The sequence below is a fragment of the Panthera uncia genome, chromosome B1, assembly GCF_023721935.1.
Source record: "Panthera uncia isolate 11264 chromosome B1, Puncia_PCG_1.0, whole genome shotgun sequence".
NCBI classification, from domain to species: domain Eukaryota; kingdom Metazoa; phylum Chordata; class Mammalia; order Carnivora; family Felidae; genus Panthera; species Panthera uncia.
Window position 1 is genome coordinate 103449710 of NC_064811.1, and position 244528 is coordinate 103694237.

The window sequence follows — 244528 nt, forward strand, 5'->3', positions numbered from 1 at the left end:
CTGACTGGTCTCCTTTTTAGAGGGGGCACCCCATCCCTCTGTCTTTGCGACTCCGCCTCACGGGAACATTACGGAGTTGGGACAAAGCAAAGAAGGGGTTTTTGGGAGACTATGGAATTAAGATAACCCCTGGCAAGTTAAGGACCTTATGTGAGTTAGAATTACCCACTTTTGGTGTAGGAGGGCTCTCAGAGGCAACCTTAGATGTCCCAATGGTCCACTGCATCTGGTATGTTGTCGCCAGAGACCCAGGTTACCCTGATCAGTTCCTGTGTAAGTCCCGACCTCCACAAATTCTCACCGGTGAACTGGAGGAAGAACCAATCTTTCCCCTGCTGTATGAACCTCCCAGTTCCTGATACTCTGCCACCTCCGGTCTCCCCACCACCCCCAGGCTTGGCAGATTCTCTCTCCCCTGGACCAGTGGCCAGATTGCGCCCTCCACACCAGGTGCAGGTGCTCTCCAGATGCTGGTCCACAGCCACCAGTACCAAGAGGCTCTCCTCTTGGGGTATTTGAGCAGGGGCAAAGAAGGCCATGAATATGCCCAGTCCAAGGGGAATCCCCCAGGGATTATTATGAGAGACTATGTGGGGCTTACACCCTGCTTGACCCCGAGGCAAAAGAGAGCCACAACAAAAGGATGGGGAAGGTCCAGCCCCCAAAAAGGGGGAGGCCCAAAACCTCCTAGCAAAAGAACAATGTGCCTGATGCAAAGAGAAAAGACATTAAAGCAGGAATAGATTCAGATTGAGGGGGACCAGGCTCACTTCTTCTTGGCCCCCATGAGCCCACAGTCAAAATAAAAGTAGGGGGCCAAACTATGACTTTTATGTGAATTTGGAGGCCACTGGTATGGCATGAATTCCTCTACCTACCTGAGTGTCCTATCCCTCTACTTGGCCCAAATATGCTCTCAAAGCTGGGGGCTCAAATAACCTTTGAGCCAAGGGGGTGCACCAATCTCTGATCAGATCCAAATTGAGGCTATTCTGTCCCCAGGCCCAACCAAGCAGCCTGCCCCAATTCAGGACTGCCTTCCCCACTGTATGGGCTGAGGACAACCCGCCCCTCCCCAGACTTGCCCACAACCTGTCATTGTAGAGTTAATCCCAGGGGTTCAACCACAGGCGGAAATGCCCCCTCCCACGAGAGGCAAGGGCAGGCATCCAAGAAATCAGGCATTCTTGTTGAATGCCAGTCACCCTGTAACACCCTGCTCTTGCCAGTCAAGAAGCCAGGAGGACGGTACCAACCAATTCAAGCCTGGCACTCAGTGGTCCTGAACCCGTACACCCTCCTCAGCTAGAACCTCAGCTAGGTTGATGGGGGCTTACTTCTCTTGGATTCCAAGTGATAAGGTTGATGTATCACTGTGCATCCTTGAGGGTCCCTTCCAGCAGGTTTTGGCTGGCCACAGACTGTTTCACTGTGGAATCTCTTTGTGCATGAGAAGAAACTTTCCTGCCTCTCCAACTCTCAGCTAGCACAATACCAGGAGCTCCTCTGTGAGAATCCACTGGTCACTCTTAAAGCAGTGCAAATGCTGAACCCTGCAACTTTCCTACCTTCTGAGGAAGGGAAACCAGATCATCACTGTTATAAGGTGACTGATAAAGCATTTGCAAGTTGCCCAGATCTGTGTGACCAGGCTGGACAGAACTTAGACCTCACCTTGCTCAGTGATGGTAGCAGTTTCATCACAGAGGGCATTTGAAAGGCAGGGTATGTAGTGACATGCCTTAATCCGAGCCCTCACCATTCACAAGGACAAGCAAGCCAACCGACTCCCAGTACACCTTTGCTACTGTACAAGTATATGGGGGCAATCTACAAAGAGAGGGACCTCACCACAGCAGGGAAGAAAGCTCCTCGAGGCTGTCTGGCTTACAACCCTACAGCATGAGGAAATCATCTAGCTGACAAAGCAGCCAAGATAGCAGCTAAAAGGGGGGTGCTGGGCATGATGATTAGGGCTGGAGTTGCAGTGCTGGTCACAGCCGTATTCATCCTCCTGCGAGTATGCAGACTGAGACTGAGTGCAGAAAACTCCAGGCCCAGATGGCCCCAGGCATTGAAGATCCCGTGCATCCAGAAAGAGGCACCAACACTACAACGGAAGGAGCCCCTGCCCACGGTGTTTGAAACTGACTTGATGAGGATAACCTTGGTAACTCCCACCTGCCCTCCAAGATGCTCTACATGCTCAAGAATGTCCAGGTACTGGGCCATTTCAAGAAGCTGCTCTTCCTGGAGCTCTGCCGACACATGGTCTTCCAGCAGCTCAGCCAGGTTGACTGTCTTCCGGCCAGGCCAGCCGGATGCCAGTATCTGTGTGGTGCAGGATGGGCTGCTGGAGCTCTGTCTGCCAGGATCTGAGGGGAAGAAATGTGTGGTGAAGGAAGTGGTCCTTGGGAACAGTGTCAATAGCCTCCTAAGCATCTTGGACGTCATCACCGGCCACCAGCACCCCCAGGAGCACTGTGTCTGCCTGGGTGGCCCAAGACTCCACAGTGCTGCAGCTGCCAGTGGAGGCCTTCTCGACCATGTTCACCAAGTACCCCGAGAGCTTGGTACGGGTGGTACAGATCATCATGGTGAGGCTGCAGTGGGACCATCAGCCATGAGATCCAGCCCCTGTGCTTCTTCCCTGGCCCTGGCCTCCTGGGCCATATCAGCTCCGTGTGTGGCTCCAAGTGGGTGGTCAGCGCCTCAGCTATCAAGGAGCCAAGGGAGACTCTTGGCCAGCAACCTGACCTCACTGGGGCCCCACTACCTGGACCTGCAGGGGAACCAGTGACCACTCCCTCCTGAACCACCAGGTCTTGCCCCATCATGCCAACACTGGCACCATCATCACCCGCCAAGGAGACCAGGTTGTAAGCCTGCACTTTGTGCTGTGGGGCTGCCTGCACGTCTATATCCCCTCTCACCAGGGGACTTGTTCGAGATCAAAGACCGGAAAAAGACCCTCTCAAACCACAGTGGACAGGGCCTCATACAGGTCTCATTCCATGGGTCCACCACTCCAGAGTCAAGAGGGCCAAACCTGAGGAGCCCCAGACTTGGAAGGCTGACCCAAGTCCGATCTTTAGCCCTGCTCCAGCCACACCCTGGAAGCAGGCTGGTCTACACATGGCAGAAGCTTAAGGAATTGCCAGTCTGATAAAATAAATAGACTGTCTTTACTCCTTGTCATCAGGTTGGCAGAGGCTGCCCCAGAAAGCTGGGGAAACAGCGAGAGGTTCCTGTTAACACTCACCTTCCTCTTATGGATAGGATATTTTGTTGGTATTGATTTCCTCTAATGTGGGCCCCCTTTGTAAGTGTGGGGCACTTTAAGTGGAAGACTCTGGGGGGTTTCAAAGCATAAATGTGTTGTAACCTCTTTTGGTCTGCTAGTTTGCTTGCCAGTAAGGAGGATGCCAGTGCCATTTTGGGGAAGGGTTTACACTTATATGTGTGCCTCAGGAAAAGGAGATTAAATAATTCTCATGATAAAAGTTAATGCTTAGAATAACCTTCAGCCTTAAGGCCTAGGCTAAATGAGCAGTGTTACTACCCGTTCACCTGGGGCAGGAATAGCCATGGGGAAAAGACTGGCCTAGGAGACATAGGCTCTTCTGTGGGACTAACAACTGGCTGACTCCCTGGTGTGCTTACAGAGCCAAATAAGTTCCCTGGCAGGAGTTGCCCTCTAGAACAGATGGGCACTTGAACTCTTCACGGCCCAGAAAGGGGGCACCTGCATCTTCCTTGAAAAATGCTGTTGTTACTTTGTAAACCAGTCAGGAATAGTCACAACCAAAGTCAGGGAACTAAGAAAAAGAACCAGCCCATAACAAATGAAGATAATGCCCTCTAATACAGAGTAGGTCTGTTTCAAGGAGCATCAAAGGGGGAAATGTTAGGGAAAAATCTGTTATATGATTGCCACAGGACTGATAAGGGAATTTCAGTCCCTGCCTGAAGACTTCCCTTCTGGGTTCTTGTCCCCACCCTGCTTGCCTCAGGCGCCCAATTACCACTAATGAGGAATGCAGAAGTAACAGACTATAAATTGTCCCCTCTGTTGATACTCTGGACTCAGATCTCTGGGTCCCACCAGTGTAAAATACACCTCCTTCTTTCCAAGATCTCCCAGTGCCGCTTGGTTCTTCTGCTGGGTGATCCAGACCAGTTTCCATAACACTTTGTTATTCTATTAAGTATTATACCTCACAAATGCATTTGATTTGTTCACAACTCAACTTACTCTTTTTTTTTTTTTTTTTTTTTTATTTTTTTTTTCAACGTTTTTTTTATTTATTTTTGGGACAGAGAGAGACAGAGCATGAACGGGGGAGGGGCAGAGAGAGAGGGAGACACAGAATCGGAAACAGGCTCCAGGCTCCGAGCCATCAGCCCAGAGCCTGACGCGGGGCTCGAACTCACAGACCGCGAGATCGTGACCTGGCTGAAGTCGGACGCTTAACCGACTGCGCCACCCAGGCGCCCCACAACTCAACTTACTCTTGATCCTAATCATGAAATTACTCATATAGTTTTTACTTCTATTTCCTTGTGATTTGTTTCCAACAGTTATAATCTTTGGCTCCTATCATCCTATATTGCTATTTCCTCCCTGTGTAACTGTCATCTATGTTCTCATCTTCCTTTGAAATGAGGCGACTATTTGACTCTGATCATCTGTATATATGGTCACATTTTTCAAGTTAACACTTTGGACTATCCTTGTTACATATGTTGTGTTTTAAGAAAATAGACAAGCAGAATGTACATGAACATTCCCCATGGCTTATGTACTGATGTTATTGGACAGAGAATCAGTTCTGAACTCAGGTTCGGCTTTTAGAAGCTCAAAAATGAGTACTTGAGACACAAGCAATGGTGGGAAAGGAAGGTTGCTTTATTCAGGAAACCAGCGACCCGGGAAGGTGGTGGACTAATCTTCCAAAGACCATCTTCCCCTTCCAGGTGAAGCCAGAGGGTTTTAAAGGGGAAAATAGGGGCGAGGGGGAGAAGGCTTATGTGAAGGAGAAGCTGGTGCCCAGACAGTTCGTGGAATGTCAACATAACCCTGAACAGACTTGCTGGCATCAGCAGCAGCTGTTTTCCAATGTAGTCAGGACTTATGTGAAAGTCTGGTCCTTCATTCCTCAAAGCTAGTGGTCTGCAAATCTCAAGGAAAGGAGGTGAATTCAGCTAAAGATCAAGGGGCTTAGGCCAGCAAGGAGGGAGTGAATAAGCTTGAAGAAGTTAACTCTTAAGACTGGTTGGAGTGTAATTACACTGAGGAGAATGCTCTTGTCCATCAAAGACCTTTCTTTGGTGGGTAGCACATAATTTAGAAGCATTGTTGTAGTCTCCTATCTTAGAAATTCCTTAAAATTGTTTATAAGAAAGACAGGATGATCTAAGGTATATACTGCTGTAATAACCTAGAAATCATGTCGAATGTTAGGACCTTTATCCTTCTGAGAATGATAATAAAATTCACTAAAATGTATTAGTATGTTTCGAAAGCATAGCTAATTGATACAAGTCAAGTTTGGGATAAAGTAACCACTTATTGAATTATTAGAAATTATTGTATAGTATATACACATTTACTTTTATTTTTTTTTTATTTATTTTTTTATTTTTTTTTTCCTCTTCAAATAATTCTTTTTTTTTTTTTTTTTTTATTTTTTAATATATGAAATTTACTGTCAAATTGGTTTCCATACAACACCCAGTGCTCATCCCAAAAGGTGCCCTCCTCAATACCCATCACCCACCCTGTCCTCCCTCCCACCCCCCATTAACCCTCAATTTGTTCTCAGTTTTTAACAGTCTCTTTTGCTTTGGCTCTCTCCCCCTCTACCCTCTTTTTTTTTTTTTTTTTTTTTTTTTCCTTCCCCTCCCCCATGGGTTTCTGTTATGTTTCTCAGGATCCACATAAGAGTGAAACCATATGGTATCTGTCTTTCTCTGTATGGCTTATTTCACTTAGCATCACACTCTCCAGTTCCATCCATGTTGCTACAAAAGGCCATATTTCATTTTTTCTCATTGCCACGTAGTATTCCATTGTGTATATAAACCACAATTTCTTTATCCATTCATCAGTTGATGGACATTTAGGCTCTTTCCATAATTTGGCTATTGTTGAGAGTGCCGCTATAAACATTGGGGTACAGGTGCCCCTATGCATCAGTACTCCTGTATCCCTTGGATAAATTCCTAGCAGTGCTATTGCTGGGTCATAGGGTAGGTCTATTTTTAATTTTCTGAGGAACCTCCACACTGCTTTCCAGAGCGGCTGCACCAATTTGCATTCCCACCAACAGTGCAAGAGGGTTCCTGTTTCTCCACATCCTCTCCAGCATCTATAGTCTCCTGATTTCTTCATTTTGGCCACTCTGACTGGCGTGAGGTGATATCTGAGTGTATACACATTTACTTTTAATTAAGCACATTTTATTAACTCCTCCTGTCTTCCAGATGCTACACAAAGCTCTGAAGTTCAACGGGTAAGCAGGACAGATGAGGTCTCTGTCCTCATGACACTTCAGTTGGCGAGCTTAAGCTAAAATATTGTGATTGGTCTAATTCATAAGCTAAAATGTTGTGATTAATTTGTGAACTACAGCTCACATTCCAAGTACAACCTGTTAACTGGTTTTTGGTAAATAACTAAATTATTGAAACACAGTCATGCCCATATTGTCTCTGACAGTTTATGTGCTACAGTGGCAGAGCTGACCACTTGGGATAGAAATCTTTTGACCCACGAAGCTGAAAATGGTTGCTTTCTAGTCCTTACAGAAAAAGCTTGCTGACATCCAGTCTATGTGTTCATATCAGTAATTGAATAACAGTAACTGCTTGTTTTAGTCAGCTGTTTAAAATACCATCTGCACGGGGGAGCTGGGGTGGCTCAGTCGGTTGAGGGTCCGACTTCGGCTCAGGTCATGATCTCGAGGTTCATGAGTTTGAGCCCTGCGTTGGGCTCTGTGCTGACAGCTCAGAGCCTGGAGCCTGCTTCGGATTCTGTGTCCCCCTCTCTCTCCACCCCACCCCTTCTTATGCTCTCTCTCTGTCTTTCAAAAATGAATAAACATTAAAAAAATTAAAAAAAAAAATACAATCTGCATGTGTGAAAGCAAAAGGAATTCACAGGTTTTGTTAACTGAAATTTTGTTAATTGAACCAGTTTGTTCAAGAGCCCTTATTCAATGCAATTATTGCTGCATTAAATTGCTTGTAATTCTCTCCCAAATACACCACCATGTCATCAATCCTACATAAATCTGTGATGTATCTTCACAAATTTTATAATTCTTCCATTCAGGTACAGACACAAACCATTACTGACATGATAACTCCTACTTATTATAATCATTGTACAATTTTCTCCATGATATCCATAAGTAGAGCATTCCTATGAAACCTTTTATTAGCCAAATGGCTTAAAGCAAAGAAGGAATTACCATTAATTTACGTGGAAAATTTTTTGAGTGTTCCCAGATCCCAAAAATAACCTACCAGGCTTTTCTGATACCTTAAGATACATTCTGCTAATGGTGGCACAAATCACTTGAGATAAAGCACAGACACAGGGCAAAGCAATGGCGGCTTGAAGCTGGGATACTGAGTGTAGTTCTTAGGGAAGGAACTTGGTGGCGCCACTCTTGCTGGTCCAGGTTTGTGCTGTCTCTCTATAACAGCTCACTGCAAAACAAATGCTGAGTTCTTATTTTCGCTTCTTACCATTTTTCATAAAAGTAAAAATCTTCTAGATTTCTCTTAGTTAGCAAAAACAGTACTAAATAAGTGGTGTAACTCAAACTTTTGAAAAATGGGTCATATCTCTATTAAGTGTGCTAGAGAAATATTCAATAAGGTTAGTGTATCAGTAGAACACCTTAGAAGAATTCATTTCTCTTAAAACTCACAATGGTGGGGTGCCTGGGTGGTTCAGTTAAGTGCCCAACACTGGGTTTCGACTCAGGTCATGATCTCAGGGTTTGTGAGTTTGAGCCCCGAATGGGGCTCCATGCTGACCTTGTGTAATGAATAAATACTTAACAAAAATAAATAAATAAATAAACTCCCAAAGGCTTTGAGGTGTCTTACCTATAAAGATAAAAAAAATACTTGAGGATGTATTCAAATACTTTTGGTTGAATACATTTGCTCATGTTAATTGGACCCTATAGATTCTAGTCATAAAATATGATTGTCAGGAAATAGCCCTTTTATGAACTACACTCAAAATCTCTTCACATTCCCAGGAAGTCTATCAAGTAAAGTAAATTCTTCTTCCTTCTCCTAGTAATTAGCTATTTGCATAGCACTGATAAAACCCCCCGGGTGTTCCATCAACTTCCTATTCAATTTTAAAGTAACCTTTTTTAATAAAAAGTATATAAGGAAAAATGAATCCCCCTTTTGTTTTCAAATGAATGTACATGTCTAGCATTATTTAATCTTATTTCCTATCGGTATGCAATTGATAAAAAACTTCATGGGACAAAAATAATTATACTTTCATAATCATTAAGTAACAGGTGAAAAATCCATGCCTGAAAAACAATAGATCTACAGTTGACCCTCTGTTCTTTCAAAGAAAAATAGCTGGTGATATATTTTTGAATTATGTTTACTAACAAAAAGAAATTAGCTTTTCACAAATATTTTAGAATAACTTAATATGGTTATATTTATTTCTTTCATCACTTAGAGTACTGCTATTAATTGTATTACTTAAGGGTCTATGTGCTCTCTGTGCAGAAGATAGTGTATAAGAATGAATTTAATTATACTGGGCTATAAAGGCATAGCAATTGATATAGGGGGATAGCAAAAAAACAAAAATGTAGGTCTCATGGACTGATTTCTAGGCTGACTTCTAGGTTCTTAACCAGTGTTGTTTCATGTGATGAAGACAATTTTACCTGTCAAACACCTTCGCTCTGACATTTTAAGAATGAGAGAAATTTAGAGAATTGAGATTCAGAAAGAATAACAATATTTTTGGTTAGCAAATGGCACAGCTAATGTTACAACTTGTCTAATTCTAAAAGCCATATTCTTTTTTTCCATAGCATGGTGTTACTCTAATTAAAAAATTTCAAATGGGGTGCCTGTGTGGCTCAGTCGGTTAAGCGTCCAACTTAACGACTTAATGATCATCAGGTCATGATCTCACAATTCATGAGTTCAAGCCCCGTGTAGGTCTCTGTGCTGACAGCTCAGAGCCTGGAGCCTGTTTCAGATTCTGTCTTTCTCTCTCTCTCTCTCTCTGCCCCCCACCCCTCATACTCTGTCTGTCTCTCTCTCTCAAGAATAAAGAAATATTATTATTGTTATTATTATTATTTATTATTTATTTTTCTTTTTTTAATTTCAAATGAGTGGGGCATCTCAGTGGCTCAGTCAGTTAAGTGTCTGTCTCTTGATTTTGACTCAGGTCATGATCTCACGGCTTATGGGATCGAGCCCCATGTGGGTCTCTGTGCTAACAGTGCAGAGCCTGCTTGGGATATACTCTCTCTCTCTCCCTCTTGATCTCTCTCTCTCTCTCTCTCTCTCTCTCTCTGCCTCTCCCCGCACTGTCTCTTTCTCTCTCTTTTAAAATAAATAAATTGTTACAGAAACTGGTCTGTATCACCTGGCAGAAGAACCAAGTGGCACTTGGTGACCTTGGAAAGCACTGGTGGGCTCAGAGAATATCATTCTCCAGAGGTTTGAGTTCTGAGCATAAGCAGAGGGGACAATTTATAATCTGTTACTTACGCATTTCTCATTAGTAGTTACTTGATGGAGCAGCAAGCCGGGTGGGAATAAGAGCCCAGAAGGTGAATCTTCAGACAGGGACTGGAATTACCCTATCAGTCCTGTTGGCCATTTTATAACAGATTTTTCCCTACCAAATTAAACTTCAAAAAATGTTTAAAAACATTTCAAATGAGCAAGTATCAGTCTACTTGTATTATATGAAAAATAAATTTGGGTGCATATGTTTGAGTCAGTATATAGACCATGTTCATGCAAAGGGTGGACAGCTACCTCATAAGTGTATTTGCAGGTACATCTTCCTCTCTGAATGATGGGACAAGTGAAATAGCACATTTTCAAGGCTCCCGCCAATTATGAAATTCTATAGTTTCTCAAAAAATCAAGTTTGAAAGTTGACATTCAATAATTCAAAAAGTGTAATATTGGAATTTTGATTAAAACTACAAACTCTTTCTTTGGACAAGTGTGTACTGATAAAATTTTCATAATAAAGAAAATATTCTCTTTACCAATATGTGTTATATTTGAAATTTGAAATTAGATCCTAGCATACATTCTCACTAGAAAGAATGATAAATTAGTATGGATTTAGATATTATATGTATGTTATCAATTCCAATGTTAAGTTGCCACAATCCAAAATTTATTTTTTAATTATAGTCTGACTTTCGCATTTAGAGGACACTTAGAAATCCATTTGTGATGTCAGTTTTTTTATTCTGTGATTTTCAGTAAAGAATGATGTTATAAATACTAAAGCAGAGTATAAGAAAGGGTAATGTATAAAACATCCTTTCTTTTAAAAATTATTATAATGATTTCAAGTTATTTTATATTGAAAAACACTTTTTAAAGTATTGAGAATAAAGTTGTTTTAATAAAATGTTACTCAATTTCAACAAATGGATAGTTACAAAAATTGTAGATATTTTACAAAATAAAAATTTTAGGTGTCGATATCCACATAGTCAAGAGTTGGTAAATGCAGTTTGTCTTTGATACGTGGTATTTGATATAATGTTAAAAAATATCATTCCTTTCTCATATATTAGACTTTTTAAAAGACTACCACAGCCTTAAGTAATTATATCAAATACAATTTGTGTTTTCAGGGTATGAACATGTTTTCATACAGAAATATTATCTATACAAAATAAGGATTGAGTAAGTGTTTAATGAATGAATGAGAATGTAACAGGACGGAATGGGGGGGAGAGAATAAGATGGAACTGCCCAGAGAAATTAATACAAACTACAAGAAAGGGACAAAAATGCAATTGAGGGCAATAGATTTGTCTTTGTCTTGCTAGTACAATGCTACATTACATATATCACCCATTCCTCTGTCCTTTGAAAACCATGGAGTGAGCCACACACAGAGAAAGCATAACATAAGTAAGACAAGATAAGATTAGATAAGATGAGATATGATGGTGGCCGTTTGGAGAGGAAATCAGCCATGGGTCTTTGCATGTTCTCATTGGATATTCTAAGAATTCAAAACTCTGATAGCTCTTTACCTGAGCAGTTTCTCAAGGTTGTGACTGAAGTGAGCAACCCTGAGAGGTGAGTTAGCATCTCTCTCTGGACAGGGAGCAAGCTTTTTCTTGCTATACAATCAGCAAATCCCCAAGTCAAGTGACCCTCTGCTGTAATGCGATTCACTACATGTGCAGGCATCTTTGAGATCTGGAAGGCATAGGTGAACAGGCATAAATATGAAGCTCTGGCTACTGTTTTAGTTGTGAGTAATCAAGTCCTTTGTCTCCGACCTAGGAGTTTTGTGTTTTCTGTCAGCATATATAAAACAGTAATAGGCTAATTTTCTAGTAAGTAGAGAAAAATCTCAGACAGGGCATGGCTGTAAACAATGGCATCACTATCAAAATTGTAAATGTGTGCACATGCGTGTGCATGTATATATACAGATATAATGCATAATTTTATAGATATAACTTCACATAGATTCACACACACACATACATCTATATTCCATATCTACTTTTCTGTTTGGTAGTCCTTATAACATACTGTTCATAGCATACAATCTTGGGCCATTTTTAAAAATCCTCTGTCCCCTAGTTTCCTCAACTATACTTTGAGCATACCATCGGTAGATAAGTCACAAGACTGTTATAAGAATTAACTGGTGTAATGAACATAACATTCTTAGGATAATGTTTGGCACTCAATAACTTTAACCATTCTGCTTTACCTTTGATTTCTATTAGTGTCTTTTAGAGTCAATTATTTTACAAAGATATTTCACTGAAAGTAGGTTTCTGATGCTTCTATAACCACCAAGAAACATAGAATGTGGGGCAAATACATGCCATATGAGAAGTAACATCTATATTTACATATAACATGTATACTTAAATATAAATGAAGTGACTCAATTTTTAAATGAAATTTCACATTTTGCTTTAAATGTACAGAAAATCTTTTCTTTTTAATATTTCAGGTAGGCTGACTGCACAAAAGATAATACAAGTTTTCTTCTATTTCTAAAATTGATAGCTTTTGAGATTATTCAGACATACTACTTCAAGGCTTTGAGTTATGAAATATATCAAAAAGGCAACAGTGGCCTCTAGTGACGCAGACACTAAAATAACGGGTTGGAAATCTAAGCCATTCAAAGGAAAATAAATTTAAATGATTTACTGAAATGTTTCATCTAATTGATGAAGGATTAATACAGTTCACAGAAAGTCCTCTCCCTCCAAAATGCCTCTGTACACGCTGATAAAGCAGCATACAGACTTTCTAACTGAAATAGAAACTGGCATCTTCACTTCCACTGTTTATAAGGTATTGTAGATTCATAGGCAAATCATACATAATCACAGGAATACTAATTTATTTATCAAACACATTTGAAAAGCAGTGATTTAAAACTTGCTTGTAATTATTAGTATCACACTAGGATTTGGAAACTCACCTAAACTCCAATCTGTTACACTTGTTCAAAAAAAAACCGATGTCCTATAGATCCAATCATTAACTAAATTAAATGTTTAAATAGATTTTAGAATCAAAAAAAATTATTATGATTTTATCATAGGTGTTTATACATACATGCATCATGCATGTATACAAATAAGAATCAAATGTTTACATACTGTATACTGTATAAGTATTGACATATATCATATGTATACATAACCCCACATGGGTACAACGATTTCATGATCGCTATAAATTGTCCTGTGACAGTTAGAAAAAAACTTCCGAGTTTTTGAAGAATTATCCTATAAAATAGCTGAAGTCAACATCCAGTCCTTCAGCTGGAGAGTTTCTAAATGAAAAAAAATAAATAAAACCTTATAGAAGAGAATAAATATTTGACGTATACCTACTCAATAACTACCAAAACAATAATTCGATTAAACAATAAATCAGTATTATAAATTAAATTTTTTATTATCTATTCCTAAATTGAATTGCCATTCATTGTTGTTTCAAAAACCAATTCTTCCATTTTGTTGGTTAATTCTTCACTTTCTGTCGTCATATATTTATATTTGTGGTTGTACCCAATATTAATTAAAATTCTCATGAATAAGTCATTTCATGTTTTTAACTTTTATGAATGTTTTCGTCTATAAACCTTCTATTTTCTTCCCTCATCCCTATACTGAGTTAGCAAATCAAAGTTCTTATTCTTAGCTATCAGATATGTGAATTCTGACTTTTAAACATTTAATCCAATTGTTTTGTGGCCTTAATTTATCAAAAAATTTGAAGCAAGATGGGAATCTGTTTAATCTTCAGAATTAAAAACAAAAAAGTCTAATTTACTTTTTGGAGAGGGAAATCAATTCTTACCTAAGGAGGAAATTGGACTTTTTAACTTAAAGAAATCAAAACCGCCAAATGCAGTAATGAAAAGCTAAATAACTTTCTATGAATAAGTACAAATAACCATCACAGAATGTTACCCTAAAAAGTAATATGAATTACTAGACAGGAACTCTATGAAATTCAAGGATAAAGTTGAAGGATACTGTAATCTTTGAATTGTCAGAGAAATTTTTATGGAATAGAAAGGATTTCTGGAGATATAACAATCATCATATAGCTTAAAAAAAAAAAGGCAATATAAGCAAAGTGATTAGTACTAACTGGAAGATGGACTCTGAACCCAGACTGATTTCGAGTCATTGCTCTAGCAGGTGATAGTTTTGTTATCTTACCTCTTTTGCCTCACATTTTCCATCTGTAAAACGAGGGTAGAAATAATGGGGATTAGAAGAGTTCATAAAAGAATCAGCCTACAAAAATATTAGCTATGATTATCAATAAGATTATGAGAAAAAGATCAAAGGGTACATGTATCTACAATTTCTTAGAAAATAATTAGACTAAACAATAAATTAGGCTCATTAATATTTTGCACTTTCCTTTTATGTGTTCCAAATTTTTCCACTCACTGTTTTTTCAAAAAGTAACTCTTCCATTTTTTGTCATTCTTCATCTTTTAAAACAACAAAGTGAAATTGACTGAATTTGCCCTCTAGCCAGAGGGCCTGAATACATAGCCTGAATTTCATTTTGATAATTAATATAATAGACATTTATTGGACACATTCTAAGGGCCCTTACTAGGCTAGGAGCTAAATAGGTAAATAAAAGATTAAATGGAATATGAAATCTAGTGGATTTCAATCACCTAGAATGCTTGAACATACAGACTGCTGAGCACCAACCCCAGAATTTCTGATTCAAGAAGTGAGGGAAGAGGACCCATGACCTTTTTTTATATTACTAGCAGGTTCTTGTGTAATGTTGATTTTGCTGTTCTTAGGAAGACACTTTGAGAACAACTGATTAAGTGCATTATACTGTTGGGGCTTAGGAAGGATGCTGTAAACTGGACCCTAACTCAGATTTGGAGGAGAAGTTAGGGAAGAATCCCCAAAGGACTGGTACCTGAATACTGAATCTTCAAGAATGGTGAACAAAGCCAGGTGAAAACTAGGCTAATTTTACTATTGCAGGAGCCCAGTTTTTAGCTAAACTTTAATAGCCTACTAATCCGGACCAAACCAAGCCTTCCACTGAGCTGGGAATTTTATTTACTTAAGAAGAGTAGCATTTACACTTTTCTGACAGCAGTAGTTTCAATAAGGTAAAAGAATGCCTGATAGACATAAATAGAAATCTGACCTCATAAGATTTAACTAAGCTGGGGTAATTTTGTTCTCAAAGAAAACTTAATACTTAACTTTTTCTGAGACTTATAGTCCCAAAGGGGCTAAAAGAAAGGACTAAACAAGATACTTAAATAGAAATTTGACCTTAAAAGAGGATGCTTGTATGTCTCTTAAAAATGATTTATTCTGTTTCCTTAAACAAAGACAATGGTCAACACAGTATTATTAAGTCAACCATTTTTCCATATGTTTGAGCAATACAATGAGTAGTATGTGTACAAGTCACCAAGGCAAAATAGATAGGAGCAATATAAAAGCAAATGTAAAGATACCTAACGGCCAGGAATAACAAAGAAAAGAATCAAGATTGACAAAGTTATTTAGTACATTTCTTAGAAATCTGTTCCTGGAACAGAGCTCCTAAACCATTAAATTCCTATGATGAGAACAGAAAGCTGTCTTTTGTTATGTTAATGAATGACTTTGGGCTGCCCTTAAGGAGAGGAAGCTGATTGCCCTGACAGACAACCAACCTGTGATTAGAGGGTTAGAACTTTTAGTTCCACCCCCGGGATTGGGTAGCAGGGCTGGAGTTGTATCCATGGTCAATGGCCAATGATCTAGTCAATCATACCTTTGTAATGAAGCATCCATTTGAACACAGAAGGATGAGGTTTTAAGAGCTTCCAGGTTGGTGAACATGTGAAAATTTGGTGAGAAGAGTGCACTTAGAGAGGGCATGGAAACCTTTCCCCATACCTTGCCCTATGCATTTCTTCAATCTGGCTATTTCTTAGATATATCTTTTATAATAAACCAGTGATCTAGTAAGTAAAATATTTCCCTGAGTTGTGTGAGCCACTCTAGCAGATTAATTAAACCCAAGGAGAGTTTTGTGGGAACCTCTGATTTACAGCCAGATGGCCAGAAGTACACAATAAAAAACTGGGCTTGACATTGGTATCTGAAGTGTGTGTGGTGGGGGTCAGGGGGTGGGCGTGGGGAGCAGACTTGTGGGACTGAACCCTTAACCTGTGGGATCTGAAACTATATCCAGGTAGATAGCGTCAGAATTGAACTAAATTGTAGGATAGGCAGCTGGGGACTTGAAGATTGCTTGGTGGTGTGGGAACCCCCTCTCTACACATCAGAATTGTGTGCAGAATCCTTACCTTATTATTCTCACTGACTTATAGTATCTAATTCTGAGTTTCAAAACTACAACTTCCCAAAGACAAACAAGCCCAGGCACTAAATTTGAACAACAGCCCAGAGGATTTTCTATATCAGAGGGAACTTGCATTCACCCTTTACATTTGTATCCAACATTTAGTGTCTGATTTGATCAATCACAACTTTTCTAATTTCTCTCACTCATACATTTTTATTCTTAAATTACCCATAAAATTCCCTACATAATTTTTTATATAAGCATTCTTTTTATTAATATAAAGATATAATTATATGGAGGATATTAAAGTGATTTTCTTTTATATATAAAAATATAAAGGGAGTATATTTTATAGTCAACATCTCAGATTTCTTAGGCTAAACTAAAATTTCTCAGTTATTGGAATGCTTCTGGACAAACTACACCAAAGACAAACAAAATGAAATGTTTTGGCATGACTTGTTTATAAACCTGAACAAATGAATAATTGAATAGGGTAATGTGTGACATAAATACCCATCGTTAACATCTACTAATTAATATCTAATAATCCTCACTTTATTGGGTATTTTGAGAAGCCTGATCTGCTGCATTTTTAAAAATTTTTATCTAAAAATTAGTTTAAAATTTTGGAGGAAATGTCCACTGATTCATTTGAAGTATGTCTGGAATAAAAATGTTATGAAAAGAATATTCTTAAAAAAGTTAAGGCCTATATATTCCTTCTTTTAACTGAGCAAATCTAGTGTGATAACAAAGTAACCTTCTTCCTAAAAGATACTCTCGAGAATTCTACAGCCACTTTACAGTTTTTTCAGGTATTAACCTTTTAAAATACCTAATAACTAATCTAAAAGAATTTAGAGTAAGCAAAAATATACATATGCATACACACGTTCATAATATCGAAACATGGTCTGATTTGACTGTTTTATTAAGTCATGTTTTGTCTGTAAACCTGAACAAGCAAATGTTTAGTCATTATCCATAAATTATTGTCTCAAGAATTGTTACAATCTTTTGCTCTAATCTCCAGGAAGCACATTTTTTAATACCTAAGAAAAATAACAATGATTTTTAAAAATCATATCTGCATATGAATCCTTACCTATTAAAAAGTGAACAATCTGTTATTTTACACATCAATACTATGAGAAAGCAAGAGAGAATATTTTGTCTTCAGTTTCTCCAAGTCTGCAATTTAGACACGATATGCTAACATACAAGTTGCATTTAGTTTCTTTACAGAATATAGCAAATCAATATGTATACATAGCTTGATTTAAAAAAAATAAGCTTTAGTAATTTTTTAAGGTTATTAAAATCAAACTTGCTTAAAACTCCAGGGAAATATAATGCAGAATAGTATTTGTATATTTCACAGCAAACATCAAGTTTGTGGAGTTGTAACTATTGTTATTTATATAGTATCTTACTGTTTGTGCGGCTCTCTTGATTTCTAATATTTTATTCTTTGCTGTATGCCAGCTTGATTTCTGAGAAGCTCTTCTTATTTTCCAGTATTTAACAGATATAAATAATGTTGTGGATTCTCTTCAAAATTCATGTATTCCATTATTTATCTATACACTTATTGAAAGCCTATCTTATAACACATAGTGGTAGGATAATGGAGGTTTGCATATATAAACTCTGTCCCCAAGGAACTTACTCATTGAAAAGGAAAGGTTGGGTGCCTGGGTGGCTCAGTTGGTTAAGCGTGGGACTTCGGCTCAGTCCTGATCTCGAGGTTTGTGGGTTTCAGCCCTGCATCCGGCTCTGTGCTGGCAGCTCAGAGCCTGGAGCCTGCTTCAGATTCTGTGTCTCCCTCTCTTTCTGCCCCTCTCCTGCTCACGCTCTCTCTCTCTCTCTCTCAAAAATGAATAAACATTAAAAAAAATTAAAAGGAAAGGTAAGATACCTAAGTAATTTAGTACTGTAAAAGGCAAAAACTAATAAATAAATCAATAGAAGTATTGATAAAATGCTGGGAGAATTGAGAGGAAGGACAGCTAATGCCCAGATGAAAGAGTCAAGAACAGGTTCATGAAGGCCATGATATTTCAGCCTGCCTAGGAAAACAGTAGTATTTGCATACCACCATGTAGTTGAAGAGAGAAAACTCCAGGCGAAGATAACAAATACCAGGGATGAAACTGTTAAACAATGGGGAAAAAAAAGAGAACTACATCCATTGAGTACAGTGTGACAAAAGTTTTAGATTCACCATTAGCTGGAAATAATACAGTTCCAGTGTTAATAGCCACAGCGCTATAAAAATGGATTCAAGTAATAGTTGAAAACACTATATATTCCTGCAGAGAAAATTTGGCCCTCTACCTATCCCTATTGCCACTACGATTACAACTCTCTGCTTTCGGGCAGTCTATCTCGGAACAATCAAGACCAACATCTTTATTCACTTTTCTCCTGTTATTGTTACAATTAACCTCATAATTTGCAAGTCTGATGGGTAGGATGACCATTTAACAGAATTTGCCTGGGACAGTCCCAGTGTATGCTTTTTTATCTTGGTGTAATTATTATTGGGGCCTCTTCTAGGTTTTGATAATAAATTATAGGTCTTACTACCTATAAGGCCCTATAAATCACATTTCTGGCCTAATTTCCCAAGCCTCCCAAACTCTCAACCCTCCCTCAATACCTTCTGGTTTAGCCAATGTATGTTACTTTCTCTGAATATGCCTTTCCTCTTCTTGATCTAATTGCAACCAGGCTCTCCCTTGAGTATGTATTTCCACTAAAGTCTTTGCATGTAAGGGTTATTTTAATCCCATCCATACCTTTCCACTGGTATGGTGTTGAAGGCATCCTTCTTGGTTCTCATTGATGCTTCCAGACCCTTCTCTTTTATTCTCCCCTGAGAACAATCACCTGAGAATTTTATGATATAGGATTAGTGTAACAATGAATACAATGTCCTTTCTCTTTGTAGTCATCTACCAACTCCTGGTCCATTCTCCCTCTTTCCTTAGAGATTTAATGTTTTGTTTCCTTCTACATTCCACACTCGTAATCCAGGTGGGTAATCCCTCAATGCTTGATCTCTGAGTTACCGTCTTTTGTCCACTAACGATCTTGCTCTCCCATCTCAGTCACATACACCCTTAGTTATGACCTAGATTGTGTCATTTTTAGTAGCTGGAACCTCACCATAGCCACAATTTCAAGTATCCTAAACTTCAACCCAAACTTCAGCTCATTTTCCATGGTCTCCTGATTCTAATAATTTTTAGCCCCCCTGGGGCTTTGACAGGGCCATCTTTCCCTGTTTCTCTTCCTTTTCATGTTCTTATGTACTCCTTTCCCCAATTTAAGGCTCATGATCAGGCATTACAACCACTATCTTAGATATACCCCAAATTCATGCTCAGTTTACTCCATACCTATGCCTGTGGTGTATGGGATAAAGGAAACACACAAATATGCTGACCAGTCCTACTTCAAATTTATGATCACTAACTCAGATTGTTTCCTAATAATATGGTAATCAAATTAAGTTTTCCAAATAAACTTACTTTTCTGCTCCCCTAAACAAGAATTTCATATTTATTCCCCATATCTCATTTTCACCAAATGACTTTGGTTTTGTTGAAACTATCCGAATCCTCAGAAGAGAACTACAACCATCCACTCTTTTCACCTACCTACACCCAGCCACATACACTTGCCATTTCTCTTGTTGCTGTATATTGTCTACTGATGTTCCAGTTTATAGCAAAACCTTCTCATGTAAATTCTGTTCCATTAGCTCTCACCATTCAAGGACATTGATTCTGAAAATCACACTTTCTCCTACATTATGAGATTTTCCTTCTCTCTTGAATCTCTCCATAATATGTCATAATTCCTTCTATCTTTTTTTTTATTTTTTTTTAATTTTTTTTTAACGTTTATTTATTTTTGAGACAGAGAGAGACAGAGCATGAACAGGGGAGGGGCAGAGAGAGAGGGAGACACAGAATCTGAAACAGGCTCCAGGCTCTGAGCTGTCAGCACAGAGCCCGACGCGGGGTTCGAACTCACGGACCGTGAAATCATGACCTGAGCCGAAGTCAGACACTTAACCGACCGAGCCACCCAGGCGCCCCAATTCCTTCTATCTTTAAAAGGAGAAAACTAAACAACACAAAAACATATCCCCTTAACTTCCTTTCCCTCTTCAAATACCGCTTCAATTCTCTCATTGCTTTTCATAAAATTATTTGAAACCATTGTCTATGTTCATCATTTCCAATTCTTCACCTCCCTTCTTCTTGAAACACGTGAGCCAGACTTTTACTATTACCTGTCTTACGTGAAAACCTTGAGTAACCCTTCACACTGCCAATCCACCTGTCAGTTCTCACCCTTATCTTCCTTGATCTGTCAGCAGGATTAAACAGAGTTGGTCACTATCTCCTTTGAAACACTTTCCTCTCTTCGTTTCCAGGACATGACCCCCTCATGAATTTCCTTTCATCTCTGGCTGTGTTTATTCTCTTCAGTGAATAACTTCTCTCTCTTACCTGTTAGTGTTGAAATTGTTCATGCCTCCATCTTAGGCCTCTTCTCTCTTCTATCTACACTCAACTCCTTCGCAATCTCATCCTGTTTTCTAATATAATGGCTCCCAACTCCAACCCTGTATCTTCTAAGTGTAATGGTGCCCTGAACTCCAGGCTCATGTATCCAATTGCTTAGTCAGTATCTTCACTTGGTTAGGTGTCTCATTTGTAACATCAAAAATTTATCTGCTGATGCCTCTCACCTTCAAGATCTACTCCTTTTTTAGCCTATCCCATTTCATTTAAAATCAACTCACTCCTTCGTGTTGCTCAGTCAACAAAATTTTAAAGTCATCTTTGACTCCTCTCTGCATTTTTCTTATTTAAAAAATGTGTATTGTATGGATTCTATAGTGCTAAATATTCTTCTATGTGCTGGACCTACAACAGTGAACAAAGTAGACCAAAAATCCTGGTCTCATAGAGCATACATACTAGTTGAAAAAGTCAGACAATAAACAAAATAAAATTGCAAACTATATAGTATTTTATAATGTTACCAGTAGTATGTTGAAAAGTTAACAAGGGTGGGAGAGAAAGTGTGCTATGGGTACAATTTGAAATTTGAAATCAGATACCATGGAAATCTTCACCAAGAAGGTAACAACTTAGTAAAGACTTGAATGATGTGAAAGATTGGAGCATGTAACTTTATAGGAAAAAGAAGTTCCAGTTGGAAGAAATACTTAGTGCAAACATTCTGAGTCAAGAGTGGGCCATATATGATCCTGAAACAGCAAGGAAGTCAGTATGACTAGAGAAGTGGGAACATGAGGAAATGAGACTAGTGAATTAGATGAGAGCCAGGTCACATAGGGTTATTGAGAATCCTTTCATTTTTATAGTAAACCATTGGAGGGTTTTGAGCCAAAGAAAGTCATTATTTGACTTCTCTTTTAACAGAATAACTTTGAGAAAAACTTACTTTAGGACAGTGATATAACCAGAAAGATGAATATGAAAACTACTACAATAATTTAAACTTTATATAATTCACTTTATTTAATTCTAATAACAACTCCTTGGAAAGGATATTATTTTTCAAAATCCTTGGTGAAAGAATACTCAAAATATTTAAGGATGAGTAAGTCAGAGTCTTACCAACTGTTAAGAGTCACCAGTCAATTACCTAATAGAGCCTGCCCATACAAATAAAGTGAACACCAGCCCTACTAGGCTGAATAGGGATATGTACAATGTATGAACTCCTAAACAAAAGAGTTTGGAGCTCCTATTCTATAATATTTATTAAAGTATAGTCAACTTCAGTCAATTGCATAAAATTGAGCTTCCAAAACAATTTTATAATCTCTAGAAGTTTACATGCTAGTAAATGCTTAAAAAAATAAATTCATAACTCAAAAGCAAGGCATTTAGCAAAATTACTAATGTTTTTTAAGTTTAGAAAGAAAAGAAGAGCAAGCAGGGGAGGGGCAGAGGGAGAGGGAGAAAGAGAATCCCAAGTAGACTCCACCCTCAGCACAGAGCCCGATGCGGGGCTCAATCTCAGGAAATGTGAAATCATGACATGAACTGAAATCACTATTGAAATGTTTAACTGACTGAGCCGCCCAGGCGCTTCTCAAAATTACTGACATTTTTAAGCTTATTTATTTATGTTGAGAGAGACAGAAACCGTGTGAGTGGGGAGGAACAGAGAGAGAGCGAGAGAAGGAAAATCCCAAGCAGGCTCCATGATGTCAGGACAGAGCCCCAAGGCAGGACTCGAACTCATGAACTGTGAGATCATGATCTGAGCTGAAACCAAGAGTCGGTCGCTTAACTGAGCCACCCAGGCACCCCTCAAAATTACTAATTTTTAAAATTCATCAGTCACTTAACACAATTGGGGTCCTATACTAAATAATGTATTTAGTTTAATTTATTCCACTCTATGCTATTATATATTATATATAATTAGTATTTGATAATTTTAATACACTACTATACACTGTGATTTTAATGATTTTAGAGGAGGATTGATTCTTTATAGGCTACAATTTCCTTGATCTAAATATCATTTCCCTAATTAGTGAAGAGAACTGATCTTGTCAGGAAAAATAGATGCATATTTCTTGTACATTTTAATTGCTTTCTTTGCAATGTTAACTGAGTTAGTACATTTTTGCATCTTGATGTTAACCAGACATTGGTGATTTGCTTGCCTCACCAGATTTTATTAATTAATTAATTAATCAATCTATTTATTTATTTACCTTACCAGACAATTTAAAGCAACACTATTTATACATATCGCTGCAAACTATAAATAGCCAAATTGCTATAAGCCAAGAATGTGAGGTCATTTTATGATACACTCAGTAGGTCCTGCTTTGTGTTTTAGTTTTTCTAGTATATTGTTTCGTTTAAAAAGTACACTGCATAGTCATTTTCTGTGCAAATATAATTCAATACTTTTCCTCATGCCTATAAGAAAATACAAGTAAAAACAGAGATGTGTATTTTTTATAGAAATGTATTACATCATCCACCCTAATCTGAAGTATTATTTTTTCCCATTTCCCAACTTATCACAGTCATTCTTCCAGGTCAACACTTATAAAGCTAACCTAATATTTTAAATGGAAGTATAACATTTTCTGTGGACATTCTGATTATTCCTTTTTAAAAAATAATTTAATTACAGGTCTGTAATATCTTATTTGCAATTTCAAAATTAAAATTTTTTTCTAATTCAAATGGAAATACTGACCTGAAGCTGTGTGAGGTTATGTATAATCTTTATTTAACGTACTTAATTTGAATACTCATACATTTTGCTGCAGATATGTGAATGTGTTTGATTATGTGGTGCTGCCCAGGCCCCCTAGTGGTATTAATAATATATGGGGTATGCTTAATATTATTGTTTTAAGAATACCAAAACATCAGAATTCTTAAACACATCTGGCCCCAAGGGTTTTAGTTAATGGTTTGTAGTTCTGTATAAAGAATGTTGTAATAAATATCCTCTAACCTATGCAAAAAAAGACTGGAACTTTTGTTTTTATAAACCAGATTTCTAGAAGTGAAATTACTGGATGACAGAAGATTCACTTCTTAAATTCTAAATTGCTTTCAGAAATAATGTAACTCAAAATTTTAAAAACATATGGGTTAATATGTTTCTATTTCTCATGATTTCACCAGAAAAATATTTAGACAACTTTGGTAACTACATAGACCACCTTAATTTCTTATGTTGAGGTATATTCCATCTATCCCTACTTTGGGGAGGATTTTGATCAGGAATGGATGCTGTGTTTTGTCAAATACTTTTTCTGCATCCATTGACAAGATCATATGATTCTTACCCTTTTTTTAATTAAAATGATGTATCATGTTGATTGATTTGGTAATATTGAGCCAGCCCTGCAGCCCAGGAATAAATTTCACTTGGTTATAGTGGATAATCCTTTAATGTACTGTTGAATTCGACTTGCCAGTATTTTGTTGAGAGGTTTTGCATCCATGTTCATCAGGGATGGTGGCCTGTGATTCTCCTTTTTAGCGGGGTCTTTGTCTGGCTTTGGAATTAAGGTAATGCTAGCCTTGTAGAATGAGTTTGGAAGTTTTCCTTCCATTTTTATTTTTTGGAAAATTTTGAGAAGCACAGGTATTAACTCTTCTTTAAACATCGGATAAAATTCCTATGGGAAGCCATCTGAGAGATTTTTGATCACTGATTCAATTTCTTTGCTGGTTATGGGCCTGTTCATATTTTCTATTTCTTCCTATTTCAGGAAGAAATTCTTTTCTTTTCTTTTCGCTTATTTTCTCTTTCCTTCCTTTCCTTTCCTTTCCTTTTTAAAAAATTTTTGGTGTTTATTTATTTTTTGGAGAGAAAGAGGGAGAGAGAGTGAGCCTGAACAGGGGAGGGAGGGAAGGGGGGAGTACAGAGGATCTGAAGCAGGCTCTCTGCTGACAGCACAGATGTGAGGCTCAAACGAATGACCATGAGATCATGACCTGAGCCAAAGTCAGATACTTAACTGACTGAGCCTCCCAGGTGTACCTGGGCTATTGTGTTTTCATTTTCATTTGCTTTCATGTATTTTTTTTTTTATTTCTTCTTTAAGTTCCTGGTTAACTCATTCATTCTTTAGTAGAATGTTCATTAATCTCCATGTATTTGAGGGATTTCCAAATTTTTTCTTGTGGTCAACTTTAAGTTTTGTAGCATTGTGATCCAAAAATATGTATGGCATGATCTCAATCTTTTTGTATATGTTGAGGACTGATATTTGATTTGTGACCCCGTATGTGATCTATTCTGGAAAACATTCCATGTGCACTTGAGAAGAATATTCTCCTGCTTTAGTATGAAATGTTCTGAATATATCTGTTAAGTCCATCTGGTCCAGTGTGTCATTCAAAGCCATCGTTTCCTTGTTGATTTTCTGCTTAGATGATCTGTTCATTGCTAATGGTGGGGTGTTAAAACCCTCACTATTATTGTATTATTATCAATGAGTTTCTTTATGTTTGTTATTAATTGATTTATATGTTTGGTTATTTCAAGTTGGGGGCATAAGTATTTATAATTGTTAGATCTTCTTAGTGGATAGACCCTTTAATTATGATACAATGCCCTACTTCATATCTTGTTACAGTGTTTGTTTTAAAATCTAGTTTGTCTGGGGGTTCCTGGGTGGCTCAGTCAGTTAGGTTTCTGACTTCGACTCAGGTCATGATCTCACATTCTGTGAGTTTGAGCCCCACTTCAGGGTCTGTGCTGACAGCTCAGACCTTGGAGACCGCTTTGGATTCTGTGTCTCCCCCTCTCTCTCTCTGCCCCTTCCCTGCTCATGCTCTGTCTCTCTCGCTCTTAAAAATAAATAAACATAAAAAAATTAAAAAAAAACAACCTAGTGTGTTTGACATAAATATGGCCACTATGGCTTTCTATTGATGTTCATTAGCATGATAGATAGTTCTCCATTTCCTCACTGTCAATCTGCATCTGTCTCTAGGTCTAAAATGAGTCTCTTGTAGGCAGCATATAGATGGATTTGTTTGTTCATTCATTCAGATACCCTATATCTTTTGAGTAAAGCATTTTGTCCACTTACATTCAGAGTGATTATTGAAAGATATGAAATTAGTACCACTGTGTTACCTTTAGAGTAGTTGTTTTCGGTGATGTTCTCTTGTTCTTTCTAATCTTTGTTGCTTTGTTTTTTGTTTTTGTTTTTGTTTTTGTTTTTCTCCACTCAAACAGTACCCTTAAAATTTCTTGCAGGACTGGTTTAGTGGTCATGAACTCCTTTAGGTTTTGTTTGTCTGGGAAACTCTTAATCTCTCCAAATGACAGCCTTGCTGGGTAAAGAATTCTTGGCTGCATATTATTCCTATTCAGCATGTTGAATATTTTATGCCACTCCTTTCTGCCCTGACAAGTTTCTGCAGACAGGTCTGCTGCTAACCTTATGTGTCTACCCTTGTAGGTTAAGGACCTTTTGTACCTAGCCACTGTAAAAATTCTTTCTTTATCTTTATATTGTGCAAGTTTCACTATGTTAATGTCATGGTGTTGACCTGCTTTTGTTGGTTTTCAGGGAGTTCTCTGTGCTTCTTGGACTTGAATGCCAGATTAGGGAAGATTAGGAAAGCTCTCAGCTAAAATTTATTCAAATAAACCTTCTTCCTCTTTTTCCTGCTCTTCGTTTTCTGGGTGTGCTATGATACTGATGGTTTTGCTTTATGAAATTATTGAGTTCCCAAAATCTCCCCTCGTGATCTAATAGTTTTCTTTCCCTCTTCCTTTCAGCTTCATTGTTTTCCATAATTTTATCTTCTATATCAACTACCCTCTACTTTGTTTCCTCAATCTTCATTGTGACTGTATTCAGTTGGTTTTACATCTTAGTTATAGCATTAAAAAATATTTTTATACTTTTTAAATCTTCTATCTTTGCAGCAAGGGTTTCTCTGGTGTCTTCTATGCTTTTTTCAAAGCCCAGATAGTAGTCTTTTGACTGTTGTTCTAAATTCTTGTTCAGATATATTGCTTATATCTATTTTGAGCATGTCCCTGGCTGTAATTTCTTCTTGACCCTTCTTTTGGGGAGAATTCTTCAGTTTTTCCATTTTTTCTAAGTTTCTGTTTTTGTATATTTTGAAAGCTTGCTATGTTTGCTGCACCTGAGAGTAATGCTGTATTAAAAAAGGTCCTACACTGTCCATAACCTGGCACTTAAGGAAGTGTTTCTAGCATATGCTGTGTTCACTCTCCTGTTACATTTTGGCTGCTCTTTCCCACTGGTCAGTGCTCTGCAGAGCTCCTCCTTGTGTGCAGTGGGGAGTGTTTAGAACTTTAAATAGGTGTGCTTTGATTTGTTTGTTAAAATAAGTCTCACTCCTGTCACACTGTCTCCTTCCAACCATGGAGATCCTTCTGCCAGTCTGTAGATCAATTTCCTGAGTGTTCCAAGTGATCTCTACCTTAATTTCTATACTGATATCTCCCATGGTGAATCTGCTATACTAGGATTTATATTCACAAAATTTCATAAATAATCCTAATACCCAGCAGACAATTTCAAAGAGGTGACTCAGGAGGTGTAAAGCATAAAAGGTCACTTGTTGTAATTATGTTACAAAGAACTTTCTTCTAATCATTCCCAACATCTAATTGTTACCTCACTTCATTTATTTTTATTTCCTGGATTACCATTCTTTTGATGCTATTGTCAGTCAACTGTAAAATTAATAATAACACATATTAATCTGTTTTTCTCTTTTCCCTCATACTTCTCTCCTTTTTATTTCAGTTTCATTGGAGATTAGTCTTCTTCCAAGTACACTTAAACTTTTGATGTTCCCTTTTTGCTTCCTCAATGTTTTACCTCTGTGAGCATTTTAACCTCCTCTAGTTTGGAGCTAGTAATCCCACATTTATTTCTCTACACTAAAATCTTCTCCCTGTTTCATGCACATCTTGCTACAGACTGTGAAGTACAATATGTGTGCTACATACTCTACTTTGTACCCCACCTTTCCTTCACTCTCTGCCTTCTCACAATGCCTGTTTTACATCTTATATATTCCAGGAGTTAGCAATGCCGGCCTTTAACAGACTCAAGAAATATGTGGTAAATGCATGAATACAAAACAATAGTGCTTTAAATTTCTATAAAAATATTTTCACAGTCGTTGTACAAGACATAGCATCCAACAATAAATATAATTCTTTGATAAGGGCGGTATCATTTCAAAGAAGTCAAGCAGCTTTTATTTATTTTTTTTTTCAACGTTTTTTTTATTTATTTTTGGGACAGAGAGAGAGACAGAGCATGAACGGGGGAGGGGCAGAGAGAGAGGGAGACACAGAATCAGAAACAGGCTCCAGGCTCAGAGCCATCAGCCCAGAGCCTGACGCGGGGCTCGAACTCACGGACCGCGAGATCGTGACCTGGCTGAAGTCAGACGCTTAACCGACTGCGCCACCCAGGCGCCCCTCAAGCAGCTTTTAAAAGGGAATAAGGCTCAAATGTGGCAGAATCAGGAATAAAATCAAGTTTTCTGGTTTTAAATCAATATCTCTATTTCATCATGTCAATTTTAACTGATGACCCCTTATCTAATTCACTTTGATTTTTTTGTGCTGTGGCTAAAAAGTATTGTAAAAAACATAAAACCATGTTGAACACTAAATAGACTAGTCAACTGAGAGTGAACAACGAATGTGAAACAGTTAAAATTACATTATAATGTATAAATAGATAATAGACGAACGTATGACTGTGATTATGCTTTCTCATTTTTTTTTACTTACAACCGTTTTCACTGGAAATCAAAAACAATGGCAGAGCCCTCCAGAGCAGAACATGATGCCTTGGGTAGTGGTCTGCCCACGTAGTATTCAGTGATAATGTGGACAGAAGTAGATGGATTTGATTTTTCAATGAGAATATATTTTATTGTATGCAGCATGAAATTACAAAAAAATATTGCTTTATTTCATGACCAATACACATTAATCATAATCACTTCTTTGAATTCATTCAAAGAGGTCAAAATCAATCCAAGGATGAAACATTTCCCTATTTCATAATATTCCTGAAAGTGTGTGAGCAGCAGGTATGACTGCCTGTTTCTGCCTGTGGGAACACACTGCAGCATATTCATTAACCAGTTCTTCCTTCCTGCTTCTTGGCCAGATAAAATTTCCCCACGCTGGTTTTCTTCAGATAGCTCAGTAAGCTTTCAGCTCATGAGTAAAGCTCTCTGCACACCAGAACCCTTCCCAGACTGTACAGAGCACGTGCCTGTGGAGCACACGTGTCAGGATTTGATCAAGAAGCTGAATATGGCTCTGTGCCTGGTTTGTATTTTATGGTCAGAAAAGACATTGGGCGAAACCATCATTCTGCAGATCTTTTACTTGTCTGGAGCATCCTGCTGCTTCTGAGAACACAGGGGTTCCAGAGAACTCTCTGGCCTTTTGAACTGACTTCCCCTGTGCTTCATCCAGACCATCATTTCTCAGTGCATTTTTAAAGATATATTGCTTACTAACAATCTTTTTGAAAAGGCAGAGAATTATAAAGATCCATAATCTCTTCTGTAAAGCTAGCATGACCTTTTTGGAGATAAAACCTAACCTGACTAGACATGAAGTTATTCCTAATCTTTATTTATCCTATTTAGTGTGACTATGTATTCAGGTCCCTACAGAAATATTAATGTGTATGATTATGGGGTGCCATTCAAGACATAACTGGAAGTGCTATAATAGCATACAGTATGCATGTCCTATTACCTTTCCAAAATTAAAAAACAATCAAACTGTATTTCAAAACACACCTAGACCCAAGGGTTTGCAGTAAGGGAGTATGGACTTATAAATATATGCTAAGTTACATCAATGCACTAGGCTGGAAATATTCCATGTTATATTAGGTTTTCAAAACATTTTAAGGGGTACCTGGGTGGCTCAGTCGGTAGAGTGGCTGACTTCGGCTCAAGTCGTGATCTCACGGTTAGTAAGTTCAAACCCCACATCGGGCTCACTGCTGTCAGCACAGAGCCTGCTTTGGATCCTCTGTCCCTCTCTCTTTCTTCCCCTCCCTGCTCCTGCTCTCTATCTTTCTCTCTTTCTCTCTGTCTCTCAAAAATAAAGCAAACATTTAAACGATAATAAAACATAATAAAAAATGTAAAAGCATGGCATAATCCCATTAAAAATAAGTACATTTATATTTGTGTGCATAGGATGTGTGTTTGCATGTAAGTTTATGTAAGAGATGACTAGAAGTTCATGCTATTCTAGTGTAAATTCTGATATTGTTTATACATACAAATCAATGTCTTCACATGCAACTCCATGAATTTTCTTTGATCAGTTGGAATATATGGGGATGGGGTGCATGGGGGGAGGAGACAGTTGCATAATATTCTTTTACTATAAATGTAATTATTTCTAATCCTGCTAGTATTAGCAAAAACATATATTAAGCACTTAATATATGGCAGATATTGAAATAAGCATTTGCATAATTATTCAATATTTAAAAAAATTATTTGGAATAGGTAATATTATTTACATTTATTATGAGTCTCTTATGCTTTGGCTCTCTCCCACTGTAACCTCTTTTCTTTTTTCCTTCCCCTCCCCCATGAGTTTCTGATAAGTTTCTCAGGATCCACATAAGAGTGAAAACATATGGTATCTGTCTTTCTCTGTATGGCTTATTTCACTTAGCATCACACTCTCCAGTTCCATCCACGTTGCTACAAAGGGCCGTATTTCATTCTTTCTCATTGCCATGTAGTACTCCATTGCGTATATAAATCACAATTTCTTTATCCATTCATCAGTTGATGGACATTTAGGCTCTTTCCATAATTTGGCTATTGTTGAGAATGCTGCTATAAACATTGGGGTACAAGTGCCCCTATGCATCAGTACTCCTGTATCCCTTGGGTAAATTCCTAGCAGTGCTATTGCTGGTCATAGGGTAGGTCTATTTTTAATTTTCTGAGGAACCTCCACACTGTTTTCCAGAGTGGCTGCACCAGTTTGCATTCCCACCAACAGTGCAAGAGGGTTCCCGTTTCTCCACATCCTCTCCAGCATCTATAGTCTCCTGATTTGTTCATTTTGGCCACTCTGACTGGCGTGAGGTGATATCTGAGTGTGGTTTTGATTTGTATTTCCCTGATGAGGAGCAACGTTGAGCATCTTTTCATGTGCCTGTTGGCCATCCGGATGTCTTCTGTAGAGAAGTGTCTATTCATGTTTTCTGCCCATTTCTTCACTGGATTGTTTTTCAGGTGTGGAGTTTGGTGAGTTCTTTATAGATTTTGGATACTAGCCGTTTGTCTGATATGTCATTTGCAAATATCTTTCCCCATTCTGTTGGTTGCCTTTTATTTTTATTGATTGTTTCCTTTGCTGTGCATAAGCTTTTTATCTTCATGAGGTCCCAAGTTCATTTTTGCTTTTAATTCCCTTGCCTTTGGGGATGTGTCAAGTAAGAAATTGCTACGGCTGAGGTCAGAGAGGTCTTTTCCTGCTTTCTCCTCTAGGCTTTTGATGGTTTCCTGTCTCACATTCAGGTCCTTTATCTATTTTGAGTTTATTTTTGTGAATGGTGTAAGAAAGTGGTCTAGTTTCAACTTTCTGCATGTTGCCGTCCAGTCCTCCCAGCACCATTTGTTAAAGAGACTGTCTTTTTTCCATTGGTTATTCTTTCCTGCTTTGTCAAAGATTAGTTGGCCATACTTTCGTGGGTCTAGTTCTGGGGTTTCTATTCTATTCCACTCGTCTGTGTGTCTGTTTTTGTGCCAATACCATGCTGTCTTGATGATGACAGCTTTGTAATAGAGGCTAAAGTCTGGGATTGTGATGCCTCCTGCTTTAGTCTTCTTCAAAATTACTTTGGCTATTCGGGGCCTTTTGTGGTTCTATATGAATTTTAGGATCGCTTGTTCTAGCTTCGAGAAGAATGCTGGTGCAATTTTGATTGGGATTGCATTGAAGGTGTAGATTGCATTGAAGGTGTAGATAGCTTTGGGTAGTGTTGACATTTTAACAATATTTATTCTTCCAATCCATGAGCACGGAATGTTTTTCCATTTCTTTATATCTTCTTCAATTTCCTTCATAAGCTTTCTATAGTTTTCAGCATACAGATCTTTTACATCTTTGGTTAGATTTATTCCTAGGTATTTTATGCTTCTTGGTGCAGTTGTGAATGGGATCAGTTTCTTTATTTGTCTTTCTGTTGCTTCATTATTAGTGTATAAGAATGCAACTGATTTCTGTACATTGATTTTGTATCCTGCAACTTTGCTGAATTCATGTATCAGTTCTAGCAGACTTTTGGTGGAGTCTGTCGGATTTTCCATGTACAATATCATGTCATCTGCAAAAAGTGAAAGATTGACTTCATCTTTGCCAATTTTGATGCCTTTGATTTCCTTTTGTTGTCTGATTGCTAATGCTAGAACTTCCAACACTATGTTAAACAACAGCGGTGAGAGTGGACATCCCTGTCATGTTCCTGATCTCAAGGAAAAAGCTCTCAGTTTTTCCTCATTGAGGATGATGTTAGCTGTGGGCTTTTCATAAATGGCTTTTATGATGTTTAAGTATGTTCCTTCTATCCTGACTTTCTCGAGGGTTTTTATTAAGGAAGGATGCTGAGTTTTGTCAATTGCTTTTTCTGCATCGATTGACAGGATCATATGGTTCTTATATTTTCTTTTATTAATGTGATGTATCACGTTGATTGATTTGCGAATGTTGAACCAGCCCTGCATCCCAGGAATGAATCCCACTTGATCATGGTGAATAATTCTTTTTATATGCTGTTGAATTCGATTTGCTAGTATCTTATTGAGAATTTTTACATCCATGTTCATCGGGGATATTGGCCTGTAGTTCTCTTTTTTTACTGGGTCTCTGTCTGGTTTAGGAATCAAAGTAATACTGACTTCATAGAATGAGTCTGGAAGTTTTCCTTTCCTTTCTATTTTTTGGAATAGCTTGAGAAGGATAGGTATTATCTCTGCTTTAAATGACTGGTAGAATTCCCCAGGGAAGCCATCTGGTCCTAGACTCTTATTTGTTGGGAGATTTTTGATAACTTATTCAATTTCTTCACTGGTTATGGGTCTCTTCAAGCTTTCTATTTCCTCCTGATTGAGTTTTGGAAGTGTGTGGGTGTTTAGGAATTTGTCCATTTCTTCCAGGTTGTCCAGTTTGTTGGCCTATAATTTTTCATAGTATTCCCTGATAACTGCTTGTATCTCTGAGGGATTGGTTGTAATAATTCCATTTTCATTCATGATTTTATCTATTTGGGTCATCTCCCTTTTCTTTTGAGAAGCCTGGCTAGAGGTTTATCAATTTTGTTTATTTTTTCCAAAAAAAAACAACTCTTGGTTTCTTTGACCCAGTTTTTTTAGAATCTATATTGTTTATTTCTGCTCTGATCTTTATTATTTCTCTTCTTCTGCTGGGTTTAGGCTGCCTTTGCTGTTCTGCCTCTATTTCCTTTAGGTGTGCTGTTAGATTTTGTATTTGGGATTTTTCTTGTTTCTTGAGATAGGCCTGGATTGCAATGTATTTTCCTCTCAGGACTGCCTTCGCTGCATCCCAAAGCATTTGGATTGTTGTATTTTCATTTTCGTTTGTTTCCTTATATTTTTTTAATTTCTTCTCCTGGTTGACCCATTCATTCTTTAGTAGGGTGTTGTTTAACCTCCATGCTTTTGGAGGTTACCAGACTTTTTCCTGTGGTTGATTTCAAGCTTCATAGCATTGTGGTCCGAAAGTGTGCATGGTATGATCTCAATTCTTGTATACTTATGAAGGGCTGTTTTGTAACCCAGTATGTGATCTATCTTGGAGAATGTTCCATGTGCACTTGAGAAGAAAGTATATTCTTTTGCTTTGGGATGCAGAGTTCTAAATATATCTGTCAAGTCCATCTGATCCAATGTGTCATTCAGGGCCCTTGTTTCTCTATTGACCGTGTGTCTAGATGATCTATCCATTTCTGTAAGTGGGCTATTAAAGTCCCCTGCAATTACCACATTCTTGTCAGTAAGGTTGCTTATGTTTGTGAGTAATTGTTTTATAAATTTGGGGGCTCCTGTATTCGGCGTTTAGACATTTATAATTGTTATTTCTTCTTGATGGATAGACCCTGTAATGATTATATAATGTCCTTATTCATGTCTTGTTACAACCTTTAATTTAAAGTCTAGTTTGTCTGATATAAGTATGGCTACTCCAGCTTTCTTTTGACTTCCAGTAGCATGATATATAGTTCTCCATCCCCTCACTTTCAATCCGAAGGTGTCCTCAGGTCTAAAATGAGTCTCTTGCAGACAGCAAATATATGGGTCTTGTTTTTTTTATCTATTCTGATACCCTATGTCTTTTGGTTGGTGCATTTAGTCCATTTACATTCAGTGTTATCATAGAAAGATATTGGTTTAGAGTCATTGTGATGTCTGTAGGTTTCATGCTTGTAGAGATGTCTCGTACTTTCTCTCACAGCATCCCCCTTAGGATCTCTTGTAGGGCTGGTTTAGTGGTGATGAATTCCTTCAGTTTTTGTTTGTTTGGGAAGACCTTTATCTCTCCTTCTTTTCTAAATGACAGATTTGCTGGATAAAGGGTTCTCAGCTGCATATTTTTTCTGTTAATCACATTGAAGATTTCCTGCCATTCCTTTCTGGCCTGCCAAGTTTCAGGAGAGAGATCTGTCACAATTCTTATTGGTCTCCCTTTATATGTTACAGCATGTTTATGCCTAGTTGCTTTCAGAATTTTCTCTTTATCCTTGTATTTTGCCAGTTTCACTATGATACGTTGTGCAGAAGATTGATTCAAGTTACGTCTGAAGGGAGTTCTTTGTGCCTCTTGGATTTCATGCGTTTTTCCTTCTCCAGATCAGGGAAGTTCTCAGGTATGATTTCTTCAAGTACCCCTTCAGCACCTTTCCCTCTCACTTCCTCCTCTGGAATACCAATTATGTGTAGATTATTTCCCTTTAGTGCATCACTTAGTTCTCTAATTTTCCCCTCATACTCCTGGATTTTATTATCTCTCTTTTTCTCAGCTTCTTCTTTTTCCATAATTTTATCTTCTAGTTCAACTATTCTGTCTTCTGCCTCCTCAATCCGAGCTGTGGTCGTCTCCATTTTATTTTGCAGCTCATTAATAGCATTTTTTAGCTCCTCCTGGCTGTTCCTTAGTCCCTTGATCTCTGTAGCAATAGATTCTCTGCTGTCCTTTATACTGTTTTCAAGCCCAGTGATTAATTTTATGACTATTATTTTAAATTCGCTTTCTGTTATATTGTTTAAATCGTTTTTGATCAGTTTGTTAGCTATCGTTATTTCCTGGAGGTTTTTTTGAGGGGAATTCTTCTGTTTGGTCATTTTGGATAGTCCCTGGAGTGGTGTGGACCTGCAGGGCACTTCCTCTGTGCTGTGGTGTATAACTGGAGTTGGTGGGCGGAGCCGCAGTCAGACCTGATGTCTGCCCCCAGCCCACCACTGGGGCCACAGTCAGACTGGTGTGTACCTTCTCTTCCCCTCTCCTAGGGGCAGTATTCACTGTGGGGTGGTGTGGCCCGTCTGGGCTACTTGCACACTGCCAGGCTTGTGGTGCTGGGGATCTGGCGAATTAGCTGGTGTGGATGGGCAAGGTGCACAGGGGCGGAAGGGGCAGGCTCAGCTCGCTTTTCCTTTGGATATCTGCTTTGGGAGGTGCCCTGCGGCACTGGGAGGGAGTCAGACCTGCCCCTGGAGGGATGGATCCGCAGAAGCACAGTGTTGGGTGATTGCACGGTGCGAGCAATTTCCCTGACAGGAACTGGTTCCCTTTAGGAATTTGGCTGGGGGATGGGCGAGGGAGATGGCGCTGGTGACGGGGGCTCAAATACTCTCCCTCCCGTTGTCCTCCAGCTCTCCTGCTCTCCGAGCAGAGCTGTTAACTTATAACCTTCCAGATGTTAAGTCCCGCTTGCTGTCAGAACACACTCCGTCCGGCCCCTCCGCTTTTGCAAGCCAGACTTGGGGGCTCTGCTTTGCTTTGCCCGTGGGCTGCCCTTCTGCCCTGGGCTCCCTCCTGCCAGTCCGTGTAGTGCACACTGCCTCTTCGCCCTTCCTACCCTCCTCCATGGTCCTCTTGTCTATGCTTGGCTCTGGAGAATCCATTCTGTTAGTCTTCTGGCGGTTTTCTGGGTTATTTAGGCAGGTGTGGATGGAATCTAAGTGATCCGCAGGATGCGGTGAGCCCAGCGTCCTCCTATACCGCCATCTTCCGTAAGAGCCTATAATTGCTCTTAAAACTCAGTGCAAGCTGGCTCTGGTGTCCTTGGGAGGATAATTCAATAACCCCAAGATGATAAAGTTAATTTTAAAATAGAAATATAAATGTCTGAGCTAAAATGTTTTAGATGTTTTCATTAAAGAAGAAATAAAAATATGAGTAAAACAAAGCAAACAAATACAAGCAAGATTATTCTAATTTAGTTCATTGCATTTTTAATATACAAATATAATTTTTAGACCAGAGTTTTTTGAAGACAAATAAGTAGCTATAATTATTGAATATAATTGCATCTGTTTGAAAAGTCAACATAATTACCTATGTTAAGTAGTTTTAAGAAGTGGGTTATTTTTAAATTTTTTAATGTTTATTTATTGTTGAGAGAGAGAGAGAGAGAGAGAGAATACACATAAGCAGGGAAGGGACAGAGAAAGGGAGACAGAGGATCTGAAGTGGGCTCTGTGCTGACAGCAGAGAGCCCAATGCAATGCTGGAACCCACGATCCATGAAATCAGGGCGTGAGTCAAAGTTGGACACTCAACCGAGTCACCCAGGCACCCATAAGAAGTGGGTTTTTTTGAGGTAATACAATGCACATTGAGTCACAGTATTAAGGAGTGAGCACATGGACACCATATCATTTGAAGAGCAGGTTTCAAACCTCTGCCTTCTTAGGCTATTGCTTATAAAGCTCTGAAGAATGTCACCTAGTTTCTCCATAATGAACATTTAAAGGCTCCATTTAGACAGTGAATGAGAAGGTTAGGGAAGAAAAGAAATGTTGACTGTCATGTGGACTACTTAAAGGGATAATTGCTTGAATCTTAAAAATGGTATAGGAAGAGTCATGAATTTTGGAATCCTGGTAAAATTTTCAAGATAATTGACATATTATTGTTAATAATATACATGGACAATAGAATGCCTTTATCCAGAAGTCACTTATGAAGTGGCAAAATCAGTACCTAATTTCTTCTAAATAGTAATTTAGTTATAGAAATATTCATAAGGAATAACACTCGTGATGATGAATTTTGTGTGTTGACTTGACTGGGCCATACATTAGGTCATTAGGTCAAATATTATTCTGGGTGTGTCTTTGAGGGTATTTCTGAATGAGGATAACATATGAATCAGTGGACCGAATAAAGCAGAATGTCTACCCTAATTTAGGTAGACCTCATCCAATGGAGAACAAAAGACTGAGTAAAAGTGAATTACTTTTGCCTGACTATCTTAGAGCCTGACTTGGCTTTTCCTGCTTTTGCATTTAAACTGATAAATCTGGTCTTCTGGGTCTCCAGTTTGCCAGTAGAAAATCTTTGGACTTGCCAGCCTGCATAACTGCCTAAGCCAATTCCTTTTAATATATATACATATAATATATACATATAATTATACATTATATACATATGTGCACATATATACATATACACACACACACATACATTCTGGTTCTGTTTATCTCAAGAAATGTAATATATTATTTAATTAATTTCATTTGAAAAAAATCAATGCAAAATATTAAAATGAAGATTAAATTCAAAGTCCCTACATGATTCATCCCCTACCACCCTGTTAGCTCTCTGTCTCTCTTTTTTTCTCAATTGTTTCACTACAGCCACGTTGGCTTTCTCGTTCCTTGAATATGCCAGACATAATATTGCTTCAGGACCACCTCCACCAGGTATTCATGGATCCGGTATCTGATTGTCTACTAGATGCTTACAGGAGAAACTCTCTCAATATCTTCAGGTTTTTATTCAAATACCACTTTTATAGTAAGGCCCTCCCTGATTCTTCTATTTAATATTCCAAGAGACTAACCAAAAACTGATCTAATTGTAACCCCTACATTTGCTGTTTTTTTTTTCTCCTCAATCTTTATCAGCATATAATATACTCTATATACTATGTGCTTACATATAAAATAAATATTAGATAGATACATAAATTTTAGTGGAGGAGTGGCAATACACAATATTTATAGCTACCTAGACCTATTCTGTTTTCTTTATTGCTATAAGCCTAGTCATGGGAATGATGATTGACACCAAGTAGATGTTCAACAAATATTGAATAAAAGAATGACTCCTCCATGTGGCAGATGTGTGCTACATAAGAAGCTATGTACAAAATTGTATACAACAAATGACAGACATTTCAACAATATAGAAACTTAAGAACAATAATGAAAATGTTATTGTATGAAACTAATTAATGTAATCCTACACATAGTCTAAAGAAGAAATATCAAATGATTATATTAATAGATGAAGAAAAATATTTAATAAAAGCCAACACCTTTTCATGATAACAACTCTCAGAACTAAGAAGACTTCCTCAACATGATAAGAAGAATCTACAAAAAAAAATACTTATAACTAATATCATACTTAATGGTGACAAACTTGAAGCTTTCCTGCTTCAAACAAGGAACAAGGTAAGAATTTTTCCCTCTCACCTCTGCTTTTCAATTTCATAATGGAAGTTCCAGCCAATGCAATAAAACAAGAAAAAGAAACAAATGGCATCCTGATTGGGAAGGAAGAAATAAAATTACCTTTGCTTACAGATGACATAATAATCTAAGTAGGAAATCCAAAAGAATCAACAGCAACAAAAATCTTAGAACTAATAAGTGATTATAGCAAGGTTGTAGGATACAAGGTTAATATACAAACGCCAATGGCTTCCTATATAACATTAATAAACACTGGAATTTGAAACACATTACAATTTACAATAGCCCCACAAAAATGAAATATTTTTATATAAAACTAACAAAATGAGGAAAACTACAAAACCCTGATGACAGATATCAACGAAGAACCAAATGAATGGAGAGATAATTCCATGTGTATGAGTAGGAAGATGTAATACTTACTCTAAAGTTTATATGGAGAGGAAAAAGACCCAGAACATCCAACTTATTGTTGAAGGATAAAAACCAAGTTGCAGGACTAACACTCCCCAGCTAGATGATTCACTAAAAGATGATTTACTAAAAGTAATCAAGAGAGGGTGGTATAACAATAAATAAATAGACAAATTGGTCAATAGAACAGAATAAAGAATCTAGAAATACACCCATCCAAATATAATCAACTGATTTTTAACAACAAAATAAGGAAATACAATGGAACAAAGATAGTCTTTTCAAAAAATAGTGCTGAAAAAACTAGATATCCACATGGGGGGAAAAATGAATCTAGACACAGATCTTATACTCTTCACAAAAACTAACTCAAAATGGATCATATACCTAAAAGTAAATGCTAAATTATAAAACTCTTGCAGATAATGTAGGAGAACACCCAAATTATCTTGAATATGGTAGTTACTTTTTAGATACAACACCAAAGTTATGGTCAATGAAAGAAATAGTTGATAAGCTACACCTTGTTAAAATGAAAAGCTTCTGTTCTGTGAAAGACAATGTCAAAAGAGTGAGAAGACAAACCACAGACTGGGAAAAATATTTGCAAAAGACATGTTTGCTAAATGACTGTAATTAAATATAGAAATATTTTAAATCTGATAATAAGAAAATGAATACTTAATTAAAAAATGGGCCAAAGACCTGCACAGACATTTTCCCAAAGAAGATATAAAGATAGTGAGTAAGCATATAAAAGATGTTCATCATCTTATCTCACTAGGAAATTACAAATTAAAACAACAATAAGATACCACTATATACCTATTAGAATGGACAAAATCCAGGGGCGCCTGGGTGGCTCAGTCGGTTAAACGTCCGACTTTGGCTCAGGTCACTATCTTGCGGTCCGTGAGTTCGAGCCCCGCATTGGGCTCCGGGCTGATGGCTCAGAGCCTGGAGCCTGCTTCCGATTCTGTGTCTCCCTCTCTCTCTGACCCTCCCCTGTTCATGCTCTGTCTCTCTCTGTCTCAAAAATAAATAAACTTAAAAAAAAAAAAAAAAGAATGGACAAAATCCAAAATACTGATAATACTAAATGCTGGCAAAGATAGAGAGTAACAGAAACTCTTAATCATTGCTGTTGGAAATATGAAATGATACATGCATTTTGGTAGACAGTTTGGCAGTTTCTTACAAAGCTTAACGTATTTTTACTATGTGATTCAGGATTTGCACTTCTTGGTATAATTTACCTAAACAATTGGAAAACTTATGTCCACCCAAAATTCTTTTCACAGCTGTTGATAGCAGTTTTATTCATAATTGACAAAACTTAGAAGCAACCAAGAGGTCCTTCAGTAGGCAAGTGGATAAAGAAACTGTAGTACATCCAGACAATGGAATATTATTCAGCATTAAAAGAAATGAGCTATCAAGCCATGGAAAGACATGAAGTATCTTAAAAACATATTACTAAGTGAAAGAAGCCAATCCAGAAAGGCTACATAGTGTATGATTCTAACTATATGGCATTCTGGAAAAGACAAAATTATAGAGACAGTAAAAAGACCTATGATTGCCAGGGGTTAGTTATGAGGGAGGGGGAGATGAATAGGCAGAGCACAGGTGACCAAACTATTGTGTATGACACTACAATGATAGATGCATGTCATTATATATTTGCCCAAGCCCATAAAGTGTATAAAACCAATAGTAAACCTTAATGCAAACTACAGACTTTGAGTGATTAGGATTTATCAATGTAGGTTCATCAATTGTAACAAATATACCACTGCGGTGTGGAATGTTGATTATGAGGGAGGTTGCACTCATATGGAGGTGGAAGGTATATCTCTGCACTTTTCTCTCAATTTTGTTGGCAACCTAAAACTGCTCTTTTTATTCATTGAGAGAGAGAGAGAGACTACTAGGAAGTCATCAACAGAAGTATCTTTATTTTAGATTCAAATAGTGACTCTGCTCTAAAAATTATTCCCTATTGGTTCTTTTATTTTCATTTCTTCATTTCCCATTCCAGGAAACTAGAATTCATTCTAAGCCTCTGATATAGCCTTTTAGAATATTGATAGGAGTCTTATATATAGAATCAATCAATTTTCTCCATACTTTTTTTCCAATTTTTTTAATCGATGTTGTATATAGCCTAGTAATTTAAACAGTCGATATTTATTAACTATTTATTGAGTTGATAAGACACTGATATATACAATGTGATCACTAGTTCCATTGCTTGATACTGAATTATAAGTTAATACCCACATGTATTCTATATTGTGATAGCCTTACCTTACAAACTACATTTTAAAATATTAGATTTAAAAATAAATTTTCACTAGTACAATGCAGTTATCCAAAGCTCTTATTTTTTTTAATGCTTATTTATTTTTGAGAGAGAGAGAGAGAGAGAGACAGACAGACAGACAGAGTTGGAAGGGGAAGCACAGAAAGAGATGGAGACAGACTCTGAAGTAGGCTCCAGGCTCTGAGTTGTCAGTACAGAGCCTGACGCAGGGCTTGAACCCACAAACTACGAGATCATGACCTGAGCCAAAGTCTGATGTTTAACCAACTGAGCCACCGAGGCACCACTTAGATCTTCTTATTTCTTTAAAACAACCTCCAAGGAGGTTTTTGTTTAAGTTTTCCAGGTCTCATTTCTAAGATTTTACATCACCAACTCCAAGGTTCGGTTATATGCTTTTTAAAGATAGCTCTAGTTCTGAATGATATAATAGTCATAATAGAACACTTTGACTTATTTTATTTTAATTAAACAACTGAGAAATAACAATTTACTTTACGGACACTGTACCAACCCTCAGGATGCATGAATTCTAAAACTGGTTCTTCCATTTCCTAGCTGTATAGTTCAGGTGCATCATTTTACCTTCTTCTGTCTGAGGTCCTTCATGTGTTGGATTGGAATAGGTTATTTCCAAAGTTCTTCTCAATGCTAATGCTCAGCTATTCCAGTTCAAGAGAATTGACATTTCTAGATACTAATCTTCGAACTATGTCAAAATACCATCAACCCAACATAATGATGCATATTCACTAGGTTTAATTATCCCGAAGTTCTTACAAAAGTCATTTTTTTTTGTCTTCTGTAACATTCCAGAATTAACAAATTTGGCCTAAGGCAATGTAGAAACAATGCCAGAGAAACTTTTAAAATGCTTTTTAATGGAGCAATTTTCTTCCTTGGCTTGTCTGTTTGTCTTTATTTGTCTTGTGAAGAGTCTCACTTTTCCATTTTATTATAGACAAATCCTCTGCACTCTATTCCTGGTTTACTATCACTACCTGCTAAATATTGCTTTTAAAATATTGGTTCATTTGGGGGTCTGAAGTTAAGTAAGAATTAGAGAACTACAAAGTGTGGTTTAAATGAAGATGGTTTGCCTTTGTCTTTAAAAATATTTTAACTTTAAAAATCTGTAAATATTTTGGGTCTATAAACACATAGAAATAAATCCTTTTCAGTGCAGTGAATTTTCTATAAAAATTTATATTTCTAATAGAAAATACTGGTGTAATTGGTATAACTGAGTAGCTATAAATAGCTTCTACTGGTAACATATTTCTTATAAAAATAGATAGCAAGCTTCTTTGGGGGACATAAAGTTACTGAACAGTGTGCTAAAGGAAAATAAAACAGTATGAACTCTTCTCATAAAGAAGGCATAATCTGGCTGGTTGATGGTAGCATAAAAAAAAGGAAATAATGCATATGAAATTACAGAAGAGAAAATTATTAAGTGCTCAATGTATATCATAGATACATAATTTTAGGCATTGAGAAAAGGACTTCTCACAGTTGTCATGGCCTAGGTCCTTTAGAGAACAGACACTGATTTTTAGATTAAGTATTAACCCTTTATCTGAGAAATATAAAGTCAGACTAGGATGATGGGAAAATAAGGGAAGAAAACAGAACAAGGCTCAGAAAGATGAAATGCTATATGTGTGATAAGAGATATGACAGTACTGGCTACTTCTTTAAGATAAACTCTGAGATATAGCAGGTCACTGGCAGCCATGTTTACACAATGACTGAGGGGGGATTACTCTCAGAGGGGTCCAGTGAAGGTTTACTCCACGGGGAGCCAACGCCTCACATTTCTGGCTTCCATAATGGGGTCCCTGAAAGTCTGCTCAGTTCCCAGTATCCCAAGCCCCTAGATGTCAACCCCCTCTGCAAGAAAGAGCAACTCAGATTGGATCGTATGCCAATTAAGAGAAAGAAAAAGGAAATTTATGAAATAAGTTTGAGAATAGAACAGGCTTGAAAGGTCAGGGAAAACTTGTAGGCTTTGGAATGGGCAAAATTTGGTAATTTTTAAAAAGGGGGAATGTTCTGACAGGGAAAACACTATAAACAAAGTAGGAAAGTAAAGAATTCACATGGAACATTATAAACAGAGTAAGGTAGAGAGAAAATTGGGAGTAAAGATATGACTCCACAGAGGGTTTGGTGAAGAGGTCAGACAGGATTGAGTGTCAGGTTAAAACATTTACATTTGATTTCAGCCAAGGAAGCGTTGTTCATCCGTGAGTTAATTAGGCATGTGATGGATGTGGGATATTTAGAACATCAATTTGATAGTAGTGTACAGGAGCAATTTGAGGAGTGAAAGCATGGTTGCAGAAGAACAATGAAATGGAGATGTCTTAAAAGCTACCATTTATTAAAATTTTTTTGAAATGTTTATTTTATTTTTTAGAGAGAGAGAGACAGAGAGAGACAGAGAGAGAGAGCGCGCAAACAGGGAAGGGTTAGAGAGAGAAGGAGACACAGGATCCAAAGCAGGCTCCAGGCTCTGAGCTGTCAGCACAGAGCCTGATGTGGCACTCGAACTCACAAACCGTGAAATCATGACCTGAGCTGAAGTTGGACGCTTAACCAACTGAGCCACCCAGGTGCCCCTTAAAACCTACCATTTATTAAATGAGTTTCATATGATAGAAACTGTTAAGCATTTTTATGCATTATATCATTTAATTCAATACAATAACAATTTTTTTTATTATTCCCTCTTAAACATAAAGAGAATGAGACTCTGAAGTAAGAAACTTGCCCAAGTCTACACAGCTAATAATAATCTCACCTTGCATTCAAACCTAAACTGACTATCAAGCTCCTATGTTAACTACTAAATGCTGTCTAAAAAATTTTTATTGCACACCTTTTCAGTTTAATAAAATCCAAATATGTATAGCATAAGATTTAAATATGAAATTTCCATTGTATTATAGTTGTGCAAAAGTTCCAAATGATGAGGTCAATATAATAAACTCTCAAAAACCTTCATATTCTAAAGTGAGGTAATAGACCACTTACTCAGAACATTGTGCATTTATTTCTGTCAGCATCAGCCTATCACCCATATCCAGCCTACAGAAGAGAAGAGTAAAACTAGATTTGAAGATCTGAAGTTGATTTTCTTCTTCTTCTTCTTCTTCTTCTTCTTCTTCTTCTTTTTAAGAGAGAGCATGAGCAAGGGAGAGGGGCAAAGGGAGAAAGAGAGAGAATCTTAAACTGAGTGTGGAGCCTGATATGGGGCTCGATCCCATGAACCTGGGATTACCACCTGAGTCAAAACCAAGAGTCAGACACTCAACCAAATGAGCCACCCGGGCACCCCCAGAAGTTGTATTTTGAAAAGCTCATTTGTCATGCCTTTGCCAGTACACAACCCTCTCCACTAACCTTAGGCTAAGCCAGAGGGAGAACTTGATTTATGTGCTCTAAAAGGAGGATACATATGAAAGGAAGAATCAACAGTAGGGAAAATTACTCTGATGCAGAAAAAGGTAAAATCTAGACTAGTGGTAGACTACTAATATATTGTGATAACAGAGTCATGTGAGTTGAGCATTTGAAGAAAAATTTAATAAAAAGAAGACATTTTTAAATAGATAACAGTGAGTTTTTAATAAAATGCATTAAGGGAAAGAAGGTAAATATTTTATACTCTGGAGAATTTTTTCTAGTTTTTTTGTGATCACTTATTAAATGCTGGAACCATAGAGAATGCTATGGTCCTCATAAATGCAACTTAATACTTGTGCCACATAATCAGTTTGTAAGTTCTCCATGGTAGAAAATGTTTTCTTATTTTATAAAATTGTTTCCATTATAGGAATTTCTAAATTTTGTTTTATTGGTTTGTAATTGACATATGCATTGTGCTTAGTTAACTCTCATCCTATCCCGGCTTTCAGTTTTCCCATCTTTTCCCGTAGCTTTCCCGTCACTAAACCATCACGTTCACGTTTACTCAAACGATGCACACAGACGTACACTCAGAGCACCAACTACCTTCTAAGTCATGACAGGGTCTCGCAAATGTTTTTGTATAACCAGATGGATGAGTAAATGAATGAAGAAAGGAAGAAATGAACAATATTTTTTGTATTTAACTCTCTCCATAAGCTAAAGGCCATTCTCATTTAAATTCTTGGAACTTTGTTCATGTCCTTCTCAAGAAGGATAAGAAATATCGAAAACAATTTATAATTTCAATCGGCATTCTCTCTGTTCCTTAATGGCCATTCTTTTTGTGGTTTTTCTTACCATAACTTCTGGGCCCGACAACGATCTTATTTTACCAGATAGAGTGAATTCTAAGAAAAACAGAAAATTCTTAGTTCCATATTTACATATTCCTCTATGTCTCTCCCTCGCGCTGAGCACTGAGTAAAAGTTGAGAAAAGGGGATTTGCTCTAGTGGCATTTTTTCAACCGTCTTTTATTCAGTATCACTTTTGCGACAACTGCCTTTGTTTTTAAATTCTTACCACAGCATTCTCATTCTTTGATGTTTCCAGATGTAATACCTTGCACCACTCTTCTTTAAGCTGGTGTGTGTGCGCATGCCTGTCTGCGCGTCCCTGGGGAGAGTCACTGCCGGGGTTGGGGGTGGAGGGTGGCATGAACCTGGAATAGAAAAGCAGAAGGATACTAGGGAAGGAAAAGGGAATATGTGCTGGTGTAAGGTTTCCAGACATTGAGCTATTCCACAATTCTGCAAATCAAATTCACTCTGTGACATTTTTCTAATTTTCAGTTGGATGATGAGCTTAATAGCCCCTCATTCCTTTCCTTCCTTTTGTAAATGATAACTAATATTAATGTTATTAACAGCATGCATGGTGCGTTTGCTTTGTGCAAGTCCTCTTCCCAGTGCTCCACATGCAGTCAGCTCTCACAACAAACCTTTGAGGCAATTGTCTTTATTACTCCCATTTTACAGATAAGAAAATTGAAGCAAGGAACATTAAAAAACTTGCGGGAGGTCACTGGAAAATGTACCGAGTGAAGCCAGAATAAAGACTTACTAACTTTTGTGATTTTGATTCCAATATTCATGCTCTTAAACTCTTCTAATACAATTTTTTTTTTCTATTAGACAGAACTTATCTCTACCTGGTGAAAAAAAAAAAAAGGTTTGGAGGAGAAAAACTATACAGTGAAAAGAAATGCACATCTTCTACCCTACAGAGCAACATCTCTGAGACATGAGAAAGAACCCCCTTTCGCACCCCATATGATACCAAAACAGAATTCTCCTTAATACCTGCAATTCACTTTTCACGGTTCTAAACTATAAATATGATTAAAGATATAGTGCCTGTTCTGGATTTAATTTTATAAACTTCTGGCTTTTACAAATCATCTAAAGGAAAAGATGGTATTGCAAATGGCTTTTTAGAAACAGTCCCTTTCTGGTTAAAGTCTGCCACCATGTGGCTACTTTGGAAAACATTTTTAGAAGTTCTTTTTCTTCACATATTTAGGTTTGGAAGGGAAGACAGCACATGTTCCAATGTGCAACATACATTGTGAGCTTCCATCATTGTTAACCTAATTTAATACATGTAGAGAACCTGTTTGTGATAACATTATTACTGTGCAAAGCATGATTTATTGCTTGCTATTCAACTTTTGAGGTAATACCTATGACTCGTCTGTGGTTTGCCAGTCGTATTTCCTGCATCCCTCATCAAGTACTGACAGTTCCTAGACAGGGATCTTTAGATTCCAACTTGCTTTCTAATGTCAACAAACTGTTATCTGTAGCATCACATGACTACTGCATGGCAGAACTGGACTTTAACTCACTCCTGTGTCACACTGGAACTAGATATATCAGGGCCTAACCTTTTTTCCTCTCCATGTCTTTAAGTTTCTAGGCATTTTTTTAGTATATTAAATATACTTGTCAAATAACCAAAATATCTAAGCTTTACTTTCTTACTAGGTTGACATAAAATTAGTAGAAGTACTATTTTTAGAATGGTATAGTATTAATAGTGGGAGGACAAATATTATCATCTTATTAAGGATTAGTATTGGGGCACCTGGACGGCTCGGTAGGTTGAGCTTCTGACTTAGGCTCATGTCGTGACCTCGCGGTGTATGAGTTGGAGCCCCACATCAGGCTTGCAGCTGTCAGCCTGTCAGCACAGAGCCTGCTTCAGATCGTCTGTCCTCCTCTCTGCCCCTCCCCATTTGCACTTTTCCAAAAAATAATAAATAAATATTTTAAAAAAGAATTAGTATCAAAGTTTTTTTCACATTATGCTAAAACCACAACAAAGCCAGTAACATAACACCCATATACCATATGAGCGTGGTATTGATAAATACATATACTATGCTTGTTTTGTGAACTTCCTACTAAAGTAAGAAATTCTTTTCAGTATGCAATTTCAATAATTTGATATAATAGAAATCTACAGTGATCTACCTTAATTAAGGATTGTTGCTAATTGTTAAGATTTATATTTTGGACCTCAGAATAAATTTTATAAGATGACGTTGCCTATTTCTTATCCTGAGAATTATCTAACCCATGAACCACAATGGTTCCTTACATTTCATAGAATCACGTAATTGAAAATTCTATTTCTACAAGATCTAATTATATGTGCTTTGTTTTTATTTTAAAATCATTTCAATTATTGCATAATTTAGGTAAAGGAACAGTCAAAGAAAAGATAATGTACTATTTCAAATGCTTTTCCTTTGTTTTCTTCTCTTCCTTCTGGGGAATTTGAGTACTTTGTTTTTATAAGTCACAACAAATAATCACCAAATTTGAGACTTTATGTTCTGATTTGATCTTTCACATTTTTAAGCCTGTGCTCTAAAACTTAATGTACGATGCTGTTATATTTGTTATACTCAGGATTTAAGTTGATTCGACACTAGAGCCATCAACTACCCTCACTTTTTTATATTAAAAGATCCATTGTTGTTGCACTTTGTTGTATTAAAAGATCCATCGTTGTAGTATTCAATTTATACTACAATCTTCTATACCTGTCTACAACCATCATGGAAAGCGATCTTGAGAGGTGCTTACATTGCAGGTAATGGAATCTTTCCACAATTCAGGTGGAGAACATAGAACTAATAATAATATACTTTGTATTTATTCATTTGACATATGTTTGCTAAATATTGACTTTCTGATGGTATTGAGAATTCTAAGTACTAGGGAGAGAACTTCATTTTGTCAAGGTTCTGATCCACATGAAATTTACATTCTAGTGGAGCAGACAGATGGCCAACAAATAAAAAAAAAAAATAACATAACTTCAGGTAGTGACGAGTGCATTAAAGAATACTAAGCCAGCACTAATAGTGAGTGCCTGTTGGAAGGTAACATTAATTATAGAAATTATATAGGGATTTCTGAGTAAGGAGTACCTAGTTAGGGGATTAAATGTTAAGAAAGAGTGAGTCATACAAGAATTTGAGAGAAGAGCATTAAGCCAGAAAGAATTAGAAAGTTAAATATTTTATGTGCACTTGTTAAAGGTGAAGATTTGGACTTCTAACTTCTGAGTTCTTGTTTCCATCAGGTATAGAAATTTGTATTTTAACAAAGAATTCCAAGTGATTCTGATAAAGGTAGTCCATGTATAGTGTTGTGGAGAGCACAGAATTGAACAACATAAACTCTACTATTTTTTTATCTCTAACATTTATTTTCAGAGGTATTTAGCAATAATATGAAGAAACACTTTGTCTCTGTCTATACCATTGAATATTCATCAAAATAATATTTATAGAATATCTACTCAATATAGCTAGGTGACTCTTGCCCTTAAGGACTTCACAGTCTAGAGATAAGTAGCCGAAGAACACAGGAGAATTAATAAGAACATGGATTTTAGAAGCAAACAAACCTATGAGCCATATTAAGTATATAAAGGCTACTTAATCTCTATGACTACTCTCTTGGTATTCTCACCAATAAATGAAGAAAATAACAGTATTCCATAAATCTTAAGTAAGGATTAAGTGGCATGATCTATGTAAAGTGATCAATATACTGTCCCGCATAAAGTAAGTGCAGAAATAGTATTAGGTCATTATTGGGTATTGGGTATTTGAAGATATTAAAGAATGATTTATAGTTTTGTTGGGTGTGGTGATGACATCCTGGATATGTGAAATTCAATTAGCCTTTAAGAGTTAGAGATGTTGGGGTTCCCGGGGTGGCTCAGTTGGTTAAACATCCTACTCTTGATTTCAGCTCAGGTCAAGATCCCAGGGTCATGAGATTGAGCCACGCTATCAGGGTGGAGCCTGCTTGGGATTTTCTCTCCCTTTCTCTCTGCCCTTCCACCACTCACACACGAGTACCCTCTGTCTCTCTCAAAAATAAATAAATAAACTTTGAAAAAAAAAAGAGCAGAGATGCTTGAGTATTGAATCTTATGGGTGAAATGATATACTTGACACTTCTACCTGACAAAATCTAACAAAATTTTTTTGAAGAGAGATAGTTTAAATAAGATTAGCAAAATTTTGATGATTTTTTAAGCTGAGCATCAGGTAATATTATCTATATTTTTGTGTATGCTTTAAAACTTCAGTTAACAATTATGCAAAATGTATTCTGCAAGCTAAAATTGAACACAATAATTCTAACATTTACTCATTTTATGTAGAGTAAGAGCAGAATTGAAATCTCTGTAAGATTGAAGATAATGTCCAAAATTGAACTCTTTAACATTAACTTAAATTTACTAAAAATTTTATTTAAAATTTGATAATATATATACGGTTTCCTACTTTTGCTTACAAAGTTCTTTGTGTTTGAGAAAAAAAATTTGATTCATTTTATTTTTTAAAATACAGACCCTGAATCTGACCTTGGAAAGAGCCTGGAGACAGTAACACTCAGAAACAATGAGCATATGTACATGGAGACCTTAATTTCTAAATACACTATCACATTAAAGGGATCCAGAGGTCAATGGGGAAATAGCTGATTTGGGGCATCAGCAGGGAGAGTTTAAGGTGAGCCTTGACATTCTGTGCCAGAAACTAAGAAAGCACTAAAGGAAGAATGTCAAAAGGACAAAGAAACCAGTTTAATGGGCTCCCCCTGACCAAATTTGGGACATTTTAAGCATAGAAAAGAATAGTAAGTGTATTTGATAGTAAAATATTCTACTAATTAGATGCCTATGTTCATAATGATACTTGTAGACATAGGAGAAAGTGGGAGAGGATAGGAAAGAAGAGGAGAGAAGAGGAGGAGAGGGGAGGAAAGAGAAATCTATTTTTCCACCACCTAAAGGGACTATTATAATACCTTAATATAAAAATTCTTAATTAATGATTAAAGACTAACACTTATTCTGCCTTTTGGAGAAAATGTAGCACATATCAAGTTGGTGAAGGAAAGTGTTTCTTCTAGAAGTATTCTCAATAATAAATGTGAAAGGAGTAATAGATTTAGAAAAAAAATCACTTCTACCAGCACTCAGTGAAATAATCAATTTAGGCAAGGATCATCTATGGATGCTGAAATATTTCCAAAATATTACTTCAAAGATTACATGCTAACTCAAAAGGACAATTAACTTGTTTTTGTAACTAAACTTTAGAAGGAGGAATCTGGTGGTCAACACCTTAACTAAGTAACCAAATTTAGCATGACTAATACTGAGAAATACCAGATATTATGTGCCTCCTACCGTGATGCGATATGATGAAACAATCTGAAATTAATGAAACATTTAACCTATTTCCAGTGTAGGTAAAATAAAGACATAGAGAAATGGCTAACAACATCAATATGACAATAAACACATCAGAAAAATCACAAAAGACAAATGGTCTAGTCTCTATATAGGCAGTAACTTGAGACTCCTGGTTTAGTCTAAGCATGTAAGGAGCTTGGAAGTTGCCACTTCATCGTAACAACAAAAAGAAGCTGAACAAACTGAAAAGGCAACAACTCCGCTTAGATCCATCAGAGATTTGAGGCCATGGAGCAAATAAGTGTCCTCAAAATTGGAGAGACAGAAAGGCTTGCAGATACAGAGAATCAGACCTTACCTGGGCAGACACTAAGGAGCAGAAATTTCCATGGGAGCCAGTGCCAGGATAAAAATACCTAAACTAATTGAGGAATTGCCAGAGGCTTAGTGTGGACAAGTTTGAGAGTTAAAAACTCCAGGGATTCCCCGTCATAGGGAGGTCCCCACCCACTTATGAATTTTACCTTCAGGGCTTGACCTGGTTCTCACAGTGAATACTGGAGAAAAATCTCTTTTCTATTTTGGCCGGGAGAGTGGAAAAGTAACCATTTTTTAAAATACACCAGAGCATTTGGTTCCTCTTAACAAGGCCTGCCCTCAAGATAAACTATTTTACCAGAGCCTAACCACTGTGTTTTTTTCATAGCCTAACTTAACAGGAATATGGACATACTCAACTCCAGCCCTAACTATCTGCAACGGATTTAATGGGGTTCTCCTAAAATTCATATGTTGAAGCCCTAATCTCCAATGTCATTATATTTGGAGATAAGACTTTTAGAAGGTAATGAGGTTAAATGAGGTCCTATGGGTTAGGTCCTACTATATGCTGAATACTTGTATCCTCCCAAAATTCATACATGGAAACCTAATCCCCATTTGGGGGACTTAGAGGTAGGGCTTTTGGGAGGTGATTAGAGCATGAGGATGGAGTCCTCATCAATGAGATTAATGCCCTTATAAAAGAGGCCCCAGGGAGCTCCTTTCCACCTTCTGCCATGTGAACACACACATCTTGAACTTCCCAACCTCCAGACTGTGAGAAATAAATTTCTGTTTAGAAGCCTTCCAATCTATGGTATTTTTGTTGTAGCACTCTTAACAGACTAAGATGGGTTCTAATTCCATAGGATTGTTGGTTTTATGAGTAGAGGAGGAAAGAGAGAGCTCTCTCTCCATGTGCATGCACCAAGGAACGGACATGGGAAGACAACAAAAGACAGCCATTTGCAAGATAGAAAAAGAACTCTCTGGGTGGCTGGTGGCTTAGTTGGTTAAGCAGCAGACTTTGGCTCAGGTCATGATCTCACAGCTCATGGGTTCGAGCTCCACCTCAGGCTCTGTGCTGACAGCTCACAGCTTGGAGCCAGGAGACTGCTTCAGATTCTGTGTCTTCCTCTCTCTCTCTCTGCTACTCCCCTACTCGGGCTCTGTCTCTCTCAAAAATAAAATTAAAAAGTTAAAACAGAAAAAGAAAAAGAAAAAGAATTCTCACCAGGAACCAAATCAGCCTGCACCCTGATCTTGGGTTTCTCAGCCTCTAGAACTAAGAGAAATAAATTTCTGTTACTTAAGCCACCCAGTATATGGTATTTTGTTTTGGTAGCCTGAGCAGATTAAGATAGCTTTTAGTACCAAGAAGTGGGGTGCTGCTGTAACAAATACCTAATATGTGGAGGTGGCTCTGGAACAGGGTAATGAATGAAGGCTGGAAGAGTTTTGAAGCATATGCTACAAATATAGACACTGAGAGATTCCAGTAAGGGCTCAGAAAGAAAAGAGGAGAGCTGGAGAGAAAGCTTACATATTCTTATTCTATGATAGCTATAATAGAATGTTGGTGACAATATGGATATAAAAGGTCATTATGAGGTGTCAGACAAAAATGAAGAACATGTTATTGGAAACTGAGGAAAGGAAAGGTGATTCTTGTTGAGTGACAAAGAACTTGGCTGATTTATGTTCTGGTCCTAGCATTTTGTAACAGGTAGAATTTGCGAGCAATGAAATTGGATATTTAGCTGAGGGCAAGTCTAAGTGTTGAAGGGGTGACTTGGTTCCTCATGACTATTTATAGTAAAATGGAAGAAGAAAGAGGGAACTTAAAAAAGAAAATGGAAGGCAAAAAGGAATGAGAACTTGAAGATTTGGAAACTTCACAGTCTACTTATATTGCAAAAAAATGAAAAAGCATGTTTTGAAGAGAACACCAAGAGTATGGCTGGACTATCACTCTGTAAAGAATGGTGTTATACCACAGAAGTACTGCCAGTTTGAACTGAAGGAGATGGAGACAGGACAAAATGAAGCAAACCTGTTAAACTTCTTAGATTTGAAAGGATCGTATGATAGGATTATTTGGTTGAGAAAGTGCTCTCTATTCTTCAAGAAGAAGGAAGAGGATCCTGAAAGAATCAGGATCACCAGGAAAGATCATCAGGAAAACCACCTTGATTTCAAAAAGCCAGATGGCCTCCACCTGAAACCTTGGTAATGGGACCACTCTACAGATACTTGGGGGTGCGACTGCCTGGAAGAAACATGGGGATGGAATTGCCTGGAGTCTTGGGGTCAGGATGGCCTGGCAGAGCTGCAGGGGCAGAACTGTCTCTTAAAGCCTTGAGGATAATACTGCCATCCCAGTGGGCCTGGAGTGCAGAGCATCAAACCAAAGAGGATCATTTTCAATCCTTAATATCTAATGAAATTTGTCTTGCTAGGTATTAAAGTTGCTTGGTACCAATCACCCCTTTAATTCATATTTCTCCCCTTTTAAAAAATGTTTATTCATTTATTTTGAGAGAGAGAGAGCATGTGCACGGGAGGTGAAGAAAGGGGGAGAGAGAGAAAAAATCCCAAACATGTTCTGTGCTGTCAATGGAGAGTCCAATGTAAGGTTCAAACCCATGTATAATGAGATTATGACCTGAGCTGAAACCAAGAGTCGGGTGCTTAATGGACTGAGTCATCCAGGAGCCCCATTTTTCTCTCTTTTGGGTGGGAATGTCTACCCTGTGCCTGTCCTACTATTGTATTTTGAAAACATAGATTCAGGATAAATTATACCTCAAGTCTCAGCCATGCCTGATTTAGATGATATTTAGACTAGATGGCATGAGACATTGGAGTTTAGTCTCTGTTGTTGATGCTGGAATGAGCTAAGACTTTCCGGGCTGCTGAAATGGAATGAATATACTTTATATGTGATAAAGACATGAATTTTAGAAGGCCAGGGACAATGTTATGAACTGAATTTTGTCCCTCCCCCCAAATTCCTATGTTGAAGCTATAATCTCCAATGGGATTTTAGAAAGTAATTAAGGTTAAATGGGGTCATAAGGATAGAGTCTCATCTAACAGAATTGGTGCCTTAAGAGTAAAAGTGCACTCTGTCTATGTGTGTGTGTGTGTGTGTGTGTGTATACACACACCAAAAATAGGCCATGTGTAGACATAGAAGGTAGCTGTCATTAGGAGCTGACTAGGCAAGAATCTTTAGCTCAGACTTCCAAACTTCCATAAAAAAAATAAAAAAATAAAGATTAAAATCAGCAAAGGAACAATGTGCACAAATGAAGTCCGGGAGAAACCAGGTACAAGCTTCCATGTATCCCCTCCCGATGAAGTCAATATTGAATTCTCCCAGGAATGATGTGTGACAACATGTGTGAAATATTGTCAATTGGGGAAGCTCACCTGATCCTTGATGTCCAAGGATTTTATTGGGAGGTAAGTCAAGCCGGCATGAAACACCTGCATAACTAACTTAGTTAGTCTGCCGTCCCCTGGAGGGCAACCTGATAGAGCATGACCCATGACTTCAGGCATGCAAAAACAGGCTCTCACAATAAATCGCATTGTTAGCATAAACTATCTGATCAAACTGATACAGTGTGGTCCAAGACTTCAAGCATACAGAATCACTATTATCAGATAGGGTATCATAAGCTCTCAGAGGTTATCTCCCAGTAGCTGGGCAACAACCAGTCCTCCTGGAGACAAGCCTTTTTTGGAATATGCAGGGTTTGAGCGACCTTGGCCTGCTGAGTTAACTCTTTACTGGATAGCTGTTAGGGTAATGCTGTCCTCCTAAGATGTGCTAGAAAGTGTTCCATCTGCTTTTATTTTTGGAAGACACTTTGTAGAATTAGTATCATTTCTTCCTTAAATATTTGACAGAATTTACTAGTGAAAACATAGGGCTCTGGGGTTTTCTTTTATGGAAGGTTATTAATTATTGATTCCATTTCTTTCATAGATATAGACCAATTTAGATTATTTCTCTGTATGAATTCTGGTAATTTGTATCTTTCTGTCTATGAAAGATACAATGAGTTGGTCCATTGTATCTAGCTAATAAATTAACGGACATAAACTTATTGTATTCTTTCATTATTTTTTTGGCATTTCACAAAACCAGTAGTGATAGATAACTCCTATTTCATTTCTTATATTGGTAATTGCTTCAGCCTGGCTGAATATTTATCAATTTCATTAATTTTTTTTAGAGAAACAGCTTTTGGTTATGTTGATATTCTCTACTGTCTTTTTCTTTTCAGGTTGACTGATGTCTGTATCAAATTTTATTATTTTTCTTCTGTCTCTTTTAGTCTTCAACTGTTATTCTTTCCCTAGTTTCTTCTTAACGTGGAAATTTAGGTTATTGACTTTGTGTATTCTTTTCTAGTACATGAATTTAATGTTAAATTATTTGTTATATAACACAATATAAATTTTCCTCTAAGCACTGATTGTATTGAGTTCCACATATTTTGATATTATATTTTCACTTACATTCATATCAAAATATTTTATTTATTTATTTATTTAGGGCACAAATGAACAAGGGGCAGCGAGAGAGAGAGGGAAAAAGAGAGAGAGAATCCCATGAGGGGTAGATAGATTGGGAGGGAGAGCGAGAGAGAGAGAGAGAGAGAGAGAAGTGGGCTCACCCAAAGTGGGGCTGGAGTTCATGAACCATATGATCATGACCTGAGCCAACATCAGATGCTTAACCGACTGAGCCACCCAGGCACCTCATATCAAAATATTTTAAAATTTTCTCGAGACATTTCTTTGACCAATGTTTTATTTCAAAGTGCGTTGTTTAATCCCAAATATTTGACGGTTTTCTAGCAACCTTTTGGTTTTTGATTTCTCATTTAATTGCACTGTGGTCTGATAGCATATTTTGTATGACTTCTATCCTTTTAAATTTGTTAAGAGGTGCTTTATGACCAAGAGCATGGTATACTTTAGCAAATGCCATGTGAGCTTGAGGTTTTTCAACTGTCATTGGATGGAGGATTCTGTAAATGTCAATTTGATGACATTGACTGCTAATGCTGTCCAGGTAAACTACGTCATTCATGTTTTTATGCTTCTGGGATCTACCAATCACTCAGAGAGGAGTGGTGAAGACGTCAACCACAATATTTGTTCGTCTGTTGTCCCCTTCAGTTATGTTAGTTGTTGCTTCACAGAGTTTGATGCTTTGTTGGTAAGTACACACATGTTTAAGACTGTGATATCTCCTTGGGTTGTGCTTGTCATCATCCCTACTAATCTTCCTTGTTCTGAGGTCTGCTCTTTCTGGAATAATATAGGTATTCTGGTTTTCTTATAATCAGTGTTAACATAGTATATACTTTTTCTCCATCCTTTAACTTTAATCCTTCTGAGTTTTTATATTTAGAATAGGTTTCCTGTACACAGCATATCATTTTATTCACTGTGACAACCTATGTCTCTTAATTGGCACATTTAGACCATTATCACTTAAAGTGATAACTGACATAGTTGGAGTAATATCTACCAGGTATGTAACTTTTTAATATTCCTTACATTTGTTCTTTGTTTATTTCCCCCTCTTTTTTCTGCTTTCCCTGGATTTTATTGAATATGTTAATTACTTGAGTTTTCTCTCCTTTCTTAGCATATTGACTATACCATTTTGAAACATGTTTAAATTTCCTTAGAGTTTGAAATACATATATATTTTTTTTTAAATTTTTTTTAACATTTATTTATTTTTGAGACAGAAAGAGACAGAGCATGAACAGGGGAGGGTCAGAGAGAGGGAGACACAGAATCTGAAACAGGCTCCAGGCTCTGAGCTGTCAGCACAGAGCCCGACGCGGGGCTCGAACTCACAACCCTCACGGACCGCGAGATCATGACCTGAGCTGAAGTCGGCCGCCTAACCGACTGAGCCACCCAGGCGCCCCTTGAAATATATATTTTAAATTAATCTAAGTACTTCCAAGTAATACTATACCACTCTATGTGTAACATGGGTGTTCACAATTTCTCCCTCCTTCCCTTGTGACATTTCTGTCACTCATTTCATTATCTATACGCTATAATCACCAAATAAATTGTTAGTATTATTACTATAAACAGTTATATTTAGATCTATTAAATAAGAAAAATAAAATGTTTTATTTTCATTCACTCTTTCCTTCTCCAGCATTTTTCTCTATGTAGATCTGTGTTCCTGATTTACATTATTTTCTCTCTCCTTAAAGAACTTCTTTTAATATTTCCTGCAGGGCAGGCCTGCTGGGGGTGAATTTCTTCAGTTGTGGGGTGTGTGTGTGTGTGTGTGTGTGTGTGTGTGTGGTGTATATACATAAGAGAGACAGAGAAATGGAAAGTCTTTATGCTCTTTTTAAAGATATCCTTCTGAAGAATAATTTCACTGGGTATAGAATTCTATATGCTTCTTTCTTTCTTTCTTTCTTTCTTTCTTTCTTTCTTTCTTTAAATAATTTTAGTACTTCACTCTCCTCCTCTTGTTTTTGTGATTTCTGATGTGAAGTCCATAGTAATTATTTTTTTTCCCCCCTTAATAGGTGAGTTATTTCTCCTTCCTCCCTTTGGCTTCTTTAAAGATTTGCTTCCTTTTCTCTGGTTTTCTATAGTGTGAATATATGTGTAGGTATGGTTTTAGTTTGTTGATTTGTTTGTTTTGTGTTTATCCTGTGTTATTCTCTGAGATTCCTGGATCTGTAGTCTGGTGTCTGGTATTAATTTTGAAGATGTTTTGTCCATTATTACTTCATATTATTTCTTCTATTCCATATTGTCTCTCTTATTCTGGTATTCCTAATACATACATATTAATTTTTAGAATGTGCCAAGTTCTTGGAGTTTCTGTTCTTTTTTTTTTTTTTCTTTTTATGCTTTGCATTTAAGTTTGGGAGGTTTCTATTGACCTATCTTTAAGCTCACTGAATTCTCCTCAAATTGTGTCCATACTGATGAGAGCTTTAAAGATATTCTTCATTTGTGTTACAATGTTTTTTATTTCTGGCATTTACTTTTGAACTTTCTTAGAATTTCCACCTGTCTGTTTACTTTAATTATCTCTTCTTTAATATGGACATATTTTTCAATTTGATCACTTAGTGTGTAGTTCATTGTTACCTTATATTCTCTTTCTGATAATTCCAAAATTTGTGTCATATCTGAGTCTGGTATTGATGCTTGCTTCATCTCTTTGTATTTTTTTCTTGACTTTTGGCATGCCTTGTAGTTTTGTGTTGAATGTGAGTCATCTTGTATTGGGGAATAGAAACTGAGTTAAATAGGTCTTTAGTGTGAGCATGTATGTTAATCTGGGTAGAAGTTGGGAAGTGATTAATGTCTGCTGCGGCTCTAGGTGCCAGTGGCTTTAAATTCCTCTGATGTTATTATTTTTGCCCCCTTTCTTCACTTTGGGCTTTCCTAACTACTCCTTCTTTAGGTTACCTCTGCATCTTATAGCTCTTTCAACTATATTCTGCTGTCATTATACTGGAATCTGGTGTGTGGTGATAAGATGTGGGACAGGGGAACGATCTTATCATCTTATGATTAAATTTTGATCTTTTAGTGAGCCTCTAACTCTGGGATAAGACCTTAATGGTTTTTATATAGTTGTTTAGCATCCCCCCATCCCCTTAGTTTAGACAGGAAGGCAAGAGTTTGCTGGAGTTGGAAAAATTCCCTTCCTCTATCTGGAATAAGGTTTTGGGTAAAACCTTTTCCTCTTGAAAAGCAGGCCTTTGTTATGGAGAATAATCTAGGAAGATTGCACAGTAATTTCTCTTCCCCCCTTCTAGCCAAAGTCACAAGGTCAGAGATCTTATATGTTCCCTGCAAGAACCTGGAAATAAAACCTGTGAAAATACGGAGGTCATCTAAGACTGCAGCCTCCCAGAGCTTCTTACTCTCGCACTGGTCCTCACTCAGCCTCAAGCGATTCTTCATTATTACCAGTTAAGCATCCTTATTAGTTTAAGGCTTCTGCAGCTTCTGCTCCAGGTAAGCAGAATTTGGATGCGGCTTTAGATTTGCCAGTCTCCAGATTTCAGGACAAGTCTCCTTGTAATCTTAGTCTCTGATGCATCCGATAAAAGTCATTGATTTTCAGTCTGTTCTCCCTTTTCTTGTAGTCACAGGACTGACAACTTACAAGCTCTTTATACATTGGAGTTTACACTGGAATTCTGTAGCAGCAATGCATTTACTATGGTGCTCACCACTCTTCTTTTTACTAGACAGCATCTTCTCTATAAGTTTATCACATATAGAAGGTTTCCATGGAGAAAAGCTAACTGCATAGGGTCTTCTAATTTAAGTTTGTCAAACAAACGAGCGTGCACATCCCACTACTGTGAAGCATTTTAATTTCAAAAAGCTGAATATCTTTTCATATAGTACAGTCGCCTCTAGGTTTAGGAGCTGTGCTGTTTCAACTCTCCATGGATAAATAAATACTTAACAAGTATGTTTATGGTTCCATCTGCATTTTGCAAATGCTCTATACATACCTAGTTGACCTGAGTTGAGATCAACCAATTGTTGGTGAAAGACAGAAATATCAAACCCCATCATGAACATTATCCCAGATGGGTAATTATCACTCTACATGTAAACTGAAATGTGCCATTTTGATAAAGTCCATATGAATGTTATTCCAAACCACATTAAAGAAGAGCTACAAAATGGCTACACATAGATGCCAGGTAACGTCTCTGCAAAAAGAGAGTATTCCAGATAGAAGTGTCTGTAAGAAGTATGTGTGACATTTGTTTACTGCTAGAGCAAAGATGCAGTCTTCGTTACAAGGCAAACCATTTTGAGAATAGAGGGCAGCTCTATTTTTGGAGCTGTGTGTGGAGTTCTGGTTTTCATGTCCTCTGTTACAATATTCTCTTGACTGCCAGATCATTTGCACACAGAACTTGTAGACAAGCTCCAGAAAATAGTTCAAAACATGTATTTCCAACAAAGAAATTAAATGATCTGTGTCACCAATTTCATTCATCCTTAGCATCCGTTTTTCCAGTTGACCTATGGTACACCTCATCTTGATGCCTTTAATACAGAGATGTTGGCACTGGACTATCCTGGCCTAACAGCTTGTTTGGCTGCGGGGCAGGCTTGGTTTCTACCCACTTTCTACTGCCATCCCATTTGATATGAATTACTTTTAATTAACAAAATTATTTTAAAAAATGAACAAAGTTGAGGGAAGGACGTATTGAATTCATCAACAAATATGCAGCAGGATGTTGTAATTAAGTCTTTACTTGGAGCCTAAAGACTGTGTTACAATATTGAAATTGATATTACTTCTACTCTCTGCTTTCTAGCCTGAAATAATAATACTCATAAATATTACTGTACCGTTAACTCTAAAGTGCCATGCAAACCCAGGATATTATCCCCTTCCAATGCTTTAGTACTTAAAAAACTTACAACAGAGCTTTTTTTTTTCTCAAATGTTTTAATTAGAAAAAAAATACTCCTCATTGCAAAAAGTAGAGAAAAAAGATATTCATGAGTTTAAACAATGAAATACAGCTACTGCTTTGTAAGTTTTGTTCTTATAGAATGTTGTTGGCAGATTCTAGGGTGGCCCCCATTATCCATGATCCCTGGTGTTTTGTCTGATACGTTTCCCTCTAGTGTGGGTGGGACTTTTGAATTGTTTTTAATTAATAGAATATGGCAAAGGTGACATGACGTACTTACTAGACTGGGTGTATATATTACAAATACTCTAACCCATTTTACTAGGAGATTCTCTCTTGCTGCATTTGGAGCAAGCAACCATACTGTGAGCTGCCATGCGGAGGACACGTGGCAAGAAGCTGAATGTGGCCTCTGGCCCCCATCTGGCAAACTAGAAGGGACTGAATTCTACCAACGATACTGTAAGTTAGAAGTTGGTCCTCTCACAGTCGAGCCTCAGATGAGATCACCACTGGCTGACACTTCGACTGTAGCTTTGTGAGACCCTAAGCTAAGTTGTGCTCAGACTCCGGATCCAGAGAAACTGTGAGGTAATACATGTGTGCTATTTTAAGCCACTAAGTTTTCAGCACTATTATTAAACAGCAGTTTAATAAATAAACACACTGAGTTAATAACACACTGAGTTTTATGTTCTTTTTATTTTTATTAATTTTTTTTTAACGTTTATTCATTTTTGAGAGGGAGAGAGACAGAGCGCAAATGGGCGAGAGGCAGCGAGAGAGGGAGACATAGAATCCGAAGAAGGCTCCAGGCTCTGGTCTGTCAGCACAGAGCGCAACACAGAGTTCAAACCCACCAACCGCGAGATCAAGACCTGAGCCAAAGTCAGATGCTTAACTAACTGAGCCACCCAGGTGCCCCTCATTTAGCCTTCTTAATAGCATCAATTTGATATCTTCAGTTATGAAATTATATGATAAGTGTAATCAACAAAAAGGGATGAAAAACAAAGAGACAGATTTTACCATTTGCATGACTTAGTCTACAATAAGGTAATAATGCATCCAGCAAGAGGAAAAGGTGAAGCACAAGTTATTGAAGCAAAGATACTTATTTCAAATCATAGTGTTCTTTTAGGAGAATCCTTTAAAAAAGAAAGAAAAAATCAACACATCACAGACATACTGTGGATCAGAGAATTTGGACCATCCCTTTAATATATTTGATACAAACTTATTGCTATCTATCTGTAGACTAAAAGGCAACAAAACATTTTCATAGAATATTATTCATATTTAATATATAGATTACCAAAAGAACCTGGTGATAAAACTGTAGAGTATTATTTGGTTGCTTGCAATATATTAATATTCAGTGACTTATTTGCTTTTACTGAAAGTGTTAACGTTAGAATTTCTTCAAATGTATTTTTTTTTTATTTGGAGACAATAAAACTTTTAACTTTTCCGAATATTTGCTTATGCTTTGCTATGACTACATACATAAGCTTCTGTTCAACTTTACATGGTTTATTGTTTCCTTTGAACTAAATTTTATTAATATGTTATCCTGTCTGAATCTACCTCATTGGGATTTATTCAAATTTATTTAAAAAGATATGTCATTAATATTTCATTTCACACAACCATATTATGGTGTTTGAATTTATTTACCTGTAAATATTTCAATGTATTTATTTTATATTATTTTTTCTTGTTTTACTCCAATTTTTATGGAAATTTAAATTTTGAAATTCTACTTATGAAAATATGTGGTGCTGTTTTTAAATGAATGAAACTGTTCCCCATTCTATAAAAATTGGAATTATATTTTCAACTTTTCCCTTTTATAGGAAGGTTTAACAGTATTTAATTTTTATCTAGAAGCTTTTCTAATTAAATTGAAGTATATCTCATACTCTGGGCAGATGGTGATCAACTTACAGTTACCACATGAGCTGATTTCTGTTATTTTAAAAGTAAAGAAGTCAGTTGTGGAACATTTAAATGACTGACACTTGGCCCTATAGACAGTAGGAAGCAGAGTCAAGATTAGGTCCAAAGATTGTGAGATTCTTAAAATTCACCTTTACTTAAGAGCAAAAGTTCAGAGTCTTAGCTACAACAATATCTTATTTGTGATTATTTATATCATTTTGGCTTAACATTGTTTTATAAATATTAAACTCTCACTTTTTCTTTGTTTGCTTTTTCAGAAACCTTTCCTTAGTATAACCATATGTAAGTATTAGAACTGAGAAGTAGTTTACTTTCCATGCTTTGCTTACTTTGTATTTACTGTTTCCTTGTGTCTTGTGAGTTCACGGGTGGGGTGGAAAGGAAGAGGTTAATATGTTCTTCCACTCCAAAATTACTACCCACAATCAAAATCATAGCTTAGTTTCTTCTCAAAACACATGTTTGCCATTTTTAATCAGAGACTCAGTGATTAAGAATGGAATGAAAAGGAGACATGACTAAGGAGCAGTTCAAATAAACAAAGAATTAAGATGTTGTGATATGTTTATAAAGACTAGAGACATCTGGAATATTCCAACTCAATAGTACAGATAATGCACTGTTTCTTTTAATAAGAGCTTTGAGTACCATAAAATATCAAAATGCTTAAGTATTACTGCATTATGCTTCTTTTGTCTTCTAGTTTATGCCAAGTTCTGAGTTTTTTCTCTATTCCAACGTGTATTGTGTTCACTACTTCTGACTCATGAGATTTGAATCTTCTTTATTAAAGAGAATCTTTGTTGTGTTTAAACAATATCATGTTAATCAAATCTTGATGAATTAGTTATGCTTGTCCTTAGGTACAACTATTCACGTAGACCACTCTTCATTCAAAAGGAAGATATGTGATGTTAAATAGGAGGTAAATATTCTGATACCATAGCATTTTTCTTTTATTTTGAAAAGAAATGAGAGTGAAATAGTTATCATCACCTGTGATTGTATCAGTCAAGTCCCAGTTGTAGGAACTGTTAGGCAGTCTAGCTGTTTCAAGAAAGACATTTAAAGAATGAGTTCCTTTCAGAATTATTGTGATGGTGATAGAAACAGAAATGTCCCACCATAGGCATTATGACTTCTGCCACATGAATTAGCAAGGTGGAAAAGTAGCTGGCCATGTGGAACAATTAACTTCACCAGAACACCAAAGTACATGTGATTCAGGGGTTAGGAATTAGTGGCAGCTACAAATGATATGAGTGTTGCTTCTCAATACACACAAATTAGACACTGGCATACCAGTGTGGATATGCATCCATGGCTGTGCTGGCTGGCAAAGAAAGAGCTAAAGCAAAATGAAGATGGCTGTTGTATATGTTTACCTAACAAATTCCATGTGTATGTATTTAAATAGAGGAACACTGTGTGAAGAACCATGGGTAAGACAGTATCTGAAAAAAGGCTTCTGGAAATGCATACTAAAGGTAGGCTGGACAGTTTGAATGGAAGGTGCATGTCAAGTTATAACACCCATCATAGAGTTTTGAGTTTTTGTTTTTTCTTATTTGTCATACTGTTCAATATCCTCTTCTAAGACCCCTGGGTTTATCTGTGAATACCACCCTTTACCACATTTTAGAAAACAACATTTTAGACTGTAACATTAAGACAATTTATTATTGCTTTCTGAAATTTTATTTATTTTAACTTTTAGGCATCCTACATGGGATGGAATTTAGCAGAACAGACATTCGTTGGATACTATATGAATTCTAGGCATCATGCTAGATTCAGAGAAAACAAAATTATTTATTTTTCTTGGCCCTTCGGTATTATTCCAATTGATACAACATAATTAAGACACAGATGTAGAAGGAAGAGCAGAAAGAAGAAACTAGAATTAAAGTTTTATGAGCACTTATTTAGTGTCTGCTTAAAAGAAAGAATTACAAATTTAAAAGAAAGGTAGGTGTTTATAAAGAAAAACAAATAGATTAAACAACTATAGCAGTAACAACCAAAAAAATATGAGACCCTGTTGATTAATGCAACAAACATGAATAATTTCAACAAAAGGGAAACAAATAGCTAAAATTTAAAATTTAATAGCAGTGCCTGGGTGGCTCAGTTGGTTAAGCGTCCAACTTTAGTTCAGGTCTGTGGGATTGAGCCCCACGTTGGGCTCTATGCTGACGGTTCAGAGCCTGGAACCTGCTTCAGATTCTGTGTCTCTGTCTCTGCCCCTCTCCTGCTTGCACTCTGTCTGTCTCTCTCTCAAAAATAAATAAACATTAAAGCATTTAAAAAATAATAATAAAATAAAATGTAATAAAATACATGTTAAAGGAAAACACCCCTTTTTACCCCTTAAATGGGTCAGGATTTAAGGTGTGTTATATTCAAATGTATTTGTTTCTTGTTTGGTGGAAGGAGAATTCTGATATACTTTGGTTTTGATTATAAACTGGTAGTTTAGATTCTTTTAAAATTTCTTTAATTTGGTAGAGGTTGTATCTATTTTACTCACCTCTGCATTCTCTATAGCTCATGAAGTATTTGACATACAGTTATTTTTCAATAAATTTTTCTGGATGAATGAATGACAATTATCAAAGCATAAATTTTAATAGCAAAATAACCTAAAAAATCCTGAATATCAATATTAAAGGAACAACTAATAATTTCTGGCCTATTCATATGGCAAAATGTTATTCATCCAATAAAATAATATGTATATAAAATTATTATAATGGCAAGGGAATGCTCATCAAGCAATCATATAAAATAAAGTAGTCTTATAGTAGTCGACATTTCATTTTCTCAAATAATTTTTTAAATTTATTTATTTATTTTGAGAGAGAGAGAGAGAGCTTGAGCACAAGTGGGAGAGGGGCAGAGAGAGGGAGAGAAAGAATCCCCAGCAGGTTCCACACTGTTAGCACCGAGCCCTACCCAGAGCTCAATCACACAAACCACGAGATCATAACCTGAGTTGGTATCAAGAGTCCTGTGCTTAATGGCTGAGCCACCCAGGCACCCCACAAATCAATTTAAAATAGAAAATATGCTAATATGTTAGCTGTGGTTCAAGGTTACTTGTGTTCTTAGAATCAGGTCTTCCGGGGGTGCTTGGGTGGCTGAATCTGTTGAGCGTGGGACTTCGACTCAAGTCATGATCTTGTGGTTTGTGGGTTTGGGCCCTGCGTCGGGCAACGTGCTGACAGCTCAGAGCCCGGAGCCTGCTGCGGACTCTATGTCTCCCTCTCTCTCTGCCCCTCCCCAGCTCATGCTCTGTCTCTTCCTCTCTCTCAAAATTAATATATAAAAACAATTAAAACATTAAAAAAAAAAAGAACCCACTCCTCTGAAGGGACTCTCCTAATTCTCCATTCACTTGTTAATTCAGTGTTGTTTAGTATTTTCAAAATATTTCATACGTTAAAAATCTAGGAGATCTAGAGTGATTATCATATCATTCCACTTAACATTTCTTTGGCATGACAAATATATAAATTATATATAAGTTAAAGACATCCATTCTCTTTATTCTCATTATATTCTAGCATGAAATTCAATGCCAGATTCATTTAAGTATTGATACAATGTTTTGATTATTATCCATATTCATGTATTTTTAGTTTGAGATAAATTGATATTTATACCTGTGAAGGTAAAATATGACCAAAACTTGACATATTATATATTTCAACAGAAGGGTAAATTGTCACAAGCAGTTGTTGGACTGAGCAGTTTCTCCAAATTATGGTATGTAATTACTAGTTTGTGGCAAATGCCACAATATTGAGAAACCTGGTCTCACATTTAGTATAAGCAATTTCCATTCCAGCGGGTTTGCTCACAAACTCACATGTGCTATATTATGAAGGATTTTAAAGCTAACCCTTCATTTTGTTTCTCCCATAAGTGTGATGTTAAAAAATATGATTTTAGTTTCCATCATGTAGTTTCAGATTTATTTACATACACGGTGGTTCCACATAATCTTTGGAAATTGAACACTGGCCAGAAAAAAAAAAAATGATGAACAAACATATATATTATATAAATGTGTGTGTGTGTGCGCACACGTGCGTGTAAATTAACGACATACAGGTAATGGAAAAAGAAACCTAAGTACCAAATAATACGGGCCAAAAAAGTTTTATAAAAGACTAAAGAGGATAAATGTTTAGGAAAAAAAATAACTTTTGTCTTTACCCTGTGTTGCCTAGAGACAATTACTGCCTATTTCTCTACAGAAATTGGCAGCAACAGCCTAGGCATCAGGGTCCTCATGAAATAAGTACAGATTGACCACTTGCCTGTAGGCACTGAATATCCTCTCCTCTCTCTAAAAATCCACAGTGCTGTGGATTATAGTTTAGGCAGATTGTCTCTTCCCAATCATACTACACCTCACAGCTTAAAATTCAAGACTACAAAAGGTCAGAAGGTAAAGAGAAAAAAGTGCAGTTGATATAAAACAGACAGAAATTTTGAATCATATTTAAAATATTGACTATATGGGGCGCCTGGGTGGCGCAGTCGGTTAAGCGTCCGACTTCAGCCAGGTCACGATCTCGCGGTCCGTGAGTTCGAGCCCCCCGTCGGGCTCTGGGCTGATGGCTCGGAGCCTGGAGCCTGTTTCGGATTCTGTGTCTCCCTCTCTCTCTGCCCCTCCCCCGTTCATGCTCTGTCTCTCTCTGTCCCAAAAATAAATAAAAAACGTTGAAAAAAAAAATTAAAATATTGACTATATATATATATATATATACACATACATACACACACATATATGTGTAAAAAAAGATTACAAATGGGAACAATCAACAGCTGTCATCTAGTAGAGTTTTCAGTGCAATTCTAATGTTCCATGCTCTAAAACAGTGGTCAGCAAATGAGAGCCTGCAGGGTAAATTGGGCCTGCCTCTTGTTTTTGTAAATAAAGTTTTATTGGAACACAGCCATACCCAATACTTTCTATATTATCTACAGCTGCTTTTACATTACAAGGGCAAGGTTAATAAGTGGTGTGACAGAAACTGTCTGGCCCTCAACACCTGAAATATTAACTATCTTGCCTTTAGAAAACTTTTGCCAACCCCTGCTCTTAACTTACAGACTGAGGTCTGGCTTTTGATGCCTTCTTGGCACACATTACATATTTCCAGCACAGTCAACACCCACCAGAGCAAGAGCTCCTAAGCCGAAATAACTAAACACATAAGAAAAGCAGTACCTCAGAGAAAGTCAAACTGGACAATGGGTCATAATAAGGAGAGAATTTTGACAGATGGAGCAAGAATCTAAAATAAGTATGTTAAAGATAGAAAGTTCGTTGATGGATAGTAGATATTGTCAATATAAGACAAGAATAAAAATGTATTTAAAATGAAGTCGACATATTAGGTATGAAAAAGTATGAGTTGATATAAAGAGAACAAAAGGTTAATCAATGGTAGATTAGATGGATATATTTGAACAGTGAATTAGTGAGTTGGAACGTCAGATTAAGGAATTTCCCAGAAGACAGCAAGAAAAGCTAAAGATAACAGGCTTACAGATAAATACCAAAAAATAAGATTTCCCAAAGGAGGAAAAAAAAAAACTAGAAAGAGAAAAATATTTCAAAAAATAAAGGAGTTTTTTTTTTTAATTCTAGTAATATGCCAGGCTATTATTTACCACTAAAAACTACTAAAATTATCAAATTTTAAAACACTGACATTATAGGATAGTCAGGAATTACCATATACAGTTTAGAAAAAGATGAAAACCCACAGAGCTAATTTCAAAATTAAAGTAGCTCTTGTCATGAGGACGTTTGCAAAAATTTATAAATACAAATTTTGACTTTTAAGGTATGGTAGGGTGTGAAAACTAAGAAAAAGCTCAGACTTCTCTGAGAGGGTGGAGACTAATTGATAACCTCTCCTATTAAAGATTTAGGCCCCAAATCACAAGTTCTCGGTTAAGATAACCATATATATACCTAGTCATCCTGCTTTCTCCAAAACACTGAAAATAAAGTTACCTTGGCACTGATTAGACTATCAATGGAGAAAGGCGAACCCATCCCTAAGAAGTTGAAGCCACAAGGCAGCTCTCAAAATCATGTTAGTGAGGTAGTGTAGGACAAAAACCAACCAACCAACCAACCAACCAAACAAACCAACAAACCAACAAAACAAAGCTCAAGTTGTGAATTAACCATGTTTCTTTGTTCCAAGATTCACTTTTTCTTTGAGGAGGGGGTTCTCATTTAACATGTAGCAGTCAGGATATGTATTATATTTGCTAAAGGCCCAGCAGCAATTGTGACTTAATTATCATTGACTGTACATGAACATCAAATATGCAGTATGTTAGGAAAAAATAAAATAAAATACAGGGTGATGGAGCACTTCTCCAATAAATACTATACCACTTTGAGCTGGATTTTCAATGTGAAAAAAAATCTTAAGTGTACTTTGTCCAATTTATCTGGCTTATAGCTTCCTTTTTATACATACAAAAGAATGACACATAACAACAATCTAAATTAGTTTAAAAGAAGTCTTTAAATAAAAATCTAGTTATGAGAAAGCATTTTTTGTGGTTTACTCTGCAACATTACTTAGTGATTTATAAAATACTATTGCTTTTTATTGTTTTTAATGTTTTATTCTTTGCACTTTAGCTTCAGTGAAAACACTAGTGGTTGCAGACTATGTAACCTACATATACCTAACTGATGCATAATAAGATCTTCACAGAAGAACACCCATCCTAAGCCTCATAGAACATCACAAATAATTTGCTAATTAAAATTAACAGTTAAGTTTTAAACTTAACTAGTTAAACAAAGAAACAATTTACTATGAACAAAAACTACCAATAACAATGGAAGGCAGAAACAGATGATTACATATTTCTGATATTAGAATTGTCAGGCACACATTCAAAACAATACCAAAACTATGTTTAACCTGTTTAAATAAATAGAAAATAAGCTGGAAAATATCTGTGGGATATAGTTGACTACAAAATACAGTAGGATATGAAGGTATGAGAATTCAGTAATTACACTGAAAAATAAATGGATGAGTTTAGAAGTAGGTTAGACACAGCTGAAAAGAGAATTAGTGAACTAGAAGACAAGTCAGAAAAATTTTTCAATTAAGCATAGAGAAAATGAAAGAAAAATATTGAAGTGATATTACAAGACATAGAAGATATGAGAATTACTAATATATATCTAATTACAGTTAAAGGAGGAAAAGCAAGGTGAAAGAGTAGTATCTGCAAATATAATGGCAGAAATAATGCAAGTTCCCAGAAATGATGAAAGAATAATTTATATCATGAAGACTTCAATTTCTAAGCAGAATTACAAATCACCTTTACATCTATACATATACCAAAATAAAACTGCAGAATATCAAAAATAAAGAGGTATTTTAACAATAGTCTGTGTAAAGTATCTCTGATGCAAGAGATAAAAGGAAATTAGAACTAGATTGACAGCAAAATGAAAGTCAAACTTTTGTGTAACTAAACTGTGCTGATATATATGAATAATGATGATTTTGAGAAAAAAAGATTCATGTGAAATGAACTATCAATATGAAGTATTAGAAATACTCTTTATTGTTTTATTCATATTTGCACTAAAATGGCATATGACAAAAAGTCTATGTCAAAGTGACTCTAAAATAATTTTGAATTTTGAATTTTGAATTTTAGTTTTTAAAGAAAAAATCTTTCAGGAACAGGGACAGTACAAAGTATTTCTACCAGCAGCTGTTATTGTAAAGGAAATTCAAAAAAATATATTTCAAGCAGAAATGCAAGTAATTCAGGATAGAATGCTTGTGTTAGAAGACAGATTGAAAAGCAAAAAAAAAAAAAAAAAGCTGTGAAATACATTATTGACTTTTTAAAAGCAAAAATTAAAAACAAAAATATGTGCAAGCTTAAAATAAAATAAAGAATTAAAAAACAACACCAAATTAAGATGTAAGTTGGAAAGTAAATGAATGTATATAAAATGTATTGTTCAAGAAGAAGCCTCTTTTTTCCTTAAGGTATTAAATTATTATAAACTTTGAGAAGAACACATTTTGTAATTTCTAGAGATAAAACTAAAATGGCCCAAACAGAGCATATTTCATCTAAAGGAGTAGGAGAAAGTGAAAGAAATATCTAACAAATTAAAGCAGGTAAGAAACATAGAAATAAACAAAACCGTAAAACTAGAGAAAAAAAAAAGCAAAACACAAAATAAGAAGATAGAAATACGAGAGCAATTGCATTAAGTATAACTAGTCAAAAAGCTCCAGTTAAGAGACAATAAGTAGAATGTTGTTTTAAACAAACAATGAACACATTTTCAAAAATAATGCTGTGTCAAAAGACACTTTTAAAACATTAGAGTACAGAATAGGAGGTGAAAGAATAGAACATAATTTACCATGATAATACTAAAGAATACTGGTTACCTGTGCATATATTAGACAAAACTTGACTTTAAAGGAAAGTACATTATTTGGAATAAAGAGAGTCACATCTTAATTAGACAACATTGAATTGATGAAAAACGTATAAAAATTATATAAAATTTCTAAAATGCTGTATAATATGATATATATCTATAAGTTATGCATATTTATATAATGTCTTGAAATACAAAATAAGAATGCCTGTGTAACCATAAAGAGATTTAAATCAGCAATCATAAAGCAGATTTAATATGCCTTTTTTAGTATCAATACATGAAACCAAAAGAAAATCAGTAATGGTAAATAAGATTTGAATAGCATAATTAATAAACTAAATGGTCGTGGATAGAACCCTGCACCCAAGAACCATAGAATTCACAATCTTTTCCGAGTGTTATCAGCTTATTTGAAGTTTTGAGACAGGATGAAATTACCAAGGAATTGAGAATGTAAGAAAGAGAAGGTTTCTTCAATTTGTTTCTTTAATTCTGGGGTGCTAACTAGTAAAATATCTGAGTCTGAAAAGTAGTGGTCCATGAGGCAGAAATGGAGTTCTGGAAGGCAGATGAGACAAGTTAATAAGGGAGAAAGAGGTGCCATTCAACTGCTACCCTGATATGAAACATTTCAGTAGATTGCTTTGGAGTAGGTTAAGAAAAGATGAGAGGAGAGAAACTAAAGATTTCTTTCTATCACAGTTTATTGTCTTTGAATATAACACAGTGACTAAATAATAACAAACGAATATAGATTCTGTGTACCACAGAAGATGGTGAAAAGCAGCAGTGTTTGCTGAAGGAGAGACCTCTTGATTAGTTTTCACATATTTTTAAATTATAAATAATTTATAAATATAATTTATATATACTTATATAATTTATAAATTATAAATAATAAATAATCTTGTGCTACAGAGGAAGCCATAAAATAAATTACTGAATATTTAAAGGTGAAAGATAATGAAATCACTACACATAATATTTTATAATTAAACTTTTTTGTGTGGAGTAAGGCTAATCTAGTACTTTGAAGAAGTTTATAGCTTTAACTATTTTTTCTAGGAAATAAAAAAATCTAAAATACTGAATTAAATATTTAGCGCAAAAAGTTGGAAGACAACAGAGCCAAACAAAGAAGTGAGTGAGAAATAACATAGGTAAGGACAAAAATTCTATCCACTTGTTTCAATGTATCAAGAACCTGTTTATAAGACCCAGTGTTAAACCTATCCCAGATTAATGTTAAATTCGCAACAGTACCCACATATCTGAAATTCAGCCTATCTGCAAAAACTACAGTCTAGCAGATTCAATTCCACAGCTAAAAGTTAACCAGTCTCTAACTCCTCACATTTCTGAAAGTTTGCCATCTCTGACGGCCATGCTTCCCCAAACCTAAGATCAGTTCTCTTCTTTGCTCAGAAATACTGTGTCCTATAAACACAGCTCTTTCTTGTTTAGCAAGCAATCAGCTGTTCATTTCAGGTATGGAGTCGAGACCTCTTCCTTTGACATTATATATCCCAAAGACATTCATTTCCATATGGGGACAATTACAAGGGTATTCATTGCATACTAATTTGTGATGTCAGGGAGTTGGAAGCAAACTGGATGTCTACAACTGTGTAAGTAAATATGGGTTAAGAATAATGGATACATTCCTTACAGTAAAAGGCAAAAGTTAGAAACAATACTCTAGATGTACACATAGCAACACGTATAAGTCTTTAAAACATAGTGCTTGGTAAAGAAAAAAAAAAAAAAAAGATAATAAATAGGATGAGACACATACACAATATAACCCAAAGCATTTATTTCAGTTAAAAATACAGGAAAACTATATAATACATATCTCACAAAAACATGGAAACAAAAAGATACACATTCCACTCATGAGAATGCTTGCCTCTGAGTCCTGTAATGGTAGTGAAAAATGATATGGAGACGAGAGTAAGGTAGAATAGAGTAAAATAAAGTGAGCCAAGTATAGTTGGAGAGTAAAGGGAGGGAAGCAAAAGGGATAGGAAGGGAGAGGAGGGGAGAACAGAAAACCTAGAGGAGAGACAGGAAGAGAGGAGAGGGAATTGGAAGGGAAGAGAAAAGACAAGAAAGGAGAGGAGCAGAAGGAAGAGAGGGAAAGAAAGGGAAAGAGAAAAATAGGGAGAGAAGAGTGAGGGAGAGAGGGGAGAAGAGGGAAGAAAATGAAGTAGGAAGGAGAATCCTTTTCTGGACAGGGTATGATTAACCTTAGCTTCTTAAACTGGGGTCTAAAACATGAAAAAACAAATAACTTCCGACACTTAATGAAGTAATGATGGCAAATGTGTACAGATCAGAGTAACAAATTTTTACAAAGCTATTTTTTTAATGTTTATTCATTTTTTTTTTTTTTTAGAGAGAAAGAGAGACAGAATGTGAGCAAGAGAGGGGCAGAAAGAGAGGAAGACACAGAATCCAAAGCAGGCTCCAGGCTCTGAGCTGTCAGCACAGAGCCCAATGCGGGGCTCGAACCATGAACCGTGAGATCATGACCTGAGCTGAAGTGAGATGCTTAATTGACTGAACCACCCAGGTGCCCCTTAAGCTATTTGTTTTAATGTACAGTCCAAAGCTCAAATGAGCTGTATTCTCTAGTGTTTTTCATGCCTGGACATAAACATGCAATTTTCCCTACAGTCTATTAAAAGTAATGAACATATACCTGAGTGACTCAGTTGGTTAAGTGTCTGACTTCAGCTCAGGTCATGTTCTCACAGTTTGTGAGTTCAAGCCCTGCATAGGATTTTCTGCTCTCAGCGTGGAGAGATCCTGTTTCAGATCCTCTGTTCCCCTCTCTCTGCCCCTTCCCTGCTCTCTCTCTCTCTCTCTCAAAAATAAATAAACATTTTTTAAAAAATGATAAATATTTTCTCTCTTAGGAGCATCTATTTTCATATTTCTTGAAAGCTTTCATTAAGTAATCCTTTTCTTAAAATAATTAAGCTTTTGGTGCAACAGCAGAGATAAAGTAAACTTTGTTTTTTTAGGCGTATAATCTCTATATGTCTTTATTTTCTTTTACTTAACTTTTAAGGGGGAATCCTTACATTTTATCACAATTTTGAAAATCATATTTTATTGTATTATCACAATTTTGAAGCCCAAGAGAAAAAATAAAATATAATAAAGGTTTTATCCCTTGTCTTTTTGTAAAACCTTTCTTTATATCATATCTTAAATTATGTATACATAGATTTTAATTTTATGCATAGTGGTTGTCTATAAATGAATGTGTTACTTGAAAGTAATTATCATGGAAAGCTATTCAAATAACCCTACCATAGTATAAATCATTTTAAATAATCCTCTTTCAAAATTGCTCAAAAAGTTATTTTATGTACTGAATATATACACATTTTGTGTATTACTTAATTTTACCATATCTCATTTTTTAAAAATTAAAAACAATATATATTATACAAAATGAACACCTCATCCCACAAAATGAATGATTTTCACCTGTTCTCCCAAATAAAATCCATTTATAAATGATACAAATTTAATACTACAGAGATGGAATATGAAGATTACTCCCCGGGTTCTCTAAACAAACAAACAAACAAACAAACAAACAAAGTACCTGATCTCTTACAACAAATATCTAAATGTTTCCATTCATGCCTATCTGAGTTACTGAACTGTGCATGAGCGAAAACAACAAATAAAAACCCCTCATATTATTTAAAATCATACACCATAGCCATGGTTTGTCAAATGTTTTGGTTTCACAAAGAAAAAAAGAGACAAACAATGAAATAAGCTCTTAACTATAGAGAACAAACTGATGGTTACCAGAAGGCAGGTGAGTGAGGGACGGATGAAATAGGTGAAGGGGATTAAGAGTACACTTATCATGATGAGCACTGAGTAATGTACAGAACTGTTGAAGCATTTTATTGTATACCTGAAACTAATATAACACTGTATGTTAATTATACTTAAACTTAAAAAAAGGATAAAAAAGTTTTAGTTCCACTGCAGTTAATTTATAAATATTTGTTGGCCAAATTACACCAAAATAATGTTATTAAGATTGTAACTTATTGGCAGAGTTATGAGTTTGAGAAAAGACTTAAAAATGTCTCTTTTTCAAAATAAAAGCTTTCCGGGGTACTTGGGTTGCTCAGTCAGTTAAGTATCTGACTCTTGACTCTTAGTTTCAGCTCAGGTCATGATTTCATGGTTTGTGAGAAGGAGCCCAGTGTCTGGCTTTATGCTGACAGCACAAAGCCTTCTTGAAATTCTCTCACTTCCTCTCTTTCTCTGCCCCTTAAGCGCCTACACACATGCGTGCTCTCTCTCTCTCTCTCAAAATAAATAAACTTAAAAAGTAAAATAAAATAAAATAAAATAAAATAAAATAAAATAAAACCTTCCAATGTTTTAAAAAGTTTTTAAAAGTTTTCAAGTCCTAAAAATACAGAAATGTTGAAATTTAACTTTGTTTCCAATTCACTCGTTATATACTCTGTATATGTCATTATACATATACGTATATGCAAAAGTGAATGTTCTAACCTAAACAAAGGAATTGCTCAAAGCATTGTTAGTATTCAGATTTCCATTAGGCTTACAGTTTTCTTCTGTCTACATCAGAAGACCTGAATTTTCTGTCTGCTCTATTGCTCTTAACCTTATTTTTCCCCTTAAATAAGGAAAGGCATTAGGAGATTCCTAAAGGTCTTTTTTTCTTTGCCACTATCCCTAGGCAAGAAGGAGGAATTAGCCTTGTAACCAGATCTCTCTAGCCTCTGCATTTAATTTTCAGCAAGAAACCAGGAGACTAAGGATGTCAGGCTGACAGAGAACAGCAGAGGGCAGTATTTACTCATAGCTGAATCATGTCAGGGCTCAGAAAAGTTTTAAATTGGTGGGGTCACTGTGGCAGAAATGTATGACATATGCCCTATATTTGCATTCCTTGGCTTAAATTCGTATTTTTTATATGGTTTCCCTTAAAGGGGAAAGAATACTCACCTGATGAACAGTCACTTTTCTTTTTTAATGAAGCAATTCATGCCACTACAAAAATTAGCCACAGTAGATAGCACAGGAATTAATTGGAGTGCAGTACGTGGCACATGGGCATTCTTAAAGTTTGATTTCATTCTATTGATTTCTATTTTTCTCATATCTATCCTTTCCCCAGACAAAAAGAAAAAAAAAAAACACGAAAGGAAACAAAACTTCATCAGGATTCCTTTGGTTACAAAATGTCAAGGGGGAAATACCCCAACAGAGATCAAAATTCCAAACTTTGCAACAGGAAAAGATCTCCATCTTTCCAAAGGGCTATCATTGTTATTGTTGAAACTGTAAGGTTTAGCTACTGGCACCTGGGATCCATTTGGGAAGGGAAACAAAACAAACACTGAGTTCCCTTGGCTTTTCCTATAGGAAGTCCAAAGTGCCATTGGTACTAAGGCCTCGATGCCCCTCGTCACCTGGAAGGGAGGGGAGGGGGCCAGTGGGTGCAGGGTTAGGGTCTGGCTAGCCCTGGACTTCAGGGAGTTCGTTCTGTAGACAGAGGAAAAACGGGGACGACTTGGTTTGGCTTCTGTAGGGTCACGTTGCACAGCAGCTCTCTCCCCTCCCATCGAAAGAGAGGAGGCAGGAAATGGTTAAAGCAAATCTGCACTGTGCATTCCCAGACAGGCTTTGCTTAATCCTTCCTCCCCGCTCTAACAGACCCTCACCCCCCGCCTTTCTTTTATTTCTCTCGACCCCCTTACCCCTGAGTTATTACTAGCATAACAACCTAACGGTCTTCCCTCAGACCCCGCCACTAAAGTTATTTATCTGCAAACCTGACCCCACCCCCATCTATCCTGCGGCAGCTTTTTGCTGTTATTGCTCTGACGCCGGCCAAGATTTGACCAAAAAGAAAGGAAAAAAAAAAAAAAGGGAAAAAAAATCATCCCCCTTCTCAGCGCCTCCGACTCGCCGGGCTCCCACCCCCGACCGCCTACAGTCCTCCGGGAGGCTTGAGTGATTAGCATCCTGAGAAGCCAGTCGGAGGCCCAAAGAGCCGGCGAGCGCTCGCGGTAGGAGTGCCAGGCGGGGCTGCCTGAGCTCCGGCCCAATGGGGCTGGGGTGAGGGAGGGGCAGTAGGTGACAGGACCCGGAGCTAGGGGGAGTCAGGGCGAACTAAAGTGCGGGGATCAATGAGCGGCGAGCAAAGTTTCGGAGTGCTGCTCCAGCTCGCGGTCTGCCCTCCCCCTCTGTTTGTGTTTCAGCGACGGTCGCTGCGTGCGTGTGTGTGTGTGTGTGTGTGTGTGCGCGCGCGGTTGTGTGCGCGCAGCGGGGAAGAGGCGGGGAGAGCGTGAGGGACCAGCCGGAGGTGGCGAGCGGCTCGCTGAGCTCCAGCTCCACAGCGGTTCCACCTTCATCCCGGGCGGGCGAGAAGGAGAGCGCTGACAGGCGCCGTCCGGAGCTGCCACGGGCGCCGCCACAGCCCAGCGCCGACTTCCCCGCCTCCACCGCCAGCGGTGAAGGAGAAAGAGGGACCAGCCACCCCCCTCCCCCCCGCCCCAAACAAAAAGACTCGTGGATTACAAAGTGAAACTGACACGGGACAATAAAAGCAAAGATAACGCGGGCAGGGTCGAGGCGCGCTAGAGTGGGCGTCTGACCCGGGCCGCCGGAGAACCGATCCCCCTGGCATGGTGAGGGGAGGGGACCCGGGGGCCGCGCGCTGCTCCTGCCCGACCCCTGCGAGGCCCAGAAGAAAGGGGGACGAACCTGCACTCGATTTGGATGTACAAATAATGAGTCGGCAGGCACCTCGGCAGAGGTAAAAAAAAAAAAAAAAAAAAAAAAATGGTGGGGAGCAGTGGATGTTGCCTGCGCGCGACCACCGGCTCGAAGCCGCAGCAGGGGCGGCGGCGGCGGCGGCTGGAGGCGAAGGGACGGAGCTGAGCGCTCCCGGGTACCGGAGCCCTAGCTCCAACGCCAGCGCTCCGAACGCAATCTCCGGCTGCAGGAGCGCCGACGCCGGCGCCGGGGCTCGCAGCGGCCACTTGTGCAGCCCTGTTGGAGGGGCCTTGCAGCCCTGCTGTTGAAGAGTGGGGACTCGAGGAAACCCATCGTCTCCAGCTTTGGGGAAAGGAATTCGATAATCTCCTGGTGCCCCACCGCCCCCTCCCCCGTGCGCAATTGTTCTTTCCACACGTCGCTACCGCTACCGACGTTTGTTCTTCCTTGCCTCTTCGGTTTCGTCGCCCCGGGTAAGTTCTAAAGTTTCTGAAGACAATTGTTTGCAATGATTCCTCATATACCTTGAATACAAGCAACCTCTCCCGATCCACGTCCATACCCGGGCGAAAACGGTCAGACTGTCTGGATTCTAAAACAAAGTGAAAGGCGGGGAAGAATGTAGGGGGGTTGAGAAACTTTTCTGGGAATTCATCAGCGCACTGGAGTGTCCCGCGGAATGCCTGGACGCTTTTTCGTCAGGGCATCTCTCTCGTCCTACAAGTCCAGATGGCTACCTGGAGCCTTTCTCTGACGCGATTTGCTTTTGCTGGGCTGGAGGGTCTTTGAAATAGAGCTCGCAGAGCTATCGGCCTCAGTATTTGCTGGGGCTACCTAATCCCTGCTCTTATTCTTTTCGCTTCGTTTCTTCCTTCTCTTCATCACACCGTTCCAGGGAGCCAGGACCATGGACTTGGCAGCAGACGGGGCTCCTGGACGCCCGTGGCTCCAGCTGCCCACTCTGTCGGTATTTCAGCTCCTCCGGGTCTTTTGGCTGCTCTCACAGCTCCCCGGGCCGGCCCGGGTCAGCGGGGCCGAGCAGCGCCAGGTGTTCCAAGTGCTGGAGGAGCAGCCTCCCGGCACGCTGGTGGGCACCATCCAGACGCGCCCCGGCTTCACCTACCGGCTCAGCGAAAGCCACGCCCTGTTTGCCATAAACAGTAGCACCGGGGCCCTCTACACCACCGCCACCATCGACCGCGAGAGCTTGCCCAGCGACGTGATCAACCTGGTGGTCCTTTCCAGCTCTCCCACCTACCCCACCGAAGTGCGAGTGCTGGTGCGGGACCTCAACGACAACGCCCCCGTCTTCCCCGACCCCTCCATCGTGGTCACTTTCAAGGAGGACAGTAGCAGCGGGCGCCAAGTCATCTTGGATACGGCCACCGACTCGGACATCGGCTCCAACGGTGTGGACCATCGCTCTTACCGCATCATCCAGGGCAACGAGGCGGGGCGCTTCCGCCTGGACATCACCCTGAACCCGAGCGGCGAGGGTGCGTTTCTGCATCTCGTGTCCAAGGGCGGGCTGGACCGCGAGGTCACACCGCAGTACCAGCTATTGGTGGAAGTGGAGGACAAGGGCGAGCCTAAGCGGCGGGGCTACCTCCAGGTAAACGTGACTGTGCAAGACATAAATGACAACCCCCCAGTTTTTGGCAGTTCCCACTACCAGGCGGGGGTGCCTGAGGACGCGGCCGTGGGCTCCAGCGTCCTCCAGGTGGCGGCGGCGGACGCGGACGAGGGCACCAATGCGGACATCCGCTATCGGCTGCAGGACGAGGGAACTCCCTTCCAAATGGACCCCGAAACGGGGCTTATCACGGTGCGGGAGCCCCTGGACTTCGAGGCCAGGCGCCAGTACTCGCTTACCGTGCAAGCTATGGACCGAGGCGTGCCTTCCCTCACTGGGCGTGCCGAGGCGCTCATTCAGCTGCTGGATGTCAACGACAATGACCCGGTGGTGAAATTCCGCTACTTCCCCGCCACCTCGCGCTACGCCTCGGTAGATGAGAACGCTCAAGTGGGCACTGTGGTGGCTCTGCTCACCGTGACGGACGCAGACTCGCCCGCGGCCAACGGGAACATTTCCGTGCAGATTCTAGGGGGCAATGAGCAGCGCCACTTTGAGGTGCAGAGCAGCAAAGTGCCGAACCTGAGCCTCATCAAAGTGGCCAGCGCCCTAGACCGAGAGCGCATTCCTTCTTACAACCTGACAGTTTCGGTCTCAGATAACTACGGGGCGCCCCCTGGCGCAGCGGTCCAGGCGCGTTCTTCTGTGGCAAGCCTGGTGATTTTCGTAAATGACATCAATGACCACCCTCCTGTCTTTGCGCAGCAGGTGTACAGAGTGAACCTGAGCGAGGAGGCGCCCCCGGGAAGCTATGTGAGTGGAGTATCTGCCACTGATGGCGACTCTGGTCTCAATGCTAATCTGCGTTACAGCATCGTCTCTGGCAATGGACTAGGGTGGTTCCATATCAGTGAACATAGTGGCCTGGTGACCACTGGGGTTGCTGGGGGCTTGGACCGTGAACTCGCTTCCCAGATTGTACTGAATATCAGTGCTCGGGACCAGGGGGTTCACCCCAAGTTTTCCTATGCCCAACTTGTAGTGACTCTCCTGGATGTGAATGATGAAAAGCCAGTATTTAGCCAGCCAGAAGGGTATGATGTGTCTGTGGTTGAGAATGCCCCAACAGGGACAGAGCTACTGGTGCTCAGGGCAACTGATAGGGACCTGGGTGACAACGGGACAGTGCGCTTCTCCCTGCAAGAGGCCGAGACTGACCAGAGATCCTTCCGCCTGGATCCTGTGTCTGGGAGGTTGAGCACTGTCGCCTCCTTGGACAGAGAGGAGCAAGCTTTCTACTCCCTATTGGTCCTGGCCACGGATCTGGGCTCCCCTCCCCAGTCCTCAATGGCTCGAATAAACGTGAGTCTCCTGGATATGAATGACAACAGCCCTGTGTTTTACCCAGTCCAGTACTTTGCTCATATCCAGGAGAATGAGCCTGGAGGAAGTTACATCACTACAGTGTCTGCCACTGACCCAGACTTGGGTCTCAATGGAACTGTCAAATATAGTATATCAGCCGGGGACAGGTCTCGGTTTCAAGTCAATGCTCAGAGTGGGGTTATTTCTACAAGAATGGCCCTAGACAGAGAAGAAAAAACAGCTTACCAGTTGCAAATAGTGGCTACTGATGGTGGCAATTTACAGTCTCCCAACCAGGCAATAGTAACCATCACTGTACTGGACACTCAAGACAACCCACCTGTATTCAGCCAGGCTGCCTACAGCTTCGTGGTCTTTGAGAATGTGGCTCTGGGATATCATGTGGGTAGTGTGTCTGCATCTACCATGGATCTCAATTCCAACATCAGTTATCTCATTACTACTGGGGATCAGAAAGGTATGTTTGCTATCAACCAGGTCACTGGGCAGCTTACCACGGCAAGTGTGATTGACAGAGAAGAGCAATCCTTTTATCAGCTGAAAGTAGTGGCCAGTGGGGGCACAGTGACTGGAGACACTATGGTTAATATAACAGTTAAGGATTTGAATGACAACTCTCCCCATTTCCTCCAGGCAGTAGAGAGTGTAAACGTGGTGGAGAATTGGCAGGCAGGTCACAGCATTTTCCAAGCCAAAGCCGTGGACCCTGATGAAGGTGTCAATGGCATGGTACTCTATAGCCTGAAGCAGAACCCCAAGAACCTGTTTACTATCAATGAAAAGAATGGTAATATTAGTCTGCTAGGTCCCCTGGATGTTCATGCTGGTTCCTACCAAATAGAGATCGTGGCATCTGATATGGGTGTTCCACAGCTCTCCTCTAGTTTCATCTTAACAGTTTATGTTCATGATGTAAATGACAACCCACCCGTGTTTGACCAACTCTCTTATGAGGTCACCCTTTCTGAGTCAGAACCTGTGAATTCTCGATTCTTTAAAGTGCAAGCTTTTGATAAGGATTCAGGAGCGAATGGTGAAATTGCCTACAGCATTGCTGAAGGAAATACAGGGGATGCTTTTGGCATATTCCCAGATGGTCAATTGTATATAAAGAGTGAACTGGACCGTGAACTTCAAGACAGATATGTTTTACTGGTTGTTGCTTCTGACAGAGCAGTGGAACCCCTTAGTGCTACTGTGAATGTTACTGTAATTTTAGAAGATGTAAATGATAACAGACCTCTTTTTAACAGTACGAATTACACATTTTACTTTGAAGAGGAACAGAGAGCCGGGTCATTTGTGGGCAAAGTAAATGCTATAGATAAAGACTTTGGGCCAAATGGAGAAGTAAGGTATTCTTTTGAAATGGTGCAGCCAGATTTTGAGTTGCATGCTATTAGTGGGGAAATTACTAATACTCGTCAGTTTGACAGGGAGTCTCTCATGAGGCAGAGAGGGACTGCAGTGTTCAGCTTTACAGTCATTGCAACAGATCAGGGGCTCCCTCAGCCTCTCAAGGATCAGGCTACAGTACATGTTTACATGAAGGATATAAATGATAATGCTCCCAAGTTTTTAAAAGACTTTTACCAAGCTACAATATCAGAGTCAGCAGCCAACCTGACACAAGTTTTAAGAGTATCTGCCTCAGACGTTGATGAAGGTAATAATGGACTTATTCATTACTCTGTAATGAAAGGAAATGAAGAAAGACAATTTGCTATAGACAGTACCTCTGGTCAGGTGACGCTAATTGGCAAATTAGACTATGAAGCAACACCTGCCTATTCCCTTGTAATTCAAGCAGTGGATTCAGGTGCAATCTCCCTCAATTCAACCTGTACCTTAAATATTGATATTTTAGATGAAAATGACAATACCCCTTCTTTCCCTAAATCAACGCTGTTTGTTGATGTTTTGGAAAACATGAGAATTGGTGAACTCGTGTCTTCTGTTACTGCAACTGACTCAGATTCAGGTGACAATGCTGATTTACATTATAGTATTACTGGAACTAACAACCACGGAACTTTTAGCATAAGCCCAAACACTGGCAGTATTTTTCTTGCCAAAAAATTGGACTTTGAAACACAGTCTTTGTACAAATTAAATATAACAGCAAAAGACCAAGGAAGGCCTCCTCGTTCATCTACAATGTCAGTGGTTATACATGTGAGGGACTTTAATGACAATCCTCCTAGCTTTCCTCCTGGGGATATTTTCAAGTCTATTGTTGAGAACATTCCCATTGGAACGTCTGTCATTTCAGTGACTGCACATGACCCTGATGCAGACATTAATGGGCAACTATCCTATACGATCATTCAACAGATGCCCAGGGGCAACCACTTTGGCATAGATGAAGTCAAAGGCACTATATATACTAATGCTGAAATAGATCGGGAATTTGCTAATCTCTTTGAGTTAACTGTAAAAGCCAATGATCAAGCTGTGCCTATAGAAACTAGACGGTATGCTTTGAAAAACGTGACCATTTTGGTCACAGACCTCAATGACAACGTTCCAATGTTTATATCACAAAATGCCCTTGCTGCAGACCCTTCAGCTGTGATTGGTTCTGTCCTGACAACAATAATGGCTGCGGACCCAGATGAAGGGGCTAATGGAGAAGTGGAGTATGAGATCATCAATGGGGACACAGACACCTTCATTGTGGATCGTTACAGTGGAGACTTGAGAGTGGCTTCAGCACTGGTGCCTTCACAGCTGATCTATAACCTCATAGTTTCAGCAACAGACCTTGGCCCTGAAAGGAGGAAATCAACCACTGAATTAACCATCATTCTTCAAGGCCTTGATGGACCTGTTTTTACTCAACCCAAATATATAACTATTTTGAAGGAAGGTGAGCCCATTGGTACCAATGTAATATCAATAGAAGCAGCTAGCCCTAGAGGATCTGAAGCCCCAGTGGAGTATTATATTGTTTCAGTTCGTTGTGAAGAAAAAACCATTGGACGTCTCTTTACTATTGGACGACAAACTGGCATAATTCAGACTGCAGCCATTCTGGACCGGGAGCAAGGAGCATGTCTTTACCTGGTGGATGTTTATGCCATAGAAAAGTCAACTGCTTTTCCCAGAACACAGAGAGCAGAGGTAATGATTTTGTAGTCATTTATGAACTACTTATTGATGTGCTTTTTAGAAAGATTGTTCTCTTTCTGTTTGCTTTCTACAATTATTTACCTTCAATGTTTACTGTTAATAATACTGGGAGGAGCATATAAAGTGTTCTGTTACAAAAACTAACAAGAATCACATAAAATTTAGCTTTAATCCTGGTCAAAACCAAACAGTGAACAGTTTTTATCTTATACTTCACCTCATTGCAATCATATGTATAAGGCCAAGGAGAAATCTAGCCATTTCATAAGTGCAAAACAAACAAACAAGCAAAAAAAAACAAAACAAAAAACATGTATCTAAATTAAATCAGTGCACTAATTAGACACCTCTCAGTAAGGAAGTCTAGTAGAGAATGGGCAATTTCAGGCTTAAATTTCTATTCCAAACTGAAGAAGTTTGGTAGAAATCAGCGTTATAAGCATAGTTTTTTGGGAGGGGTGTAACGCAAACACAGTACAGACTGGCAGTTTACATCAGGACAGTGTTAGCTTTCACATCCTCAGCAGTCTTGGCAGCTTCTTTATAGACAGTGACTAATTTTAATGTGCTGAGCCAAGTTTGGGGGAGATTCCTGATTTCATCTGCTTTTACACTGGAGGCACTATCTTCTGACTTAGGGTAATCCTTTCTCTTCCCTCTTGAATGAAAGCGTGTAATGTGCTGTGAATTATCAGAGATTAGAAGGTGCTTCTTGATACAAATATGTGTTCAGCACTATGCTATAGGCACATGTTGTTCTGTCTGCTGATGGGTAAGAAGTTAGGGTTTCTGGCCTATGCCAAGAGAATTCGAAGCCTGGTCTTCCCTGGGGTGTATTTTAGGCTACTACCTCTATGTATTACTGATTTGTGTTTTAATTAAATTACTTCCAAAGTTGTTTTGATAATCAACTAGAAATCACACAGCTATCCTCTGGAAAGCCCTTGTTCGCTGTTTTCTAAGTTTCTTCTTTTCCTCCACTCCCCTCAAAGACATTCTAGTGTCACTCAGCCAAAAACACAAAATATCAAGTGTGGTTTGTGATACTTGGCAGTAACCCAGACACAATATACTAGTAAAATTGAGGCTTACGTATTTGTTTTCTTGCTTTCTTTCTTTGGGGGGCGGGGAAGAGGTGAGGGGTTTTCTTCATTTAAAATGTTCTTTTGTTATTACTATCTTTTTAATCCCTTGTGATTTTTTTTTTTTTGTAATAGCTAGCTGTATCTATTCTGCACATAGAGCAGCATCTTCATGTCCTAGAGGATATTAGAGATATAATTAGAGATATAATTCTTAATAGAGATATAATTCTTAGAGATATAATTCTAAGTGCAATTCAGTTTTATCTTACATACATAGCCCTGAAGGGACTTGTAACCCAAATGTCCTCTTTTACCTAATTAGCTTTTTAAAGATCTTAACACATGTCTTATATGGTGAACTATTTGATGTAACTTAGCCCATGATTTACATGTAATTTTATATTAATTTCAGGTCATCCCTCACATTAACTGACCCTCTATTTCCACCTTCCTTCTCAGGGATTATTTACTAGGTAAGGAGATTTAAGTAGTTTGAAAACTGAAATATTTATTCAAGATGGGCAATTAAGTCATTTTAGACTTTAGATGAATTTATTAAACTGTAAAACAAATTATGTTACTGGCTGTTGTTTGGTTCAATGCATTACAGTTTATTAGAACAACATGGAGAATGAGACTAAATGCTCACTGGTATCATTAGATTTATTTTGTCTTGTTATTTATTCATTAAATATGCAAAGAATGACTTAGCTTAAGTTTATTAAATAGTACTGTCTCTGCAATAGGTATGAGATTAAAAAGTAATAATTATAAGTCATTTTGCTAGTAATAGGGAATAGTATGTCTGTTACTTTTTTAATATCAAATAACACCAATATAAAAAGTTGTTCATATTAACTGCACCCTATTTATTTAAAAATCTGAGGTAACTCTTTATGGTGATTTTTTAGAAGAAAAAAAAAAAACCTTTAGGGGTTTTTTTTTGAAAAAAAAGGGTTGAAATTGTAAACCAAGTTTGAGTTTCCAAAGCTCCAACCACTCCTATAATTAAAAGCAAATGTGTTTCTCCAAAGAATATTGAAAGCAGTAGTTGGAAGCTAGAGTTTCATATTATTGTTGGTTGTATCATTCAAGTATATATAATAAAGTTCTTTTTCCCTTCTGCTCAATTAATTTACCATGATTGTGCAGAAATAAGTTATAAGTTACCTCTGGTTGTCAGAGATGATTTTTCAGTTGTTCTCAAGTGCAAACTTTGCTCTAATACATAAAAAAAAAAAAAAAAAAAAAAAAAAAAAAAAAAAGATTCATGTGCACTGATAGGAGCCTGGGTTGCTTACTCAGGTTTCTGGCTAGAGTCATGGCTGATCACATTCCATTGGCAAGCAGAGGGTCAGTGGGTAAAAGAGAAATGATTTAATCTGCATTCTTTTTTTTTAATCTCTGACACTTGTGGAGAGAGGCAGGGGACTCTGGCTCTGATCTTGTTCATTCCAGATTTCTGTCCAGTTGTAAACCTTCACTTACTCTACTTTGCACATCTAAAACTTTGATATAAATAGGAGTCTTTAAAGACTGGCTTCTGAGTCGCAGATACAAGGTTTATTATGCTTTTGGGTCTTAGTATTCTTAGAAAATCTTGATTATGTTAGAACAACTGATATAAAGGTTGTATTGTTTTTCTAGGTTCAACAAAAAATAGGGATGTAGTACTTCAATGAACATTTCTTTTTAAATACATATTGTATGGAAACATAGAACTTAGGGACTTGGTTGGACCTCAACCATGTCAGAGGTTTTGTTTCATTGATCTTTATTATCTCAGAGTGTAGTATATACCTGAGGTGTAATAGGTGCTCAGTACATGGTTGTTAAATGAGATTATAGAAGAATTAAGACCAGAATATGTTTTCTTTTGCCTCAAGAATAACTTGACAGAGAGAAGCTGGGGAAATGGAGGAAGTTAGTAAACTCCATCTTGACAATGAATTGAACTGAGAACATAAGGATGTGCCAATCATCTCTGTTCTACTAGCGTATTGAGAATTGTCAGAACACTCAAAGAGGAAAGGGAAGCTTAGGTGGGTGGTGTCACATGGAATAAGGGTTTAAATGGAAGGAGATACTGTGTGTGTGTCCAGCTCAAAGCTATCAAATTTGTTAGTCTCAAGACCCCTTTATGCTCTTAGTAATTGTCAAGGACTTCATAGGGCTTTTGTTTAGGTGTGTCTTACCTATTGATCTTTGTCATTTTGAACATTAAGACTGAGAAAATTTTTTAATATTTATTAGTTTGTTTAAAAATCATGTTAAACACATAGTCTTATTTTATTGAAAATGCTTCCCCAAACTTAAAAGATAATGGAAAAAGAGACATTATTTTTTTGTTTTACATTTTCAGAAATCCCTTTAATATCTGGCTTAAGAGAACCCAACTGGATTCTCAAATCTTCTCATTCATTCTATTGTATTACATTGTTCTGATTAAAGTATATGAAAAGAATCCATCTCACTCAGGTCTGTGAAGTTGGATAAGGGAGACATATGTTATTTTCAGATGATTGTCAATTTTCTTTTGATACTACACCAGAAGTCCACAAGTGGCAGCTTCCTAAAACTTACAGCATGGAATCTGAAACCCTCTTAGTGAACTTTTCATACTTTGTTACATAAAAATACCTTGTCTGACCTTGCATTTTGAATGGATCTTTTTTACCTATGTATGATTTAGAAATATCAGGAATTGATCATTTGGAAAATATTGGCATAACCTGTAAGAATCTTATCAAAAAGATCTTTATATATGGACTCTCAACATCCTGACAATGCTTAGAAGTTTTTCAGAATTTGAATTTTTACTTGAAAGCTCAAATTTTCTTTATCAGCAACTTATATTCTTGTTTTCCATGAGGTGTTGGGTTCCCTTCGTTCATCCGCTAATGAACAAAAGTCTGCCACACATATCCAGGTCTAAAAATGTATAGTTTCCCTGTCATTTGTTCTCTTAAGTAAAAACTGTATTCCATAAATAAAGCAGCTCGCTTAGCTTGCAGTGCATCAGACACCTGCTTTTCTTTGAGACAACTCCAGTACTGAGGTACAGATTCATGATTCTTTGTGCACATTCTCCTATTTGTCATACAAAATGTTGAAAACATGGAGTTTTGAGGGCCTAGATTTAATACATTTAATAATTTTGATACTTCTTCAAAAATTTTTCTTCGGTTTCTAGGTGAAACTGGCACTGCATTTTTTCTGTCAGTGCCTCACAGTGAAGAATACAATCGCTGCTGGAATACTCTAGAGCTACTGCTTTAATTTGTGCCAAGGCACCAGCGGTTTTACCCATCATTGCTTTTGCATCTCTAGTATACATGTCAATACAGAGAAAAAGGCGAGCACTGTTTGGCATTATTACAAAGACAGTTTTGACTTCCCAGGCCTCTCTAATGGGTTTCTGGTATGCCTTAAGCCCCATTTGCACCAAGGGAGAACCATTGGCCTAGGTAATGAGATTTTTACATTTCCGTTTAACAAAGGCCACCAGAAATAGTCTATTAAGAGCGTGTTTAGGATATTAGGTGAACGGATTATGACATTACCAACTAGAAATGAGTTGCAGCAACTGGATACTTAATTAATTTTTTATTTAATTTATTTATTATTGGATACATTAATTTATTTTCATAATGAACACCATCGAGATTTCTAAAAGGAATGATGGGACATATGTAAGATTAGTGCTGAAGACCCAAGTTTAGAAATGATTGTCTTCGGGTCACAGGGGTGGCTCCGTCGGTTAAGTGTCTGACTCGATTTTGGCTCAGGTCATGATCTTCTGGTTTGTGAGATCCAGCCCCACGTCAGGCTCCATGCTGATAGTGAGAACCCTGCTTGGGATTCTCTCTCTCTCCTTCTGTAGAGACAGCACTGCCCCTGCTCACGATCTCGCTCTCTCACTGTCTCTCAAAGTAAATAAATAAGCTTAAAAAATAAAAAAAATAACTGGTTGTCTTCTAGAGGCTTTAGAAACAGAGTTAGTGGCCCTTAGATTAAATGTCTGTGTATCTTTTGTATCATCCCTTACAGGGAAAATGTAAGCAACAGAACTGGGTAAATAATAATATTAAAGTAATAACAATAGTAACAATTATAATAACATGTATTGAGTATTGCTATGTTCAGTCATTGTGCTAAGTGCTTTGAGAATGTATTATTTGAGCCTCGTAACACTGGTAATATCATTCCCACTTCACAGCTGTGGAAACAGTCTCAGAAAAGTTAAATAATTTGCTTTAATTCAGATAGATAGAAAGGAAAATCACACCCGGACTTGCCAAGTCCATAGTCCATTATTTGTATGCACACCTACTATTCTGTAAAGCCAGGGCAATCTGTGGGTTTAGTTAAAAGAATGGCGCTTTACTCTGTAGATTTGAGTGTATGTGTGTGTGTGTGTGTGTGTGTGTGTGTGTGTGTATATATATATATATATATATAATGTTTTTAGTAATCTTGTTTTCATGCCCTTATTTATTGTTAAACAGTCTTTGAAAAGTAGTATTATATATTGTCTGAACTAAGGGAAACCTGGTTTTCACCTGCTTTAGTCATGGCCATCAGCAGACTCTTACATCTTTATGGGTCAGTTAGTGGTGGTAGCAAGCCCAAATCGGGACATGTGGAGGTGCCTCTGGAGCAGACAGGAAGGGTCAGAACAGGAGAGGGGACCTGGAGACAAATGAAGGGCACAGGCATTGGTAGTGCCTCTCCTAATCCACAGTACTGTACAGTTTGGAAGTAGTTGCTGTGATTTACTAAGGTGGAGAATCCATTTTTGGATTAACAGAGGACAAATCTTACACTCCACGGAATATGATGACGTTGGAATGGATGGACTGTGAAGCCTATATTAAAAGGAAGAAAACATTTTATTGCTTTTTCTGCTTTTGATCTCCAGAGTGTTCTTTTAAAAAAACAACCTGTGATTTTTTCCGATTTTATTTTTTTCTTATTGATATGTTTTTAAACAAGATATCGTTATTAAATTTTCAAGACATGGGCAAATGTGTATTACAAACAGGAGTACTGATGGCCAATTAAGCTCATGCTCCATATTTATACATGGCTTCAGGAAGCTTGATTTGGTCTCTCTGTTTTGGTAATAGATTTCCATAGACATAATCTATCTTCTGATTAATTTATAATGTCTTTTTTTGTGCCTTTATTAAAACCCTAATCATTTTAATTCCTTTTTGTTCCAATAGATTTTGAGACGACTTGTCTAAGAATATTTTGGAAAAGTATTTATGTACTTAGCGTTTTGTGGAATCAATTTTTCATTGTATTGTCTACAGCTTGCACTTTGTCATCATTACAATGAAAAACTACCTAGGAGCCTCATTAGCTGTGAGGGACTGTTGAATTAGTGACTATAAAGGATTCCACAGGCCCCAAGGTGGGTCCTCTATTCCAAGAATTAATAAATCTAAAGTTCAGCTTTTTATAATAACCATGAAAGTAGGTAGTATTTAGAATTAGGAGCTTGTGAGTAGATATAGGAAAAAAAAAATAACTGGCAAATGATTTGGGCCAAGATGAGTTTAAAAGTCCCTTAAAGTGTCCTCGATATAAACTATGGTAAATACCTTCTAATGCTTTCAGGCTTTAAGCAGTCTGTGACACCAGTGGCCTGTTTTAGTAGATTAAATAAGAAGGAGAGAGTATAAGGAATGGAGACAAATGAAAAAATTCTATTAGACAAATACTCTTTATAAAGTACACACATGTAATATATTATATATTACCATATATAATATACGTGAGTATGTATGCAACCATTATGCAAAGACTGTTGGATTTTCCCTTGTGTTAAGATCCTGAGACAAAATGGGACAATAAAGTCATAGGGAAGAAATATAATCTAATTGGCAGATAATAAATATGTGGTAATCAAGAATTGACTATAGGCACACAGTCTTTTTCAATTTCCAGACAGATATCCATATTTAAGAAACAATCAGGGAGTAAAAATTAGACTTTAAGGAACAATTAAAGAACACTAATTGAGGAACATTTACAAACCCTGTTTGACAACTGGCAGTTGGGAACCAATGGGGTTATTACTGATTATTTGTTTCAGATTATTTGATATTTTTCTGAAATGTTTTGTCATTTATAGATTTTAACATGTCAGACAGTGGTAAGCACTGGGCATTGTCTTGCCTTCACAATACTGTTGGAGACTCATATGACAACGTCCCATCACTTGACAAATGACAATTCTGAGGCTAGTGGAGGTTAAGTTTATGGATCTGGTTTACACTGGAAGCAGGATTTGAGCCCAGCAGTCTGACTCCACAGCACTGACGAACACTATGTATTGTAAGAGTGTTGATACTTTCTGTAGTCTCATCTGCATACAATATTTACTGTGTAAAAAGTTGTTTTTATATTTTGATATTTCTTCATACCAGTGGCTGAAGAAATACAGGGTAAATTTAAATTTAAGTAATGATCTAGTGGTAGGATTACTTTAGCTCCCTATTAATCTTTATTTCAGTTAGGCTTGAACAAATGGACCTATAATCTGTACGTTCTTCATTTTGATTTCCCATTCTTCCAGTTACTGCCTCATTTATTATTTTCTTCCCTTTTCAGCAAAATTTCAAAAAGTTGCCTATACCTGCCTTCTCTCTTCTTACTATCTCTAAATTCACCTCATCAGGCTTCCCTGCTGCCACTCCAATGAAAATTGTTCTTACCAAGGCCACCATGATAGCCACATTTCTACAACCAATAGTCAGTTCCCAGTGCTTATTGTATACATACTTCTAAATAATCATACTGTGGATTTTTAATCCTATTTCTTTGACCAATTTCTTCTCAATTTTCTTTACCAGCTTCTCTCTATGTTCTTAAATTCTAAATGTTGTAATATCCCTGGAATCAGTTCTTGAAACTCTTCTCATTTCAATGTACACTTATTTCCTTGAGGATCTCAATCAGTCTTATGGTTTCAAATAACATATACACATTGATGACTCCGAAATTTTGTTTCTACCTTATGTATTTCTCCTGAATCCCATTTTTTATATAACCAACCACTTATTCATCATGTTTGATTGGTTTCTTATTAGATATTTTAAATTAAGATTTCCAAATCTGACCTCCTGATATCTTCCCCAATAAAAATCTGCTTTACTCTTAGCCATCTCCTTCTCAATTAATGGCAATTGCAATCTTCTAATTGTTCAGGTCAAAAATCTTGGAATCATCTTTGACTCCTCACCACCTTACATACCATCTGTTTAACTAATCTTGGATCTTTTAAAAATATGTCCAGAAACTGGATCATTTCTCAGCACTTCTACCATTTACTACCTTGGTCTAAGACCCTATCATCCTTTTATTAGATTATTGAAGACATTTTCTCATTAATTTCCAAAATCCTTTCCTACTATTCCCTTCCCTTGCTTATCTGCCTTACCCACACTGGTGTCTTATCTGGGTAAAACTGGTGTCTTATCTGGGTAAAGCTTATCTGCTTTACCCACACTGGTGGGACCCTGGTGTCCCACACAGGACTTTCTAGGTACACATCTGCCTTGGAGCCTTTGCTCCTAGCCCTTCCTTCCACATAGAACATTCTTTCCTCTAGATATCTATTTGGATAATTTCCTCTCTTCCAGTATTTGCTTATATCTCACATTATAACTGAGAATTAATCTTCCTTTACTAACATCACTGTAGCCACCTCCTCATCCTGCCTTCTCCACTGTAGTTTTTCACATTCTTCCCCTATAGGATTTACCCTCACCACTTCTTCTTATCTCCCAAATGCTAAATGTTGGAATGCCCCTGGAATCAGTTCTTGAAATGTTTCCCTTTCTAATCTATACTATTCCAATGAGAAGTCACTCCATCTCATTACTTTCAATTATCTATCTATCTATCTATCTATCTATCTATCCATCCATCCATATATCTATCTACATGCTTAAGTGTGTGTGTGATATAAGTTACTGATCTATAATTTTGATTATGTCTTTTTCCCACTAGAATGAAGTCACACAAGGACAGGTATATTTATCTGCTATGTTTACTGATGTACCTCAAGAGACTAGAAAATTACTTGGAGCATAGTAGGCACATAATAAGTTTTTGTAGAATGAATGAATGAATGAATACATGAATGGGTGAATGAATGAATGAATTAAATGAGCTTCCTACTTCTGTCCTTGACACTTTAATTGAGTGTTCCAGTTAGAATGATCCTTCAAATGTAGATCAGGGGTGTTTTGGTGGCTCAGTCAGTTGAGCATCTGACTCCTGATTTTGGTTTAGGTCATGATCTCACTGTTCATGAGATCAGATTCCCACTTGGGACTCTCTATCTCCCTCTTTCTGCCCCTCTCCCACTCATGCATTCCATGCTTTCTCTCTAAATAAATAAATAAACAAATAAATAAATAAATAAACAAACTTTAAAAAATAAAAAAAAATAAGTTACAGGTCAGATTATTTCACTCATTTGCTCAAAAGCCCATGACTTTCCATTTCACTCATAATGAAAGTCAAATCCTTACAGTAATTCATAAGGCCCTATGTGACCAGCTCTTGTTGTTTACTTTTCTGGCTTTTTTTTCTCCTGGCTGTTCTTACTGAGCTTGCTCAGCAACCACAGTGAGGGCTCCAGGCCCCAGCCTCTGGTGCTCCAGCCTTAGTGCTAGCTGTGCCCTCTGCTTGGACTGCTTGCCTTGAATTTATCTCACATCTTTTCTCAAAGTCACCTCAAAGTTCTCCTTCCCTCAACCTTCCTTTTTCTATTTTCTTCTTTTTGTTTCTCCTTAGACTCTATCATCACCCACCATAACACATATGTTACTTCTTTATTTTGTTTATGACATGTCTTCTCTCCAAAATATATGTTCCATACGGGGGAAAATTTTCATCTGTTTATTACTGTTGAATTCCCAGCACCTACAATAGGGCTGGCCCTATTCAGACATTCAGTAAATCTTTGATAAACTAAGGAATTACTGTTGAACACATGGCTAATATGCTGCTTAAATGCCAGGAGCTCAAGTCAGAGATGCATGCTGGAGTAAAGGAGTCATTTTTCATATCTCAAGCCAAGCTATGGAGCTTCTTCTGAAATTAGTGAAGCTAGCTAATTGGCATGGATTGATTTTCCTGGATATAATGACAGAGGCTGTAAAACTAGACTGGCTACAAAAAAAAAAAAAAAAAAAAGCCTTGTAACCCAAAGTCCAGAAATCATTAGTGTCTGAAGTACAGTGAGATCACTAACTCTTATTTTATAGATATTTTGATGAAGTGGAACATTTTAAAATATATATTGCAACGTAGCTACACTATGAGCAGGTCTTCTCATTTTCTTGGAACTTACCTAGTTTTGCTTTAGAGAGCAAATCTTAACTTACGGTAAATCATGTAGCTCTTGAGCAGAAAGATGAATACATAGACTGTTTTTTTTTTTTTTTTAAATTAGTACTTTCAATATTAGTAAATTTAGGTATTGTCATTCTTTTTTTTTTCGAATTTACTATCCTTGATCAACATTTCACATCAATAATGTTAGTAAATCTGATTAATAAAATACAGCAGAGAATATGTTGCTTAGTAATTCATCGTGACTGAGGTATAGTGGGCAGAATGTATGCTTTTGATTTGGAAAAATCTCAATTCAAAGGTTGTCACAGCTACTCTCATGTTCCTCCTGTATAAAATTTGAATTACAATACCCATTTCATAGCTTAATGCAAAGGGAGAAAAAGAGGTACTCAGTAAAATTTGTAAATTCCTCCTCTTTTTTCCAAAATACAGATATGCACAGAACTATTAACATTAAAGAATACTTTCTATTTCTAAAGTGTTGTGGAGTGCTATCCTCCTTTCCCCTTGACTTCCCTAACAGGTCTGTAAGGAGGTAAGTCAGGTGTTCTCTTCATTTTAAAGACAAGGCACAGAGAATTTTATGATTTTGCGTGTGGTCACAAATCTAGACCACATCTGGGTCTTTCTGACCTTTGGTCAATGTGCTTGACATGCAACCACATTGTCCAATCTGTGGTTAAATTAATGCTATTTATCCATGTGCCATTTTATTGTTTTTGACATAATTCAATAATAGTTATAGTCCCTTAAGTGGAGCAATTTATTGATCCAGAAACTTTGTTTAGAAGCTTAGATGCTTATGAGACATTGTCCATATCATTTTGAAGCCTTGTCTTTGATTTAGATGGGACATTTTCATCTCTCCAGTTTTCAGTAATGGTAGTGAAATATCAACTAACATGAAATTGTGTGTTTATTCATGAACTTATTTTGAAAATATTTTTTGTCAACTACTTAATGCAGTTCTCTTAATGGAAGTCCAATTGTCTTCATCAAACAAAGATAGAATTATCTTTTCTCAAAATTACCTTGATTTTTACAAACACAAAAATTCTGGCAATTTCTTAAGTGAGAGTTATCTAATTCATAGTTAAAACATTTCCCTGAAAAGAAAACTGTTCTGTTACTTAACTGAAAATTTCAAAATAAGCATATACCCAGAGACAATGGCCTTCCCTCTTGCTTGGGGTAGTGTTCTATAGCATATAACTCTTTGAGCTTTAGTCAAAATAATTAGAGTTTACATTTATATATACATTCACTTCATTCTACAAAGGACATGAAACAGATTACAATAAAAGAAAAATAATTTAACGAATCTTTAGGAAGTAAAAATAAGCGATCGCTAAAGAATCCTGGAGTATATGATTAGTGCACAGAAATGTATGGCTTAGGTAGCCCACTGAGTTTATGTTTGCTTTCTAAAGGCCAAATCAAAGAAATGAGATGAAGTATGTAAGTCATAGTGTTGTAAGACTAAACAAGCACATACATGCATAAGTGTTAACAAAAAAATATATAGATTTAAACTAACAAACAAAATGTATATAGATTTTTCTAAACCTCAGGACCTAAGGGGAATTTGTCTCACAGATTCTTAAAAAGAGATCTTATTTTCTTTGTCAGTGGTACTCTCACTAGTACAATGACAGATTTTCAACATCTCTTTATTGCAATGTCTTTCACTTTGGGTTTATGGCAAATTGTAAAAGTGTGATCTTGACAAATTATTTATGTCTGGGTCAGAAGAGATTCCCTATTGGTAAAGTGCTTATGTTTGGCTTTATTTCATGTGGTAGGTTAATATTTTATAGTCAAACAAAGAGCATTCCTGTTGGGGTTTTCACATTAACATATCTGCAGCACATCACAGGGAAAACCTGACTTACAGTGGTTTTCAGTATAGTTTTAGCTTAATGTATGAGGAGACTTGTATTTTTAAAGGCATAATTGGTAAATGTAAGGCAATTATTTAAAACACTTACCACATATCTAGCAATCTGTGTCTTAGATCATTTCTAAGAAACAGATTCAGTTACTAAATGTTACTTGAATTGACTGTATTGCTATATTGTAGCATTTTTCATTAGCAAGAGCCTATGTCCTTTAATTGCTGCAAAGAGTTAATTCATAGGCTAGTTTTTAAGATGCTACCTTACATTCTTCACTAAGAAGATTAAAATACTATTTCATGTGTATGACTAAGTAGGGCACAACTGCTCGTATTGTAATGGCAACTTAGTATTTTATTACTTTGCATAATAAAATAGGGAAAGTTATTTGTTTATCCACTGAGGTTGTAATTAATTACAAGTAAGTTAATTACAATGAATCCTTAGTATTTGAAGTCTGAGCCTGGCAGATTTAGAACACCACTTGACCTCTGACTTGCTGGAAAATGAAGGAAGTAGGAGTAAAAATTTTCTTTATAGGACAAGGTGGTTTGGGATGGGAGGGACAACATAAGCTTGCCAAAAATTTGGGTCAAACTGAACACAGATGGCTGGAGCTGATAGAGGTGTCTATGATTGTAATTTCTTCTCAGCACTTTTTTTTGTGTATCAGTGTGTTTATACTGAGATGAAGAATATTTTGTTGCTCAGCAACTAAGAGAAAATACATTCAAAGAATCCATTTTTGTTTTTAAAAATGATGTGGTAAATATTATATAGTGGAGCAGTATTGCTATTGAACAGTATTTCCAGGAGATCTTCTGGGAGAGAAGTGTTTGTTACACATTATCTAAATTTAAATAAATCACATTGTACATTTTAATTCTTAGCTTGTCTCTACCTTCTACCTCACATAGTATTTGAAAGAAATGGCCTAAGTAAATGTATTATATTAGTAAACAGTATAAGTTTTAATCACAAGGCAAACGTTTGAAGAAGTAAAAATATGATTTAAATTTTATTTTCGTAACTTAAGTTTTTCTAAATTTATTTTTCTTCTAATTTGATTAAAGAATTTAACATGTACTTTACTTTCTGAGGGAGTCCCGTGTTATTCTTAATATTGAGTGCAGTTGTGCATGCATGGTTAAACACAAAAATAAACATAAATTTAGGAGTCAGAATAATTTTGATCAAATCTTGGCTTTACCCTTTCATGCTGTGTGACCTTGAAGCAGACGCTAAACTCCTCTGAGCTACAGCGCCTTCATCTGCTAAAGGAAGGGAATTCTAACCACTTTACTTATTAAGGGTTGGGACAAAAATATCCAGTACACATAGCAGTGCAGACTTTCCTAAGACTGTTTGGTTTACTTTTATTGATGCTGCGTTCAGTTGCTCCTTGTGTGGTCCAGAAGGCAATGATTAAAAAAAAAAAAAATGTAAACAGCTACTGGTATGTAAATAGCTACTGTTTATAGGAGAATTGTGATGACATTTCTAATGATACCATGCAGACAGGAAACAAAACCAAACTTATACGTTCTATTTCCTAGTTTTAGGAAAAATATTAAAGGAAGCGCATTAAAAATTACCTCTGTGGTAATTTTCTTCATTATAATATATCAGGTTGAAAAATAATTTTTAGTAACAGTGATTACTGAGCTGAAATATATAACTAAGGAAATAAAGATTATTAACTATGACAGGGAAATGATATAGTTTTCAAAATCTCAAGTTTGCCTACGATTTAAGTAAATTGCAGGATTCTTCTTAAAGTTTTAATATAATACAGAGCCAGATGAGCATTATCCAATTTATACACTGTGTTCTGATAAGAGTTTAAAATATTAAAGTCATTTTCTCAATATTTGGAGCATCTCAAAACAACTTTCTGACACAGATTCACAAAAAAGGACACTGATGCTTTGATACCTATTTCACAGAGCTGCTTAGAGAGATAAAATGAATAAATGTACACAGGATATTCCCCCAAAGTATTAGGTCACCTTTTCATTTACATAGATGGTAATTTTGTCTTTGATCAGGCGAGATATCAAAGATATCTCAAAGATGTAACATTGAGAACTGCATAAATGATACCTCATCTTTTTCTTCCTGCCTTCAAATGAGAACAAATTTGAGAGCTTTCTTGCAGTTTTTACCAGTAGAGAATTCAACCTACTTAGGATTTCCAGTTTTCTTCTAAGATGAAAGATAGACATAGGATGAAGAGATATTAGTCTTTTTCCTGGCCATTTGCCCAAATGTCTATGTTCACCTTGCTAAATCTTGTTTCTGCACATTGCCGCTTAGGTGATAACCAAGGACTTCTAAATTAGGACATTGTTATGATTTTTTAAAATTTGTATTGAAATTCCAATTAGTAAACATACAGTATAATATTAGTTTCAGGTTTACAATATAGTGATTCAACACTTTCATTCAACACTGGGTGCTCATCACAACAAGTGCACCCCTTAGTCCCTGTCACCTGTTTCACCCACCCCCCCCCCCCCCCCGGCAATCATAAGTTTGTTTTTTTTTGGTTATGACCTTGTTCTTATTTTTTTATTTTAAACAATGTATTTGCCTTTGTATTGCCTTCCCATTCTCAACTTCCATTCCAGTATTCAATATGCCAGGCATACTGTTCAGTACTAGAGATTGACATTTGCATTTTCCAGATGCACACTTTCAAGAGACAACAGCATCGTAGGAAGACAAAGATCACCTAAACCATTATCCGAAAACATAAAGGCTGCTATGATGAAAAAAGTTTTACCAGTTAATTGTAGCATCTGCTTTTACACAATTGAGATTATTTATCCTACGTAAGCGTTCAGTGACTGCCTTTCTAAGGCTGTCTGCATAATTTGAACTACTTGAAGTAAAATTATTTTCATGGTCCATATTCTGAGAAAATGTCTATAAATCCCTATGTAAGTGAACGGAGTTTGATTTAAGGTATGCCCACTATTGGCCTCATCCCAGTGATACTGTAGTGTAGCTGATGTAAGGCTGCTTCTCAGTCCTCATGTGTGCTCCTTCCTTACAGCAGGACACAGGTCCATTGTGTGCTGCTCCCATCTCTGCCCGTAAGATCCATCTTTGCCCTAAATGCCTCGGCACATGACGACATTTGATGACATATTTGTACATCTTGCTCAGGAACTATGTTCATTCATCTGTCTTCAACATTATTTCCATCCCTGCTAATAGCTATTAAACAATAACACCATGGTTATTAAATAATTATTATTAAACAATAATAGCAACTGCGCCTTAAACAATATGAACTATTTCTTGAGAACTGATGGCTACCTATGCTTTTTAATTCAAATCTCAAAATAATTCTATGAAATAGATGCTGCTATTAGCATTTTACAGATGAGAAATCTTAGGCTTAGGAAGGACAAATTTGATCACTTTGAGTCATACAATTAGAAAGAAAAAGAGCAGGGACTGGAACCCAGGCATGAACTGCAGAACTCATCCGAGCCAATAGTACAATTCAGCTGAAGTTGTTAACAAATTTATCAGTTTGGGAACTTTTAAAAAAAGTCATTAATATTTTCATTGTAATGGCATATTATTTGTAAATTACATACATACATATGTATATAATTGCATAGATGCTTTTTAAGCTAACACTTTAAGTCTTTTTTTTTTGGAATGAGTCATAAATCTAAAAAATTGTCCAAATGTTGATGCAGGACTTTAAGCAAATAATCTGGAAAATATTTTTTTTAAATATCACTGGTGTCACTGACTCATACAAAATATGGGAATGTACAAAAAGAGCATTTTCTTCAACATAGTTTTTCAGAGCTTTTATTTTTTCTACTTGGAAATATTCAACTGAAGCAAAATTTAAACTTTTTAAAATACTTAATTTTCACACAGTGATATCTTTTAGTTTGATGACTTTTCAAATCTTAATGCACATCAGAATCCCTTATGTAGATAATTATTTGAAATGTAGATTGTTTTTCATAAGATTCAAGAAAGGTCCTTGGAACCTGTCATTTTAACAAGTCCCGCAAGTGATTCTGATGCAAATGGCCACAGACCTCATTATAAGATACCGTTATTCTTTACTAGGTTAGGTTTTATACAAGCAGTTACATTACTTAGATCTAATAGTAAATGATGTATTACAGACTTTACTGACTTATCTGAGGAAGACCTCTTAGTTTTCATATTATAGTGCAATGGTTATACATTTGCTATCAGTGTGGAGTCTTAAAGTGTTTCCTATTTCTGAAATTTTCTGAGAAGTGAAATCATGGGAACTATAGAAATGTCCAGGTATGAGAAAATTGATTAATCATTAATAGAACTGTTAAAAAAAATAGGATCCATCAGGTACTCAAGTAAGATCCATCATTCCCTCAAGATCTTTTTAAAGTTTCGACTTATATGTTGTGTAATGTTTTTAAATTTATGTATATTCACCCTTATCTAAAAAGCATTTATATTCACAAATAAGAATTTTTACCTGCAGCAACCAAGATACAATCAGTAGCTATACATGTCACATTCTATACATAACAGAGTAAGAGAACAGTTGAAAAAATTATAATTTAGCTTAATTGAAACACGTGCCTAGCCATCTGGAACACTTCTGCATAATATAGAGACATTTGGCATTTTAAATAAAGGATTTTGAATTAAACCAGAAATCTTTTGTGTCTTCCAAAGACATTGATTTATTGAGACTATGTGTGGCTTTCCCTCATATATAAAAGATTAATGATTTCCTAAATGTCCTTTCATTCTTTCGTTTTATAAAATGAATACATAAAGTTAAGCAAAATGAAATCTTTGAGGTTCTGTGAACAAAGGTGACAGGAAATATTCCGAAGTATTTTGTTTAAAAAGTTCATCAAATGGTAACAAAGTATGATTTTTTTGAAGTAAATAATGATCTTGGCATTATTAAACTGTGGTTGAATGAATGAATGGAGTAAAGACATGATTATCTTAATATTACATATGAGTGTTTTATATGAAGCACATTAAATAGTACTATAAAATCATTCTAACTTATCATCTATAAACTTCTAAATTTTCAACATGGTAATTGATGTTGATAAAGCACCACGTAGATGGTACCAATATGAAATACTGTATAAAAAGATGTTTTTGAGACTAAAATTTTTATTAAACTCAATTCTAAATCTTATAGTTCAAGTATTAAACAAATAGCTTTTATTTTATAAAATATGAAATTGAAATTGCTGTTGTTATGGTAGCTTTTGGTATTCTAATTTGAATATTATTTTTAATTTTTATTGAGATCCTGTAACTGAAGTTACATATTTATTATTTACAGTTAAAATAAGAATCCGAGTTCCTTCTTCAGTGGACAATTTTATATAAGATGTTCGTGTGGGGTGGTTACCAAAGAGATGGATTTTTGTTGTTTCTTGTTCAGGACACACACAAATCTTCATAATCAAGTAAATTAAATGTTTTTTTATATATTTACATATATACAGGGTAGAGCAAAGCATTATACCAACAAAAATAGGAAAACAAATTTTAGGACCATGAGGGAAAACCTGAAAACTCACTTGAACATGAATAAATTTAATCGATTAGCTCTTTATTGACTGGTCAGAACTGTTTCACTTACAGACATTTATTTTTATGAATAAAAAAAAACACATAAAAGTGTCTAATTTTGTGTACATAAGCCTGTCTTACAGTATCTGAAATTATTAATAACTAATTTATCCTACGAAAGAGATTCATTAAGTTTGCCAATAAGTATAATTGTAGTGATTTGAAATTTTATAGTTACTTGATTTATCATTCTAAAACAAGGTTATGTGAGAACAGCTGAGTTATCTCTTTCACTATGTGTTTGCATGAGGAATACATTGACTTAGAAAAATTAATAACTGAATTATTTTTAAAGTAAATAATTAAAATATACTTTTATAGCATTTTGTTTCTTACCTAATGTAAATGTATTCTAAGGGTAGACTTCTAATCAAAATAATATTTGGCAATTTATTAAATTATTATATGATATATTTTACTTAATTTTATAGCGTACGTTGAATTTCATATTTAAAAAACAAACTAAAAATAGAATTTCTAAAATTGAGAGCTTGAGATATGTTATATGTATTTAAAAGAGTATTTTTTTAACATATGGCTTTTTATTTAATGTGCAAAAGGTTTCTCCTAGTTTGTTTTTATATTTAAAAATTCAGATATTTATATTTTTACTTTTTAGGGCTCCTTTTATATTCCTGACTGCTCAGTCTGCTCAGTCTGCTCAGTCTGCTCAGTCTCACTGTTTAGATTATCATTACTGAATGATGGCCATATTCTTTGGATTTCTACTTTCTGTACCAGGCAGTACATTTCAATCTGTATTATAAATCATCTTAATACACTTGCAAAATATTTCTTTTCTTAAGAAATTTATTTAGGCTGCCACTACAAAGAACAAGGTCAGTGGCCAAGATTTGTTAGTCAAATTGTTTCATAACTGTTTTATATATAGTTTAATAGCTATATTGTTATGTTTCATAACATATATGTATACATATACATATATATCCATTAATCTGAAAAATATTGGTGAGTTCTATGTTCATAGTTCATATTATAAACCAAATAATCATGTGTTTGCCATTGCATTTTATTTTAATTTAGCCTTCTGAGTTAGAAAGATAATTTTTAAAGATTTTTCTCTCTTATTTTCTTATTTACTATGAATATACTTTTAAATATTAAAAATCCTAAAATAGTGTATTTGTCACAATTTAATGTGATTATGGCTAGTACTTAAATATTTTGTAAATGTCATCATAAGCATATAATTTTATTCTTTATAATAAAAACAACTGGTTGAAGAGAGAAAATGTTATATTACTCCTAGCTAAGAAAATTAAAATGAAATAAAAAATTCCGCTGTGTAAAACTTTGTTCATTCACTTCACTGCTTTTTTAATTTCTTAGTTATTATATTAAATCAGAGTTTTGAAAGAGAGAATGTTTCACCCATGTACAATTCTCTTGAATAAATACCTAAAGCAAATAAATAAATGCTATATCATTTCAAAACTGTTATTCATTGGGTTATAATGAACTACATTGGCTAATATTAATTGTAGGAGTACTTTAGTTCCTAGATAGTAAATGTTCTGGTGCATTTTAACATAATTTCCTGCAGAAGCTATTTAAGCTTTTAAAGGAATTGATTATCTTGCAGTTTTAAAAATAAATTTTAATGTTTACTTATTTTTGAGAGAGAGCATGAGCGAGAGAGGGGCAGAGAGAGAGGGAGACACAGAACCCAAAACAAGCTCCAGGCTCTGAGCTGTCATCACAGAGTATGAGGTGGGACTGGAACTCAAGAGCCTTGAGATCATGACTTGAGCTGAAGTCGGACACTTAACTAAGCCACCCAGGTACCCCTCATTTTGCAGTTTTAAATCCAATCCAGTGAGTCCTTTGAAAAACACCTGTGTTTCTTGTATTAAGGGCTCTATATTTTTCTGTAAAAGCTAAGGTATATATTTAAATTCTCTACACTTACTCTTCTGCATACTGATAGTTTACTGTCCTTCAGTCAGTATAGATATTTCAGAAACAAGTCAGTGTTTAATTCCAGGAATGTTGCACTATATCTTCATTGGTTTAAAAACAATGATGAACGAAGCAGCTTCAGTTCATGGGGCTGGTTGCTTTTCAGCTTCAGGGCTGGAATCCACAGCCACAGGACCAGACTCCTCCCACTTTTACACCAGTACGTGTTACCATGCACTTGCTTTTCTAACGGACCCCCTAAATCAAACAAGAACTTTTACCTAATTTAGAATTCCATTTGGTTAAAAAATGATGAAACTTTAATTTTATTTCTTAATATAGTATGAATAGCAGTTCTTAATGATTTTATTTACCTCAGACTTCTGAACATATTTAAAAAAAAATCTGAGTTTGCATAGCGACTACCTAGTATAGGAAGACCTTCACTGCTTAGGAATTAAATTAAAAAAGAAATATTGGCCCTTCTCTGATAGAAAATTTGAGAAGCCACACTCTAGAAAAAAAAAAAAAAAAGAATGTAGCAAAAGCTTTGTGAGAGTAGACAATCAGTTAACATTATTAGGTATGTTAATTTGAAAGTGCTTCCTGATGAGAAGTTTGATCTTGGGCTTATGTGAATTGCTAAATATAGGGGGGAAGGAGACAACACCAGGCATCTTCCAAAGGCAACTTCAACCCAGGATTGTGTAAAATGAGTATCAGGAGCAGTTTGTGAGCTGGTCACAAGACCATGTTGTGTTTTAATAGATGAACTGATACAGATTTGGGTTTTGATGGGAGCTGCAGGATGTGAGCTGGAGATGTGCATTAGGACAGAGAGATTTTCTTGACCTATTAAGCAATTACATATATTTTTAAATTGCAGGGACCTCTCATAACTCAATTAGTACAATGAAAAAAGTTCCTCATGTCTCACATTTAGGTCTTTATTCTTTTTGAGTTTATTTTTGTGCATGGTGTAAAAAGTGATTATTCTTTTGCATGTAACTATCCAGTTTTCCTAACACCATTTATTGAAAAGACTATCTTTTCCTCATTGTATATTCTTGGTTCCTCTGTCACAGATTAGTTGACTATATATGAGTGAGTTTATTTCTGGGCTTTTGTTCTTGTTCCTTTGACCTATGTCTTTTTTTATGCCAGTACCAGAGTATTTTAATTATACTACAGCTTTGTAGTATATACTGAAATCTGGGATTGTTATGCCTCCAGATTTGTTCTTCTTTTTCAAAATTGCTTTGGCTATCCGAGGTCTTTTGTAGTTCCATGCAAATTTTAGGATTGTTTGTTCTAGTTCTTTGAAAAATATTGTTGGTATTTTGATAAGGATTGTGTTGAATCTGTAGATTGTTTTGGGTAATATGGACATTTTAACAAATTAGCATGGTATATCTTTCCATTTGAATTCATATATATGTGGAATCTAAACAAATGAACAAACAAAAATGGATTCTTAAATGCAAAGAATAAACTGGCTCCTGGGTGGGGATGTGGGTGAAATAGGTGAAGGGATTAAGAGGTATGAACTTCTAGTTATAAGATAGTCACAAAGGTGAAAAGTACAGCATTGGGAATATAAGCAGTAATATTGTAATAATGTATGGTGACAGATGGTGACAACACTTCTCATGGTGAACATTAGGTAATATGTGGAATTGTTGAATCGATATGTTGTACACCTGAAACTAATATAACACTGTATGTCAATTATAATTCAGTAAAAGAAAATTCCTGGTAGATGATGAGCCAGTGCTGTAACTTTTACCAGAGCATATCCAAGAGACATTGAGTGTGGATTTTGAACGGCACATTTTCAGTGTCTATTGTGGTGCCTGGCACATTAATGATCAACAAAAGTTGAAAAAAATGAATTCATTGAAATGAATTGTATGAATAACCTGGTTTAGCTTCTTTGGTGCTATCGTAGCTGTTGCTTTCAGATGATTTTACCTCCCTTAGGAGGTACCTTTAGGATCAGGTCATATTTGAATTGCTAAAAGAAACAAACATCATGATCTAATCAATGTCCTAGAGTTGCCGCTCTTGTACACATTATGGGTGATTGAAAAGTTTGTGAGCTTGTTGAACAAGGTGAATGTCCAGATGTCTCCTGGAGGAAACAGTGAATGGAGCAGGTCATTGTCCTGCCTAATCACACTGTGTATTTTTTACATTGGAGTAAGCAGTGAAAAAAAAATGTAAAAGAGGAATATTGGACAGTGAAGGTGCTAACTCTGCCTTTTCTGTGTTTTTGACTTGGAGATTCTGAGTTTGAAGTGGTATCAGTAAACTTCAGGTTTCTTCTACTATTAACCTTCTGCTTAAGACAAAGAGAAATGTCTAAGGATCTCTTAAGAACCACTGGAAAAAAAAGGGAAAAGGGGTACTAATAATATATAATATTTTAGGGGCAGCTGGGTGGCCCAGTTGGTTGAGCATCCAACTTCAGCTGTGGTTATGATCTCGTGGTTCGTGAGTTCAAGCCCCGTGTCAAGCTAGCTAATGTCAACTTGTCAGCAAAGGGCTTGCTTGGGATCCTCTGCCTGCCTCTCTCTGCCCCTCCCACATAAATATGTGCTCTCTCATAAACAAACAAACAAACAAACAAATAAAAATTTCCTTTTAGTAAATGATTTTCCTTTAATTTTTTCTCTGGCATTTTTTTTCATATTGTTATTATACAGATTTAAATATAGCTAATCTTAGAGACTGCCTTTAATATCACAAAAATGATACTTAAATTATGTGTTATTTTTCCTTCACTTTCTTATTAGTAACAGAGGCATAATTAAAAAAGAAAACATCTTATCTCTCAAACCTATAGCAATTGTATAGATTTTTTAGTAGCACTTAATGATTTTTCTTTCTCCTAAATATTGTCCAGCATGCATTATTAATGAACTTTGATTTGCCTTTGCACATTGGAATTTCTCATTGGCTTGTAATTAAATTAGAGTACACTCAGTTCCAGAGGGTTGTAGTTTACATATATATCTTGTGTTTATATTTTATAGTTGGTAGTATATATATATATATATATATATATATATTATGTATATAAATTATATATATATATATATATATAACATTTTTATTTCAAATATATCTATACATAAATAGTATAAATAGTGCTTTAAATGTTAACAGGCAGATTTTCCCAGCTGGCCAGCCAGAGCACAATATTTATTATCACAGTTAGGCTGAGCTGCCCTTATCCGCATAGGATCAATCTTTTGGAGAAGGCAATGAAAGTTTTCTTATTTAATTTGCTTTCAACTAGACTTTTTTTTTTTTTTTTTTATTTTTAAGTAATGCTCTTAGTAGGTCATTAGACTTTGAGAGTTATTCACTTTGTTAGCCCAAACACTAAAACTTTGTGTCTTTTAACTCTGATTAGTGACACTTTAATAAAGTCATTTGAAGTTCAGTGGACTGAATTTTCCAACTTTTCTGATGTTTCTATGGTCACGGAAAAGCAACCTGTATTGAAGCTTGTGTACAATCTTTTAAATGCAAATCTTGGAAAACTGTGTAATTTTGTGTATCTGACTCCAGTGCTGACTGCAAAATGTGAGGGATTAGAATAAAAACAGCAGCAGTGTTCCTTCTTTCTTGTTTTTCAAGTTGGGGTACAGTAAGTGGTGGGAAATAAAAAAGGTGTCACTTGGCCAAACTTGAGTCTTTGAGGAGAAAAAAATTGTGGATAAAGTTCTAAGGCTATCCATATATATATTTATATATATTTTGATAAACCAATAGGACAAGACCTCATATTCTTCCACATGATTAGATAAGGGCAATGCAAAGCTATCGAATATAAATTTTCTTAGAGATAGATCCCTGAATGATTTTTTTCAAAAAAGTAAAGGAAAAGTATATCCATTGGCTATAATTAAATCATGCATGGTGAACTCACTTTGGAGGAATTAATGCATTTTGTATTGGATTGTGGACTTGAGTGAACATTTACAACACGTGAGAATGGAGAGGATGAAAAATTATGGTTGTCTTTTAGTTCACAAGAAGCCAAGGAGGCAGGTCATTGACTTGATTTTCATGGGAAGACCGACTCTAGCCTGCTCGCATATTCAGGGGCCGAACAACCTGGTATTGACAGCCACAGTTTGGGAGGGGAACATGCAGTAGCATTGTGCCATGGTTTGTTGAGAAAAAACAAGGGAAGATTTAAAACAAAGCTGTGAATAGAAACAGTAGTCCTTGTGTCTTGAAGCTGACTGACTTTTCTCTGTAATGCTTCGTGAAAGTGTTACCCTTCTCTAAATAAGGTCTAGACTGTGCTAAGAAAAATGTTTACGTTATAATCCAGTGTCTCTCAGGAGTGTAAGCACTTACATACACTCTTTAAAGAAATAAGGTGGGAGCAATTAATTTGCAAATACCATAAAAAAGCATGAGCCTGAGATGTAGGCTCAGTGCTAGTCAAAACGTATATAAACATATTAATACTAAGAGGTCCATTTTTCTAAATCAAATGAATTAGTAGCATTGAATTTTTTTTTTGTATTTCTAAATATCAAATTAATAAATTTAAATATTTGTGTTATGTATTCAATAATATAGGAAATATAGCTCATCATTTAATTAGTGACAGTGACTTTTACAAGGTATGTTTTTATATTTAATTACTTGATCCATGGATATTTTATATGAATTAGTTTTATGGAAACTCAACAGAAATGTTAGGGTATGGGCAGAATCTAATACCAATGACATTCATTCATTCACAAGGAACTTAATAAATGCTTGTGTTTAACAAGTGAGAACATCAATAAATTATGACAAGGTAAAGGAGAAACTAGTGGCTAACAGTAAATGTAAAGCTTTTTTGCATTTTTAATGAGTAATAACATGTATTGTGCAATGATGAAAATTAATATTGATTTGTAATGAAGCAGTCTTCTGAAAATGAATAAAAGGGCAAAGGCTTTCTTTGAATTGATATTTTATGAAAATAACTGGTAAAAATGCTTTAATTTCCTATAGCTTTAATAAACAGAAATGAATCGTAAATACATATTACCAATTATGCTTGTAATACATAGTTTATATCATGTACATTCATAATACACATAATATATATTATCTCTCTCTACATATATTTCAATTATATGACTTATTTTATATGTAGAGATAAAAACACATAGGTAGAAAGGCCAGCCCATTAGTAGTAGTAACTAAAAATGATACAATAAAAATAAAAGAAGAAAGGTAAATAAATACAGTAGAGTAACATTTAAAGATATTTTTAGAAATAAAAGCAAATTTTAATTATACTTCCAGTGGAAAAATAGTTCTCCACAACTACTCTCTTTTAACAGGAACTCTTCATTTTGTTGATATTTAAAAAGGTGACTGCTAACACGTAACCAAAAACATTCATTTTGGAAAAGAAAAATTAATGTGTAGGTTTGGATGTACATTTGATATATAATTTGAACATATGTGTAAAATCTATAACATTAATAGGTAATAAATAACTACTAATTAGAATTTGTAAGAATTCTCACTTTGTTATATTTCCATTGGGGTTTGAATCCACTATTTGCCACATTAAAATAATAATCAAATTTATTTATTTATTTATTTATTTAAAAATATACTTATTTATTTATTTTGAGAGAAATTTTAAGTGGATGAGGAGCAGAGAGGGAGAGAGAGAATCCCACGAAGACTCTGCACTGTCGGCAGGAAGCCCCACTTAGGGCTTGATCTTACAAACCTTGAGATCATGACTGGAGCCTAAATCAAGAGTCAGACACTTAACCAACTGAGCGACCCAGCGTCCAGATAATCAAATTTATTTTTAAAAATTAATATAGCTTACTTAAAATGTTAATATATATCTCTTAACATTTTGAAAAGCCCTAAGACTTTATACTCATTAGACCTGAGAGATGCATGACAGAAAATTAATTGACTTTTGGATTTGGATATATAACCAATTCACTTAGCTCTTTTAAATGGGATATACCAGTTGCTAAGAGTTAACAATTTTATCATAATAATCATACTAATACATAAAAACCTTTGCATCTACTACTTGGGAGTTTTAGAGTTGACAAGAATTACAACACAATAATATAAAAAGAGCTAGAAAGATAATAAATTTTGGAGTCAGGGGGCTCAGGGTTCAAATTTTGCATCACTTAGCCCCTGAACTAGCTCTGTGATACTGAGAAACTTATTGAATATTTCTGGCCCTGTTTTTTTTGATCCTAAAATAATTATGTCAGTACCTACCTTATTCAGTTACTGTGCATCCTAATTAGTTAATACAGCAGCACATCTAATATAGTAGTTTCCTTATTGTAAGGAACATGCTTAAGGAGATAATTGTTTATCACATAAACTTGAGCATATCCTTTGATATTATAAGATGGTCCAATAAAAAGAACTTCAAAGGCCAAAGAACATCACAACAAAATATCAGAGTGCTCACATCTATAATAGAATAGAACATTATGTCTGGGTGTACACTTTGGAAAGCTGAGGTATTCTTCCTGTCCTCATTTGTGCTATTCATCATTGTATCTCCTGCGTTGAACCAAATGTCTGACAGCTGAAGTTTAACCAATAATTATTTCTCGATAAAGTGAATAAACACCACAGGATTAGATTGGGTGAAAATTAATTAATGTGAAAACTATACTTAACCTACATTGCACACTAGAGGGGCTTTTTAACTCTATGAATACATAAAGTAATAATCCTGGAGAGCACATATAAGTAATCCAAGCAAATATTAAAACCTGGAGCCATATAGTGCTAGCTACCTGGATAATCTCAGCAAAAAATGATGTTGACAACGCTATATTTTACTTATGATTGAAACAAGGCATTTCTTTCCCTAAGACAGGGTGCTAAGTTTATTATAAAATTAAGGATAGCTTATATTAAAATTATCATATCGGAGAGAAAATTGTAGACATATCTTATGATGCTGAGGAATATGGAAGAATCTGGAAATTCTGTGTAGATAATTCTTGGAAAACTATAGTTATTTTCCAAAATGCCAGCCACATCACATCTGGGAAGAAGACTAAAAACTAAAATAGAGACTCCTGAGTGGCTCAGTCGGTTGAGCTTCTGACTCTTGATCTTAGCTCAGGTCTTGATCTTTGGGCCATGAGTTCCAGCCCAGCAGTGAGCTCCATGCTGGGTGTGGAGCCTACTTAAAAATAACAAATAAATAAATAAATAAGAAATAATCTATGTGCTAGGAATATTGTATATAGTTTTGGTTGTTGCAATTGAGAATGAAAGTAAAAAGAGGACATAAATTATCCAGAGAGGTTTAGAAAAGCATAATAAAAATTTTAAAAATTAGGGCTCCCAAGTATAGGGGAGAAAATGAAGAAGGCGTTTTTTGTTGAAACTTATAAAGTAATATAAATATTGCTGAAACTGGCATATTTTCAGAATTTCCCAGTATATTAAAGATAATGGCTAACATTTGTAGCTTGAAAGAGATGTATTTGGGAAAATAATGTAATATCCAGTGTTCTATTATACATATTATATTAACACATGTGTTACGGATTGAATTATACCAATATCACAAGAGATGAAGTGGGTTGAAAGTTTACAAGACATTTAAATTAATTTGTGAATGCTTTTCACACCCTTCCACAGATGGCCCTGGGCTTCCATAGTCTGAGAGGGAATATTGGATCTAATGCATTGAAATTTTTGCATTTCAGGTTAAAGGTCATACCTAGAAAGATTTACAGGGACTTATTATTTGTTATTTGACTTATTATTATTCTTTGTTATTTGACACAGGCAAATAACACATGTAGATTTATATATGTAATAGATACCATGGCATGATTTAATGTAATGCCTACTTTTAAACTTTTAAATATACCAGCAGTTTTAAATATAGTAATGAATTTATTTATAATATTGTCATTTTGCTTGACACTCAGATGTCACAAACTAGTTTCAAATTATGTAAAGATGCACAAAGCCTTACTGAAATAAAAAAAAAAAATAACTGTGATTAACTTTTACAAAGGTGAAGGACAATACAAACTGATTAAAATCTGGTTTAATACAATTTAGAGTGATTTCATAGGCCCCTAACCTCAGTGAGAAATTTCAGACATGCATATCGAATTTACAATTTTGATTCTATTAAATTTATTTTGTAACTGTGGTCAGGTTTTCATGTGTGGATCCATTACTTTCAATTAAATTTGGATTCAGTAAATTTCTCTCCAGTAAAGCTTGGTTATTTAGTACTTCACAAAAATGCACGTTTCACATAATGACTGAATAATTTACATTGATTTCTCTTGGGTAGGACAGCTTCTTGAAGGAACACAAAGGTACAGTAAATTCTGATTCCAGCAATTCACGCACTTTACAGACAGTTGAATGTGGAAGTAACTTGATTGTGTTTATCTTTGGTCACAGTCAGTGTTTTCTTTCTTTATTCCAAACAAGTAGAGAGATTGGAAACTTTCTCTCTACTTGGGCCATGTAAATTCAAAGAAATTGAGAAAAATCATGCATTTGGGGGCTTTCCCTATATTTGCTGTAATTTTATCACTATTTTCCAAGTACAAAAGTCAAACCTCATCCTACTTTATTTAGATGATCTTCCAAAGCCCTGTTCCTTAACGTTGATTATTTTTTTAAAAAATCAGTTTCAATTACTTAGTTTTTTGAATGCCACAGAAAGAATCCAGTTGGGTCTTTGTAAGGAGTGAAAGACTAGGAAGGAAGTATGAGTTGTATAGCCAGTGTTTCAAGTTGGTAGTTTTTGCTTTTGTTTACTGTGCTTCGCATTCAGCCCAAATGTCCCTATCTGTAACAGCTTTGGAGAAGCACCTTTGTCCCCAGGGCTGGCCTCCAGGAAGGCTTGGATCCTTGCAAGTTTGGAGAAATGGGTACTGGCTGTCATCCATAGGAAAACAGAACTAGTTTATAGAACTCCTGCTGATTTCCTTGAAAGTTCTTGCCCCTCCTGCACTGCAGTAAGCCATTTAATGTTACTAGGGACAGACACTAGGCAGAAAGATTTCTGAGGTATCTATTCATTTTTCCCAGTCAGGCAGTCCATTAAATTTGAAGAAGAATGCCTGACACTTTAAAGCAGGGTGGTTCATCCTATTTCCCATTCTGGCAATTGGTCATGAAAAGTCTCTTAAATTATTATTTTTACTATCAGATTAGAGGCATGGGGATGGTGACTGAGGTTTCTCAGTAGAAGGTTACTGATTCCTGGCCTTACACCACTCAGCCCTCAACCAGAGCCAGCACTTAGTGGACTTGCATATGGTCATATGATGCACTTGACTGGTCAGATTGGACTAAAGTTTGTTTTTTTGTTCTTGTAGTTCTGTTTTATTTCATCTTTATTTAATGAACCTACATTCAAAGGCAATGAATCATATGAATTTCTAATTTTAGGACTAAAGTATTTATGAACTTAAGTTTGGTGCAGCCAATTTGGAATTAAAAAATAAAGACAAAACACAAGAGCCTTTGCTGATACAGTGATGACTTTGAAGCATTTGACAAATTTCATATTCATGTTGATTTTGGTCAATGCACTTTTTTTTTTAATTTAGTTTTACAATTTTAATTCCAGCAGTATTAGTCATAAATGAATGAGCAAAACAGAGTTTCACATTTTTGAGAAACCATGAATAACATGATACCTTTTCTTTTGTTTTCCTCTGCTGTCTTATAAGAAACTATTTTTTATGATCATATTATTTGTATCAGCTTGTCTACAATACTGTGAATCATATCATTTCTCTTTTTTTTATCAGAATAAATTCAATTTCATTGTCTACACAAGAGTTCCTGTTCATACCACAGCTTTTTGGCTGTTTCAGATGGTAAATTTATTGGCCTGATGTATGAAACTAAACTACGTACAAAGTTAGGAAATAAATGCATAATGAGCTAGGGAGCAGAATTTTGTTAAAACTTTTCAAAATTGTCAATGAACATTACAAATATTTCTACAAGTCTCTTCCTGATCATGACCTGTGACTAAGTTTTTGTATTCACAATTCTTCCTACCATGAGATAAGCTTCATTCTGAGAAAAATGAATTCTTCAGAATTCCCCCATTTCCTACAGAATTCTAGACTCTTCCTAACTCAGGTTGAACTTGCTTATGAGGGATACCCTACTTGAGGCACAGGACTTGGTGAAGTGATTCAAGTCACTTCAGAAAGAGAGATACCCCCTACTGAAGCATTTGATACTGAAATTTCAACAGACAAGTAGATACATTAAGCTTTTAGCTTTATTATAGTATAACTCTTATTTTCTTTAACAAACACATTTTTATTTTTTTTTTTAATTTTTTTAACGTTTTTTTAAATTTATTTTTGACACAGGGAGACAGAGCATGAACAAGGGAGGGTCAGAGAGAGGGAGACACAGAATCTGAAACGGGCTCCAGGCTCTGAGCTGTCAGCACAGAGCCCCACGGGGGGCTCGAACTCACGGACCGCGAGATCATGACCTGAGCCCAAGTCGGCCGCTCAACCGACTGAGCCACCCAGGCGCCCCAACAAACACATTTTTATAAAGTAATTGAGGTTGTTGCAAATCATTGTTATTTTAATTTTTATCATTTTTGCAACATATAAAATAGATATTGTGAATATTAAGCATTGAAGTGAAGTGCTTAAATACAGTGTAATTCTAAGTGATTATACGAAGGGCAATTAAAATATTCTGGAAGGTTTTTGATCACCTAATATAGTGATTTTTCAAACGAGGGTTGAAGAGGCCTCAAGGGCCAGGAGAAACTGTCACCAGTATTTCTCCCCCTTTTCCATATTTCAAGCAGAGTAGTTCCAAGTTTAACTATTTTAAATGTGTTTTTTCCACCTAACATTTACTTTTAATATAACAATTAATTTTTCAAGACTAAAAAAAAAAGTTTGAGTAGAATAGGTAATTACTAAGTCTTTTCTTTTTTCTTTTTCTTTTTTTTTTTGAAAACATACCAGCCATGTAGATTGCCAACAGATTTGGGAAATATCTCCTATGCTTGACTATTCCTCTTAGTTATTTTTTAATTGCTACTTTTTGAGCCTGTCAATATTTTCAAGTACACTGTACATGTTAGAGTAAGGATTATTATTTTTATGTTTGTTTATTTATTCTGAGAGACCTGGGGGAGGGTCAGAGAGAGGAGAGACAGAATCCCAAGCAGGCTCGGCACCATTATCACAGAGCCCAATGTAGGGCTTGAACTCACTAACTGTGAGACTATGACCTGAGCAGAGATCAAGAGTTGGACACTTAAAATACTGTGCCACCCAGGCACCCCTAGAATATGGATATTTTCTTTAATGCCTATTTATTTATTTTTAAGACGGAGAGAGAGACCACAAGTGGAGGAAGGGGCAGAGAGAGAGGGAGACACAGAATCTGAAGCCGGCTCCAGGCCCCAAGATGTCGGCTCAGAGCCCAATGCAGGGCTCGAACCCATGAACTGGGAGATCATGACCTGAGATGTAGTCAGATGCTTAACTGACTGAGCCACCCAGGTGCCCCTAGAGTAAGGGTATTTTTATAGTGGGACTTTGAGGTTCCTGATTTCAAAGTGTGGTTCTTCAGACCGCTTCCCCATCTGGGTAACTGATGATAGGGACACTTTCCTCAATGAATGCTGCCAGTCTTCTCCTTTGCAAGTTCAACACATAAAAGTTGTCCTTTGATGAAATGAAACAGTGGCTTTCCTATGCTTCTCCAGCACACTACAATCTTGGCCTTAGAGGGACAAAAAGCTAGCATCAACTGTATAGGCCACAAGACTATACTAAATTCTATTGGATGCAGTGGTAATATTAGAAAATGATGCATTTCCACATTCCTCTGTCCCCAGCAGAGCACTTTGCATGTAATAGGTCCTTGATGAATATGTTTCTAATTATAATTCTTCTTCTTCTGTATGGTAATGTTAAAATATAACTCTACTCTAATTTGAAGATGTTTTCAAATCTTTCTGAAATTTTAGAAGATACAAAAGGTGCATTCTTAACAACTAATAAAGATTTTAAATGACCCAAACCAGATCTTATTTTTCAAGAAATGTTCGGCTCCATAGGAAGTTTGGCATTCAGTTAGAAAGACTTCTTTATTCAAGCAGTTTTACAATAATTTGAAAATGAAAACCAGCCAGTATTTAGTGATGATAGTCCACACAAATTTCACCAAAACATTACTTCATCACAAACAAAGGAACTATTCATTGCCTGTTGGGCATCATCTCAACATCTGTCCACTATTGACTTGTCCATTTTTATATTGTTTAAGAATATGATGTAAATTAAAATTTTCATTGTTTTCTTTTTACTTTAAAATTGTCTTTTGACCCACTGGAGTTGGCCCAAAGTGAGATAAATATTTTTTTAAAGTAAACAATTTTCATAATATGTTTACTATTCTATGTCAATCTATTAGTTTGTCTAAGACTTGAAATTATCTTTAAAAACATATATTAATATTTATATTTAGAATAAAATAGTGCTGTAGCAAAGCTTGTGGTCACATAGATTTGGAAGGACCATGGGTCAAATTATATATATCTCTAAGCAAAAAGTTTCAGTAATGGTATTGTGTTATAAAACAGGTCTGCTGGTTTGTGATATGACTTACTTACACACAACTTTACTTTTAAATGAACATTTGGTACAAATTTTTATTCTTAAAGTAAAATATTCAATGGCTAAAAAATTCCAAGTGAACACTAAGTAAAATATGCTTTGGTTGAATGCTGTGGTATGTGAGAATTTGCAAAGTCATCATTATAGAATTGATCTAAAGGTCTCAGAAATGTTATATAATCAACCATCCTTTCTGCATACTGAACTACATTTTAATCATCATGGAAAGATAGATATATATGCTGTTATTAAACACATATTTCCAAAGTGAGCATAATTTATAAAGTACAAAGTAAATATTGAAAATATGCTACATCAAAAAAACAGAAGGTTATGTCTATTTCAAAATAAAGGTCAGAAACGACATTGCATTTTACAATATTTTAGAAAAATTCTACAAACCACTAAGGTGGTTTTGAAAGATTTTGCCCAGTTTTTTCATAGATTACCTAGCAAAAAAATAAATTAAAGTCTCAAATCAGGTGTTGCTAAAATTAATGGAAACTTTTTATTCATAAAGGATTTTTTAAATTGAGTGAACATTTCTATTTGTAAACTTCAATGTATATTTTATTTGCTTTCCATAGAGTTTCTGATCCAAATGCAGAGAAAAAAAAGAACTAAGATACTTTCGGGTAGCATGTAGATAGACTCAACTTTCAAAATTCTACACATAGACTCTTTTTATTATGGCCATCTATCAGTGAATTTTTTATTATGTCTTTGCTGGTAGAATGTTGAACAAATGATCCCTCCCTTTTCTTATCCACCATATGTAAACAGTGTATGTTAAGTAAGAACAGAGAGTCTCAGGCCAATTTAAACAGTGATGAAGTTTACCCTTCTTAGTCCCAAGAAGCCAGTTCAGGAAGAGAAATTTAAACTACAGTTGAGAGGGTCATAAGCTCTAACTGGGATAAATGTCAAGCCTCAAATCTAACAGAAAAATAGAAATTAAAGAATGATTAGTAGATGGTCGAGTAGTGAACTATCCATGAAGACGTCAATGAAAGAAGTTGAACTATTGAATATGAGAGAAAATAAATCCAGAGTTTAGTTTTTAACTTGATCAGAATCTTGGACCAAACTTGGTATCCTAAAAGAACTGTTCAAAGAAGTATTCTTAGAGTTGTTTCTGAGACTTTGTAACTTTTGGGGGTTCAAGAATGTTGGAGAAAAATCATAATAGTTTAGCGCTGTAAATTTATATCACGGTGGCCTTTCCCATGACCCACATATTTTTGCATTCAGATATGCATATAAAGAAATTTAGTATAGTCTCTACTTACTAATAATTTTGATACTTTGCTTTTCTAAAAAAATTCTTGCATATTATTAATGATTTATATTTTTAGCCCATTTAGTTTTAGAGGACTTTTTTTTTTAATGTTTATTTATTTTTGAGACAGAGAGAGATAGAGCATGAATGGGGGAGGGTCAGAGAGAAGGAGACACAGAATCTGAAACGGGCTCCAGGCTCTGAGCTGTCAGCACAGAGCCCCACGCGGGGCTCAAACTCACGGACCGCGAGATCATGACCTGAGCCGAAGTCGGTCGCCTAACCAACTGAGCCACCCAGGCGCCCCTTTAGAGGACTTTCATATGCTATATCAGTACTGACAAGAGAGTTAAAGACCTTTTCAGAAAAACATTTATTTCCAAGCAAATGGTTTATTAATACATGTATTAATTTTCTTTAAACCTAAAATATACTTAATTCTCTACAGTGAAATTAAATAGGTTCTAAGATATCTATTAGAGTTGACTAGCTATAACAGAATATTGAAAGGGTACTCCTAGTAAATCAATAGCCTCTACATATATTAATATAACAAAATATAACAAAAATAAATTATTTTATTAATCTATCCATTAAAGGATAAAGTCCTGATCTGATTCCAAATACACTTAGGTAAATGGAAAGAAAAAAAAATGATCCTAGTGTTGTAGTGATATGATGGAAAAATGATCAGAGATGTGGTTTGAATCTCAACTCTTTTTACAGTTTTCTGTTCTTGTCAAGTTACTTAACTTGTGTGAAGTTTGATTTTCTTATCTGTGAAATGGGGAAAATACCTACGTTTAGGGTTTTATAAATATTAAAGAATGTAGTTTGTGTATTGCACACATAACAATGCCTTGTATGTTATTACAGGTAAAGTCTCTTACATCTTTATCTCATTTGTTTCTAGTGATGTGGAGATGGTGGTTCAGTCTTTTTGTTTTGTTCTCCATTCATCAATGGACCCAAGTGAATTGAGATGGGTGGTGTTTCGTGAGGGAGAGAAAATTTTGTGATAATAATGGTAATGATGATGAAAGTGATTTTTAGGATCCTTTCCTTGTCTTTTCTTTTCTTTTCTTTTCTTTTCTTTTCTTTTCTTTTCTTTTCTTTTCCTTTTCTTTCCTTTCCTTTCTTTTCCTTTCCTTTTCTTTCCTTTTCTTTTCTTTTTTCTTTTCTTTTCTTTTTTTCTTTTCAACAGATCATCCTGCTCCAGGGCCATTGCCAATTTGCCCAACACTGACATATAGAAGCACAAATAGTCTCTTCCTCCCCCTCCCCCTAATATGTTTGTGTTAGAAGATTTTCTCTATCACAGCTGCATCCCTTGATTGACATAATAATATCCTGTGAGTTGCAGCCCTGCTGTTTGGATCATGTTTTGTTTTCTGTCAGCAGTGTATCACAAGTATTTTCCTCAGTGGGCTAAACAGACCCCGAGTGGGAGGGCGATAAAAGCAGCCTCGTCTTCAGGCATCACTTTGAATGATTTCAAAGAGAAAAGAAGCAGCTGTGACAGTGTTCACACGAGCCACTCAGGGTGGTCTTATCTTTGTAGTCTAACAATAATAGTACACCCTGGCTTGCATTCCTCAGTTCGAGCAAAGTCGCCGAAGAGTCATACATTTTTATTCCTTGACATGTCTTAAAATTGGATCTGTGATAAAGGGAATGACATCTTTACCTCCCTGGGTAATTTGTCTTCAAAGTAAATGTGGAGAAGTGCTGTTTGTGGATTTATTGCATGTCTGAATCAATATTTATTTTATACAAATACTTGAACTAATATGTAACAGATTGGTGTTTATATATGCAATCTGGAGGGTTTTTTTTATTTGATGAAGGAAATATGAAAAGAAGTCTTCTATACATGCAGGAGATTATTATACTAATAATATTCTACCCTAAAATTGTAGGTCTAACTTTTTGCCATTTTATAACTCACGAGCCATATTTACATATTTGGAAATGTCCTATCAGAGAATTATCTTCAAAAATGACTATATAATACAAGTGAAAAGACCAGATGAATAGTTGAGTTAGAGAATGTTTGGTACAATGCACATAGAAATGAAAGTCATTCATCAATAGATAGATGATGGGACATTGCATTAAACCTCCAGTAGTCCTATGTTGAATAGTCATGAATCTAAAACTATGGAAGTTAAATCCCCTGAGGGTGTCACTATGTCTTTGCATTTCTTCTCTTTTATAATCTCACCACCACCCCTACCCCAATATGTCCCATTGCCCGCTATCATACAAAGCGCCTGGCAGTAATGGTGAATGAATAAAATAAAAAGTAAATATATCCTATGTGTTATATAAAATGCAATAAGAAGCTACATTCAAGTAGATAGAATCATTGATCAGCAGCAAGTTCAATTGTAAAAGTCTGTGTTTCTAAGCATCTGTAAATAAAAAGAAACATTGAAACTTCTCAGGTGTCACAAGTGATCTTAGAGTAAAATGCTTAATTTATTTCTAGTGGATACATGTCTGGATAAGCGACTCTTGATTCCAGTTTTTATGATGAATTTAGGCCAGTATGCAGTCTCTCCACCTGTAACAAACATTGTTACTTGCTTAGTTAAATTGATGCAGATTCTTTAGAGCAAAAAAGACCTATAAACAAGATCCAGGATATATTTATATTTTAACCCAGACATTTAAATAGTAATAACAAAAGAGATGAGTCAAATGTAATTTTAATAGAAATTATTTTACTACTATGCCCACTAGTATTAACTGAACAAAATATATTCAGTATTCCATCTATATTTGGTAGTATTAGATTTTCACACAAAGACACAGGAAATTTTATTTTACTGGTCATTCTTGTGGATTTTACTCCTTTCACCAAGGGGAAACAAAATATTTTCTCTCCTCACTGCAGCTCAGATTTAAAGTGTAACGACTAGGGCATAAATTGTTGAACACTGCTGGCATGTGCTCTAAGGATGTTTGAATCAAGGGCTTTTATCAAGGGCTCAGACCTTCTTCCTAGGGGGCTGTCATTGGCCATAGACACTCTTTTGCACTGTGGGGAACAGCCTCTGAGAACCTCTCAACGTTGTCAAATCCTATAGATGAAGGAACTGGGCCATATATCCCTTCCCCTTCACTTATGAAAGGAATAGCTAACTAATTCATAGAGCTAGAAGATTATTTCCTTTTGCCCTTTGGTATTAGTTTCTTTTGTAGTTATTTAATCTTTAAATACATACATCCAACTGGAGTTCCTTTAAGGAAGCCAGCAAGGGGGGGGGGTGGGGGGAGCACTATTATTATGACTGTATAGTTAGAAAAAAAAAACTAAATGGAATTTCAGTGATGGATATTAGCCATTTTTTCTTTAAAATAATCATGTTTAATTTTAAGTCTCTATTTTTGAAATAATTGGGACTTATTATGAACAAAGTTCCTGTTATGTTGTGAGATGAAATGATTTTTTATTACCATTTATGTCCACACTTTCAGTCTTTTGTGAGGATTTGGTATGGGGCAATATATTTAGAAGCCAAAAATTATATCTGTTAGAAGAAAGAATGAAACTGGAAGTGGAAAGCACAGCCATTTACATTGTACTTTCTTTAGAACCCACATTCTAGGTGTAAATTATAGAATCTTGTTTGCTAGATGAAGCATGATTGAGTATTTTACCATGGCTGATTTAGAAAGTAGTTAACTGTGCATGAGTCATAATTACCATTGTTGATTTGCCTTTATTAAATTTATGATCAGGCTTAGTAGCTAAGTGTTCAACAAATGAAAGAAGCAGCAGCACGAACAGCTACGTAGCATTTGCCAGGTTTTGCCCTGGCATGTTGACGCAATATAGGTGCATATTTAATGTCCCTAACTGTCCTCTGAGGTAGGGACCGCTACTCTCTCCATGAGAAAAGTGTCATTGATAGGTGGAGGTAATTCACCCAAGGTCATTAAGGCCAAATGAAAAAATCTTCCTACTGTAGGGAATTAGGTTATTTGTTAAATATCTTTGATTTGGGGGCTCTTATTGTTTTCCTAGTAAGTGAGTTAACTATATGTGCATGCTAAACTGGCTGTACATGCTGAACATGACAATATATCCCTCAAATACACTATGCTCATACATCTTTGCCAAATGGGATATTGTTAGACAACACACTGCTTATATATTCAAATGCAAATAATTTATTTCATGGTGGCTTGCATACTGCCATTCAATAAATTGACTAATGATTAGTAGGATAAGATTTATCATTCTTGAAAACATAATTATTGAGAAGATCATTATTTATAATCCTATTACTGTCTAATTTTCCTTTAAACCAAAAACATATACCTTCTTCTTGGTATGAGTTTAGTAACTCAAAAGAAAATAGAAGCTTCGAAGAGAAAACTGAAATAGTGGAAAGGAGCCACCAGAGGAAAATCATACATGCATATAAATTAACACTGAAGCAATACTCCAATACCGGCATTTAATATGAATGCCCTTATGCTTTGCCTGTTTTTGTGTGTGTTTTGTTTTTAGTTTTTATTTTATTTGTATGTTTAGTTTTTTGCCTGTTTATCTTTATTTTACTTACAGGCTATAGTCTGGATCTCTGGATAGAAATAATTCCAAAGTTTACCCTCCTTAACCTTACTCTAAAAACACTACTTACTGACTCTCCACTGGAGTCCACTCACCTGCATTCCCTAGATAGATGGTTCTTGGAAAACAGTAACCCAAGTTGAAGTATCTTAAACTCCTCTCTTTTCCCCCTCCAGTCATTACCTTTCCCTCAGTTTCTTCACTCTAACTCAGCTCATCTTTTATTCTCTGTTAAACCATTGACATTCTGAAGCACCCATGTTCCTCCACAGTGTTGCTTCCTCACACATTTGTAGCGCTAACATTCCCGCCACCCTGGGAATTATTCCCTCCTTCCTCTTTCCAAAAACGGCAAAGAGGTCTGGAGTCATAATGTCTGGATTCACATCCTGTGTTTATAGTTTACTGGCTTTGTGAGTTAACTTAGCAAGTCAGTTAATTTCATTAAGCTTCCATTTCTTCTTCATGGATAACAACGTTCCCCACTTAGGCTTGTAGGGAAGATAAAATTATGTAATAATGCAAAGTTCTTAGCAGAGAGCCGGGTGCTGGATTTCATATTAGCTATTATTATTATTATTATTGCTCCCACAGTACAACCCCACTGTTAAGTCATATTTCTTACATAATTAAATAATTCAGGAACTATTTAATCAAGCCTATTATGTCCCAGGACCCAAGTAAACAGGTACTGTCCTCAAGGAGCTCACAGTCTGGTAGGGGAAGCTGAACAGATCAGGGATAATTGTAATGTACCTATACTATTTCCATTTAACTTCAATACGTATGCACTTAATTGTAGCTGTCCCCTTGAATTTTCTTATAAAATTTAACATACCTTTAGGGAGGAGGATGGATTACAGACATAATATGGGAAGCATAGACATCTTTACTTCATTAAAGTTTTAATTGACTAAAGTAAAAATCATAAACATATAAAATATGGTTTTACTTAATTCTGGGATAAATATTTATGGACATGAGTACACTAATGCATATTGTTTCAAGTACTCTTCGTTGAATTCAGTGTCAAATTGCTAGTTACTTTATGGCTAAATATTGCATTTTTCCCTGTGGGGCAAAGTTCAATTTAATTAGCTTCCATGAATATGTATTAGATCTTAATTCTCTCAGAGAGGTACTGTGATAGATGTTGGAACGAATTCAAATGTAAAAAAAAAAAAGTGTCTCTGTTCTTTGGGATTTGGGTCAATTATTAGCAAAGCATATAGAGCAGTTATACATATGAAGAGGTTCAGTCTAACATGTACAAGGAAAGAAACCTAACAAGTTGCAATGGGAATAAAGCAAATGTGACCCATCAGGTGGTGGCAGTCTGGAAGGAATCATGAGGGAGATAGCATTTGACATGGTAAACAAAAGATGATGCATTTCTGATAGTGATGGAAGCAGGGACCCACATGCCCGTGAAAGGTTCGGGAAATAGCGTCATTCTATTTGTTTTAAATCTAGGATGGTGTGCAGGCAGTAATGCTGACAGGTGAGCTCACAAATGTTCATTTGAAACTTGCTACCTTGAACAGGGACTATGTTAGATGATAAAAGAAGACATAAATTTGCCCGAATAGGGAGGGCAGGCAGCCAAACAATTTATTTTAAAGTTGTGATATTTGCAGGGGCCCCTGGGTGGCTCAGTCGGTTGAGCGTCTGACTTCAGCTCGGGTCATGATCTCACACTCCGTGGGTTCCAGCCCCGCGTCGGGCTCTGTGCTGATGGGTCAGAGCCTGGAGCCTGCTTCGGATTCTGTGTCCCCCCCCCCGCCCCTCCCCTTTGCAAACTTTGAGATATTGTGAACCACATAGAGAAGAGGCTACTCACTCAGTTGGTAGAACAGGATCTGACAAGGACGTCACATCTAACCTGAGTTTTGAGACATAGAAGAGGGAAATGAAGTAGGAGAGATGTCATAGGAAGCAAGAAAAGTGATCATTTTCTCCCCTGTAATTACTGCCAATGCTCCATCCATCTATGTCCTACATTAGTCAGAAGCTCCATTCATTTCTCCTCACGTGCAAGTCTCAGACTCATGGTCATGGGCTTTAGTTGCCCATGTAACACAGTGGGAGAAAAGGATTATTGTTCAAATCAAACTTCAGCTGCCTGGGTGGCATGTTGCCCGGTTTATTTGAAATTTTACATTCTATCTTATTCCTGACTAACCATGGGTGAACTTTGGGATCAGACTTTCTCACTGAAGGACATTTGCAGTTTTCTGATACCAGGTTGTTAGGAAATTCCCCTCTCTCTCTGGTTCAAGAGAATAAAATAGAAGCACATATCTAAACACTTTTGTAATATTCACATTCGACTATAATATCTTGCTTGTTCTTATTTTAGAGTTATGTGCTAGGAGTGGGATCCTAAAATTACACTTCAGTTTTAGGGTCATCATATCACTTTATATAATCAAATTGAAACTCGCTTCTTCTTTGGTTACTTCTCTGCGGGTTTTCATTTATAATCTCTTTCTCCTTCTCCCTCTATCCTCTTCTTTCTTAATCTTCCTCTTGTTAGAGATTAAATGGACTTTCTCTCAAAGATCTTTCCTTGGGCTTCTCATCTTCTCTCTCTCTTTTCTCCTTAGCAATCCCCATAGTATCAACAGTCACATTTATGGTGACCACTTTTTATCTCTTTCACTTTACATCAAGAGCATCACATTCTGACTATTTGCTGGAAATTTCTACCTGGAAATTCAACCCTCAACCTTCATCAAGTTTACTCTGTTGAGAAAAACAATTGTTAGAAAGTATTTCAATACATTACGATGAGTATATGACAGAAAAACTGGGCACCTTACGAATGTGCTGGTGGTTCACTAAAGGAGTCACTATAGAAATGATATTTACACTGTGGCTTGAAGGATCACTTGAAATTAATTAAGCAAAGTTCAATGGTCAGGAGGCAGTGTTCCAAGAAGAAAGAATACCATGCCTAAATGCCCTGAGGTAGGAAAGTATACAACTCTGAGAAACTGGAAAACGAGGAGTCTACCAAGCTGGCACATGGAGTGCTGGAAAGAAAGAAGTGGCAGGTGAGTAGGAAGAGTGAGTCTGTGTAGGAGTGTGAAGATGTCCAGAATCAGGTTAAAAGCTTGGTATTCCTCATGCCAAATGGAGAAGCCATTGAAGAGTTTTCATCAAATTCTTGATTTGACCATACTTGTGTTTGATAAAAAGACTTCTAGCTGAATGGAGCCAGACTAGTTAGAGGTTGGGGCCATGACAGACTTTAGTGGTTGAACATAGAGAACATGGGGTCCTTGATTAGGAGGTGGCAGTGAGGTTAGAGATACAGGCATTGATTTGAGATGTGTTGATGAGGTGGTGCTGAGTGGTTGGTTCTTAGTGATGAATTGGACGTACATGTGGAAGATGATGAAAGTGGCAAGATGATAGGTTTCTGCCTTGAACAGCTAAATGAATGGTGAGTTAGGGAGCACTGGAGGACAGACAATAACAGGAAGGTGATGAATGTAATCTGTTAAATGTGAGGTTATTCTGAGACATCCAGTGGCAATATCAGGCACGTGGAGGATATTTGCATCTGGAGTTCCACATGAGCAGTCTAGGTTAAAATTTAAATCTGGAGTTTAGTATTCGTAAAAGGAACCATGAGAGCAGATGTGTCATCCGAAGGAGAGTGGGCTCTCTTTTGATACTAAACAACATCACGGCAAACTCAAAACTTCAACTTTATGCTTTGACTCCTTGTTCCTCTTTCTTGTTCCCTATGTGTAAACCATTGTTGAGTCTTACCAGTTTGGGTCTCTATCTATTTTATTTCTTGTTCATACTGCCATTTCTATTTCTAGTGGTCTAATTAGGTTCTTGTTATTTATCACCAGAACTATTACATATTTAAAGGTAGCAAGACTGGTTGTCAGGAGATTAACAGACTATTACAGTAAACTAGGAAAATTATGACTGTTATTTGAACAAGGGTATTAGCTATGGGGAAAGAGGAAAATGGATGGATTAAGATATATAGGATATGGAAAGAGGGAATGGAAAATGAATATTTAATTAAAACTAGTAGCTGGGGAGAGGACATTATAAATACCTCCACATATGTGCATACTAGAACATTTTTCCCCTTCATTTTTTACATAATGAATATGCATCAAAGAATATCAATGTATTTTATCCCACCCCTCTACAAAGCCTTATCTAGCAATAATAATTCAGGTAAATTGATTTGGAATAAATTTTAAATAACTTGCAATAAGTATTTCACAGACACTTTTTTCCAAATATTTCTTATATATTAAATCATTTAATATTTATAAAAATTCTATGGAACACATTTTATTACATCTAACAAATAAGGAAATTGAAGAACAGAAATGTTATGGTGTATGTATCCCTAGATCATAAGTTTTCAACAAAAACAGATTTGAATCTAGATGTTCTGTTTCCAGAGACTATATTTGTATCCAGGAAAATAGGGGATTGCATACGTTTTAAGCACTTATTAATGTGTGGAGAACAATGGGGTATATGAGAAATGCATGACTTAACATTTAAATGCACATGATATTTAAAATATCCATTAAATATCCATTAAAATACATGTAATATTTAAAAACTCATAGGAACAGAAAGCAGAAAAGTGGTGCCGGGGGACCACTGGTAATGGGGGAAGTAGGAAAAAATTGGTGAAATAGTACAAACTCTCAACTGTAAGATGAATAAGGTCTGAGGATCTAATGTAAAACATGGGGACTATAGTTGGTAACATGGTATTGTACAACTGAAATTTGCTAAGAGAGTAGAACGTAAATGTTCTCACCAAAAAAAGAAAGAAAGAGAAAAATAAATATGTGAGGTGATAGACGTGTTAATTAACTAGATGGGGAGACTCCTTTCACAACGTACACATATATCAAATTCCACAATGTACACTTTGAACATATCTTAAAATTTTATATGTTTATTATACCTCAGTAAAACTGAAATAAAAACCCATACATACACAAATCAATACATACTCACAGCTTAAATAACAGGTTGGGGTATAAAAGAACATACTCTAATTAGTTTTGAGCCACATATGATAGAAAGTTAAGAAGCTATTTAGTTGTTCATGCGGCACTTGGGTGGCTCGGTCAGTTAAGCGTCTGCTTCTTGATAAGCGCTCAGGTCATGATCTCAAGGTTTGGTTTGTGAGTTCAAGCTCTGCACCAGGCTCTTCACTAACAGTGTGGAACCTTCTTGGGATTCTCTCTCCCCCTCTCTCTCTCCCCTCCTCCATGTGCACGTGCACACTTTCTCTCAAAATAAACAAATAAACATTTTTTAAATAAAAACAAGAAGTTATCCAGTTGTTCAAAGTGAATTGAGTTCAATGAGAGTTGGTTGAAATTTAAGAGTGGCCCTTATCATTTATACTCAGACATACACAACATTCGCCTTTCCTTAAGTAGCACGTAAGCTAGTATATGCAAAAATCGGTTCGGTGATTTTGCCAGCATATCTACCATAGTTTTAAAATAAGGGTAAAGGGTGCGTGTGGGCATGCGTGTGTGTGTTTGTAAATCCCACCCTGTCTCAGGTAGGCAGATACTATGAACAAAAGGGAAAAAGGCAATTTCCTACCTGATGGTGTGGAACTCTCTAAATATGCCAGTCCAGTTCTTTTTCTATTCCGTTTTAGGTTTTATGGGACTTTCTAAATAGTCAATTTAGTATTTGTTACTAGTTTGGAAATTATTTTTCTGAAGCCAGTATGAAGTGTTAAGTATTTATAGACAGAAACCTTGGCAAAGAATACAGAGAATCTTGAAATGGCCTTTCACTGTGGCAGATGAGCTTGTGCAGATTCAAGTGCAAATCCAGATTTGTAGAGAGTGGTGTGGGTTTGTGGAAATAACGTGTATGATTGAGAAAGCTGGTTTTTCCAGTGTGACTTAGTGATTATTAAATAGTTGTGTGTTTTATAGGAATTGCTTGGAGGGAAGCTCCATAGCATTTTGTAGTAAACAATTTATGCAGCTGAAATATGAAAAAGACAAAGAAAAGCAAACTAAAAAGACGTTTTAGAGTAGAATGGGAATTGAGCCAATAAGCCTGACTGGTAGAGTCTTTGGAGGGAAGCCAGGAAGTCTGTGATATTTCTCTAGTTAGGATATATATATATATATATATATATATAGTATTGGATAAAAAATGTTAACTCTTTCCATTGAATTGGAGACTTTCCTGATTCTGAAACTCAAAACTGAATGCAAATTAAGGTTTTTTTGAGTATGATTAAAAAAATACCAGTGCATACATGACACTTGGCAATGCCTTAGACCTCTCTAAAATGTCAAGATAGGAAAATATCCAACCCCCCCCCTTTTTTTTTTTTTTTGAGAAAAAGAGAAAGTTGGATTCTAGCCAAATGCCTGCTGAGGAATTCTTATGAGAATTTCTGGAAAGTGTACTTTTTAAGGTAATCATGTTCTCCATGCTTGCATGGCCCCAAATGTTACTTGAGTGAATTTAAAGTCTCATCAATTTGTGCCTTGTTGTTGTACATCCTTTAGACTTCAGTGGCCAAGTTTCACTTTGGCGAGGTGACAAAAAAAATATATTGTGTTTGGCACTACACAATCTTAGAGACTTTGAGAATAAATATGCCAGAAGAGAGTTATATTTTTTAGCTTGAGTTATATTGTTCATGTATTATATGTATGTCTCCTTATGTTAGACAAATCTGTATCACCCTTTTGCTTTCCCATTAAAATAAATTGACACCAGATACCTGATATGCAGATGCAATGGTTGGAGGGCAGAAGTCAGATATGATTTCAGGTAAATAATGTAAAATCAGCAGAACTCTCATCTGAACTGAAAGTTTTAAACCCTATCAACATAGCTTTTAAGGGAGAGGGGACAACTGTCAATAGTCAGAAATGGCCAAGAAGAAAACTGCCTTTCCAGCAACAATTTGGAAGATTACTATCACTCTCCTTTGTATTAATTAATTCGTTCTATTGTTTAATATAGATGGTACAGATGTGCCCATAGCATTGGGTTTTTAAAAATTCTGATAAATTATACATAACATAAAATTTACCATGTAACCATTTTTAAGTGCTTAGGTCTTTTGCCACCATTCACTTCCAGAACTGTTCATCTTCCCACACTGAAACTCTGTACCCATGGAACACAAAGTCTCCATTTCCCCCAACCTCTAGCTCCTGACATCCACCATTCTGATTTCTGTCTCTATGAATTTGATTACTCTAGGTGTCTTACATAAACAGAATCGTACAGGAGCACTTAGGTGGCTCAGTTGGTTAAGCATCTGACTTTGGCTCAGGTCATGATCTTGTGGTTCAGGAGTTCGATCCCTGCCTTGGGCTCTGTGCTGATAGCTCAGAGCCTGGAACCTGCTTCAGATTCTGTGTCTCCCTCTCTCTCTCTTCCTCTCCTCCGCTCATGCTCTGTATCTCTCAAAAATAAGTAAACATTGAAAAACATTAAAAAAAATAAACAGAATCGTACAATTTTTGTCTTTAGTGACTGGATTATTTCACTTAACATAATGTCTTTAAGGTTCATGTGTATGAAAGCTGTGTCAGAATTTCCTTTCTTTTTAAGGGTAATACTTCACTGTATGCATATATACATTTTATTTATCTATTCATTTGTCCAATGGGCACTTGAGTTGCTTCCATCTTTTACTGTTGTGTGCATTACATTATATGATCCTGAAAAGGGGGGGCTGAGAAGGTAAGACTAAATAAGGTGAATAATGTATTTCTTTTGGGAAGATCATCTCTAGGGAGAGATGGAAGATAATTGGACAAATATATAAGTTGGAAAATTTTGATAGTGAAATATTTTATGAATAAAACTAAACGTAGTGATGCAATGGGGTATGATGGAGGTATATGGAGAATACCATTTGGATAGGGCCATTTAGGGAATGCCTCTCTGAGATTGAGGCATCTGAAATGACAACCTTTCAACTGTCTGCTCCAGGAGGGCGAGGACCATGTTTTCCATGTTGGCTAGTATATCTGCAGTGCCTAGCCCAGAGCCTGGCACTTGATAGGCATTCACTAAATATCTGTTGAATGTAAGAAGAGTGAAGTGGAAACAGGTCTTTACCATGTGAAGGAGCTCCCTCCACCTCCCATATCTCATCTGCCCCACATATCCTTTTCCACACCTCTCCAGGTAGGCTACGGAGAGTGATTGGTCAGGATGTGACAGAGGGAAGACAAATAAATACTGTATTAAGGGGAAAAAAAAAGAATGATGGCTTAACAAAAGTGATATAGTGATGACGCTGATATTAAAATACAGTGCGATGATGCTTTATAAGTGTAAGTCCTTTTAAAAATAATTCAATAGAAATCATTTTATTTTGTCTTTAGAACTACCTGAGGCAGTAGGACGAGTTGATGAGTTTGAGATACTTAGATTATGCAGCTAGTGAAGGGAGGAGCTGACGTTTAAAAAGGGAAACAGGGCTTCTCAAACAGTCCTCATCCTACATATATGACACAATGATTCATGATTAATCGTGTTGTTAGGTTGAGTTTGGAGATTTTATAAGATGCAAATCACATTCATTTACATAATAGTAAGTAGATTGACTTCAAAGTGTTTTGATATATGTTTGTATGCTTACAGTGGTCCAGTGAGAAAGACAACATTATCATATTTGTGTTTATAGGCACAGAAAGAGAAATTGAAAAAAGTTGTCTTGATCAATGTCATGTACTATAGCAGGTGGAAAACTCAAGCGTTTCATATAGGAATTTATGTTCTTGTGGATTTCTTTATGTGGTCAAAATATTTCTTAAAAAGTTCTAAACCTAATATCTTTATTTTTAAAAATAATATATGTTGTTTTTTCCTTTTTATGAAATGTTAGCTTTTTATTGGAACAGATTTAGAAAATACACAAAAGAAAAAACAAAAATGATCATCATTAATAATCTGGTATGAATAATTGAACTTCTTTTTTCTTAAAAAATTATGTATGAAATGTGTTACTAAATTTGGGTAGAAGCTTGAAAATGACTGGATTTAAACCTATTATTTAGTTTTATTATAATAAAATGATATTTTTTTTAATTTTATTTTTTATTTTTTAAAATTTACATCCAAATTAGTTAGCATATAGTGCAACAATGATTTCAGGAGTAGATTCTTTAATGCCCCTTACCCATTTAGCCCATCCCCCCTCCCACAACCCCTCCAGCAACCCTCAGTTTGTTCTCCATATTTATGAGTCTCTTCTGTTTTGTCCCCCCTCCCTGTTTTTATATTATTTTTGTTTCCCTTCCTTTATGTTCATCTGTTTTGTATCTTAAAGTCCTCATATGAGTGAAGTCATATGATTTTTGTCTTTCTCTGACTGACTAATTTCACCTAGCATGATACTCTCCAGTTCCATCCACATAGTTGCAAATGGCAAGATTTCATTCTTTTTGATTGCCGAGTAATACTCCATTATATATATATATATATATATATATATACATACATATATATATATGTGTGTGTGTATATATATATATACATACCACATTTTCTTTATCTCTCATCCGTTGATGGACATTTGGACTCTTTCCATACTTTGGCTATTGTTGATAGTGCTGCTATAAACATGGGGGTGCATGTGTCCCTTCGAAATAGCACACCTATATCAATTGGATAAATGCCTAGCAGTGCAATTGCTGGGTCACAGGGTAGTTCTAGTTTTAGGTTTTTGAGGAGCCTCCATACTGTTTTCCAAAGTGGCTGCACCAGCTTGCATTCCCATGAAATGATGATAATTTAATGAATTGTTTGAATCAGAATTGCCATGGATTCAGTTTCACATATATGAAGCAAATCAGCATAAGAATATTTCCCTTTACTTTCCTTTTTATCTTGATTTTATCTTTCTTTTATGTTTATTTATTTAGTTTTGAGAAAGAGCAAGCATGAGCAGGGAAGTGGCAGAGAGAAAGGGAGTCAGAATCCCAAGCAGGCTCCACACTGTCAGCGCAGCCCAACGTGGGGCTCGATCCCACGAACCGTGAGATCACAACCTCAGTCGAAATCAAGAGTTGGAGCTTAACTGACTGAGCCACCCAGGCGCCCCTATCTTGATTTTATCTTAATTGTTCTAACAAAAATATGTTTTTTCCAAAAAGAGGTGTAGAGGTAAGAATAAGGGTCATAAGTTAAAAAAAAAAAGTTTGGCACTTATTATTCTGTGCCTAAAAAATGTTCCTTCTGATAAATGAGGCTTTATTTCTGTAACTAGAATCTTTAGGTGTGTATGTTGAATATTTGTGTTCTGTTGCTTACAAAAACACTTCAGCAATACACAATTCAGTAATACTAGTATTAATATCAGTTCTCTTTTCGTGAGCACTTTGTGCCATACAGTATTCCATGTACTTTACACCCTTTATCTCATTTAATCACCACAACAACTCTGTGAACAAGGTATTTTTATTATTATCAAGGTTACTAATGAAGAAACAGGGACACATGAAGGTTAAATCATTTTCTAATGTCATGCAGGTGAAAATGACAAAGCCAGGATTTATTTTTTTAATTAAAACATTTTTAATGTTTATTTATTATTGAGAGAGAGAGAGAGAGAGAGTGCAAGCAGGTGGGGGGCCAAGAGAGACAGAGACATAGAATCTGAAGCAGGATCCAGGCTCTGAGCTGTCAGCTCAGAGCTTAATGTGGAGCTCAAATTCATGAATTGTGAAATCATGACCTTGGGCGAAGTTGGTCACTTAACCTACTGAGCCACCCAGGTGTCCCCTTTAAAAACTTTTTTTAAATGTTTATTTATTTTTGAGATACAGAGCGTGAGCGAGACAATGCCAGGATTTAAACCCACCAATAGGAGTATTGTACATATCTCTTCTTCTAGAAATTAATTGAGAGCAGGAAACAACCCTTGTTTAACATCTAATTTCAAACAGCATCTAGATGAAAATATAACAAATGTGTTAGAAAATAATGGGGACTGTATACATTCAGTTTTAGACTATTTCCACTTATAATAAATTAGAATAAATGGCATATTTGTTATAGGGTGACATGTTAAGGAAAAACCTCCATCCTAGTCACAGACCTCTACTAACCCTGAAATTTGGGATATCTTTTTAACTCTTTGGCTACAGATTCTTTATTCACAGGAATCAGAGGAGGTCATCTCTAAATTCTTTGCCAATTGTAAAATTTTGTTGTCACCTTTCATGTTATCACTTGATGGTTTGTGAGTTGTAAAGAGTAGTCATGGCTTCAGCTTTCTCCCCATGTTTTTCTTGCATCCTACTTGTGAAAGTAAAACTGGGCATAATGAAAAAAATGTAAATCTTTAGTCACATTTTGTTATCTTTGAAGTTCTTGTAGCATTCCAGGAGTTTGGTGACAATCTCCTGTTTTTAAAACAATGAAACATCGGTGTAAATCTGTAATTTGACAATATTCCATAATAGATTACCAAAATTAGTCTATGGAAAAACTCACAAAAGTAGGTGCTATCTATAAGGATCTTTCTTGGCTTCAAGATAATTTATATGATATAAGCATCACGTCCTTATTCTTTAGACTTACTGATTTCAGAAGTCCTCTTGCCTATTGTTAAGAGCTCTAGCAAGATATAATTCATATACCATAAAGATCATCCTTTTAAAGGGTACAATTGAGTGGGTTTTAGTATATTCACAGAACTGTCCGTATTGTTCCTTATTTTCTCTTGCTTGTCAAGAGCATCTATCCCAAGAAAGTGTGAGGTGCTGGCATTCTATCAATATTTGCTGCATAAACCACTTAATGACTACAGGGGTATAGCAGAAAGAGCCAGATAATCCTAGCTAAACCCAGATGAAATCACTTGTAAAAACACAAGGAATGATCATGTATTAAGATATAGATCCCCAGAAGCATGCCAATAAATGATTAAGAGGACCTGTTTACTTGTAATATTAGCACCTAGAAAAACAATGTAGTTGTTGTCAAGGATGACATTTGTCCATTATACATCTTGAGTACTTTTATGAAGGACTTAAATTCATGGACACATCTTGGCATCTTCAGAGAAAAATGAATTAACATTTTGGATTTTTTTTAAAGAAGATTATTCCTTGAGGAAGACAGCATCATAACATTGAGTGGCAATGTCTGAAATTTTCCCATGGGCCTTAGTGATTTAGCAACTCATAAAACTGATGAGAAGAAAATTTGATCATTATTTTAGGTTCCTTCTTGGTGATTCTAAATTGAAACTATAGCAAAAATGTTTTCCCTGGCAATCTCTTTTGTCTTAAAATTTAGTGGTATAACACATTTAGGAAAGCAACTAATTATTGCTCATGCATAAGCTTGGTTGAGGTAGTTATTACTACAGAGATGACAAAAAAACTGAAGATTTTATTTAGTATCCTTTTTCACCTGTAGTTCCAATGAGCATTGTGTATGTGTTCATTTCACTGAATGACCATTCTTTATATACTTGCTCTGGCCTTGGCAACCTACTTAGGTGCCCTAATGAGTGGGGTTCCCTGAGGTGTAGGCCTGGAAATGTGTATTTTGAAAGCTCTGTCTGATGAGTCTAATTTATAAACCTAGTTAAAAACCACTGCTCTCAAAGTAAGTAAGATCTTTTAGGTTTCTGCTCTGGGTTTAGTAGTTTTCATTATCCAGTAGCTGTCTTTTATAACTTGGCTCAAATGATTTTCTTGACTTTTGATGCTGTCCATACAAGCATTTTAAGGAAGTGTTTAATTCCTACTTTTAACTGCTCAAAAAATGTTATAAAAAAAGTTTTTTTGTTTTTTTTTTAAAGTTTATTTTTTTATTTATTTTTGAGAGAGACAGAGAGAAGTGCAGGCAGGGAGGGGCAGAGAGAGAGGGGGACGGAGAATCCAAAGCAGACTCCGTGCTGATAGCACAGAGCCCGATGTGGGGCTCGAACCCACAAACTGTGAGATCATGACCTGAGCTGAAGTCAGACTTTTAAATAACTGAGTCACTCAGACGCCCCTAAAAAATTTTTAATGTGAGATAATTGTCTAAGCTTTTCACTTTAGTAAGTAATTATTTAGATTTATAGTCATCTGAGCAAAACTATTATTATGACTACCTTATATTTTGCCTGACATCATGTAAAAATTTATTATTATTATTATTATTTTTGCATTTGGGAGCCCCATTAAATATATGAGGAAGCTGAGGCTTAGAAAAGGTGACGTGTTGGGATAATGGTGCCAAGACTAGATAGGACCCAAGTAATGTACAGGCGATTGTGCCAAATATCACAGTGATGTGAAGAACTTATTTTCAGCAAAACAACACCTGTCATAATCCGTTATTGCTATTAATTTGAATTCTATTGGGTATGCATTTAATTTGCCGATTTTATTGGCCTCTCATTTGTCCAAGAACTATACATTTACAAAGTTTTTGTTTGTTTGTTTTTTTGTTTTTTTATTTTTACCAAGTTTGTACCTTTACATATTTAAGTATGTATTGTTTCCACTCCAGGCTATGTTGCTCTTTCCTACCATTATGTTTTCTTACCTTACTACCAATATTATTTCTGAAAGTAGACCCAAACAAATTAATTTTGGTTTTGCTAAGATTCGCTTAAATAGAAGCCTCTAGAAATTCTTAAATATGTTATTTATGAGTAGTGATGAATACATACTTGAGTGGTAATTTATTCTTCTGTTACATAGTTTTGAGTAATCGTGCACATTCGAAAAGATGAGGTATTAACCCAATTAAACTTTTTAAATTTCAGATTTTTGTAGATAACTTGCTTTTCCAGAGCACTGGATTTCAAAGAACTAAAAAGTTACTCTAATCATGAATAAACAGACTAAAAAATGTTGGCAAGCCTTCACAAACCAGAGCAAACTTAGGACATTTTAGTTGATTTTCATATTACCTTAGCAAATAAAAAATAAGTTGGATGTTTTAAAGTAGAGAAAACCTTGTTCATTTATTCATACAGCTACTCTATTAGGCAAGTAAGTGTAAATTATATGAAACCTAAAAGAATATTGCAGGCATACACTGGGTTGGAAGAGCTTATCAATGCCTGCACAGCAAGACACTCCTGTACCAAACACAATTTAAAAAAATCATAAACATGAGAATAAGCTGTTGTCAGATAAGAAGTATACCAGCTCTACCCCACACTAATAGACCATTACTGGTTGCATGTATTGTATTGAATTGGACATATAGAGGAATAGATTTAGGAATAGTCTCACAAAATCTAAACTCTTCGCAGAAAAACGTAATTTTGAGAGCCCAATATAAAGGATAGGTTTCAGAATGTCATTAGAAAGTAAAGGATAGGAGGAGCACCTGGGTGGCTCAGTCAGTTGAGCACCCTACTTCGGCTCAGGTTATGATCTCACAGTTCCTGAGTTTGGACCCCCACGTCGGGCCCTGTGCCTTTAGCTCAAAGCCTGGAGCCTGCTTCCAATTCTGTGTCTCTCTCTCTCTCTGCCCCTCCCCCGCTCATTCTTTCTCTCTTTCTCTTTCTCTCCAAAATAAATAAACATTTAAAACAATTTTTAAAAATAAATAAAAGAAAGGGATAGGAGGTCAGCGGTGCATAGTAGGCCCTAAATAAGTCTTTATTGGATAAATTAATGAAATATAATTACAGTTGTTGCTCAGAAAGGTAACAATACCTGACATCAGCCATTTTTAATATAAAAACAAGCTGTCATTTAATATTATCTGCTGAGATGGGTAGTGGGTCAGAAACATTTTTCTGTGTCACAGATGAATCATAATACTAATTCAAATTTCATAAACATTTCAGATTAGGTCCCAAACTGGACCATCATTAATTGAACCATTATTTTTAACAAAATAATATTTTGTGATATTATCAATTCTTGCCTCTAGGAGTCTTATACGTATCTTCTAATTTTCAGTTTTGCAAATTTATTTTCTTGTATGACTAAATACATATGTATTGTCATTCCTGCTCGCCAAAATATGTAGTGGAATTTCTCAATAAAATATGAGCAAGTCCTCTAAATTTAACAACATTCAAAGCACTATCCAAAAAACTAAGAAAATTTCCATGCTCCATATTTACCATTGTAATGTAACTTAAATTAGTTTCTTAATTGCTATTATGAAACCTTTAAATGTAGGAAGCAAACTGAACAGAAAAGATTAAGTTTTTCTAAGGGATAGTTTCATTGGCTATGGAATTATATCCTCTATTATAAGATGCTCATCAAAATGGCTTGATTTGAACTCCATTGGTTGTATTGAGAGTTTATTCTCATTCTGTACCAAAAAAAAAAAAAAAAATCTTATGAATAAGGAATGTATCTACCAAAATCATCACCAAAAATCTTGGATTAAATGAAGTATAAAAAATGTTTAGAAGCTCATTATAATTTCTTTGCATTTGCAGTTATTTGGAAGCATAATGCTTGTGCCTTAGTTTTGACAAAGAATACACTTTTTGAAAATAGGGAACAATATTTCTTTTATTTGCATGATTAAAAACATGTTGTTAGAGAGAATAGAATATATTCATATGCTAAACTAACTTTTGAAAAACAAAGTGATAGATTGTAGAGCTCTAAAAGAAATGTTGATATTTTCTAGTAAATAACTTAGATGTATTTAATCTTTCTCTTTAAATTTTGAACTTATTTCATATATTAGATAACCAAATTTCTAACTTGTAATTCCCATGTTTTTATGGAATTTATTCTTAGGGAAGTTAGGTGATGAAGATGGTTATTAAAATCTATAAATGGAAGAGATCTACTTTGGCTGAAACACTACTGAGACAGTTTAAAGTAACAGTTAAAAAATTAAATAATTTAAGTAAACAATTTAAACAATTTGAGTAAACAATTTAAAGTAACACTATTAACCTGCAAAACCCAGGTCATTTTTGTCACAATAGTCTATATTGAGGTTTTGTAAGAAAATACTTTTGAAAAGAAAGACCTATACGATGTAATGCACAGATGTTTTTGGTAGTTTAAGGGGGATTTTATGTGAAAATTTGCACAATGCTTTTTCACATATAATACATAGAGTATTAAAAATGATTGCTCACACACACACTCTCTCTCCAAGTAAATAAATAAACTTAAGAACAAACTAGCCTCTGATTGAGCAAATAATAACAGATTCTAATACATAAATGCAATCACTAGAGGAAAGGGCTAGATCTCATGTAACTTTTATTAACATAGGTAGATTGTGAGAATTCTATTAGTCTAAACAAGAGAAATGCAATGTTTCTTTTGTCTTCCTTATTTTCACAGTTCTGAAATGCTTGCAATTCTGTACCACCAGGTTTCCGTGAATCCCCTACTCAGATATAGTTTAATTTTTGAGTACTTACCAGGTATTTAAAAAATGCAATTGAGTACTTACCAGGTGTTTAAAAAATGCAATTAGTCTTTTGTTTTAAGGTTTCAAGTTTTTATTTAAATTTGAAGCTGTAATCATCAAGACAGTATGGTACTGGCACAAAAACAGACACATAGATCAATGGAACAGAATAGAAAACCCAGAAATGGACTCACAACTATATGGTCAACTAATCTTTGACAAAGTGATTAGTTTTTTAAATAATAGTTCAGAGAAAACTAATTAGTGGTAGGAGATCACACAAAATATGTTTCTTCCTTCCTCCCTTCCTTCCTTTCTTCCTTGCTTCCTTCCTTCCTTTCTTTCCAGTGAAGAGAATATACTTTGGTTTGAAAAATAAACTCAAAACATTTATTGATGCCATCCTATTCAGTGTTGTATTGTCATGAATTGAGGAGTGAGAGTGTACTAACAAAATAATCAAACGTATTTCATGGAGATAGTTGTAGTCAGTTTGTATTCGTAATTAGCATGTCTTTTTCATTACCCTTGAGTCTTATATCTTGCATAAGTAAACAGACATTTTCTTGTATTTTGCATGATTTTTCTTTCTATTGGAAGAATACGTTTCTGCAGCAACTTAAAGATTTCTTGAAAGTGAAATATTTTTTAAAGCTTACTAAGCTCCTTCTGATATTGCTGTTTTGCTAAAAATCTTTGGGAACTTGGCTTTGACAACGAAAAATAGAAGACAAATAGCCTTCCGTACTGAAACATCTTTTTCATTTGTCATTTATTTTTTTCTTGACATTTAATAAGTTTTCCTTCTAATTAGTTATTATTTTGATAATATTGTAAGGAGATAATTCTTAGACTTTCATTACTTGATATTATTGTAATAGTTGATGGTTCATCCCTGCTCATGTCCTCTGTTCTTAATTTTGCTTATAAAGCACCATTCTCTTCATTTGTGTGTATGTAACAATAAAATATGCTTCTGCAATGAGTATATTGGCTATTTTTTTTTTTACATTTCAAAATTTTTTTTCAAGTTTTTATTTAAATTGCAATTGGTTAACACACAGTGTTATATTAATGTCAGGTGTATAATATAGTGATTCAGCACATATACACTACCTAGTGATCATCATGACAAGTGCACTCCTTAATCCTCATCACCTGTTTAATCCATCTCTCTACCCCTCCCCTTTGGTAACCATCCATTTGTTCTCTATAATTAAGAGTCTGTTTCTTGATTTCTCTCTCTCTCTCTCTCTTTTCCCCCTATGATCATTTGCTTTGTTTCTTAAGTTCCATATATGAGTGAAATCATATGGTATTTGTCTTTCTCTGACTGACTTATTTCATTTAGCATTATACTCTCCAGCTCCACCCATGCATCGCAAATGGCAAGATTTCATTATTTTTTTACAACCAAATAATATTCCATCATTTATATATACTAGAGTATATATTCCATTCTGAATTCCATTCAGAATTGTGATGCCTCCAGCTTGGCTTTTCTTTTTCAAGATTGCTTGGATATTTGGGTCTTTTGTGGTTTCATACAATTTTAAGATTGTTCTAGTTCTGTAAAAGTTGCTGTTGGTATTTTCATAGGGAATGCATTAAATGTGTAGATTGCTTTGGGTAGTATAGACATTTTAACAATATTTGTTCTTCCAATCCATGAACGTGGGCTGTTTTTCCACTTCTTTGTGTTATCCTCAATTTCTTTCATCAGTGTATTATAGTTTTTAAAGTACAGGTCTTTTACCTCTTTGGTTAGGTATATTCTGAGGTATCTTATTTTGGGTGCACTTGTAAATGGGATTTTTTTTTAATTTCTTTTTCTACTGCTTCATTATTGGCGTATAGAAATGCAATGGATTTTTGTACATTGATTTTGTATCCTGTAACTTGGCTGAATTCGTTTATCACTTCTAGCAATTTTTGGGTGGAGTCTTTCAGGTTTTCTATATATAGTATCATATCATCTGCAAATAGTGAACGTTTTACTTTTTCCTTACTGATTTGGATCCCATTTATTTATTTTTGTTGTCTGAGTGCTGTGGCTAGGACTTCTAGTATTATGTTGAATAAAAGTGAAGAGAGTACACATCCTTGTCTTATTCCTGACCTTTGGAGGAAAGCCCCCCCGCTTTTTCCCATTAAAGATGATGTTGGCTGTGGGGTTTTCATATATAGCCTTTATTATGTTGAAGCATGTTCCCTCCAAATCAACTTTGTTGAGGGTTTTTATCATGGATCGATATTGTACTTTGTCAAATGCTTTTTCTGAATGTGTTGAAATGATCATATGGTTCTTATCCTTTCTCTTATTGATGTGATGTATCATGTTGATGGATTTGAAAATATTGAACCACACTTGCAGGCCAGGAATAAATCTCATTTGATTGTGGTGATTTTTTTAATGTATTGTTGGATTTTGTTGAGGAGTTTTGCATCTATGTTCATTAGGGATATTGGCCTGTGATTCTCTTTTTTAGCAGTGTCTTTATCTGGTTTTGATGTCAGGGTAATGAGCATATTGGCTTTTAAGTCATTGAATAAACATATATTAAGTGCCTCCTGTATGACACATACTATGGTGGAAACTAAACACTCCATCGAAACTTAGAAGAGAAGTGGTCTTTATTCTGAGTTTATTGAAATAGGATTTTTAAATATAATTAAAGCACAGTGCACTGTAAACTTTTTTTTATTTTGACAGTGAGTTCAATATCTTCAGAAAACATGTGTCACATTTCCTATCAAACAAAAACTATATTCATCCCTATTTTTGATGAGCTAATGCTGCTTCAAATAAATTAAACTTGTTATTGTGTTGAAGTAAAAAGAACACAAAACTCTAAAATGAGATTTTAATCTTATACTTTGAAATAGCTGTTTAAAATATGTAAGGAAGTATAACAAATATACTCAAAAGCAACTAAAATAAAATAGATTGGCTATAAGTCCAAACTTTATGTCATTTATGTCAAGTAATAGAAATTTCTTCCAGGGTGAAGAGTAATGTGCAAAGGCGAAATGGCACAGAGGGATTATTTTGACATTACAGTAATTCCATTAAAAAAAAAAGTGTAGTCAAGTCTCCTGTGGGTATTAGAAAGACACTAAAGATGGAGTGTATATATTCATGGGGGTTGCATTCTCGTATTGTAATTCTACTATTATTGTTCTCTATAGTATTTCCATTTTTTGATAATTTTCTACTCTTTTTTTTAAAATTTTTTTAACGTTTTATTTATTTCTGAGACAGAGAGAGAGCATGAACGGGGGAGGGTCAGAGAGAGAGGGAGACACAGAATCTGAAGCAGGCTCCAGGCTCTGAGCTGTCAGCACAGAGCCTGACGCAGGGCTTGAACTCGCGGACTGCGAGATCATGACCTGAGCTGAAGTCGGACGCTTAGCCAACTGAGCCATCCAGGCGCCCCGATAATTTTCTACTCTTAAGAAAGGCAATCTGATTGACTCAACCCAGTCATAATTTTCTCCTCTTGGTTCAGGTATTCCTACCTTTTCCTCCAATCCTTGGTTTGGTTGGGAGGTGGGGGAGACTTGAAGGTCACATCTTGTTTTGAGTTGCCCTTCTAAAATTTTTTTTAATGTCTATTTATTTTTGAGAGAGAGAGAGAGAGCACAAGCAGGGGAGGGGCAGAGAGAGAGGGAGACACAGAATCCAATGCAGGCTCCAGGCTCTGAGCTGTCAGCACAGAGCCTGATGTGGGGCTCAAACCTGTGAGGTGTGAAATCATGACCTGAGCTGAAGTCAGATGCTTAACCGACTGAGCCACCCAGGCACCCCTAAGTTGCCCTTCTAAAAGATGAGGGTATGACATGTGAAGTGAGAATGAGAAGTTTTACAGGATAAGAAAAATTATTAATAGGTTCGTATCAATAAAAATTATCTCATAATATAAGGTATATCACAGACAGTTATTAGTGTATATAATCTATTTTTTCTTTTTTTGCCTTTTAAACAGTAATCCATTATTTATAACATGAAGATTAAATAAAATATTAAATTAATAAATACATTGGGCTTTTTCATGTTTATTTATTTATTTTGAGAGTGAGAGAGATAGAACATGTACATGTTCAGGTTGGGGAGAGGCAGAGAGAGAGAGAGGGAGAGAGAATATCAAGTAGGCTCTGTGCTGTTAGTGCAGAGCCTGACATGACTCAGGGCTTGATCTCACAGACCACAAGATCATTATCTGAGCCCAAATCAAGAGTTGGATGCATAACCAACTGAACCACCCAGGCGCTCCAATGAATTCATGGTTTTGACTTAGGTATTTGTTAACTTTTGACACAATAATGCTGCATAATAAGAAGCCACAAAATCTCAAAGGCTTACAGCAATACACATTTATTCTTGTGCACCTGAAGGTTGGTTACAGTTGGGCTGATCTAGGCTGGGCTCGGCTGGGAAGCTCTGCTTCAGACTCTCCAAGTGTCTCAGCTGAGACTTCTCAACCCAATGTATGTTGTTTTCCTTCTGGTACTCATGGACTAGCAGGGACATATTGTTTTCTAGTGACCATGACAGAGGTACAAGAGAGCAAACATGTTTCAAATTTTAAATATTCCATTGACCAAAACAATTGATCATCGTGGATGATCTCAAAACCAAGAAGCAGGGAGAGAAAGCCCACCTTTAATGGAAGGGGCTGTGAAGTCGCTTATAGGGAGGGGTGAAGAATCAGGATCAGTGATTCAATCTACCATGGCTTGTATCATTAATATAAATCAAACTACTTTTCTGTTTTTCAGCAGTCTGAACAGACGTGATTTATATTTTATAAGATCTGATATCTATCTACTGGGGACAAAAACAAAAGTTGAGAAAAAAACAGTGGAATATTTTTATTTGTTTTATATGACATTTCCCTTTTGATGTATGTCTACCACATTCAGAGTCACATCTATTGAAAAGTGTACTACAGGATGCTTTTGCAGGGTGTTTGTTTTGAAGGATAGTATAAAAATTTCCATAAGTTTCATATGCAACCGCACATATTTTAACTTGATCTTTTATTCTGCATTTACTTTTGGGCGTTCTTAAGAATCTGTTAAAATTCTGAAATTATGCAGTATTGATTTCAGGAAAAGTTGAAGTGGTTACACATGATTGCCTCTGCCTTAAAAGAAATCCTTATTTGGTTCTAATTTGAACAATATTGAAAGCACAACAAAACTAGCTTTCTATTATGTCACCACACATTTATAGAGTTATGGAAAGCATTTTGTTTCAAGAATGGAGTTAACTATGTCTTGTCCGCACTTCTAGCCATTCTTGTCATTTCTGGCTACTCTCCAAGCCTGCCTGTTACTCATACAGATTTCTTTCCTAGTTAGAAATGCATTGAAATCCCAGGAACATATGCTGCTGACTGCTAGAAGAGTTTTAGCGATGAGAGATTAATGTAATTGCTTTTGTTTGAGAAATATAATTGGTCACAGTTACATACATGTAGCTTATATGAGAAATATGCTTTGTTTTAAAACTCATTATGTTTATTTTTACTTTGCTTTTAAAAGTAAACTAAAAAGAATCTAAAATGTGCATGCTTCCTTCTTTCCTCATATTCCAGAAAACATGGAATAGAAACAGTACTAATTTGTGTGAAATAAACACACAAGTATCTAAATATACACATAATTTAAATTTAAGGGATAAAGTTTAAAATGACAAAATATTTGCTGGCCTACAATTCCAACAAGAAGAGTCTTTTAATTCCCACATTAAGTGTCATTTCCTCAAATATTGTCGTTACATCACGTTTGTTTTACTAAAGTGTTTTCTGTAAAACAACATAGTAAAAAAGTATTTAGTATGTATTAGGTAACATGAGGGTTTTTATCTTCTAGTAAATGCAATAGTTTTTTCAATTTTTTGTCATTCTAAAGAGAAACTATACATAAATACATAGATTTACTTTCTGATGGTTTCTGAAACTTCAGTAGAGTTTGGGGCTGCAACAGACCTGTGTCCTCAAGAGTTTGTGGTTCACTTGTACATGCTGAGGGAGGTGGCTTTGCCAGGTTTCCCTAAAAGGTCACACCTAGCCCCTGCCAATCTTTCATGGCAGGGAATCATAGGTCTTTTCTCCAAACTTTGATTTCTCCCTTTTCCTTGCAGATTTCAGTTTCCAAAGTTCAGAAATACCATCAAGATGAGAGAGTATGCTATTGTTACAGCTCCCACAGACTGTTTTGAATTTGGTCGATTATGCGTTATAAATAAATAACTACCTAAAAACATTGTTCACAGAATATGATTAGACCTTGCATACCTACATAGTCCAAACATTACATTCCGGACATTTAGGACTTTTAAATGTAAACTGTTCTTTGCTAGGGCCTTCTCATAACTAAAATATGAGTCAGTTGCAAACCATAATAGAGTTTGGCTCTGCAACATGATGAAGTGTTCTGCATGTAGTGAGACATTTTCACCCAGGCTCATGGCAGCAGAATTCCCAGTGGTCACCCCAAAATAGGGAAAGAAATGAAGAATCAAACTGAAGGAACTCAACAAACCTGGCACCATCCTTTCATGGCAATACAGCTTTTTATTGTTGTTAAGAAATGAAAGTACTTAGAGTTTAACCCCATGAGTGATAGTTACAAGTGCATGTTGAGTTTTCTCTTTCCTGATTACTGAGTTTTGCTCTGAACTTGAAATTTTAAGTAGGCGTAGATAGGGGCATCTGGGTAGCTCAGTTGGTTAATCTGTCTGACTTTTAATTTCAGCTCAGGTCATGATCTCATGGTTCATGAGGGCAGGTCCCAGGTTGGGCCCTGCGCTGATAGTGCAAAGTCATCTTGGGATTCTCTCTCTGTCCCTCCCCGGCTCGTGCATGTGCGCGGGCACACAAAATAAATAGATTGAAAAAAATAAAAAGGCGTAGGTATATGTTCTACCAAATGAAATTATGTGGTTAGTTCAGCAAGAAAATGAATGTAGAATGTCAAACTTTCTGCTGCAATTTAATTAGAACTTCTGCTATATAATCTCAGTATAGACTTTGTCATAAATTTACTAAATAAAACTTTGTTATTCGAAGCCTGTGCAGCGTGCAAAATGTGTCAATCCCATTGAATTAAATGAATCATGTAGTATTTGGTTTCAACTGAAGACAGAACATGTGAAACTATTGCCAAACATTTAAAATACATATTTGATTATTGACTTGAGCCATGGTTTTGATATTTTTATCCTGATGTTTTTCCTCTAGTGAATGCTGTGCTCAAGTCCCATGTTTAATATCAAGTCCCAGAATATTCCTTTCCACACACCACCCTGATGCGGTGACAGCAAGTTGTCCCTCAGCACCGAGCCTGTCACTGCACTGAGAGCAAACTCCTACTCCACACACAGCCTCATCTCAGGCAGGAAAGGTGGAGTTTTCCTTTTCAGGGTCAAAGGAAGTGACAGGCCAGGCGTGATGGCTGTACTGGTCGCGGTGTGGATTTCAGCTTGGTTAATTTGCTTTCAATTTCAACTCCTCACTTGAGCCTACAGAAAATTAAGTGGTAGGTCTCAGCATCTTGTTTCACTCTGATGAAATAAAAATTGTTTGGAGTGTAAGATTAGACTTCTTTCCCCAGTGAATTTAGGTAGCACCTACATAATATAAACTAGGACATCATTTAGTGAAGTGTTATTTGAGTGACATTATAATAACCTATTAAGGGTAATGCACATTTGAATGAGCTTTTAGTTACTCTTTCATGTTTACTTATGACTTGTGTGGTGTTCAGTGTAGCATTTCTAAAGTAGTGATGAACATGGATTAAATTTTACATTCCAGCCTCCCAGCTGGGAGATTTTCTGAACAAAACATACATAAGATGTCTGTCTGAGGCTCTTTTAATTTTATCATACTGAATGTGAAGTTATTGAATTATCATGCCATAGGATTTCATATCATAAAATTTACACATAATGGCATGACAGTCATAAAAGAACTAGGAAATCAATTGGGGGATGCTCAGGTGGCTCAGTTGGTGAAGCCTCCGACTTCGGCTCAGGTCATGATCTCATGGTGTGTGTGTTCAAGCCCCGTGTCAGGTTCTGTGCTGACAGCTCAGAGTCTGGAGACTGCTTCGGATCCTTTGTCTCCCTCTCTCTCTGTCCCTCCCCTGCTCATACTCTGTTTCTTTCTCTCAAAGATGAATAAACATTAAAAAAAATGTTAATGAACAAGGAAATCAATAGGATTGGATTGGTTCCAAAAATCACTGAGATAGAAGACAACTTTGATCAATACACTTTCATATACCAGTAGTATACCTATTTCATTAAATATGCTGAACTTAGTACTCTAATAAAAATGTAAAAAAAACTTAGATAATTGTTAGGCATGGGTAAGGTGTAAGAATGGAAAATGAGCAAGATAATTCTTGCTCCCAAAAGCTCAGTTTAAAAGACACTAATCTGAGCAATATAAATGATCTTTGGTAACATGAAGAGATTTTTCAATGACCAATTTCTTTAATACACACATTTATTAAAGAAATCAGAGCAACAAAGTATGATTATTAAAATAATATTTTTTGGCAGAACTGTTAATTAAAAGGTGTATTGAAATGCAGTCTTTATGGTATTATCATAATATCTTTGGAAGTCTTATATGTGAACTCTAAGTATTATTTTTGGTGCAATGCTTTGTCAGGGTTTATGCTATCTAGGTAACAGTATTACTTGAGGAGTTTAATTTTGGGGTGTCAGTCCCACACAGATTAAAAGACAATAATGTCAATATTTTGCCACTAAAAAACAACTAATCAAGTACTATTTTCCTTGATACATCTTCTTTTACTATTTTATAGTTTTGTGTACTTTATAGTGTCCATCTCACTAACAATTTAGATTTTAGTCATTTCTGGAAATGAATATTTATGATTGCATCTTTTAAGAAAAAGAAACAAATTCTTTGTAGACATTTTAACAACAGTAACTTTTGCTGATATCTATAGAGAATTTAGCTAGTTTCTTTACTTGTAATATATACCCACCATCTTTCTGCTCAGTGATCAATAGTTTCAGTGGCATTGATAAAACAAACCTTCCCAGAATATTTTCCCTTACTGTAAATATGAAGAAACTTAAAAATTAAAAAAAATGTGGATTAAATAGTACTTGTAGATAATCATGTATTAATTTCTTCAAAGTCATTTTCTTATATTTGTCAAATGCATATTTTGTTTGAAAGATCACTGTCTTCATGCACAGATTAGAAGCTTTGGTCTAAGGCATATTCAGTCTGCATTCTGATTCTGGCTCTCTCCACAGGTCTCTGGAAGAATCACTGGGCTAGAATTAGGAGGCTGACCTTGTTTTGCTTAGATAAATGAGTTACTATTTCAATGCCTTACTTTTGATTCTCTATAAAATAAAGGAGAGAGCCATGATGATATTTAATATTCCTCCTAAAATTTTAACACATCTACTTGCAAATAAGTGGATTTCTGAACTTTTAGTGAACTATGAACTCTACAACTTCCCAAAAGGAAAAAAAAAAAGATTGTTTTTCATTCTTATTTACGAAGAACCATTTTATGTAAGTTGAAGGAAGGTTTTGAATTAAAAAAATGTTTTATGTTTTCATCCTGATTCATTAATAACCACTTTATTTAGCTTGCAAGAAGTTATGAATTGAAGAAAAAAATTTTTAATTGTTGTTGATATAGTGACCTCAGTGAAATTATTGATTTAACTGGAGAATCAGTTCATAAAGGACCTTGCTATTTTAATCAATTCCTTAGCCTTGACCGTAACATATTATCTTCATAATATCATTTTGAATCAGTGAAATGCCATGTTTTGTAGTTATATCCCCACATATGAAATGATTTGATAATTGATATTGCTAATTAATGATTGCTCGTTGATTATGTAGTTGTATGCTGATTTATTCACTTAAAAACTTAAAAATGAATCCCCAAGATATAATATTATTCTTGATGCACTGTACAATAAAATTATAGCCTGTATACTACAGAAAAAAAAATCAGAGGAAACCATTGTACTCATTTCATAGCAGCTCTTTACACAGTAAGGTTTTTTTTTTGTTTGTTTTTAAGTACCTATTTATTCAGCAAGCTGAATTATCAAGGACTCTTCCTTTAGCATAAAGAAGTTTGGTGACAATACTTAAAGCCATATTTTTATATAACTTTTAACTTTATTAAGCCACCAAAAGGCAGGTTATTTTTAAATTAATTGGTCATTAGCCCCCTTAATCTCAGTCATGTTTTTGTTTCTGAATATAATCATCCATTTACCAGGGTTTTGCTCCTAGGGATCAGGTGTCTCAACCAAGAAAGTCACTATTCTGAAGGACTTTAAATGGTTGAACAGAGGTGGTGTCAGAAGACAATACCTATGGTTCAACCATTAGCTGCAGCTGATGTTTTGTTATGAAGAAGTCAACCATAAAGTTACAACTGCCCTTGTAATTGTAGCAGGTGAAACCACATATGTTTCTGAAACACCAGCTATCTAAGCACAAAGGTCAGCATTTGATAGGCAGGCATAAAATATGCAAGTGCCTTATCTTCCTGGTGTAATGTTTCTTTAATCATTAAGGATAAATTTTCACAAACTTTCAGAATACATACCTTGAACATACCGCCTGGACTTAAATTATCGAAGCTGTTATAAGTTTTTGTTTTGTTTTTATTTTAAATATAGTTACTTGTGAAGGGAATTTTCTGAGTTCAAAATGTGGTCTTATTTTATTTTATTTTATTTTATTTTATTTTATTTTACTTTATTATTTTATTTTATTTTCCTTCATTTTATTTTTCAAAATGAATATTTAATGCAATTATTTTGATTGTTTCAGGTTTAAACAAATGTAAGGATAAATGTAAACACTAAAAGGGCAAATACTAGCTTCTGTGCAGTAGTTCTTGGTTTGTCTTTTAAGAGAATGGAATGTATTTTTTAACATACACATGTTTTTGGGGTGCCTGGGTGGCTCAGATGGCTAAGCGACCAACTTTTTTTTTTTATTTAATTTTTTTTAGTGTTGATTTATTTTTGAAATAGAGAGACAGAGAGTGAGTGGGGGAGGGACAGAGAGAGAGGGAGAGACAGAATCTGAAGCAGGCTCCAGGCTCCGAGCTGTCAGCACAAAGCCTGATGTGGGGCTCAAACCCATGAGCAGCAAGATCATGACCTGAGCCAAAGTTGGACACTTAACTGACTGAGCCACCCAGGCGCATCAAGTGACCAGATCTTGATTTCAGCTCAGGTCCTGATCTCACAGTTCATGAGATTAAGCCCTGGCTGGAGCTCTGCAGTGACAGCTCAGAGCCTGCTTGGGATTCTCTCTCTCACTCTCTCTCTCTGTCCCTCTCTGTCTGTGTTCTCTCTCTCAAAACAAAACAATAAACTTTGGGGAAAAAAGATACAAGCATGTTTTTTAGCTTAGGAACAATATTTTAAAATCTCAGAATTTTAAAATAAAATAAACCACTAATAGTCACTGTCTACTATTAAAGTGATCTGGTTTGCACAGAAAGAAGTTTTTAAAAATTATAAAGTCTTCAATCTTGTTTCCCAATATCTTCTGTAAACTTTTAATTTTTGATTCCTGTGGTTTGTATAATAACATTTCAAAACAAATTTTATTGAATCTTAGTCCAAAGAAGGCAAGACTCTTAGGTTGGTGGCAGACCCAAGAGTGAGCCAAGCACGTGTTAGAGTTTGGAGTCATCAGAAGGATGGTAACTGCCAAGGGCAAGATGGCAGACAGCTCAAAGAATTATCCTAAGTGCGGGAGATAAACCTTTTGGAATCAAGATACCAACAGTGTGTTTTCCCAGGGATAACTATAAATGTTTCTATTTGTACATATTTCTATTATCAAACTCTACTTCTTCCCTGCAAGAGATGTGATCTGTCTTGTTTTCTTCTGTATTTCTAGTGACTAACATATGTCTGTTATGTGATAGGTTTCAAAATATAGAATGGATAAATACTGGAATCAGTGACAATCTCATAGGCAAGCAGGGTTCATAGTCCTGAAATTCTTGGTTGGTAGAAACATGCTACAAGGGATCAGGAAAAGTGAATGGATTGCAGGAAAAGACCTACCTGAGCTAAGGAGTTCATACCTCTCTTTCTACATAAATCATTACCCCAGGCTATTGAGAGAGCTTAGAAAAACCATGCCAAAAGCTTTTTAGGAATATCTAAGGTATTGTGGAATAGCAAAGAGATACTGGACAATTAAGAGAAATATCCATATTTCCACCCCCCAGCCTGAGAAAGAAATATGGAGGTCTTACCTTTTTGGTTGGCAAGCTGACACTGATTTTAGGAAAAACGATAGCCTGACTTATTAAATGGGTGCTATGTGATATCCAAAAAATAACCATTGCATATATCAGAATACAATGATGAAATGTTCTAGATTTGTTTTTATAATTGGCTGATTATAGATATATTCAGAAATGTTTAATTTTGAACTCATTAATATTGAACTAAATTTATTCTTTCTAGTAAAATGGGAAAGGTCTTTCTTTACCTGCACTTGATCTTAGCCAAAAGGCCGAGAAGCGATAGGTCTTTCTTTACCTGAAATGATTGAGTTGGACAAAATTTCATAGAGCATGCATGATCAAAGACTTCTAGAGCTGTATATAGGGATCAGTAGTACAGTCTTATTTCTTCTTAAAATTTGACAGAGAGAGATTTGTTGGCTGACCCAAGATTATATGGCTAGTTAGTTCATATGTAAGTGATTCAGATTCCAGATATAAATAATATGCACATTTATGAAAATGTATTTGTATAGCTGTGACATACTTTTCAAATATGATTCATTGTGTTTACTGAACATACACACCTACACATGAGAGAGACAGGTTTGTCTAACAGTAGAGAAAACTTATGTGCTAGCTCTGTGTCATTGGGTAATTAGTTAACCTCTTTAACTCTAATTTCTCTAATGAGAAGATAGTAGTATTTTCCTCAAAGGCTCTTTCGAAGATTTTTAAAAATGTGTGTGTGTGTGTGTATACATGTATAATCTAAAACTATGTCTTGCACATATGTTAGTTATTTTGTAATAACTATTCAAATATAGAAAGGTGTTCAATTTATGCACTCACCATTTATAATGAGTGTAATGAGTAAGGTACCTTTCTGGAATACCCAACATGCTTCTAGTGCATGGTACTCTTTCCTGATGCATCTTTGATGTCATATTTAATTGGTGCCAATATGGATTATCCTTACTCTCAGTTTAGTGTTCTTCCCTAAACACACACACACACACACACACACACACACACACACACACACACTCATATACACTTACATAAACATACACTCATATATGCACATTCTCGCACAAATACACTTAGAAAACTCTCTCTCTCTCTTTCTCCCTCTCTCTCTTTCTCTCTCTCTCCCTCTCTCTCTCTCTCACACACACATACACACACAATCATACACAAGGTTGGCATCTTGGTTTACAATTAGATTCAGTCATAAAATTATAGATGAAAGACAATTCAGAATTGAAAAAAATTCTATTAAGCTAAAAAGTCAGAGTTAAGTTATTAGGTATTTTGGTTAGTTACCTCTTATTCTTCGTTTATTTTCCTACCGTATTTTGAGTACTGTGCACACATATAATGTGAAGATAATTATTAATTTCTAAAGAACATTGATGATTATGTTTTTGGATGACCATTGGGTCATTTATTCTTAAATTCACATTTTCAGGCTTTTGAAATACATATATGCATATGTATGTCAAAGCTCTTCCTACATGAAAACTTTGTACATATTCAATATGTTTCAGAGATGAACAGTAACTTGTATTTTTTGAATTTGGCTTTTAGGACCTAAAATTCTGATTTATTAAGTCAATTTCTCAAAGTCTCTCCCTAGCTCTACAGAACTCTGAGGTCTGTGGTCACAACTTGAAAACCAAAATAACTTTTTCAAAAATATTTTTAAGCTTGATATATTTATTTTGAGAGAGAGAGAGAGAGAGAACATTGCATCAGGGGAGGGGCAGAGAGGTGGAGGAGAGAATCCTAAGCAGGCTCCACGGTGCTGGTGTGGAGCTGGATGCAGGACTCAAACTCATGAACTGTGAGATCATGACCTGAACTGAAACCGTGAGTTGTTTGCTTAACCAACTGAGCCACCCAGGTGCCCCAAGATTAATTTCTTATTAACCACTTCCCTCTGGCCTAAGCATTTTGCTGGCCTCATTGAAGTCTAGTCATCATAAAATGCTCTAAGGCATATAGTATTATCTCAGTTTTAAGATGAGGAGACTGAGACCCAGATAAATTAAGCACTCAGGTTTATCCAACTAACTAATAAGTTGGGGAGCCTGAATCTGAATTTCAGTTTTTCTAATTTGAAAATCCAGGTTATTTACAAATGTGCAAGGCAGTTGGACCTTGGCTGCAGTTGTACATACTGTGGACCTTTTCTTTAAAGGAAGTGGTATAGAGAATGATGTGAGCCCAAAGTAGAAGTGCCACATTTCTAACCACTGAGACTGCCTGTTTCAACAATACCCTGGACTAATTTGAGCCATTTGTTATGATCAAAACTCTCCTATTAAAAGGTGCGACTAGAGGCATAATAATTCTCTACTACTTAATTTGTATATTGTTTCTTGGGGAGGGAGTTATTTTTATCATTTGCTCATCCATTTATTCATCTAGCTCTGCTCTATTTCCCATTCATTCCTTTTCGGAGAATAAGGACAGTCTCCGTCTACCCCATCTCTACCTCTTCCCAGAAAAAAAAAATCAAAATTCTTTTGCTCTCTTCTCTCTCTTCATATTCGTCTCCATCACTCTTAGATCTGATGGAGTTTTTACCGTGGAACTATAAAAGATGACATTTCATCCCATGAGAAAAATGCCTTGGTTATATCCGAGCTAAATGGATGGATGGATTTTTCTCCATGACTTAATTTTGTGACCCAACTGGGGAAACTTGCAGTTTTATTAGCAGCTGTCTTCCCTTACTTATCAGATATTCAGCTTTTAGCACCTAGCTCAAAAGAGAAAACACATGGTTTGAAGATATTATTTAGACTTCACAAGTCTTTGCTTCTAAACAATTTTTTCCTAGAGAGGGAAACAAATAACTCTGACTAGGATCTTTCAAACAAAGCTGTTAATATTTGCCATCTACATAAACACGACATCAGAAAGGAATGATTATTTAGCTTTAGTCATATTAAAAAGTGCTGGCAGTAGTGGAAAGGGAAAGAAAAGAAGATGAGTGTATTTTTCTTCCCCACAGGTTGGGAGTTGATTTTAAAGGGGAAAGTGCTGAGGGTTTCTTAAAACAAAATGTGAACTTCTTTGTTTCCCCCAGACATTGCCAATATATAAACATTTCAGGAAGAAATTCTACACTTCATTTGTGTCAGGCGACATTTCATGGTTGAATGGCAGACGGTCCAAAGTCTGGGCAGTTCTTCAGTGGTGCACAAATCGGGATTAAATCAGCAGTTGATCAGTGGGCCTTTTCTAGTATAAACTCCAAGGCAACCCTTTGAAATGAGTTTCACTTGGATTTTATATTTTTTTATAAGGATTTCATAGCTTTCTCTAGGGTATTTTCGTTGTTTGGATGTTCTATATAAAAATTCTGTTCTTTTTGGAAGGCCTACCTAGCTAGTGGGCTCTTAGTATACATTTTAATTAGCACCTTGCAGACATGTGGGGCTTTCATGCGCTATTTATTTCTCTCCTTGTAGGTTGAAATAACGCTTCAAGATATTAATGATAATCCACCAGTATTTCCAACAGACATGCTGGACCTTACTGTGGAGGAGAACATCGGAGACGGCTCTAAGATTATGCAACTGACAGCCATGGATGCTGATGAGGTAACTCAGAGCCTGAATTCATTTTGAAATCTAGTATCCCAGTGACCTACCAAGTTTCTACCATATATTGACCACTTTTTTAAAAAGTTTTTTTTAATGTTTATTTATTTTTGAGAGAGAGAGACAGAGCGTGAGCAGAGGAGGGGCAGAGAGCTGTCAGCACAGAGTCCAACACGGAGCTCGAACTCACGACCTGTGAGATCATGACCTGAGCCGAGGATGGATACTTAACCGACTGAGCCACCCAGGCGCCCCTATTGACTACTTTTAATACCTAATAATTAAGGTTAAGCATCATGTGCTCTTTTTCAAAGAATATTAATTGTTGAAATGTGATATAAGAAGGCTAAGATAGAGACTACCAGGAGGTGATTTTCCTTTCATCAGTAATTCATTTTTCAGTTAGTTGCTGGTTGCACTTTAGATTTCTTAGCCAAATTATTTTAATTTCACAAATAGTAAAAATCTCTACAAAGAGCCATATTTTTTATGCCTTTATCATTCCAATTTGCTATCCTAGCAGCTAAAGATTGAACTTTTATTTGTATTTGGCAAAAAGCTGATTATTTAAAATTAAAACATTTAAAAAACACTATTATGTAGTGTTTCACTTAATTTGCAAATATCTATAAAACAAAATATACGATTTAATAATAGCCTTATACATTTTAAAGAAATTATCTAGGCAAGCTAACGATTTTTCAAATCTGTTAATAAACAAATTTCTTATCTAGTAGTAAATGTAAAATTTGGGAACACAATTTAGATTACTGTCTTCTATATTTATATTTCAAGTTTAGCTAGTTAATTACCATGCTCCAAATGGCATAACAACTTATAAAATTTGTAATTTATCTTTTTCCTGTGAAAAAAGCCCATTGCTTGCTTTCTCCTTCTTGCTAGGTAAAGAAATTGATTAATGTGATGGTGTTGTGGAAAGAGAGATAACCTTCCCAGACACCAGTATCACCTTTCACCTTGAGCTAACCCCAACACAAACCAGAGTATTCAATTTTTTTTTGCCCTCAATTAAACTTCAGAAGTATCTTCAAACTTGATTTTTGATCTAAGAGTAAGATCTCCATAAATTTATTTCTTTAACTTTAAAAGGTTAATAAATAAAAAAGAGACTAATTTAACAGCTAATAGAGAAATGTAATGATGTAGTTTCTTTATAAATTTTGCCAAAATCTAAGGAAAAGTAAGCAAAAAAAAAAAGCATAAATATTTAGATAATTGTAGTTTTCTATTTAAAAAGATTCGGTGTTTTAAGTTCAGTATATTCTACTCAATTTTATAAAATGTTAAACAACAAAAACTCAACAAGTAAAATTAGAATTAAATTGGCTTCATTCAATGATTCATGCATCAGGCAGTGTCTCATCTAGCAAGGGAAAGGAACTCCAACAAGCTGTAGAAAAGAAAAAGTTTTTAAAGGCTGAATGGGGTGGAAAAATGAAATTCTTAGCAATGGATGCATTGTTTTGAGCAAGGTCACCTTCCTAAAGGGAACAGAGGGATCTATTGCTCCTATTACCTCACCAGTGAGGTCCAAGGAGAATGACTAGGTAATTCCATTTGGACTTGGTAAAAGTTACATTTCTAGGGAAGTTGAAACTGCAGTTAGATTAAGTATTACAGTCTCAGTTCATTGCCATGAGATTTAGCATAAGCAACTCCATTTTGGGACAGCTGTCTCCTTTCTACCAATTCCTTTCTTTTGATTCGACTCGCAGTTAACTGCAAAATATGATCAAAATTTAAGGCATCAGCACCACTCACAGATCCCACTCAGTTGTTCCTACAGCTTTTGTCAGTCCTCTGTGTGGCATTCATAGGTCATGACACTTTTTTTTCTTTTCTTTTCTTTCTTTTTTTTTTTTGCTTAATCTCTGTGAAGCCCATGACTTCAGGTTATAATTTTAAGTTGTTCATTCTCTTCATTCCTTTTCTGATGTTCCAGTCTTACTTAGAGAGATCATTTGCTTGGTTACTAGCAGTGCCAAACATGCATTTAAAACTCTTCAGAGAATACAATGTGCCAGGGAGATTACTATGATTATTACATGCAAGATAATTTCTAATGTTTAGAAATTACTTCATAGCTTGGTCCCCAAAACCAAGCCAATCAAAATTAAATAAGTAAAAGAAAGACCCTGCTGAAGGAGTCACCTTTCTAAGAGGCAAGTGTCTTGCTCAGTGATTTTATGTAACTGAGTTTCCATTTCTCCAAAAGTGTGCAGCAGATGATATTAGCCACAGCACAGACTTTGCTCAGCTAAAAAATATTCAAGGGACCAACTTTGTTCAGAGAGTCTAAGGACTTTTGTTGGGCAGCTATTGTCTTTGCAGACTGTATAGTACTTTCAAGAGTCAGGGAAAGGTTTCTAATCACAGCCTCATTTATATTTGCTCCCAACCAGGGAAGTATGGCCCTGCAAAAAGAAGTGAATCCTGAATCATTAATTCTTTCTGGTAGTTCCTTTCCAGCTCAACAGTATAAATCTAGGGGAGCTGACCAGTGAAGTGTCTTTGTGGATAGTTAGGAACACAGTTAGATAACCTAAGAGTCATTGCCTGGCTATGCACCAGCTACTTAGGCATTCATAGGTCCAAGGAGAATGATAACCACCATAGAGAAAAGACAGATATTATAGGGGCATAAACCATTCTTGATAAGGTGACACTGTTAATGGACAATAATGGACACAGAGGAGCTTTTAATGACAAATCCAGCAGCCTAAGAGGCAAAGTCTCCCTTCCTTAGCAATGGCCTGTGAAATACTGATGATGGCATTATTTTTCTAGGCTAATGTCAGATTAAATGAAAGAAAGAAAAAAAGAGAGAGTTTTATGTTTAGTTGGAATGTGAAGTCTTGATCTGGCATCTTGGGAAGAAGCCATCTACCTTGATGTTGGCTATTTCTCTTCCTAGTCAATTTGACTTTGGAGGTCTCCTGCATTTGCGCAAGACCAGTTGTCAAGTGGAGTTTTCTTTAATGTGAGTTATTTATCTGCAAGTCCCTGGAGTGTGGCTGCCATCTGGGTAGTGAGAAGGACCTGATACAGTCTTTCCCAAGGAGTTTGAAGGGAAGTCTCATTTCTTAACAAGTCTAAATCAGAAGGATGAGAGAGAATTGGAAATGCTACTTTGGTAAATTGTAGCCAGATATTTGAGGAAGCTACAATGCAGGATCTAGTATTTACATGTGTATAACAAAACCTCAAACACAATTAATAGTCTAGAATCTAATCCAATAGAATCTAGAATCCAATATCTACAAAAATGCAAACATATTTTTCTTTCTACAGTTACTCCCATTTTTATTTTTTTTTTTATTTTAAAAAATTTTTTTTTCAACGTTCTTTATTTATTTTTGGGACAGAGAGAGACAGAGCATGAACGGGGGAGGGGCAGAGAGAGAGGGAGACACAGAATCGGAAACAGGCTCCAGGCTCCGAGCCATCAGCCCAGAGCCTGACGCGGGGCTTGAACTCACAGACCGCGAGATCGTGACCTGGCTGAAGTCGGACGCTTAACCGACTGCGCCACCCAGGCGCCCCACTCCCATTTTTAAAAGATAATTGAAGTAAAACTAATTTGTTTGCATATTTACATAAGTGCATTATTTATGATTATTTACATAAGTGCAACCAAAATAGCGGTTGCCCATATAAGCTATTATTTTTAAAATTTATTTATTTATTTTGAGAGAGAGAGAGAGAGTGCACACCAGTTGGGGAGGGGCAGAGAGAGAGAGAGAGAGAGAGAGAGAGAGAAATAATCCCAAGCAGGTCAACGCAGAGCCCAATGCAGGGCTCAAACTCACAAACCATGAGATCATGACCCAAGCCAAAATCAAGAGTCAGATACTTAACCAACTGAGCCACACAGGTGCTCTGACCATATAAGATCTTTTTTAAGATTAATTTGCTGAAACCTTGGAAGCAAGGTACAAAGATAATTTTCCAAGGGGATATCTTGACTCCATAAAGTCAACCTAGTTCCTTAAAACTGATCATATCTGAATCTACACACATCTCTCTCAAATATGACATTCTAGTAAAAGCCTTGACTAAACTATTTCCTATTATGACTATTTCCAATTATGTCCTGTTAAAAGAGAATGGATCCTCATTGAATTTATGCAAACAAATAACAATATTGCATGAAACAATTATATTGCCAGAAAAATAGTTTCTGAATTCTGGAGAGATCAGGTAGGGAGAAAAAGCAGACGTTTCATCTTTATTTACAAAGGTATACTTTACCAATCTGCTCTAGGCCATAGTAAAAAAGAAAAGCAAAATAAGAAAATTAAAGAAAAGAAAAAAGTTTTCTTATATCTATTAAAACAAAACACTAAAGAACTGGCAATGTTTTAAACAAAAGTCATGAAGAATTATGATCATCCTCCTTAGTTCATTCAGTTCCATGTAATTAATACTTGTTCTAATTGAATCCAGTTTTTTTTTTTCATTAGCTCTGGAAATTCTTACCCATTTTTTTTTTATTTTAAATTTATCAGAAATCAGTATTTTAGAATACTTTCCACAAGTCTTCTTAAAAATTAAACACTTTTGCCAAAGCATCAGAATGAAATAACTGTCTATAAATCACAAAAGACTTAAAAATGGCTGTGATTAAAATCTGGTGAGAGGTCACTACAATGTAATTCACAAAGAAATATGCTTATTTCTATGTGTAAAATATTAAATGTAATTTTAATATAATAACTAGCATTATGACTGAAAACATTCCAAGACATATTATATTTCCAGGAATTTTATATTATTTCTGGAACACTTATAACATATATCTATACAAATATAGCATTAAAAATTCTTTAGTATTATTTCTTATTTGACAATAATTTAACATATCAATTAAACTTAATTACTTTAATATATTTTTATAAGGAGAGAGATCGTATCTTTTGAGATATTTCAGGGACCCTCTTGAAAATCCCAAAGTAATTCAAGGTCAAAAAGACTTTGTTTAGAATTTTATTTCGGGGAAGTTTGTCAAAAAATATCAAAAAGGTTTTAAGATACTTGGGCAATTAAGACTATATGTCACTATGAAATAATATTCAGTTATTTATTTAACCAGTGACAATTGAAGACTTCATAAGCAAATATAGAAGACCTCATGGTTCTGAAAAAAATTTAATTCTTTTAATATTGAGAGTCCTAGGTTTCAGTAACCAAAAACTTGATAAAAACAACATGGGAAATTATTTTGACAAAACATAGAATTCTTGTTTTTTTTAGGCATGTTACTTTGAACAGTAAGGAAAATTCTTTTTATAATCACTTATCAAGAATAGACCACTGGACCAAGAAAATTTTGTCTTTTTAACAGACAGGAAACAAAATTCTTTTTTTTAAAGTTTATTTATTTATTTTGAGAGATACAGCACAAGTGGGGGATGGGGCAGAGAGAGAGGGAGAGAATCCTAAGCAGTCTCCTCACTGTCAGTGAGCCCAACAGGGAGCTTGAACTCATGAAACTGTGAGATCATGACCTGAGCTGAAACCAAGAATTAGATGCTTAACGAACTGAGTCACCCAGGTGCCCCCAGAAAACAAAATTCTAATTTTGCACCAGCTTACTTTTGATATTAGAACTCAGTTGCTTAATTAAATTCATTCCAATCTTAACCAGTGTTGATCACACATGAAATTCCTTTCTCTTGTTTTTAGTAGTTTTAGTTACATATATTAGAATTTATAATGCTTAGAAGTCTTTGATTTCTAATGAAAACTAAGAAGTAAGCAATTATAAACTGTCTTTTAGATTAGCATTCTATGGTTTAGCAGATTTACACTTTTTATAATTTCTAGAAACATGTACTTCCTCAGAAAATTTCTCAACACAGCATAAACATGTTCACTAATAGACCTAATTATCTTTAGTTTCTCTGTAAAAGGAAGCTGAAAGTGGATAAGCTCATGTTCAATAACTAATGTTTTAGTATTTTGCCTTATTTGGAAATGATCTGGATATTCAACGAATATAACTTGACTCATCATTTAACTTAACCAAGTAAAACTTTAAGGTTTCAGGTTACCAAAACGATTTGAGGAAACTAAAAAAATTACCTAAAACTTTTTATACTACTTATATCTATTTTATTTACCGTTTCTTAACAATTACATTTAGATTACTGATGAAAATTTCATCATGACAAGTTATTTTTATTGCTGACAAATTTTATAAGGCAGATAACATGACCTTATTTGATTAATAAATCCAAGTAAAATAAAATTTGCATGACTGTATTATATTCAATGTTGAAAAGTCTAAGGACCTGTATATTTTAATTAACCAACAAACTTGAATTAGCTTTATTACTGAATATTTTCCTAGATCACATGGATTTGAAAAGCATTTGAGTCAGTTTTCATTGTATTTTTGAATTCTTTATGAATATTAAATTTGTATAAGCACATGTTTGCTTAAGTCAAAGAAATATAGCTTTGTTCACAAACTAATTTTAATAATACTATCTGGAGGTAAAGGTGGTGGAATTCTCTACTCCCAGATGGTATTATTAAAATTAAGTTTAATATATATTATACATATATACTCACATAAATATAGAGAAAAAGACACATTATAGCTTCTATATACTTAAAATTTCCCATTAGTTCAAAATCTAAATGACCTTCTCCCCCTTTTTTATTCTGATAAGAATTACCTCCCCAAAGTTTATACATTAACACTTACATGTCAAAGGCACAGTGAAAATGAGAGTTTAAGATAAATAGGGGATTCTTTGGGATGGGTAAAAAAGAGTAAGTGAACCTTCAACTGTCTCTAGAGCTACATTTTTAGTTCTGCAAAGATTTGTGAGATAAGGACAGTTGCTCTCAATTCTTCAAAGAATTGGATTGCAACTTAAATGACATCATAGGTTGATTTACCCATAAATTCTTTTACAAGGGCTTTAGAAGGGTTTTCTTTCCTTCTGGATTCATAGTTTTATTTTAGTGTAGGGGAGAAGGCCTAAAAAAAGTTCTTTCAGGCCCTACAATTTGGCCAATTTCTGACCACAGAACTACTTTGTAGTTTTTAGCTGGAACAAACAGTAAATATTTCTGGCAGTATTGAATAACCCCTGGGAATGAAGAGGCATCCCTGAAGAGGATGCATAAGATATTTTGTTTTCCTCCTTATACTGGGCACTACAGACAGAGATCTGGGAGAGCTGACTCTGGCAAGAATTCTTACCCTTAGCTGGCTTCCGCCAGTTTTTCCAGGATCCATCTGTAGCATTTTACCAGAATTTGGCAAGGTTTTTCATTATTTTAATTTAGGTTTTCCCTTGGCTGTTTAAGAGAAAAACAGCAGTTTACCAGAAAATCCCTCAGAGTTCCATCAACTTTGGGAGATCCCCATTAGCAAAGAGCCCTCCTTCAAGAGTGGACATGTGGTGTCTTTAGGGTCATTAACTTGGCATACTTTTGCTTTTGCTTGAGGGAATTCAGACACAGCATTACTAGAATGAATACTCAAATAAAGGAGAATAGAGGGAAGCAGTGAGACTTACATCAACCTTATTTTTTGTTGTTGTCGCTTTGTTTTGTTTTTAGGTACCTTTTGTATCTTGAATTTTTCATTAACCTTTTGCAACAAATCTTTTAATGAAGCTATTTTGGAATTTGGAGACTTTTGGAGGTTTTTTGTATGCCAGTTTAATAGGTATTCCATTCTGTTTCTTTGATTTGGGAGTCTTAGCTTTTAAACACACTTCTTAAACGATCTTACCTAATTGGAACATTCCTCATAATGGCCACTGTAATTCTAGGTTATAATTACTTTGAGGGCTGGCAGCAGTTTGCCGGGACCCTAGCTGCAAAGGGGGTTTAACCCACATTTTTTTGTCCAGCCATATCTAGCTGGCTAATTGGGTGTGACTCACTTATCTGCCCCACCATATCTTGGGGCTCCCAGAGTGACAGATACCAAGCCAAGTTCTCAGAACACAAAACAAGCTTAAGAGGATTTTGCTATTTTTGTAGATGGTTATTTCTTCCAGGATCATAGTTCTTAGACATAAAATAAACAGGTGTGCCGGAAAGTAGCAGAAACTCTTTAGATTTTAGACATCCCACATTATTATAATTACTTTTTTCAGCTAAGCTTTTGGGTCTCTCGGAGCCAAACTAATACCTAAAAGGGATGTGGCTCTGGGTTGGTGACTGTGCAGTGTTTTACAGTGTACCTCATTGCATGGAAATTTGCTTGAGATTAGCAGATGGCTTAGTGTCCTTCTAACTCATTCCATGACCAACTTATTCTAACAGATGAGTCTTTGATTTAGGTGGTAAGCATATACAATAAATAGCTTTTAAGTGCTTGACCCATGCCCACCAATTTTTGCAGCTTTTTGGCCTCTGAGATCCCTGTTAACAATAACTTTTATCTACACAAAACAAGACAAACATGTGCCTCCTAACATGCCAGCAGCAATCAGATGTTACTGCAGACTGGCCAAGAGAAGGCCAGGAAATTATTAGCAAATGTATTGTTTTAGGCAAGGTCACCTTCCTGAGGGGAGCAGAAAGGGTCTATTGTGTGGATTATCTCACTAGCCCTGACCAGGTAATTCCATGTTGACTGGTTAAAAGTTAAATTCCTCAAGGAGTTGAAACTGCAAATAGATTAAGTATTAAGTCTTGGTTTGTTAACATAGGGCTTAGCACAAGGGACTCTATTTTGGGCCTGCTATATCCTTTTTAACAATTAAGAATTTTTCTTTCCTAATTCCAGCTACCTTAAAAGTTATGTGACTATATTATTATTTATAGCTATATCAGCTATTATTTAGTAAATACTTCATTTTCTTAAAACTCTTCATTGATAATATATATTTGGCTAGCTCAATTCATAAAATTTGATTAACTTTTAGTTAGAAAAGTAGTAAACCTATGATCCAGCAATTGCACTAGTAGCTATTTACCCAAAGAATACAAAAAGACTAATTCAAAGGGATACATGCCCCCCAATGTTTATAGCAGCATTATCAACAATAGTCAAATTATGGAAAGACCCCAAATGTCCATCAACTGATGAATGGACAAAGAAGATGTGTGTGTGTGTATACATACATACACAATGGAATATTACCCAGCCATAAAAAGAATGAAACCTTGCCATTTGCAATGACATAGGTAGAGCAAGAGAGTATTATACTAAGCAAAATAAGTCAGTCAGAGAAAGACAAACACCATATGATTTCAGTTATATGTGGAATTAAGAAACAAACAAAAAATAATCATAGGGAAAAACAAGAGGAAGGAAAACCAAGAAACAGACTCTTAACTATAGAGAACAAACTGATGGCTACCAGAGGGGAGGTAGGTGGGAGGATGGGTTAAACAGGTGATGGGAATTTAGGAGGCACGTATTGTGATTAGCACTGGGTATTCTGTGGAAGTGTTGAATCACTGAATTGTACACCTGAAACTAATATTACACTGTATGTTAACTAACTGGAATTTAAATAAAAACCAAAAAAAAAAAATATGTGAAGAATCAAACAAAATAAAAAAGAAAAAGAAAAACATTAAAAAAAAAAAGCACCCGTGGGGTGCCTGTCGTCTCAGTAGGTTAAATGTCAGACCTCGGCTCAGGTCATGATCTCATGGTTCGTGGGTTTGAGCTCTGCATCTTGCTCTGTGCTGACAGTTCAGAGCCTGGAGCCTGCTTCAGATTCTATGTCTCCCTCTCTCTCCCTGACTCGCACTCTGTCTCTCTCTCTCAAAAGTGAATAAACATTAATAAATTTTTTAAGACAATTCACATTAAATAATTGTAACTGTAATGACTCTTATTGGTTATTCTTTCAATAGGAATGAGATAAACTTCCTATATTTTAAGTGGTTTATTCAAAGAGTGAAGCAATAATCATGTTAATTATGATAAAAAATATTCTAATGGGATATGCTATTCTCTTAAGAACTGATTATTTGAAAGAGACAACAATACTATGATGTTCATAGTATTATAATTTTATATGCCCCTCTGTTTTTTCAAGTTATGACAAATAAGGTTTACTACAAATAAAGTGCTGCCTGCCTGTTTATTTTTCTCCATCTAGCTTTGCTGTGTGTGCACATGCATGCATACTTGCCTTCAAGTTTATCTTTTGAGATGTTTATATTTACAGTGAGATCTGAGGAAAGCTGGGAAGGTCCTTATGTCTTTAGGTATTTATGTCAAAATTATTTTAATGCACTTTGTTTTATTCTATTGAGCTTATTTTTTAAGTAAAAAAAAATGTAAGTAACTATGTAGGTGTTATCACTTAGACATCCTAGTATTAAAAGCTACTGAAATGTAAAATGATGATATCTAGGATAAGTAAGAAGTGCATTTGGGGTGAGGCAAGGTGTGGAGTTAAAGGGACAGGAAAGTGTAAGGTTGTACAGAAAAGGGAAATGGAGGTTGAGTTTTATGCCTGAAGGCATAAAAATCACCAAGTACTTTGTAATCAAATCTCTTGATGGGGGCGGGGGGAGGGAAAGGCAGGAGAAGATGGGAGGGAGGAAGGAGGTTTACCTACAACTTTAAAAGAAAGGAAGATATTTCTGTAAAACTGCTCTTGGACTATTATGTTTTTAAGGATTAAGCTCATGAGGTTGCTTTCCTTCTTGAATATGTTTTTTCTTAAAAATTTTTAGGAGCCTTTAAATGATTGCTGACTCTGTCAACTCATGACATGAGGAATCAACATTTCTTTGGCCCTATGCCAGCTGGAATGGATACCTCAGCTTTCTATGGCATTCAGGATCTGGTTGTTTCCTTTTTTGAGTGGCTTGCAAAAAATTAATATTAATGCTTTTAGATAAACCTTCATTCTATTTTCTACTCTATCCTCAGCTTTTTACCTCTTAGTTGAATTTGAAAAAAAAAAATATATATATATACATATTTGAAGTGTTTTCTCTTACCAAATCATGGCTGTTTTTTTCTTCCTCTAGTATGAATAGAATTCAATATTTAATGCAAGGGATTTCTTTTAGTTAGCTTTGCAGTCAGCATTAAATTATTGCACAATTATCCAGTGAATTGGTTTTAAAAGATCAATAGAATTATTTAAAACACTAATATTATGTAAGTTATTAGCAAACTATGTGTCAATAAATTATTATTTATACACAATTCCTTAATGACTAAATCAAACATCTAAGTATTAGTATGTTAGAGAAACTCTAGTCGGGCACTGGAGAATAATGCCTGGGTAAAGGAATCAGTTTTAGGAAGCAACATGTACATGTTGAACTTAATTTAAATATCATTTGAGGGGCGCCTGGGTGGCGCAGTCGGCTAAGCGTCCGACTTCAGCCAGGTCACGATCTCGCGGGTCCGTGAGTTCGAGCCCCGCGTCGGGCTCTGGGCTGATGGCTCAGAGCCTGGAGCCTGTTTCCGATTCTGTGTCTCCCTCTCTCTCTGCCCCTCCCCCGTTCATGCTCTGTCTCTCTCTGTGCCAAAAATAAATAAAAAACGTTGAAAAAAAAAAAATATCATTTGAAACATATGTTGGACCAAGATACACATCTTCCAGAAGCACATGACTTTGTCAGTCTCTTGTTTCCTTTTATAAATAGAATTATTATGCTTGTAATGGGCCAGGATACTCAAGCTTTGTTTCAGAGTACCATACTTGTTTTTGAAAATACTACTTAAGGTTGTAAAATGCATTTGCAATTTATAGCTATTTACGTTTAGAATTCCTTCCACGTGCTTTTGTCTCTGTGGTTCCTCAGGAGAGTAGCATGTTTTCAACCAGCATTATTTCCACTGCACAGCAACTGAAATACGATATTTGTTTCTTGTGGTATTGCTGATACTGCATATTTTAGATATTAAATAAATAGACTTTTCAAAAGACCTAATTAAGTCATTACTCTTGGCCAGACATTTTCAGACATTCACTAGAGCTATTAATTCACTGCATCAGCTGATTTTGAATATAAAAAGATTGTTGTATCAACATATTTTGATGCCTTTGTTTCTGTTCATAAGAATTATCTTAACTTTAGGAGTATTAATTATGACTGTCACTATATAGACAGGACATATCTAAATTTCAAACCATTTGTGTAATAGCTTTAAGTTGTTTTTTTTTTTCTTTGCTTTCCCCTAATTTCCAAACACTTACCATTTTAATAGGTAAGAATTGAATGTGGCTGTTTTCATACCTGGATTACTTTACTAGAATAATGGAACTCTTAGTGAAACAGAATAAATAGTACAGAATGTGGTCAGATTAGAAGTCTAAAATTCTTATTTGAATGTTTTTGTTAAACCATATAATTATAATAAATACGTTAGATACTCCATGTACACCTGAATATACAAGATACATGTGGTTTTGTGTTAAACTCAGCTATTCCGTTACCAAATTAAAACGTGCTTTGAGGCATTCACTTTACTAAATTTTAAGATTGGCTTGAAGAATGCAGTAGAAAAATATAGCCAATCCCACTGAACATGTATTTTGAAAGAGTATTTTTGTCTTTGACTTATAGAAATCATACCCTTAGGTGTTTGGTAATGAAGGATAAAACACATCTAATCTGTGGAGGAAAAGATGTATGGAAACCGTGGGTGCTGTGGTCTCCCAGCATGCCAGACTTCTAGTCTACAAATCCTAAATTTCAGGTTTTCCCGATATCCTTCTTGGGAGTTCTTATCCCGGATATTTTGATAAATAAATTTCTAGAGCTTAATAATTGTAAAAAACATATTTATTTTATGTAAGTATATTTAAGTAAAAAAGTAATTGTTTGAAGTCAACAATTCCGACACTATAAGTCAGTGTCAACACTTAACATATATGTATTATAGGAAATGAGAAAACATATTTTTTCCCTGCAATATATAGCAACTCAGTTGTATTTTCATTTAAAGTATTCATTTACAGGAATCTCAGTCATCAAATGAACTTAATCCATTATATAAAAACAGGAATAAAGATAACAGCTATCACTGTTATATGCTTTCTGAAGGATCATTCTAGGTGTTTTACATGTATTAACTCATTTAATCTTCACAGTAGCCCTATGGGGCAGGTAATGTTATTATTCTGATTGTCCAAGTAAAGAAACATCGGCTCATTGGGGTTAAGTATAAGGACCAAGGTGGAGCAGAGATTCAACACCAAAAACATCAAATCTCATCCAGTGCAGTATATAATATTCAATGTAGTATTTTAATTATAATATAATTAAGAAATATCTAAATCAAACTGCTTATAATTTCAACATTGTACTGTCAAGTTTATATTTAATATATGTTTGAAAATACTATATTACCAAATATGTTTTGAAATAATATATGTAGAATATATTTTAAAATACTAGGAGGTCGGCATTCCCCATCATCAAGTCCACATGGGTTCTTTAATTTTAATTCTTCTAAACTTCTTTATTTTTGACTTTGCTAATATCTAATCTTTCTTGAAACCTGCCCTTTAAACTCAGTGAGTGCCCATCAAGTGATGTGCTTAGGGCAGTGTTTAGCACTTAGTGAACACTGAATGAATGTACCGTTTTTCTCAACCTTTTCATGTCCCCTACTAACTTTCTAGTTTAGATTTCATGTTTCGAGGGTCACAGCTCAAAGGTCTAAGAGAACACAAGAAATCACCCGCTCTCATTTTACAGAACATGGACTTGGAACTTCAAACCATATAGATTGTAGAAGGTTTCACCTTGAGGAAATGAAGCCCCAGTCCTTTGGGCCCAAACTCTCCTCATTCTTTCCCTTCTCTGGCCTCTTCGCACTCTAGTCCCTCTTACATTATCAACAGCCTTGAAAGATTGCTTCCAATTAAGCCAAGATTAGTGTTTTCTTGGCCATAAAATTCAAACCAATTTGTGTTGCAGTTGAGATTCTCCAAAATATACCCATAACCAAACCAAGAGTTTGGTCTGACCTTCTTCTATTCTTCATTTAAACTCTTTCTTCTAACAAACTGTTTAACAATGAGTAAGCCAAACACATCATTTTCCTTTCTTCTGCACTTTTGCTTAAACTCAAATATTCCCTTAGTCTTTGCTTTACAAAAAAAAAAAAAAAAGGAAGCCGTTCTACAAACCCCAGTTCAGTCCATATACATTCTCCATTATTATCTTCCTTAAAGAAATCAACTTGTTCTTACAGTGGTTATTTAAAGCCTCCCCCATTTAGTACTTGCCTCATTTAATTACCTTCTCATACTGAATCAGAATGATCATGAGCTCAGAGTCAGGCAGAGTTGGATTTGAAATCCATGCTAACTGATGCAGTGTGACTCTGTAAGTTACCTAGCATCTCAGAACCCACTGTCTTCATTTGTGAAATGGCACCTCATGGAGTCGTGAACTGAAGTGAGATAATGCGTACATAATGCTGTCACAGTGCCTGGCACAGAGCAAGCCTTTAGCAAATCCTCTGGTCATGCGATTAGTAGTAGTGTCATTTGTATTTTCTGTAGCGACAACTTGACTTTTTTCTATGTGTATATTTTATGAGTTAAAAGATATATATCTTATACTGATGGCTGATATTTTCTGTTATTTAATGGATAGGTGTTGAAAGACTATGTAATATACTACTTTGGGTGGTTATCTTTTGAAATCTTTTAATGTCTTATAAAGGAAAGCCCAAAGCCTCACTTTGTCAAAGACATATTCAACATAAAGAATGGTGCTCTTACTTTTCTACTTCTAACACGTTCAGATATGGGTCTTTTTCTTAGGGTGCGAATGCTCTGGTCACGTACACTATCATTAGTGGAGCTGATGACAGTTTCCGCATTGACCCCGAATCTGGAGATCTGATAGCAACCAAGCGGTTGGACAGGGAACGCCGTTCCAAATATTCCTTGCTGGTTCGGGCAGATGATGGCCTTCAGTCCTCAGATATGAGAATTAACATCACTGTCAGTGATGTGAATGACCACACACCTAAGTTCTCCAGACCTGTGTACTCTTTTGACATCCCAGAAGACACAACCCCAGGTAAGCGGCACACGTTTTTGCCAACGTCACTTTTGACTAAAATTATGGGATATGTAATGACTGCTCTTAAGTAACTAGTTTTTATTGTATACTACTAGGTATAAAAATATATGTGCTAGATATTTTAGTCTTTTAATTAACCTTCTTTGATATAGTTCCCAAGTGAATTCCTAGACTTTGGAGAACAAATGAAGTTAGCAATTCATCTAATTACTAATTACAAATATTTCTGTTTCTGAAAGTATTTGTGATGAGTTGTTAATTTTCTGTCAATGACCGTTTTGGTACTATTTTTCCACTTTATACTCTGTGATATTTTACATCCCACTTAAACATTTTATGTGTTAATATTGTTTCTAAACGCTGACCTCTAAGAAACTGGTCATTTCATATGTTGTATTTTGCTACCCCTGCATCCATTCTGAATTAATGTACTTTAGAAATGCATTTGCAGGACAGGACTGCATCATTTTTAACATATTTTAAATTGATTACAAAAATTAAAATAAATGGATACTGTAAAAGTGCCTAATATACTTATAGTGCTATGTGTACAAAGCACAAAGAAAAACACATGAAAACCTGTGACTACTGCCTCTAACACTTAAAACCTGTGTGACCCAGGGAAAGTTAATTCATATCTCTTAGCCTTAATTTCAAGTTCCATAAAATGGAAATAATAATTCCTGTTGGAATTAGAGTAAAGGTTAATTTGGAGAATATATCATAGTGTGCTAACACGGGGCTTGGGAAATCGCAGGTACTCAATCAGTGTTAGTGGAATCTCAATCCTGAATTGTCGCCTTGCCTCTTTGAACATATTATGTTGTGATTGTTGAGTTTGAGTACTAAATATCCATATTTTCAGTGTGTGTACGCTTCATTTCAATTATTGGAAATTCTTATCTAAAATTGAAATTTTATTCTGAATTACATTTGGAATGATTTTGCGTAATAAGGCATATGTTACAGAAACTCATTTGACAAAGAAATTAAATATTTATAGACTACTTCTCACTGCAGTTTTCTCTTCCCTCCCCAACATGAGTTGTGCACGTCCTTCATGAAATTACCATCACGTTTATTTCTGCCTTAATTACAGCAATGACCACATGAGCTATCAAGTGATATCCCCTGAGCATAAGTCTGAATTATTGCTTGGGACCCACACCTTCCTGATACTAGCAATGGGCCCCAATAGAAGTCATTGCAGTCACCAATATGTTCATGAATTGTTAGTGCCAAGCAGAAAAATAATGTCAGAAGTAGTATTATTTCTCCAGAACATTTACACTGCAACATAGAATTTCCTGAGTATTTAATATGCTATATATTTCATTAATATTCGGGAAGGTTGGTATCAGTATTAATGTAGAAATCTGCAGAATGTTGAGGTCACTCTATTTTCATAGTGATTCTCTGGTTAAAATGTGTTACTGTAATAATAAAATTTGTTGGTGTCTGCATATAGTCTCTGAGTAATACCTTATCTCATTAATTTTAGACCATTAATTTATTTTTTGATAGGTTCATTGGTAGCAGCTATTTTAGCTACAGATGATGACTCTGGTGTGAATGGAGAAATTACGTATATTGTGAATGAAGATGATGAAGATGGCATATTTTTCCTGAATCCAGTTACTGGAGTCTTTAATTTGACTCGAGCATTAGATTATGAAGCACAGCAATATTATATCCTCACTGTTCGAGCTGAAGATGGTGGGGGACAATTTACTACCATTAGGGTGTATTTTAATGTACTAGACGTAAATGATAACCCACCTATTTTCAGCTTAAATTCATATAGCACATCTTTAATGGAGAATCTACCTCTAGGATCTACTGTTCTTGTGTTTAATGTTACCGACGCAGATGATGGTATGTACTTTATTTTATACACTTAAAATTTTACTAAATATGACCTCAGATTTATATTATATTTATTTACTGTGTTCAGCTGTCACAATTTTTTTTAATATAGGTCCAAAAAGGAATAGATTTATGATTTAATTATAGAGGATTAAAAATCTGAGTACTTTATAAGTTAAATTCTTGTAACAGTTACACAGCATGCATTGTTATCATTTCAAAAACTTTGTCTTCTGGGGCACCTGGGTGGCTTGGTTGGTTAAGCATCCGACTTAGGCTCAGGTCATGATCTGGCAATTTGTGAGTTCGAACTCCACATTGGGCTCTGTGCTGACAGCTCGGAGCTTGGAGCCTGCTTCGGATTCTGTGTTTCCTTCCCTCTCTGCCCCTCCCTTGCTCACGCTCTGTTTCTCTCTCTCTCACTCTCAAAAATAAATAAACATGAAAAAAAAACTCTTTATCTTCCTTTTTTACAGTATTGCAGTTTAATAATGTAGAAGTCCTAAAACAGTTTTTTACTAGGCTTCTGTCAAATTAGTAAAAATATTTGTCTACATTTATAACTTTAACATATAAAGGATAAAATTTGGAAGCAAAAGGAAAACCAACATTTAAAAAAATACTTAAGAATGCATAATTAGTTGTATATTTCCAACAGAAAGCTTCTAATAATATTTTAGCAAGCTTTCATGCTTTGACTGAAAAGATGATTCCAGATCTCTTTAACTTATGCTATATAATCAAGTTGAGATTTCACCTTAACTCTAGACTTTACATGTGTTTGATTTTATTTATTGCAAAATCATTTGGCAAACTTTCTTTTAAAATATAACTCTCCTGGCCTTTATTCTAAAACCTGTTTTGTAAATACACATATTATATAATATAGCACTAGAGATAACATTGTGCATATTATCAGTCTTTAACTGATATGTTTGGAAAGTTAATACCTTGTTTCCCCTTTTATTGGATGAGTTAGATGTCCTATCTCTTGAGAAAACAAGGGACAGAACTTTCAAGAGGAAATAGGTCTCGAGCCTGAGGATATGCCTAACAACATAGGCATATCAACCTTAATTTAGAATTTCCTGGTTCTTACTGACTTGGATGATTAATGTAATTTCGGAATACCATTGTATCTCAACATTCTCCTCTATACTTAGTTTCCTTTCAGAATTGTCTAGAAGTGTCACTGAGAAAGATATGACAGGCAAAAAGCACATTATTTTATATCTGTTTCAATTCACAAAATTGGAAATACTTTCTTTAGATTTCATTAAGTGCATTTTGAAGTCTTCCCCTTTTATATACAAGCACAGTTAATATTGGTCGCAGGTGTATATCTAAAAAAGAAGTATCTGTAATTCTAGTACTACTACTATAGCTAATAATAACCAATATTCGTGGCATATTTAGCATGTAACTAGTCTTCGCCTAAGAACATTGCTCACTCTATTTCATTTACACCAGCCCAGCTCTGTGATTGGCTCCAACTGGCATTTATATACAATTGAGCTTAATCCCAATTTTGGAAGTTGATGTCGGTATTATAACTTTCATTAGTTTACCTGCTCTCTGCATATCAATATCTTATTTGTCCTTACGACTGGTCCTGACTTTTCTGTAGTGAAGAATTTTTTTTGCTATGTTTCTTTGTGATGTATTTATTATGCACTAGAGAGTGACCGTTGCTTCACAGGACTGTGTGTTCCTCTGGATTAAATTTTATTTTTCCTCATACCTTCAAATACAGAGAACTGAACAATAGCAAATAAGAAAATTTCTTTGTGAAAGCCTGTTGGAATATTCCTAAAGCAATATATTATTCACAGCCATATATTAACCATTGACTTCAACTTACTCTTCATGCATTTCTTTTCCTTTAATTGTGTTGAGTAAAAGTTTCAAGCTACATTTTTCCATTGTTTTAGTTTTGAATGTTTTTATCACTGTAATTTCCTGTACTTTGGCCTAAAATATAGGACATGGTTCCTATTCTTTCTGAATTTCAAGGATAATGATAAGACTGAACCAGGGTAACCTTCTTTGTTTAAAATTACCAACTCAATCACACTAAATAGTTCTCAAAGTATTTCACAGGCAGTATTATTTAGACATTTTTTAAAAAAAATAACAAATTTGGGGTACCTTGGTGACTCAGTTAAGCATCTGAATTTAGCTCAGGTGATGGTCTTGCTGTTTGTGAGTTCAAGCCCACCTGAGGCTCCATGCTGAGCGTGGAGCCTTCTTGGGATTCTCTCTCTCCCTCTGTCTCTCTCCTTGCCTCTCCTCCACTTGTTCTCTCTCTCTTCCCAAAATAAATAAACTTTAAAATAAAATAAAATAAAATAAAATAAAATAAAACAAATAAAATAAAATAAAATAAAATACAAAACAAATTCATCTAAATCTGTGATCAAAAGGTTCCTGATGGGAGAGTATTGTCATTTGAGGAAATTTTATATAAAAATAAAGTTAATATTTTCTGATTCTCCAGAGTTTCACCTAAAATTTTAGGTTACAGAATTATTTAGTAAAAATAGGTCAAATATTTTACTATTTTTACAATACAAATAGTATATGTATTAATCTCAAGGCTTCCTTGTGTATAGTTTAAAAAGTATTGTATTGAGGCAAAATGTTATAAACCGAACTTAATGCAAATAAACTGGCTTTGGTAGTTATTATGTTATTCTAGAAATAAATGCATATGCTTTTCAAAATATTGGGAGTCATAGACTATTTTGAGAATAGAGCAATGGTAATTATTGCTGAATAAGTTCACCTGTATATGCTTGGTACAATTGCAGGCATTCAAATTAAAGAAGTTTCATATTCCATTGACTTGATGACCTTTTTTGAAATCGCTTCATAAAGCTGAATGCTATCTGAAACAGTTCTGTGCCTTACAGCTGTATGACAAGTTGACAAATGCTAGTTCATTGTAGTCTAATTAAATCATGTTTAGGGATTGTGAATAAATACACACATTTCATAACAGAACTATATACCTATGTTACGTGCTATATTTTCTGGAACTAAATAATTCTCGAGACTGAAAAAAACAAAAACAGAAACAAAGACTCAATGCAACCACACATGCACAATAAAACTGCCAGAAAGAACCATGCGCCTAAACCACTTTCAGAACATTGAACACAAATGGCTAGAAATATGAACAGTTTTAAGTTTAAAGACCTGGTGGGCTATAAAATCCCACTAAACTCAAGTCCCATTGCTTATGGGTAAATTACAGAATTTTAAAATAATGTATGTACTGTTTCGTGATTCGAGTATTTGATGCAAAGGACAGAGAGAGACAAATGATATGAGCTCTGTATTTTTTTTAGGAAACTACAAATCGTTAGGGAGAATTTTGAGCTTCTCTCTATCCACATCTATTTTCTAGCTGTAGAGCACATGCCCAAAGTCATTTAGAATTGTCAGAAAGGAAAAGTCCTTTTCTTTATAGTAAGGTAATATATGGGTGGCTCTTGAGGCCTGTAATTGCAACGGGAAGGATTCATGAAGTTCCTGAGATGAGAGCTGTTTTTCAGATGGTGGTGCAGTATTTTGTGCAAAGGTTGTTGTATTTTTATGTTTATTTTCTCAGAGATGATTGTTATCATGAGTTCCTCTTAATGTTATTATCTAATATCAATATTTGTCATTATGAACCTGAATATAAAATCAAATTTTTCTTTTTTTGTAATTCTTGTTAAAGTTTAATACTTACTACTTACCCCACCCAACTGCCTCACCATACTTTTTTTCCTTAAAAAAAAGAGGCTGTTCTGCTGTTTACAAGGAGGCTATAACGTCTTGGTATCACATTCTCTTTTTGCCTCTGAAATGTAGTTGTTTACTCAAGGAAGTGGCAAACATGGTGGACCAGAGTGTTCAGATCCTTGATTTAATTGCTTGAATTCCAATGGATTTATGTAGAAATGCTAGGCCATCACTTTGTAGCCATGTGTGATTTTGTCAGTTTTTCTAATTTCTTTTGATCTTGGGCATGAAAGATTTTATATGCTTTCACAGAGCTAAATTTTATATCTCTGCTTGTTGGTATTATTTTATCCAGATGTTTTCATAGCTTTTTCTCAGTAATAATTGTGTCTGAATTTGTGCCTCAAAGAATAGGAATTCAATATTTACTGATGGGTTTAGCCATAAAAAATGCAGAAAATTTCCTTAGTAAAAAACGACTTACAAGTATATTAAAAATATATAATATACATCTTTTAAATTAAATGTCTTTTTAGGGATTTATAGGTGTATATATTTTCTGAAATAAGAAATATATAAAATATTATATATATAAAATCTCTATATATTGAACCAATTGATGGAAATTTTTTTGCACCAGTTGATGGAACTTTTTCTTCCCCCATCCTTTGAATTTAAAGTCAAAGGTTGAAGTAGACTGTTGACCTTGTTCAATCCAGATCTTAAAATTCTCTTTATCTCCTCCTGGTAAATTGACCTTTGACTCCCATTAGCTTTATTTATTCATATTTTTCCGGATCTTCAGAGTCCTAATTATTCTGAACTTTACACTGGTTGTTCACTTCTGAATAGTTTTAAATAAACTATAAATATTAAAAGCCACAACTCACAATGAGGAGGAAAATCTACCTTTTCAAAGATCTATTCAATCCTGGAGATTTTTATGAATAAGTCAGTGTCTGAAAGTTATTTTCATAAAAATTTCTTCTCTATATCAACATATAGACAAAGGACATTAGATAGAGACCATAAAATCACAGGGAAAGAATAATTCTAACATGTTTTTTTTTTTTAAAGAGCAGGCAATCCTTAGCTGGTAGAAAAGAAAATACCATTACTCAACTAAAACTTGCCTTCACAAGGAACATGACAAGTTTCAAAAAACGGTAAACGCTAACTTAAGTAGGGGCGTCTGGGTGGCTCAGTCGGTTAAGGGTCTGACCTTGGCTCAGGTCATGATCTCATGGTTTGCAAGTTCAAGTCCCACATCGGGCTCTGTGCTGACAGCTCAGAGCCTGGATCCTGCTTCAGATTCTGTGTCTCTTTCTCTCTCTGCCCCTCCCCTGCTCAGACTCTGTCTCTGTCTCTCAAAAATAAATAAACATTGAAAAAAAGTTTAAAAAAAAAAGCGCTAACTCAAGTAGTAATAGGCTTCTAAGAAAGAGTATTTTTCAAGAAAAAAAAAAGAGAAAAAGAGTGATCAAATTGCTTTAGAAGACTCTTGGGACAGACTAGATATCATTTCTGACACCTGAATAGTTTGTTTTTTGTTTTTTGTTTTTTTTTTAAGTAATCTCTAAACCCAACATGGGGCTTGAACCAACCCTGAGATTAATAGTCACATGCTCTAGTGACTGAGCCAGCCAAGCACCCCTGATGCCTAAACAGTTTAAATTAACTTCAGAAAAATAGGAACTATTTGTCAGCAATTAACATAACTCAACAGATCTTCCCTAGCATAAAATCCGAGAGTATAAAATCCTTGTTGAGAATGAATTATCTAGATACATGAAATGTTTCTTAACAATACTTAGAATATCCAACAGTGTCCCAACATCTTTAGGAAGAGATATAAAAATGTGTGTAGCATTATGCACAAGTGAAGAAAACATAAATCTGGGGCAAGAAATCTGATTTCTTTTTGTTTTCACTGCTTCTCTGTTATTTACTTTCAAATTATTTACTAAAAACAATTGACCAATCCATTCCCCACATCATTTTTGTGAGAATATTCTCTGCAGTCATTTTCTGAAATAGGAAATTATATATTATTTTTTATAATTAAGAAGTGACACATGTTGTAAGAAAAATATATAAAATAGTATCTAAATATAGCCTAATAATATAGGGTGAGCATTTATATTTGCAGCCTTTTATGTGTAACTTTACTGCTAACATTTCCTTCAAAGAATACTTTTAAAACACATTAAGTGTACATAATAAAATCTGAGAGAGAATTATTTTCACAAAGGTCATGAGCCAGATGCTTAATAAGAATTAAAAAGTATTTATTGGTTCTGACAAGAAATGTAAAAGTAGGCTTAAAACATGACTAATGCCATACATCAGAAAATTTTATTACCCTTCTCTGAAAATTGGTGTCAACCTCAATAAATTACTGAAGTTCTAAATGTTTGGCTAATAGTATAGACTGTGGCACTGTTAATGTTGAATCCTCAGGAACCATTTGATAGAAATAAGAAAGTATATAGAAAAATATTCACTCTCTGGAATATTTTTCTCCTTTCTAATTTTGTAATTTAACATTTCAACATCGTAGTAAATTGTAGGCATTATATAGATCATTTGTTCACCAGATTGTAAACATCTTTTCAGAACAAAAGTTAACAGACAAGGAATTATGTGTATGCATTACTTACAAAACAATTAACTGTGGCTAAATCATCCAAAGTTGTGTTTGGGGCATCATATATCAAATATGCAAAGTTTTATGCCAGAATGTTTGGTACAACTTGGTCTGTAATCAGCACACATTCAAGAAAATTTAATGTTTTCCCTTCCATTTCAGGCATCAACTCCCAATTGGCTTATAGCATTGCTTCAGGTGATAGCCTCGGTCAGTTTACAGTGGACAAGAATGGTGTACTGAAAGTCCTTAAAAGTTTGGATCGGGAAAGTCAGTCCTTCTACAACCTGGTTGTTCAAGCACATGACCTGCCACAACTTCCAGCCTCCAGATTCACAAGCACTGCCCATGTCTCCATTATTTTGTTGGATGTAAACGATAATCCACCAACATTTCTTTCCCCTAAATTGACATACATTCCAGAAAACACACCTATTGATACTATTGTTTTCAAAGCTCAAGCAACTGACCCAGACAGTGGCCCAAACAGCTATATTGAATACACCCTGCTGAACCCTTTGGGAAACAAGTTCAGTATTGGGACCATTGATGGTGAAGTAAGGCTCACTGGAGAACTGGATAGAGAAGAGGTTTCTAATTACACTCTAACAGTGGTGGCTACAGACAAAGGTCAACCAGCTCTCTCTTCATCTACAGAAGTTGTAGTTATGGTGCTTGATATCAATGACAACAACCCTGTTTTTGTGCAGGCCTTGTATAAAGTGGAGATTAATGAGAACACACTTACTGGAACAGATATAATACAAGTATACGCAGCAGATGGAGATGAAGGTACAAATGGACAGGTTCGCTATGGCATTGTTGATGGTAATGCCAATCAGGAATTTCGCATCGACTCTGTCACAGGTGCCATCACTGTGGCTAAGCCTTTGGATAGAGAAAAAACTCCTACTTACTCACTAACTGTTCAGGCAACAGATCGGGGAAGTAACCCCAGAACTGACACCTGCACTGTCAGCATTGTTCTACTGGATATTAATGATTTTGTTCCCATGTTTGAGCTATCTCCATATTCTGTAAATGTCCCTGAGAATTTAGGGACACTGCCCAGAACAATTCTTCAGGTCAGTGTATTTAAATAAAATAAATACTATGTTCACTATAAGACATCTAATTTAAAAGTCAACACTCGGGGCGCCTGGGTGGCTCAGTCAGGTGAGTGTCTGGCTTGAGCTCAGGTTGTGATCTCTTGGTTCATGGGTTTGAGCCCCACGTAGGGCTCTGTACTGTACAGCACAGCTGTTTTGGGTTCTGTGTCTCCCTCTCTCTCTGCTCCTCCCCTGCTGGTGCCCTGTCTCTCTCTCAAAAATAAATAAACATGAAAACTTTTTCAAAAATAAATAAATATCAACCCTCTCCTACAGTGTTCATGCTTCACCCACTCTCTTCCTCATTGTCTCCATAAATGCTTACCTGCAGATACAGGAAATCTCGAAAAGGAAAGGTTTATGAAAACTATACCCAAGAACTTACTGATTTCCTCCTCATAGATTAAAATATTGCATTACAATTATGTTCTTTTGTGGATACTCATGTTGCACACTTTTTTGTATTTGTGTATTTTGAATTGTTTCACTATAACAGTAATATCTAAACATAGTGAGAAGATAAAATGATGTAAATGTTTGAAAACTTGGTTACAAAAATTCTACTCACTTGCCTCCTTACCTAGATGGAATTTTGTTAAAAATTTTTGTGAAGCTTTCCAAAAATACTATAAGTTGATTTTATATATAGTTTTACACAAATAATACATACTACTCTGTACCATTTTTACTTTTTACTCGAAACTTAAAGATGTGTCTCAGGAACCTTTTAATATTGCTACATATGACTTTATCTCATTTTATTTAAGTTTATTTATTTATTTTGAGAGAGGGGGTGTGTGAGCAGGGGAGGGGCAGAGACAGAGGAAATGGGAGAATCCCAAGCAGGCTCCAAGCTGTCAGCGGGGAGCCTGATGAAGGGCCGGATCCCACTACTGTGAGATCATGACCTGAGCCAAAATCAAGAGTCAGACGATTAACTGACTACCCAGATGCCTCTACCCCATTATTTTTAATGATACATTTTATTTTGTGGTGGACATTGTGTTAGATTTATTCACATTCCTGGCATGTATTATTCTCTTCTACAGGTGGTGGCAAGAGATGATGATCAAGGTCCTAATAGCAAACTCTCATATGTTCTATTTGGTGGTAATGAAGACAATGCTTTTACTCTCTCAGCTAGCGGAGAACTTCGAGTAACACAGAGTTTGGACCGCGAGACAAAGGAACACTTTGTCTTGATGATCACAGCTACAGATTCAGGTACGCCTTGTCTGGTTATGAAGAATTTCTTCACAATATAAATAAATAAAAGTATATTTGTCTACCATGAAATTAAACATTTATTGAAGAATTTATGAATTCTTGGCACTCCAATTGTATCTATATAATTTATAGCAGATATATCACTTTGTGAAATTTGTGTATAAATATCTAAGCGATAAAGGCTTGAGTACAATACAAACAGGGCTCTATTCCTGTAAGACCAAATGTTTCCCTGCCCACTTAGCCATCACTTTTGAGGGTAATTTGATACTCTACCAATTGAGCCATGAGGCATTTCAAGCACTTTCAGCTTTAAAACATTCAATGGTTCTAACTGGCCATAGTGGGTAATAAAGTGGGTCCAGAGTTCTTCATTAGTCGTCTAGGTTTTGTAAGTAGCCATAATAGGCATTTGATGAAGCCCACAGAGCTCCAAAAGGAGTATCAGTGAGAACCTGGCATCCTCACTGAGTTAGCAGCATAGTGGACTACCATAGAAATAATGAAAAACAGCATATGCTAGCATTTAATGTCTGTAAGCAGTAGTTATGTAAAGTTGTATAGCAGGTAGTACAAAATACAATCTATTAAAAATAATATTACTATTTACCACCATTTTGTTTTGCATATATTGAGTCTCTAAATACTGAAACTTCTAATTCAAAATTGAAATAATTAAAAATTTGTCAAAGGACTGTTATGCCTTGAAGAAAGTATGTATTGCTTAAATATTTGTTGAATAAATGATTGAATGAATGAATTGATCATTGAATTCCAGAGGCATTAATGAATCATGAAACATTGCCTTATGTGACATTCATTTATAAAAATAGCCACACGACTTATTATTTAAGGATTAAAGAATTTGATAATGTTGACATAGTTTCTAAAATTTTGTTGAAATCGCTTTAAGCCAAAGAGATTTGTTGGAACCTCAAAGGACTAAAATTATATCTATATCTACGTATATAATTTTGTATTCATGAATACAGTATATATTCATGTAGATTTGTGGATACTGATACAGAAGAACAATTTTGAGTTTACAACTGTCCTCGTTTTACTGTTGTTGAAAGGTTTTTGATGAACATGGCATTAACTTTTTGTTATATATGACCAATTTTGGAGTATACAATATATTATTTCAGGTCACCACTTCTCATAAAAGAGCAGGGGATTTTGAGATTACAAGTCATGATCGATTTATATTCGGTATTCGGATGATAGTGCCAATGATTATTAATTCAGGTGGCTCTTATATATTATTTGCCATTTACTCTTGGGATTGTCATTATCTGAGACTATTGCCTACAGAGAAAACCACAGTCTCTGCCTTTTTGAAAATATGTGTGAATGACCATGTTATATTTTTGCAAACTATAAAATCCTGAGGAATAATGAACAGAATATGGTGTGGTAACCATGTAAAGTTTAAACCAAGTTTATCTGAAACATGTTTTATTATGTGCATAGTCAGTAATGTGCTTCATGGTCAGTAGGCACAAAGGGTAAGCATTCTTATGTAAGAAATACAGTCACTACTACATTGTTCATATCAATCCAGTATTTCAATAGTCACTTGGATAGAAGAGAGAAAAAAAATGAGTAGACACTGGTAGTCAGATATTTACAACCAAGGTTTTATTACTAAAACACCCCAGTCTTAGCTTCCTTCTCCAGTTAGTACTGGAAATGTGTGGTCAGTTCTATGCATGCGTGAAAACATAGCCTTTGTAAAAGTGAAGTGGGGAAGGAGAAACCAGGACCAGAAATCTAGTTGGCTAAGGCATCAGTCACTATAAAACCTGTGCACAGAATGTGTGTCACAGAGAAGTCATCCCTGGGTGGGAAGCAGGATGTGATTGCAAGAGTTAGGTTGCAGCGCAGGGTGATCTGGGATGAGCAGGCACAGCCCACAAGTTCTCCATCATAGGATTTGTACTTTGGAATATTCTAAGTCAAAAATCATGGTAGAGAAAGAATGTAACCATGTAGACAAGAGTGCTTGTTTTCAACCAGGGGATTCTGAGAATTTAAATTATTTTTGTATGTCTATGTAGTCAAGGGGTGGTGGATATTGTGAAGAAGAAGGAAATTTACATATATATATATATCCATATCTATATCTATATCTATATATCTATATCTATATCTATATCCATCTGTGTCATGTAGTATAACAGGTTTTACAGACATTAACCCATTTTTATACATCACTTTTCTTTATCATCTCAAAACCTTGCATGTTACTTTGATTTTACTTACAGTAAACCCAAACTCAGTGTGGTTAAATAATTTGCTCAGGATCACACAGCTGTGTGGCAGAGTATGATTCAGACCTTAGCATAGCTTACTTGCTTACTTGCAAGTTCAGAGTATACTGAATTTTTAGTGTGTAGGCAAAGTCAAATTTGAAAAAAATAATATTGATTGCCAAAATCATTTTATTTGCAAACCAAAACTTAGTATTAATCTGTATAATAAAATGATAAAAACTTTTACTTTGAATCTATCTCAGTTTGAATTCTGGTTCTGTCATAATTTTCTTTGTGATTCAGGTAAGATGTACTATCTCTCTCAATTTCAGTATCTTCTTCATTACAATTGGGATAATAATAACTAGAAAGTAGTTTATTATAAGGTTTAATTGATACAACCTATGTTAAATTGCTAAATATGCCTATAACATAGTGTATATAATGATTTTAATAAGAATTGTACTTCATACACTTTAAATACTGTAAAATTCTTAGAAATATTTGCCCTGTCCCTTACTACATAAGTATTATTATTAAAAGATGTATAGATGTATTGGTTTCATAAATATTTTTTAAAAATTGTAGTTCACATTAAGTTTCATTTTATACTTTACTACTTGAGAAATTTTTAATTTGTAGCAGATATTTCTTTTCAACTTCCAAAGAATGTATTTTATAGTAAATGTTTCACTACTCAAGAAGACCACAGATTTTTAAAACTATAGTTCAACCAAAATACAGTTAAAGAGGATTTTGTGGACTGACCAGCAAAGTTAACCATCACTTGTAGTGTTTTTTCTCCATCAAAATGACAATATGGAAGGGACATTTCATTTGGGGGAAAAAAACAAAAACAAAAACAAAGACAAAAAATAAAAAACAAAAAAACAAAAACCTTGAAATGATAGAGCTAAAAGTGTTTTCTTCTAATAGACGTGGGTGAATGAGCCTGTTAGGAGTAACTTTCACGAGGAGGAGATTCAATAAAACATTGATCTACATGTGCAGACTATGCAAGAACCAAGCCCTGGTTCCAGCGAGTCAAACTGATGCCATCAGCCTTGAGTCTGAGGAAAATTGGGGATCTAAAATTCTTAATATCAGGACAAATAATAGAAGTATAACTCTAATTTCTAGAAAGGATTATTGGCACTACATGAGAAATGGAAAGACCATGTATATATTGATCCTGCCAAATACTGAGATAGGAGTATTAATAAGTTATGGAAATTCAGATTATCAGTAAAATTAAGGTATTTGGAAGTTTGTCATTTAGTGCCTTAAATATGGTGTTAGAGAGCATGATGGGAGATGTAAATGACATTCAGCATTTTGGCAGCCTGGAAATTAGAGAATTTCTTTAAAAAATGTTTTTTATGTTTATTTATTTATTTATTTATTTATTTTTTAATGTTTATTTTTGAGACAGAGAGAGACAGAGCATGAATGGGGGAGGGGCAGAGAGAGAGGGAGACACAGAATCGGAAACAGGCTCCAGGCTCTGAGCCATCAGCCCAGAGCCCGATGCGGGGCTCGAACTCACGAACCGTGAGATCGTGACCTGAGCTGAAGTCTGACGCTCAACTGACTGAGCCACCCAGGCGCCCCAATGTTTATTTATTTTTAAGAATGAGAGAGACGGAGGAGCGTGAGCAGGGAAGGGGCAGAGAGAGAGGGAGACACAGAATCCAAGGCAGGCTCCAAGCTCTGAGCTAGCAACACAGAGCCCAATGCGGTACTTGAGCTCACAGAACTGAGATCATGACCTGAGCTGAAGTTGAACACCTAACCAACTGAGCTACCCAGGCACCCTGAGAATTTCTTAAACTTTGTCCGAAAGTACAGATTTTGATGAGAGTGGTTTTTTTTTGTTGTTGTTGTTTGTTTTTTTTTTGTTTTTTTTTTGAGTTGCCCTGATATGAGCTCATGTGTCTGAGGCTCCTAGACAAAAAGTACTTAGTTAGGTATCTGAAGATCACTTAATATGGATCATGTAGAAAACAATCAGAAGTTGTGTGGGAAGTTGTACTGAATTATTTTAAAGTCATTAAAACTCCTATGTGACAATGATTTTATATGCCATTCATTTGCATACTTTGGGTATCACAAATAAACCATTTTCGTGAGAGAACATGAGTTTGAGGTATCAGGCTTAAGAATCTGCCGTTTAATCTTGTATTCCAACCATGAAGTTTCTGACACAAGATTTAAAATACAGATTCACTTCTTTGATTTAAAAGTCAAATTGGTAGGTGACATGAGAAAACTCGGAAAAATATGGCAGCTTTAGATCCCAGATGCCATGTTATTCTCAAATTTGCCATGTTCTAAGGACCAGGAAATATCAAAGCATTCTAAACAAGAAAAAAGTTTGACAGTTTTATTCTAGCCCACAAATTACTTTCCCATTGCTTTTTAAAAATTCTTACCTGTGGCAGCCCAGAGATAGGTCAACTCTGGCAATATGGCAATACTTGAATCAGCTGTTTTTGTTTTGTTTTGTTTTGTTTTTGTTTTTGTTTTTGTTTTTATCAGCAAACCTTTAAATCTTTTAATATTTTTGGGAGAGAAAATATTAGCATTGCACTCTCATTTTATTTTTATTTACTGACTGCATGAGTATAAAGCAGCACATCTGGAAACTCTCTAACTACTCCTGTCTACTGCTTAAAATGAGCTACAACCACACTATCACGTGTGGGGGGGCTGAATGTTACATTGCTAAATAACAAAACCAGAACAGAGTAAGATAATTCGACCTCATTTTTTTCCTATAGGCTTAAATCATTAAATGGTAATGTAATGGGTTGAAAGTATAACTCAGAATAATATTTTGTGTATAATTAAAAATATAAATATTCCCCTTAATTCTGTATTCCTGTTATTTTTTCTAGAAATAGAAATAGTTTGTACCAAGTACCAATTCCTAGGAGGCTAAAGCTTCAGCTTGGCACAGTAATGCAGGTACTACAGAGAACCTATCACTATGTGGTTGCTTTTAAGAGGGGCGTTGGCTATAAAGCAGTTAATGCCCTTCACATGATTTAGCATTCTCTTCCCAAGTAGCCTTCCTTATAAGAGTCTTCCTTACCATTGTCTTATATATGCAATAAATAAAATAATATGACTTTAATGTAGTAAGTTGCAGTGAATTATCAGGGAGCCCAAAGCAATAACTTAAAAAATTAATTCAGAGAATTAAGTTACAAAATGGAAGTATAGCCTGAGGTAAATACATAGTTTTGTAGCTAAACTGAAGTTCAAATCTCACCTCTGCCATTTCTTAGCCACATAACCTTGGTTAAGTTACCCTCATGTTCATATTGATAAAATGAATATACCAATTTCTACATGAAAAGCTTACTGGCAGAAATAAATATGAGAATGATTTACTTTTAGGTTTAATATTAGTCAGCTTGTTTGCTGAACATCTCAAGCTCAGTAAGCCCAGATAAAATTTTTTGACTCCCTACCCTCCATAAATTTCTCTTTGTCCACAATTTCCCAATTGCTGTTATCCTTCTTCGTTCCCTTTTCTCCATATCCCCACATTCAACAACTACATTGGCAAGTAGATTTCTTCCTTAAAAAGATATTGAAAAATATCCTGAATTTTTCCACTTTCTTCATTTCCACTACCAACACCTTGGTCTAAGCCAGGACTAATATAATAGCTCCCTAACTGCCTAACTTTTCTCCCCAAAGTACATTCTTCAAGCATCTCATGAACTTTGAAACTATAAATTAGATCATCATGCCCTATCGCTTGCTTAAAAACACTCCAGTGTTTCTGAGAATAAAGCCTGAACTTCTCACCATGACACATAGCATTCAGTGACCTGGCCTCTGTCCACCTCTCTGACTTGGTCTTTCCCCACCCACTGCCACCTTTATCAGGCACCTGCCTTCCCGAACTGGGCAGGCTCAGCCACTGTCACCTCCAGCTCTGCATTCAGTGTCATCGTGTTGATGGGTTGACATCAGCCAGTGTGGAAACATTTGACACACAGAAACCAGTAAATGTCACCAATCAGGTGACTTGCTTCTGGAGAGTAGTTGCCATCACTTTTATTGCAAATTGCCAATGTCAGATAATCTGGCCTTTAAAAATTGGCAACCTTCTCCTGCCTTTGCCCCCATGTTCAGGTACTTCACTCTGTCTAAAGTCTTCTACCCTGTAGCTGGCTTTTTCTTTTTTCTTTTCTTTTTTAAGGCCAGACACATTCATGTTTTAGTCATTCTGCCATTATATCTAGGTGAGATGTCAACTTCTCATAAAAGACTTATCTTTTTTTTCTTTTTTTTTTAATGTTTACTTATTTTTGAGAGAAAGAAAGAGAGAGAGACAAAGTGCATGCAGGAGAAGGGGAGAGAGAGAGAGGGAGACACGGAATCCGAAGCAGGTTCCAGGCTCTGAACTGTCAGCACAAAGCCCAACGTGGGGCTCGAACTCACAAACCGTGAGATTTTAATATGAGCCAAAGTCGGACACCTAACTGACTGAGCCACCCAGGCACCCCTCAGAAAGGACTTATCTGACCACCAATCTAATGTAATCCCCTCTCTCCAGTTTTACTATCACTTTGCCTTGTTGTGATTTTGTCTTAAAACCAATTATTATCTGAAAATCTAATATCATACATGAGTGTGTGGAGTAATCAAACTCTATCAATAGATATCCTTCCAATAGAATGTAACTTCCTAAGTCTTGTGCAAAAATGAATTGCCAGAGGGGCACCTGTGTGGCTCAGTAGGTTAAGCATCTCACTCTTGGTTTTGGCTCAGGTCATGATCTCATAGTTTTGTGAGTTTGAGCCCCATGTCAGGCTCTGGACCGACAGCGCGAAGCCTGCTTGGGATTCTCTCTCTGCTCCTCTCCCACTCGTGCTGTCTCTGCCTTTCTCAAAATAAATGAATAAACTTAAAAAAAAATTAATTGCCAGAAACACCCAGAACAGAACCTGTGACATAACAGGTGCTTACTAAACATTTGTTAAATGATAAAATGATTTAATGGGTAAAAAGTCATGATAATCAATCATCACCATTTTGTTATTTTAATATGCAACTGTTATTTCATATTTTATTTACCAGGCTTTTAGTTTATTGTTGTATATTTATCACTTGCAGATTTTTCAAAGGTCCTACCAAAAGGAAAAGCACCAATCTTTGTAAACTCATGGCTGAAATTCCAGAAGTTTTTCTACATTGGTTGTGGTCATTCAAATTGACCTCTGCTTTGAAAAAACAGCACAAGTGTTTAAGGCTCTGGAGTGTTTAGTGTGATGTGATAAATTGCAGTCATATGTAAGGACCCAGTGAAGCATTTTATGGCTTTAATTCAGTTTCAGATACTTAAAATATTGGTTGAGCTATGTTCTCATGACTTTCCCTTGAACCTTCTGGATCTCATTCAATTCTGTTATCTATTAGATGTTTCTAGGTAGGTCTTGTTCTACTCTCTGCTGTGCCCCCTACCTTTTCTTAATTTAATTCACTAATTCAAAATCTGCATAAGAAGAAATTATGTGCATTTGAAGTGTTACCATTTAGCAATTCTTTAATACATGGGCTTCCCAAAACAAAACAAAAAAAAAAGTGTGAGCCTTCCATATCACTCAAATACCCAGCACCTTTTTAGCTATAGAAATATGTCACACGTATGGTATTTAGCTTCACATGGCTTAATAATAAGGGCCTATGACTCTTCATATAAATGTAATATGAAAACTTTCACTTGTTTTGACTTTTGTCATGGGAATTTTGGTGTTTAGATAAACCGTTCCAATAGATATACATTTATACAAGTAATTTTTTCAGGTTTGATATATATATATATATGTATATACATACATTCTTTTAATGCAAGATTATTTTCTGCCCTCACCAGAAATTTTAGAATCTGTGAGTCATTACTGTCTGCCACTACTCTTTCAGGGAACTGAATTAGTGTGTGAAAAAACATTAAAACAAGGTGATATGACAATAGAGGGATGTTTGTTGTATTTCAGTGTGTAATATGGAAGGATTTTGAAAGAGAACTACATATGAAACACTTTCAAATTAGAAAAATTTGACTTAAAATAATAATTTTATAGCCAGAGGACTTCTTGGAGATGAACCAGACCATTTTCTTTATATTTGAGATAAGAAAAGTGAGGCCTGGAATAATTAGGCAGTTTGCCAGAGCTTGAAGAATGAGACTGACAGAGTCAAGAACAATATCAAGGATTTCTGCCTGTTAACTGAGTTCTTGCTCATGTATACTGTATTTATGAATTAGGATCTGCTGACTCTCTGAATAACACAGATTTCCAAAAATGCAATTTTAATAAAGCTCTTCTTCTTATATGTTGTTCATTGTACTCTAATGAATAAGACATTTAACTGTTATTTTTATTTTTCCAAATACATTGAATCAATGTTCAAAATATTTTTATGTGAAGCCAAATTAATTAGAATCAGTAATTTCAATATTGATCTTTTGAAAATAGGCTTAAATTTAGCCATTGTTCAAGTTAAATTGCTAGGTAGGAGAAGATACAAAAAAATTCATTAGAATTTCCACGTAGAAGATGAGAATATTATCAATGATCCCTGCCAGCTGTCATTTTGCATTTATTAAAATCAAACCATGAAGCTAATTTTTTAAGGTATTTATTTGTGTGTGTGTGTGTGTGTGTGTGTGAGAGAGAGAGAGAGAGAGAGAGAGCATGAATGGGGAAGGGGCAGAGAGAGAGAGGGAGACACAGAATGTGAAGCAGGCTCCAGGCTCTGAACTGTCAGCACAGAGCCCGGCACAAGGCTCAAACTCACAAACCACGAGATCATGACCTGAGCCAAGGTTGGATGCTTAACTGACTGAGCCACCCAAGCGCCCCCATGAAGCTAATTTAATAGACCTTATAAGTGAATTCTGATTACAGTCAATGAGATTCTTCTGCTTCTATAGGCTATATTAATGTGTAACAAGCATCTTGATATTGTGTTGTTATGAAGTTAAATAAAGCAGGTTAAGTGGCACAGAGTGAGGAACTGGAGGATAGTATAGTCAAGAAAGTGAAATGTGGAAATCTAGGGAAACAGTGTTGCTGGCAGATGAAACAGCCCTGAGGCAAGGATGGAGTTGACCACGCCCAGAGAACTGCAAGAGGTGCCGGATGGCTGGACAAGGGTGAAAAAAAGACACTTGGAGGATGGAGGAAGCAGAAGCTAGATCACACAAATGTTTTAGGGCAGGGTAAAGAATTTTAATTTTGTTCAAACAAAGAGGTGAAGCCCTGTTAGGGTTTTGGACAGAGAGTGCCGAGAGATTTTGGAAAGATCTGGTTTCATGAAGAGATCTGGCTTTGTAGTGGTGGTAAAGAGCAAGAGCAGAAATAGAGATGCTGGTTAAAAGACCATGACAGCAATCCCTGAAGGAGATAATAGTATTTGGCATAAGGTGACGGTGTGGAGGTAACGAGCTAAATATCTTATCCATTTTGAAGATAGAGCTAGTGGGACTCGATGATCGAATAGGAGGCGTGGGAAGTTAGGAAAACAGATGAATCAAACAGGAGTCCTAGAATATTTGCCTTAGAAATTTGGAGACAGGGAGATAGAAGAATTTTAAGATAAATTATCAAGAACTAATTTTTGGATATGGTACATTTTAGATATGAGATATCCAGTGGAGATGTCAGGGAGATATACATGAAAGTTTAGTTCTTAGAGAAGACATTGGGGTAGATACAACGTGGAAAGTCATAAACTTTCCATTCCGTGAATTCTGAGGGCTTGTATGTGCCAGAATTTGTACTATATCATCTCATTTAATCTCATAATGGCACTGTAAATTAGACACTATTATTCCAATTTTATGAATTAAAAGAAAAAAAAATAAAGCTAAGCATTCGAGAAGATAAGCAACTTGGCTTAGCATGCAGCTGTTTTTCAGTGAAAATGGGATTTAAAACTGGTAACCCTGTCAGGGAGAACATTTCTAAACCATTACTCACTGCTTCCACATATTAGCTTGTCTACTGTGATATGTTTTGCATAGACCACATTTATAAGAATTTCCTTTCTTTGGATTAAATGTTATTTTTATATTTAAAAAAAAAAACCCTTAAAAACCAAGTGGTTTTTAGCCATTAAAACAGCTTGCAAAATAAGAATATTCATAAATTTGAAATCAAAGGATTGATATTCTCCTTAAATCAGGAAATGCATGTCCAAGGGTTTTAGAAAGTGTAAAACGAGTGTTAGATATTTTTCTAATATACAATATGTGTGATACACACATATGTACACATACAATGAATCAGTTGTGCTATGTGTGTATGTTGGCATTGAATTTGGAGGTGGGAAATTAATCAGTTCACAAATTAAATACATTATTCTTTATCTGTTCTTGGTCTAATATACAAAGGGATATAGAGATATTCTGTGTATAGATTAGACCAAAAAGTTTAGTTATGAAGCATCTATGTGTTAGCATAACTAATAGGTCTGAGGGGAAAAGTTCAGTTATTAGCATTTCTAATTAAGGACATTTATCATATGACTGAAAGAAGGCCTAAACTTCATTCTTATGCAGGGATAGAAAATTACTTTTTAATGGAGGGGAAACATGATGCTTTTGCAAAATTTGATTCTAAAAGCTAAAAGGGCTAATAACTATGCTTTATTTTCTTGGTGAAGATATGATGACATTTGAATGAATGCTATCTGTCATATTGTTTAAGCTGAGACAGTCATTGCATTACAAATGGCTCTATAATCAAAAGAGAGGTCAGAAATGTGGAATATGACATTTTACATCGGAAGATAGTTGTTTTTTAAATGTTCCAGAAAGATGGCATTTTGTCAGCATTATTTGTGGGAAAATGTTGAAGAAGAGCTTGCCTTGTGTGTTATGATGAACATTTTTAATAATGAAAATTGCTTGAGAGCTTTCCACAAGGCACCAGTGGTTCCGTAAGTCATATAGAGCCAGGATTATCTTCAATTACAAAAAAATTAATTGTATTTAACTTGTTGTATATTTGCATCTAAGGCAGTCTTGGTTATTTCCATCAGAGTTGCTGAAAGACATTTTTTCCACAAGTTACTGATCTCATAGGCTTTTGTTCAGCAATTCATGAATCAAACAGTATCCAAGCTAGTAGACAGAAAGAACCTTCACAGAGCTGTACAAGGCAAGAGATTTGTGTAGACCAGATAAGCCCTCTACAGCCCTGAACACACTTGATCTTGTCTTATCTCAGAAGCTAAGCAGGGTCTGGTCTGGTTAGTACTTCAACGGGAAGAGCGAAGACATTATACAGGGCATTTGCTGATTGGTTAAAGCGAGGTTACTTTCCTTATAGGCATAAGGAAGACTTGGAGTGAGCTAAGGTAATTTGTGCTGAAGAGGCAAGTACTGGTTGGTTGACCTCTGTTTCTGGAGAACTGAGCACAGACACTTAGTTAAGTTCTGGTTTGCTGATGTGACACTTAACATGAATGAGTCCATCTTGGGCCAAATATGCTTACTTTAACAAAATACTTGTCCTAGGATGAGAATTTTATTTCCAAAGTTGATAACAATTGTTTTGCTTCCTCTTATTTCTAGTAAGACTTTGTACCACATATGTTAGTGACATTATATTATTATAAATTATTTATTTAAATACTTTTTTTTAAAACCAGGTACTCTTTAGTAGGAAAAATTCTTCCTACATAAAATTTCATTTGTATATTCACTAGATACAAATACAAAAACAAATGATTTAGCTTCTAAAATTGTTAAGTAAAAGCTAGGATTGTCATTATGTTGCATAGAATTAAAATTTAATAAAATAATTTCAGTGTAGATTCTATTTATTCATGTAAGCTATAAATACGAGTGGACAAAGGACCCAACTTTGAAATGGATACAAACTATTTGCAATATTAAGGAAAATATTTATATGATTTAAAAGATAAACATTAAATGTCGTAAAAACTGACCTCACTGTGAGAATTTTTTTTTACCTTTTCAAAAAGTCTTTTCATTTTATCCTGATAAAGCATAATCATTTTGTAGTGTGTTTTGATCATTATTTCATAAATATATAATTAGATATTTTCACTAAGTAGGCAGGAGGCAAGTTGTGTTTAGCATTTGAGGTAGCCTTTAGTGTTTCAGAGTTTCAACATGTATTGAGGATTTTCTTTTAAAGTCCTCTAAAAAGTAATTCCTCAAGACCTGCTTTTTGTGCGGGATAAAATATTTTGTTAACATTATATATTACTTTATAAAAATTTTAAATTGTGGCTATATATATATATATATATAACATAATTACCATTTTAATTATTTTAAGTGCACAATTCAGTAGCATTAAGTACATTCATATAGTTGTATGACTTTTCAGTGTCATTTTCATAACATTATTAAATAGTTTCCCTTTTTTACTTATCACTTCTATTTAGTAAAAGAATTTATCAAGGAAATATGGTGTTTTTGGTGAAGATTCCTACAGCAATAATTTAAAAATCAAGTGTTATCTAAGAGTATATATACCTAACTTATATAAATATATTTGTAAAACTAATTAGCAGTAATAAATTACATTATAAATGTTATTTTTAAAATACACAGTTTCTGTTCATATTCGAAAGGTTCCGTACTTATTTGCTTTATACATTTGCTGAATTCAAATTTAAATCTAACCACACAAGGTCTAATGTTAATATAGAACGGCTGAAATTTCAGATTTTCAGCGGACGGTTTACTGTGAGAAAAATGTGTTTACTTCTTGGGAAAGAAAAAAAAGAAGCTAATACTTTACTACAACAAACACACATCCAGAGGACCTATTCACCAAATGTTTGATGTCAAGAATGAAATCGGCTTTGTTGCAAAGCAACAGATTTTAGTTAAGCAAAAATTTTATTTCTGCAGAATAGTTTTTTATGTTTCATGAAAGTATGTTTAATTTATAAGGGTTAACATAAAAAATGTAATCTGCCTACAGTTTGAACTTTAATTACTCATTTAGACTCATTTATTACACTTACTAAAAATGTATTTTCTGATAGAGCAGTTGCTTAAAACTTTTTTCTTTTTAAATCTCATTTTAAATTAACTTGAACTTTATGTTGATATATTTGAGCATATTAAGCCACCAGTGTTAAAAGCCAATATCCACTTAATCATTTTCCAAATTCAAAAATATAAAATATGACCCACACAGAGCATGAAACTACCATAGTATAATGGATTATCAGAAGATTAAGTTGTAAACAGTCTCTGTGTGTGTGATTTATTTTCACACCCTTTTAAAAATGCTTTTCAGAATCATATGCATTGTTTGATATTTGCTCTAAAAATTTCAGAAGGTTTCTACCAATTTACTCATGTTTATTTTTGCACTTATATATATATATGTATATATATACATGTATACAGATGAATGTATACAATACATAAAATTATACAAAATGAAATTTGAAGTTCTTCTTATCTTCCAACTTATAAGTATATTTCAAATGTCCACTGCACCTCCTGGCCTCTATAATTATAAATTTCTGAGGCCTTGACCTTTTATTTTATTTGTACCTTCAACCTTTTTCATTGGCTCACTGTCATCTGTCAGGAGTCTGTGTCACTACATCCTGCCTCTTCTTTCTGATTGTGTCTGTTTTTCATAAATCAATCCAAGATGAAATTGAACAATCTTGCTCTATTACGCCACTGCCCATATAATTCATCATTAGCAGACCTATTCAAACTAAACATTGGTCCCTAGTATTCTGATTCTTCTCCCGGGATTCAGTATTAATTGGGACCCTCTGTTTATAAGTAGTAGACTACCTCCAAAACTTTGACCTTTGTCTGCAGTTTTCTTCTCTGACCCCAGCCTTAGGCTAAGGCCTGTATTCCCAGATGTATATTTCTAGAAGTATTCTGTTCTTTGAACTTTCAGCCAGTCACTAGACCAGATTTCCATATAAAGAATCAAAGGAAAAGACTGCAGAATGAGAACAAAGTCTAATGGTATGCATTATGGGTTGACATAAAGATGAATTAAATAAAATTACTCCTGCTTTCTATTAGCTTATAACTTAATAGAGGATATGACAGAGTACATTGATAGTAATAATAATACAGAGTAAAACATCTATAGTAAGAATGGCATTGAGTTCAAAATTGGCTCTCTCTTTCCACTATGGCTGAATATAAATAAATTGCTTAAATTCTTTGAGTCTCAAATTCTTTATCAAAAAAAATTAATACCTATTTTATGGAATCTGTATATTAAATGAGTAATACATATATAAAAATATATATATACATGATCTCAAGTAAGTGTTCAACAATATGTATATACAAATATATATGTATATATATACATTTATATTTCAATTTATAGATAAAAATATGGGCTACCTTTACACAGAATAATTAATATTTCAGTTTTTCACATACTAATATTGAGGCTTTTTGGTAACTTGCAAGCAGAGACAACAGATAGTCTCATGTGTCAGCCTAGAGCCAACAGAGAGGTGTGGACTAAAGATAAAGTAACAGTAGGCATTGTGCTGCACTTCACAAGGGACATAACAAAAACTGTTAGGAAACAGGAACATAAGGATCCTAGACCACTTCCTCACATAGTTAAGAGGGAGAGAGTTTAAAGACAACCAAACACAGAAAAGCAACGATGAAAACATGGCTTCATCATTCAATTAGCAGATGAGAGGAAGTGCTAAAATTTATGTGGGCCATCAACTAGGGAACTTGTGTCTTTCATCTGAGACCAGTGATGTAGAAATAAGATTTATGTGAAATCAGGGGCGTTCCATTTTTCTCCTTTGATTTCACTTTCCTGACTAAAGTTCAGAGGCAGTGACTTCCAGAGCTCACGCTATTAGTGGACAAGGATGAGATGGGATCTGGTTATTTGGCGGTTAGGTCCCATTCCCAAGAATAAAAGTTAAAACATATTGGAAGCAGAATTCAAATTTAGGGTTAATTAAATCTCAGTAAAAGACTTAGAAATTTAGAACAATATGTTTGTAAGGTTTCCTTATAAAATTGAAAAAAGTAGATAAGACCTGCATGCACATCCTTTGGGGCAACAAGAAGGGGAGGCCACTGGAGAATTGTGGTTCATTCTGACAATTCTTGAAGAAAATAGGAAAAGAACCCTAAGTGCTTATAAACTGGGCTGTGGCAGCTACTAAGAGAAGCAAAGGGGACCCTTTGCTCCCATGTGGATATGGGATCACCTATGAGGCTACTTCTCAAGCTGGGACCATCTTGTTGTCACTGGTGTGCTTTTAAAATCTTTTGGAAAATTAGGTATTCTCTGGTATGAAGACACTGAGATTGAACTTGCTGAATATTTTCCTGGGTAAACAATGTTTTTCTCTTTTTGCTTACTAATTCAGAAAACACATCAGCAACCATATTTATGTAGTTTAGAGACAAAGAAAGAAATCACATGTTCCTGACCAAATGAGTTAGTCATCATTTTATGTGGTTTTCCATATATGTGTCATCAGACACTTTAGAATACCAAGGATAAAACCTTTGCTTGGCAGTTACTGGGATATTTCTTAACAAGTTTAAGTATTGTTGATTAGAGAGCAATGGGCATACCAGAAATATTTAGGTCTTCTTTAAACTCTCACTGTAAAGTACCAAATTTTTTATCTTTAAATTTCCAATCAACATGGCCTCCAAAAAGCTATGAAAGGTTTGAGAGCTAAGTGTCTCATTTTGTTACACTACAAGGGAATCATTAAGAAGAAAGGATGACTCAAAATATCTTCCTGAATAATATTATCATAGAGCTGAGTCAAAAGTTTCATTGGAGAATAAAAATCCTGAGAACTATAAAATTGAAATCTTTAATATTAAGAAAATGGACCTTCCTAATGTAAAGTTTTCATTTTTCTTGTGTCTAAAGCAAGTACAAGAACAAGGAATACATTTTAACTATATACCAGTCACTATCCTTAGCATGTTACATTTCCCTCAGTACCTCTTTGAGGTACGTTCTATGCTTATTATTCCCATTTTACAGAAAAGGAAACTGAGATTTAGTGAGTAGAGTTCAATGTCAGTAAACTATATAAAAGAGCCCTCCATATCCTCCTATCCTTTGCTTCTAGGGACTTGATTTAGTTATTCCCTCTCTCAATACATCCTAGTGTGCACACTGTCCTTCCCATGGCATCCTCTTTTGCCCACATGAAAACACAGTTATCCTCTAGTTACCTCTTTTTCTTAAAAATGTAACTAGTGGAAGAAATACCAACATGATGCAGATAATTAACTTCCATTTCACCAAATTGTACATAATTAAATATATATAAGAGATTTAGTCCAAACATTGATCATCAATGATACCCGTGAAGGTATTTAGTTAGCTTTAACAGGACCCTTATGAGAAATTGAAAGTCTCTGACAGGAGTGCTGTCTCCAAATGCCCCACAAACTTCAACTGGCAAATAACTAGGGTCTATCACCTATGGACTTGGGGATTTTCTCCAACTTGTGCCTTATGTTGTTCTCTGGGCCCAGCTTGTCCAGAGTCCCAGCACATCTCGCTGAGTGGCACCCATTCAGCTGCTAGCAACATCTTTCAGCTTTTTGCCAGTGGCAAACAGCTTCACATCCAAGTCCCATGGATTAAATTCCAGCTCTCTCACTATGTCTATGCCCTTGAAAAATCATTTAATCCAATTATCAGCTTATTTAAACATATATTGGGGATAGCAGGGGTACTAACTGATGAGGATTACACAATGTAGTCTATGTAAACTTCTTAAACCAGTACTTGCCTACCTAAGGATATGATCATTATTAATATGTTGAGTGAGATCTTTAAAGTCTTATTTTGATGTGCTTCTCCAGTGTTTATAATACTTCCAAATCTATTTTGTGTATGAAATATTTGTGACATCATTTTACCATTATTAACATCAAGTGACTAGTGAAAAGGCAATTATACTCTTTTAGTAATTTATAGTTAATTATACATATAAGCAATAGTAAAGACTAATTCTTGTTTCCTTTAATACAAAATCAAACATCTAAAAGGTAAGACTCTGGGGTGCCTGGGTGGCTCAGTCAGTTAAGTGTCCAACTTCAGCTCAGGTCATGAACTTGCGATTTGTGGGTTTGAGCCCTGCGTCGGACTCTGCTGACAGCTCAGAGCCTGGAGCCTGCTTTGGATTCTGTGTCTCCCTCTCTCTCTGCCCCTCCCTGACTCATGCTCTGTCTCTCTGTCAAAAATAAATAAAAATTAAAAAAAATAAAAGGTAAGACTTTGGGAGTCATGAATTTAAAAATATGTTAATGGAAATGGAATGTTTAATATAAAATACTTTACTGAGAAAGATATATTTGGCAATAATTATCACCATGTAGCCTAAATTTAATTGCATAGATTTATGGGAGCAGTCATGCTTCATCACAGTGCCTAGCTCAACTGGTCATACGCATTTTCATCTCATGGAGAATTCAAGCTTCCTTGTATAGAGCACAGATATAACATCACTAAATCCATTGCATTCCATAATTTTCTAGTCTGTTTGTTCTAGTCTGATTTTGGTTCCTATATATTTGAGCATAAAAGCTCATTGGTTATAGACCATCAGTAGTTACAATCTAAGAACATAGAACAGGTTTAAATAGTAGTAAAGGGAATATCAGCAAATCACAGGATTACTAGAAAAAAAAAATACTGGAAGGTTGTGAATCTCAACACCATTCTGTGAAGAGTAAAAGGGAACACCATAGACATTTTACAGAGAAATGAATGAGTGAATGAATGGATGGTTTTTATTAAAAAGTGTTGAGTGCTAGAAATAAGTAGAATTTAAATTTCATATAAGGGGGAATAATTTTATGGAAAGTTTTAATACCTTAAACAGAAAAAGAGAGTATTCAGGGCTTTATTTTATTTTAGATAAACACAGTTAAACAGATCTCTATTGTTTCTATTTAGAGAGATTAAAGTTTGAAAACTGATTTTGAACATGCATCTAAAGACAGTTGATTTGACTTTTAGTTTCGGGACACCCCACAGAATCTAACCAAATATGGCTTCTGACCTTCACCACAAAGAGTCTGTTAACTTTGTGTAGTACGGACAGTGTATGCCAAGGTTTTGTTCAATGTTGGCTTTTCATTATATGCTGATAACAGAGCTGGAATAGGAAATAAAAAATTAATCGTTTCACATTTATATTAAATATTAAATAAATGTAACAAAAATAATTCCAAGTCAGCTCATCCACATAATGTTATTTCCACCAAGTGGAAGATCGTGGTTTTGAGATGTAACTTGAAGCTTATTTTTTTTTTCCTTTACAAACAAGTATTAGTTGAGAATAGGGAATTTAAAGACCCAGAAACCCAAATTTTTGATATTAACATTGATAGTCACAGCTAGGAATTTAGTTTTCGTGCTTTGTCAGTTGGCCAGATATTCAATGCCCATGGGTATTCTCCAAATTTGGAGTGAGCTATTTTAATGCAATTTCAGAGAAACCAGCAGTGCCTCTTTTGTGGTGTTTAAATGATATTGTTGTGTTTTTTTTCATTGCCGAATCAGCACCTTTCAAATAGAATAAGACGTTGACATACTCTTTTTGTTCAATATCATCAGAAAAGATTTGAAATACCAGTTTATAAATGAAAATACTTGTCTTGTAACAAAATCAAAAAACACTCAATCACTTGTAGCATTTAGAAATTTCACTTTGAGATGTTTTCTAAATTGTCTCCGGTAGTGTTATCTGTAACTAATTAATGTTAAATTTGCTGTTATCTTTGTTACTTATAAACATTAAAAACTTGATTTTCTTCTCCTTCTAGGATCCCCTGCCCTGACTGGAACTGGAACAATCAATGTCATCGTAGATGACGTCAATGACAATGTCCCTACTTTTGCCAGTAAAATGTATTTCACAACAATTCCTGAAGATGCACCCACTGGAACAGATGTTTTATTGGTAAATGCCTCAGATGCTGATGCCTCAACAAATGCAGTTATCAGGTCAGTACATTTTCCTTTGTAAACTTTGATTATTTTTTCATTAAACATTAGTCTTTGGACTAACTGAATATAATGCTTAATTTTGCTAGAAATTCTGTGATATTAACCCATAGACTTATTGTGTCCATGTATTGTTGAATAACTAACTATGGCTAAAATGAGGATTTAAACAATGATTTTACTTGTCATTCTAAAATTTTAATTACTTAATTTTATTTATATTTTTATCTATCTCATGAATTTGTAGTTCATGTAGTTCATTTACAGGGCTGGGTTCACGGGAGATTCTTCTGCTTCATGTGATTGACTGGTATCACTTAATGGTATTTACCTGGTAACTGGGCAGTCTTGAAGGTTCAAGATGTCTTCACTCAACGTCTGGTACTTCGGCAAGGATGATTGGAAGGTTGGGCTCTGCTGGCCCCCTGTCTCTGATCTTGTGGTCTCAGGGCTTCACAATATGGTTCTTTGGCAGGTAGCTGAAATGGGCTACATGGTAGCTCTGGGGTCCAAGAACCTCAGGCAAAATCTGCCAGTGCTCTTAAGGAAAAGTCCTAGAAGTGGTGTAGCATCGCTTCCATAATACTTTGTCAAAGCAACCATGACCTGCCTAGATTCACTGGGAGGAGAAATGCACCTCACCACTTGAAGAGGAATATCAAAGAATTTTGGCCATTTTTAACCCAGCCACTAGCCTCAATAAGAATATTTGTGTTTTCAAAGTTTAAAAACTTTCTGTTAATCTACTGAAACCCATTTAAAATGGAGAAAACGATATGGTACATTTTTCAGAGAAGATGTGAAAATGGTTGTGTTGTAACACTTGGTGGATTGAGTTGTGTGTCACCTTCTTCACTTCTTCCTATTATCAACAGTAAGAAATGAAGATTTCTAAGTTTTCCAGAGAAGAGTCTCAAAGACATAAATATTTCTTACCCACACAACATCCCTACCCTCTATAGGCTTATATTAGGTAAATTAGAGTAGGTCGGATGGCTGTGTAATGGGTCAGAAAAGAGAATCTGAGTGTTCTGAGGAGTTATCAGTAAAAGGTGGCCTGTGAATGTTGATCCCGTGATGATTTGGTTAGTGATTTATTTTATTTGTTACTAATTTCCTATTTATAAAATCACTTTGGGAAACTGCTATTAAGTAGTCTCTTCCTGCTGGCAGAGGTGACTGAGGTATATAGAAGACCTCAAGCTATTTTTCATTTAATAAACATGCATTGAGTTTTTAGTATGGGTAACAAGACAAAGTTTCCACTTTCTTCGAGCTGGCATGCTTTGTGAGGTACATAGGCAATTTAATATGAAATAAAGAAGATTACTTAATATGGTGAATGCAGCCTTGAAAATAAAATAGGCTTATATAACAAGAGAGTGACAAGGGACTATTAGGTATGGTTAATATGGGTGACTTCTTTATGGAAGTGATCTTTAGGCTGAAGAACTGGGCTGTGGAATGTAAGTAAGCATGGTGAATTTAACTAGGAAGTTTTATGAGTGTGGACCAGAGTGAGAACAGGCTCAGAGAGGTAGGCAGGGGCCAAATCATGTAGCCCATACAAGGGCTCCTAGGTCATGGTAAGAAGTTGAGATATTAATTAATTAATTAATTTATTTATTTATTGAAATTCTTAAAATCATTTATGTGATAAACTATTGGAGTATTTCAAACAGGGGCCAAAATAAACGGATCTGTTTGGATTGGGTTAGAGGCAGGACTGTAGAAAGAAGCTATTAGAAGAGAAACCAGTGAGACCCTTCAGGTGTTAATTAATATACTGATTCAAACAAAAGATGGAGTGTCCTTGTACTAAGGTGGAAAAATGAAAATTGAATGTATTTGGAAAAACATTTGAGGTTGTAAGTGGAACTAAAAGAAAGAGAGAAACCAGAATGGCCATCTACTAAGTTTTTGGCTTGAACACCTGGGCAGATGGTGGTACCATTATAGGTAGCATTGGAGGAGAAACAGGCATGGGGGAAACCAGGAGTTCTTACTTGAATCCAATTTGAAGTGACTACTAGTCATTCACGTGGAGATATCAGTTGGGACATTAAAACTATGAGTGTGAAGCTTAGGTTTGCGTCAGGGCTGTAGATACAGATTTGAGAGTCATCAATGCTCACAGCACATGTAAAACCAAGGCACTGAATAAGAACACTTTAGGAGAGAGAATAGAGAAATAAAAGGGGGGCAGGAATGAGTCTTCTGGAATTCTCCTAACAGTTTAAAAGCACGTTTAGAAGGAAGAGTCACCTAGGGAGCTAAGCAGTTCTGATCAGAGATATACAGAAGGAAATCCAGAAGAGAATGGACACTGACATGCACTATAAGAGGAAAGGCTATGCATGAACTTCTTTCAGAAGCTGGGACCTAATTCCAGGCAAAGAGCTGAATTCTAAGAGGCTTATAAAGTCAAATCATTAAGGATGGAGAAGACTTCTGCCCAAGGTCATAGTTATATGCATGTTTGGCTCACTGTGCTTAGTACCACTTGGAGAAAGGCAGGTACAACCTAACTACTTCCTGGCATGAACCTCAAAAAGGCAGTAAATACAACCTCCTTCATTTGTCCTACACCAAAGCATAGGAATAATGGAATCTGTACCCTAAGAACTAAGTCTTTAGCTTTGTGGTAAGAGCACAGCCTTGAGAATGAAGCTGTGTAGAATGGAATCCTGACTCTCCTATTAATTGTGGGGCAGTTTATTGAACATTTCTGGGCATCAGTTGTTTTTTTTTTTTATCAATGTAATAGGTATACTACATAATAAAAGTGACTTTATGGAATTGTTGTGAGGACAAATAAAATACTTTAACAGTTCTAAGTGAACTGCTTAGAATAATGTTAGAACAAAAATTACTCAATATCCATCAACCCATACTGTCCCAATATATGTAAAGCACTTTTCCCTTTTCTTGCCATCTGTTAGTGCTCAGTAAGTTTGTGACAATTTTGGAAGAGATGTCCTATCCATTGTAGTGTTATAGTCTAATAAATATTTATCTGCCATGCCAAGGAGTCCTTCTCTAAAGATAAAATATTGAGTATGACAAATCAGTAGCATAACTATTCCCATCTGAGATGCTTCAATTGCTACAACAATTGTGAAGCTGTGTGTTTACAAAATCAATGAGTGCTAGAATAAAATGCTATGATGGTATGCTATTTTCTTCTAGCGTATGTCAAAGTTTCACTGCTACATGTGATCTTACGTTTGTGGGCAATGGTGATCAATGGAAAGTTGGTCTAGGAAATCCTGTCAATATTTCCAGAGTGTTTTACACAGTTGTATTGGTAGCTTTGAAATGATTGTTTTGATTTTGGTTGTTTGGTTGACTGGTTGAATTTTTTTCCTCCTTTAATATGAGAGAATTAACTTTATACTTTTACATGCCCTGAAATCTATAAAATGCATATGCAAAAATATTTAAATTACTACATTGACTGCCATAAGTCAGATAATATAAAAATTGAAGCTATTTTTATTTTGTAAAATTATTAAATTCACTTTTTTTTCAATATATGAAATTTATTGTCAAATTGGTTTCCATACAACACCCAGTGCTCATCCCAAAAGGTGCCCTCCTCAATACCCATCACCCACCCTCCCCTCCCTCCCAGCCCCCATCAACCCTCAGTTTGTTCTCAGTTTTTAACAGTCTCTTATGCTTTGGCTCTCTCCCACTCTAAACTCTTCTTTTTTTTTCCTTCCCCTCCCCCATGGGTTTCTGTTAAGTTTCTCAGGATCCACATAAGAGTGAAAACATATGGTATCTGTCTTTCTCTGTATGGCTTATTTCACTTAGCATCACACTCTCCAGTTCCATCCATGTTGCTACAAAGGGCCATATTTCATTCTTTCTCATTGCCATGTAGTACTCCATTGTGTATATAAACCACAATTTCTTTATCCATTCATCAGTTGATGGACATTTAGGCTCTTTCCATAATTTGGCTATTGTTGAGAGTGCTGCTATAAACATTGGGGTACAAGTGCCCCTATGCATCAGTACTCCTGTATCCCTTGGGTAAATTCCTAGCAGTGCTATTCCTGGGTCATAGGGTAGGTCTATTTTTAATTTTTTGAGGAACCTCCACACTGTTTTCCAGAGTGGCTGCACCAGTTTGCATTCCCACCAACAGTGCAAGAGGGTTCCCGTTTCTCCACATCCTCTCCAGCATCTATAGTCTCCTGATTTGTTCATTTTGGCCACTCTGACTGGCGTGAGGTGATATCTGAGTGTGGTTTTGATTTGTATTTCCCTGAAAAGCAGCGACGTTGAGCATCTTTTCATGTGCCTGTTGGCCATCTGGATGTCTTCTTTAGAGAAGTGTCTATTCATGTTTTCTGCCCATTTCTTCATTGGGTTATTTGTTTTTTGGGTGTGGAGTTTGGTGAGCTCTTTATAGATTTTGGATACTAGCCCTTTGTCCAATATGTCATTTGCAAATATCTTTTCCCATTCCGTTGGTTGCCTTTTAGTTTTGTTGGTGGTTTCCTTTGCTGTGCAGAAGCTTTTTATCTTCATGAGGTCCCAGTAATTCATTTTTGCTTTTAATTCCCTTGCCTTTGGGGATGTGTCAAGTAAGAAATTGCTGCGGCTGAGGTCAGAGAGGTTTTTTCCTGCTTTCACCTCTAGGGTTTCACCTCTAGGTCTCACATTCAGGTCCTTTATCCATTTTGAGTTTATTTTTGTGAATGGTGTGAGAAAGTGGTCTAGTTTCAACCTTCTGCATGTTGCTCTCCAGTTCTCCCAGCACCATTTGTTAAAGAGACTGTCTTTTTTCCATTGGATGTTCTTTCCTGCTTTGTCAAAGATTAGTTGGCCATACGTTTATGGGTCTAGTTCTGGGGTTTCTATTCTATTCCATGGGTCTATGTGTCTGTTTTTGTGCCAATACCATGCTGTCTTGATGATGACAGCTTTGTAGTAGAGACTAAAGTCTGGGATTGTGATGCCTCCTGCTTTGGTCTTCTTCTTCAAAATTACTTTGGCTATTCAGGGCCTTTTGTGTTTCCATATGAATTTTAGAATTGCTTGTTTTAGTTTCGAGAAGAATGCTGGTGCAATTTTGATTGGGATTGGATTGAATGTGTAGATAGCTTTGGGTAGTATTGACATTTTGACAATATTTATTCTTCCAATCTATGAGCAGGGGATGTCTTTCCATTTCTTTATATCTTCTTCAATTACCTTCATAAGCTTTCTATAATTTTCAGCATACAATCTTTTACATCTTTGGTTAGATTTATTCCTAGGTATTTTATGCTTCTTGGTGCAATTGTGAATGGGATCAGTTTCTTCATTTGTCTTTCTGTTGCTTCATTGTTAGTGTATAAGAATGCAACTGATTTCTGCACATTGATTTTGTATCCTGCAACTTTGCTGAATTCATGTATCAGTTCTAGCAGACTTTTGGTGGAGTCTGTCGGATTTTCCATGTATAATATCATGTCATCTGCAAAAAGCGAAAGCTTGACTTCATCTTTGCCAATTTGGATGCCTTTGATTTCCTTTTGTTGTCTGATTGCTGATGGTAGAACTTCCAACACTATGTTAAACAACAGCGGTGAGAGTGGACATCCCTGTCGTGTTCCTGATCTCAGGGATAAAGCTCTCAGTTTTTCCCCATTGAGGATGATGTTAGCTGTGGGCTTTTCATAAATGGCTTTTATGATCTTTAAGTATGTTCCTTCTATCCCGACTTTCTCAAGGGTTTTTATTAAGAAAGGGTGCTGGATTTTGTCAAAGGCCTTTTCTGCATCTATTGACAGCATCATATGGTTCTTCTCTTTTTTTTTATTAATGTGATGTATCACGTTGATTGATTTGCGAATGTTGAACCAGCCCTGCATCCCAGGAATGAATCCCACTTGATCATGGTGAATAATTCTTTTTATATGCTGTTGAATTCGATTTGCTAGTATCTTATTCAGAATTTTTGCATACACATTCATCAGGGATATTGGCCTGTAGTTCTCTTTTTTTACTGGGTCTCTGTCCGGTTTAGGAATCAAAGTAATACTGGCTTCATAGAATGAGTCTGGAAGTTTTCCTTCCCTTTCTATTTCTTGGAATAGCTTGAGAAGGATAGGTATTATCTCTGCTTTAAATGTCTGGTAGAACTCCCCTGGGAAGCCGTCTGGTCCTGGACTCTTATTTGTTGGGAGATTTTTGATAACTGATTCAATTTCTTCTCTGGTTATGGGTCTGTTCAAGCTTTCTATTTCCTCCTGATTGAGTTTTGGAAGAGTGTGGGTGTTTAGGAATTTGTCCATTTCTTCCAGGTTGTCCAATTTGTTGGCATATAATTTTTCATAGTATTCCCTGATAATTGTTTGTATCTCTGAGGGATTGGTTGCAATAATTCCATTTTCATTCATGATTTTATCTATTTGGGTCATCTCCCTTTTCTTTTTGAGAAGCCTGGCTAGAGGTTTGTCAATTTTGTTTATTTTTTCAAAAAACCAACTCTTGGTTTTGTTGATCTGCTCTACAGTGTTTTTAGATTCTATATTGTTTATTTCTGTTCTGGTCTTTATTATTTCTCTTCTTCTGCTGGGTTTAGGCTGCCTTTGCTGTTCTGCTTCTATTTCCTTTAGGTGTGCTGTTAGATTTTGTATTTGGGATTTTTCTTGTTTCTTGAGATAGGCCTGGATTGCAATGTATTTTCCTCTCAGGACTGCCTTCGCTGCGTCCCAAAGCGTTTGGATTGTTGTATTTTCATTTTCGTTTGTTTCCATATATTTTTTAATTTCTTCTTTAATTGCCTGGTTGACCCATTCATTTTTTACTACAGTGTTCTTTAACCTCCATGCTTTTGGAGGTTTTCCAGACTTTTTCCTGTGGTTGATTTCAAGCTTCATAGCACTGTGGTCTGAAAGTATGCATGGTATAATTTCAATTCTTGTAAACTTATGAAGGGCTGTTTTGTGACCCAGTATATGATCTATCTGGGAGAATGTTCCATGTGCACTCGAGAAGAAAGTATATTCTGTTGCTTTGGGATGCAGAGTTCTAAATATATCTGTCAAGTCCATCTGATCCAATGTGTCATTCAGGGCCCTTGTTTCTTTATTGACCATGTGTCTAGATGATCTATCCATTTCTGGAAGTGGGGTGTTAAAGTCCCCTGCAATGACCACATTCTTATCAATAAGGTTGCTTATGTTTATGAGTAATTGTTTTATATATCTGGGGGCTCCGGTATTTGGCGCATAGACATTTATAATAGTTAGCTCTTCCTGATGGATAGACCCTGTGATTATTATATAATGCCCTTCTTCATCTCTTGTTACAGCCTTTAATTTAAAGTCTAGTTTGTCTGATATAAGTATGGCCACTCCAGCTTTCTTTTGGCTTCCAGTAGCATGATAAATAGTTCTCCATCCCCTCACTCTCAATCTAAAGGTGTCCTCAGATCGAAAATGAGTCTCTTGTAAACAGCAAATAGATGGGTCTTGTTTTTTTATCCATTCTGATACCCTATGTCTTTTGGTTGGCACATTTAATCCATTTACATTCAGTGTTATTATAGAAAGATATGGGTTTAGAGTCATTGTGATGTCTGTAGGTTTTATGCTTGCAGTGATGTCTCTGGTACTTTGTCTCACAGGATCCCCCTTAGGATCTCTTGTAGGGCTGGTTTAGTGGTGACAAATTCCTTCAGTTTTTGTTTGTTTGGGAAGACCTTTATCTCTCCTTCTATTCTAAATGACAGACTTGCTGGATAAAGGATTCTCGGCTGCATATTTTTCTGTTCATCACATTGAAGATCTCATGCCAATCCTTTCTGGCCTGCCAAGTTTCAAAAGAGAGATCAGTCAGGAGTCTTATAGGTGTCCCTTTATAAGTTAGGGCACGTTTATCCCTTGCTGCTTTCAGAATTTTCTCTTTATCCTTGTATTTTGCCAGTTTGACTATGATATGTCATGCAGAAGATCGATTCAAGTTACTTCTGAAGGCAGTTCTCTGTGCCTCTTGGATTTCAATGCCTTTTTCCTTCCCCGGTTCAGGGAAGTTCTCAGCTATAATTTGTTCAAGTACCCCTTCAGCACCTTTCCCTCTCTCTTCCTCCTCTGGGATACCAATTATGCATATATTATTTCTTTTTAGTGTATCACTTAGTTCTCTAATTTTCCCCTCATACTCCTGGATTTTTTTATCTCTCTTTTTCTCAGCTTCCTCTTTTTCCATAACTTTATCTTCTAGTTCACCTATTCTCTCCTCTGCCTCTTCAATCCGAGCTGCCGTCATTTCCATTTTGTTTTGCATTTCGTTTAAAGTGTTTTTCAGCTCCTCCTGACTGTTCCTTAGTCCCTTGATCTCTGTAGCAAGAGATTCTCTGCCGTCCTCTATTCTGTTTTCAAGCCCAGCGATTAATTTTATGACTATTATTCTAAATTCACTTTCTGTTATATTATTTAAATCCTTTTTGATCAGTTCATTGGCTGTTGTTATTTCCTGGAGATTCTTTTGAGGGGAATTCTTCCATTTGGTCATTTTGGATACTCCCTGGAGTGGTGAGGACCTGCAGTGCACTTCCCCTGTGCTGTGGTGTATAACTGGAGTTAGTGGGCGGGGCCGCAGTCCGACCCGATGTCTGCCCCCAGCCCACCGCTGGGGCCACAGTCAGACTGGTGTGTGCCTTCTCTTCCCCTCTCCTAGGGACGGGATTCCCTGTGGGGTGGCCTGGCCCGTCTGGGCTACTTGCACACTGCCAGGCTTGTGTTGCTGGGGATCTGGCGTATTAGCCGGGGTGGGTAGGCAAGGTGCATGGGGGCAGGAGGGGCAGGCTTAGCTCACCACTCCTTAGGTGATCCACTTCAGGAGAGGCCCTGCGGCAGGGGGAGGGAGTCAGGCCCGCTGCCGGAGGTTGGCTCTGCAGAAGCACAGAGTTGGGTGTTTGCGCGGAGCGAGCAAGTTCCCTGGCAGGAACTGGTTCCCTTTGGGATTTTGGCTGTGGGATGGGTGAGGGAGATGGCGCTGGCGAGCACCTTTGTTCCCCAACAAACTGAGCTCTGTCGTCCGGGGGCTCAGCAACTCTCCCTCCCTTTGTCCTCCAGCCTTCCCGCTTTCCGAGCAGAGCTGTTAACTTATGACCTCCCAGACGCTAAGTCGCGCTTGCTGTTGTAACACACTCCGTCCGGCCCCTCCGCTTTTGCCAGCCAGACTCGGGGGCTCTGCTTGGCCGGCAGGCCGCCCCTCCGCCTCGGCTCCCTCCCACTAGTCCATGCAGCGAGCACTGCCTCTCTGCCCTTCCTACCTTCTTCCGTGGGCTCTCATCTGCGCTTGGCTCCGGAGACTCCGTTCTGCTAGTCTTCTGGTGGTTTTCTGGGTTAGTTAGGCAGGTGTAGGTGGAATCTAAGTGATCAGCAGGATGCACGGTGAGCCCAGCGTCCTCCTAACCCGCCATCTTCCCTCCCTCCCCCTAAATTCACTTTTAAATTAACTTAGGATAGACAATTATTACAGCTTAAATTTAAAATACTTTCATAGGTAAAATAAGTAGTGATGCCAACCTAAACCTTATTTACTCTGGCTCATATCTTTTTAATGGAATATAATACACTTTTATATTAGGTGTTAATTGCTCCTTGCTATGCATAGAATCTGGGGCAAAACCATTCTCCTGGCTAACAGAGCTATTTTATATTAATTTTATGTTGCTTATTTAAATATTACAGTGTAAGTCATTTACCCAACTACTTGTGGGCTCTCTAATAGCACAACCTGTTATGTGTCATATATTGTTACTTTTCCCTTATAGTCTATCATAATCTTACACACAGCAATCACCCAACTAATACTTATTTATATTTTTCTTTCTACCCATTTGATAAAACTATAGATTTGTATGGATGGTGAGTTATACCCTTTATTTCACTTTTAATATTTCCCCTCTAGTAAACTAGACTGCATTAATTCCTAGTCTTTGTCTGGTTTACATATTTGCTTCCCAGACAGACACTCATTCCAAAGTTAGCTTTTAAGGAAATGTATCCCTTTTTATCCCAACTGGACCAAATCTCCATTTAAACCTTATTTCTAATTTTATGTCATAGCAGTGGGGAAACTTACAAAATTGTATTGACAGGGTCAACATTCAAAGGTGAGTCCCTTACTCTGTGCTCTTAATGCCATCCCATTTAACTTCCTCCACATCTTTAATTTAACAGTTTTTGCATTTCTCTCTTGAATCTTCAAATCATCCTTCTTCCCTGAATCATGTATTTATCCCTATGGAAATGCTCAGAATATCTGGTATTGAATGCTGTTTTTTTTATTTACCTGCCATGACTTAGAAAAGTCATGTTCGTGTCTCTAAGGCTCAGTGTATTCATCAGTAAAAGTGGAGATAAGAATTGTTATTTTATAATTTGTGAGAGTTAAATATATATTGATCACCTACTATGTGCCAATATATGTAATCAGTTAATATGCATAAATGTCTCTAATACAATTATCAGGACCCAAAACTCGTTAAATTAATGTTTTTTTTTCTTGTTGATCTTCTTATATCTATTTTATTCCTAATATAGTCTTCCTTTCACAACATCTGCACCCTAGTCGTGACTGACACCTAAATAAATGCATTGAATGAATGATTCCAATATTCTTAGAACTGCTGTTTTCACTCACTTTTTTTTTTTTTTATATCACACTTTTGAGAGACTGGGTCATTATCTCACAGTTTTCTCCAGCCATTTTTTCCCAAAAATCTTCCAACTGGTTTTTCTCCTCCATTGATCTATGAAAAAATAATCTATCCAAAGATTCTGCTGAAATTTGCCAAGTTCAGTGACTTTTTCTGAGTCTTTATTTTCCTTTACCTTTTGCAATATTTGCACCACAGATCATCCTTTCTTTTTGACCTTTTTTTTCTTGTCAGTGTCTATGGAAATGTTAACTCTTATTTCTCACTCTGCATTTCTGACCACACTTTCTAATTTACCTTCTAATCTCCTCTTTCTCTCTTTGCAAAGTAATTTAGATATTCCCCATAATATTTTTCTCAGTCCTTTTTTTTTTCTTTTTTTGGTGTGTGTGTGAGAGCAAAAGAGTGAGAGAGCAAGAAAAGTGAGAGAGCATGAGCTAGAGAGAGAAGGAGAGGGAGAATATTTCAATTTTCACAGCTGCAACCACCCAGAAAACTATGCAGAAGCCTCTAAATCTGTGGTATCGATTCCGACTCCATCCCAGAGATCCCCTTCCTGTATTTCTAACTCTGTAGGAGACATCTCTACCTGGAGGATCTGCTGGCAGCAGGAGCACAGCATATCAGAAGCTCCTAACTTTCCTGTTTCTCATCTTGGCATTCTGCTTTCTCTTAATGGTGTTGTCTTGCTTTTTTCATCGATGTTGGATAGCCAGGGGTCACCCTCTCCCCCTATACTCAGTCAGTGGACAAGTTCTCATGTTTCTTCTTTACTAAGGCCTCTGGCACCCATTCTCTTCTGTGCATTTTTCCTGCCAAGATTCTAGTTCAATCCACAATTACATCATGCCTGGACTATTATAATAAAAATTAACTTTCTTCCCTGACTCTGTTTTCTAATCTCTATACTACCCTGTACTGTATAATTTTGAAGCCCTCACTATGTCTGGGCACTTTAAGTTCCAACGAGTTAGGACCTCCAGCCACCACAAGGAGAACAGTTCAGTATAGGAGATAATTTTGTAATCTTGAAATTATAGTACTTTGCAACAAGTATAGTTTACGCACAGAATGGGTGGAAAGAATAGCATACTCGATGCTGTTCGAAGAAATCAGTAGAAGCTTCAAGTACTTGATGATTTCTGGAAAGACTGAGAAGTAGCTTATCACAAAATAAGGGATGACAGACCTTCTAGGCAAAGACAACAACAGGCACAAAGGCAAAGGGCTCTGCAGAAACATGGTATCCGAGAAGCAAAGCGGTTCCGTATGGTCAGTGTGGATTAGGAATGGGCCTTGTATATCATATGAAAAAAGTCACACACCTTTCTGTGTCTAATGGGAGAAACAACTGAATTGTTCGAGCTGGGCAATCACACGACTAGTTTACGTTTTATGATGATTGATCTCTCGGTACTGTAGGAAGTAGTCTGGATGAAGCAAAGCCTGAGTCAGTGAATGAAAGAGCAACGGCAGTAATATGAACCAGCTTGGGCATTCAGTGGCTCAGCTTTAACAGTGATACTCCCTTCCTCAAAATCCTTCAACTTCCAGTTTGCCTGTGGCATAATGCCCAGGCTCCATATTCCAGTCACTCCATAAATGGCCCCAGCGTCTTCCCGAGCTTATTCTGCACAAACCCTCAACATATAGCCAAACTTTCAGCCTCACTGGATCACTTTCTGCCTCTGGGAAAAGGATCTGTGCTTTCCCAAGCTTTATGGCTTTGTTCGAGTTCTTCTGTATCCTAGATCCAGGTTCTGCAAATGGCAATCTATAGGCTAAACCTGCATTTGTAAGTAAAGTTGTATTGGGATATAGCCATGCCCGTTCATGTATGTATTGTCTGCGGCTGCTTTTGTCCTGCAACAGCAAGCTGAGTATTGCAACAGAGCTCTTATGGCCTGCAGAGGCATATTAACTAGCACTGGCCTTTTAAGGAAAAAAATTTGCTGACTCCTGACCTAGACCACCTTTCTCCTTTTTCACCACTATTGCAAGATGGGTAGCTCCTTTAAAGCTCAGCTTAACTTTAGCCTTCTTCACAGAAAGCTTTCCTTTAATCATTCCAGTCAAAAGTGGTCTCTTTGTCTTTCGGATAACTAGAGCAATGCTTCTACTTGAATATACTGCCTTGTTTTGTATTTCTCTCTTTCTTCCATTCAGGATGTAAGCTTGAGGACAGGATTTTCACCTACTTCTCCAAGTGTCTATCAATTAGTCCACCTAGACATTTGACTAAATATGTAGATGGATTATAATAGATTATATATGATAGAGTATTATATTATAATTGAATATGTGTATATACTCCGTTATGTGTGTAAAACTAGACTTTTAATTCTCATCATGTACCAATTACAATACCAAGTGCATTTCATATGAAATTACATTTAATGCTCCAAAGTACTAAGTGAAAGGAACGTATATGTGATCGACACTTTATAAATGGAGAGAAAAGACTTAGAAAGAAGGAATTTTATGAATTTAAGTGTTAGAAGTGAGGTAAAAATTCATGTCCAAGTGAATTGTGTTTCAAAGTGCACACAATTTAATACAGAAACTGAATTATTGTATTCTTGCAACATACAGCACAGTGCTTTATGCTCCTAGTAGATGTCAGGAAGAGGCAAAAAAAAAAAAAAGATTAAAAAATCAAATTGTGATATTTTAGCTTTAAAAGTACAAAAGTGATTTAGATTTTAGGTAACAATGATGTCAGTCTATGCCCATAATTTGAAACAGTAATTTCTTATTCTTGAATCTGCAAATAAATATTTGTTGATTTGCACCGAACCAAATCAATGGAAACCAATTCTACATTGACACACACCTTGAGCACTAGTTCCTTTTAGTCTTAGCAAGCAGGTACAGCATTTCTTGCCTTCACTCCAGCTGAGTTTTACCTTCTTTATACTGTAGTATGATAGAACAAGTGGGTGTTGAGTCCTAAAGACTAGATTTTCAAATTCGAAGTCTAGATTGACCTGTTGTAGATAGTGTGCTTTGTTGTGCAAGTATATTAGTCTCTCTTAGATTCAGATTCATTATCTATAAAAAATCCAAAACAAAACCAAAATGTCAGGATTGTTTTGAACCTAAACGAGAGCATATATAAAGTGCCTTGTAGCCTGTGCTCAGTACACAATAAGGACACGGTAAGATGCTGCAGAGCTTTAAACCCCAGCATAGATGTTCAGGTGTGAAAGGACAGCACAAAACCCAATGTGATAAAGTTAATATCCATAAAAGAAATTTTGGACCAGAGAAGGAGGAAAGATCTTCATGAAGGGATGAGAACTAAACCAGGATTCAAGTGATAGAGGAAAGGCAAACCTGGGCATGTTATCTTGAACATCTATCCACTTATAGAGCCACTTGTGTCCCTTCTATATGTGTGTGTTTTTTAACTTACAAGTATATGTCAGATAAAACTGATACTATAGATATTATGAGGCATTTTCAGAATACTTCATATGTAAAATAGACTTTTTGGAGGGCTCCTGGGTGGCTCAGTAAGTTAAACATCCAACTTCAACTCGGGTCATGATCTCACAGGTCACGCATCGAGCCCTGTGCTGACAGATCAGAGCCTGGAGCCTGCTTTGGATTCTGTGTCCCCTCTCTTCTCTGCCCCTCCTAATCTCTGTCTCTTTCTCTCTCTCTCAAAAATAAATAAACATTAAAAAATTTAAATAGACTTTTGATACACTTCAGAATTAGGTAAAGTCTAGAAAAAAAATCACATACTAGTGTGACAGTTTATTTTTTAATGTTTAAAAATAGTAAAGATATTAATTACTTTTAAATAGAGAGGCTCCTGGGTGGCTCAGTCGGTTGAGCATTCGACTTCAGCTCAGGTCATGGAATCGTGGTTTGTGAGTTCGAGTCCCGCGTCGTGCTCTGTGCTAACAAATAGCTCAGAGCCTAGAGCCTACTTCAGAACTCACATCATTTGCTTTTCAACATGTTGCTCTTCCTAATACATCACAGTCTTGTCATAGACAAATATCCAAATCTAAATTTGCATGCATTTTTCATCATTTTAACTTTATTTGTATTTGTGAATAATTGAGGTAATATTTAATCAATCCCTGAACTTTGCTGTCATAAAGCTGTAAAAAAGTTTGTGGTGCTATGAGTTACGAATTGCTCTTTTTCCCTGTTTGATAGTTTCTACATCTACTGATAGACACAAGGTTTCTCAGAATAAGATGACACAATTCTCATAATTCAGGTTCTTACAGAATTTATTGAAAGGGTAAAATAATTTGATTATTTCATAAGTCCTGATTTTATAACTTTAAGAATTCATTTACAAACCTGTGATATTTTTATTTTGATAAAGGGAATAGATATCTACTGTATAAAGGCAGTAATTATACTTTATAAAGAGTCACTTCTGGTCCAGGAAATGCTATTCTCATTTACTGCTGATCCTGGCATGTGAGTATGCCAAAATGTATTGAAAGTCTGAGTGATATCAAGTACTTTGTAAATACTGAAGTCATTTCTCAGCCAAACGCCCCCTGTACCTTTTTTTTTTTTCTATTTTGTTATCATTTGATAGGACTTCTACTTTTTAAAAATATCAGCTCCTGAGTAGTTCATTATTTCTCTAAAAAGGATAAAATTGCTGAATGTTAGTTTTAAACTGTGAGCTTAATAGGAGGAATGCCCATTCCACTTACTGCAACGTAGACCTTTTTCTACTGTTAGATATACTTGCTGTTGCTTTGTTTTCATGGGCACAAACCAAACTATAGAAACATGCAGTTAATTCTAACAAGGCCATTTCTTTGTTAGTCTAAAGGAGAAGACTTTTAAAGACATCCATTTCCTTGCCACCCTCCAACTCTAAAAACAATGGACCATAGCCAGTTTCTGAACTTTCAAGCTTAGCTACTTCTTTTCTAGTTGATCTCTGAGGAATATACAGATAGCTTTCTCTTCATAAAGAAGAGAGAAGGTGTTCTCAGAGGAAACTCCTGCCTATTAACCAATCTGGTTAGCATCAGAATATCCATGAAAATGTCATACCTCTCCTGACAACAAGAAAGAAAAACATAGCCATATGAGGAATGACAAATGAGAGAATTAGTAAGCAGGAATGTCTCTGTATAAATAATCAGTTCTTTAGCTGTTCTGGGTAGGCGGTGGATGTCAAATACAGTGTTTTGTCTTTAAAAAATAAGATCTTCAACTTATCTTCCCTGGTTTATTATGGTACCCAGCAGAAAAGTAATTTTTAGATTCATTTAACAGATGTCCATTTGTGATCCTGGCCATTAACCGCAATATTAGAGCGAGGCCCTGATTTATGCCTTCAGGGTCACTTATTTATAACACAATAGTCTTCTGGGTATATTTTGGGGACTTGCATGATCCAAAAAATCCAGAGATCTTGTGAGGACCTGCTTGAGCTCACTGGACATCTCACAGTAAAGATTGTCAATGTGATACATAAAATTTGAAATATTTATCTTCTAGCCATATTCTTTAATTGTTGTGTGATTGTACTTCTAATGATTTGTTTTTACATTTCTGCCTCAGTTTCTAAATCGTAGTGAATAGATTCTACAATATGAACACCAGAAAAAATATGCCCATCTCTGTTCTCTTTAGTTATAGAATCATTGGTGGAAACTCTCAGTTCACCATCAACCCATCCACAGGACAAATCATCACAAGTGCATTGCTAGACAGGGAAACAAAAGAGAATTACACTTTAGTTGTGGTCTCCAGTGATGCTGGATCCCCGGAGCCTCTTTCCAGTTCTGCCAGTGTGCTTGTCACTGTGACTGATGTCAATGACAACCCACCAAGATTTCAACATCACCCATATGTCACACACATCCCGTCTCCTACTCCTCCAGGTAATCAAGCCAACTCTGAGGTGTCATGGATAAATGCAATCTATACATTGGACGTTTTCTATAAATATATTTTTGTTACTTTTATATGAATATTTCTGATACAGCTTAGCTTCATAGATCCTCTAAATTCAACTTGTTTTGACTAACGAAACTGAAGGAATGTTGAATCTTCATAAATGATTTTTTTTTTTTATTTTAGACCGATTGTGTTTAAGATTTTATAGTTGCTACATCTTTCCTGGTACTGTTTCTTAATATAATTTGAATATTTTCAAATGATTAAAATAGTCACTTCATAGTCAAGAAGGGTTCTGCCCAGAGATGTAATTTGTTTGTAAATTCCCTGAGAGGAGAGACGTTGTTTCTTTTTCTTTCTTTCTCTCTTTCTTTCTTTCTTCCTTTCTTTTTGCCATATGCAATTTCCTGAAACATCTGAGAGGCAGAAAGCATTCAACTATATTTGTGGGTAGAAAATAAAGATTTTATTTTAATCCTTCATAGGTAGGTTTTCAAAAATATTTAATGAGTGAATAATTCTAATGAATTATTATTATTAATATTTTATTCCAGTTTTGACGGATGAAGATTTTCTGTTAGTAAGTTTATGAAGACATTAGTGACCACTTTCATATGACACTATATGCATTTATCTTCCTTCATTTAAATTTACTTTGGTTTCATTTGCTTGTTTGTAAAAAATGGCAAGCTCTCTAAAGAACTGCACAAATAATCTGCCATTTGTAATCTTTGAGATGTGTTTCCAAACAGGAAAATATACAAATACAGGCCCAAATTAATTTGATCTGCTTTGCTTTAAAGTACTTTTAATTAGAAGGAAAAGCAAATGGATCCAGGATCTCTTCTCTCAGTGATGTTTGATCTCATATTCACTTGAGAATGTCAGATTGATACCAATTCAAAGTATAAAATGCATAAATTTCTGTGCCAATCTTTTATCAAAAGGAAATGTCAATATCAAAGTCATATATCCCTGATGAAGGCCTGTAGCTGAAATGATGCCGGCAGGCATGATTCTAATTACATACAGTGTGTGGTGATGCAATATAGCATCCCCTATAAAAGGGAGTATGTAATGCTTAAGCATCTTTTCCTCATTAGACTTATTATAATTAATAAGAATCACTGGCCTTAATAAAAGACTTTTCGCTTTTGTCACAAACTTTACTGTAGGGTATGAATACAGGTTTGGAAAAGGTTTTTTGAATGAGTACATCAAAAACATGTCCTTATGGCAGTTTTCCTGCGTATTTCTGCTACAATGTGTTTCATTGGCATTCATCCCAAGCACTAACTTTTGGAATCCGAATTGACTCCATTCTTCCTCAGTTCTTATTTTATACTACTTTATAATTGTTCTAATTGATTTGTGAATATATGTATTCATATATGTATATATATTTTGTCTCCATGTGATAATAGATCACAGATAAAAGAATTTTGCCAAAAAATGGTGAATTAAAGAATCACAGTAATTTTAAAAAATGTATTAAAAATATTGTTGACTTGATTACATGTATGGTAATTCAAAGATACTTTAAGACCTAAGAGAGCAATTATCTTTTTTCATTGGGCAGAAACGTAGCTCTTAGCAGAACTCACATAGTATCATGTTTGTTGAAAGTTGTCTTATGTACAATTTTTCTCCTAGGAACTATAATTCTGAATGATTAGCCATTGCTCTTCACTGTGCTTTTCTCAAAGGCATACTGAAAAGTATTAAATCTAGTAGACCATATGGGTTTTAGTTAGAAAATGGCAGGTCAGCCCCTAAAGACTACCATTAAGTAGATTTGACTTGGGAACTTCAGAGATAATATAGGAGTTACTGTTCTTCCCAGTAATCATGAGAAAATTAAGTTATATTAGGGAGCAATATAATACTTTGTATACATTAATCCACTATCAAATGTTTTGTTTGGGTTCCATGTGATTATAACTGTACGCTCCATCTTTTATAGGTTCCTTCGTCTTTGCGGTTACAGTCACAGATGCTGATATTGGACCCAATTCTGAGCTGCATTATTCTCTTTCGGGCAGAAACTCTGAAAAATTTCACATTGACCCACTGAGGGGAGCTATTATGGCAGCTGGACCACTAAATGGGGCTTCAGAAGTGACATTTTCTGTACATGTAAAAGACGGTGGCTCATTTCCAAAGACAGATTCTACCACAGTGACTGTTAGGTTTGTGAACAAGGCAGATTTCCCTAAAGTCAGAGCCAAGGAACAGACTTTCATGTTCCCTGAAAACCAGCCAGTCGGCACTCTTGTCACTACCATTACTGGGTCCTCCTTGAGAGGAGAACCTTTGTCCTATTATATTGCAAGTGGGAATCTCGGCAGTACATTCCAAATCGATCAGTTAACAGGGCAAGTGTCCATTAGTCAACCTCTAGATTTTGAAAAGATACAAAAATATGTTATATGGATAGAGGCCAGAGATGGAGGCTTCCCTCCTCTATCCTCTTATGAGAAACTTGACTTAACAGTATTAGATGTCAATGATAACTCCCCAGTTTTTAAGGAAGATCCTTTTGTATCTGAAATATTGGAAAACCTCTCCCCTCGAAAAATTCTTACTGTTTCAGCAATGGATAAGGATAGTGGACCCAATGGACAGTTAGATTATGAAATTGTTAATGGCAACAAAGAACATAGTTTCACTATTAATCACGCCACTGGCGAAATTGGAAGCATTCGGTCGTTAGACAGGGAAAAAATATCGCAGTATGTGCTCACCATAAAGTCCTCGGACAAAGGCTCCCCTTCTCAGAGTACCTCAGTAAAAGTCATCATTAACATTTTAGATGAAAATGACAATGCCCCAAGGTTCTCTCAAATATTTAGTGCCTATGTTCCTGAAAATTCCCCTTTAGGATACACAGTTACACGTGTCACAACTTCTGATGAAGACATTGGTGTAAATGCAATCAGTAGATATTCTATAACGGACACAAGTCTTCCATTTACAATTAATCCCAGCACAGGGGATATTGTAATTAGCAGACCTTTAAATAGAGAAGATACGGACCGTTACAGAATCCGAGTTTCCGCACATGATTCTGGGTGGACTGTGAGTACAGATGTCACGATATTTGTGACAGATGTCAATGACAATGCTCCAAGATTTAGCAGACCCTCTTACTATTTAGATTGTCCTGAACTTAGTGAAATTGGCTCCAAAGTGACTCAGGTATCTGCAACAGATCCTGATGAGGGATCAAATGGGCAAGTTTTTTATTTTATAAAATCTCAGTCAGAGTATTTCAGGATTAACGCCACCACAGGAGAGATTTTCAATAAACAGGTCTTAAAATACCAAAATGTCAGTGGCACCAGTAATGTGAACATCAACAGACACAGTTTTATAGTGACATCTTCAGATCGAGGTAATCCTTCATTACTCAGTGAGACAACAGTTACCATCAACACAGTGGACAGTAACGACAATGCACCACAGTTTCTTAAAGGTAAATATTTTACTCCGGTCACCAAAAATGTTAAAGTCGGTACGAAGTTAATCAAAGTTACAGCAGTAGATGATAGAGATTTTGGACTGAATTCTGAAGTGGAGTATCTGATTTCTAATGAAAATCATTTCGGAAAATTCAAGTTGGACAACAGTACAGGGTGGATTTCAGTAGCATCTTCCCTGATCTCTGACTTAAATCAAAACTTTGTGATTACTGTCACCGCAAGAGATAAAGGAAACCCTCCGCTTTCATCCCAAGCAACTGTTCAAATAATTGTCACTGAGGAAAACTACCATACGCCCGAATTCTCTCAAAGTCACATGAGTGCAACCATCCCTGAAAGCCATAGTATCGGGGCCATTGTCAGAACCGTTTCTGCAAGAGACAGAGATGCAGCGATGAATGGCTTAATTAGGTACAGTATTTCTTCAGGGAACGAAGAAGGCATTTTTGCAATCAATTCCTCCACAGGTATATTAACACTAGCCAAAGCTCTTGATTATGAGCTATGCCAGAAACATGAGATGACTATTACTGCAACAGATGGAGGATGGGTTGCAAGAACTGGTTACTGCAGCGTGACTGTAAATGTGATCGATGTGAATGACAATTCTCCAGTATTCTTCCCTGATGAATATTTCCCTACTGTTTTGGAAAATGCCCCAAGTGGAACAACAGTCATCCACCTAAATGCTACAGACGCTGATTCGGGAACCAATGCTGTGATTGCATACACCGTCCAGTCATCTGACAGTGACCTCTTTGTCATTGATCCTAACACAGGAGTCATCACCACTCAGGGCTTCCTGGATTTTGAAACCAAGCAGAGCTACCATCTTACTGTGAAAGCCTTCAATGTCCCTGATGAAGAAAGGTGCAGTTTTGCCACTGTTAATATACAATTAAAAGGCACAAATGAGTACGTGCCTCGCTTTGTTTCCAAACTTTACTATTTTGAAATCTCAGAAGCAGCTCCCAAAGGCACAATTGTTGGAGAAGTGTTTGCCAGCGACCGTGATTTGGGCACCGATGGGGAGGTACACTATTTGATTTTTGGTAACAGTAGGAAGAAGGGTTTCCAGATCAATAAGAAGACTGGGCAGATTTATGTTTCTGGCCTTCTCGATAGGGAAAAAGAAGAGAGGGTATCTTTGAAGGTACTGGCCAAGAATTCTGGCAGCATTAGAGGTGCCGATATAGACGAGGTCACTGTAAACGTCACTGTACTTGATGCCAATGACCCACCCATTTTTAGTTTAAACATCTACAGTGTTCAGATCAGTGAAGGGGTCCCAACTGGAACCCATGTGACATTTGTCAGTGCCTTTGACTCAGACTCTGTCCCCAGCTGGAGCAGGTTTTCTTACTTCATTGGATCAGGGAACGAAAATGGTGCCTTTTCCATTAATCCACAGACGGGACAGATCACTGTCACAGCAGAATTAGACAGAGAAACCCTACCTGTCTATAATCTCACGGTGTTGGCTATTGATTCAGGGACCCCCTCCGCTACAGGAAGTGCCTCCCTGTTAGTGACCCTAGAAGATATAAATGATAATGGACCTATGTTGACCATCAGTGAAGGTGAAGTTATGGAAAACAAACGCCCAGGAACTCTGGTGATGACCCTTCAGTCCACTGATCCTGATCTCCCTCCAAATCAAGGCCCTTTTACCTATTACTTGCTGAGCACAGGTCCTGCCACCAATTATTTTAGTCTGAACACTGCTGGAGTTCTGAGCACAACCAGAGAGATTGACAGAGAACAGATTGCAGACTTCTACCTGTCTGTGATTACTAGGGATTCTGGTGTTCCTCAAATGTCTTCCACAGGAACCGTGCATATCACAGTTATAGACCAAAATGACAATCCTTCACAGTCTCGGACTGTGGAGATATTTGTTAATTATTATGGCAATTTATTTCCTGGTGGGATATTAGGCTCTGTGAAGCCGCAGGATCCGGATGTGTTAGATACCTTCCACTGCTCCCTTACTTCAGGAGTTACAAGCCTGTTCAGTATTCCGAGGGGTACTTGTGATCTGAATTCACAGCCAAGGTCAACAGACGGCACGTTTGATCTCACTGTCCTTAGCAATGATGGAGTTCACAGCACAGTCACGAGCAATATCCGAGTTTTCTTTGCTGGATTTTCTAATGCTACTGTGGATAACAGCATCCTACTGCGTCTCAGCATTCCAACAGTAAAGGACTTCTTGACTAACCACTACCTTCATTTTCTACGCATTGCCAGTTCCCAACTGACAGGCTTAGGGACTGCTGTGCAACTTTATGGTGCATACGAGGAGAACAATAGAACATTTCTTTTAGCAGCTGTGAAACGAAACAATAATCAGTATGTGAATCCCAGTGGTGTAGCCACCTTCTTTGAAAGCATCAAAGAGATCCTTCTCCGGCAGAGTGGAGTAAAGGTAGAATCTGTGGATCATGACTCATGTGTTCACGGCCCATGTCAGAATGGAGGGAGCTGTATAAGAAGACTGGCTGTGAGCTCTGTATTAAAGAGCCACGAGAGTCTCCCAGTCATCATTGTGGCAAATGAACCTCTGCAGCCTTTCTTATGCAAGTGTCTGCCAGGTTATGCTGGTAGCTGGTGTGAAATAGATATAGATGAATGCCTTCCATCCCCTTGCCACAATGGTGGGACCTGTCACAATTTAGTGGGAGGATTTTCCTGCAGCTGCCCAGATGGCTTCACTGGCAGGGCCTGTGAGAGAGATGTCAATGAGTGCCTGCCTGGTCCCTGCAAGAACGGTGCTGTCTGCCAAAATGTTCCAGGAAGCTTCAACTGTGTTTGCAAAACTGGATACACAGGTATGACAATGTTTGGCTTTTTCACTAAGGCTTTAGTCATGTCAAGTATAGTAGAAAGCAGTGTGTTTTGTCACTTTTAAATGGTTTTCCATAATCATAGCAAATGCTTTAAGTACTTACTATTGGCCTACACTGTTCTAAGGACTTTACCTGTATTTATTTTACTTACTTTTCACAAGAGACCCATGAGGTTGGGATAAATATTTTCCAGTTTATACAGATAGCGAAGCTGAAGGAGAGAGAAGGTAAGTCAGTTTTCTGAGATGACCCAGATTTGTCATAGAGTCAGGTGGTAAGCCTACACAGTTATTTCCAGAGTTTAAGCTCTCAATCTGCTAAATGTCTTGTACAAGAGCAAAAACCATATAATGTCTTCAAATAAGAGTGTTCTCAAGTCTAAGGCATAAGGCCTGGACCATTTGATGTCCTAAATATGTCAACAATGGTTGTTGATTCTTTTATTTTATTGTCATCTTTTTTTTTTGGTGTATCTTCATCATTTTTATGATCTTTTAAAATCATTGTCATTATTACTGAAATTAGATCCATATTTGAGGGCAGCAAGAGCAATGTGTTAAGATTGAAATTAAAATGCCATGTATTTCTACTAGTCAGGTAGAAGGCATAATACCTGACTTCTCTGGAAAATCACAACAGAACTGAACCACAATCTACCTTGACATTTTAGAAGCATAATAAAACATACAGCAGCAAATATGTTTCACTAGTCTTTGGCATTTTAACAGGGTATGATGTACAAATATACATATATCTCTATAAGTTTCTGTCTCTAATTGTCTAGCTAGCTAGCTAGCTATCATCTATCATCTATCTACTAACTGATCAGTGGTTGGTGCACCTTCAATGTGTGTAAATATTATGCTTTTAATAAGTCTGAGGAGAGAAAAATTCTCTGCTGTCATTTGCACACTATACATTGTTAGTCCATATATATTACATTGGGTTGCTTTGCAGGGTTTATAAACACAATTTAAAGTACCAGCAAAATAGATAAAACCAGGACATTGTTTTTTGTTTTTTTTTTTTTAATTTGGTAAATATCTTGCAGAATAATATTTCAAAAGAAGTTTTTATAAGAAAATACATTTACATATTGTATTTTCAAATAGGTGCCCGTCATGTATATACTAATGGTTTTATATTTGAAGAATTGAATTGCTTGATAGTGACATAAAGCAAGTGTGAATGAGTCAAGGTTTAACATACAAGCTTTGTCTATTAACAAAATAATATCCTTGAAGTATAGATGAAGAAAAGGTGCAACGATAATGTATAATGAAAAGAATCAGGAATTTGATAGTATTTGATTTAACTATAGCTTTTGGAAAGTCATTTAACCTTGCTGACCTTCAATTTCTCCATCTGCAAAATGAGATTAATCATATTTACTTATCTTTCAGGCTTGTGGTAATGAATAAAGATAATGCTTGTAAAACGTCCACCAGAGTGTCCAGCATTCAATAACTAGTAATGTAAATTAGTTGTATTAGTAGTGGTGTTATAGAGGGGCAGCACAGAATTTCTAAAAAGACAGAAGCCTCAATGCACAAGTTGTGAATCCTACTACAGTTGTATTCTTAGCATTGTGAGTAATTTGGCTCCATCTAAGTTATCAGTTCAGAATTTCTAGAAAATCTTCCTCAATCTTTCCTACTCCAACCCCAAAAATTACTTCCTCTGTTGAAAATTCAACAATAAGGATTATTTTTGTCCATTTTAGTATAATATGCTCATTCACATTTAGATTTAAAATGAGTTTATACTTAGTCCTAAAATGAAAAATGTGTGAAGGCATTTGGTAGTAGATAGGAAACAGGGAAAGTACCGTGGGTATGAGCAAAAGCACCATATGCTGATTGCAGCATAAATGTTGCTTCATGATTGGGCATAGAACTAATTCTTTAACATTAATTCTTTCTTTCTTCATTACATTAGATTTAAACGTACATTGACTACTTTTCTAAATGTAGTAGTTGAAACTTTTAGGAATGCCTTTCTTTTCATTATTAAATATGCATATCATTTATTAGGTGGCTATTTAAAGCACTGCTTTAGGGGAGCTTGGGTGGTTCAGTTGATTAACCATCCCACTCTTGATCTTGGCTCAGGTCATGATCTCTCAGTTCATGAGTTCAAGCCCTGCATTGGGCTCTCCGCTGATAGCACAGAGCCTGGTTGGGATTCTGTCTCTCCCTCTCTGTCCCTTCCCAGCTTGTGCTCTCTCTTACTCTCTCAATATAGATAAATAAACTTAAAAAAAAAAAAGCACTTCTTAAAGTCTTTGCATCATAGACATTATTATTCACTTAGTTATTCATTTAGTTCTCAAAATTCAATGAAACTGTATTATCACTATTATTATTCTTATTTTAAGGGCAAAAAATATTGGGATATTGGGTCTCAGATAGGTTAAAAGAGATTAAATAACTTGCCTCTTGCATGGCACAGAAGATGGTCTAAATGAGTCTTGACTATAAACTTGACTCCTTTCTATTTTTTTTTATGTATGTGATTCTTCATCACATACTTTTTTATATGTATACAATTTTTATATTTTTTTCTTATATGTGATTTCTATATGTGATTCTTCATCACACATTTGTTTGTATTTGCTATAGAGTATTATGGCAAGTCCATGATATCTTTTGAGAACTTTTTGTACGTTTTTCTACTGGATCCTCACAAAAAGCATATGAGATAGTGTATTGGAATGAGATTGGTCAAGAACTGAAATTACTTCCAGACTTCTAGGTAGGAAGGTACTTAGTACTTGGAAATGGCTTACAATATCGTTAAACTGCCTAAGAATGAAGGTCAGGAAAATTCACCACTAACTTCAGCAATAAGAACGTTGCAGGTACTGCAGGAAACCACAACTGATCATCGTGTCTACCTGCAGTCTGCAAAGAGTCCCAAAACATCCCCTGCTTTGCTTTCACTCTTCAGATATCATTCAACTCATCCCCTGGCAGAATCTAAACCTGAGCCCTGCTGGACAGGAGTCTAGAAAAGAGAGTTTTGTGACTCCCAGGCCCTGTACTTCAGAAGGATAGGAATGATGCTGAGTGTCAAGAGATAATATCTGGCATAGAAAGATTATTACTTCTATTTTATGTTGTAGAAAACTTAGCCTACACTCAGGTGACTCTAGAGCCAAAGCTTCCAAAGATTAGATCATAACCTCTGTCTGTAAGGAAAGTTATTTGAAGTTACAAAAATAGTTTGCAATTACTATGTAATTTTACATACTGTCCCTCTTCGTAGCTCATTTTAGTCTTCATTTGCATACTTGGAGATAATCCAACTGATCAAGAATGATGTAAAAAAACAAAGTCGAATGATTAATATGGATCTTTTATTTTTTGAATTCATGTAATTCATTGTTTTAAATTCTACATGCACAGTCCATCCAGTAAAACTAGCAGATCATTCAAGTCTGATAGTTTTAGTTTTGTTTTGTTTTATAGGAAACATAGTGACAAATTGTTATTCCATACACTAAATGAAGAATATATTGTTCAAATGTCTGTATCTGTTTAATTCTTTGTAAAGGTAATGCCTGAAAGATCATTTTCAGTTATTCCTTCCAGGTAGTCTTTACCAGCTAACCTGACTTAAGGAAGATGGAGTAAATGCATCAAAACATCTTAAAGAGCTAATCAGCCATAAGACAAGATTGATACTTAAGCATATGTGTACCTCATAGAATGAATTTTTAAAAATATTTATTGCAGTCAGCTTTAGTTTTGTTAATATTAATTAAGTACTAATGCTTTAGTAAAGCTTTCTCCAAAGCCTGTGTACATTCAATATCAGATCATGAGAACTATTTCCAATCACCCATATTTTTTACTCTGTTTACTGTTTTTGTAATTTAATCTGTATTTCTTTAATGGTTTTAACTTTTTTTAATATTTATTTATTTTTGAGAGAGAGACAGAGTGTGAGCAGGGGAGGAGCAGAGAGATAGGGAGACACAAAATCTGAAGCAGGCTCCAGGCCCCCAGCTGTCTGCACAGAGCCCGACGTGGGGCTTGAACTCGCGAACCGTGAGATCATGACCTGAGCCAAAGTAGGATGCTTAACCAACTGAGCCACCCAGGCACCCCCCCCCCTTTAACGGTTTTTAAAGTCTGTGGCATTACAAATTGAAACTGTGAGATTTTCTTAAACTTTATGTTTAAAATAATCCTCAGATATTTCCCCATCTCTCTCTCTCTCTCTCTCTCTCTCTCTCTCACACACACACACACACACACACACATACACACACAACCACTGCATATTTCATATGAAGTTAGAAACTGTGCTGAAGATTGAAAGAGTGAGTGGCTTATGCACTGACACAAACCAAGAGACTTTATCCTAAGAATCCTACAGGGGGTGATTAAGTGTTAGCTGAACAAGGATTTTGTGTGAACGTCCTCTAGAGGTATAAGTATAAAAATGAAAATTATGGAACAAACACAATAAAAAGATATGAAGGGATATAGTGATTACCACATTGCCACCAGTATAGTACTGATATATATGTATATACCATATATATATTTTAAATTTTAATTTCCAGTTGGTTATCATAGCATCACATAATACATACGAAATAAGGATTTTTTTAAATGAATGAGTGATTTAGAGGGAATGAATTTGTTTGTATAACTTGTCTTTCTGATCTTTTTTTCCTAATTACTAGAAAAATGACCAAAAGGAAATTGAAAAAAAAATAGTGAGACTTCACATTCAGTAACAATCACTTCATGTTTCATTATTAAAAAACTGTTCTATAATTTAATTTTTATAGCACTAAGTGAAACTTTGATTCACTATAATACAGGTTATTCGAAAGAATGAATCAATTTAGTATAGTATAGGACATGTGAAAAATTAATTTCTAGATTTTCGCAAGGTTTAACAATACCAGAAATTACATCATTGTCGATATATACCTCAGTAAATCAAAAGAGAATATCTTTCATATATTCATGCCTCAGAAGTTCATAACATGCCTCAGTTCCTCCTCCAGAGGAAATTAACAACTACAAATCCAGTATTTCTTTTCCTATACAAATGAAAATTTCTCACATTTAATAGAAGACTAATTAGAAAGCACAATTAGAGTCAGTAACCACTTATCATTTGTCTTCCTGCTCTAGGCTTCCGTTGTTTGTAGCACAATGTTGCATTAAGTCATTCACATAGGAATGGATGGTGTTATAAAATGCAGCAGGTAGATGGAGCTTATTCCCAAATCTGGGTGTCTTAACAGAATTAGTTCATAGCCCCTTTAACCTTTCCCATCCACTTTCACACATCTGGATGCATTTTAGGTGTGGTATTTGGAGTCGTGCCAGGGTGTATTACCATATGGAGAAGTTTTCCTATGCTCTCAAGTAAGTCCTGATATTTCAGAGGATGAGATATGTCCATTCATCACTTTTATGACATTTGACAGTATAAATAGGAATTTTTTTCCAGACATATATAAAGTTATAAACAGGTTGTGCATAGTAATTTTACTGAAAAACTTGGCAAACATTTGCTTTCATGAAGATGGGAGTTGTAACTGAGTCATTCTTTCAAAATCACAACAGTAATACATGGATGTTGTCAATGATCATGTGACAAGAAAACCATAGAACATAAACAAAATGTAGCCAATAGATAGGAAATGAAAATTTCTGGGAGATATGGAAGAGTGGCTCATTTCTTGTTTTGATTACTTTACTTTAAAATATGATTTGCAACTTACAAAAGCATTAATAAGAGGTTTCCAGAAGCTTAAATGCTTCTTATTTCTGCAGAAAACAAACATGTATTTGTAAACTTGTCATGGATATTATGAATGTGATTACACATCATCATCTGTAGCCTCATTGAAATTGTATTGGTACATGTTTTAAAATACAAAAATAAAATATTTTCCCCTTTGCCTTTCTTTCTAGCAGCTCTTAAACATGATATTTTTACTTTCTTTTGATGTAATAAAACAAAATACTATTTGATTAGGATATTTAGATGAGCTATCTTCATAGTTTTTTTCACAATAATGGGAAACATTTAATAGTGTGAATAAAAGCTACTTTCTGCAAAAATAGTAAAAAAGCTTATAAGCATAAATATTCAGAATAAATAACATATATCATAGAATTAGATTTATTTATTTTTTTAATTTTTAATTTACTTTATTTATTTTTTAAATTTACATCTAAATTAGTTAGCATATAGTGCAACAATGATTTCAGGAGTAGATTCCTTAGTGCCCCTTACCCATTTAGCCCATTCCCCCTCCCACATCCCCTCCAGCAACCCTCAGTTTGTTCTCCATATTTATGAGTCTCTTCTGTTTTGTCCCCCTCCCTGTTTTCATATTATTTTTGTTTCCCTTCCCTTATGTTCATCTGTTTTGTCTCTTAAATATCAGTGTTTTTTTTTTGTCTCTTCATATCAGTGAAGTCATATGACTTTTGTCTTTCTCTGACTGACTAATTTCACTTAGCATAATACCCTCCAGTTCCATCCACGTAGTTGCAAATGGCAAGATTTCATTCTTTTTGATTGCCGAGTAATGCTCCATTGTATATATATACCACCTCTTCTTCATCCATTCATCCATTGATGGACATTTGGGCTCTTTCTATACTTTGGCTATTGTTGATAGTGCTGTTATAAACACAGGGGTGCATGTGTCCCTTTGAAACAGCACCCCTGTATCCCTTGGATAAATGCCTAGTAGTGCAATTGCTGGGTCGTAGGGTAGTTCTATTTTTAGTTTTTTGACGAACCTCCATACTGTTTTCCAGAGTGGCTGCACCAGCTTGCATTCCTGTAGAATTATATTTATTAATAGTATAATCAATTTAGATATAAAATGGACTTTAATAGTTTCACATAGTCTCCTTTCTACCTATGTACAAATACAAGAGGTACAAAAATAATATTCGTTGTGATATAATATATTACGTACAGTCTAAGATATTAAAGTGAAGCCTACATGGACTGTCAGATATCAGAAATCATATTCTCATAGCTGGACAAATTAGCAGATGAGAATAAGTGTGCCACTCCACATAATCAACACTGAAATGTTCCATTGGAATGAATGAAACTTGAATACGCGTCCTTGTTGAAAAGACCATAGGTGATCACAGAACGGTCAGTTTATGAATTCATCATAACTTCTGCTCCAAACGTGAAGATACATGCTAAATCTATTTTGTAAGTTTAAACTATAATCTTGGAAAGTCTGTAGATACACTGGCCTCCAATTATGCATTATCTTCAGCATTCCTATTCTCCAGGTGCTAAGAGCTTATACTTCTTGAAGCATACATCCTTCTATCTATGATAAATAATTTATATCAGCACAATTAATCGATGGATGTCAAAGGACTTAGACCAGTTTAAGCTTGTAAACAACTGCTGTCACAACTAACATATCTTAATAGAACAAGGCCTTTTGAGTTCCAGATCCTTGAGTTTGAGATCCTTTTCTTTGTGCAAGCCCTATCAGTATACTTCAAAGCCTCAAGGCTATGGCAAATATTGTTAATAGACTTGCAGCTTTAATTAAGTTCATGACCCAAGATTTAGCTTTATATGGATTCTCCAACATATCAGATTATTTTCTATGTTAGAGTAATTCAAACTGCTGCGTTCTCTAATAAACATTATGCCATTAACACGAGTATTTAAGTAGATAGATGTTTGCAGAACTTGCTGCTGACTTCTAACTGGATAATAGAGCATGAACTTTCCAAACCTAAGAAATTTGCAACTGAAGGCTTTCTTTTGATTCTACGCAAAATTATGACATCTTTCCTTCATTACACAAGTCTTTTTAATAATAATTTAAATTTCAACATTGAGTTTTTTAAATTATGTCTTTGAATCTAGTATGGTAACTTCTTTGAAATTCACTAATTATTAAAAAAACCTCATTAAATGGAGTACTCAAACTAAATTTTTGAATGGTAAATAATTTACATACTGTGATACCAACATTTAAGACTATTTTTCTCAAACTCAACAATAAATCCATTTATTTAACCCCTACCAAAGTCACTTTTCACATTTTTAAAAATATTTATCTACTAGGGAAAAGTAAGAAAATAAAGCTCTGGTTTCAATTAAAACGTAAAATGAAAGACTGAATTTTTCTCTTACAACTGTCTATTTAAATTGTTGTATATTCAAAGAATCAGATTCCATTGAGAATTTATTTTAACTTTTAAAAGAAATTCATTCTCAAACTAATATTTTCTTAGTTTGTAGTTTCTTCTGCAATTTCCATAGTTGCTATATGTTTTAATACATGAGTAAGTCTACCTAATTTGGGTTTTTTTTTTTCCATTCTTAATTTTGGACTGAAATAGCCTATAGTGTCTATTTAAATTAAATTCAGATGTCTATATTAAATTCTAATTTTGTGAGAGGTAAATAAGATAGCTAATTTATATAAATTACAAAAAAAAAAACCACCTAATTTTCTTTTGTTGTTGTTGTTTACACCACAAGTTTAAAAGGTAGTCATTCCCAACAGGATTCTAAAGAGGTTGTATTTGAGATTTATAGTATCAATGACTTGGGCTTTTATACACAGATATTTTTCTTGGAGGAAATTTAAGTCCAAATATGTGAGTATTGTTCATGCCCATGCTCCCTAAATTGGTTACTCTTTGCTCCCCGTTTCCAGTCATCAAAAAGTAAAGCTGTAATTTTGGAACCCACTAACTTGTTTTCACAATATAAGTGTTCTACTGACTGCATTTGTCCAGTATGTTAATCTATGTACACATGACCCTTAAACAATACACTTTTGAACTGTGCAGGGTCCATGTATATGTATATATTTACATATATATATATATGTATATATATATTTTGATAAATATAGTACAGTATTATAAACGTATTTTCTCCTTCCTTTTCATTTTCTTAATAACATTTTATTTTCTCAAGGTTACTTTATTATAAAAATACAGTATATTAATACATATATAAAACGTGTTAATTGACTATGTTATTGGCAAAGCTTCTGATCGACAGCAGGCTGTTAGTAATTAACTCTTGGGGGAGTCAAAAGTTATATGTGGATTTTCAACTGAGGGGGGTTGGCTTCCTTAAAAACCCTGTATTGTTCAAGAACAACTGTACTCAATACATGCTACTTTTAACATAATTCTAAAAGAAATTTTCAAAAGAAAAAAAAAAGAAAATGAAACCTTATTTAGTCCCATAGCACATGTGAAAATTATGTATGTTCTTATAGTGGAGAAAAATACAAGTAGTGGATATGACATTCCTGATAGCAAATAAATAATTAAAAGTACAGCCCATAGGCCTTATTTATTGGGCAATACTAATATTTTATTAAAGAAAAAAATTCACTTCTCTAGAATGATCTGTCAGAAATCCAATTGGAAAACGCCACAGGAAAGAGTTCTATGACATAGCATCTCTCTTATGATATTGTACAGGCTTATAATAAAGTTCTTCTGCCTGTTTCTCAAATGTAACTAATTGTTATAATGCTTAAAACCCAATTTCTGTGCCTCTAGATTGGTAACTTGTTTATTTTCATTATTTCCCTTTAGAATGGAAAGGTATTCTAAAATTGTTATTGTTTTACCTTTTAAGGAGGTTCCCAATTTTATTTATAAAGAAAAAATGTTGTTTATGACCCTATGATGTAGAGAAACATGTTTAGTTAGTAATGTCATGCATTCTGACTCATGCTTATAATTTTAACTGGAACAATTGTGGCTACATAATCAAGCCACAAAAACAGAACTAAATTAAACAAAATTTTGACTATGTTTTAAGCATAGTAATCATGATAAAATGGATTATCTATGCTCATAGAAACATTTCTAGTTCTTATACTAAGAAGTAGAAAATAACTTTCTGGAAAAAAACTCTATTTAATTAAGTAACTAAACCCTCATATCAATAAGTGGAAATTAACAAAGAACTCTATACCATCTTATTGTTTCTGGGAATTGGAAAACTAGAAGCTATTCTAACAAATAAGTCATTACAGTATTTTAAAATTATAGAAAAGTGACATTGGAACAACCAAAAACAGATAGGACTGACCATAAACTCTAAATTTGGCCTACCAAGTGGCTAAGTATTCACCCACAGCTTTGCAAAACCTAGATATGGGAGCAGACCTACATTGGTCTTGTGCCATAGTTTTGCAATTTCTTAGGCAAAATATTAGACTTCAAGAGCCTCTTCTTTTTCATCTGTGAAATGTAAAAGTTTCCTATTGTTTGGATTAATCTCCCCCATTAAAATGGAAATGCCATGTTCTGACACTTATCTGCTTTTTTTTTTTTTGACTGCCATATCCCCATCTTAGAAGATGGCCAGTAATAGTTAATATTAATGGATTTAAGATCTATGAGGAGTTCTTGGATACTGAATGATGTGCTGGTTGTGTGTGAATGTTTTAGAAAAAAGACAAGGTATCCATAACTTGTAGTCAAGAGTAAATCTTAAGTATTTGAAATATATGATGTGTTTCTGGATTTCTTATTCTTTTTTACAACAGAAATTTTTAAGTGAAGGGATATTTCGGAGAGGGAAAATATTTTAGTTTGACAAATAAGCTAAACAAAATTGATTCTTACCTTTACAAAAATCTGAGTCAAGGAAATCTCTATAGTGAGAATTATACTATAGAACTTTCAAATCTCATTATAAAATTGAAAAAAGAAGCAACACTGACAAGAGAAAATAAGTTCAGTGAAAACATTTAAATATGTTCACATTTGTGATTTTCCTGAAAACAGTAGTTCCTTCCAAGATGATTATATAAATTATTTCCCAACTATTTTAATGCACATCTTTACACTGAGACAAGTAAATAGGATTTTGAACTCTGAGGTATTCCAATTTTCTCATGGCAAGTAAAATGTTCTTATATTTCTTTTCTCCAAGATATGATCTCTCAGAACAGATTTTTACATATGGTGATGCAGTAATGGTATCAATATGTTTGGATAAGATTTTTAAAATGAATTTGATACTTTTCAGGGAAACTGTGTGAATCTTCAGTCAATTACTGTGAATGTAACCCCTGTTTTAATGGAGGTTCCTGCCAAAGTGGTGTGGAGTCATACTATTGCCATTGTCCATTTGGTGAGTTCAGCTTACTTATTGATATAAAATATCAATCTATTTTGGCATACAGTTTAGCAATTTTATTTTATTGTGGCCATGAGTGATTAAGAAAATATTAGTTGCTTTACACAGGAGGTTTTAGCAAAATGAAGGTACAAAGGCTTAATACATTTTTAAAAAGTTAATTATGGAATGCCCTTGAATATATTGCTTTGATTATTACTAGAAAAGTAATTGATGCAAGATAATTGAATTTGATGTTGTCTCCTCAGGACATTTCCCTTCAATATTTATGGATGACTTCTTTTTAGCCTGGAACATATCAAAGAAAAAATCTTTTAAAGCACTCTATGACGTCACTCCCTACTTAAAATCTTTAAGGATAATTAATCGAATTGGTTTTTGTTTGTTTTGCTTTTTTTTTACATTAATTCATTCACTTCTAATAGAAGGATTTAATAACTAGACATGCAATTTTCATGACAGGCTTTTTGTAGATACTACCAAATAACTAATCAAAATTCAGACTAATAATGTCTTTTTTGAAAAAGAAAGTTGTTACAATTTTTTTTTAACACATTAGTATCTATTGACCATACTGGAATGAACTAGAAGATTTCTTTCAGATCTCACTCAAAGGTTATCCAGCACTGAGACCACCAAGGACTATGAAAACAGCTTTGGAGCAAGCTTTTATTTTAACCTGGGTTGTTTCAGCGCTTTGTGATTATTCCATTTATTTAAGGGATACCTTACCCCACAATATAGTATTCATCCCCAGATGTCCTACAGTAATTAAAGACCCTAATCTCTCTCCATAAACAAGAGAAGAGAAAGATATTTTGTAGTCTTTTGAGCATATCATTGTGCTGTATGGACTCTGAAAAGTGAATCTCAACATATATTGGAGAATAGAATTTAAAACAGAATCTGAGATTTCTAGTAAAAGTAAAATGTAGTGTTAATTCATTTTCAAATGACTCCATGACTCTATCTAGTTTTATCTTCGCAAAGCACAACATCAGTAGAATGATAAAGGAAAACAGAATATAAGTATCTAATTGTGAGCCATGCATTTAGCAGTGGTTCTGAGGTCCAGAAATTGAGGACTTTCTCTAAAGTCAAAAAAATAAAAATGAAACAAAACTACCCCAAGATGATATAGTAACTAGAACACAATATTATTTTTAGTTCAGTGACACTTACAGGATCCCTGCTTTTTAAAAATTTTTTTTGAGATTCTCACCAACAATGCTTCTGAAGCAGTGAAAAGTAGATTAAGGTCAAAATAACCACAACTTTAGATCTTCTAAAAACTTCTTTCAGTAATCTCTTATAATCCTAAAGGGTGCTGCTTTCTATAGATAACCACAAGCAGGTTTCATGGTTTAACTTGTATTTGGAATGAAAGATAAGGGGATTGGAATGCAAAGTGGAAAAAATGAATTTTCAAGTGACTGAAGAAAGGTTTTTACATTTTTAGAGATTGCATTGCATTTCAGTTGCAAATATGAAGACTTAAGATAATTGATACCAAATAGAAACAAGTCGTTGCTGCAGGGTAGCTGATACAACAATCATTGCCTATTGGGCAAAAGTGTTTGGGGTCCAAATGGACCTTGCCTTCACCCTACCTGAGTTCCCCAGGGAAAGCGGACTAGCACAACAATGTAAATTAGAGGCAGATCACATACAGCTGGCAGCAGATTTCTCCCACTGTTTCTTCCAGTGGCAAACAAACAAACAAACAAACATTATGTAAACTTTGACATTGTCAGTTGGCAAAAGAAGATTTATAAAAGAAAAGAAAACAGAAAACCTTAAAACAAGAATACATGACTGGAGACCAGAGAGAATTAAAGGATAAAGTATTTTCCTTTTCAAATTGAATGTGGGTGAACCATACAAATACAAATGACAGATGGAATGCCTCAAACAAATAGCTGGAGGTAGTTACACATGCATCCTATAAAACAACATCCTAACTGTAATTTTGAAATTGGGAAAAAATTTTGCACTGTTTACTTTCTCATCAGTGAAAGATTTGTTGTTTGGATTTTTAAAATTTTTTCAGATTTTTATTTTTTTGGATTTTGTTTTAGAAAAGCATAAGTGCTTACGATTTTATAAAGGAAGCCTGTATAACTATAACTTCCTATGTATGTATATATATGTATAACTATCCACACACAAAATATTCCTTATTAGAGTAATTTTAATAATTTCACCTGATCTTTGTGTAGATTTATTTCACAGCATTTCATTTGGAGGGCTGTGTTAAAATCTTCATTAAATTTTATTTTATTTTAAAAACAAGAATGTACCTTTCTCTAAGAAAAATATTCCATAAACAAATATTTTCATGAATCAATTTGTATCTAGTGCCTATTTGAATAAAAATGTAGGACATCTGTCCAGTATGTATATTCATTTTGCATAAATCAATTTTTAAGCACGTGTTCATATTTTTAATTAGAAGGGGCCTAAGAGAACACACAGTACAATTTTTTACTCAATAGTCTATTTCATTTCTATGCTCCATCTTTGCTTGTTCTTTTAACTTTCATTACTCTTCCTGTATATATAAGCAAGATATATGTAATATAGTAAATGAACATTTAATATAAATAAAATTTAAAAATTTGTGTATATATGTTATATATATATACACATTATTAATTATATAATAATATATGATATATATCATATATTTATGATATATAAATAAATGTATGAAATATTGACAATAGATATAACTTCTATTATATGTTTGCTTTTTCCTTAATGCAGCTAATGTTTAGAAATAACTCATATGCATATTTCCTACATATTTATGATTATTATCTCAGCCTTGACAGAGAAGGAAAAGATAAACAACACAAGCTTTTACAGCAACTTCTAGGCCGTTTTAATTTAAAGAACATTTGGATATAAAATGTGATGTAGTCAAAACAACTAGACAATCAGTAGATCTGGCCTCAAATTCTGGCTCTGTCTCCCATGGTTTTGTGACCTCAGGCAAGTTTTAAATATTCTGTAAAATGATGGCATTAGTTTCTTCTAGCTTAACAATTCCCTGACTAAATTTAACGCATTTACAAGAGATATACAGCCAAAATTAAGGAATGGAACCTTTGCCAGTTAATAAGAATCATGATGTATTGGCATGGGTTAATTTTCCAATCATTTGCTACAGTCTACTAATATTTGTGGGAAAAGAATTTTGGCGTAGCACTGTAACATCAATAAAACTCATTTTTCAAGTTTGAAAAAGAACCAGCACAAACAAGTGGGGATACTGGATTTCAAAAAAAAAAAAAAAAAAGCAGAAAGCTATTTTAAAGTAGTCTGTTGTAAATCATACTCAAAGAAGGTATAAAGCAAGACAGAGATAAAAAACTTAAGACAGTTATTTCCTTTCCTAAAAGCAGTGGTTCCCTAATCTAGTGGCTCTCGAAAATATCATGAGTGTAGTGATTAATTCTTTTTGAAGGTCAAAACAAAATTTACCATCAATTGAATTAAAATTGTTTTTAAGAATTAAGTATTGTAAGGGAAGTATCTCAGTTGAAAATTACAGCATATTAGAACTTTTAAAATGGTGACAAACTAATTTTGAAAGTTTTCCAGGGAAGAAATAACTTCAGACATACTCCATTCCACTAATTCTAATGTTTAGAAATGGGACCTACTTAGGTATGGTTTTTAGTTGGCCAAAGAGAAGCAAGTACAGTAGTTCATCATCTCTCATATGCCTTAAAGATCATTGATTTGTTCTATTTCAATTTAATTTAGACAATATTCTTTGGAGAATAATACAAAATAAGGCTGGTAAAACCTGAATAATTATTGCAACATAAAAATATTTTAACCAAAATCATTTACTAAAACTTCACTGGAATTTGATGTGTCAATTTGTCAATTTTTTCATCTACAGGTGTCTTTGGAAAGCACTGTGAGTTGAACAGTTATGGATTTGAGGAGCTGTCATACATGGAATTTCCCAGCTTGGACCCCAATAACAACTATATTTATGTCAAATTTGCAACTATTAAAAGTCATGCTTTACTGCTTTACAACTATGACAACCAGACAGGGGACCGGGCTGAGTTTTTGGCCCTTGAAATTGCTGAAGAAAGATTAAGATTCTCTTATAATTTAGGCAGTGGTACATATAAACTCACCACTATGAAGAAAGTGTCAGATGGACATTTTCACACTGTGATTGCCCGGAGAGCAGGAATGGTAAGACATTTCATTTTACGTTAAAACTTGTTTTATTGTTGTACATCCAGTCAATCAGGCCTTCAAGTTAAAGCATGAATTAAGGTTCAAATTTAACCAGTTTTGGTATGAACTATAGCCACAAGTAGGTAATAATCTTTCTTTTGCTCATGACAGCTATGCCTGTCACAAAAAACAACTTGTCTCAAAAATAATAAAAGGAAGCAAAGTAAATAAAACATCCTAGTGCATAAATATTCCATTTTATACATTTCCTATATATGTTTAAGGCCATGTCAGAACTGTACTTAAAATGGCTACTTTTGTAAGTATCCTTGTCCTAACTGAAGAAACAATTTAAAAACAAATGAAAAAAACTTTTCTGTAAATAAATTACTGATAAAAGATGATGCTAACACATATTCCAAAACAGTCGTGAGTAGTCCTTACTGCACTTAGCTCCTCAATACGCTGTCATCTGTGAGGTCTATCACAGGAGACTGCAATAAAATGAAGTTCTGTTTGCTGACTAGCTAAAGTATTTTTAGAATTTTAAACTCAGTAATATTCAAGATTTCCATATTATATTCCACTTAATTATATGGCTCTCATGTTACAGTAAGACAGTATGTATTTATTTAGTACTTGTGTTCATTAAACAAGTATTTTTTTTCTTTAAAAAGGAAAATGCATGATGTATTTTACCTGTAAGTGTTTGAAACCATTTGATACAGAGCAATACATCTAGAATGGAAAGACACACACACACACACACACACACACACACACACATATTTACTTACTTACCAACTATCTCTTCATGGTTCCCCCACCCCCATTTTCAACAACTATCAAGGGTTTTTGAAAAAGTAAATGCTAACAAAAACTATTTTAAAATATTTTTGGATTTTATCATCAAACTTCTAAAATTATAACTACTCTTTAAAATTTACATTCTACCCTACATAGAAATAGAGTTAAAGGTTGAAGTCATGTATTAAAATAAACATTTGGGGCACCTGGGTGACTCAGTAGATTAAGCATCCAACTTCATCTCAGGTCATGATCTCGTAGTTCATAAGTTGGAGCCCCTCTGCTGTCAGTGGGGAGCCCACTTTGGATCCTGTATTCCCTCTCTCTCTCTGCCCCTTCCCTGCTTAGGCACTCTCTCTCAAAAATAAATAAATATTTGAAATAAAAATTAGCCAAAAGAACAAAATAAATGCTCTGAAATCATTTTTTAAATGAAGAAATGTGATCTAAATGATTATAGTTTTATGTCTCAGCTCTGTGACAATCCAGAAAAATATAAAAAATACAGTGAGTTATATAGTTTTGAAACTGATCAAATGAATCATATATTTGTCTGACAATAGAAATTTTTGGGCACTAAATTTTGGGACCACTTTATATTGTTGGACTACATATAAGCAATTTATAGAAAGAACATAGAAACTATTTCTGCTATTTTTTCTGTGATCCACAGTTTTAAAGGAAAAACTTTTGTGCCCTTCCTAATTACAAATTTCATAAAGGCATAAGACAGGAGGAATCTTATTATATTGATTTTTTTTCTGACAAACATAAATAACAAACAATCTTTATCAAAGTATCAAATTCCCCATTTGTTTTTAGCAGTACTTTAAATCCATGTGGGATTTTTGGGGGTTTTGTTTTGTTTGTTTTGTGTGTGTGTGTGTGTGTGTGTGTGTGTGTTTAATGGCATCAGATACAATGGCTTTTCTCTCCTCCACTCTAATATAACTTAGAAAAGAAGATTTTAAACAATTTTTTAAATACAGAAACACAAAGGACAAAAAAAAAAAAAGGAATGATGATGGATATAAAGATGACCAGATGATTTTATCAACATCATCAAGGTTAGATGTTCAGATACTCATCCACTGATATCTCCATATCCATTGTGTTACATTCAGGGTCTTACAAGGCTAGTAGTTGTAATTTATTAAAATATAAGTGAGGAAACAATAAAAGTATTAGTGAAAATTTATGAATCATTTAAATTATATATTATATTACTTTATATATTGTCTTCCATTTTCTTATGAACTTGGTATTAGCATTCTGTAACTATAACTTTATTCTAACATATATTAATTTATAAAATGTTTACTTAAAAAATTATCCCCGATATTCCGAAAATGAGACCAAAACGAGAATAAAATTTAGTAACAGTAACTTATTTTTTTTAATGTTTATTTATTTATTTTTGAGAGAGAGCATAAGGGGGGAGGGGCAGAGAGAGAGGGAGACACAGAATCTGAAGCAGAGAATCTGAAGCAGGCTCCAGGCTCTGAGTTGTCAGTGAGAAGTCCAGCCTGGGCCTTGAACCCACAAACCACCAGATCATGTCCTGAGCTGAAGTCCAAAGCTTAACCGACTGAGCCACCCAGGTGCCCCTAGTAACAGTAATTTAAAACATTGATATTCTAAAAATAATTAAAAAAAAAATCTACTTGAAAAATACTCATTTGGAGACTGTATTTGATAATAATTCAAGATGGGTTGTGTTTTGAAAAGGGGTTGGGCAGAAAATCAAAGTGGTCTATAAATGGGAATAATATCTCCACATTTTGGTATTATTGCAAGGATTAATATAAATTATATCTAAAATTTTATATATTGTTGTATATTTTACATATAGTTTTCTTTATAAAAATTTATATATTTTATATATTTTTAAATATTTGATATTAAATAGGTGCTTGTTGAATGTTAGTCACCCTGAGTTTTCAAAACCATGGTTCCATACATCCTTTTGAGGTTAGAAAAAATGTTTTAATCTCAATAAATTTTAATTATGAGTAGTGCCTAAAAAATCATACTGACTTCAGTGAATTCTAATAGGGGTATAACAAGCAAATCTTGGCAATAATAATTTTTTAGGTTAGTAATAAGTTAGTATGCACCTTCCTGCCTGAGCTTTTTTAAACCAGCCTAATACCAAACTAGTATTCTCAGAGGAAGACCTTTAGGAGAATACAAATTTAGAAAAGTCCAATATTCCTGATTATCCATTTACTCTGGCATTATTGAAACAGACAGAATTAGAACAAGCATATGGAGTCTGGTATCGATATTGTATATTGGGGCTTACATTAGCCACAATGATTTCCTAATAATGACAGCATCCTAATGGGGGCATAGCAGGTGGGAGATAACTATATTGCTAAGATATTGTCAACAGCCATTTATGTAGAATAGGTGATTTTATCTGATGACTTCCAAGGCCCCTTTAAATTTTATGACCATTTAATTCTATCTAAATTTAGGACTTGGGAGCAAGAGGGAAAAAAAAAAAAAAAAAAAAAAAAAAAAAGAGGTACTATGTGTATGCCAAAAGTGATAGAAAAAAAATTCTTTCAGTTCATTTGTAGTATGTGGCTATCAAGTTTTAAATAATACCAAATGTGGAAAAAAATACCTTTGTCATTAGTACTTCAGTCAGAGGAAAAAAGTATCTTCCTATTTTAGAAAAGACCCAAAAGAAGGCCCCTACTGGATTTTGAATCTGTCATTTTCTACAGTTCAAAGGGATTTTGTTAGAAACTGGCAAAATCATTAACTTCTCAGCTTTGAATCACTGAATAGACAGGATACAAACATGTCAATTTACAGCAGTACTGGTAGAAAAATTCAACAGTACAAGAAAGCACATTTAACTCTGACGATTAAATTGCATAGGGTGTTATTCAAATAAAACTTCCCCTCAGACGTTCTGTATCATGAAGCTTTTAGAAAATCAGAAAATTATGTTAAGATTTATCAAAATATTATGCCACTATCTAAAGTGTTTTTTTTCCTAGTTGAGTCATTCATAAATATCTATGTGATATTCTCTAGTTGAAAATATCAACTAGATGAGAGAGAATCCCAAGCAGGTCTGCACCGTCAGCATGGAGTCCGATACGGGGCTCAAACTCACAAACTGTGAGATCGTGACCTGACCAGAATCAAGCGCTGGACTGTCAATTCACTGAGCCACCCAGGTGCCCTATCGGTTTTTCACTTATACACAAGGGGCCTGGTGAAGATTTTTCAAAGTACTTCCCACTTCTTATATGTAATAATGTCACAGTTTTAGACATGTAAAAGAAATATGTGCCCAAAATTTGATATTATAGGTGTATTACGTCATAACATACTAAGCCAAAATGTTATCACAACTTCAAAATCATGTCCACGTAGAAACAAGTACTGGGCAGTGTTGGCCGAAAAGGACAATAGGGACAGCAGAACCCAGGATGAATGTTTCCTTCTCCTACTTTATAGGCAGCTTCCTTAACTGTGGACTCTTGTTCTGAGAACCAAGAACCAGGGTATTGCACTGTCAGTAATGTGGCAGTTTCCGATGACTGGTAAGTAAAATTATTCGTTTGATCTTATTATTACATGACCTTAAAAAGGAAATTCTACATTTAAAAATAATTTTATTATGCTAAGCGTTATGAGAGTTTACAATATTTTATGCTCTCCAAAGGAATTTTTACTCTGTAAATAAAAAGTTAATAATGAGTATAAAAAATATGTAAAAATGGTGTGACACGAGATGGGAGAGATGAGGACAAATAGAGGAAGGAAAGACTAACATGGCCTGTGCTCTTTGAGTAGATCATGAAATTGTTGCCTATGACCTGGGTCCTGCAAGGCTAGACTAAAGATCCCAGTCTTTACCTCTTTTGGAAGTTGTATACCACAATTATCCACAGATACTTTTCAATGGCACCTCAGGAAGAGACACAGAATTATGCCATCTAAAACCTAAGTGATGTTAACAGAAATAACAACAGAGAAAAATAAATATTGACATATCATCTAGGACATTAATTAACATATTGGCATTATTATCATCTTGTGGGGAAGAAAAATGTATAATCTAACATTAATATTATCTAACACTAATTAATCTAACATTAATATAATCACTATTTCTGCTGCACTTTATCTTGTCTCTGATGTTATGCTGCTTCTTGCTAATTCAGCATTGTTTTATACATCCATTTGGCTAACTGAAAATGTCACTTCCATAAGTTTTATTATTTTTCATGCCTTGAAAACCTAATAATCCTGTAGAAATCTGTAAGGGAATATGCATCAATAGGTAATATTTTCCATTCAAATTTACCACGCTATAACACATGCCAGAAAGTTATATTCACTCTTTTTAAAGCTAAACATTCTACTGAAATCTATCATGTTGGAGCTAATATACTTATCTTTGCTTTCTCATGTAGGACTCTTGACGTTCAGCCAAATCGAGTCACAGTTGGAGGTATCAGATCCCTAGATCCGATCCTTCAGAGGAGAGGACACGTGGAAAGCCATGATTTTGTTGGGTGCATAATGGAGTTTGCAGTCAATGGAAGGCCTCTGGAACCCAGCCAAGCTCTGGCAGCACAAGGCATCCTAGATCAGTATGACAATTTTATTTCTTATTATTTTAAATAAAAATGAACAAAATGCATGATAATTGAGCATCCAAAGCTGAAATTATTGTGACCACAGTTCTAAAAGTATCAAATGTTTTACATTGTTTTGAATTTTAAATGTTCATTTCATTTAATTACTTATTTAATTTAATTACCACCAGCTAACTTTTACAGTTAACACAGAAATTATTTGAATTAATTAACTTATTAAATTTAAATATTTACTGTTTGGCATAAAATGTGATATTTACTTAGAAAATTAACTCTTATTTTCTGGAGTGTAAGAAAAATATACCTATGCTTTTACGCCTATATGCGCTTCAAAACAGTTGTGAAGATTATAATGACAAGTAGATGAATCACATAGAAAAGTATCTGCCACATAATGATGTATAAATGTTAGTAATAATGTATACAAAAAAACATTTGATATTAAATAGCTTTACATACAAACATATATTTCAAAATATACCTTAGTACACCTTTAACAAGCAATAATTTGATTAATTGTAAAACATTTTATTTTCCTATGTGCTTATTGGTTAAGGTTCCCTGCAATGATTTTGGAATTGTGAAAATAACACACTTTATTTTAAAAATTAATCTTATTCATAATGAAAATTGGAAAATTCAGAAAAATATAAAGTATCCTATGCACCACCCAGAGACAAACACTCTTAACCTCATTGTGAGGTTCATGACTGCCTGCTGTTCCATCATATGAATGTGCCCTATTTTAACTATTATTATACACTTTACTTGTTTCTAATTTTATTAATATATTAAAAGCCCTGTGGTTAATACTATTCTTAATATTTTTAGTCTATTTTAACTTTTACAACCATTTTATGAGATAGATAATATTAATTTCTGAGCTACTCAGTGTTTTAAAAACTTTCTCAAAGTCAACAAGCTGGTGAGTAGCAAAGCTAAGTCTTGAACTAGGCACTTGGACTGAGGTTAGTTACAAATAAATGAACAAGGCAGATTCTTGCTCTGGAGGAGTTCATTGTCTTCAAATTCGTGACTACTAATCTCTAATGCGGCCATGATTTTGCGTGGCAACATATTCTATTCTCCAGTTTAATCATTTGCTCACTTTTCTCAATTACTTTCCAGCCTCCCCTTTTCACAGACCCCAAATATCACTCCTGTACCATCTTTCCCAGCTAATGAGTTTGCTTCCTACCTTGCT

At 35.6% G+C, this 244528-nt stretch overlaps 1 protein-coding gene across 1 annotated transcript; it reads left to right on the top strand.

Moving 5' to 3' along the window:
- Positions 1–78157: 78157 nt before the first annotated feature.
- FAT4 (FAT atypical cadherin 4) lies at positions 78158–243393 on the top strand. The gene is made up of 13 exons (XM_049631149.1): positions 78158–84015; positions 154622–154753; positions 169510–169771; positions 171299–171649; positions 178179–179101; positions 180175–180349; positions 199454–199634; positions 215932–216182; positions 218162–222511; positions 233573–233677; positions 237597–237904; positions 242177–242262; positions 243139–243393. The coding sequence occupies exons 1-13, from the start codon at positions 78841–78843 to the stop codon at positions 243350–243352; spliced, it is 12513 nt and encodes a 4170-aa protein (XP_049487106.1). The 5' UTR covers positions 78158–78840; the 3' UTR covers positions 243353–243393.
- Positions 243394–244528: the final 1135 nt, after the last annotated feature.

Coding starts and splice junctions, on each gene's coding strand:
- FAT4 (XM_049631149.1), top strand. CDS start 78,841: ATGGACTTGGCAGCAGACGGGGCTCCTGGACGCCCGTGGCTCCAGCTG. Junction 169,772..171,298: donor CCCAGAAGACACAACCCCAG/GTAAGCGGCACA, acceptor ATTTTTTGATAG/GTTCATTGGTAGCAGCTATT. Junction 237,905..242,176: donor TTGCCCGGAGAGCAGGAATG/GTAAGACATTTC, acceptor CCTACTTTATAG/GCAGCTTCCTTAACTGTGGA.